The sequence below is a fragment of the Podarcis erhardii genome, assembly GCF_964252035.2.
Source record: "Podarcis erhardii genome assembly, chromosome: 2".
NCBI classification, from domain to species: domain Eukaryota; kingdom Metazoa; phylum Chordata; class Lepidosauria; order Squamata; family Lacertidae; genus Podarcis; species Podarcis erhardii.
In genome coordinates, this window is record NC_138498.1 from 118,891,083 (window position 1) to 119,136,851 (window position 245,769).

General features: G+C 46.1%; 16 protein-coding genes and 3 long non-coding RNA genes across 48 annotated transcripts; 10 read left to right on the plus strand and 9 right to left on the minus strand.

Annotated features, from left to right (window-relative positions):
• Positions 1-1,960: 1,960 nt before the first annotated feature.
• Positions 1,961-15,023, minus strand: LOC309336623 (uncharacterized protein). 3 transcript variants are annotated; one of them, XM_081852672.1, is made up of 5 exons: positions 14,918-14,980; positions 13,188-13,403; positions 9,237-10,173; positions 6,054-6,165; positions 1,961-4,282 (listed from the first exon to the last, which is right to left on the minus strand). In XM_081852672.1, exons 3-5 carry the CDS (start codon positions 10,050-10,052, stop codon positions 3,015-3,017), a joined length of 2,196 nt encoding a protein of 731 aa, XP_081708798.1. In that variant the 5' UTR covers positions 10,053-10,173; positions 13,188-13,403; positions 14,918-14,980; the 3' UTR covers positions 1,961-3,014. The 3 variants fall into 3 exon arrangements, with proteins under 3 accessions (XP_081708798.1, XP_081708796.1, XP_081708797.1); XM_081852670.1 differs by lacking the exon at positions 13,188-13,403 and having other exon boundaries at positions 14,918-15,023; XM_081852671.1 differs by lacking the exons at positions 13,188-13,403; positions 14,918-14,980 and adding an exon at positions 12,736-13,146.
• Positions 15,024-21,489: 6,466 nt separating this feature from the next.
• On the plus strand, positions 21,490-27,050 carry LOC309337018 (uncharacterized protein). Of its 3 annotated transcripts, none has more exons than XM_081853642.1 (3): positions 21,490-21,934; positions 24,672-24,831; positions 25,568-27,050. In XM_081853642.1, exons 2-3 carry the CDS (start codon positions 24,765-24,767, stop codon positions 26,746-26,748), a joined length of 1,248 nt encoding a protein of 415 aa, XP_081709768.1. In that variant the 5' UTR covers positions 21,490-21,934; positions 24,672-24,764; the 3' UTR covers positions 26,749-27,050. The 3 variants fall into 3 exon arrangements, with proteins under 3 accessions (XP_081709768.1, XP_081709770.1, XP_081709769.1); XM_081853644.1 differs by having other exon boundaries at positions 25,571-27,050; XM_081853643.1 differs by lacking the exon at positions 21,490-21,934 and having other exon boundaries at positions 23,669-24,831.
• A 2,625-nt stretch (positions 27,051-29,675) lies between these two features.
• LOC309337407 lies at positions 29,676-31,441 on the minus strand. Its single transcript, XR_014154266.1, has 3 exons — positions 30,769-31,441; positions 29,991-30,305; positions 29,676-29,828 (listed from the first exon to the last, which is right to left on the minus strand). It is a non-coding gene; the product is annotated as an uncharacterized lncRNA (long non-coding RNA).
• Positions 31,442-33,540: 2,099 nt separating this feature from the next.
• On the minus strand, positions 33,541-42,421 carry LOC309336709 (uncharacterized protein). 3 transcript variants are annotated; one of them, XM_081852912.1, is made up of 4 exons: positions 42,267-42,421; positions 38,739-39,559; positions 36,789-36,897; positions 33,541-35,419 (listed from the first exon to the last, which is right to left on the minus strand). In XM_081852912.1, the coding sequence occupies exons 2-4, from the start codon at positions 39,540-39,542 to the stop codon at positions 34,404-34,406; spliced, it is 1,929 nt and encodes a 642-aa protein (XP_081709038.1). In that variant the 5' UTR covers positions 39,543-39,559; positions 42,267-42,421; the 3' UTR covers positions 33,541-34,403. The 3 variants fall into 3 exon arrangements, with proteins under 3 accessions (XP_081709038.1, XP_081709039.1, XP_081709040.1); XM_081852913.1 differs by lacking the exon at positions 42,267-42,421 and adding an exon at positions 41,829-42,108; XM_081852914.1 differs by lacking the exon at positions 42,267-42,421 and having other exon boundaries at positions 33,541-35,416; positions 38,739-42,108.
• Positions 42,422-44,213: 1,792 nt separating this feature from the next.
• Positions 44,214-58,244, plus strand: LOC309336902 (uncharacterized protein). Of its 4 annotated transcripts, none has more exons than XM_081853394.1 (5): positions 44,214-44,422; positions 46,850-47,058; positions 51,532-51,807; positions 55,303-55,429; positions 57,180-58,244. In XM_081853394.1, exons 2-5 carry the CDS (start codon positions 46,957-46,959, stop codon positions 58,160-58,162), a joined length of 1,488 nt encoding a protein of 495 aa, XP_081709520.1. In that variant the 5' UTR covers positions 44,214-44,422; positions 46,850-46,956; the 3' UTR covers positions 58,163-58,244. The 4 variants fall into 4 exon arrangements, with proteins under 4 accessions (XP_081709520.1, XP_081709519.1, XP_081709521.1 ...); XM_081853393.1 differs by lacking the exon at positions 44,214-44,422 and adding an exon at positions 46,038-46,164; XM_081853395.1 differs by lacking the exons at positions 44,214-44,422; positions 46,850-47,058 and adding an exon at positions 46,038-46,164.
• A 4,356-nt stretch (positions 58,245-62,600) lies between these two features.
• On the plus strand, positions 62,601-75,346 carry LOC309336831 (uncharacterized protein). 7 transcript variants are annotated; one of them, XM_081853224.1, is made up of 3 exons: positions 62,601-62,619; positions 70,198-70,323; positions 73,104-75,346. In XM_081853224.1, the coding sequence occupies exons 2-3, from the start codon at positions 70,290-70,292 to the stop codon at positions 74,699-74,701; spliced, it is 1,632 nt and encodes a 543-aa protein (XP_081709350.1). In that variant the 5' UTR covers positions 62,601-62,619; positions 70,198-70,289; the 3' UTR covers positions 74,702-75,346. The 7 variants fall into 7 exon arrangements, with proteins under 7 accessions (XP_081709350.1, XP_081709346.1, XP_081709351.1 ...); XM_081853220.1 differs by lacking the exon at positions 62,601-62,619 and adding an exon at positions 62,724-62,864; XM_081853225.1 differs by lacking the exon at positions 62,601-62,619 and adding an exon at positions 66,692-66,709.
• A 3,980-nt stretch (positions 75,347-79,326) lies between these two features.
• LOC309336637 (uncharacterized protein) lies at positions 79,327-88,766 on the minus strand. Of its 3 annotated transcripts, none has more exons than XM_081852711.1 (3): positions 88,320-88,766; positions 86,487-86,672; positions 79,327-84,532 (listed from the first exon to the last, which is right to left on the minus strand). In XM_081852711.1, the coding sequence occupies exons 2-3, from the start codon at positions 86,518-86,520 to the stop codon at positions 82,422-82,424; spliced, it is 2,145 nt and encodes a 714-aa protein (XP_081708837.1). In that variant the 5' UTR covers positions 86,521-86,672; positions 88,320-88,766; the 3' UTR covers positions 79,327-82,421. The 3 variants fall into 3 exon arrangements, with proteins under 3 accessions (XP_081708837.1, XP_081708836.1, XP_081708838.1); XM_081852710.1 differs by lacking the exon at positions 88,320-88,766 and adding an exon at positions 88,075-88,274; XM_081852712.1 differs by lacking the exons at positions 86,487-86,672; positions 88,320-88,766 and adding an exon at positions 88,075-88,275.
• An 11,585-nt stretch (positions 88,767-100,351) lies between these two features.
• LOC309336646 (uncharacterized protein) lies at positions 100,352-104,310 on the minus strand. The gene has a single exon (XM_081852727.1). The coding sequence runs from the start codon at positions 103,716-103,718 to the stop codon at positions 101,595-101,597; it is 2,124 nt and encodes a 707-aa protein (XP_081708853.1). The 5' UTR covers positions 103,719-104,310; the 3' UTR covers positions 100,352-101,594.
• A 10,701-nt stretch (positions 104,311-115,011) lies between these two features.
• On the plus strand, positions 115,012-125,621 carry LOC309336794 (uncharacterized protein). 6 transcript variants are annotated; one of them, XM_081853130.1, is made up of 10 exons: positions 115,012-115,123; positions 117,062-117,187; positions 117,637-117,763; positions 118,958-119,038; positions 119,541-119,611; positions 120,037-120,163; positions 121,226-121,306; positions 122,388-122,468; positions 123,514-123,591; positions 124,062-125,621. In XM_081853130.1, exons 2-10 carry the CDS (start codon positions 117,143-117,145, stop codon positions 125,093-125,095), a joined length of 1,725 nt encoding a protein of 574 aa, XP_081709256.1. In that variant the 5' UTR covers positions 115,012-115,123; positions 117,062-117,142; the 3' UTR covers positions 125,096-125,621. The 6 variants fall into 6 exon arrangements, with proteins under 6 accessions (XP_081709256.1, XP_081709253.1, XP_081709255.1 ...); XM_081853127.1 differs by having other exon boundaries at positions 117,062-117,196; positions 124,062-125,619; XM_081853129.1 differs by having other exon boundaries at positions 115,043-115,119; positions 117,062-117,196; positions 124,062-125,620.
• Positions 125,622-125,740: 119 nt separating this feature from the next.
• On the plus strand, positions 125,741-127,473 carry LOC309337361. The gene is made up of 2 exons (XR_014154208.1): positions 125,741-126,787; positions 127,117-127,473. It is a non-coding gene; the product is annotated as an uncharacterized lncRNA (long non-coding RNA).
• A 6,937-nt stretch (positions 127,474-134,410) lies between these two features.
• On the plus strand, positions 134,411-140,828 carry LOC309336682 (uncharacterized protein). The gene is made up of 4 exons (XM_081852839.1): positions 134,411-135,039; positions 136,443-137,474; positions 138,459-138,573; positions 139,475-140,828. Exons 2-4 carry the CDS (start codon positions 136,653-136,655, stop codon positions 140,548-140,550), a joined length of 2,013 nt encoding a protein of 670 aa, XP_081708965.1. The 5' UTR covers positions 134,411-135,039; positions 136,443-136,652; the 3' UTR covers positions 140,551-140,828.
• Positions 140,829-146,649: 5,821 nt separating this feature from the next.
• Positions 146,650-153,992, minus strand: LOC309336946 (zinc finger and SCAN domain-containing protein 16-like). The gene is made up of 3 exons (XM_081853473.1): positions 152,834-153,992; positions 151,046-151,172; positions 146,650-149,273 (listed from the first exon to the last, which is right to left on the minus strand). The coding sequence occupies exons 1-3, from the start codon at positions 153,581-153,583 to the stop codon at positions 148,708-148,710; spliced, it is 1,443 nt and encodes a 480-aa protein (XP_081709599.1). The 5' UTR covers positions 153,584-153,992; the 3' UTR covers positions 146,650-148,707.
• A 10,656-nt stretch (positions 153,993-164,648) lies between these two features.
• Positions 164,649-165,167, minus strand: LOC309337531. Its single transcript, XR_014154396.1, has 2 exons — positions 165,088-165,167; positions 164,649-164,857 (listed from the first exon to the last, which is right to left on the minus strand). It is a non-coding gene; the product is annotated as an uncharacterized lncRNA (long non-coding RNA).
• Positions 165,168-169,104: 3,937 nt separating this feature from the next.
• On the plus strand, positions 169,105-177,093 carry LOC309336881 (uncharacterized protein). Its single transcript, XM_081853353.1, has 3 exons — positions 169,105-169,829; positions 174,242-174,320; positions 176,347-177,093. The coding sequence occupies exons 1-3, from the start codon at positions 169,107-169,109 to the stop codon at positions 177,066-177,068; spliced, it is 1,524 nt and encodes a 507-aa protein (XP_081709479.1). The 5' UTR covers positions 169,105-169,106; the 3' UTR covers positions 177,069-177,093.
• Positions 177,094-182,474: 5,381 nt separating this feature from the next.
• LOC309336549 (uncharacterized protein) lies at positions 182,475-193,665 on the minus strand. The gene is made up of 4 exons (XM_081852486.1): positions 193,596-193,665; positions 190,762-191,474; positions 188,041-188,119; positions 182,475-186,135 (listed from the first exon to the last, which is right to left on the minus strand). The coding sequence occupies exons 2-4, from the start codon at positions 191,467-191,469 to the stop codon at positions 184,151-184,153; spliced, it is 2,772 nt and encodes a 923-aa protein (XP_081708612.1). The 5' UTR covers positions 191,470-191,474; positions 193,596-193,665; the 3' UTR covers positions 182,475-184,150.
• A 1,766-nt stretch (positions 193,666-195,431) lies between these two features.
• On the minus strand, positions 195,432-206,323 carry LOC309336900 (uncharacterized protein). Its single transcript, XM_081853391.1, has 4 exons — positions 206,306-206,323; positions 200,120-200,871; positions 198,444-198,573; positions 195,432-196,186 (listed from the first exon to the last, which is right to left on the minus strand). The coding sequence occupies exons 2-4, from the start codon at positions 200,864-200,866 to the stop codon at positions 195,570-195,572; spliced, it is 1,494 nt and encodes a 497-aa protein (XP_081709517.1). The 5' UTR covers positions 200,867-200,871; positions 206,306-206,323; the 3' UTR covers positions 195,432-195,569.
• Positions 206,324-207,016: 693 nt separating this feature from the next.
• Positions 207,017-212,090, plus strand: LOC309336870 (uncharacterized protein). Of its 2 annotated transcripts, none has more exons than XM_081853323.1 (3): positions 207,017-208,043; positions 209,509-209,613; positions 211,288-212,090. In XM_081853323.1, the coding sequence occupies exons 1-3, from the start codon at positions 207,377-207,379 to the stop codon at positions 212,034-212,036; spliced, it is 1,521 nt and encodes a 506-aa protein (XP_081709449.1). In that variant the 5' UTR covers positions 207,017-207,376; the 3' UTR covers positions 212,037-212,090. The 2 variants fall into 2 exon arrangements, with proteins under 2 accessions (XP_081709449.1, XP_081709448.1); XM_081853322.1 differs by having other exon boundaries at positions 207,027-208,042; positions 209,487-209,613.
• Positions 212,091-215,156: 3,066 nt separating this feature from the next.
• LOC309336693 (uncharacterized protein) lies at positions 215,157-223,409 on the plus strand. 2 transcript variants are annotated; one of them, XM_081852873.1, is made up of 4 exons: positions 215,157-215,299; positions 217,794-218,607; positions 219,808-219,916; positions 222,128-223,409. In XM_081852873.1, exons 2-4 carry the CDS (start codon positions 217,891-217,893, stop codon positions 223,279-223,281), a joined length of 1,980 nt encoding a protein of 659 aa, XP_081708999.1. In that variant the 5' UTR covers positions 215,157-215,299; positions 217,794-217,890; the 3' UTR covers positions 223,282-223,409. The 2 variants fall into 2 exon arrangements, with proteins under 2 accessions (XP_081708999.1, XP_081709000.1); XM_081852874.1 differs by having other exon boundaries at positions 215,164-215,299; positions 217,848-218,607.
• Positions 223,410-227,548: 4,139 nt separating this feature from the next.
• On the plus strand, positions 227,549-237,607 carry LOC309336763 (zinc finger and SCAN domain-containing protein 23-like). 6 transcript variants are annotated; one of them, XM_081853049.1, is made up of 5 exons: positions 227,549-228,205; positions 229,793-229,854; positions 232,087-232,847; positions 235,398-235,533; positions 236,451-237,607. In XM_081853049.1, the coding sequence occupies exons 1-5, from the start codon at positions 228,087-228,089 to the stop codon at positions 237,176-237,178; spliced, it is 1,806 nt and encodes a 601-aa protein (XP_081709175.1). In that variant the 5' UTR covers positions 227,549-228,086; the 3' UTR covers positions 237,179-237,607. The 6 variants fall into 6 exon arrangements, with proteins under 6 accessions (XP_081709175.1, XP_081709176.1, XP_081709177.1 ...); XM_081853050.1 differs by having other exon boundaries at positions 236,454-237,607; XM_081853051.1 differs by having other exon boundaries at positions 227,550-228,205; positions 232,087-232,838.
• Positions 237,608-245,769: the final 8,162 nt, after the last annotated feature.

Below are 245,769 nucleotides of genomic sequence, written 5' to 3' on the forward strand. Positions count from 1 at the left end.
CAGGCTGATGAGCCCCACCTTCCCCTCACTTCCCTCTGCAGCACTTGAAGAAACCTCCTTCTTGACCTAGTGTCCCAGGGTGTGGCTGCTGTTGCATGAGGACAACTTCTAGGAACCAAGAGGTGAGGGACGAGTGCTTGACAAACTATCTTAGACAAACTACCTTAGAAGGAGCAGAGTGGCAAAAGAGACTTGACTTTCTTGACTTTGGCTTTCATCCTATGGCCACTTACCTGGGAATAGGCCAGACTGAACTCAGTAGGACTTATTTCTGAGTAAACAAATATAGGATTTCACTGTTAGTACAGTGGTGCCTCGCAAGACGAAAATAATCCGTTCCGAGAGTCTCTTCGTCTAGCGGTTTTTTCGTCTTGCGAAGCATCCCTATTAGCGGATTAGCGGCTTAGAAAAAGGGGGGGGAGGGGAAAAACTCGCAAGACTCGCAAGACGTTTTCGTCTTGCGAAGCAAGCCCATAGGGAAATTCGTCTTGGGAAGCACCTCGAAAAACGGAAAACCCTTTTGTCTAGCGGGTTTTTCGTCTTGCGAGGCATTCGTCTTGCGGGGCACCACTGTATCCTGTGCAAAGACTTTGTTCAACTGATACTCTAAGGAGACAAGATCTCCAGTTGTCTTCTTCAGTCCATGGGAGGATTTCAGATTACTCTGAATGTGTTCAGCAGGCGTCAACACTTTTATTGCTTCAGGGATTTATGCAGTGCAAGCCTATGCATGCCTACTCAGAAGTAAATCCAGAGTAAAACTTTAATCTTTCTCACCTTCCCATTACATATTATGATCCCTTTTTACAATTTAAAGCACGCACACAAAAACTGCTGGAAGTCTGTGCTCTCCTGTTGTGCACAATGTCTTCATGAAGTTAAACCAAGAAATTCCCAAGTCAAACAAAAATCAATGGAAACAAAAACCACTTTAAGCTTTCTGGGTAAACACAGACAAAGTCTAAAGAGAAGCCCCTTGTCTATTTCATCTCAGCAGCGAGTCCAGCAGAAGCCTCAAGGCAAAGTCTCAAGGTTTATTGTTATTAAACCACTGAGCCTCTAAAGCACTGAGCCTCTTGGGCTTACTGACTGGAAAGTCAACGGTTCGAGTCCCCGTGATGGAGTGAGCTCCCATTGCTCTGTCCCAGCTCCTGCCAGTCTAGCAGTTCGAAAGCACGCCAGCGCAAGTAGATAAATAGGTACTGCTGTGGCAAGAAAGTAAACGGCGTTTCTGTGTGCTCTGGTTTCTGTCACGGTGTCCCGTTGTGCCAGAAGCGGTTTAGTCATGCTGGCCAATGACCCGGAAAGCTGTCTGTGGACAAATGCTGGCTCCCTCGGCCTGAAAGCGAGCTGAGCACCGCAACCCCATAATCGCCTTTGACTGGACCAGGGGTCCTTTACCTTTTTAAAATGCATGCCTACCAATTTATGTAATATATTACTGAAGTCCAGAATAGACCACCTTCCTTCCTTTAAAACAGGGAGGAGCCCTGCAGATGTTGCTAAACTAAAACTCTGATTGGTTCTCGCAAGGATGCCCACTGGGCAGGGCTGATGGGAGATGTCATCAGCAACATCTGCAATAGCCAGAGATTCTCCACATTTGCCTTAAAACATAAATCGCCGCCCTCTCCGAAACCACTGCAGTTCTATCCATTTTGGGGGATAATCATAAGAATGGATAACTCTGCTTTTATTCCTAGATTTCCCCCTTTCAACAAGCCTTACAGGTCGATATTTTTTACCCCAGTCTGTTTGTGTGTTAGATGCGATAATGTTTTTATGTATAATAATGGTTTTTCCAATAGATTTCATGCATTGTATTGTGAAATCACTTTGAGATGCTTCACAGAAAATGAGTCATAAATGAAATATAATAATAATAATTAATAATAATAATAATAATAATAATAATAATAATAATAATACAACCCAGGTGATAGTGACTACGTCTGGAACAGATCTTTAGACAAATTTTACTGAATAAACATGTTCAGAACATGTTAGCTATGGAGGAGAGGGGGACAGAAGAATAAATCGCCACCTAAGGAATATCATGCAAGACATAACAGGAGCAAAGCAACATATTTTTTAAAACAGACATACAGGAAAGGGTTCTTAAGAGGAACTCAGACAAAGTTTGTTAGGAAGGAAGCTTAACCTTAAACAATATTATTAAGTTTCTGCCTTTCAGGCCTTCAAAACATTTCCTGATAACTTAGGAGTAAGTACTTCAAAAAGAACAAAATAAAACCCTACATTATTTAAATACTTAGAGTATTAGCCATTTTTCATCCCTATATGCTGCTGATAGATAGATCTGTGTAGCAAACCTTGCGTGAATTAAGACACGCCCCTGTAGGATTGAGAGTGCAAGGTCTCCTGCCAGTCTCTGGGCGGAGAGAGAGATTATCAGCAGAAGCTGAGCTAGCTCAGTTACCAAGGCATAGAAGCAGCCAGACCACAGCAAATCCTGGAATGTGGTGCTGGCCAAGTGCCCTAAAGGAAAATGCCAAAATGCCAAAAAGATTAGTGTTTTTTTAAAAAACAAAAAAGGGAATATAATTATTTAAAATTATGCAATTAGCAATTCATGATATAATCAGCACATAACAACATGATTTTCAAAAAAATAAAAAATGGAGAAGTTGTCATTTTAAAAGTTTCCTGTGGATCCCAGCTTGAGCAGGCAGAAGAGCGAAACAGGCAGTTTTTAAAAAACGTTTCCCACGAACCCCCCTACCCCGGGGCAGGGGGAAGAAAGAGGGGAAGGGTTTTTTTTGGGGGGGAGAGTTTCTCATGAACCCCAAGGGGAGGAGAAAAATTAAGAAGCTGGCATGAGATGTAACGATGGTTGTCCAAATCGAGAAGGGATAAAAACCTAAATTCTTGGGATTGCAAAGGAAGAGAAGAAAAAGGCAAGGCAGAGTGTCAAAGTACATCAACGGGCAGGATGATACATTGCACGGATTAGTACATTCTTAGAAGAAAGAGATCTCTTCCCCGGCGCGCCACTATTCGTTTCTAACTTCCTGCTCGCTGTGGGTTTTCTCGCAAGGAAGAACTTCGGGATCCCCGCCGGCCGCGCTTTTCTCACCCTTCTCTCCCGCATGGAGCGTGTGATGCCTGTGCAGTTCCGACTTGGACCTGAAGTTTTTCCCACAGTCCGCGCACAGAAACGGCTTGGCCCCCGTGTGGGTTCTCTGATGAGAGATAAGGTTGGAGTTCCGGTTGAAGCTCTTCCCGCAATCCAGGCAGACGTAGGGCTTCTCGCCCGTGTGGATCTTCTGGTGCCTGGTGAGGCTGGTGCTGTCACAGAAGCTTTTCCCGCAGTCCGAGCAGATGTACGGGGTTCCCCCCGTGTGGACTCTCTGATGACGGATAAGGCTCATGTTGGAATAGTAGCTCTTCCCGCACTCGGCGCACTCAAAAGGCTTCACCCCGGAGTGCGTCTTCTGGTGCGTGATGAGGTTTGAGCTCCACCGGAAGCCTTTCCCGCACTCCAGGCACGTGTAGGGCATTTCCCCCGTGTGGATTCTCTGATGAAGGGTGAGGTCCGCCTTCCGGCAGAAGTTCTTCCCGCAGTCGGCACAGTTGTACGGCTTCTCGCCCGTGTGGATCCTCTGGTGGATCCTCAGCTCCGACCTCTCACAGAAGCCGACGCCGCACTCCAAGCACTTGTATGGCTTCTCTCCCTTGTGGATGATGGAGTGCCGAACCAGGTGAGACTTGACCCGGAAGCTCTTCCCGCAGTCCAGGCACTGGTAGGCCTTCTCCCCAGCGTGGATCCTCTGGTGGATCGTCAGGCCTGAGCTCTGGCAGAAACACTTGCCGCAGTCCAAGCACTTGTACGGCTTCTCCCCTGTGTGGATCCTCTGGTGCCGGACGAGGCTGGTGCTGTAATTGAAGCTCTTACCGCAGTCCAGGCACTTGTAAGGCATGTCGCCCGTGTGCGTCACCTTGAACTCGATGATGCTCGAGCTGTCAGGAAAGCCGCCGGCGTCAACACCGGCATCCTCGTTCTTCACCGTGCGGATCCTCGGCTGGCTCACGGTTTCACCGAGCGTCTCGTCCCTCTCCTGAGGAGAAACGGGCTTTCCCCCTGGGGAACTTCCTCGATGCTCCTCAGGCCCCGGCCAACTTCCAGAGGCCTCTTCGGGCTTAATGCACTGGGGGTCCCCCTCCTCTTCCAGGCTGCCCATCACAACCCCGCTTGTTTCGTCTTCGTCATCGGAACGCTCTGGCTGGTCTCGCTCTTCGTTGGGGGTCATCGGCTCCTCGCCTGTGAGGTAGACAGAAAGAAGAAGAAGGGTTTGGATTTAATATCCTGCTTTATCAATACCCGAAGGAGTCTCCTTTCCCTTCCTCCCCCACAACAAACACTCTGTGAGGTGAGTGGGGCTGAGAGACTTCAAAGAAGTGTGACTAGTCCAAGGTCACCCAGCAGCTGCATGTGGAGGAGTGGGGAAGCGAACCAGGTTCACCAGATTACGAGTCCACCGCTCTTAACCACACAGGAGAGAAGAATTTGAAAGCCTGCTTAGGGTTCAAGATGAGCTACGGCCATCATCATACATGGGACCGCCTATGAAACGCACCTTTTCAAGTCAGCCTCTCTGTGAGAGTGGTCGTAACTGTTGCCAGAGTAAGGCCAGGAAGATCTGTGTTCAAATCCAGACATGCAGCTCACTGGGCCAGTTGCTGCCTCTCTGTCTGAGCTACCTCACAGGGTTCTTGTGAGAATGGAAGAGGAAGGGGTGGTAAGAAAAAACCCGTTTTTGTGCTGCTTTTATTTATTTGCTGCATTTATATCCTGTGTTTCACCCTGAGGAGATCATGGTGGCATGATCCATGCTAACTTTTATCCACAGAACAACCCGGTGAGGTAGGCAGAGAGACAGAGAGAGAGAGAGAGCGTCTCAAGCTGTGGTCCACTAGGTCCTAGTTATCCGCCCTAACCACACCACCAACAATGGTGCCTCAAACACACTGGTCAGGTAATTAATAAGGAGCTATAAGAACCCGCCTCTTGTCTTTCAGACCTTCTGCCAAGGCTCTTCCTCAAGGTGACACCCAGATTATAGAAACCTCTTCCTGGGCGCATTGTAAAGAGGCCCCCTTTTAGATCCGTCCACAGCCCGTTGAGTCCAGCATCTGGAGGAGCCTAGCTCAGTGATGGAGCACGAGACACTTAATTTCAGGGTTGTGGGTTTGAGTTCCAGCTTGGGCATTGCAGGGCACTGAACTAGATAATCCTCAGGGTCCTTCCCAACTCTACCATTCTATGATTCTAGAATTCTGTACAGTGGTGCCCTGCAAGACGAATGCCTTGCAGGACGGAAAACCCGCTAGACGAAAGGGTTTTCCGTTTTGGAGGTGCTTCGCAAAATGAATTTCCTATGGGCTTGCTTCGCAAGACGAAAATGTCTTGTGAGTTCCTGCGGGGTTTTTTTCCTCCCCCCCCCCTTTTCTAAGCCACTAAGCCGCTTATCTGCTTATCCGCTAAGCCGATAAGCTGCTAAAAGCCGCTAATAATGCTAATCCGCTAAGCCGTCAATGGGCTTGCTTCGCAAGACGAAAAAACCGCTAGACGAAGAGAATCGTGGAACGGATTCTTTTCGTCTTGCGAGGCACCACTGTATACCCAATTATTGTTTCGTATAACAGTTTCAAGCAATTTTTGGTCTTGTTTTGCTGTCTCTACAACTTTATTGAAAATTCTCAATAAATATTTAAAAAACAAAAAGAAGCAAACGGGAGACCCTTAAAAAAAACACCACCTGAGTTACTCCAACAAGACATTTTGACTCCCAAACTTTGAGGAGGGAATCTTTCTCCTGTTGCTGTTGCTAAATTCTTGCGAGTCAGAAGTGCATCGGTCTTGAGGTGAACTACCAAGAAATAATCACAGTCCACTTTCTGCCCCATCTCGGGCATACACAGATTGAGGACCCTGCCTCATTGGACCTCAGGCCTGTCCATCTAGGCCTCATCCCACCTCCCGATAAAGACTGTGATGGCTTCAAAGCGTCCAAAACCCTGCTAATCCTTACCCAGCAAGCTGGTGGCAACCGTGTCACCCTCCCCAAACGCCCGGTTTGGGTCACAGTCCAGCAGAGCCTCTTCTGCTGCAGCGAAATCCAGGCTTCTCTCTTTTGCCGGCACCTGAAACAAAAACAAAGATCCCATAGAGATCTTTCCTATTCTGCATAGTTCCATCTGTGATGGAACTCCTACTTAGGGACTTCCCTGGCTTTTTTTCTGGCCCACGTAGGACCAGTCTGGATAATTAGCCTTGGTAAAGATTTGATGTTTTCATCCCCCCAAAAGTTTTTGAGTTTCTGCAGAAATGAGGCTGCATTTTAATGTTGTATTTTAATCTTGTTTTTTAAGTTGTACTTCAATCAATTGTTTTTTTATACCTGGTGTTAGCCGCCCTGAGCCCGGTCTTGGCTGGGGAGGGCGGGGTATAAATAAAATTTATTATTATTATTATTATAGTTCAAGAGGGTCCTTGAAGGTTTCTTCTCTGCGTGAAAGAAACAAGCAGAAGGTTAATGATGTTTGGGTTATTCCTTCAGAGAAGCTGAGTACAGCTGGCTTAAACTGGTCCTGTTATCTCTTTCTGTCAAGGTCATGCTGACTATAATATAATAAGAGGCCAGAAGGAGCCTGGGTTTCACGCTTTCTATCTCTTTTCCTTCTGTACATAGATAGTGTTAAGCCTTTAGTCCTATTATAAGTTATTGTAAGTTTCAGTTAAGTCTGCTGCAACTGGATCTCTTTTTATTATTATTATTAATTTTTAAAAAAGATTTTTCTTTTACAAATTTATATAAACACATTCATATCCAACATAATACGAAATTCTTTTAGACTTCCCCCCGCACCCTCCGCAATCCTCATAATTTTAAATTTAGTGCACATTTCCTTTATAGTTGTAGTGCCAGTTTATAAATCTTTACAGCTCTTTTCCCTCTTACAATACCCTTTCTCCTCACAAAGCCTCTTTAAATCCAACTAGCGTTGTCTGTTCATCACAAATGTTTTCCAGATAAATCGTAAACTTTCTCCAGTCCTGAGTGAACTTGTGATCTTTTTGATATCTGATTTTTCCTGTCAGTTTATCTAATTCAGCAAAGTCTATCAATTTCCGTCTCCATTCTTGCAATGTTGGTAATTCTTCTTGTTTCCATTTTTGAGCCATTAAAATTCTTGCCGCAGTCACTGCATATTGAAAAAGTTTATAATCACTTCTGTTAATTTCTCTTCCTGTAATTCCTAACAAAAAGGCTTCTGGTTTCTTCACAAACGTATATTTAAACATCTTTTTCAACTCATTATATATCATTTCCCAGAAGCCTTTTACTTTCTTACACTCCCACCACATATGGTAAAACGACCCTTCCCTTTCCTTACATTTCCAACATTTGTTACATGTCTTATACATTTTTGCTAGTTTAACGGGAGTGATGTACCATCTATATACCATTTTCATAATGTTTTCCTTTATCGTCATACATGCAGTGAATTTCATATTTTCCTTCCATACCTTCTCCCAATCTGCTAGCTGTATATTATAACCAAAGTCCCTGGCCCAATGTATCACAACCGATTTGACTTCTTCGTCTTTTGTTTGCCATTCCAATAGCATTTTATACATTTTTGACAATACCTTGTAGTCATTGTTTATTATCTCTTTCTGAAATCTAGACTCTCCTTCAATATATCTCCTCTCTTTACAATCCTTTTTAAACATTTCATTTGTTTGGAAGTAGTGCAACCAATCATATACATATTTTTTAACTTGTTCATATGGCTTCAATTTCCATTTCCCCCCTTCTTTAATTACAATATCTCCATAAGTCATCCAGTCCTCTCTCATGTTTGTCTTTTTGACACTCATGACCTCCAGTGGGGATAACCAATGAGGTACATTTGGTTCCAAAATATTTTGGTACCTATCCCATATTTCTATTAGGGCACCTCTGAAAATATGATTGGCAAAACTTTTATGAGCTTTCTTCTTCCCCAACCATAAGTAGGCGTGCCAACCAAACCTGTTGTCAAACCCTTCCAAGTCCAATAACTTATTATTTTTTAGTGTTATCCAGTCCTTTATCCAACAGAGACAAGATGCTTCATAATAAAGTTTCAGGTCTGGCAGGGCGAAGCCACCTCTTTCTTTCGCATCAGTTAGTAACTTAAATTGTATTCGTGGCTTTTTGCCCTGCCAGGGTTTCATGCCTGGGTTTCACGCTTTCTATCTCTTTTCCTTCTGTACATAGATAGTGTTAAGCCTTTAGTCCTATTATAAGTCGTCGTAAGTTTAAGTTAACTTTGCGGCAACTGGATTTCTTATGGACAGTGCCAACCCTGAATGCATTGGATTTGTGACCATTGTGCTCATTTGCCTTCAGTGGTAGTAAAGCTCTGCTGGATGAAATATCCATTGCCTTTGGTTTATTTTTTGGGAATCCCACAACGTGTTTAAGTTTTTAGTCTGCTAACTATACACTGGAATCTACTCTGGAAGAGGATGCTAGACTAGATGGGCCATGGGTCTGATGTAGCTGCCAAACTCTTCGTATGCTGGCTAGGGAGCACGTATTTTCCGCTCTATAAGATGAAGTTTTCCCTTCCAAAAAGTAAGGGGAAATTTGTGTGTGTCTTATGGAGTGAGTGCAGGCTGCGCAGCTATCCCAGAAGCCAGAACAGCAAGTGGGATTGCTGCGCAGCGATCCCTCTTGCTGTTCTGGCTTCTGGGATTCAGAATATTTTTTTTCTTGTTTTCTCCAAAAACTAGGTGCGTCTTATTGTCTGGTGCGTCTTATAGAGCGCAAAATACGGTGCATGAATACTGAGCTATATAGGGAATACAGTGGTACCTCGGGTTACATACGCTTCAGGTTACATACGCTTCAGGTTACAGACTCCGATAACCCAGAAATAGTACCTCAGGTTAAGAACTTTGCTTCAGGATGAGAACAGAAATCGTGGTGGCGCGGCGGCAGCAGGAGGCCCCATTAGCTAAAGTGGTGCTTCAGGTTAAGAACTGTTTCAGGTTAAGAACGGAATGAATTAAATACTTAACCCGAGGTACCACTGTACTTAAATAAATAAGTAAGAAACAAAAGAGGAAATGGATCACCCCTCCCCCCCAAAAAATAAAATGTTATGCAATGCTGCATAAAACTCATATGCATCCATGCCCAAACAATGCGCCTCAGCCCCACCTGCTCCTCCAGCTGTTCGGGCTTCCTCTTCCTCTGCCGAAACCCCTCCGCCAGGGCCACCGCCTGGGCACAGCTCTTTGGGCAGCCCTCCATGACCCAGCTCTGCACCTCCGGCGGCAGGACGGCCAGGAACTGCTCCAGGATCACCAGCTCCAGGATCTGCTCCTTGGTGTGCCTCTCCGGCTTCAGCCACCGGCAGCAGAGGAACCAGAGGCGGCTGCAGGCCTCTTGGGGCCCCTCCGCCTCCCGGTAGCAAAACTGCCGGAAGCGCTGGCGCTGGATCTCCGAAATGACCGCGTCCTCGTCCGGGGCCCCTTCTTCCTGCAGGGGCCCCGAGGGATCCACGCTCAGCGGGTCCTCTTGCGATGCCCTGCCAAGGCCAGGCTGGGTTTGGGTCTCCCACACTTCTGTGGGGCATCCGGTGGCTTTCGTCTCCAGTTTGATGGAGGGTGGAGAAATCTGGATATTCTTCTGGTGTGGAGAGTTCGATCCCTGCGGGCTCCTCTCATCAGAGCTCTGGGAGTCTGCTGCCCTTTGCAGCTCCCGCCATTGTGACTCCACGTCCACAAACAGCCCTGGTTTGTGTTTAACCCGCTGGCCTGGCAAACTCGGCAAATAATCCCCAACGTTGCCGGCCTGGGTGACACCAGGACCATCATTTCCTTCTGCCCACGCCATGGGGTCTGCAGCTCCAGCCTCCTCCTCCTCCTCCTCCCTCTCTTCCATTTCCTCCTCCGTCACCGATGGCACAGCCCGATCCAGCTTGGCTGGGAACGTGGCACCCAAATCTGGCAGCGCTCCCTGATCAGCAGACATCGCGGCAACTTCGCTCCTGCAGGGCAGCCTCCCAAGGCCTCTCTGCCTCTCTCCAGATTTAAATTGGGGAGCGCCGAGTGTCTAGAAACGAGAGCAAATCATGTTCCAAAGGTGCTGTTTCCTGAAGGAAAGACACAGAAACAAAACAACGTAAGGAGAGACCTGTTGCATCAGGGCAAAGGCCCGTCTAGTCCTGCATTCTCAAAGTGGCCAAACGGAAGTCTCTTAGGCAGGGTTCAAAAACCCCCAGATGCCAGGCTCATTTTGCAACCGGCGCAGGTCCAATTACGACCACGTGGAGATCTCTGGTTGACAGGCTGGCGACTGACATCTCCGTCTGGCTGCCCCTCCAGCTTTCTTAAGCAGGTAATAAATAATAATAATAATAATAACTCATTTATTTCTTCTACGCCCATCTGGCTGGGTTTCCCCAGCCCCTCTGGCCGGCTTTCAACAGAACACTAAAAAACAAAATAAAACCTTCAGTGAAGGAATAGATGAAAAAATATGGTTCCGGAACTGGAATATTAATAGATAACGTGTAAAACGTGCAGAGGTAAGCAAGGAAATAATAAAAGAATCAGCAGAACAAGGATTAAATTACAACAACACAACAAGACAGAAGAAGAAGAAGATGGGGAAAAAGAGATCACCCATGGGTGAAATGGAATTTGAAATATTATTTATAATATAAAAGCTTTAATATAAGATCTCTAACTGTTATATTTGTATACAGCAAAGAGAAGTTTAGAGTAATTAGGTATATTTTAATTTAGTTAATTCTGTAATAGATTTATGTTAGAAAATGAATATGGATGTTAAATTTGATGTTTGCAATTTTTTTTCCGGTTTTGGAAATAATAATAAAAAAATAAAACTTCCCTAAACAGGGCTGCCTTCAGATGTCTTCTAAACGTTGGATAGCTGTTTATTTCCTTGATATCTGATGGGAGGGCATTCCACAGAGCGGGTGCCACCACTGAGAAGGCCCTCGGCATGGTGAGCAGAAGAGCTTGTTTATATCCCACCCTTTTCTCCAGGGAGCACTTGGGTCACCCCGCTCCTCAGTTAATCCCCACAACGACCCTGTGAGGTAGGTTAAGAGGCTGTGAATGACTCCCAGGTCATGTAGTGAGCTTTATGACCAAGTGGGGATTTGAACCCTGATTTCCCACGTCCTGATCCGACACTCTAATCCAGGGATCAACAAACTTTTTCAGCCATGCGCCAGCCCACTGTTCCTCAGACCTTGTGGGGGGCCGGACTATATTTTGAAAAAAAATAATGAACGAATTCCTATGCTCCACAAATAACCCAGAGATGCATTTTAAATAAAAGCACACATTCTACTCATGTAAAAACACGCTGATTCCCGGAACGTCCACAGCTGGATTGAGAAGGCGATTGGGCCGGATCCGGCCCGCAGGCCTTCGTTTGCCTCCCCATGCTCTAATCACTACACCACCATGGCTTCCTAGAGTCCTTCTGCTGTGGGGCAGCTCTGTAACTTAAGTAAATAAATATGGGGAAAGCAAAACGTCACTTAGAACATGATCTGAAATATTTTCCTTGAAGCCTGAATTTGTTTTATTCTGGATTGTTTTAGCTGATTAGTTGCAGCTCCCAGTACAATCAGTGTTCAGATGCATATACTGCCTTCAACAGTCAAGGTAAAACGTAGCCATTATGGCTAGCAGTCCCGGATCGCGTTCTCTTTGAAACCCAAACTGGGAGACACGTGAACTAGAGTGAGAGAGATCAACATGTTCATTTGACAGCCTGCTCTCTTTCAACCCTGCTCAAAGCAGTTGTCCTAAAAGGAGGCAGAAAAACTTGTATTCCGCCTCTGGAGTAGAGACTGTCTTCCGATCCAGGTATAGGCAGTACTGAACTAGATGAACCAATGTAAAGTAGCTTCATTTTAACTTTATTATTCAGGTCAAAGTCTTGGTCAAAAACCTCACCCGTCCAACAAATGACAACAAAATTGGGCAAGTCAGTTTGTTACTGTAACGTTTTATACACCTTTAGATGCCAGGTGAAAAGGTTCCTCTTCAACCGGGCCTTTGGCTGATTGACATCCCTTTGAAATGTGTTGAGGGAGGGTGCGGTTAGTGGTATGTTTTCGTTCTTATTACAGTGGTGCCTCGCAAGACGAAATCAATCCGTTCCGTGAGGCTCTTCGTATAGCGGTTTTTTCGTCTTGCGAAGCAAGCCCATTGACAGCTTAGCGGATTAGCGCTATTAGCGGCTTAGCGGCTTTTAGCGATCAGCTGTTAAGCGGCTTATCAGCGGATCAGGTGATCCGCTGATAAGCGGCTTAGGAAAAGGGGGGGGAAAGGGGGGGAAACCCGCAGGAACTCGCAAGACATTTTCGTCTTGCAAAGCAAGCCCATAGGGGAATTCGTTTTGCAAAGCGCCTCCAAAACGGAAAACCCTTTCGTCTAGCGGGTTTTCCGTCTTGCGAGGCGTTTGTCTTGCAGGGCACCACTGTATGTATTTTGTATTTTTTATGTTGTAATTTTATGTTGTAATATATCTCCCCGGGTAAAGGGCAGTATACAATTTTTTAATAATAATGACACTGACAATAACAATAATATATTCTTGCATTGAATCAAAGCTGCACTTTGGGGGTTTTTTTGTGTGTTGTTCAGAAGAATTCTAGATCTTTTCTTCTTACCAGACTCAGTTTTTGAACTAAGGCACCATCAACTATGGCTATTTACTGAAGATTTGCTGCCTCTGGGTGGGAGATTCCGTAAAGCATGGATGTAGCACTCCTGGACTAGAATTCCCACCATCCCCTGACCTTTGGCCGCAATTGATTGGATTATTCATTCACATTTCAATCAGGTGATGGGAAAGAACCTTTCCTAGAGAGCTTGGAGGACCACTACAGATTGGAGCAGAGAATTCTGGGCTAGACAAACCCTTTAATGGGGAACTTTATAGGACTCCCAGATGCTGCTGGATTCATGATTTATCATCCCTCTTGATTTAACTTTCTACATATCATTTGGAATAATGTGGGTTTATTTATTTTTTTAAGATGGGAAGACCCGGGTGGGATACATCCATGGCTGCCATATACTGAGTTAGGATGGAATCATCAAATATCTAAAGGGCTCTCACATGGAAGATGCAGCAACCAATGGATTCACATTACAAGATCGGTGATTCTGACCGTGAAGCAGACTCCCTCTGGAGATGGTGGACTCTTGGAGGTTTTAAAGCAGAAGTTTGGATGACCATTGGTCATGTATAATCTAGTTGAGATTCCTGCATTGCTTTGTTTGTTTGATTAGATTTATCTACCGCCCATCACAAGATCTCTGAACAGTTCACAAGCTAAAAATACAAGGTAAAAGTACAAACAAAAAGTTAAAATAAAAACTAAATAATAATCCCCCCTCCTACAAACACATTTAAAAGAGTGTAGAATGTTAATCAGCCAAAGGCCTGGTTGAAGAGCAACGTTTTCGCCTGGTGCCTAAAGATTAATAATAATAATAATAATAATAATAATAATAATTTATTATTTGTACCCTGCCCATCTGGCTGGGTTTCCCCAGCCACTCTGGGCAGCTTCCAAAAAAGATTAAAAATACATTAAAATGTCACACATTAAAAACTTCCCTGAACAGGGCTGCCTTCAGATGTCTTCTGAATGTCAGGTAGTTGTTTATCTCTTTGACATCTGATGGGAGGGCATTCCACAGCGCGGGCGCCACCACCGAGAAGGCCCTCTGCCTGGTTCCCTGTAGCTTTGCTTCTCGCAATGAGGGAACCGCCAGAAGGCCCTCCGCGCTGGACCTCAGCATCCGGGCAGAATGATGGGGGTGGAGACGCTCCTTCAGGTATACTGAGCTGAGGCCGCTTAGGGCTTTAAAGGTCAACACCAACACTTTGAATTGTGCTCAAAAACATATAATGAAGGTGCCAGGCAAGCTTCCCTGGGGAAAGCATTCCACAAATGGGGAGCCACTGCAGAGAAGGCCCTGTTCTTGTGTTGTTATCCTCTGGACCTCTTGCGGAGGAGGCACAGGAGGAAGGGCCTCAGTGAATGATTTCAGGGTCTGGTTAGTTCATATGGAGAAAGGCAGACTTTGAGGTATTGCAGTGCCAGCGGCGTAGCTAGCCGCCTGGGGTGGCCTGTGGGGTGGGCAGGGCACACCAGAATCCCAGCGCCTGTTCGAGCACTCAGAGCCTGCAGGGAGTCCGTCTACCACAGGCATAGACAAACTCCCATGTTCCCTAGCTAACAGGACCAGTGGTCAGGGATGATGGGAACTGTAGTCCCAAACATCTGGAGGGCCAAGTTTGCCTATGCCTGGTCTACCACCTCCTCCGGCCCTTTTGGGCAGCAGCCCTCCCAGATTTCAGCCCTACATGAAAATGTCAGGGGCTGAATCTGGGACCACCTTCTGCACGCCAAACGCCTCCTCCCTCACATTTGACATGACTTCATCCCGTTCCCGGATAGGAACGCAGGGCGCTGCCTTGCACAGAGTCAGACCGTGGGGATCCATCCAGCTCCGCGCTGCCCACACTGGCCGGCAGCGCCTCTCCAGGGGTTTCAAGCAGGGGGCGTTCCCAGCCCGAAAGCAGGATGGCAGGATTTGAACCCGGGACCCTCTGCGTGCAGAGCTGGTGTCTCTGGGCCCCCGGGGCGCAGCTGCAGGACCTCCCACGGGGGGGAGAGGAGGGGGAGACCTCCCTGGGGGGCTGCACCGCTTCCACCCCTCCTGCACCCCCCTCCCCCCAAGCAGCCCCAGCCCCGCCCTTCCCGGCCCTGCCATGGCATCTCCGCGCGCGCCCCCGGCCCGCTGCGCATCCCCGCTTCGAACCTTCCCCTGCCATACCACGCGGCCTCCATTCATCTCCTGCTGTGCAGCTGCTCCGAGCATTCCAACCGGAAGGAACTCTCGAGTTTTTTTTCTTCTTCTCCTCCCCTGGAGTCTCCCCTCCCACTCCCGTTCCCACAAAGCGCGGCTTCCAAGTTCGCTTCGCCTCTCTAGGAGTTTCGTTCGACGGCGCTCGGCTGCTTTAACCCTTCGAATACCCACACGGGAAATAAGAAGAGACGTGAGGGGTTTCGGAAAGGCATAACACAGCAGTGGTTGGTTGGTTGGTTGGTTGGTTGGTTGGTTGGTTGGTTGGTTGGTTGGTTGGTTGGTTGGTTGGTTGGTTGGTTGGTTTTCCCCGGAGGCAGGGGAGCAGAGAATCAGAGAATCATGGAGTTGGAAGAGACCACAAGGGCCATCGAGTCCAACCCCCTGCCAAGCAGGAAACACATCAGAGCACTCCTGACATATGGTTGTCAAGCCTCTGCTTCAAGACCTCCAAAGAAGGAAACCGTGTTGGTCTGCCATAGTCAAAACAAAATAAAAAAATTCCTTCTAGTAGCGCCTTAAAGACCAACTAAGTTGTTCTAGGTATGAGCTTTCGTGTGCATGCACACTTCTTCAGATACGAAGAAGATCTGAAGAAGTGTGCATGCACACGAAAGCTCATACCTAGAACAACTTAGTTGGTCTTTAAGGTGCTACTAGAAGGATTTTTTTTCTCCAAAGAAGGAGACTCCACCACACTCCTTGGCAGCAAATTCCACTGTCAAACAGCTCTTACTGTCAGGAAGTTCTTCCTAATGTTTAGGTGGAATCTTTTTTCTTGTAGTTTGGAACCGTTGCTCTGTGTCCGCTTCTCTGGAGCAGCAGAAAACAACCTTTCTCCCTCCTCTATGTGACATCCTTTTATATATTTGAACATGGCTATCATATCACCCCTTAACCTCCTCTTCTCCAGGCTAAACATGCCCAGCTCCCTTAGCCGTTCCTCATAAGGCATCGTTTCCAGGCCTTGGACCATTTTGGTTGCCCTCCTCTGGTCACGTTCCAGTTTGTCAGTGTCCTTCTTGAACTGTGGTGCCCAGAACTGGACACAGTACTCCAGGTGAGGTCTGACCAGAGCAGAATACAGTGGCACTATTACTTCCCTTGATCTAGATGGCTATACTCCTATTGACGCAGCCCAGAATTGCATTGGCTTTCCTAGCTGCCACGTCACACTGTTGGCTCATGTCAAGTTTGTGGTCAACCAAGACTCCTAGAAGCCAGGGCTCATTATTAGTGGCCTGGTGGATGCTGAGAATACGAGCAACTGATTTGGTGGTTTGTTTCTTTGTAAAAAAATTTTTTTAGATCTTTCTTTGCTCTTGTAACTGCGCAAAACGTTACAGCATTTTCTCACAAATACAAAGCATCTTAAAAAGCAGAGACATCACCTTGCCAACGAAGGTCCATATAGAGAAAGCTATGGTTTTCCCAATAGTGATGTATGGAAGTGAGAGCTGGACCATAAAGAAGGCTGATCGCCGAAGAATTGATGCTTTTGAATTATGGTGCTGGAGGAGACTCTTGAGAGTCCCATGGACTGCAAGAAGATCAAACCTCTCCATTCTGAAGGAAATCAGCCCTGAGTGCTCACTGGAAGGACAGATCCTGAAGCCGAGGCTCCAATACTTTGGCCACCTCATGAGAAGAGAAGACTCCCTGGAAAAGACCCTGTTGTTGGGAAAGATGGAGGGCAGAAGGAGAAGGGGACAACAGAGGACAAGATGGTTGGACAGTGTTCTCGAAGCTACCAGCATGAGTTTGACCAAACTGCGGGAGGCAGTGGAAGACAGGAGTGCCTGGCGTGCTCTGGTCCAGGGGGTCACGAAGAGTCGGACACGACTAAACAACAACAACATACTTAGCGGAGCAGCCCAACACCACATCACATCAGTGAGCACTCTGTCGTTTAGTGTGACACTTTGGAACTCCCTGCCTATTGATAAATTAAAGCAGACACCTTCACTGTATTCTGCAGAAGATATTGCACATTTTATGAAATGGCGTAATGGTTAAGAGTGTTGGAGAGTAGGGTTCGAATTCCCACTCAGCCATGAAGTTCATTGGAGCTGTCACCATCTCTTAGCCTAACCAACCTCACAGAGTTGTTGTGAGGAAGGAAAACCACATCTGTTGTGATCTCAAGGAAAACCTTGAGATCCTTGGAAAAAAGGTGGTCTAAACATGCAAATACAGTGGTACCTCGGGTTAAGAACTTAATTCGTTCTGGAGGTCCGTTCTTAACCTGAAACTGTTCTTAACCTGAAGCACCACTTTAGCTAATGGGGCCTCCTGCTGCCACTGCGCCGCCGCAGCACGATTTCTGTTCTCATCCTGAAGCAAAGTTCTTAAGCCGAGGTACTATTTCTGGGTTAGCAGAGTCTGTAACCTGAAGCGTATGTCACCTGAAGCGTATGTAACCTGAGGTACCACTGTACATCACCTTGAGATCCTTGGAAAAAAGGTTGTCTAGACATGCAAATAAATAAGTACATACATAACTCAGAAATTACGCCCCACCCCAGCAGCTTCTATTTTAGTTGCCTGGTTTCAGCTATTTGTGTTTGTGTCTGACCTGTCCCATTTAACAACACCCAAGAGGAGTGAGGCCTTAATCAGGGATGTCAGGAAACCGAGAGCGGAAAAATCAGAGAGGCAGGGAGCCCCGTTTAGTGCACCAGCTGTTCCTGAAATGAGCAAAAAATGTGAGGGAGGGAAACAGCTGCTGCAACTGCTACAGGCTTTTTAAAAAAATATTAAATCTTTAGTAGTTTGAAATACAAACATATAAACATACAACGGAGGTAAGTATTTCAGAGTTAAATACAAAAAGAAAAGAAAGGAAAGGGAAAAAAGGGAAATTTTGAGACAAAGACAAAAAAATGATAAAAAGGAAAAAAAGACCAAAGATTTATATGACATTATATCTATCAAATAATATTTTTTTTGCAGCTGCTACAGGCTTTAATTACAGCAACTGAAGCCTTGCTGAGAATCTCTGAGTTTCAAAGGTCTTACAGAGACCCGGAAAAGGAAGCACATGTTTTTCCTGCCTTTGAGAACCCGTTCACCAAAGTCAAAGGCATTTCTTCTCTAAGGGTGCAATCCTAGACACACTTCTCTTGGAGCTGTGGTGGTTGGTTCATGAGGGCAAATGGGGTGTTGCCCCACCAATGCTGATCTGCCCTCTGCCTGCCCCCTGCCTGCCCACATTCTTACTTTCAACCAGGCCACAGGAGGGCACTGGCTGGCAGCTTCTCTGTGTTGCCCTTGTAGAACTCAGCAGGGAAGAGGATAGGGGCCAAAACTAGAATTAATTGCCTGTGCTCTGCCGCCACCTACTGTTGACCTCCCTTCCTCCCATCCTATCAGTCTCAATGGGCACCAGCCCCTGCTGCCAGGGAGTAAACCCTCTTGCTATCGTACTCTGTCCCCATTGCTTATCGGCTGCTATCTGAAATGTCAGGAAGAGAAAAAGGGAAAACTTCTCCTGGCTCTGCTTCTTCTGGGGACAATTTTACCTGGAAACAGCTGGGAGCTGAACCTGAAACCTTTGGCAAAGTGTACTCTTTCCTGTTGAGCAGTGGATTAATCAGCATATTGTCTCTTGGCATCTTTGTTCCCCACAGCTGTTGAACACCCGCCTGCCTGGAAGGGCTCCTGTCTGTGTTTTTGTGTGTCTCGAATAGATGCCTACTACAGGCACAATTCCAACATACAAAGCTTTTTCTTCCCAGGATGGTGATAAAGTTCAGCTGATGGAAGTCATAACCCAAAATATCTGGAGGGCACCAACCTGAGGAAGGCTGCAAAGCCACAAGACAGTCAGGTTGTGGCAAGGTCGGTTACAAGTCAGGTTGCGCCAAAATTAACTGGATGCCATTAGCTGATCATAGTGTCCTTAGGGCAGTGTTGTTTGGCCTAGTGCTGAGAAGAATACATCTTCAACAGAAGTTCAGTTTTGCAATTTGACATGTAAGAAGGCTGATCACCGAAGAATGGATGCTTTTGAATTCTGGTGCTGGAGGAGACTCTTGAGAGTCCCATGGACTGGAAGAAGATCAAACCTCTCCATTCTGAAGGAAATCAGCCCTGAGTGCTCACTGGAAGGACAGATCCTGAAGCAGAGGCTCCAATACTTTGGCCACCTCATGAGAAGATGAAATTCCCTGTAAAAGCCCCTGATGTTGGGAAAGATGGAGGGCACAAGGAGAAGGGGACGACAGAGGATGAGATGGTTGGATAGTGTTCTCGAAGCTACAAACATGAGTTTGACCAAACTGCGGGAGGCAGTGGAGGACAGAAGTCCCTGGCGTGCTCTGGTCCATGGGGTCACGAAGAGTCGGACAAGACTAAATGACTAAATAACAACAACACGTGTGTGTGTGTGTGTGTTGCTGGATTTATTTTGAAAACCTTTTTTGGCCAACTTCATATTAACTCCTCATTTCTAATGTATATTTCATGCAAACCGCTTAGAGGTTTGAAGCAGTATATACATCTTGTCTGCTTTATTTATTTATCTGTTTATCCTTATTTTAAAGTTTAATTGAAATATGCATCCCACTGAATATAGTAGTAGTAGTAATAAATGATGGCATCATAATTTGGTAGGAATAAGTTGGAAATTTGTGCAAGCAAAAGTAGATTCTCTTTGTACACACACACACACACACTCCCATTGCATCACCAGTAGCCGATAGTCCTCTCCTCCACAAACTTGTCTAGTCCTCTTTTAAAGTCATGGCCAGCAACATTTATTCATTTACTTATAAAAAATATTTATATATCTCCCACACATAAAATACCAAGGAAGTACACTACAAAAAATAGCATAAAACAACACAAAGTAATCACAAAAAGGACCAAATCGTCTAAAAATTAAAATGGAAATCATAAACAATGGGAGAGGCCCTCAGCATCAATGAAGTCTGTAGGTTGCCTTTTCTGTTGGGAAAGTAGCCCTCAGCATGGGGATCTGGTTGAGGAAACCTGATGCAAAAAAATAATCTGCAAAAAAAGGAATGAATCTCATGGCAAGCTTGTGGGGTGCCGAGACAGAGAACAAACCTCCTAGTCCCAGATCTCTTCTTCTTCCCCACACCTTTGCCTTCTTTTTCTTGTTTATATATTTTTTATTTGGTTTCACAAATGTAAAGTTATAACAATCCAAATTACATCATCATCATCATCATCATTAATTATTTATACGCCACCCATCTGGCTGGATTTCCCCAGCCACTCTGGGTGGTTTCCAACAAAATATTAAAAATACAACAAAACATCAAATATTAAAATCTTCCCTAAACAGGGCTGCCTTCAGGTATCTTCTAAAATTCAGATAGAGATCCATGTTTAGAGATTTCTCCAAATTTCTGGACTTTCCACCTTTCCCTCCATGGATCCTATTGTACACCCTCTCAACTGCAGATGATTTCATACTCCATATTTTGGTTCTTTCCATATTGTCCATAATATCTGCTATGTTGCAAATCTTCCTTTTTCTTTAAAGCTTTGCAGGCAGTCAGAAGTTCAAGTTACAGGTAGGTAGCCGTGTTGGTCTGCCGTAGTAGTCGAAACAAAATAAAAAAATTCTTTCCAGTAGCACCTTAGAGACCAACTAAGTTTGTTCTTAGTATGAGCTTTCATGTGTGTGCATGCATGCACACAAAAGCTCATACCAAGAACAAACCTTGTAGTTGTTGTTTAGTCGTTTAGTCGTGTCCGACTCTTCATGACCCCCTGGACCAGAGCACACCAGGCACTCCTGTCTTCCACTGCCTCCTGCAGTTTGGTCAAACTCATGCTGGTAGCTTCGAGAACACTATCCAGCCATCTTGTCCTCTGTGGTCCCCTTCTCCTTGTGCCCTCCATCTTTCCCAACATCAGGGGCTTTTCCAGGGAGTCTTCTCTTCTCATGAGGTGGCCAAAGTATTGGAGCCTCAGCTTCACGATCTGTCCTTCCAGTGAGCACTCAGGGCTGATTTCCTTAAGAATGGAGAGGTTTGATCTTTTTGCAGTCCATGGGACTCTCATGAGTCTCCTCCAGCACCATAATTCAAAAGCATCCATTCTTTGGCAATCAGCCTTCTTTATGGTCCAGCTCTCACTTCCATACATCACTACTGGGAAATCCATGGCTTTAACTATATGGACCTTTGTTGGCAAGGTGATGTCTCTGCTTTTTAAGATGCTGTCTAGGTTTGTCATTGCTTTTCTCCCAAGGAGCAGGCGTCTTTTAATTTCGTGGCTGCTGTCACCATCTGCAGTGATCATGGAGCCCAAGAAAGTAAAATCTCTCACTGCCTCCATTTCTTCCCCTTCTATTTGCCAGGAGGTGATGGGACCAGTGGCCATGATCTTAGTTTTTTTGATGTTGAGCTTCAAACTATATTTTGCGCTCTCCTCTTTCACCCTCATGAAAAGGTTCTTTAATTCCTCCTCACTTTCTGGCATCAATGTTGTGTCACCTGCCTATTTGAGGTTGTTGATATTTCTTCTGGCAATCTTAATTGGGATTCATCCAGCCCAGCCTTTCACATGATGAATTCTGCATTTAAGTTAAATAAGCAGGGGGACAATATACAGCCTTGTCATACTCCTTTCCCAATTTTGAACCAATCAGTTGTTCCATATCCAGTTCTAACTGTAGCTTCTTGTCCCACATAGAGATTTCTCAGGAGACAGATGAGGTGATCAGGCACTCCCATTTCTAAGTTGGTATCTAAGGTGCTACTGGAAGGGGTTAAAGTGACAGAGCTGGGAAGCCTAGAGAGGCTTGGAGGACAACACCCCGCACACAAATACAAACACAGAGATTTCATAAATATGTATTTGAAGGAGGCTGCTGGCGGTGTGTAAATACCGGTGCCCTTTCCTGTTCTGCCATTGGGCTGCTCCCCCTGGAAACTGGTTCTGACCCAGAGGACTAGCTGCTTGCAGGACGGGCAGCCGAATTGAAGGGCAGGAGCAGATCTCAAAGGAGCGGTGAGTTAAATGCATGGCGAGGGGGGTGTTGCTGTTCAGCTCTTGCAAGCAAAAGGTGGGCCCTAGGGGCCCCCGATGGCCCTGCCCTACTGCATGCAACCCCTCTTGCTCCCAGTTTGTTTAGGAACGGGGCGGAGGCCGATTCAGGCTGAGCGCAAACTGCATCTGAAACCCACCCCCCATAATTCTCAAAGAATTCTGGGCACTGTAGTCTCTTAAAGGTTGCTGGGAAGTTGGAACTCTGCAGGGAGTAAACTCAATTTATTTGAAACAAAACAAATTCCTTCCAGTAGCACCTTAAAGACCAACTAAGTCAGTTCTAGGTATGAGCTTTCGTGTGCATGCACACTTCTTCAGATACGCTGAGACAGAAGTCACCAGACCCTTCTATATAGTGAGAAGGTGGGGAGGGGTATTACTCAGAAGGGTGGTGGGAATGGGTGATTGGCAGGTAGCTGTGATGAGCCTGTTGACGACTCTTAACGACTGCAATAGGTCTTACAGGAAAAAGCAAGGGGTGAAAAGGTGAAAGACCTATTGCAGTCGTTAAGAGTCGTCAACAGGCTCATCACAGCTATCTGCCAATCACCCATTCCCACCACCCTTCTGAGTAATACCCCTCCCCACCTTCTCACTATATAGAAGGGTCTGGAAACTTCTGTTTCAGTGTATCTGAAGAAGTGTGCATGCACACGAAAGCTCATACCAAGAACTGACTTAGTTGGTCTTTAAGGTGCTACTGGAAGGAATTTGTTTTGTTTTGACTATGGCAGACCAACACGGCTACCTATCTGTAACTCAATTTATTTGGTTTTTCAAATTAAAATTTTACAGAGATATATCAAACATAAATAATAATAAAACAAGATTCCTAGGAATCTCCTGGACTTCCATCCTCCCCTTTGTGGGTCCTATTGTTAATCGTTTCCTCCCATCTTTTATGGGTATCTTTTATGATACTCCAGAATCTCAAGCTGTGGGTCCCCAGATGTTGTTGGACTACAACTCCCATCATCCCTGAGCTCTGGCCTTGCTAGCTAGAGATGATGGGAGTTGTAGTCCAACAACATCTGGGGACCCACAGGTTGAGAAAGGCTGCTCCAGATCCTTTGCCTCTTCCGTTATGTCCAGAATTCAACCTTAAACTACAAGCGATATTCCAATCCTACTAACGATTTTATCTGTTTACAATGGTCTTTAAGATAAGTTAGAAATTTCCCCCTTTCCTTATTAAAATTTTGGTCTTCCTGATTTCTGACTCTTCTGGTCATTTTTGCCATTTCTGCATAATCCATTAACTTCTCAGGTAGGGACTGTGGCGATCACTCAGGGTCCCCGGACGTTTCACCATCTATTGATCCCTGTGCCACCACTTTATTTCTCACTGCCACCACCCAGGCCCTACCTGGTACCATACTGAGTCCAGTCAGGGTTAAATTGGAACATAAACTTCTGTTTATTTATTGCAGTTTAAGAAGCGTGTGGTTTCATAAACGGTTTCGGTCAATTAAAATCATGGGGTGCCTATCCAGACCTATAACTTCTGCTACCTGCTCTCACTCACTAAACCACCTCTCAGATATTTACTTGTCTTCCTACCCCCTAACTGTCTGACTCAGCTTATTTCGCTACACTAACTCAACCTACCCACAGACTCTATTCCAATTCACAGTGGTACCTCAGGTTACATACGCTTCAGGTTACATACGCTTCAGGTTACAAACTCCGCTAACCCAAAAATAATACCATGGGTTAAGAACTTTGCTTCAGGATGAGAACAGAAATTGTGCTCCAGCGGCGCGGCGGCAGCAGGAGGCCCCGTTAGCTAAAGTGGTGCTTCAGGTTAAGAACAGTTTCAGGTTAAGAATGGACCTCTGGAACGAATTAAGTACTTAACCTGAGGTACCACTGTATAAGTTTCAAAAGTGGGAGTGGTCCCTACTTGCAAATCAATAATCAATTGTAACAAAAACTAATCCATTCAAAAGTATGTATTCTGACAAGGATTGCAAACTCAAACAGAGATTACAAACTCAAACTCATAAGGATATGTATAACACAATAATTCGTTACTGTATTAAATATAAGAGTTTATGAGTAGAGATAAGTTCATGTTAGTCCATAGTAAGATTTGACGTGAAGATCTTAGTTTCAATCATTGAGCAGAAGGCAGAAGTCAATTATGGATCAGAAACCAGGACAGGGCCCTGTTTCAATGTATTCACCTTCATCAGCGGGAAGTATCAAACATTACATGATAATACATTTAAATTCTAAATTATCATAAATTATAAAACAGTATTATGTAACATTTGGTTCCTTACCAAATTTTTAAGGGGTCGTGTAAGTTTGAAGAATTCGTATAAATATATTCTGTTCTGAAGCAGAAGTCAGCATAGAAGCTTGCCTTTGTTAGAAGTAGTTAAATGGAGGCTGGATGGCTGCCTATCAGGGAGGTCGTTGCAGCGGTTTTCCTACATTAGCCGGGTGATGGCGGTTGTCTCCGTCTGTGGATGTTTTATCCTGGAATATTTCATCTGTCTTGCCTCTGATATATTCCCCCCCTCCCCTCAGTATTTTACCCCTATAATCTACTCCCAAGAGTTTTGGCTGAAGATCAGCCAATAAAATAATATAAGTCTCTGTGAACATTCTGTGACATCATTGAAACCTAGCCAATGAGGAGGGGTGGACAGGGGAGGGAACAGCAAGGATGACCTTCAGGTTACTGTTTCAGGAGCTGCACTCGTCCTCGGATAAGCTGCCCTGCATTTCAACCTAAGTTCCTTTTGGATCTCCACAAGAGCAGAGAAGCCCACGCAAGGAAGTCATGCAAGAGGACCATGAGGAGACCACCGTTGTGGATCCCCAACAGCATGTCTTTCACGCTGAAAGAGGTATGCAATAAAGCAAAACATGAATAAGTGCTGTGCTGCAGCAGGCCAAAGGCAGGGGTGGGGAGCGAGTTCTAACCAGAGGAAAAGGGATCCCTCCATAGAATCAGGAGACATAGTCCAGTCTTGTAATGTAAAGTCTGCATGGAGCTCTGAAGCCCCAGAAGGTCCCAGATTACAACCCCTGGCATCTCCAGGTAGGACTAGGAAAGAGTTCCCTGTCTGAAACTCTGTAGAGCTGATGCCACAGACACTACATACAATAATGAGGTTGAGGGACCACAACGGCCTGATTCAGTTTAGGGTCATTTCTTATGTCCGTAAGAGCAGGAAGCAGATTTCGGCCAAAGTTTAGGAGCTGTTAAAACTGTGAGAAGTGGCTTTTAATGTGTGACATTTTAATGTATTTTTAATCTTTGTTGGAAGCTGCCCAGAGTGGCTGGGGAAGCCCAGCCAGATGGGCGGGGTCAGTGGCGTAGCGTGGGTTGTCAGCTCCCGGGGCAAGGCAAGTAATTTGCACCCCCTAACCCGTGGATTTGCGCCCCCTAACCCTAACCCCCAGATGTTGCACCCGGTGCGGCCGGCCCCCCTGCACCCCCCACGCTACGCCACTGGGCGGGGTACAAATAATAAATTATTATTATTATTACTACTACTACTACTATTACTTTTGAAAACCGAGGTATCACTGTATCACAAGGACAAATTGAACACCATTACAGTTCTCTCCTTCTTCCAGCAGGCAGTGACTCTCTCCGCAAGTGGAGGATGCAGACATTTCCCACGGAGTGTCCCACAGGATTGGAGGAGCCCACATTTGTACGGAGCGAAGTGAGCCCACCCCAGGGTGTTACAAAAGGAGCGGTTCTTCATCCTCACCAGGGACTGGAGACACAGCAGAGAAGCTGCCCTTCGGAGGGAGAAAGAAACCCTGTTCCTTTCTGGGGTGGCTACGAAGGAGTTGGTGGATCTACAGTACAACAGAGAATCCCCCCAGGAGAGATCCAGGAGGGCAGCGAAGGCCACAGCTGGAGGCCAGACTTTGTGATCAGCAGGAGGAGCTGTAAGAAACGGGACAAGCCGTACAAGTGCTCCGAGTGCGGGAAGAGCTTCAGTGTGAGCTCCGACATTATCCGCCACCAGAGAATCCACACGGGGGAGAAGCCGTACAAATGTCTGACCTGCGGGAAAGGCTTCAACCAGAACTCCCACCTGACGGCACACCAGAGAACCCACACCGGGGAGAAGCCGTACAAGTGCTGGGAGTGCGGGAAAAGCTTCAGCCTGAGCTCAGACTTCACCAGGCACCAGAGGATCCACACGGGGGCCAAGCCGTACAGATGCTCCGAGTGTGGGAAGGGCTTCATCCAGAAGTCGCACTACGTCACGCACACGAGGAGCCACACGGGCGAGAACCCGTTCCAGTGCCCCGAATGCGGGAAAGGCTTCACGTCCAGCACGCTGCTCATCAGACATCAGAGAATCCACACGGGCGAGAAGCCGTTCAAGTGCTCTCACTGCGAGAAGAGGTTCTGCGCCAGCTCCAACCTCGTGACCCACATGCGGACCCACACCGGGGAGAAGCCGTTCCCGTGCCGCGAGTGCGGGAAGAGCTTCAGCCAGAAATCCACGCTGATCGCTCACGAGAGGACGCACACGGGCGAGAAGCCCTACAAGTGTTGGTGCGGGAAAATGTTCAGCAAGAGCTCGGACCTCCTGGCGCATGAGAGGACCCACACCGGCGAGAAGCCTTACGCCTGCCCAAGCTGCGGGAAGCACTTCCGAATGAGCTCGCACCTCGTAAGGCACCAGCGCGTCCACACCGGGGAGAAGCCGTACCAATGCTCCGAGTGCGGGAGGAGCTTCAGCGCCAGCTCGCACCTTATCAGACATCAGAAAATCCACCTGAAAGCCAACTGACAAGCAATGGAAGACTGAGGAAATCCCGACTAAAGAATTATGGCAAGAGAAACGGATGGACTATGCAGAACCAGCAAAATTGACACATAAACTATGGGACAAGGTTAACTGTGACTTTAAAGAGGAATGGGAACCTTTTACAAAGTACCTAAAGACGCAACAAAATGAATTGGACTCCTTGGCAGGCTTTGAATAAACACTCACAATTTTTTTATTGATAGTCATTAGTTAAATAAATTAAGGACTTATGCAATTCTGTAACATGCAGAGAATGGCATTTGTGGAGAAACCAGAGCTTGGAACTGAGGGAAGTTGGAGGGACGGGCGGGTTGTTTATGGGAGGGGGGGAAATGAGGGGGGAAATTAAGGATGATATGTTTTAAGATAATATGTTTTGTTGAATTACCTAATAAAAAATTTAAACAAAAACAACAACAACAATGGAACGCAGGAGTGTGGCGGGGACAAAATCCCACCGCTGACACAAGACAAGGTGCAATTTCTCAGATGCTCCTTGAAACTAACAGGACTTACTTCTAACTCGTTTTAGGTCTGGGCTGGTGTCAATAAGATGAGGCGGTTACATCAAGCCCGGGCAGAGTGTCAGTCAGGAATCTGTCCTGATTATGCACAAGGGAGAGGCAAAATTATGTCGTGCTCCAGCCCCCAACCCATAAACACTATTCTGTAACTGGTTGGCCACTTCCAGAAATGGTAGCAGAGCCATTCTCAGACAGCTCTGCTCAGCACTTACAGTACTTTCTTTGAAGGCTTCCTAGAGCGTTTTTCTTTAAGGAGGCGGCACCTTGCTCAAGATGACATCATCACAGAGTAGCCACTCTAGGAAGCCTGCATGGAACACCCTGTGCTCTTCAGTGGGACAGTAGAGAGAGTCTGCAGCTTCTTACAGCTTTACTCCGCAGTTAAAACCATGCTAAGCTAAGATAGTGGACGCGGGTGGCGCTGTGGGTTAAACCACAGAGCCTAGGACTTGCCGATCAGAAGTTTGGCGGTTCGAATCCCTGCGAAGGGGTGAGCGCCTGTTGTTCGGTCCCAGCGCCTGCCAACCTAGCAGCTTGAAAGCAGGAAGTGCAAGTAGATAAATAGGTACCACTCCAGCAGGAAGGTAAACGGCGTTTCCGTGCACTGCTCCGGTTCGCCAGAAGCTGCTTATTCATGCTGGTCACATGACCCAGAAGCTGTACGTCAGCTCCCTCGGCCAGTAAAGCGAGATGAGCACCACAACCCCAGAGTCGGCCATGACTGGACCTAATGGTCAGGGGTCCCTTTACCTTTACCTTAAGCTTTTTATTTTTTTAAGGCAAAATTACACCCCCCCCCCGGGTGGCACTCAAAATCAGTCCCTCAAGGAAGGGCCGTAGCTCAGTGACAGAGCATCTGCTTTGAGTGCAGAAGGCGGGAAAGATTTTCTCCCCCAAACCCTGGAGAGTCGCTGCCAGTCTGTATTGACAACACTGAGATGGACTCTCCTTCCTTGGAGGTTTTTTAAGCAGAGGTCAGATGGAGCGCCGCAACACCAGTCACCTTTGACTGGACTTAACCTTTCCCCCCCCCAGTTAAGATTCCTGCATTGCAGGGGTTGGACTAGATGAACCTCGGGGTCCCCCTCCAGTGGTTCTGTGTTTCTAATGGTCTCGACTCATTATGTTCCTCACGGCAAGGCCACCTCTATCCTTAAGCCTCTTGGATAAAGTAGGACTTTTTGACCGTGTTCACATTTCAAGCATCTATTTTCTTTCTTGGGGCAAAGGCAAATGGAGGGGAGGGGGGAAATCGACCCTGCCGAAAGCAGGATTTAACCTGCCTGCCCCATCAATGGGGATTGGATGTTGCTGGGTAGGCTGCACTCACCAGTTCCCTGCAGGGAACCCCAAGAATTAACAAGGAGGGTTAAATCCTGCTGTTTTAATTTGACTCCTCCAACTTCAACAGGAGGGTGGAAACTGCCTACTGGCCTATCACCTGGAACCATGATTGTATCAAATGATTGACAAATGGGTGGTCCTACTTACCTGTCAACGGGGGGGGGGGGGCTGTTAGGAGAAGGATCAGGCCTGCAGTCCCTCACTTCCTACTGTCGGGATCGCAGTTGGTTTAGTTCCCCCTGCCCCAGGTAAGGTCTGCAGTGGACGAGGTATGTCATCAATGCAATATTTTGAATAATTGAATACTGCATAGGGTGTTTTGCCTAGGGTCAAGCTTGAAGTCCACCCTGAAGCAGTCAAGAGATGGGCCTCAAGTGTGTGTGGTCAGAGGACGGGTGTCCTTTGGGGGCATATCCTCTGAGCCCCGTTTTCTCTCCCCACCACCTGCCAGTATGAAATCAAGCAAGATTATTTGTGGGTACATGATCTGTTCTTCTTTTTTGGGAAGTTACCGTTACAAAATTATTTTCCCCTCCCTCACTAAAAACACAAATATACACATGCAAATATTTGTTTTTCCCTCTGCATCCCATGCTGACAAGACTGAATAATCAAGTTACATATTATTAAGTCCCTGCTTAGCGCTCTGTAACTTTCCATTTGCCTGTCAGTATTGACAACAGGGAAGCGGGTAGCGCTGTGGTTTAAACCACAGAGCCTAGGACTTGCCAATCAGAAGGTCGGCGGTTCGAATCCCCACGACGGGGTGAGCTCCCGTTGCTCAGTCCCAGCTCCTGCCAACCTAGCAGTTCGAAAGCACCTCAAAGTGCAAGTAGATAAATAGGTACCGCTCCGGCGGGAAGGTAAACGGCGTTTCCGTGCGCTGCTCTGGTTCGCCAGAAGCGGCTTAGTCATGCTAGCCACATGACCTGGAAGCTGTACGCTGGCTCCCTCGGCCAGTAAAGCGAGATGAGCGCCGCAACCCCAGAGTTGGTCACGACTGGACCTAATGGTCAGGGGTCCCTTTACCTTTACTATTGACAATGGTGCTATTAAAGAATTGAAGGCAATCTAGTTTGAAGCACAGCCAATTCTTTTGTGGGTTATCGGGCAGCTGTTGTAAGATTTGGGTTGTAGGAAAAAGGATGGAGAAGGCATCTGTCTGTATGTCTATCTGTCAATCTATCTAAATATCTATCATCTATATCTATCTATCTATCTATCTATCTATCTATCTATCTATCTATATCTATCATCTATCTATCTATCTATCTATCTATCTATCTATCTATCTATCTATCATCTATCTATCTATCTATCTATCATCTATCTATCATCTATCTATCATCTATTTACTTTTGGCCTGGTGTTTCAGTTAAATGCTGACCCCCGCCTTGGTTTTATGGGTCCTTGCCTGGTCACCCTGAGCAACTTGGAATTTCACCCAGGTGAGCGAGGAGACTGTCAAAAGAGGACGCCATGCTTGGTCCTCCTCCAGTAGCACATTGTGCTTCTTTGCACAGCAGGCGAATGACTCTTGCTTCCCGCTTTGCAGACGGTTGGACTAGATGTCCCTTCCAAATGCAGCTCTGTGAATCTGGGACTATACTGCAGTCTGTTGGCAAAGGGACCCTATGCCTTTGCCGCTGGAAGAACACAAGTACTGCCTGCCTGTTCTGTTACGATATGGATGCAATGCAGCTGCAAAGTGCTAGCTTGAAAAGTAAACAAGATGGGAATGTTGGGACTGTCCGTGGGAAACAGAGGGATAGTCAGCTCACAGTGCGAAGCACCGGAATTAGCTCAGAGTGTAATATGAGCTCTTCTGTTTGTTCCTGTCCCGTAAGTACAGGAAGTGTTTGTCTCTACACTGCTGGAGTTTGAAGAGAGCAGTCATGTTTTTTGTAACGCTGCAAAGACAGAAATAAAGGCATGTAAATACGTTTCTGTCTATCTCTTTCCCCTGCCAGGGGGCAGGGAAGCGGGGGGGGGTGTTCTCACGTTTGAGAAGAATCGCCTTTAGAGACCTTGCCTGCGTCTTGCTGGGGAATGCAGCCAGGGAGGTCAACAGGGAATCATGCCGGGTGCCTGGGAGTGTTGCCAGTTCCTCCTGATATGGGCTTGATATCCCGACATGTTCATTCCTGGGCCCAATTCAAGATGCTCACTTTAAAGCCCTAAATGCCATAGGCCCCCAATATCTGAGAGTGCCTCCTTCCCGAAACCCTCTCGGGTTTTAAGATCAGCAGAGAGGACCTTGAGGTATAGTTTTGCCTCCGTCAGAAGTTCGGGGATGGTGGCAGCCCAGCAGAGGGCATTCTTTGTGGCAGCCCCCAAGTTGTGGAATTCCCTCCCAGCAGAAGTGCATCTGGTACCTTCATTGCAGCTTTTGGCGAATGAATACACCATTTTTTCCCTGGACTGTGACACCAGAAGTGTGTGTAGGCTGGCTAATATATCGTCCAAAACCAGTTTGAAGTCCATATTGTGATACAGTGGTACCTCGGGTTACAGACGCTTCAGGTTACAGACTCCGCTAACCCCAAAATAGTACCTCGGGTTAAGAACTTTACTTCAGGATGAGAACAGAAATTGCTCAGCCACAGCGTGGCAGCAGGAGGCCCCATTAGCTAAAGTGGTACCTCTGGTTAAGAACAGTTTCAGGTTAAGAACAGACCTCCAGAACAAATTAAGTTCTTAACCCGAGGTACCACTGTATCAGTTTCATAGATTTTGACCTGGCAATATATTGTGAATCATGATATGTGTTAGGGCTGAGCGATATAACCTCCAAAACCAGTTTGGAGTCCATATCGTGATATTGGTTTCATAGGTTTTTACCTGGCAATATATTGCAAACCATGGCATGCTCTGCAAAAACGTGGGAAAATTGTGAAGCCAGCCACTGCATCCCCATGGCTCCATCCTTATTCCAGACATTGTGATATATCGGAATATCGTGATGTTTAGCTGGTGATATATCACAAAGTTGAAAGCCAGATATAGCCCAGCTCTACTATTTGCCGCTACGTAGTTCCAAACATAGGGACGCGGGTGGCGCTGTGGGTAAAAGCCTCAGCGCCTAGGGCTTGCCGATCGTCAGGTCGGCGGTTCGAATCCCCGCGGCGGGGTGCGCTCCTGCTGCTCGGTCCCAGCGCCTGCCAACCTAGCAGTTCGAAAGCACCCCCGGGTGCAAGTAGATAAATAGGGACCGCTTACTGGCGGGAAGGTAAACGGCGTTTCCATGTGCTGCGCTGGCTCGCCAGATGCAGCTTGTCACGCTGGCCACGTGACCCGGAAGTGTCTCTGGACAGCGCTGGCCCCCGGCCTCTTGAGATGGGCGCACCAACCCCAGAGTCTGTCAAGACTGGCCCGTACGGGCAGGGGTACCTTTACCTTTACTTGGTTCCAAACATTGTGATAGATCGGTATATCGCGGTGCTGAAAAGCAGATATTGACCCAAACTGAGTGTGAGGGCCCACCCTGTTTCCAGGGCCCACCGTATTCCTGCAGTGGTGATGTGCTTTAACTATCTTTAATACAATATATTGCAAACCAATAAGAAGAAGTGTGCATGCACACGAAAGCTCATACCAAGAACTGACTTAGTTGGTCTTTAAGGTGCTACTGGAAGGAATTTGTTTTGTTTTATCTTTAATACAGAATTTAAAATTGTAATCTCCCCTGCTGGCAAAGAAGAGTGGGGAAGAAATGTCACACCAGATGGATGCCCCAGCAGGAACCCCCCCCCCAGCTCAACCTGAGTGCAACTTTCCCCATTCTGACAGGGGCAAGGGGATATTGCAGAGCTGGGGAAAATGGCAAAAGGGGCAGCCGGAATGATTCAGGGAGGTCCTAGAGGCCTCCCACCTCCTTCCCCAAACCTAGTTAGTGCTTCCCCAGCTTTGGGAAGGAAGTGGGAGGCTTCTAGGACCCTGGCCCTTCAAATAACCAGCTTTGGGAAGGCAGCATGAGGGCTGGTGTGGGTGTGGAGTCCCTGTTGTGTTCAGTGGGGCTTCCAGCCAACTGGGTTTAGCAGGGGTTGGGGACCGGAGGCAGACAATGGGCCAGATCCTTCTCTCTTTCCCCACAGGCCATGTAGACAGGTGGACAGGCTAATCCTCTCATAGCACCTTGACCCATTTTTGCACAGCACAATGTACCAAAGCCTCAACTCTCTGCCCTCTTGTTGCTTTATGAAAGGGCCACGACTCAACCTTCCCCACACTTGGCGTCATGCATGACATACGGGGAGCAAGCGAGCATGGCTTGGCCAGACAGGGAGGCCTGGTGGCCACAGTGGCCCGGAGTGCCTTCCATCAGCTTAGGCTGGTGGCCCAGCTACGCCCCTATCTGGACAAGGAACCTACCCAGACCCTGAGATCAGCTTCTGAGGCCCTCCTTCGTCTCTCAGCTCCTCAAGAGGTTTGGAGGGTGGCAAGGCGAGAATGGGGCCTTCTCTGCAGTGGCTTCCCATCTGTGGAATGATCTCCCCAGGAAAGTTCGCCTGGCACCTTCATTGTACACCTTTAGGTGCCAGGCAAAAACGTCTCTTTTTAACCAGGCCTTTGGTTGATCTGATTTACATCCTATGCCCTTTTAAAATGTGTTTTTTTGTCGGTGGGTGGGGGGGCTACTGGGTTGTTCTTTTTATTTTTATTATGTATTCTGTGGTTTTATTTCTTGATTTTATTCTGTGAACCACCCTGAGACCCCCAGGTATAGGGTGGTATATAAATTCTAATAATAATAATAATAATAATAATAATAATAATAATAATAATAATCGAACCTTTCCCCTCCGCAAGGGGACTGTTGGCGAACATTCCATAACATCAGGACAATGCTTGCTACCAACTCCCTTATTTCTCCTCGCGGCGAATAAAGCCAACCCTCATGTGAATGTTTACTTCATTCAGGATTTATTTTGCAGCCACCGCCACCAAGACAGGATAGGCGGTTGGTCACAGGAAAGCATTCTACCTACCCCACCTTGTAAAAAATCCACTGCCTTTCCGTAAAGTCCCATTTCCAAAGGACACATCTCCCCACCCCCATGAAAGATTCCTTGCTCAGACCATAAGAAGTTCAGCACAAGCAAAACGAGCAGGAGTAACCCCTTACATGGAAGGTGCCCGGGGCACTTTCCCAGAATTCCAGTGGTTCTTTAGTCTGTTTTGGACATGGGGAGAAGGGGGGAAAGAGAGCCACTGCTGTGAATCCCACTCAAGCCCCACTCGCTCGACCCCCTCTTTTGGCTTCCGAGTCACCTCCAAATATCATTTGTACGCATATAAACTTTCAAACCTATCTTGGCACAAATGATGACTAGAAACTTGCTTTGATTTTTTTAAAAAACCAAACTCATCAACAGGAGGCAGAATTCTTTGTCAGATCCCAATTTCGGCAGATACATTGGGCAAAAGTTAGTAGTCCACAAACACAAAGTAATAAGTATACTCGGGAGATTGGCTGAGTTAGTCACTTGTGGAAAACGGCAGCGAAAAGCCGTTTTCGTAAAACGTCCATGCTAGTTGCTCGGGGCGTGTTAAGAATCGGTACCAAGCAAACAGGCTTTTTTCACAAACAAGGCAGATTATAAGCCAGGGGCAGAGCTTGAGGGCAGAGGTCCAGGGCCTACTCAGCAGAAGGAGCAGAGGAAAAGGCCTTCAAACACAGCAGGACTGGCTCGCCACATTTTGAAGTAATGCACTTTGCCATTTACAAAACAAAAACCGGAAAGTCCCATCGTGTCAAATTACCTCGCGCTATAAGTAGCCCCACTCGGTGTGGAGAAGGACACACATATGCCCCACCCTTACGTCCTTCTGCGTAGCGATCCTTTGAGCCGCTTCCGCCGCTTCCTCCTTCGCGGGAAGTCCAATCTCGGCCAGGCTGAAGCCTTTCCCGCCCTCCAAGTGCTGCGGGTACAGTTTCTGCCTCGTGTGCCGCCTCTCGTGGGTGCTGCAGTGTGACCTCTGGCTGAAGCCCTTGCCGCAGTCCAGGCACTTGAAGGGCTTCTCCCCCGTGTGGGTCCTCCGGTGGCGGACCAGATCCGAGCGGTGGCGGAACGTCTTCCCGCAGTCCGAGCAGTTGTAGGGCCTCTCCTTGGCGTGCATCCGCTGGTGGCGGCCTAGGAGCGAGGGCTCGCTGAACTTCCGCCCGCAATCCGGACAGCGGTAGGGCTTGTCGCTGGCCGTATGGGTCCTCTTGTGCACCACCAGGTTTGAGCTGTCGCTGAACCCTTTGCCGCAGTACGAGCACTTGTAGGGCTTCTCGCCCGTGTGGGTCCTCCGGTGGCGGACCAGGTAAGAGTTCTGGCAGAAGCTCTTGCCGCAGTCCAAGCACTGATACAGCTTCTTCTCTGAGTGGATTCTCCGGTGTGCGATGAGGTTGGAGCGGTCGCTGAAGCTTCTCCCGCAGTGCAGGCACTGGAAAGGTTTTTCCCCCGTGTGGGTTCTCCGGTGTTTAAGGAGGTCAGAGCTCCGGCCAAACGCTTTCCCGCACTCGGTGCACACTTTCCTCCTCCGGTCCTTGTGGATCCTCTCTTGAGCTGCAAGGTCGCCGAGTTTTGGGACAACTCCCGGACAGGCTACCGGTTTGCACTCCCCGTCTCCCAAGGGGACGTCGTGTGGATTCTCTGATTTGTGTTGGTTTTCAAAGGAGCCCAACTGCTCAGGACATAGGAAAGGGTTCTCTCCGTACGACCCGGAAGGCCCAGTTTTCTCAGAACATCTCATCCGAGGTTTCTCTTCTTCATTCTCGCTCGCCCACCCATCGCCTGCTGGGAATTAAGAGAAGGGAGAGACACATCGGTCATTCCTTGCAAATAAGAGAACTGAATGATGAACTGATTTCTTTATACAACCTAAGGAGAGACTGGGCTGCTGGGCCAAGCCAATGACCCATCTCATCCAGCATAAACGTTCACAGATGCAGGACAGATAAAATAACTTCTCCACGCGGCACACAGTTCATCTTTGGAACTTGGTTTCACAGGAGGAAGTGGTGACCACCAACTCAGATGACTTTAGAAGAGGCCTGGTCCTGAACGGGGTAACTGTGCCCTGAAGGACCAGGTGTGCAGTCTGGGAGTGATTTTGGACTCCCAGCCATCCATGGAGGCGCATGTCATGGATGGGCAGCTGTCTACCAGCTCTATCTGGTATGCCGGCTGAGACCATACCTGCCCGTACACTGTCTCTCTGGAGTGATGCATGCGCTGCAATGTGCTCTATGTGGGGCTACCTTTGAAGGTGACCCGGCAACTGCAACTAATCCAGAATGCGGCAGCTAGACTGGTGACAGGGAGTGGCCGCCAAGACCACATACTGTAATACCAGTCCTTGAAAGACCTACATTGGCTCCCGCTACATTTCTGAGCACAATTCAAAATGTTGGTGCTCACTTTTAAAGCTTTTAATGGCCTTGGCCCAGTATACCTGAAGAATATTATTAATAAAATGAAGGTCTTCATTTTTGAAAGGTTCAGCCTGCCATCTTGATTCAAAATGGCGTCCTGTGGTATCCATACACAACACCCTGCTCAAAATTTCGGGTATTTTGTGCAAAATTTGGCTGTGATATCCAAATGTGTCCAGATCAGTAGAGGATAAACAACTTTCCAAAATATATAGTAGAAATAAAATATATTTTATTTCTCTTCACCCCCATCGTCCAGCCTGGACACTGAGGTCCAGCTCTGAGGGCCTTCTGGCGGTTCCCTCCCTGCAAGAAGTGAGGTTACAGAGAACTAGACAGAGGGCCTTCTCGGTGGTGGCACCCGTCCTGTGAAACTGGGCAAAGGCCTAGGCCGTGTTTTGTCAGAGTACCCTGTTATATTTATTTATGATAGCTTTGATATGCTGTGGGGGTTTTTAACCTCAGGCGATGAAAAACTAACACCCTGCAGGGGTTCCCAAGAAGAGTAAAATACAATAAAAACAAGAGACTATAATAAAACAGTTAGAATGTGATCAGTAAAAGAGAACTACCATTGCAAATTAAAAGCAAGGCTTTTTTTTGTTTTTTAAGAAGGCTTCATAACTCACCAAAAGAGCAGGGGTGGGAAATGTGGCCCTCTGCGCACCTTTAACTGGCCCTTGGAACCTTCCAGAGACCACACCCCCTGCACAGGCAGGAGGAATACTTACCCATCGAGCTGCCATCGCTGTCCTGCTTTGCTTCCCTGTACAGCTGCCACAGTCCCGCGTCTGATGGAGCCTGCTCCGCCTTGGGCATTTCCTGAAAAGGCTTTGAGATCTAGAACCACAAGGGAGAACAAAGAAGGTTTGCGGAAGATGCAAGGCAGACTAAAGGAAAGGTTTCTTCACACAGAGAGCAGAGTTAAACTGCGGAACTCCCTGCCACAAGGAGGAGGAGCGGCCACCAACTTGGCTGGCATTAAAATAGGATTCTAAAACAAATTCTTCACATGTTGAATGTGTAATTCCCGGGAAATCATTTCTGGTGATGGTGTGTGTGTGTGTGTATGTGTGTCTCTGTGCTGTCTGTCTGCATCCTAACATATACATAGCGCTGAAAGGTAAGTCAGGTCACATGCAGTCCATATGAGATTTTAACATAACATTTAGTGAATTTTCTGATGTTGACCATCCTTTTGAAGCAGAAGGCAATGCGTCTGGAGAAAGGAGGGACTGAAGGTTTGAGTTGCTGCAACTCCAATAAATTCTTGACCTCCGTTGGGCCCTGTTCCTGCAGGAAGACACATGTTTGTATTTCAGGCAGATGCTCCCAATCCAGGACTAATTCCGGATGCAGATGCTGTAGGAGTCACAGTTGTGTTAATCACCTGCACAGAGGTCAAAAATTTATTAGAGTTGGCTGTTATGTGAACAGTGAATACACTGAAACAGAATTGAGAGAAAATCCTCCGGTAAAACCAGATTTTTCTAAGCTCCAGAGGACTATTTTGTCATCTAACCCCAGGGTCACAAGATTCCACATTAATTGGGAGGACAACACTGAAAAACTGACAGATGCAGAGAGCAGCAACCCAAACCTTCAGTCGCTCTTTTCTACAGACGCACTGCCTTCTGCTTCAAAAGGATGGTCAACATCAGAAAATTCACTAAATGTTATGTTAGAATCTCATATGGACTGCATGTGACAAGACTTACCTTTCAGCGCTATGTACCGTAGATTCCGGCATATTAGGCGACTGGGCGTATAAGACGACCCCCCAAATTGGCAGCTGCCAATTGGGGGAGTTGGTTTATATGCCCAGTGTTATACATGGCAGTTTCGCTGGGCAGCGGCAGTGGGTGGCGGGCTCCACGCCGGGAGGAAGCTGCCTGGTGAAGCTGCCCAGCGATGCTAAGCTGGCTTCACCGGGCGGCTTCCTCCTGGCGCGGAACCTGTTGCCCACTGCCGCTGCCCAGCGAACCCATACCCGGCGTATAAGATGACCCCCAACTTTTTGGAGGATTTTCCGGGGTTAAAAAGTCATCTTATACGCTCGTAAAGGTCCGTATAGTTAAAGCTATGGTTTTCCCAGTAGTGATGTATGGAAGTGAGAGCTGGACCATCAAGAAGGCTGATCGCCAAAGAATGAATGCTTTTGAATTAAGGTGCTGGAGGAGACTCTTGAGAGTCCCATGGACTGCAAGAAGATCCAACCTCTCCATTCTTAAGGAAATCAGCCCTGAGTGCTCACTGGAAGGACAGATCCTGAAGCTGAGGCTCCAATACTTTGACCACCTCATGAGAAGAGAAGAAGACTCCCTGGAAAAGACCCTGATGCTGAGAAAGATGGAGGGGACGAGATGGTGGGACAGTGTTCTCGAAGCTACCAGCATGAGTCTGACCAAAGTGCGGGAGGCAGTGGAAGACAGGAGTGTCTGGCGTGCTCTGCTCCATGGGGTCACGAAGAGTCGGACACGACTAAACGACTAAACAACAAATACGTTGGAATCTATGATGTTAGGATGTAGACAGACTTAAAATAGGATTCGGCAGATTGAGAGAGGAGATGGCTGTCGATGGCTACTATGAGCCACAATGGCTATGCTCTCTCCCCGCTGGGGTTAGGGGCCCTGCTTCTGCCACCCTCCAAAGTCCTGAGGGACGGAAAGCTGCCTCACCTGCTGCTCCCACCTCTTGGGCTCCCGGGGCCTCCTCAGGAAGCCCTCAGCCAGGGCCACCGCCTGGGCGCAGGTCTCCGGCCCCCATTCCCTCACCCAACTCTGGATCTCGGGCGGCAGGATGGTCAGGAACTGCTCCAGGATCAGCAGCTCCAGGATCTGCTCCTTGGTGTGCCGCTCGGGCTCCAGCCACTGGCGGCACAGTTCCCGCAGCCGGACGCAGACCTCGCGGGGCCCCTCGGCCTCCCGGTAGCCGAACTGCCGGAAGCGCCGGCGCTGGGACTCGGCGCTGACCAGGCCCGGCCTCGAGCTCTCGGCCTTTAACTTCCCGCTGGCGCCGTCGCCCCTGTCTCTGCCTTCCGGAGGGTGTTGGGGGGCTGCCTGCGGCTCTACCGAGAAGGGCCGGGCCGCCCAGTCCCCTCGGGGCCACATCCACGCATCGGCGGCTCCCTCAAAGGCCTTGCTGCTCTCCTCCCACGCCGCGGGCAGCTGCGGGTTGCCCCAGCCTGGGTGCGGGGACTGAACCGCCTTCAGGAACTCCTGCCAGGGACCGTCCCAGCTCTGCGGGATTCCGTCGCCCGGCTCCTGCTTCACTTGTTGCGACGCCGGCCATCGCAGGAGCTCTGCCGCCATGCTGGCCGGAACGGTTTTCCTGGCTCTTTTGTTGACGTCCTTGTCGGGTTTGGGGCCTGCTGCGTCGTCTTCCTCCTCGTCCGTTCTCTCTCCGGGCCGAGGCCCTTGCTCAATCACTGGCTGGTAGGGAAGGGCTAAGGGCATCGCGGCGCCACTTCCCACGGCGGCCATCTTCTCCCTCTCTTGGCCTAGAAATGTTAAGAACGCAACAAAATCACCTCTCCAGATCAGGCCTAGCTGAGCCCGGTTCTCGGTTTCCTACCATGAGCAGCCTGACTACCTCGGAAGGTGGCAGGCTCTCTTTAAAGCAGGGGTTGGAGGGCCATTTGTCAGGGGTTCTTTAGCTGTGGTTCCTGCGTTCCTGGGGGTTTGGCTAGCTGACTTTTGGGGGTCCCTTTAACTCAACAATTCTATGCTAGTAATAAAAAAGAACAATAAGAAGCCTAATGGAGCTGGACATAGAAAGCTGCTTTATATACAATTACACTATGGCAGCAGCTCACCTGTGTTTCAGGTGCGGCCTTCCCAGCCGTATTTGGACATGCCAGGGATTTAACCTGGAACCTTACGCAAGCAAGGCAGAATCTCTAGCCATTCCTCCTTCTCCAGCATCTACAAATAATAAAACTACAGAGTTGGAGAGGGCCCAGAGTCATCTAGTCCAACCCCCTGCAATGAATGCAATTTCGGACACAGAGACTTTCCTGTTAAGATTATCATAGCTACTGGTGATCTAAAACCCTGTCCACCTTGGAAAACAGATTTAATTTAAGGAAGAACTTTGAGTTGCTAACTATTATTATTGTCACTGATTTATTCATCATCGCCTTCTGAACCACCCTCTCATGGTGATTTATATACAGTGGTACCTCGGGTTACATACCCTTCAGGTTACATATGCTTCAGGTTACAGACTCCGCTAACCCAGAAATATTACCTTGGGTTAAGAACTTTGCTTCAGGATGCGAACAGAAATCGTGCAGCGGCAGCGGGAGGCCCCATTAGCTAAAGTGGTGCTTCAGGTTAAGAACAGTTTCAGGTTAAGAACAGACCTCCAGAACAAATTAAGTTCTTAACCCGAGGTACTACTGTATAAGGCAATTAAAACAAGTTAAAAACAGATGAAGTTAACAAATAGGTTTATAACAAGACTAAAATCCCTAGCAAAGAAGACACTTGTGGTAAAGACTCCCCTTATCCAGCTGGGAAAACCTGTTGGAATAAAAATGTCTTCCACAGTTCCCCAAAGTACAGATTGACAGGGATGCTATTCCACAGAACAGGGGCAGCCACACTACAGGCCCTGCTCTGAGCTTATGGACAGTGGGCTTCTGAGATCTTTGGAACTTGCAGTGATTTTTTCTCCAGACGGCAGCGATGTGCTGGGTACAGAAGGGATAAGGCGGTCTCTTAAGTTGTGGCAAATGGAAACCGCAAGAAAGTTACCAGCATTTCCATTCTCTGGCAACGCTCCTGTGCTATTAACAGCCTCTCACAGGGTGGGTTCAACAGGTGCAGCTCCTCATCCAGATCACTGGGTGATCAGATGTAAAAGTGACTGTGGGTTCCCTGTTGCAGTTACACATTAGGGGCTGACCGGAACCAGCACAGCTTGCGGAAGGGCAGTGCTTGGCATGTGACCTATGGGTCTCCATGTGCAGCAGTGGCATGAAATGTTACCTTATGATGCCTTCTGTTTCCCTGCTCACTGCAGTCAATACCAAGCTATTTCGTTTTATTGATTTATTAAATTTGTCAGTCGCTTTGTCTTGCCCAGGGCAACCCAAAGCAACTTAAACACTGATTGAAATGGAAGCTGCATGGACCAATGGCCTGATTCTGAAAAAGGCAGCTTCCTCTCTTCCTCAAGGTTAACCGCAGCCATCAAATATATAAAAAAGCAAAACATAAAAGCCAACAGCGATCGAAGCCTCAAAACAAAACTGATCCAACTAAAAGGGGAAGGGAGGAAACAGCTCAGAGGCAGGACAGATGCTCTGCATGCAGAAGGTCCCAGGTAGGGCTGGGAGAGGGTGTCCCCTGCCTGAAACCCTGGAATGCATCAAACTAAGCTCTACTCATAATAGATCCACTCAAATGAATGAACCTAGATTAGTCATGTCTGTTCACTTTAGTGGATCTGCCTTGAGCAAGACTAGAAATGGCACCATGGGAGAGCTGCTGCCAGTCAGTGTAGGCAAGTCTCAGGCAGATGGAGCAACTTGGTATAAGCAGCTTCCTTTGTTCCTTTGCAACTTGTCCCCAAGGAGCGAGAAACAAAATTAAATAAACTTGTCAAAAATCCCCTCTTCTGCACAACGGCTAAAAGACCCAGGAATCTCCCTTTCCTTGAGAAGGTACCTTCTACGGAGTCAGACCACTGGCCCATCAAGCTAAATACTGTCTACACGGACTGGCAGCAGCTCTGGAGGGTTTGGGGGCAAGGGACAACCCTACCTGGAGATGCTGGGGACTGAACCTGGCACCTCCTGCATGCAATACAGATGTTCTACCCCTGAGCTACGCCCCTTTCGGTGAGGATCAACTAGTAACATCTCCGCGCTTCACCTGCTGAACATCTGCCTGCTGCGCTTAAAAAAAGAAGAAGAACAACACACAGAAACCTGATTTGGGAACCTGCGAGAGGAAAATAAGCAGCTAGAGATGGGGGCAAGGTTAGTGACTGAAACAACCCACAAATCCTAACCTGCAAAGGAACATATGCATTTTCAACCCCCACCCCCCACGATCCCTCCGCCCCCCCCCACCCAGGGGACCCCCCCCCCATCTCCCCGCTCCCATTTTCCCAATCTCAAGGCTTTGCTTCTCCTCCTCCTCCTCGCCCGCCCGTCTGCCTTTTGTCCTTCAATGCAGAAGCCCCAGCTTAAGGCTCACCCTTGGAAGGCAGCACCCCCTCCCCCACGTGGGAGGCAGGAGGCGGGGCAGGAAGGAAGGAAGCCAGGAAGAAAGAACCCTTCTCTATGGTTCGCCTTCACTTCCTGCTCCCGTGTTTTTCCCGCGACTTGTCTAGGCCCACGCAGCTCTTTGGCCACCTTAACTCTTTCAGCACCGCTTGGCCTCGCCGGTCTCTCAAAGGAGGGGCAGCGAGTGACGTAGCCCTGCCTTTCCGGTGCATGCGAAAAATCAATAAATCCATTTTTATATGAAAATTTTGCGTTTGATTTTGAACTCATCCTTCCTGAGAGAGGGACGAATAATAAACCTACTGGCCTGACTAATATGTTTTGGATATTGTATGAGCTGCAGGGATGTTGATTTATTGGTTTTTGGTTTTAAATCATCACTTGCTTTTATCTACTATTTATTTCTTTTATCAGCTGCTTGTGATGTGTCAGGTTGTTGCTTTGACGTGTATAACAGTGCTTTGACACCTGTAATGCTCCCCCCCCCATTTTCTGTTTTTTTCTGTTTGTTTTTTAAAAAAGATTAACCTAAAACAAACATGCAGTTGGAAGGGACCCCAGGGATCATATTGTGGGATGCAAAGGTTCAGTCAAGTGCAACATTCTGACCAACAGCCTCCATCTTCTAACCGGTTGCTGTGACAACCAGTTTGTCAGCTGCTGATAGTTTTGAAAGATAACTTCTCAGTTTTAATCACCCCAGGACCAACTTCTTTCTGGTACAGTTTGCTTGTTATGTAAGCTCAGCCGGCCTTCAGGTACAGTTCTGTAAACCAGAATGAATCTGAGAGTAAAATAGTTTCATGTTAACATGAATCAGATTCGTCTATGTACAGTGGTACCTCGAGTCACATACGCTTCAGGTTACAGACTCCGCTAACCCAGAAATAGTGCTTCAGGTTAAGAACGTTGCTTCAGGATGAGAATAGAAATTGTGTAGCAGCGGCGTGGCGACAGAGGGAGGCCCCATTAGCCAAAGTGGTGCTTCAGGTTAAGAACAGTTTCAGGTTAAGAATGGACTTCCGTAACGAATTAAGTTCTTAATCAAAGGTACCATTGTATTCTTTAAGAGGGATTCAAAGGGATTTTTAACGAGGAAGGCATCTTTATTAGTAGAAGAAGAAGAAGAAGAAGAGTTTGGATTTGATATCCCGCCTTTCACTCCCTTTAAGGAGTCTCAAAGCGGCTAACATTCTCCTTTCCCTTCCTCCCACCCAACAAACACTCTGTGGGGTGAGTGGGGCTGAGAGACTGCAGAGAAGTGTGACTGGCCCAAGGTCACCCAGCAGCTGCATGTGGAGGAGCGGAGACTCGAACCCGGTTCCCCAGATTACGAGTCCACCGCTCTTAACCACTACACCACACTGGCTCCAACGAGTCAGCAACAAGCCGATCGCTGTGTAAACCTATAAAGGGGATTGTTTAACTCTGCTAACGGAAACCTTCCCACAATTGTATGCACTGCAGGGATATTGATTTATTGGGTTTTGGTTTTAAATCATCACCTGCTTTTATCTACAGTGGTACCTCGGGTTACAGACGCTTCAGGTTACAGACGCTTCCGGTTACAGACTCTGCTAAGCCAGAAATAGTACCTCGGGTTAAGAACCTTGCTTCAGGATGAGAACAGAAATCGCAGCAGCAGCAGGAGGCCCCATTAGCTAAAGTGGTGCTTCAGGTTAAGAACAGTTTCAGGTTAAGAACGGACCTCCGGAACAAATTAAGTACTTAACCCGAGGTACCACTGTACTATTTATTTCTATTTTAAAAGTTTTATCAGCTGTTTGTGATGTGTCAGTTTGTTGCTTTGATGTGTATAACATTGACAGCTGTATTGCTTCCCCCCCTTTTTTCTGTTTTAATTTTCTTTTAAAGGATTGACCTAAAAGAAATGGGCAAGTTGGACGCGACCCCAGACATCATCCAGCCGAACCCCTGCAATGCAGGAATCTCAGCTAAAGCATCAATGAGAGATGGCCACCCAACCTCCAAGGAAGGAGAGTCCACCACCTCCCGAGGGAGTCCTTTCCACTGCTGAACAGCTCTGACTGTCAGAAAGTTTTTCTGTGTGTCCATCAACTCCGCACGGGGTGGGGGCTTCAGATCAGCCATGATGAAGCTCACTGGGTGAGCTCTCTGCCTAACCTACCTTGCAGGGTTGTTGTGGGGCATAGCTGTCAACCGTCCCTTATTTGGCGGGAAACTCCCTTATCCCAGAGCCGTGCCCCGCTGCTGTCCCTTTTTTAAAAAAAATAAATTTTTATTAAGATTTTAAAGGTTACAGGGAAAAAAATGAAAACAATCGAAGAAGAAAAAGAAAAAACAATGCATATAAGAAAACATCATCAAAAAACAGAAAAAAGAAAAAAGAAATAAAAAACAAGTCAAACCTTTAACTCACTTACATTCACTTATTTTCTTGACTTCCTCACGCCTCCCATTTTTGTATTCGAATTCAATTTGATATTCCAGCAAATCCTTCCAGCTTTGTTTTTATCCTAATAATTTATCTTAACATACTATAATTTTACATTCTCTCTTTCACCAATTCATTTTTACTTAATCCTTTATGCCTTTTCTGCTAAAACCACATACTTTTCTTTTCCCAACATCTTTCTAACAATCCTTAATTTTGCAATATTTTTGAAGATAAACTTTAAATTTTTTTCCCAATCTTCTTCCACCAACTCTTCTCCTTGGTCCCGGATTCTGCCAGTCATCCCGCTGCTGTCCCTTATTGATGATGTCCCTTAAATTTCCCGGGTTTCATGCTCGCCCGGCTTGGGAGGGAAGCAGCGGCTCAGGGTCCTCCGCCGAGAGAGAGCGCGCGCGCACGATCTGCCGCGTCTCCGTCTCTCGGGACGGGGAAGGGCCGATGGAACTCCTCACACCAGGACGACGGGAGCCCCGACATGCTGCTTAGCATCCCCTCCAACCAGTGCAGCATCTTAATGTAGTGATTTCCCCCTCTGCATCCCTTTCATAACTCTATTTTTATAAATCATTTGTCCACCCATAGTTCAAATGTTTACTACAAGTTTTCTGTCAATCCTACCAATGTATGTAACTCTTGACAATAGCTTTTCAACTAAATTATAAACTTTCCCCATTCTTTATGAAAGAGGTCCTCTTCCTGGTTTCCAATTCTGCCTGTAAGCTTTGCCATCTCGACGTTGTTCCTTAGTTTTGTCTGCCACTCTTCTTTGGCTGGAGTTGTAGACCCTTAGGATCATCTAGTCCAACTCCTTGCAAAAGACAGTCAGTGGCAGCCAAAGCAGCATGGCTCCATCAGTGCCGGATTTATGTATAAGCTAAACCAAAATCCCTTATTTTCGCTGCTGATCCCTTATTTTCGAGGTTGCTGGTCCCTTATTATCAAATCTGTAAGTTGACAGCTATGTTGTGGGGGGGTGGGGTTGAAATGAGGAGGGAGAGAACTGCGTACCCTGCGTTGAGCTCCTTTGGAGGAAAAAAAAGGGGAATATAAATGCAATAAATAAAACATCTTGACCGAAGCACTACCAAGGGATGGATTTCGAGAGCTTGCGAGTCAGAAGGGGGCGGAGGGGGGGTCCTTCTCTGCAAAAAAAAAGCTTGCAAAAAAGTGCTGTTGGGTACAATCAACTTTGCAGGGCTCCAGCCAGCAGAGGGCAGGTGGGGAAACCGGCCGATTGCCCGGGGAAAATGCACTTTGCACTTTCCCAGGAATCCTACCGAGGCTCCTCCTCTTCCTCCTTTCCTCCCTTCCTTCTCTCCATCTCTCCCCCTCTCACTCTCTCTCTCTGTCTCTTTCTCTTCCTATGTAAGATTCATGTGGTTCAGCGCCTAGGCTTGCAATCTGAAGTCGTCCTTGCAAATATAAATAAACCGTAAGTCCGGAGACTCTTCTCCCCACCCCGCCCCCGGTTTCCAATAGGGCGCGTTTTATTTGATATTTCAAGCAATGCTAGTTGATGCGCAGGTGAGACGGGGGAACGGGGTGGATGCCGCTTCCAAGTTTTTAACACTTGCAAACCAGCAGCCAACTAATGAAAAACCCAAGAATATTGAGTCAGACCATCGGTTCACCACGCTCAGCGTTGCCTGCACAGACTGGCAGCGGCTCTCTAAGGTATCTGGTATCTCCAGTTACAGATAGGTAGCCATGTTGGTCTGCCATAGTCAAAACAAAATAAAAAAATTCCTTCCAGTAGCACCTTAAAGACCAACCAAGTTAGTTCTTGGTATGAGCTTTCGTGTGCATGCACACTTCTTATTTTGTTTTGGTATCTCCGGTTAGGGTTGAGAGAGACACTCCCTGCCCCAAATCCTGGCGAGCTGCTGTCTGTCAGTGTGGACTCTATTGATCTAGGTGGACCAGTGGTCTCACTCCATAAAGTTGCCTCTATTCCCAGAGGAGTTGTATAGATGCTCCAACCATTCAAGGTTGACACCCACCGTGTGTGTGTGTGTGTGTTTGCGTGTTTGCATTCCTTTCATTAGCTAAGCTGGGAGTTCCTGGTCCTTGTCAGTGAAGCACTTCCTTAGAGCAAGATTGCCCTTGTATGTTTGCAGCCGACTCCATCACCTTTGCCACAAGTGGCTGAAGCCAGAGACACACCAAGACTCAGAACCTGGACTTGGCGATCGTGGAGCAGTTCCTGGCTCTCCTCCCCCCGGAGATGGAGAATTGGGTGATGGGATGCAGAAAGGAGACCAGTTCCCTGGCCAAAGGTTTCCACCTGAGCCGGGCAGAAGACATGAAGCAGGAGGAGGAACTGCAGGTGAGAGATGGCTTCATCCAGGTGCTTACACTTTAGGTCAGTGGTTTTGAATATAGTGGTACCTTGGTTCTCAAATGCCTTGGTACTCAAACAACTTGGAACCCAAACACTGCAAACCCGGAAGTAAGTGTTCCAGTTTGCGAACTTTTTTCGGAAGCTGAACATGCTCCATTTTGAATGCCACACTTCCGTTTTGAGTGTTACGCTGACGATTTGAGTGCCACACTTCTGTTTTGAGTGTTAACGCTGAGCTCTGTCTGTTTTTGATATTTATTTTGCATTTTTGTTTTTGCGGTTCTCTTTTTTGTGACTGTGTGGAACCCAGTTCAGCTACTGGTTGATTGTGTGACTGCAGTACATGGTTTATTGCTTTCATTTAATGGATCAATGGTCTCATTAGATAGTAAAATTCATGTTAAATTGCTGATTTAGGGGTTGTTTTTAAAAGTCTGGAACGGATTATTCCATTTTGCATTACTTTCTATGGGAAAGCATGTGGGGAGGTTTCCGTTAGCAGAGTTAAACAATCCCCTTTTTAAGTTTATGCAGCAATCAGCTTGTTGCTGACTCGTCTGAGTTCTATTAATAAAGATGCCTTCCTGGTTAAAAAAATCCCTTTGAATCCCTCTTAAAGAATACACACACAAATCTGATTCATGTTAATATAAAACTGTTTTACTCTCAGATTCATTCAGGTTTACAGAACTGTACCGGAAGGCAATCTTAGGTTACATAACAAGCAAATAAACTATACCAGAGGGAAGTTGGTCTTGGGGTGATTAAAACTGAGCAGTTACCTTTCAAAACTACCAGCAACTGACAAACTGGTTGTCACCGCAACTGGTTAGAACATGGAGGCCGTTAGTCAGAATGTTGCACTTGACTGCAGCTTTACATCCCACAAAGCACGCCTTGGTTTTAATAATAATAATAATTTATTATTTATACTCCACCCATCTGACTGGGTCTCCCCAGCCACTCTGGGCAGCTTCCAACCAAATATCAAAAACAATACAGCATCAGACATTAAAAACCTCCCTAAACAGGGTCGCCTTCAGGTGTCTTTTAAAAGTAAAATAGTTGTTTATTTCCTTGACATCTGATGGGAGGGCGTTCCACAGGGCAGGTGCCACCACCGAGAAGGCCCTCTGCTTGGTTCTCTGTAACCTCACTTCTCGCAGTGAGGGAACTGCCAGAAGGCCCTCGGAGCTGGACCTCAGTGTCCAGGCTGAACGATGGGGGTGGAGACGCTTCTTCAGGTATACTGGACTGAGGCTGTTTAGGGCTTTAAAGGTCAGCACCAACACTTTGAATTGTGCTCGGAAACATACTGGGAGCCAATGTAGATCTTTCAGGACGGGTGTTATATGTTCTCGGCAGCCACTCCCAGTCACCAGTCTAGTTGCTGCATTCTGGATTAATTGCAGTTTCCAGATTACCTTCAAAGGTAGCCCCACATAGAGCGCATTGCAGTAGTCCAAGCGGGAGATAACCAGAGCATGCACCATTCTGGCAAGACAGTCCGCGGGCAGGTAGGGTCTCAGCCTCCGTACCAGGTGGAGCTGGTAGACAGCTGCCCTGGACACAGAATTGGAATGCTTTGGTTTTGGAACGGACTTCCGGAACTGATTAAGTTTGAGAACCAAGTTACCACTGTATGTAGGTCAGTGATCCACATTTTAAGCGCGGGGGTACACGTCTCTGGACTGGAATTCCGGTCTTGTTTAAAACTGCGCCCATGACTCTGTGGCACAATGCACAGGAGTGTAGGAAGGGGGGGCAGTGGGGGCGGCTCGCCCTGGGTGCCCTCACTGAGGGGAGTGACTCGGCACGTCGCCCACCTGCGATTCCCAAGCCTACTCTGAGCCGTCGGGTTAGGACAGGAGCTGCGCTGCTTTGCCAGCAGCATCTCCCCCTTCCCCCTTCGTTTTCACAGCTATGGGGAGGCTTAGGAGTCGCAGGCGAGCGGCGCGCCAAATGTCCCCCATGGGTGGCCTGCTCCCCTCCGCTCCCCTGGGCAACTCTGTCCGCCCTGGCTGCAGGGCACACTTACTGCTCCAGGCAACCAAGCAGCTATTCTGTGCCTGGGAGGGCACCCTCCGCACCATGCCCCCCTCGGGAGCGCCCCCTCCCTGGGCAGGGTGGGCATATGCTCCACCACTGACAATACAGACTTTTTGTCATTGGAACAATTCCCCATGGAGCGAGGGGGTATTCCCTTCTGGAACTAGCTGTGGTTTTGTTATCTTTGGGAAGGAATGTCTGACGTGGCCTTGTAAGCTAGCAGAGAATTTCCAGCTGGAAAAAGACCGGATTTGAACACAGAATACGAAGCTGGGAAACAACACTGGACTCTGGAAAAACAAACCACACTTGCTGATATAGAATATAGCTATTAAGGTTTACTTGTTGTTGTTGTTTTGCTGTATACAGGGATATAGAGGGACAGCTGATGGATAAATAATACCGGTAAAAAAATTGGGGGATGGCATCTAGAGATAAATTGAGATTATGAGCAACAGCAAGGGTTTATCATGGATGTACCTCATAAGGAGAGTGGGAAGATCGTTTTGGAGAATTGTATTAAATTGAATTAATTTGGCAAGATTTGTAATAAGGTGGAAAATCAATAAAAGTAACTGGGGGGGGGACCCAAACAATTCCTCATGGATGGCAAGTTGCACAGAACTTACTGTTTCTCCTGATGCTTTGACCACATTCCCATAATTAAAGCATTTTAAAGCTTTCCCCAAAGAATTCTGGGAGCTGTAGTTTGTTAAGGGTGCTGAGGTTGTAAAGTATCCATGACAGAGGGCCATCCAAACTCTGCTTAAAACCCTCCAGCGAAGGAGAGTCCACCACCTCCATTCCACTGTTGAACAGCTTTTCCTGACAGAAAGATCTTCCCAATATTTACTCAAAATCTCCTTTCCTGCAACTTGAAGCCATTGGTTTGGGTCCTGCCCTCCAGAGCTGGAGAAAACAAGCTTGCTCCCTCCTCCATGTGGCAGCCCTAGAGAGAGTTGACGTGGCTCTCATTTCTTCTCTCAGTCTCCTCTTTTCCAAGCTAAACATACCCAGCTCCTTCAAGTGCTCCTCATAAGGCTTAATCTCCAGACCCTTGATCATCTTGCTTGCCCTCCTCTGTACACATTCTAACTTGTCAAAATCCTTCTTAGATTGTGGTGCCCAGAAATGGATACAGTATTCCAGGTGTTGTCTGACCAAAGCAGAATAGAGTGGTACTATTACTTCCCTTGATTTGGAGGCTAGACTTCAGCCTTGAATAGTGTTAGTTTTTTTGCTGCTGCATCACGCTGTTGACTCATGTTAAGCTTGTGGTCCACCAAGACCCCTAGATCTTTTTCACATCCAGTGGTACCTCGGGTTACATACACTTCAGGTTACATATGCTTCAGGTTACAGACTCCGCTAACCCAGAAATATTACCTCGGGTTAAGAACTTTGCTTCAGGGTGAGAGCAGAGATTGTGCTCCGGCAGCGCGGCAGCAGCAGGAGGCCCCATTAGCTAAAGTGGTGCTTCAGGTTAAGAACAGTTTCAGGTTAAGAACGGACCTCCGGAACGAATTAAGTACTTAACCCGAGGTACCACTGTATACTGCTAGTCAGCCAGGTATCCCCCATCCTATATTTGTGCATCTGGTTTTTCCTGTCTAAGTGCAGAACCTGACATTTGTCACCATTGAAATTCATTTTGTTAGCTTGCGCCCAGTTCTCCAATCCTGTTCCCACAGCGGTCAACCAGATGCCCTAATGGGAAACCTGTTGGAATATTCTAGAAAGAACTTGAGGATTGATCTTGGACAGGTTGCTAGGCAACAGAAAATTCTCCCCAGCAACGGGTGCATGTGGTCAATAAATGTCAGTCTGTGTGTAAATGAACAGAAGTGCAAATGAGTCAGCAATTGAGTTTCTGGCCAGATGGCTAGAGGAGAAGGAATTGTGTTGTTTTATTTGACCAATGTAATTTTTTTTTGGTAAATAATAAAGATCCTCTGTAGAAAGAAACTCTGCTGTAAGCCTTAAAAGAATAAAACCCAAGAGTAGGTGCAGAGCATACCCATCATAGCTAGAGCCCTTCAATAGCTCTCTCCTCCAATAATTTGTCTAATCCTCTTTTAAAGCCATCAGAGTTGGTGGCCATCGCTTGCCTCCTTGGTGGGTGGGTGTGACCCCCCCGTGGGCGGAGCCAGAGGCAAAAAGTGGGTGGAGCAATGAATGTGACTCTTAACTTTGGCATAGTAAGCATCGTTCTAGCTGTGCAAGCAAGAGACATGCTCACATTTCAAGTGGTACGTTCCAACCGGGGGAAAGCCCTTGAGGAGGTGTGGCCTTGGAGGGGGGTTCAGAGGGCCAGGCAGAGAGGTCTGGAGATCCACATTTGGCCTGAGGTGCCCCCCGCTGTTGCAAAGGTCTAAAATGCCCTCCGACCTTCTTTTGTCTCCCTTGCAGATGGTGAAAACAACAGAACCACAGAATTACAGAACTGGAGAATTAGAAGGGGCATCTAGTCAGACGCCGTGCGATGCAGGAATCGCAGTCCTGGTCTTGTGGCCACCACCCCCGGACGAGAGCCCCTGCTCCGTTGCAAAAATGATGGTGACGTTTTCTTCCAGACCGTCTTCTCCTCTGCGTGGAGCAGAAACTGTTTCTGGAGAGCTGCTGAATCGGTTGCAGGACGAAGGAATGGAGAGCTGTGCAGGATCTGCCCCTTCCCCTCGGCTTCAGGTACTGTTGCCCGATGTGCAGGCTTTGAATGCTCTGCATCAGGCATAGGCAACCTCGGCCCTCCAGATGTTTTGGGACTACAACTCCCACGATCCCTAGGACCAGTGGTCAGGGATGATGGGAATTGTAGTCCCAAAACATCTGTTTTTTTAAAAAAGATATTTATTAAGATTTTATATAATAGAACAAACATACAACAAAAGAAAAAATACATCAAAAAGAAAAGATACATCACAAAGAAACAGAAAGAGACAATAAAAAACATAAACAAGAAAAAATCCAATTTTTAACTTATTATCTATATAACCTTCTTTCTTGACTTCCTCACATCTCCCTTTTTTGTGTTCCCCTTTACACAATCAAGTTCAGCAAATTCTAACCCTCTTTCAGACCTCATTTATAATTGTATATTTCAACCTATTATGTCTCCAATTTTTCTTCTCTTTTCAAAATCAATTTTTACCTATTCTTTATAACTTAAACCATTGTGCCATTTTGGTTAAGTTTGACATAATATTACTCTGGTCTTTTCCCCCTTTTCTTTTTAAGAATTTTTGCATACTCCTTTTAACTATATCACTGATGCCATATTCTCTTTAAATCCAACATCATTTTAACATTCAAACATTTTACAATGTTTCTGCAAGTAGTCTTTAAACTTCTTCCAGTCCTCTTTCATCGACTCTTCTCCCAGGTCTCGGATTCTGCCAGTCATTTCTGCCATCTCCATTTGGTCTATCACTTGCATCTGCCATGTAGTCCCAAAACATCTGGAGGGCCGAGGCTGCCTATGCCTGCTCTGCATAGTTTCTGTTTTCTTTTTGCAGCTCTAATATGTTCTTCCTTAGCTGCAGAAGAACTTTGGAAGAGCCTGGCTGCAAGTTCAGGCCAGTGGCCAGCCAGATGCCACAGTGGAAATCCTGCAAGCAAGATATGAGCTCAACAGCCTCGCTCTCCCCACTTGTGATTCCCAGCGCCTGGTATTCAGTCCCATTGACATCTTTAGGATTTCCTTTCAGTAAGAACATACAAAGAGCCGATTGGATCAAGCCAAGAGCCCATCTAGTCCAGCATCCTGTTCTCACAGTGGCAGTTTCCGAGCACAATACCAAGTGTTGGTGCTGACCTTTAAAGCCCTAAACTGCCTCAGCCCAGGATTTCTGAAGGAGTGTCTCCACCCCCATCGTTCAGCCCAGACACTGAGGTCCAGCTCTGAGGGCCTTCTGGCAGTTCCCTCCCTGCAAGAAGTGAGGTTACAGGGAACCAGGCAGAGGGCCTTCTCGGTAGTGGCACCTGCCCTGTGGAACGCCCTCCCATCAGATGTCAAGGAGATAAACAACTATCTGACTTTTAGAAGACATCTGAAAGCAGCCCTGTTTAAGGAAGCTTTTAATGGTTGATGTTTTATTCTGTTTTCAGTATCTGTTGGGAGCCACCCAGAGTGGCTTGGGAAACCCAGCCACGTGGGTGGGGTATTATTATTATTATTATTATTATTATTATTATTATTATTATTATGCCCCAGTGCAGGAAATGAGCACATCAGTGCTGCTCTCTCTACCCTTCCCAAAAAGTGGTATTCAGAGCGCCTTTGAAAAGCTTTATTAGCTACCAATGATGCTTTGAAAGAGGATTAAACAAATTCAGGGAGGATGAGGCCACTGGTGGCAACGAACCCTGACGGTTGTGGACCGGGCAATAATGCTTCTGAATACCAGTTGGTGAAAACCACAGGAGAGGAGAAGAGAAGGCTCTTCTGCTCAGGTGCTGCTTGAGGGTTTCGTACAGATTTATGTCTTGCTAAATGCAAGGTGGTTCTTTTAAAATGAGATCCAGAAGCAATACAAAATACACAAGTGAATGGGAAGATTAAATATTTCATTCTGAAACAGCAAGCAATGTATACGGACCAAGCAAACACTTCAGTCTGCCACTTAGAAGCCCTCAAGAAGCCTCAGTTTGCACGGATCTGCGGCCAATCAGTCCGTGCATGAGCTTCATAGAAACCTAGCCCAGACCATCTGATTTTATATATAGCCTGTGTGGCGACTGGCTACGTGCAGATCATCCATTAGCCATCCCCTCCCAATACCTCACTTTCTAAAAAAACAATGTCCAACATCAAAGAAGGTACCGTACTTTTCGCCCTATAGGACGCACCGGCCCATAGGACACACCTAGTTTTGGAGGGGGGAATAAAGAAAAAAAAATTATTTCCCCCCCAGGGTTGGGGGAAGCCCGAGCTTCCCCCGACCCCAGCCCACAGAACAGGCAGCTCTCCGCAAGCCTTGGGAGACCGTTGCGACTTCCCGCCGGGCTCCCACTGCTTGCGGATATCTGCCTGAAGCCCAAACCAGGTCAGGGAACAGCGGGATGGCGGCGCTGCGCCTCCCCGCTGTCCCTCGAGCTTGCGGGGCTGGCGGCGGGGAGAAGCGCGCTCAAAACCAGGTCAGGGAACCGAAGCCCGAGATGCAGGCTGCTATCCGCAAGCCTAGGGAGCCCAACGGGAACTCCCGCGGGCTCCCAAGGCTTGCTGAGAGCTTCCTGAAGCCTGGAGAGCGAGAGGGGTCAGTGCGCACCGACCCCTCTCACTCTCCAGGCTTCAGCGAAAGCCTGCATTCGCCCCATAGGGCACACACACATTTCCCCTTCATTTTTGGAGGGGGAAAAGTGCGTCCTATAGGGCGAAAAATACGGTACCCAGCATTATCCTCCCAACTGATTATGGCAGCTGGGGGGGGGGGCTTTACCGCCTCCCAGCATTTTCAGGACATTAAAGACTCTTCCCACGCCATCAAAAAACTTAACAAGAGCGAGGAAGGGGGAAGTAACCGTGTCAGATCACTAAGTCCTCGATAGATTCGAAATAAATTACAAAATTATCCAGTAGCACCTTAGAGATCAACTAAGTTTGTTCTGGGTATAAGCTTTTGTGTGCATGCACACTTCTTCAGATTCTTCAGGTATTCTTCAGATTCTTCACAAAATTTTACACCCAGAACAAACTTAGTTGGTCTATGGTGCTACTGGACATTTTTTAATTTTTATTTTTTTCTGACTGTGTCAGACCAACACGGCTACCTACCTGATCCTCAATACATTTTTGGCTTCCAAGTGCATTTCCCATACAGTATGTAGTTAGCCATTGTGAAAACGGGGAGTTGAAGTAGATGGGCCATAGGCCTGATCCAGCAAAGCTCTTGACATGTTCTCCAGCAAGGGTGACTCCTTTTCCAGGGAGAAACCGACCTTGTCTAGTAGCCACAACGGCTATGTTCCACCTCCACGATCGGAGGCACCATAACTCGGAAGTAACATTCGCTGGGGAACAAGAGAGGCCTCTTGTGCTCAGGTCCTGCATCCCATTGGGGCTTCTGGGCTCTTCAGACATCCTTTGGATTCCGCAGAGGAACCTGCAGTCACCTCGCCTTAACTACCTCTTTGGATTGCTAAATTATCTGTGAGATAAAGCTCTTCCCTTTTTTGTGCTTTCAGGGCCCGGTGACCTTTGAGGATGTGACCGTGCATTTCACAGAGGAGGAGTGGGCCCTTCTGGATCCGGGCCAGAGGGCCTTGCACAGAGAAGTCATGGAGGAGAATTACAGGAATCTGGCCTCTCTGGGTTAGTATCCTCCTTCTCTTAGCCTGAGGTTCCCCACCCACCCAGGACAGCATCATAAGATCATAGCACGAGGTCTCAGTTGTTGTCCCTGCTGCTTTTGAGCTCTGCTGACAGAGGCGCTAAGGATGAAATGTGTGACCTGATACATACCGAGGGCTTTGTTGTTGTTGTTTAGTCATTTAGTTGTGTCCGGCTCTTTGTGACCCCCTGGACCAGAGCATGCCAGGCACTCCTGTCTTCCACTGCCTCCTGCAGTTTGGTCAAACTCATGCTGGTAGCTTCGAGAACACTGTCCAACCATCTCGGCCTCTGTCGTCCCCTTCTCCCCAACATCAGGGTCTTTTCCAGGGAGTCTTCTCTTCTCTTGAGGTGGCCAAAGTATTGGAGCCTCAGCTTCAGGATCTGTCCTTCCAGTGAGCACTCAGGGCTGATTTCCTTAAGAATGGAGAGGTTTGATCTTCTTGCAGTCCATGGGACTCTCAAGTCTCCTCCAGCACCAGAATTCAAAAGCATCCATACTTCGGCGATCGGCCTTCTTTATGGTCCAGCTCTCACTTCCATATATCACTACTGGGAAAACCATAGCTTTAACTATACGGACCTTTGTTGGCAAGGTGATGTCTCTGCTTTTTAAGATGCTGTCATTGCTTTTCTCCCAAGAAGCAGGCGTCTTTTAATTTCTGAGGGCTAGATACAACTAAATAGTTATGCTAGTGGGGTATAAAATGAACCCCACAAGTGCCGTGGGCCTATTTTTCTCTCCTCTTTTCTGCTTGTGTGGCCCTCCAAATCATTTCTGGCAAGTTGGGAGAACCTCAGGCACAACACGAGGGGATTAGGAGAGGGGAGATTTTGTTGCCTGGCAACTGTGATGTCAGATTTGCTCTGGGCTTCCAGAGCTTTATAATACACAACCTTCAATTTTGAGGGTCTGATTTACAAAGCAAATTTATCTGACCTACCAAGACGCCACTGATTTTGGCAGCAGATGCAAAGAGATGAGGGGTGGGTGCCCAGTGCTCTGATGAGGATGAAACCTTACTCCTTCCTGCTTCTCATACCCTTCTGAGAACTCCCAGCCCAGCTGATATGCACAGTTCAGGTGTGAGGTGGGGGCTGTGTGTGTGTGTGTGTACATGCAAGGGTGTATGTGTGAGAAAGACAATGTGGAGTGGCCATGCTCACCTTTGGCTACACTTACCACATTTTTCGCTCTATAGGATGTGCCCGACCATATGACGCACCTAGCTTTAGAGAGGGAGAACAAGAGGAAAAATATATCTCCCTCTCTGCGCGGCGCCCCTTCAGCGAAGTGGCAGGAGAAACGGAGCCCCTTCCATTTCTCCTCCCGCTTTGCTGAAGGGGTGCTGTGCAGAGAGGGAAAGCTGCGCAGCACCTCTCCAGCGAAGCGAAGCCAGGAGAGGAAGAGGGATCGGTGCGCTCCGTAGGCTTTGCGTTGCTTTCGCTGAAGCCATGGAGCCTGCATTTGCTCCATAAGACGCACACACTTCCCCTTAATTTTTGGAGGGGAAAAAGTGCTTCTTATAGAACGAAAAACACGGTGCCTTCGGCATGCGGCCCACAGGAGCATTGATCAAGGGTGAACGCGGCCCAGTCTTAGTGCCCATCAACACTGGCTGCCCCCTGACTTTCCTTCCCCTTCTGCTTTTCACACAGACATTAATTGGGATTATTCTTGAACTTTGGTGTCTGTTCTTCCCTGATCAGGTCTCCCTTTGTATTCCTGCAGGTGATGGGAGGGAGAGCAGTGAAGAGAATGAACCCCAGGGAATTAAAACTGAAGCAGAAGAGAATTTGAGGAAGGACACTGTTGTTCCAGACGGTGCTGGCTTCAATGAAACTCTGATGCTGGAAAAACATCATACAGGCAAGAAACAGGAAAACGTCTCTCCTTGTGTAAGAAACCCAGCTAGAATATTGAATCCCAGCACCCTTGGAAGAAAACATAACAGGGATAAACTGTTTCAATGTTCAGAGTGTGAAAGGAGCTTCAAGTACAAGTCACTTCTTCGTCTACATGAAAGAACCCACACAGAAGGGAAACACTATAAATGTTCAGAGAACAGAAAGAGTGTCCGTTTGAGCTCCAAGCTTCCTGCTCCTCAACAAATCCACACTGGGGGGGAACTATATAAGTGCTCAGTGTGTGGAAATAACTTCGCTGATAGCAATAAACTGTCTAAACATGAAAGAATCCACACAGAAGGGAAACCACATAAATGTTCAGAGTGCGGAAAGTGTTTCCGACAGACCTACAACCTTTTTAATCATCAAAGAATCCACACTGGAGAAAAACCATATAAATGCACAGAGTGTGGAAAGAGCTTCACAGACCGTAGTGGCCTTACTCGTCACCAGAGAACCCACACAGGAGAGAAACCACATAAATGTTCCAATTGCGGAAAGTGCTTTAGCCGCTACAGTCACCTTCTTAGTCATCAAAGAATCCACACAGGGGAGAAACCGTATAAATGCTTAGAGTGTGGAAAGGGCTTTGCTCAGAGCTCTGCGCTTCTTTCTCACCAAAAAGTCCATTCAGGAGAGAGACCGTTTAAATGTTCTGAGTGCGAAAAGTGTTTCCGTCTGAGCTCCAAACTTCTTGATCATCAAAAAATCCACACTGGAGAAAAACTATATAAGTGCTCAGTGTGTAAAAGCAGCTTTGCGTACAAGAGACACCTTTCCTTACACTCAAGAATTCACACAGGATAAACCATATAAATGCTTAGTGTGTGGAAAGAGCTTCACTCAGAGCTGTGTGCTGTTAAATAAAGAATCCATTCTGGATGGAAACAGTATAAATGCTCAGTGTGTGGGAAAAGCTTAAGAGATCATAGTAGCCATTCTCATCATCAGAGAAGCCACATAGAAGCCACATAAATGTTCCAATTGTGGAAAGTGCTTCAGCCGGAATAGTGACCTTCTTAATTATCAGACACTCCATACATGTGAGTTTGGGAAAAGCTTCAATTGTGGCCAGACCCTTGCTTTACACACAGGGGAGAAAGCATTTTCATGTTCAGAGTGTGGAAAGTACTTTGACCATAAGTTACTAACTACCAAAGGGCCCATATAGGTGAGAAGCTGTATGAATGTTCAGAGTGTGGGAAGAGCTCAGCCAACGCAAGAGCCTCTTTAACCATAAAATAATCCATTTTGCAGAGAAAGAATATCATGGTTTGGGATGTGGAAAGGGCTTCAGCTGAAGGGTATGTCTTGGAATGGAATGCGGGTGGCACTGTGATCTAAACCACTGAGCCACTTGAGCTTGCAGATCGTAAGATTGGCGGTTCGAATCCTCACGATGGGGGGTGAGCTCCCGTTGCTCTATCCTAGCTCCTGCCAACCTAGCAGATTGAAAGCATACCAGTGTGAGTAAATAAATAGGTACCACTGCGGTGGGAAGGTAAATGGTGTTTCCAGGCGCTCTGGCAATCATCACGGTGTTGTGTTGTGCCAGAAGTGGTTTAGTCATGCTGGCCTCATGATGCAGAAAAGCTGTTGCAGACAAACGCTTGCTCCCTCGGCCTGAAAGCAGAGATTAGCGCTGCCCCCCCCATAGTTGAATTTGAATGGACTTAACCATCCAGGGGTCCTTTAGTGTATATCAGAAACCTCATACAGGAGCAAAATCATATAAGTCCACTGAATGGAAAGAGCTTCAGCCACGTCAGTGGCTTTAGTTTCCAACAGTGAGTCCACACCGGAAAAGAACAATATACAGTTGTACCTTGATTCTCGAATGGCTTCGGTCCAAAACAAATCGGCTTCTGAACGCTGCAAACCTGGAAGTAAGTGTTGTGGTTTGCGAATTTTTTTGGAAGCTGAATGTCGGACGTGGCTTCCAGTTGAGTGCAGGAAGCTCCTTCAGCCAATCGGAAACCGTGCCTTGCTTTTCGAACAGTTTTGGGAGTCGAATGGACTCCCGGAACGGATTAAGTTTGGCAACCAAGGTATCACCGTAGTTGCCATGGAAAGAGTTTTCAGGTGAGCAGAGTTGGTTGCATATCGCCACCAAATCCACACAAGGGAATAAGTCATTTAAATCCTCAGTCAGATGTGGTATCTGTCACAAGGACAGCACTTACACAGGAAAGACCATAGTCTCTTTTGCACATAACGCCAAAGCATGGTTAACGGAAGAAGAGCTTGCTGGATCAGGAAAACGGGTCCTCTCCACTCCTGTGGTTTCCTGCAAGTAAGGACAGAACATTGCTCACAGCACAGCCTTCATCCTCCTCCATTGATGGACGTTGTTGTTGTTTAGTCGTTTAGTCGTGTCCGACTCTTCGTGACCCCATGGACCAGAGAACGCCAGGCACTCCTGTCTTCCACTGCCTCCCACAGTTTGGTCAGACTCATGCTGGTAACCTCAAAAACACTATCCAACCATCTCATCCTCTGTCGCCCCCTTCTCCTTGTGCTCTTTCCCAACATCAGGGTCTTCTCCAGGGAGTCTTCTCTTCTCATGAGGTGGCCAAAGTACTGGAGCCTCAGCTTCACAATCTGTCCTTCCAGTGAGCACCCAAGGCTGATTTCCTTCAGAATGGAGAGGTTTGATCTTCTTGCAGTCCATGGGACTCTCAAGAGTCTCCTCCTTTAATTTCTCTAAACCTCTCTTAAAGCCATCTAAGTTGGTGGCCGTCACTGTTTCCTGCTGGAGTGAGTTCCACAGTTTATCTATGTAAAATAAGTACTTTCCTTTCTTTACCTGTCCTGAATTTTCCAGCTTCATTGGATAGCCACAAGTTTTCGTGTTGTGAGAGAGGGATAAAAACTTTCCTCTGTCGACTTTCTTCCTGCCATGCATAGTTTTGCAAACGTCTGTCATATCATCTCTTGCTCGCCTTTTTTTTTATAAATGATGTTTTATTAAACCATGGCTTAGTGATATCTGTGAAACTTACCCAGCAGTTTTAACTATGGTCTGTTAAATATTAAAAGTCACTTGTTAACAAAAGTTTGTAATCCTCATTTGACATTAGCCAGGGTTTTGTGTTATATTTGAATGCAGGAATTTACTGCTAAAAGCTACAGAGCCATGAATGAAGAGGGACCAACAATGGAAATGGTTCTCAAGGTTTGGCTGCTCTGATGTTAAGTGACCATCTGCCCAGTGCCTCGGCTTCAGCTATGGCTTGTTAACTATGGTTCACCTTGACAGTAATAAACCATAGCTTAGCATTATGTGAGAGCCAAGTCAGTGAATCCTAGGAATGTTGGCTGAGAAACAGTTTCTACCCAAATGCAATTCTGGTTTTAAACGCAGTATAAGGAGTCTCTATAGTATATTGTATTTTAAAATGGGGTTTCAGAGTTTTTAGGGGTTTTTGAATGGGGTTTCAGAGTTTTTAGGGGTTTTTGAATGTCTTGTGTAGATTTTTCAATTTCATTGTTCTGTATGGGACAATGACAATAAAGAAAAATAAAAGGGAAAAAAGCATGGAATGATTGTGCCAAAAGATTCACACCGAAGGAACATCCTATAAATAACTAAGACCAGAGTGTTTTTGAGCAATTGAACACTAGTCCAGGATTTCAAAGTGACGTCTGGGGGGAATTTCCAGATCTTTGGTATTCAAACTGAAAAATTATATTTTGGGGGGCATTTTCGTAAAAAAAGAGCTAAACTTTGGGGTTTGTTTTTTTTAAAAAGTTTGATAATATTTGGGTCTTCCTAGAAAAAAACACAGCAACTTTTACTTTTTGAAATACGGCAATCCTAACACTAGTAAGAAGCAGAGGGAACTTCAGGGTGGTGGACCATAGCTAGCCTGTGGCGGAAACACATGCCAATTGTAAGGGGATACAGCTGAAATTGACATCTCCCACATGCTCCTACTGAAATATATTTTAAAAACCAGGTATTCACAAAGAAAGGGGCATGGATAGCAAACGGGTTCAGAAGTGGCAACAGCATAATTAAAGTTTGGGGAGCGAGAGACAGAATAGCTCATATCTTCTTTCATATTGACAGTGACCTCCTCCAAGGAAATGTTTCGGCAGTGCCGGATTAAACCATGTGGAGGCCCCTTAGGCAGCTGAAATCTCGGGGAGGAGCCTCGCAAATTATCTCCTAATAACGTTTTTTATTTTACCAAACAACTATTTTAATGAACCAATTCAATATTACTTTGATCTGTTGTCACAGGGTCCCTAAAAGGTCTGGGGCCCGTAGGCCTGCACTGCCTTTGGTAACCCGGCACTGTGTTTCAGCTGTGCAAGAGGGCGAAGGAAGCCAGCCATGAATTAAGTCCTCAGGAGATGAGCCACAGCTGAGTATGCACAGATCTGTTCAGATCCCCACACATCTTGGCCAGCCTTCCCCGCAGGGTTGTTGTGCATGTTGGTAGGGGAGAGCCATGCATGACATTAGGCGGTCCCTGGTGGGGTTTAAATGCAGTCCACTAAGATGAATGGTCCAGACTGAACCAGAGCAAAAAACCCCCATCCCTCCAGAAGACCCGGGCTGCACAATCCCAGACTCATACAGTGAAGAATCCAGTGTTTTAATAATTAATTATTTATTTTCTTTTTCTATTATTTATTATTATTTTTATGCGTGTGTCTCAAAATCCATGCCTGGCTTGAAACTACACACATTTTTGTTCAAATTTTTGACTTCCCTTTTGGGCAAATCTAGCACATCACAAAACATGTATTTGAAAACATAATTTCCTAAAAATTTGCCCACAACGGACCTAGGCTTCCTGGCTTACAGCAGCCCTGACACCTTCGGTTTTGCTCCTCCGTGCAAATCTGAGATACAGGTAACCAGAAGTGCAATCCACTAAGATGAATGGTCCGGACTGAACCAAAGCTCCCACCCCCCGGGCAGCAGAATCCCAGACTCCCTGCTGCCTGGAGATTGCGATTGTTTCACTGATGATTTATTAAATTATTCTATATGATGGATGTTGTATTTGAGATGTTCTACTATGTTCTATCCTGTCGTTGTTATATAATGCTTGTAAGCAACTTTGGGATCCGTTTGAATGGAAAGTGGCCCAGAACTATAATCCAATCCAATGAATGAAATCCACCCCAGGGGAGCTTTGAATGGAAGGCGGAGGGAAGCAGGAGCCGACCTCTCCGCAAAGGGCGAATCCTCCCGGAAGCGAGAGCGCGGCGCCCCCTGCAGGCCGGGAGCCGCCACGACAAGCCAGAAGGTAATAATAGCAACATGCCGCTCTTCTTCCCCCTCCCCTCCCAATCAGCGCGGAGCAGCTGGGCGTTCTAAGTCCTCCCTTCGCGGTGGCTGCTGGGAGTCGTAGTTTCCTCCCGCCACCGGGACGGTGAGTTTTCGTGGCAGCCGCGCTCGGCGGCACTAGCTTTCCCGTCGTGCCTTGGGGCGAGAGCGAGAGAGGCGCGGAGGGCGGCGGAGGAGAAGGACGGCGGCCGAGCAGCGCTTGAGGTGGGTGCAGCGGGGGGGGGGCGAGGTTTCTGGAGGCCGCAAAGGGGGCCTCGGGGGCCGCTCGGGGGATGGTGAGGGAGGTGGGGGGAGGGAGGGAGGAAGGAAAGCCCCGTCGCGGAATCAGACCAGTGGTCCAGCTAGCTCAGTATTGCCTGCACGGGCTGGCAGCAGCTCTTCCCGGCCCAGCTGGGGATGGAGCCCGGGACCTTCTGCATGCCGAGCAGGTGCTCCGCCCGCGAGCCTCCTCCCTCCCCCCGAAGCCTCCCACTGGAATCCGCCTCCCACTGCATCTTGCAAAGGAGGCGACTGGAATCGCACAATGGAAGTTTCCACAAAGCTCCCTGCGCCCCAGTCCATTGGTCAGAGCAACGGTGTTGCCCACACGGACTGGCAGCGACCTTCTGCATGCAAAGCAGCCACCGCCCTTCCCCAAGATGCCCAACGTTTGCTGCCCTCCTGATCACTCTGCCTGGGCCTAAAAGTCCTGATGGCACCAGCTACCTCAGTATTGCCTGCACGGGCTGGCAGCAGCTCTTCCCGGCCCAACTGGAGATGGAGCCCAGGACCTTCCGCATGCCAAGCAGGTGCTCTGCCCGCGAGCCTCCTCCCTCCCCCCGAAGCTTTGGGATCCGCCTCCCACTGCATCTTGCAAAGGAGGCGACTGGAATCGCACAATGGAAGTTTCCACAAATCTCCCTGCGCCCCAGTCCATTGTTCAGAGCAACAGTGTTGCCCACACGGACTGGCAGCGACCTAGAACCATAGAGTTGGAAGAGACCACAAGGGCCATCGAGTCCAACCCCCTGCCAAGCAGGAAACACCACCAGAGCACTCCTGACATATGGTTGTCAAGCCTCTGCTTAAAGACCTCCAAAGAAGGAGACTCCACCACACTCCTTGGCAGCAAATTCCACTGTCGAACAGCTCTTACTGTCAGGAAGTTCTTCCTAATGTTTAGGTGGAATCTTCTTTCTTGTAGTTTGGAACCATTGCTCCGTGTCCGCTTCTCTGGAGCAGCAGAAAACAACCTTTCTCCCTCCTCTATGTGACATCCTTTTATATATTTGAACATGGCTATCATATCACCCCTTCACCTCCTCTTCTCCAGGCTAAACATGCCCAGCTCCCTTAGCCGTTCCTCATAAGGCATCGTTTCCAGGCCTTTGACCATTTTGGTTGCCCTCCTCTGGACACGTTCCAGTTTGTCCGTGTCCTTCTTGAACTGTGGTGCCCAGAACTGGACACAGTACTCCAGGTGAGGTCTGACCAGAGCAGAATACAGTGGCACTATTACTTCCCTTGATCTAGATGCTATACTCCTATTGATGCAGCCCAGAATTGCATTGGCTTTTTTAGCTGCCGCGTCACACTGTTGGCTCATGTCAAGTTTGTGGTCAACCAAGACTCCTAGATCCTTTTCACATGTACTGCTCTCAAGCCAGGTGTCACCCATCTTGTATTTGTGCCTCTCATTTCTTTTGCCCAAGTGCAATACTTTACATTTCTCCCTGTTAAAATTCATCTTGTTTGTTTTGGCCCAGTTCTCTAATCTGTCAAGGTCGTTTTGAAGTGTGATCCTGTCCTCTGGGGTGTTAGCCACCCCTCCCAGTTTGGTGTCATCTGCAAATTTGATCAGAATGCCCTTGAGTCCATCATCCAAGTCGTTGATAAAGATGTTGAATAAGACCGGGCCCAAGACAGAACCCTGTGGCACCCCACTAGTCACTCTTCTCCAGGATGAAGAGGAACCATTGCTGAGCACCCTTTGGGTTCGGTCAGTCAGCCAGTTACAAATCCACTGAGTTGTAGCATAGTCAAGACCGCATTTTACCAGCTTCTTTACAAGAATATCATGGGGCACCTTGTCAAATGCCTTGCTGAAATCAAGGTAGGCTACATCCACTGCGTTCCATTCATCTACTAGGGTTGTAATTCTGTCAAAAAACGAGATCAGGTTAGTCTGACATGACTTATTTTTCAGAAATCCATGCTGACTATTGGTGATCACAGCATTCCTTTCTAGGTGCTCACAGACTGTTTGCTTAATGATCTGCTCCAGAATCTTCCCTGGTATTGATGTCAGCCTGACTGGGCGGTAATTATTTGGGTCCTCTCTTTTCCCCTTTTTGAAAATAGGGACATTTGCCCTCCTCCAGTTTGCCGGGACTTCGCCTGTTCTCCAGGAATTCTCAAAGATGACTGCCAGTGGTTCTGAGATCACATCTGCCAGTTCTTTTAATACTCTTGGATGCAATTCATCTGGCCCTGGAGACTTGAATACATCTAAACTAGCCAAGTATTCTTGTACTATCTCCTTAGTTATTCTGGGCTGTGTTTCCTCTGCTGAATCATTTGCTCCAAATTCTTCAGGTCGGGTATTGTTTTCTTTATCGGAAAAGACTGAGGCAAAGAAGGCATTGAGGAGTTCAGCCCTTTCTGTGTCCCCTGTTTGCATTTCACCATCTTCTCTTCTGAGTGACCCCACTGTTTCTTTGTTCTTCCTTTTGCTACAAACATACCCATAAAAGCCTTTTTTGTTGCTTTTAACCTCTCTAGCAAGACTGAGTTCATTCTGTGCTTAGCTTTTCTGACTTTGTGTCTACACGTGCTGGCTGTTTGTTTGAATTCCTCTTTGGTGGTTTCCCCCCTTTTCCATTTTTTGTACATATCCTTTTTTAATCTTAACTCAGTTAAAAGTTCTTTAGATAGCCACCCTGGCTTCTTTAGGCACCTTCCATGTTTCCGTCTCATTGGTATTGCCTGAAGTTGTGCTTTTACTATCTCCCTCTTAACAAACTCCCAGCCATCATGAACTCCCTTTCCTTTTAGTATTACTGTCCATGGGATCTCACCCAGCACTTCCCTAAGTTTTATGAAGTCGGCTTTCTTAAAGTCAAGAAATTGAGTCCTAGTATGCTTGGCTGCTCCTTTCTGCTGTATAGTAAACTTCAGAAGAGCATGATCACTTGCGCCTAATGATCCTTCCACTTCTACCCCACTAACCAGGTCATCAACATTGGTTAGGACCAGATCTAAAATGGCTGTTCCTCTTGTTGCTTCTCCCACTTTCTGGACAATGAAGTTGTCTGCAAGGCCAGTGAGGAATCTGTTTGACCTTGTGCTCTTGGCTGAGTTTGACATCCAACAAATATCTGGGTAATTGAAGTCCCCCATTACTACTATCTCCCTTCCTTTTGCATGCTTGGCCATCTGTTCCAGGAAGGCATCATCTATGTCCTCCATTTGGCTTGGGGATCTATAGTAAACTCCCACAATGAGGTCACTGTTATTCTTCTCTCCCTTAATTTTGACCCAAATGCTCTCACTTTGGCTTTGAGGTTCTAAATCTTGGATCTCTTCACAGGTATACACATCCCTGACATATAACGCCACTCCTCCTCCTTTCTTGTCTGGTCTGTTTCTCTGAAAACCTTCTGCATGCAAAGCAGCAACCTTCCCCAAGATGCCCATCGATTGCTACCCCCCTGATCACTCTGCCTGGGCCTAAAAGTCCTAATGGCACCAATAGGGCTGGTTGGAATCAAATTTTCATTCTCTTCCCAGGCTCTGGCTGCCTCCCTCCCTTTGGTTCTCTGCCATCCCTGGCTGGATTTCTTCTCTCCCCTAGAGGTCCTTCCCTTGCCTCCCTGTTTCCGGGAGACCCCTGCACCCAAAGGCCCTTTGCGCTCATCACAGCTCCCTTTGGAGCCGAATCTGGCAAGTGTGGGGCTGTTGGGGGGATGGTGGCTTTTCTTACCTTTCTTCCTTTCAGCTCAGTGGCAGACTCCTTTCCCCAGCTGTTACCCACCTGCGTTGTGCTACCTGTTCAGTCCCGGTGTCTTCAGGTAAAGGCTGAAACCCCGGAGAGCTGCTGCCAGTTTGTGTAGGAAATAGCGAGCTGAATGGGCCAGTTCCTGTGTTCCCATCCATGCAGAGTTTCACTCACACAAAGCGTGTGTGTTAGGGTGTTTCCTTTTCTCTTCCAAGCTGGGAGTTCCCTGAGGCCTCTCCCTTTTGGATCGGGATGCCAGTTGTAGGTTTGTGTTGGGATGCAGGTGTAGGATTGAGATCTGGGTTGGGGAATTAGCCATCGTGGGAGTGGGATAGAGGAAAGTCCCTCTTTGTGTGTGTGTGTGTTTGTGCAGATGGGGTGAGGCCCTTAGAAAGAGGGGGAAACCCCACTCCTTGAACTGGAGGGGAGCCATTGTTGTGTCAGTTTGCAGCTGTGTTGGAAGAAAAGATTCTCTGCCTGTTGATATCAGCCAGGTACTTCCACTGCACTGATTTTGGCACTTCCTAAAAACTTTTTTTGTTTAGAGATGCCTACCCAGATGTGTGTTTATTTTACTTCATGTACACTGGTCTTTTTATATTAAAAAAACCTGCTTGATTCTATCTATATTTGATGGTTTTTAACTTAATAAAACTGTCTGATGACGGAAAGGCTACAGTGGTATCTCGGGTTACATAGCTTCAGATTACATACGCTTCAGGTTACAGACTCTGCTAACCCAGAAATAGTACCTCGGGTGAGAACAGAAATCGCAGCAGCAGCAGAAGGCCCCATTAGCTAAAGTGGTGCTTCAGATTAAGAACAGTTTCAGGTTAAGAACAGACCTCTGGAACGAATTAAGTACGTAACCAGAGGTACCACTGTACTATGGTCTGTTATGTGGGAATTAAACTCTCGTTCCCGTTTGCAGAGTATGCGGAAGGCAGCCCTGGGTCATTTGACCTTTTAATTAGTTCTCCTTTCCCTTGTATAAAAACTATGCAAGACACTCCCTTTCAAAGTTTAACATATAACTTAGTGTGCTTGCAGTTGCAGATTAAATAGACAATGAGGGTAGGTGATACTTAATTTGCTAAAGCGTCTTACAGACTGGCTGAGGCAGACAGCAGCGCAACCAGCATAACATACCTGCTGCTCTGTCAAGACTGTTCAGTACTAGCTGCCGTAACTGAAATAACTGAAATAACTGACACAGAGTGTATGGAGAGTTCCACAGCTCTTGCAGTTAACCCTTCATAAAAGCATTTTGGATGCTAAAATCCCACATGTTAAGCTTTTGGTTAAGTCTACTACTTTTTAATCTGCTGATTTTTATCAATTTCCCCCTTATGAATATGTTTTATGTATAGAATCATAGAATCATAGAGTTGGAAGAGACCACAAGGGCCATCGAGTCCAACCCCCTGCCAAGCAGTAAACAGCTTAGATTTTAAAAATAATATTCAATGGCATATAAATCTTGTTAAATGAAATGCTTTCTTTAAAACGGGAGCTCTTAATTGTTGTTGTTGTTTAGTCGTTTAGTTGTGTCCGACTCTTCGTGACCCCCTGGACCAGAGCACGCCAGGCACTCCTGTCTTCCACTGCCTCCCGCAGTTTGGTCAGTCTCATGTTCGTAGCTTCAAGAACACTGTCCCACCATCTCGTCCTCCGTCGTCCCCTTCTCCTTGTGCCCTCCATCTTCCCCACCATCAGGGTCTTTTCCAGGGAGTCTTCTCTTCTCATGAGGTGGCCAAAGTATTGGAGCCTCAGCTTCAGGATCTGTCCTTCCAGTGAGCACTCAGGGCTGATTCCTTAAGAATGGATCGGTTTGATCTTCTTGCAGTCCATGGGACTCTCAAGAGTCTCCTCCAGCACCATAATTCAAAGCATCCATTCTTCAGCGATCAGCCTTCTTTATGGTCCAGCTCTCACTTCCATACGTCATTACTGGGAAAACATAGCTTTAACTATTCAGACCTTTGTTGGCAAGGTGATGTCTCTGCTTTTTAAGATGCTGTCTAGGTTTGTCATTACTTAATACAGGGTGGCAAATGTGATCTAACAGGCATTACTGAAACCTGGTGGGATGGGACTCATGACTGGAATGTAGAAATTGAGGGCTCCAACCTGTCACTCCACAGCAGTGACCACAGGAGGAATGACTTGTTGGGAAGAGCACAGGTAAAAGAAATGCCATGGTGCATCTATCTGCAGGAGCACAACCGGACTCCTTCATCTGCCACAGCTGCAACAAAACATGTCTCTCCCATTTCAGTCTCCAAAGCCACAGTAGATGCTGTAACTCTCCGATGGTTTGACTTCACCCTTGAAGGCGCACTCTTCCATTGTCTCCCGAGACAGACAGATGCCATCAACAACCTGTTCAAAAGAAATATATCAAAATGAAAGGGAGAAAGAGTAGCAATCTATGTAAAGGATGTGTACACTTGTAGTATGGAAGGTGGATTGAGAGCACATTGTAGGAGAGAAATTGTAGGAGTACAAACAACAGTGACCTTACTGTGGATATCAGCTATAGACCTCCAAGCCAGACTGAGGACTTCGATGATGCTTTCCTCCCCTCCCCCCAAATGCAAACAGCGTTTTATTGATGTCATTCACTTCCAGCCCAGACAGCTTCCCTCTTCCCAATTCCCCGTAGTGAATGCCACCTTTTTTAAAAAAATTCTTTTTAATTGAATTTTACATTGCACATTTAAATTCAAACAATAAACATCATCATCATTAGGATTCCCTGAATCCTTTGACTCCCCTCCATCCTTCTATCGTTACAATTTTCAATCTTTTTCCACTGCTTCCCTTATTTTGTCTATTTTTCTTAAATAATCCAATTTTACCTTAGTTTATAGTACATTACAAACGTTACTCAAATCCTGCCAAAGTTTTTAGTTGTTTACAGTGTTCTCTTAAGTACATTGTGAATTTTCCCCATTCCTTCTTAAATTTCTTCTCTTCCTGGTTTCTGATTTTCCCAGTCAGTTTGGCCATTTCGGTGTAGTCCATCATCTTCATCAGCCATTCGTCTCTGGTTGGGACTTTATCTTCATTCTCTCTCTGGGCCAGTAGTATCTGCACTGCTTTCGTCACATACATGAATAATTGTCTCTGATGCTTTCCTATAGCAGATTACCAAACATTCGAAAAGGAGAGATATAGTAGTCATGGGAGACTTCAGCTACTCCAACATCAGTCCAGGAATCCATTTTATTGTGCATTCATGGGATTTGTGCTATTCCATAATTCCACCAGCAAAAGTTTTGAGCTAGTCGTAGCCACACTGCTTCATTCTCAAACAGTGCAGCTCTCATACCTTCCTGCTGTAATCCCATAATTTTTCATACCCCAAACATATTGGTTTATTTGTTTCTTTTGTCCCTCTTTTGTTGCTCTAATAACGTGGGGATTTGGGGAAGCATCACAGAACGAATAAGATAAAATGATTCCACAGGGGAACTTGAAGTCACTTCGCCTTAACTGCAATCTTTGGATTGCTAAATTACCTGTGAGATAAATCTCTTCCCTTTTTTCTTTTTTCAGGGTTTGGTGATCTTTGAGGAGGCAGCCGTGTGTTTCACAGAGGAGGAGGGGCCCTCCTGGATCCAGGCCAGAGGGCCTTGCACAGGGACATCATGGAGGAGAATTATAGGAATCTGGCCCTTCTAGGTAAGTCTCCTTCTTCTCTTGGCCCAAAGTTACTCACACACCCAGGACAGCACCATAAGATCACGACACAAGGTCTCAGTTGCAGTTGTTCCTGCTGCTTTGGAGCTCTGTTGACCAGAGGTGCTATGGATGAAACATGTGGCCTGATGCATAATGCGGGCTGGATACAATTACCGTATTTTTCCCTCTATAACACGCAGATTTTTTCTCCTAAAAAGGAAGGGGAAATGTCTGTGCGTGTTATTGAGCGAATGTGTGGTCCCTGGAGCCGAAAAATCAGGCAAAAATCAAATCGCGCTTCACGGAGAAGGGAAACCTGAAAAGAGGAAGCAGCTGCTTTCCTGCATCCTGCCTCAGGGTCTTACTGCCCACCCGTCTCTGTTTCGTTGCTGTGTTGTGCTGAAACGGAACAAAGAGCAGGGAAAGCCCCTCCCCTCCAGGCAAGCAGAGGGGAAAGCAGAGTGTCGTTCCTTCTAATTCCTCTCTGTGCTCCGGTGCTGCTGGGGGAGAGGGAGAGAGAGGGGGGGAGGGAGAGAGAGGGGGGGAGGGAGAGGGGGGAGAGAGAGAGAGAGAGAGAGAGAGAGAGAGATGGCTGGCTTGGGTGGGGGGAAACTTTTGCCTTTCTTTCCTCCCTCCCGTTAAATCCCTCTCCTGCATTCTTAGCCAGCTGCTTCTCTGCACACCCCTCTCATGTCCCTTCTTTGTTTTTCCTTCGCTCCCCACTTAAAATGTGGTTACAAAGCATAGATCCACATGGATTCTCAGGATCTTTGCATTGGGTCACCCCAAATTCACCATCAGATCACATAGCATGTCCATGGCTACAGCCTGCACCAAAAAAATCACGCACCCACTATTGCCTGGGGCTGCAATGGTGCAAAAACGTGATTAAAAAGCATGGATCCACATGGATCCTCAGGATCTTTGCATTGGGTCACCCCAAATTCACCATCAGATCACATAGCATGTCCATGGCTACAGCCTGCACCAAAAAAATCACGCACCCACTGTTGCCTGGGGCTGCAATGGTGCAAAAACGTGATTAAAAAGCATGGATCCACATGGATCCTCAGGATCTTTGCATTGGGTCACCCCAAATTCACCATCAGATCACATAGCATGTCCATGGCTACAGCCTGCACCAAAAAAATCACGCACCCACTGTTGCCTGGGGCTGCAATGGTGCAAAAACGTGGTTAAAAAGCATGGATCCACAGGAATTCTCAGGATTTTTGCATTGGGTCACCCCAAATTCACCATCAGATCACATGTCTGTGGCCACAGCATGAAGCACAAAAATGATACATCCACTGTTTCATTCAGAATGTTTTTTCCCTTGTTTTCCTCCTCTAAAAATGATGTGCGTGTTATGGTCAGGTGCGTGTTATAGAGCGAAAAATACAGTAAATAGTTGATATGCTTGTTGGAATTCTGCCTCGGTCAGAGGTATGTGCCTATCTGTCCAGGCACCGGCTGAATTCCTTTGACCTCCCTCCGGCGACTCCCGGCAGGAAAAACACACGAGGTCCGTTCCGGCGATTTTCCTCAGGCTGTGAGAAAAACACACCACCGCATCTCCTGCTTCTCCTCCTCCCTGCATATCCCCAGGGAGGGGAATCAGACTCAGACCGAAATGTAACTACATGCTTTTATTCCTGTCTTTAGCAGTCATACAGTAAAAGATGTCTGCTCTCTTCAACAAACAGAGAGAAACTCCCAAACTCCACCCATGTACATCCTGTACAGGTCATATGACACACACTGAGCTCACATCCTGTGCTCAATAAGGAGAATGGACTGCCCCTTTGTTTTCATGGCAACAGTCACAAACTTCCTGTTTGGCTTTCCAGCCACAAGCAGCTGACTGAGCTGCTAGAGCCTTTGCTTGCTGCAGCATTGCTGCTTTAGAATAACAATGCTAGGGTGTAAAACAAATCCAGTGAGTGCAATGTGCCTGTTTCCATCCTCTCTTCTGCTTGTTTGCCCCTCTAAATCAGGTCTGGCAGACTGGGGGAAACTAGAAAATGGGAGGTTGTTTTATGTGACAAGTCTTGTGCAATGTCAAATTCACTCTGAGCTCCCAGAGCTCTGTAATATGAAATGAACAACCTTCAATTCTGAAGGTCTGGTCTGCCCTCCCCACTGTCCACGGAGCAAATTTCTCTGACCTCCCAAGACCCCACTGATTTTACCAGCAGAGACAAAAAGATGAAAGATATTGGAGCGGACCCAATACTGGGATAGGTGCAGCCCAGTGCAAAAATAAAAATAAAAATAAAAATAAAAATTATTTATGCCCCGCCCTCCCCAGCCAAGACCGGGCTCAGGGCGGCTAACACCAAATATAAAACAACTGATTGAAATACAACTTAAAAACATTAAAATGCAGCCTCATTTCAGCAGAAACTCAAAATGAGGAGGAAAACCGACTCTTCCCTGGTTCTCAGATTGATTATTTGATATGCACAGTTCAGCTCTGTGTGTGTGTGTGTGTGTGTACAAGGAAAGGTGTATGTGTGAGAGAGACAGTGTGGACTGGCCATACCCACCTTTGGCTGAAATTCCCGTCATCTTGTGTCCCCCAGAAACATTGGTCAAGAGGGAATGTGACCGTCAACCTTCCCTGCTCTATACATACTCCACATAAGCAGCCAGTTATTGCCCATCAACAGTGGCTGCCTCCCTTCCCCTTCTCTGTTTCAGATAGCTGTTAATTGGAATTGTTCCGTAATTTGGGTATCCATTCCTCCCTGATCAAGTTCCTCTTTGTATTCCTGCAGGTGATCAGAAGGAGAGCAGTCAAGAGAATGAACCCCAGAGAATTAAAACCGAAGCAGAAGAAAATGTGAGGAAGGACGCTGTTGTTCCAGATGGTGCTAGCTTCAATGAAATTTCAGTGCTGGAAGGACCTTACACAGGCAAGGAAGAGGAAAATGTATCTCTTTGTGCAAAAAACCCAACTAGAATATCAAGCCTTAGCACCATGGGAAGAAAACATGATGGGGATAAACGGTTTCAATGTTCAGAGTGCGGAAGGAGTTTCAACTACAAATCACATCTTCTTGTACATGAAAGAATCCACACAGAAGATAAACCGTATAAATGTTCAGAGTGCGGAAAGAGTTTTTGTCTGAGCTACAACCTTCTAACTCATCAAAGAATCCACACTGGAGAAAAACCATATAAGTGCTCAGTGTGTGGAAAGAGTTTCACTCAGAGCAGTACGCTTTTTAATCACCAAAGAATCCACACAGGAGAGAATACACATACATGTCCCAGTTGTGGAAAGTGCTTCAGCCAGAAAATTGACCTTCTTAGTAATCAAAGATTCCACACAGGGGAGAAACTGTATAAATGCTTAGAGTGTGGAAAGAGCTTCACTCAGAGCTCTTCACTCAGAGGAGAGAAACGGTATAAATGTTCAGAGTGCGGAAAGAGTTTCCGTCTGAGCTCCAACCTTCTTACCCATCAAAGAATCCACACTGGAGAAAAACCATATAAGTGCTCAGTGTGTGGAAAGAGCTTCACTGACCGTAGTAGCTTTTCTCGTCATCAGAGAATCCACACAGGGGAGAAGCCGCATAAATGTTCCGATTGTGGAAAGTGCTTTAGCCAGAACAGTCGCCTTCTTAGCCATCAAAGAATCCACACAGGGGAGAAACCATATAAGTGCTTAGAGTGTGGAAAGAGCTTCACTCAGAGCAGTACGCTTTTTAATCACCAAAGAATCCACACAAAGAAGCCACATAAGTGTTCCAGTTGTGGAAAGTGCTTCAGCCAGCAAAGTGACCTTCTTAGTCATCAAAGAATCCACACAGGAGAGAAACCATATAAATGCCCAGAGTGCGGAAAGAGCTTCACTCATAGCAAAAGTCTTCGTAGTCATCAGAGACTTCATGCAGGTGAGAAACCATTTAAATGTGCCGAGTGTGGGAAAAGCTTCAGTCATGGCAGCAACCTTACTTATCATGAAAGAACCCACACTGGTGAAAGACCTTATAAGTGCTCAGAGTGTGGAAATAACTTCACTGATCGTGCTGGCCTGTCTCGTCATCAGAGAATCCACACAGGAGAGAAGCCACATAAATGTTCCATTTGTGGAAAGTGTTTCATCCATAACAGTATCCTTCTTAGTCATCAGAGAATCCACACAGGGGAGAAACCGTATAAATGCTTAGAGTGTGGGAAGAGCTTCACTCAGAGCAGTACGCTTTTTAATCACCAAAGAATCCACACAGGGGAGAAGCCATATAAATGCTTAGTGTGTGGAAAGAGCTTTGCTCAGAGCAATGGCCTTCGTTATCATCAGAGGCTCCATACAGGTGGGTGTGAGAAAAGCTTTACGCACAGGGGAGAAGATTGTTTAAACAACTGTTAAATGATATGGGTCTACCTGTGTTGGAGCCAGTCACAATATTTGAGGACAACCAGACCTGTATTCATGTGGCTGAGTCCAAGAAAGTCGCAACAGAGATCTAAACACGTGGATCTCAAATATCATTATGTAAGAGACCAGGTGGAACAGAAACTAATTGAATTACGATTCTGCCCCACAGAAAAAAATCTGACAGATATACTGATAAGGCCTCTTTCAGCATGTAAATGTGAATAACTGGTGAAACGGCTAGGTTTTCTGCCATCAAATGAAAGCCAATATCATGAACAAAATTAAAGAAGGGGTGTTTGAGTAACTGGATATGAGAAAGGGTTAATTTCCTTTATGAGTGTAAATCACCCCTGAGTGAGCTAAACAAGGTGCAGGGTCAGCCAAGCCAGTTGCTATGGTAATGGCCTACTGCCCCTATATCTGTGATTAATGCATGTCAGCTCAGTAGTAGAGTCTATTTGTTGTCCAGTGTTACGTCCTGAATTGGTGAGTTTACTTAGAATAATGGAAATGCCTTGTACTCTTATGTATCTGTATATATCTGTATCTGTGGAAGCCTACAAGCTGTGTATATCTATGTCTGGAACTGTTTTACTGAGCCTCATCTTCTGCAACAGTAAACTATTTGGATCTTAAGCTGCTTCTGTGTGGTGACTGCATTATTATCTCAATACAGTGGTACCTCAGGTTAAGTACTTAATTCGTTCCAGAGGTCCATACTTAACCTGAAACTGTTCTTAACCTGAAGCACCACTTTGGCTAATGGGGCCTCCTGCTGCTGCCGCGCTGCCGGAGCATGATTTCTGTTCTTATCCTGAAGCAAAGTTCATAACCTGAAGCACTATTTCTGGGTTAGCAGAGTCTGTAACCTGAAGCGTATGTAACCCGAGGTACCACTGTATATGTTAACCATTTTGGGCTGCAACAGTGGATCAAGATACCGGTAAAAAAAATCCAGGCTGGATTGTGAATCATCGCCAAATGGAACAAGAAACACCATGTCTTTTGGGTGTAAGTAAATAAATAGGGAGGGACGTGGGTGGCGCTGTGGCTTAAACCACAGAGCCTAGGACTTGGCGATCAGAAGGTTAGCGGTTCGAATCCCCGTGACAGGGCGAGCTCCTGTTGCTCGGTCCCTGCTCCTGCCAACCTAGCAGTTTGAAAGCACGTCAAAGTACAAGTAGATAAATAGGTACCACTCTGGCGGGAAGGTAAATGGCGTTTCCGTGCGCTTCTCTGGTTCGCCAGAAGCGGCTTAGTCATGCTGGCCACATGACCCGGAAGCTGTGCACCAGCTCCCTTGACCAATAAAGTGAGATGAGCGCCGCAACCCCAGAGTCGGTCACGACTGGACCTAATGGTCAGGGGTCCCTTTACCTTTACCTTAAATAAATAGGGAAGTTTAGGGAAGTTTATAATGTGTGGTGTTTTATTGTGTTTTTAATACTCTGTTGGGAGCCGCCCAGGGTGTCTGGGGGAACCCAGCCAAATGGGCAGGGTATAAATAATAAATCGTTGTTGTTGTTGTTACAACCAGTGCTTTTTCTGGGGGTACACAGGGGTACACATCCCTCTAAACATTTTGTGAATCTAAGTTTGGCCTCAATGAGAGGCAGCATTTCAATATGAATAGGAAAATGAGAGTACCCCTAAACATTTTTTTAGGAAAAAAGCACTGATAACAACTTTATGGAGGGTGGCCGTGCATAATGTGTGGAGTCTGAAAAAATACTCCGTGACAGGAGAAGGATTTCTACATGGAAAGAACCCACTCATCTGAGCAGTGTGAAGCAATCTTAGGTCAACACACAATGACACACAAACCATACAGAAAAACGATTTAATTGCATGTTCTCAGCAAACATCACAAGTAGGCAAACCTGAGGTAGGAAACACAGGTCAACCTTTGGGTGGCCTCTTTCTTTTTTGCTTTTTTTTGGTATGGTGGCACATATATAACTACAGTGGTACCTCGGGTTACAGACGCTTCAGGTTACAGACTCTGCTAACCCAGAAATAGTACCTTGGGTTAAGAACTTTGCTTCAGGATGAGAACAGAAATTGCGCAGCAGTGGCGCGGTGGCAGCGGGAGGCCCCATTAGCTAAAGTGGTGCTTCAGGTTAAGAACAGTTTCAGGTTAAGAAGGGACCTCCGGAACGAATTAAGTACTTAACCCGAGGTACCACTGTACCCCACCTAACACTCTCCTGGAAAGAAGGAGTAACGAAGCCATGAGCAAAAAATATTCTGGCAGTCTGAGATTCTTCTTATTGACGGCCCTGTCTCCATTCCCACTCCTCCCCGACCACATTATTAAGTTCTGCCCTTCAGCAATGTCACAAAGTTTGGGGGGGGAGTCAACCTCGTATTCAGGGGTCATCAATGTAGTGTCCTCAATCCCCAGTATGCCTTCAAACAGCACCAGCGAAAAGTTAATATCCTTTCAAAAATCCACAATCCAGGAGAAACAGCGTGACCCTGTGGTTCAGTTTCTGTTTGCATTGGTTTGGTTTCCCTCTACAGTGTAGGGGTGGTGGGTAGATGTAGGAGTAGGGGTAGGGGTAGGGTTCCCTTCTCGGCAGGGAACTCTGGGAATTGTAGCTCGGGTTAAAGGTTAGCGTTAGTGTTAGAGTTAGGGTTATGGTTCCCTTTTTGCCAGGGAACTCTGGGAATTGTAGTTCTGGTTAAGGGGGTAGGCGTAGGGTTCCCTTCTTGGCAGGGAACTCTGGGAATTGTAGCTCGGGTTAAGGGGTAAAAGTTAGCGTTAGGAATAGAGTTAGAGTTAGGAACTCTGGGAATTGTAGCGGTAGGGTCCCCTTCTTGGCAGGGAACTCTGGGAATTGTAGCGGTAGGGTTCCTTTCTTGGCAGGGAACTCTGGGAATTGTAGCGGTAGGGTTCCTTTCTTGGCAGGGAACTCTGGGAATTGTAGCTTGGGTTAAGGGTTAATGTTTAGGATTAGGGTTAGTGTTCAGGTTAGGGTTAGAATTCTAGTTAGCGTTAGGAACTCTGGGAATGTAGGTCTGGGAGGGGAACAAGGGGGTCTCCCAACAACTCTCAGCGCCCTTTTCAAACTATAGCTCCCAGTTTCTTTGGGGGAAGAAGCCATGAGTGTTTAAAGCGGCTTCATATCGCTTTAAATGGTGTGGATGTGGCCCCGGCCTTCCTCACCCCACTGCCCCTTATTATTAAGAAATTGAAAGGATTTCCCCATTCAAATCTCTCGGGAACAGGAAGAAGAACTTTGTATCTCATGCTATTTTGGGTGGTTTCTAACACTTGATTGTTGAGATCATATGACCATTTCATTTGGAAAATTATTTAATAAAGATAATTTTTTTATTAAAACCTTTGAATGTGTTTGAGTGTATGGAAGTTTTAATTTCATCGTGCGTTTTTACAGTGAAATGCATGGGGATATGTGAAAACACATAAAAATAAAAATATTGCAGCTGCCAAAACAATATGATGCACTTAAAAGAAATGTGAAATCCAGATAAGGAGTTCTGACCTTATTTGACTGGTGAGTGAGTTTGTCTTTTTCCTCTTCCCCCCAGGTCCCTTTTTCCTTTTGTGCCATGACAATCGTAAGCCTGAGGGCAGGAACCACTATGTTCTACCTGCATATGTTTCAAGGCCCTGTGCTTCTGAATACCACCTACAGTGCTGGAAACTGTAGGAGAGAAGTGTTGTCGCACTTGGATCCTGCTTTGGGGCTTCCCACTGGGGAATATGACCCCTCTGGCCTGAAAAAAGCTCCCTAGCTTTGCAATACGTTAGTCGGACATAGCTGTAAGGAAGACAAAGCCAGCCTAGAACCAGAAGCCAAGAATTAGCCGCAACCAATTAATAGTGTTACGGCACAGGGCTAAGAGATTCCATCACATCCCTGAAACCCACTTAGGTTAAACCTGCCTTGTTGCAGCAGGTTAACACAGGGGTCAGCAAACTTTTTCAGCAGGGGGCCAGTCTACTGTCCCTCAGACCTTGTGGGGAGCCTGACTATATTTTGAGGGTAAAAAATGAACGAATTGCTATGCCCCACAAATAACCCGGAGATGCATTTTAAATAAAAGCACACATTCTACTCATGTAAAAACACCAGGCAGGCCCCACAAATAACCCAGAGATGCATTTTAAATAAAAGGACACATTCTACTCATGTGAAAACACACTGATTCCCAGACTGTCTGCAGGCCGGATTTAGAAGGTGATTGGGCCGGATCTGGCCCCCAGGCCTTAGTTTGCCTACCCAAGGGTTAACACAAAAGCAGGAAGGCAGAGGCTGCTGAACCAATTTTTGGGGAGGGGGCGTTTATTAACAAATCATGCTGCCAAAGGACTCCAAATCTGAAAGGACTTTCAGACTCCAAGCACTGGATTATCTTTTTCAGGCTGTCCCCGGTCCCCTGGCATGTTAACATTCACTCACACACCCTCAAGATATCAATGACTTCCCTTCTTCTCTTTCCATGGTTCATTTTGCATATCCTAAATCCCTGCATATTTTACAAAAACTAAACCATTCAGTGCATCCATCAAAACTTGTTTACACTGCTGAATTTATCTTAATGCTGTCCTAGCAGAGTGACTGGAATAAAGCAGGCATGAGTCCATAGAGAGAAGAACCTTTACTGAGGTAAAATTTGACCAAAGCAGTACATATAGCTTGAGGAGAAACATGTGAAGAGGTTTGTCTTTGTTAGGTCAGGCCTACGCTGGGGGAAGCTCCTTCAGAACCCTCTCCCCCTCCGCGAAGGTTGCAGGTTCGATCCCCATATAGGACAGCTACATTCCTCTATTGCCTGGGGTTGGACTGGATGATTTTCGGGGTCCCTTCCAGCTCGGCAGTTCTATGATCTGCCAGTCAGGGAATGAACCCCTGAAGTCATACACAGAAGAATTCCCGGTTGTACTTCCAAGAATAATAATGCAACAAAAAAAGAACAAACTGCTGTCTTTGGGCAAGAGGTAGTAACAACATGAATTGCTTCAGCCCAGCACCATGACGTCTCCATGCCGGAAGATATCCAACTCTATTGTTCTGTGTTAGCAACACCAACTTTCATGTTTTCTTTAGTTAGGGAAGCAGGTGACGCTGTGATGTAAACCACCGAGCCTAGGGCTTGCCGATCATAACGTCGGCGGTTCGAATCCCCGCGACGGGGTGAGCTCCCATTGTTTGGTCCCAGCTCCTGCCAACATAGCAGTTCAAAAGCAAGTCAAAGTGCAAGTAAATAGGTACTGCTCCGGCGGGAAGGTAAACGGCGTTTCCGTGCGCTGCTCTGGTTCGCCAGAAGCGGCTTAATCATGCTGGCCACATGAGCTGTACGCCGGCTCCCTTGGCCAGTAAAGCGAGATGAGCGCTGTAACCCCAGAGTCATTTGTGACTGGACTTAACGGTCAGGGGTCCTTTACCTTTTTTTAGTTACGGCTCCGGCTGAGAGAGCTCTGAGGATGCTCAGTGGCAGAGCGCATGCTTCTGCATGCAGAAGGCTCATGGTAGAATCACAGAATTGTAGAGATGGAAGGGACCCCAACAGTCATCTAGTCTAATAATAGTAATAGTAGTAATAATAATAATAATTACTTATACCCCGCCCATCTGGTTGGGCTCCCCAGACACTTTGGACGGCTCCCAACATAGTATTAAAAACACAACAAAACATCAAACATTAAAAACTTCCCTAAACAGGGCTGCCTTCAGATGTCTTCTAAAAGTCAGATAGTTGTTTTATTTCCTTGACATCTGATGGGAGGGCGTTCCACAGCCCTGTCTGGTTCCCTGTATCCTCACTTCTTGCAGGGAGGGAACCACCAGAAGGCCCTCAGAACTGGAACTCCGTCTGGGCTGAATGATGGGGGTGGAGACGCTCCTTCAGGTATACTGGTGTGAGGCCGTTTAGTGCTTTAAAGGTCAGCACCAACACTTTGAATTGTGCTCAGAAATGTACTGGGAGCCAGTGTAGGTGTTTCAGGATCGGTGTTATGTGGTCTCAGTAGCCACTCCCAGTCACCAGTCTGGCTGCCACATTCTGGATTAGTTGCCGTTTCTGGGTCACCTTCAAAGGTAGCCCCACGTAGAGCGCATTGCAGTAGTCCAAGCGGGAAATAACTAGAACATGCACCACTCTAGCAATACACTCCAACCCCAGCAATGCAGGAATCCTGCCCACAGCAGTCCCTGAGCACAGAACCTCTGTTAAAAAACCTTGGAGTGGTGCTGCCAGCCAGTGTAGTCAATATGGAGCTAGATAGATCAGTGGTCTGATACTGTGTAAGGCAGAGTCCTTTGGAGAGGGGCTATAGGAGAGCAACTGATTTCTCTGCAGACGGACTCGGGTTCAACCTCTGGTCTTTCCAAGTAGGGCTGGCAATGTCTCCTGCCTGAAACCCTGGAGAATAACTATGTTTGGACACAAGCCTTAGATGTTATTTCCAGGATCAAAAAGAGGAAACCGTTCCTGTGAAATATTCTACAGAAGGAAATCCTTGGCAAAGACAGCAAAACAGCACTTGAGTACTTTCTGTCAAATAACTAGTAACATTTCTGCTTTACTTTTTCATTTTTCACATCACTATTGAGTGCATGTAACAAGCAGCAAAACCTATTCATCTTTACACACTGCCACAAGAGAAACAACCCAGTCCTCCTACTCTCTTTTGCTACAGTGAAATTCAGAAATTCAGTGTGCACTTGGATTCCACATTTATTTATTTTTTTAAAGAACAAGAAAAATATTGAGCCTTGAGGCCCTGTAAAAGCTAACAGGTTGATTGTGGAATGGTCATCTTTTGTGGACTAAATCTTAGAGGGCTAATAGTCAAAGGAGAAAACAGTAAGGTGGTAGTTGAAAGGCAATGAGGTTCAAAAATTAGAGTTGGTGACTCTTTGAGATCAAATATATGTAAAAACAGACACACCACTGACCTTTTGCAGTAGCAAACTGGTGATTTAAGCAATTATAATCTGTAGGGGAGTGCAGAAACATTTACATGAAAGAAGCAAAGGTGGCAAGATGTTCTGGCACCGCTTCACTGACTGACACAGCTGATGCAACAAATGCAGCCACCCCAAATCAACAGCGTATATTCACCAGAGACCCATTTCCAACATTATAGAAGAGTCACCTGGTCTGATCTTGGTGCCCTATCAGGGATGTGGTGAATGCTGTAGTCAAGGGCTGGACAGCCTAGTAGGCTGCACATTTTTAGGTGCCCGTTTATGGGCGAACCAGGGTCCTGATCCGAGTCCCACGGGTGATCCACTATGCACACCATGTTCCAACCAGGTCTTTCTCCTTCATTTCAGCCAAGCACACCGGCACTTGATGTAAGCCAATGGGCAGGAAAGCAGGATTCAATTCTGCTTTGACTGCACGGGCCTGTCCCCGTGATGGAATGGGCGAGTGCAGCGAAGACAGGATGTAACCCTCTGCCTAGCAATTGGTGCATGGGGGATTGGGACCATTTCATTTTGCAAGCGTCGGCAGCAGGCTTGCAAAACACAGGCTTGTTTCTCCTCTCCCCAACAGCTGATAGGGAGGAGAGAAAGAGGCACTTTGCTGGTCCTGGGCTTGGAGCAAAGTGCTTGCGACGCTCCTTCTGCACGGCTCCCAAATGCCTGGCTGATGGCCACCAGGGAACACTGCAAGGGATTTTGACTGGCGAGTGCAGCAAGCCACCTGCCAGTCATGTGACGTCACGATGACATCATGTGATTGACAGGTGGTTTGTTCCACCCACCTGTCCCGTTTGGCCCTCTTGGTGCGGCCAGATAATGATCTGGCTCCCAGAGCCCAAAAGGATCTCCACCCCTGATGTATACGATTTCTCTTCCGTGTGGATTCTCTGATGATAAGAAAGGCTAACACTATTAGTGAAGCTCTTCCCACACTCTAAGCATTTATGCGATTTCTCTCCTGCGTGGATTCTTTGATGGGAAGAAAGGCCACTGCTCTGAGCGAAGCTCTTCCCACACTCCGAGCATTTATATGGTTTCTCTCCCGTATGGAGCCTCCGATGATTCGAGAGGGTATTGCTTCGGCTGAAGCTCTTCCCACAATCTAAGCATTTATATGGTTTCTCTCCCGTATGGGTCCTTTGATGGTTAGTGAGGTGAGTCTTCTGGTTGAAGCTCTTTCCACACTCTGAACATGTAAATGCTTTCTCTCCTGTATGTAGTCTGTAGTGTATTGTTAAAGTTTGGCTACAACTGAAGCTCTTTCCACACTCTGAGCATTTAAAGGTTTTTTCACTTGAATGGGTATTTTGATGGTAAGTAAGGTTACTGTTGTGACTAAAGCTTTTCCCACATTCTGAACATTTAAATGGTTTCTCGCCTGTATGGAGTCTCTGATGATTAGACAGGCTACTGCTATGAGTGAAGTTCTTGCCACACACTGAGCATATATATGGTTTCACTCCAGTGTGGATTCTTTGATGATTAAGCAGGTCATAGCTCTGACAGAAACTCTTTCCACACTCGCAACATCTAAATGGTTTCTCTCCTATATGATTTTTTTTATGATAAGAAAGGCTGCTAGTATTAGTGAAGCTCTTTCCACACTCTGAACATTTATACGGTTTTTCTCCTGTGTGGAGTCTCTGATGACTAGAAAGACTACTGCTATGACTGAAATTTTTGCCACACACTAGGCATTTATAGGGTTTTCCTCCAGTGTGGATTCTTTGATGATAAAGAAGGCCATAGCTCTGAAAAAAACTCTTTCCACACTCAGAACATTTAAACGGTTTGTCTCCTGTGTGCATTTTTTGATGGTAAGAAAGGCTACTGCTATGAGTGAAGCTCTTTCCACACTCTGAGCATTTATACAGTTTTTCTCTTGTATGGATTCTTTGATGAGAAAGAAGGTGATTGCTCCGGCTGAAGCTCTTTCCACAATGAAAACATTTATACGGCTTCTCTCCTGTGTGGGTTCTTTCATGATAGGAAAGGCTACTACTATTAGTGAAGCTCTTTCCACACTCTGAGCATGTATATGGTTTCTCTCCTGTATGGATTCTTTTATGTTTACAAAGGCTACTGTTATGAGTGAAGTTCTTTCCACACACTGAGCATTTGTATGGTCTTTCTTCTGTGTGGATTCTTTGATGAGAGATGAGGCCACTGCTCTGACAGAAACTCTTCCCACAATCGGAACATTTATATGGTTTTTCTCCTTTATGAGCCCTTTGATGATAAGAAAGGCTACTGCTGTGAATAAAACTCTTCCCACACTCTAAGCATTTATAAGGTTTCTCCCCTGTGTGGATTCTCTGATGAGAATGAAGCTCACTCCTCTGGCTGAAGTTCTTTTCGCAATGAAAACATTTATAAGGTTTCTCTTCAGTGTGGACTCGTTGATGATATGAAAGACTGCTGCTGCTAGTAAAGCTCTTTCCACACTCTGAGCATTCAAACGGTTTCTCTCCTGTATGGATCCTTCGATGATTAAAAAGGGTACTGCTCTGAGTGAAGCTCTTTCCACACTCGGAGCATTTATATGGTTTCTCACCTGTGTGGATTCTTTCATGCACAATGAGATGTTTCCTGTAGTTGAAGCTCCTTCCACATTCTGAACATTTAAATGGTTTCTCCCCTTCATGCAGTCTTCTAAGATTCCTAAGGCTTGATACCCTAGTTAGGGCTCTTGTACCCCGGGGGATTTTTGCCTGTTTCTTTCCTGTGTGACATTCTTCCGGCATCACAATTTCACTGAAGCCGGTGCCTTCTGGAACAACAGCTTTCTCCCTCAAATTCTCTTCTGCTTCGGTTTTCATTCTCTGCTGCTCATCCTTTTTGCTGCTCTCCCTCCCATCACCTGCAGGAATACAAAGGGAACCCTGATCAAGGAGGAACAGCTTCCCAAATTAGGGAACAATCCCAGCCATTTACTGTGTGAAGGACAGAATGGGAAAGACAGTGGGGAGGCAGATCCTGCAATATACAGGTAATGACTGATTTACACACAATTGTGCACATCCCAAACCAGGAAGTGACCCTGAAACAGAAGGCGGGGGCGGGGCAGAGCACTTTACGCCAACGTGTACGGAGACCTAGAACATAATCCCCATGGATTAAAAGGATTGCCTGTATTAAAACAACCTTGGGTCTCAGGTCTGGCTCTGCAGCTGCAAGCAAGATTGATTACCTGACAGAAAGAGAGGTTCTCCTTGGCAACAGGGTCATAACTAAGAAAGACTCACAGCAGGAGAATAACATAGCAGCTGGCTCCACTTTCCAAGGGTGCCACAACTAAGAGAAAACAAGTAGAGGGGAGCTAGAAACAGAGGGTGAAATGTAGAGATTCAGCAAGAGAAAAATACAGAGCATGAAGGAGAGGAGGAAGAGGGGGGAGAGAGAGCAGTGTGAGATAGAGAATGGCAGAGGGGAAGTCTGGTGGAAGCTTTACCGTATTTGTCGCTCTATAGGACGCACCAGACCACAAGACGCACCTAGTTTTTGGATGAGGAAAACAAGGAAAAAATATTCTGAATCCCAGAAGCCAGAACAGCAAGAGGGATCGCTGCTTTCGCTGCACGGCGATCCCTCTTGCTGTTCTGGCTTCTGGGATAGCTGCACAGCCTGCATTCGCTCCATAACACACACACACGTTTCCCCTTACCTTTTAGGAGGGAAAAAGTGTGTTTTATAGAGCGAAAAATACGCTACTTTATTTATTGAATTTGTCTTCCACCTTTTTCTCCAAGGAGTTCCAGGTGCCATACTCGGCTCTTCCCAACCTCAATTAACCCGAACAACCCTGTGATGAGAGCCAGTCCCAAGAAACTCATTCTAGTGAGTTTTCTGGCCGAGTGGTGATTTGAACCTTGGGTCTCCTGGGTTCTAGTCCAGGCACAGGCAATCTCAGCCTGCCAGATGTTTTCGGACTACAACTCCCATGATCCCTAGCTATTTATTTATTTATTTATTTATTTATTTATTTATACCCCGCCCATCTGGCTGGGTTTCCCTAGCTACCCTGGGTGGCTTCCAACACAATATTAAAATACAGTAATGCCTCAAACATTAAAAGCTTCCCTAAACAGCACTGCCTTCAGATGTTGTCTAAAAGTCTGGTAGTTGTTTTTCTCTTTGACATCTGGTGGGAGGGCGTTCCACAGGGCGGGTGCCACTACCAAGAAGGCCCTCTGCCTGCTTCCCTGTAAATTGGCTTCTCACAGTGAGGAAACTGCCAGAAGGCCCTTGGTGCTGGACCTCATTGTCCAGGTAGAATGATGGGAGTGGAGAAGCTCCTTCAGATATACTGGACCGAGGCCATTTAGAGTTTTAAAGGTCAGGACTAGCTAACAGGACTAGTGGTCAGGGATAATGGAAACTGTAGTCCTGGAGGAAGCAAAACTTACAAACAAGACGGGATCAAAGGTGACAGGTGGTCTCTGAAAGCAAGAGAAATTCTGGGCTTCTGACAATCCTTCAGACAGGCAGAGGGGGAAGGGAGAGACTGTAGTGCAAATAAAACAGGGGACCCTAAACAACTGGGGAAAGGGTTTTAAAGAAAGCATAGAGGAACAATTTATCGTTCAATCCATTTTGGACCACTCTGGTCCTTTGTTACACAGAAAAGCCAGGGTGGTCTGGAACGTAATGGACAATAAATTACCCTTTCCCCCCCCATCCCATGGTTTTATAAAACCTGAGTCTGGAAGGATGTGGCATGGCTGCAGGAGGGTCTTCATACAGCTAATTAAAAAAACAAACCACCAATACTCTCCGCTTTCAATAACTCAGCTAAGAAAAAGAAGGAGCCTTACCCACAGAATCCAGATTTCCATAATTCTCCTCCATAAGTTCCCTGTGCAGGGCCCTCTGGCCTGGATAAAGCAGAGCCCACTCCTCCTCTGTGGAAAAGTGCACAGCCACGTTTGCAAAGATCACGGGACCTTGAAAGCTGGAAAAGGAGCCTTCCTCTCGCAGATTGCTGCATCCCAAGAAGGATACTGTAGAGGGGTAAAAAGGGGCAGAAAAAAGCCACCACAATAAAAACACTCTGGTTTTCTTTAAAGTCCACTCCTACGACAGCTGAGTACCATCCTCACCCAGGCCTCTCCTAATAATAATAATAATAATAATAATAATAATAATAATTTATTTATACCCCGCCCATCTGGCTGGGCTTCCCCAGCCACTCTGGGCGGCTTCCACAAAAATATTAAAATACTATAATACATCAAACATTAAAAGCTTCCCTAAACAGGGCTGCCTTCAGATGTCTTCTAAAAGTCTGGTAGTTGTTGTTCTCTTTGACATCTGGTGGGAGGGCGTTCCACAGGGCGGGCGCCACTACCAAGAAGGCCCTCTGCCTGGTTCCCTGTAACTTGGCTTCTCGCAGGGAGGGAACTGCCAGAAGGCCCTCGGTGCTGGACCTCAGTGTCCGGGCAGAACGATGGGGATGGAGACGCTCCTTCAGGTATACTGGACCGAGGCCTTTTATTTATTTAACCAGATAAACCAGGACATCTGGGCATCTTGGGGAAGGGCAGTGGCTCCGTGGGAGAGCACCTGCTTTGCATGCAGAAGGTCCTGGGTTCACCTCCAGGTTTTGTTGGGGAAGAAGATCCTGTGCCTGCTATTGGGGAGAGCCGCTGCCAGTCCGTGTGGGCAACACCGTTGCTCTGAACAATGGACTGGGGCGCAGGGAGCTTTGTGGAAACTTCCATTGTGCGATTCCAGTCGTCTCCTTTGAAAGATGCAGTGGGAGGCGGATTCCAGTGGGAGGCTTCGGGGGAAGGGAGGAGGCTCGCGGGCAGAGCACCTGCTTGGCATGCAGAAGGTCCCGGGCTCCATCTCCAGTTGGGCCGGGAAGAGCTGCTGCCAGCCCGTGCAGGCAATACTGAGGTAGCTGGTGCCATCAGGACTTTTAGGCCCAGGCAGAGTGATCAGGAGGGCAGCAAACGTTGGGCATCTTGGGGAAGGGCGGTGGCTGCTTTGCATGCAGAAGGTCGCTGCCAGTCCGTGTGGGCAACACCGTTGCTCTGACCAATGGACTGGGGCGCAGGGAGCTTTGTGGAAACTTCCATTGTGCGATTCCAGTCGCCTCCTTTGCAAGATGCAGTGGGAGGCGGATTCCAGTGGGAGGCTTCGGGGGGAGGGAGGAGGCTCGCGGGCGGAGCACCTGCTCGGCATGCAGAAGGTCCCGGGCTCCATCCCCAGCTGGGCCGGGAAGAGCTGCTGCCAGCCCGTGCAGGCAATACTGAGGTAGCTGGACCACTGGTCTGATTCCGCGACGGGGCTTTCCTTCCTCCCTCCCCTCCCCCCACCTCCCTCACCATCCCCCGAGCGGCCCCCGAGGCCCCCTTGGCGGCCTCCAGAAACCTCGCCCCCCCCCCCCGCTGCACCCACCTCAAGCGCTGCTCGGCCGCCGTCCTTCTCCTCCGCCGCCCTCCGCGCCTCTCTCGCTCTCGCCCCAAGGCACGACGGGAAAGCCAGTGCCGCCGAGCGCGGCTGCCGAGGAATCTCACCGTCCCGGTGGCGGGAGGAAACTACGACTCCCAGCAGCCACCGCGAAGGGAGGACTTAGAACGCCCAGCTGCTCCGCGCTGATTGGGAGGGGAGGGGGAAGAAGAGCGGCCTGTTGCTATTATTACCTTCTGGCTTGTCGTGGCGGCTCCCGGCCTGCAGGGGGCGCCGCGCTCTCGCTTCCGGGAGGATTCGCCCTTTGCGGAGAGTTCGGCTCCTGCTTCCCTCCGCCTTCCATTCAAAGCTCCCCTGGGGTGGATTTCATTCATTGGATTGGATTATAGTTCTGGGCCACTTTCCATTCAAACGGACCCCAAAGCTGCTTACAAGCATTATATAACAACGACAGGATAGAACATAGTAGAACATCTCAAATACAACATCCATCATATAGAATAATTTAACAAATCATCAGTGAAACAATCGCAATCTCCAGGCAGCAGGGAGTCTGGGATTCTGCTGCCCGGGGGGTTGGAGCTTTGGTTCAGTCCGGACCATTCATCTTAGTGGATTGCACTTCTGGTTACCTGTATCTCAGATTTGCACGGAGGAGCAAAACCGAAGGTGTCAGGGCTGCTATAAGCCAGGAAGCCTAGGTCCGTTGTGGGCAAATTTTTAGGAAATTATGTTTTCAAATACATGTTTTGTGATGTGCTAGATTTGCCCAAAAGGGAAGTCAAAAATTTGAACAAAAATGTGTGTAGTTTCAAGCCAGGCAAGGATTTTGAGACACTCGCATAAAAATAATAATAAATAATAGAAATAGAAAATAAATAATTATTATAAATTATTATTAAAACACTCCTCCTTCCCCTCTCCCTCTCCCTGCAACAGCAATTTTAAAAAGTTTTTTAATACGGCTGTTTGTTGCAGGAGCATTCCTGCACAAAAGAGGTGGAGCTTTTTCGTTTTTCTTTTTAAATGTGAAATTATGGCCTGTTACGGCAAAAATCTGGGTGCGAGGCTGCTCTGCCACCCAGCTCATCGGACTAAGTCCGTGGGTCCCTGCGGAGGAAAATGAGCTCAGCCGGAGACAGGAGCAAACTGCAGAAGATCCAAGTTTATTGCGCAACAGGTTCAAGGCGAGATTGAACAGTGAGAAAGGGGTGACATGAGTTTTTGAAACTCCCTCCATGTCCCAGAATACAGTGCAAAACACGTCATGAATATATTAAAGAGAGGTTTGGTTACACAGATTACATCATGAATATATTAAAGGGAGGTTGGGTTACACAGATCAGCAGTTCAGTAAGGTAGGGGTTGCACAGATTAACATATGGAGGAGGGAGGGGGGAATATGCAGAGCTGGAGATATGCACAGATAAACACTTCCTGGGGATGAAAAGACAATGGTCTCAAATATGCATAGTCTGCCACCTGACATTGTCTGGAGGAAAGGCTGATCAGAACAATTTGAAAGGATTAAGGTCTTGACACTTTGCTTGAGGGATTATGCTGGACAGGGGAGATGTGATGGAGTCCTAGAGTAATTGAGCAAACTGGCACGCTGATTTTCTATGAATTTTATAGATTTTAGTCCCTTTTGACAATTGGAAATAAATTGATATATTGTAGCGAAGAAGAAGGTGAAGAAGACATGCCCCCCCCCTTCCGTAACAGTCCCCCATTCGGAGATAGATTTGCATTAAAGTTCTGTAAGAACTTGCAAATCTTTTCTCCGCACCCTAAATCTCGGTGAAGGTAGGGGTGCCGTGTGAGTGGGAATAGGCCCTAATGGAAAAGGAGGTGGGTTGAGCAGGGCAACAAAGGAGGGAGCAACACGGACCAAGACAATGTATGTTTACGTTATATAGATATGCACTAAATAATAACTTTGTATCTATCGTACTAGATGTGTGGGTTTGTGCAAACCTGAAGGGGACTTGCAAATCATGCCTCTTAAGGCCATTTGCAAGTATAGTAGTGCAAAAAGGACACCTGTTGTATTTTGTTCAATAGTGGTCTATGCTTTACATTTAGCAGGAAGGTCCACTACTGACTGAAAAAAAAAATGCAGTTTGCTTTGTCCCCCGCCATTTTTGTGTTCTCAGGTGTCAAGGTAGCTTTTCTGTGGTCTCACAGTAGTGGCAATCCCTGGTGAATCCACTTAGGGCTTTCATATTAACCATGTTGCCTGGCACTCACCACAGCTGCCATAGGTTCGGGCACGTCCTGAGGGAAATGTCCTTGCCTTGGCTTCCTATGGGGGTTTTATTATTGGTCTTGCAGTCATGGGAAGTTGCGCACTTGCACTTTAAGGACCAAAAGCTAATTGCAGCCTGGATACACTTGCCCAATTCAAACTGAGTCCAATTTGAATTTATCTTTCCCCATGGTTCTCAACTCTTCAAACCAATCTGTTAAAAGAAAACCATTCTTAAAAGGGCACTTGTCCAAATAAGTCAATTTAACTCTATAAGGGATCATTCCTGCTAAATCAAGGCATATACACCTTCCTGAAGCTTCTCCTTGGTAAAGCGAGTTTTAACACATTTTAAAATGGGTAGGGAAGGTTGGCAGTGTGCCAGGTGGGACAGCGAAATGTGGTTATCTAAACATTGAACTACACAATAGCTTGATCCATTAGAAAGCATAAAGTGTATGAAAATCCTCCATTGGGGTATAAGGAATAAGGCAGTATACATTAAACATAAGACAATTACACACACACACACACACAAATTCCTCCCTTTGTGGAAATAACACTGTCAAACACATTTCAACATTCCTACATAATAACACATAATACACAACAAACTAATTAAATATCAGTTGAATATAAAAGTCAAAAAATCTCCTTGCAATTCAACTCCTCCCCTTTGAAAGAAATTGCTGTGGCCACTTTGAAAACTGTGTCTGTTGTTGTTGCAGGTAATAAGTCTCGTGGTAGCGAAGCTTTTCATTGGATCTGTAATAACACACTTGTAGAAATGATATCCTGTAAGGGCAGGGTGGACTTAAAAGACACAGTTAAAATAATAATAAAACACACACACAAACACACACACACAATGACCTATGAGGAACCAAAATAAATAAATGCTAAGACACAGAATTTTAAGAAATCTGAAGTAACAATGAAAATAAAAGAGTGTTTCTTGATGTGACAACATCGGCTAGAATGTTAATAGCAAAATACTGGAAAATGACTTAATGGCAATTTAAAGTTGTGCAAGTACCTTGAACTAGCCAAAATGACAGAATTAATAAGAAATGCTCAGGCAAAAGGTAAACAAATACCATTCCACAAACAATGTTTGGTTATGCTTCGATTAGCTTCATAGATATCATGGAAAAACGGATTAAATAAATGAAAACAGATTATTTGTAACTTAAAAAGTGTCAAAGCCACGAAGAGATGGAAGTCACTAATACAGCAGGGATTTCACAGAACAGAAAGAAAGTTAATACAGCAGGGATTTCACAGAACAGAAAGAAAGTTGTTGTGGGAGAAAAAAGGGACAAACACTTTGTTATCGGGGTTCACATATCCTGTTAAAAGGGAAAATTATTTCATGTGAGAAGCCTATCAGGAAATGCTGTTCCTAAAATGCACACAAACAAAGTCTGTGATTTAAATCCCATTGAGAGGTGGAATTCTTTGATATTTACCTGTGAAAAGAATTTGGCATGTTAAGATTTCAAACTTGGGACACATTAAGGGTGATTTCTCTCAATGGTTCCAAGTTTTACATAAACCTCCTCTCCCCCCCTCTACAGTTCCCCCTCCTTCCTCTCTCTCTCTCTCATTTCTTTTCCTATCCTCTTTTTTTTTTTTTTTCTTGCTGATCTAGTCTCTGTGCATGTGTGGAGTTCATGTCTCAGCAAACCTTTTATACTATTGAAATGTTGCATCTTTTGGCAAAATTAGAATTTGAATAAGGGAAGGGTAAGTAGATTTTAAAAGAGGGTTAGATTTAAAACAAAAGAGAGAAACTCAGCAATTGAAGTATTCACCAACAAAAGCTAGCAATTTCAGCCCAAGCAAAGCGACTGCTTCCTTTATGTACAGGAAAGGGCTAATATCCCTCTGGCCATTCGTGGAACAATGCCGCGCCCTTATATATGGGAAAAAATGGCCAGAACATCACAGCTTCACCTCTCACCTTTTTAAAACTAAAGAGCAAAGCTAGGCTGAATTTCAACTCCATCACCACACCAGAATTTAAGAATTACCCTGCAATGCTTGCGGACACATGTCCTTCCACACAGCCACAAATTGGGAGAGTTGAAAGGGACCCTGGGGTCATCTAGTCCAACCCTCCAAAATAAAGGGTTCACAGCAAGATTTCACAGCAAGATTTGTACTACACACACATACTTATGTACACAGGCACTACTGGGGAAGAGAGCACAATCAGTGCTCCTATCATGTACTAAGGAAGAAGAAAATAAAAATTCCCAACTTTATACAGAACCCTTTAGCAGATCTTGAGATTAGTTTGAGTTTACTTCCTTAGACGTGCAAGTTCCTTAGAGTGCAAGTTCCTAGACAAATGATCTTTAAAGAAAGATTGAAGTGAACATTTTCTTAAGATAGGGAGAGGATCTCTTATAAAGCATAGTTAAAACAGCCATAGATTTGATTTAAAGGGAATACAAAAGTGACAATTTTTTCCTGAATTTGCAGAGGAATAGTAAACCTAATCTATGCCCCCCCCCTTTGCAGTTTCCTTTAAAGGAAGCTTACTCAGAAGTAAATTTACCTGGCACAGAAGAAGAGAAAGGAAAAAAAAAACCCTGAAAGAGACAGAATGAAACGGGGGGGGGGCATTTTCTAAGAAAAGAGGCCTGATATCAGGAGCCTTACAATAACTCTTCTGTCCAACCAAATCAAAGTTAAAACTGGACTCAGATATTTTCTTAGAAGGAAGACCATACTTTCATAGGCATGTGCTTCATGAAATAAATACACTGCATTTTAGCTTGAGAGAGCAGTTGTGCTCGACTACGCTTTTGCAGCAGAAACATCTAATTCACATTAGAAACATTCACATTCCAGAAACATTAGAAACATTCACATTCCAAAATAGACTGTAGACTCACAATCTGAAAAGTTGCGGCAGAGCACGAGGTGGGGTAAACATTTGCACCTTTCATTCTCATTTTGTCTTATTTAGGACTGATAAGGTCCAGCATGGCTTCCTTAAAAATTAAATTTTGAAGCAAGCTTGCAGTTTAAACTATGCGCGCTTAAGAAAGGCAGTCTGTCAGAGACAGAAGGAACAGACAACACACATAACAGACAACATGTAAACACACATATTCTCATATATGTATTAACACACAACACACATAACAGACAACATGTAAACATATATACTCTCATCCTTTAGTTGGTTATTGCAAGGAGTTGGGCTGCTTCCTTTAGCTTCATTAAGTGAAATTAGTAGGAAGGTCCCACATGGTTTTAAGAGCCTCCTTGCCTCTTCAAACACCACCAGTTAACCAGCCGGCCAACGCAATTCGGGCTTGGCGGAGGCGGTGCTGGCAGGCCAGATTTCAGAACAGAGGTTCTCTAATTTTGCTTCGATAATAATTTGTGGCCAGGAATCGTCTTCCAATACGTGATGACAAATTGGAGAGGAGAGTCAGGGTCCTTCTGAGACTGAGATGGCTTTCTAGAAGCCTTCTTCCCAGAGTGAGCCCGCTCGCGTTTGGAAGCCTGGGTACCCATTTTATGTTTTACGCGTGTCTAGACAGAAAGAGGGAAGAGAAAGGGTGGTAAGGATTGGTATATCTAGGAGATTGATATACTTAATACGGGATTTATAGTAAAGAGGGGTCTTTAGTCGCTTGGCAACTTCCTTAGAGGGTTTTTAAAGAGCTCTAGCTATCCGGTATTCCTTCCTATTTCCTTAGTCAATAACCTGGGGTCCTTTTCCACTCTGCCGATCCTGCCCAATTCCTCATGGGCTATCCCTCCTGGCAACCTCCTACCTATCGTCAATCTCAGGAAAAGGGGCCCTACTGAACGCCCGCGCCGTGCGGTGCCAGATCGGGTGATCCCTGGATAGAGTTTTGAACCGAAAATCCCCCTTGCTTTTGGAAGCGGGCTCACGCACGATACACGTGTTACGTGGCACCGACCAGTGCGGCTGGGATTGATACAGAAAGCAAGACCCCTTCCTGCCCCCTCCGTAAGGGCGCTCGGGAAGTTCGGAAGAAGAACTCCAGCCCCTTGCTTTCAACTGGGATACCCATTGCGGAGAGTCGGCTATCTTTCAAGTCGGGTCTCTCCGTCTTACTTTCGGACTCCCAATTGGTGCGGCTGGCTGGAGGGTTTTTAGAGAAAGAGATAGAGCTCAGAACCCCCCTTTCGGGTCGAGCAGCAGTCCACGGTCTCTCTCACCAATTGGACCAAGAGACAGGCGAGAAGGAGCGATAGAGAGGAGGGCAGAGAATTCAGTTGCCAGGAGATTTCCACCCCTTTCCCACCAGTGCACTGGATTTTTCCTTTTCCTTATACTCACATGTCTTCTATGATGATCCCCGGATTGATGAATAAGCCGGCTGGATCCCTCTTTGCTCCCCGGCTGAACTCCTGGGGCTTTTGATTACCGCCCGGAGGATGGCCAGGGGTCCAAAGGATCTTCCCAGGCAAAATGGCCTGGTGCCGGCTGAAGATTTCAGGGCCCCCGGTCAGCAACGCGGGAGAACCGCATGCCCCACGTTGGGCGCCAACTGTTACGGCAAAAATCTGGGTGCGAGGCTGCTCTGCCACCCAGCTCATCGGACTAAGTCCGTGGGTCCCTGCGGAGGAAAATGAGCTCAGCCGGAGACAGGAGCAAACTGCAGAAGATCCAAGTTTATTGCGCAACAGGTTCAAGGCGAGATTGAACAGTGAGAAAGGGGTGACATGAGTTTTTGAAACTCCCTCCATGTCCCAGAATACAGTGCAAAACACGTCATGAATATATTAAAGAGAGGTTTGGTTACACAGATTACATCATGAATATATTAAAGGGAGGTTGGGTTACACAGATCAGCAGTTCAGTAAGGTAGGGGTTGCACAGATTAACATATGGAGGAGGGAGGGGGGAATATGCAGAGCTGGAGATATGCACAGGTAAACACTTCCTGGGGATGAAAAGACAATGGTCTCAAATATGCATAGTCTGCCACCTGACATTGTCTGGAGGAAAGGCTGATCAGAACAATTTGAAAGGATTAAGGTCTTGACACTTTGCTTGAGGGATTATGCTGGACAGGGGAGATGTGATGGAGTCCTAGAGTAATTGAGCAAACTGGCACGCTGATTTTCTATGAATTTTATAGATTTTAGTCCCTTTTGACAATTGGAAATAAATTGATATATTGTAGCGAAGAAGAAGGTGAAGAAGACATGCCCCCCCCCTTCCGTAACATGGCCATTGACCCGAAGTATTTCTGATGAGTTCAAATATAAGTGTTTAATTAAGCTCATAAATGCTTTCTCCAAAACCTTGCACTTAAGCAGTTGTATAATAAAACTCCTTCTATGTAGACAAATACTTCTAGTGAAATAGGTAAAAAGGTAAGGTAAAGGACCCCTGGATGGTTAAATCCAGTCAAAGGCAACTGTGGGGTTGCAGCCCTCATCTCACTTTCAGGCCGAGGGAGCCGGCGTTTGTCCACAGATAACTTTCTGGGTTATGTGGCCAGTGTGATAGGAATTTTATGGTCTTAGATATATGGCAACGTTCATAACCACACGTACATAGATCAGCACAGAAAAGCCAACCTGGAACCATTTTGATTCCTAAACTGAGCAAATGTTTCTCTGCATGGTCAAAATGGAAAAGCCTACCCATTGTCTCTTCCTTCACAAATCCTGTCTTAATCTGTGTTTGAATAAGGGTCAAAACAAAACAAATTCCTTCCAGTAGCACCTTAAAGACCAACTAAGTCAGTTCTTGGTATGAGCTTTCGTGTGCATGCACACTTCTTCAGATATAAGGGTGTGAGCCTTATCATTACAAAAGACTGCCCAGGCTCCCCAAGAAATCCAATCAAGTAACCTGCCAGACAGGAAATAAACAAAGTGACAGGGGAAAACAACATGCAAATGTTCTGTTTTAGACCGCCTTATCTGAGGGGTGGTCTTAGGTTACACCCCTTCTGTGATGTATGCATAATGTTTCTGGGGGTGGTCTTGATCTACAGGAGGGGAATTTCAAGTCTTTATAAGCCCTTGCACAGCAATTTTGGGGGTCCTCCTCCTCTCCTGCGTGTGAGGGGAGTACCCTGTTGCAACAGATCAATAAAGATCAAGCTTACTAGCTGCTTTGCTTCTCAATATTCTGTGGTTGGCCTCTGTTATTTTCTCCTACCAATAGGGAACCTATGTAAGGACTCTTGGATACCCCATAAGGGAAAAGGGCATATTTTTATTTACAACACCAGCATGACTAAATCTCTTCTGGGAGCCAGTGTGGTGTAGTGGTTAAGAGCAGTAGACTCGTAATCTGGGGAACCGGGTTCGTGTCTCCGCTCCTCCACATGCAGCTGCTGGGTGACCTTGGGCCAGTCACACTTCTCTGAAGTCTCTCAGCCCCACTCACCTCACAGAGTGTTTGTTGTGGGGGAGGAAGGGAAAGGAGAACGTTAGCCACTTTGAGACTCCTTTGGGTAGTGATAAAGCAGGATATCAAATCTAAACTCTTCTTCTTCTATGACGGAAACTAGAGTGCATGGAAATGCCATTTACCTTCCCGCTGCAGCCGTACCTATTTATCTCTCTGCACTGGTGTGCTTCCGAACTGCTAGATTGACAGGAGCTGGGACAGAACGGGAGCTCATTCTGTCATGGGGATTCGAACCGCCGACCTTCTAATCGACAAGCCCAAGAGGCTCAGTGGGTTTGACCACCCGCGTCCCTACTTCTAGTGAAATATTTAATTGTCAGAGAAAAAAAGATTGGAGCATGCTCAGATACAATGATGAGGTCTAGTTCCTCATCTTGCCCTCTCTCCCATAGTGCTTTATGTAAAGATAATGTGGTCAATACAAGAGTAAGAATTATGAACCTTTAGGGGTGGTACATCTTTGGGGTGTAGCACTCAGCACATGTCCAGGAGGTCAAAGACAGAAGATCATTCAGTTTGCTCTCGCTGGATGATGCAGGAACAGCAGCCACTGCTGCCAGCGGCGTAGCGTGGGTTGTCAGCACCCGGGGCAAGGCAAGTAATTTGCGCCCCTAACCCCTAACCTGCCGCCGCTGCCAGCTTCTTCTTGCTGCTGCCTGGGCTGGGGTATTTACGGTAAGGTAGCCACGGCGGCAGTGGCGGGTCCGTGTCAGGTGATCTGAGGCAAGTTGCCGCTGGCGCTGCCGCCCAAACAACGACGCTTGACCAGAGGAGGAGGAGGGCAGAGAGGCGAGGAAAATGCAAAATGGCCCAGCAGCTGCTGCAGCAGCGGCAACAGTGGGGCTGTGAGGAGGGGCTGCCTGGCGCGCCCTCTGCGGCCCTGACGCGCGGGGACCGCGGCGAGCGCTGAGAGCTGCTGCCTGCCGGACGCCTTCAGCCCAGACGCGCGCACAGCTCGTCGGTTCCGCGAGACATGGGGCTCTGCTACAGCCTGCGCCCAAGGCTCTTCGGCGTCTCCAGAGGCAGCGAGCGCCCCCCAGATGTTGCGCCCGGTGCGGCCGGCCCCCCCTGCACCCCCCACGCTACGCCACTGACTGCTGCCCGTAGCCTGATTGCAACAAACACTGAAGTCACCTCCTAAGATAATAGTACTGGTTGGAATGGATTGTAACACTTGCAGAGTGTTCTTTAAAAAATTGATCGGCTCGGAGATCCAGGAGTACACTGAGCAAAAGGCAAGTTGTTCAGTTAACAGTGTTCCATTTACATGCACATACTTCCACTGCTTTCCCCCCTAAAAAAATGTCCAGGGGCACTCTCACTTTCCTACTCATATTGAAAAATACTGCCCCTCAATGAGGCCAAACTTTGATTCACAAAATGTTTAGGGGTATGCATAACCCCTGCTTCCCCTAGGAAAAAAGCACAGAATACTTCCCTTTAGGATCTATCAAAATTTTATTAATAACAAGTGGACATTTCTTAATTACAACCATGGGAACTCCGCGAGGTTTTGAGCCCCCTATGCAAACCTTGAACACAACGGCCCCGCTGGGTCACCAAATTGGCTCAAAGTAGTCTTAGTAAGCTTTTTTACATTTCCACCAAGCACAGTAAAATGTCCCTTATTTTTCAAACTTCCAACAAACATTTGGAACTCCTTTCTACTTTCCAAGTTATTTCACAGGTTTTAAATACCAACAGAACCTCATTTTATAAAATTTCTCTTGTAAATTTTGACCCTTTGGTCCAGATGTTGCCACTGTTCCATCTGTATATTATAACCATTTTTTGCCCACTTAATCATGCATGCCTTACTTAGCTGCTTCTTGCATTTCAGATTTCAACAAATGCTGATACATTTTTGCAACAACATGCTCGTCGTCTGTCTGTCTTTGGTCTTTACCAAGTCTTTTTATCCGCCTTTTCTATCAGATCCCTTTCAAATTGTGAACTCTGGTTCATAAAACCATTTTGCCTAGCTAATTTAAACATTTAATTTTAATTGATGGTATTGAAGCCATTCTGTCACTGCAAAACAAGCATCAGCAAAGGTCTGTAGCTTAAAAGTTCCATTTTAAATCTTTATCTCTATCATTTTCCCATCTTGCCTAATGTGTCTAAGCAAAACGTCCAAGACCAAAATGAAAAGGAACAGGTAAAACAGCCAGCCTTGTCTAGTCCCCTTTTGTATCTCACAGGGTTTTGTCAATTCTCCATTAACAATTATCTGGGCTGTCTGTGATGTATAAATCAATTTCATCCATTTAATGAGCCTCTTCTCCTTCATGGATCACTGCCTTGTTGTGGCAAAGGGGCTTGAATAACTCAAGAGAAGCTATGAGCTATGTCGTGCAGAGCAACCCAAGACGGACAGGTCATAGTGGGGCATTGGGACTAAATGTGATCCACCTAGAGCAGGAACCGGCAAGCCACTCCAGTATCCCTGCCAAGAAAACTCCATGGACAAAAACAGGCATATAAAAGAGACCCTGATGTTGGGAAAGATGGAGGGCACAAAGAGAAGGGGACAGAGGATGATATGGTTGGACAGTGTTCTCGAAGCTACCAGCATGAGTTTAACCATACTGTGGGAGGCAGTGGAAGACAGGAGTGCCTGGCGTGCTCTGGTCCATGGGGTCACGAAGAGTCGGACACGACTAAACAACAACAAAAATTAGCCTCTTTAGGTATAAGTGTAATGTTGGCCTCTCTTCTACTATCTGGTACCTTACCACTCTGTAAAATATTGTTCATAGTCCGTTGCAAAGGTTGTGAAAACTCATCTTCAAAACATTTATAATAATAAGCCAATAGCTGATCTGGCGCTTTTCCTTCTTGATGGCCTCAGATAATTCCAGAATAGTTATATGACCATTCACAATGTGTCTTCGAGAAATTGAAATCTTTGGTAAATGCTGTCTCTGTAAGTATTCATCTTCTTCTTTTTCCAAAAAAAGAAATCGACCTTTATACAACTTAGAATAATATTGATGGAATGCTTTTTTCATATTGGTCTTATCTGTTATTACAGCATTTCCTTCTTGCAATTTTAATATAGCTTTCCTCTCTCCTTCCACAGCTTATACACCGAACATTGCCCAGTTTATTAGCAAATAAAAAAATATGTATGGCACAATTCAATTATCATTTCTGCAAGATAGACATTGCAAGCATAGAAAACTGTCTTTGCGGCATCTTAATTTGCCAAGTAATATTTGTCTAAGTTGGAGACCATTCCAACTATTTCCCCTCTTGTCTAATCTCAGGCATAATTATTTGTACTTTTTTTCCTGTCTTTTTTTTGAGTAAAGAATTGTGCTGTACAAAAGGTTTGCTGGCACCCCCAACCATTTGCATCCCTATGTCCTTACCTGAATTATTCTCAAAGAATTATTTTAGCTTCTGTTTGCAATCCTGTACAACCGTTTCCTGTTGCAGCTACATTTCACTGAGTCACCATCTAAAGAAACCATTTTTTTCTTTTTAAAAGTCACTATAACTGGATTGTGATCTGAAGAAACCTATGGCAATGTGTCAACTTTATCAATCCCAGTAGCCAGTGTTTTAGATAACCAAAGTAAAGCAACACATTTACAAAATGCTGCTTATTCTTCATTTGGGGTACGGAGGTCTACAACCAAAGTTAGTCCAACATACATACCTTGTTCACCAGAAAGTATCAACAGAGTTGAGAATGTATATATAAAACAACTCACTCTCTTTTCTTCAGTCCTGTTAATCCTCACCTAGGTTCTTTTTTATTCAAATAGTTTATACCCTTTCCCCTGTGTTCCTTGTAAACAATTCTACATGCAATTTCCCCCTTCAAATTATGAAATATCCATAGCTAAGCAAGTTACTTAGTCCATTCCTTTATCACCTAATTTTGTATCTTCAAATCTCCACTTTCTGTTGTGATTGCTGTGATTTCCTGGTCCCATCTTATATTTGTGTTTATTCAATTTCAGATTTAAATTTGCGCGTAAATCTTTGTTCTTCAGAAGTAAAAATTATTCCCTCTGGTATGTCCCATCTAAGCTGGATTCTTTATTGTTTCAGTTTACCTGTAAAAAATAATTAGTCTTCTCTCTTATGCGGAATCTTCAGGGTAATCTCTTTCAGCACAATTACATCTGTATCGACCATTTTCAGCCTAGTATCAAAATGTTGCTGTAAGACTTGGTCTCCTAATTCCCCCCCCCTAACAAAATGTAAAAACGCTAATAAATACAAATATATCAATTGATGCAGAAGATTTTAGAAGTTAATGTTCAATTGAAGCAAGACCATTTCCTTCCAGAACTAATGGATATGCAATTAGAAAATGATTGTGGACGATTATTTGACTACATGATTATAGCAGCAAGACTTTTATTATGCAGAAAGATGGAAAGATTTAACATTACCTGCTATGGAGGAAGCGTTGTGGAAATTACTGGACTTGGCTGAGATAGCAAAGCTGACGTGCTTAATCACAGAAAAATCATTCTTATTTAATAATTATTGGAAACCCCTTATGGGCTTTTTGTGGGTGGGGGGAATGAACTTGTGATATCTAGGTTTGGAGATTGAACAATATACAGGTTTATGGAAAGTATAATTTTGGAGTGAAAATTTTGAATAATTGTTTATATATAGCTGACAAAGAAGGAATTGGAATCCCTCCCTTCTTTCTTTCTTTTTCTTTTGCCTTTTTGTATTTTAAAAAGATATTTTGTATTTGATACTAATCTTTGTATCTCTTCTTTACAGCTTCAATAAAAATACATTTTTTAAAAAAGAGGCCTTATTAAGAAAAGGATTTAATCACACACGTGTGTAAAGTTTCTCCCCTTAGTGGTTTCTTTGATGTTGAGCAAGATTTGATTTAAGATGAAAGCTCTTTCCACACTCCTTGCATTCATACGGCTTCGCCCCTGTATGGGTTCTTTGATGCTTAGTAAGACTTCCTGTTCGGCTGAAGCTCTTTCCACACTCCTCACATTTATATGGCTTCGCTCCTGTGTGGATTCTTTGATGCTTCTTAAGGCTTCCACTGCAACCGAAGCACTTTCCACATTCTACACATTTAAATGGTTTCACGCCTGTGTGGATTCTTTTGTGTGCAGTTAGGTTTCCTTTTATAGTGAAGCTCTTTCCACACTCCTCACATTTAAATGGCTTTTCCCCTGTGTGGGTTCTTTGATGTTGAGCAAGAAGTGATTTAAGACAAAAGCTCTTTCCACACTCCTTGCATTCATACGGCATCGCCCCTGCATGGGTTCTTTGATGGGTAGAAAGACTTCCTGCTTGGCTGAAGCTCTTTCCACACTCCTCACATTTATATGGCTTCACTCCTGTGTGGATTCTTTGATGCTTCTTAAGGGTTCCGCTGCAACTGAAGCACTTTCCACATTCGACACATTTAAATGGTTTCACGCCTGTGTGGATTCTTTCGTGAGTAGTTAGGTTTCCTTTTATAGTGAAGCTCTTTCCACACTCCTCACATTTATATGGCTTCTCCCCTGTGTGGGTTCTCTCATGAAGAGAAAGAGAGCTGCCAACGGCAAAGCTCCTTCCACACTCAACACATTTATATGGTTTCTCCCCTGTGTGGATTCTTAGATGTATAGTAAGATAGTGTTTCTTACTGAAGCTCTTTCCACACTGCGTGCATTCAAAAGGTTTCTCCCCTGTATGGCTTCTTTGATGTACAGTAAGGAGTTGTCTCTGGCTGAAGCTTTTCCCACACTTATCGCATTCATATGGCTTCAAACCTGCATGAGCCATTTTATGCTGGAAAAGATTTGAGCTATATTTGAACCTCCTTCCGCATTCTACACACCCATACGGCTTCTCCCCTGTATGACTGATTTGATGGGAACTAAGGCTTCCACTGCAACGGAAGTTCTTCCCACACTCCATACATTTATATGGTTTCTCCCCTGTATGGATTCTTTGATGGAGAACAAGGCTTCCGCTATGGCCGAAATTCTTTCCACATTCCAAACATTTATATGGTTTTAGCCCTCTGTGTATTTTTAAATGTCTAGTTAGATAGCTCCTGTTTCTGAATTTCTTTCCACACTCCACACATTCAAAGGGCCTCGACGCTGTGTGGATTGTTTGATGTTTGTTGAGTACTGAAGTACAAGAGAAGCTCTTTCCACATTCCTTACATTTATATGGTTTCTCCCCCTTGTGTGTTCTCTGATGTAAAATGAGGTGTGCCTGTTGACTGAAGCTTTTCCCACACTCCATGCATTCATATGGTTTCTCCCCAGTGTGGCTCCTTTCATGGACAGTAAGGGCTCCTTTCTGACAGAAGCACTTTCCACACACCAGGCATTCATATGGTTTCTCACCTGTGTGGGTTCTCTGATGTATGTTAAGGGCTCCTCTCTGAGCGAAGCGTTTTCCACACTCCATACATTCATATGGCTTCAGCCCTGTGTGGGTTCTTAGGTGCACCGCAAGTTTTCCAGCATCTCTGAAGCTCTTCCCACATTCTATACAATCATATGGCTTCTCCCCTGTGTGGATTCTTTGATGGATGGTAAGGGCTCCTGTTTGACTGAATCTCTTTCCACACTCCACACAGTGATATGGCTTCTCCCCTGTGTGAGTTCTTTGATGTATAGTGAGGATTTTGATACAACTGAAGCTCTTTCCACACTCCACACATTCGTATCGCTTCTCAACTCTGTGAGTTCTCTGATGTGAAGTAAGGTCTTGCCTTTCACTGAAGCTCTTTCCACACTCCTCGCATTTATAGATCTCCCCCCTTGTGTGGATTTTGCAGTGTCTGTTTAAATTTGATTTAGATGTGAATGTCTTCCCACAGTCTGGGCACTTTTCCCTTCTTCTCTTGTGGTCTTGTGGAACAGGGAGTTTGCGGACGTTGGTGCTCTGAGAAGCAGAGGTTTTATTTCTCTGGTTTCCCACATTCCTCTTTCGACCCCTTTTCTTTCCAGCCATTTCTCTTCCAACCTGTTTTTCCGCAATGTCACTTCAGAAGACTGTCAGAAATTGGCTACTATGGGGAAAATGAAAAGGTGGGTATCCTAGGAGTTAAAGATTTTAAAAAGGAAGTAAATATTCCAGTTTCTTCCCTTACTCTACAGTTTGATGTGAAGTATGGTTTTCACTACAACTGAAACTCTTTGTACCATTCATGCGTTTATAAGCATTCTTCCAGGTGTGGAATCTCTTATCCTTAGGGCAGGACTGCAACTGAAGCTCCTCCTCATTTATATGGTCTTCTCCCTTCTGTGGGTTCTGCAGTGTCTATTTAATTTATATTTCACTATTTCCCCCAAGACTGGATACTCTTCCCTTCTGTTCAGTTCAAAAACTTCTTGCGGGCGCTGGCATTCATGGGCACCAACACCTCAAGCAGCTCAGAATTTCTTCCACTTCTCTTTTCATTCCTGCTGATTTTTAAATATTTGTCTCCTCATGTTATACTTGCTCCTTCCCAAAGAAGCAGCTCCTGATAATTCTCACTCTCCTGCCCATCCACTGCATAGGATTTAAAAACAAAATAAAACACCACATCAGGAGTTTGAACCAGAAACAAAAGATTGTGTTAGGATTAAAGGCTAGTTAGCTGCCTCCCTTAATTCAGTTTTCTCCCCTTTCCTCACTGCACGAAAACCGCTTAGGACACGAGTATGACTGCTATATTATTCACACATATTGAAAGCAATATTGGTATGCATCTAATTGAATATAGTAAATAATAAACAGGACACTGAAAAATAGGTAACAGCACATTAGCTTAATGAGAAGTTAGCGTGGGTTTGTAAGAACAGCTAATGGATTCTGCTCTGAGACCTGCAGTTATAGGGCGGTATACAAATCTAATTAATAGTAATAATATTTCCTGGTTGGTTGGAAATCATATGGGCAGGTTATGACTGTTGTGGGAAAAGGTGTTCTAATTATGTGACCGGTAAGCTTATGAATATATGTTAGTTCAGGGGGTATAAAATATCATGTCTGAGAGCTACAACCTTGCAGTCCCTTTGGGATTTCTGGATGTTTGTATTAATAAGGGCATAATTTTTCACTTAAAGCCACTGCCTGCTGGCATTCCTTTTTTTTCAAATTTTATTTTTTCTCATATATAATTTTTCCTATATCCACTATGTCACTCTTTCTCTTATCTTTATTTTCTCTCTTCTTACAAAAAACCCCGACGCCTTCCGCTCCCCCTCTATCTCTCTTTGTTTTGAAACAATTCTTCTGTCAAGTTGGCTGTTCCCAAAACAAAGTTCTGTTCACACAAAGAAGAAAGATTCAGGTAGGTGTTGGTCTGATGTAGTCAGAAAAAAATTAAAAAATTGTCCAGTAGCACCTTAGAGACCAACTAACAAACTTAAAAAGAGAGACATCACCTTGCCGACAAAGGTCCGTATAGTTAAAGCCATGGTTTTCCCAATAGTGATGTATGGAAGTGAGAGCTGGACCATAAAGAAGGCTGATTGCCAAAGAATGGGTGCTTTTGAATTACGGTGCTGGAGGAGACTCTTGAGAGTCCCATGGACTGCAAGAAGATCCAAGCTATCTATTCTTAAGGAAATCAGCCCTGAGTGCTCACTGGAAGGACAGATCCTGAAGCTGAGGCTCCAATACTTTGGCCACCTCATGAGAAGAGAAGACTCCCTGGAAAAGACCCTGATGTTGGGAAAGACGGAGGGCACAAGGAGAAGGGGACGACAGAGGACGAGATGGCTGGACAGTGTTCTCAAAGCTGCCAACATGAGTTTGACCAAACTGCGGGAAGCAGTGGAAGACAGGAGTGCCCGGTGTGCTCTGGTCCAGGGGGTCACGAAGAGTCGGAAGTGACTAAACAACAACAACAAACAAACTTAGCTGGTCGTTGGTCTCTAAGGTGCTACTGGACAATTTTTAAATATTTTTTGACAAAGAAGAAAGTTATTTTTAGCTTTTCCTGTTAGTCTCTGCAGCAGAAGGCCAGGTGGAGGGGAGGAAAGAGACCTTGGAGATGGCTTTAGTTTTTTAAGCTTCTTTTCTTAAATCCAGTCAGGCAGCACCTCTAAAAGCAAATTCAAACCTTCGCCCAGGAATAATAATAATAATAACAGGGCAGGAAGAAGAGGAAGAGGAAGAGGAAGAGGAAGAGGAGGAGGAAGAAGAAGAAGAAGGAGGAGGAGGAGGAGGAGGAGGAGGAAGCCAAGGTTTCAAGAGGAATTATCCCTCTAATAGGGAATTTTTCTTCCACTCCAAAGCCCCCTCTCCTGCTCTGCATTCCCTTCCTCCTTCTCCCTTCCTGTCATGGGATCTCCTTTGCCTTCAAAGGCACTCTGCACTCCTCACACCTCCCCTTGGGGCTGAGTGGGGGTTTGGGATATCAGCGGCTGCCTCCTTTCCCCGGACAGCCCCTGCCGGCCAGTGCAGCCAATACTAGTTGAGCCAAGGGATGCAAGTCAGCTTCCTTCGATCCTACTGAAGCAGCTCGCCCTTTTGAACCCCGAGGGAATCTCGCTTCGTTTGCAACGGAAGAGACCACAGATCATGGGCAGAGGGACACACTTTGCATGCAAAAGGGGGGCAGACAAACACACACACACGGAAGGAGAGCCGCTGCCAGTCCGCGCAGGCAGCGCTGAGCGAGGTGAACGGTTAACCGATGGTCTGAACTCAAGATTTTTTCCTTGGCTGTGTTACGGCAAAAATCTGGGTGTGAGGCTACTCTGCCACCCAGCTCATCGGACTAAGTCCGTGGGTCCCTGCGGAGGAAAATGAGCTCAGCCGGAGACAGGAGCAAACTGCAGAAGATCCAAGTTTATTGCGCAACAGGTTCAAGGCGAGATTGAACAGTGAGAAAGGGGTGACATGAGTTTTTGAAACTCCCTCCATGTCCCAGAATACAGTGCAAAACACGTCATGAATATATTAAAGAGAGGTTTGGTTACACAGATTACATCATGAATATATTAAAGGGAGGTTGGGTTACACAGATTAACATATGGAGGAGGGAGGGGGGAATATGCAGAGCTGGAGATATGCACAGATAAACACTTCCTGGGGATGAGAAAACAATAGTCCCAAATATGCATAGTCTGTCACCTGACATTGCCTGGAGGAAAGGCTGATCAGAGCAATTTGAAAGGATTAGGGTCTTGACACCTTGCTGGAGGGATTATGCTGGACAGGGGAGGTGTGATGGAGTCCTAGAGAAATTGAGCAAACTGGCACGTTGATTTTCTATGAATTTTATAGATTTTAGTCCCTTTTGACATTGACAATTGGAAATAAATTGATATATTGTAGCGAAGAAGAAGGTGAAGAAGGCATGCCCCCCCCCTTCCGTAACAGTCCCCCATTCGGAGATAGATTTGCATTAAAGTTCTGTAAGAACTTGCAAATCTTTTCTCCGCACCCTAAATCTCGGTGAAGGTAGGGGTGCTGTGTGAGTGGGAATAGGCCCTAATGGAAAAGGAGGTGGGTTGAGCAGGGCAACAAAGGAGGGAGCAACACGGACCAAGACAATGTATGTTTACGTTATATAGATATGCACTAAATAATAACTTTGTATCTATCGTACTAGATGTGTGGGTTTGTGCAAACCTGAAGGGGACTTGCAAATCATGCCTCTTAAGGCCATTTGCAAGTATAGTAGTGCAAAAAGGACACCTGTTGTATTTTGTTCAATAGTGGTCTATGCTTTACATTTAGCAGGAAGGTCCACTACTGACTGAAAAAAATGCAGTTTGCTTTGTCCCCCGCCATTTTTGTGTTCTCAGGTGTCAAGGTAGCTTTTCTGTGGTCTCACAGTAGTGGCAATCCCTGGTGAATCCACTTAGGGCTTTCATATTAACCATGTTGCCTGGCACTCACCACAGCTGCCATAGGTTCGGGCACGTCCTGAGGGAAATGTCCTTGCCTTGGCTTCCTATGGGGGTTTTATTATTGGTCTTGCAGTCATGGGAAGTTGCGCACTTGCACTTTAAGGACCAAAAGCTAATTGCAGCCTGGATACACTTGCCCAATTCAAACTGAGTCCAATTTGAATTTATCTTTCCCCATGGTTCTCAACTCTTCAAACCAATCTGTTAAAAGAAAACCATTCTTAAAAGGGCACTTGTCCAAATAAGTCAATTTAACTCTATAATGGATCATTCCTGCTAAATCAAGGCATATACACCTTCCTGAAGCTTCTCCTTGGTAAAGCGAGTTTTAACACATTTTAAAATGGGTAGGGAAGGTTGGCAGTGTGCCAGGTGGGACAGCGAAATGTGGTTATCTAAACATTGAACTACACAATAGCTTGATCCATTAGAAAGCATAAAGTGTATGAAAATCCTCCATTGGGGTATAAGGAATAAGGCAGTATACATTAAACATAAGACAATTACACACACACACACACAAATTCCTCCCTTTGTGGAAATAACACTGTCAAACACATTTCAACATTCTTACATAATAACACATAATACACAACAAACTAATTAAATATCAGTTGAATATAAAAGTCAAAAAATCTCCTTGCAATTCAACTCCTCCCCTTTGAAAGAAATTGCTGTGGCCACTTTGAAAACTGTGTCTGTTGTTGTTGCAGGTAATAAGTCTCGTGGTAGCGAAGCTTTTCATTGGATCTGTAATAACACACTTGTAGAAATGATATCCTGTAAGGGCAGGGTGGACTTAAAAGACACAGTTAAAATAATAATAAAACACACACACAAACACACACACACAATGACCTATGAGGAACCAAAATAAATAAATGCTAAGACACAGAATTTTAAGAAATCTGAAGTAACAATGAAAATAAAAGAGTGTTTCTTGATGTGACAACATCGGCTAGAATGTTAATAGCAAAATACTGGAAAATGACTTAATGGCAATTTAAAGTTGTGCAAGTACCTTGAACTAGCCAAAATGACAGAATTAATAAGAAATGCTCAGGCAAAAGGTAAACAAATACCATTCCACAAACAATGTTTGGTTATGCTTCGGAAGTAACAATGAAAATAAAAGAGTGTTTCTTGATGTGACAACATCGGCTAGAATGTTAATAGCAAAATACTGGGAAATGACTTAATGGCAATTTAAAGTTGTGCAAGTACCTTGAACTAGCCAAAATGACAGAATTAATAAGAAATGCTCAGGCAAAAGGTAAACAAATACCATTCCACAAACAATGTTTGGTTATGCTTCGATTAATTTCATAGACATCATGGAAAAACGGATTAAATAAATGGAAACAGATTATTTGTAACTTTAAAAGTGTCAAAGCCACGAAGAGATGGAAGTCACTAATACAGCAGGGATTTCACAGAACAGAAAGAAAGTTGTTGTGGGAGGAAAAAGGGACAAACACTTTGTTCACATATCCTGTTAAAAGGGAAAATTATTTCATGTGAGAAGCCTGTCAGGAAATGCTGTTCCTAAAATGCACACAAACAAAGTCTGTGACTTAAATCCCATTGAGGGGTGGAATTCTTTGATATTTACCTGTGAAAAGAATTTGGCATGTTAAGATTTCAAACTTGGGACACATTAAGGGTGATTTCTCTCAATGGTTCCAAGTTTTAACATAAACCTCCTCTCCCCCCCTCTACAGTTCCCCCTCCTTCCTCTCTCTCTCTCTCTCTCTCTCTCTTTTTAAGCTGATCTAGCCTCTGTGCATGTGCAGAGTTCATGTCAGCAAACCTTTTATACTTTGAAAATGTCATCTTTTGGCTAAATTAGAATTTGAATAAGATTAGAATTTGAATAAGAGAAGGGAAGGGTAAGGAGTAGATTTAAAAAATAGGGTTAGATTTTTTAAACAAAAAAGAGAAACTGAGCAATTAAAGTATTCAATAAAGTTAGCAATTGTAGCCCAAGCAAAAAGGACTGCTTCCTTTATGTACAGGAAAGGGCTAATATCTCTCTGGTCATTCGCGGAACAATGCCACGCCCTTATATATGGGGGGAAATGGCCAGAGTCAGAATTCATAGGAATTTTTATTTTATTTATTATTATTTTTTAACATTCTAAGTTTTTCGGCCTTACCATTTGCAGACAAAAATTTTCCTGCCCCTTTATTTACAGGATTGGTCAAGGCCCATATGTATTTGTCTGATTTTTAAATAGTAGACAAAATGATAAACACTGTAATCACTCAAATGCTTGATATTACCAGTTGTGCTTCAAAACATCACAGCTTCACCTCTCACCTTTTAAAACTAGAGAGCAAAGCTAGGCTGAATTTCAACTCCATCACCACACCAGAATTTAAGAATTACCCTGCGATGCTTGCGGACACATGTCCTTCCACACAGCCACAAATTGGGAGAGTTGAAAGGGACCCTGGGGTCATCTAGTCCAACCCTCCAAAATATAGGGTTCACAGCAAGATTTCACAGCAAGATTTGTACTACACACACATTCTTATGTATACAGGCACTACTGGGGAAGAGAGCACAATCAGTGCTCCTATCATGTACTAAGGAAGAGGAAAATAAAAATTCCTAACTTTATACAGAACCCTTTAGCAGATCTTGAGATTAGTTTGAGTTTACTTCCTTAGACGTGCAAGTTCCTTAGAGTGCAAGTTCCTAGACAAATGATCTTTAAAGAAAGATTGAAGTGAACATTTTCTTAAGATAGGGAGAGGATCTCTTATAAAGCATAGTTAAAACAGCCATAGATTTGATTTAAAGGGAATACAAAAGTGAAAATTTTAAGCCTAATCTATGCCCCCCCCCCTTTTGCAGTTTCCTTTAAAGGAAGCTTACTCGGAAGTAAATTTACCTGGCACAGAAGAAGAGAAAAAGGAAAAAAACCTGAAAGAGACAGAATGAAACAAGGGGGGGCATTTTCTAAGAAAAGAGGCCTGATATCAGGAGCCTTACAATAACTCTTCTGTCCAACCAAATCAAAGTTAAAACTGGACTCAGATATTTTCTTAGAAGGAAGACCATACTTTCATAGGCATGTGCTTCATGAAATAAATACACTGCATTTTAGCTTGAGAGAGCAGTGGTGCTCACCTACGCTTTTGCAGCAGAAACATCTAATTCACATTAGAAACATTCACATTCCAAAATAGACTGTAGACTCACGATCTGAAAAGTTGCAGCAAAGCAAGAGGTGGGGTAAACATTTGCACCCTTCATTCTCATTTTGTCTTATTTAGGACTGATAAGGTCCAGCATAGCTTCCTTAAATTTAAAATTTTGAAGCAAGCTTGCAGTTTAAACTATGCGCGCTTAAGAAAGGCAGTCTGTCAGAGACAGAAGGAACAGACAACACACATAACAGACAACATGTAAACACACATATTCTCATATATGTATTAACACACAACACACATAACAGACAACATGTAAACATATATACTCTCATCCTTTAGTTGGTTATTGCAAGGAGTTGGGCTGCTTCCTTTAGCTTCATTAAGTGAAATTAGTAGGAAGGTCCCACATGGTTTTAAGAGCCTCCTTGCCTCTTCAAACACCACCAGTTAACCAGCCGGCCAACGCAATTCGGGCTTGGCGGAGGCGGTGCTGGCGGGCCAGATTTCAGAACAGAGGTTCTAATTTTGCTTCGATAATAATTTGTGGCCAGGAATCGTCTTCCAATACGTGATGACAAATTGGAGAGGAGAGTCAGGGTCCTTCTGAGACTGAGATGGCTTTCTAGAAGCCTTCTTCCCAGAGTGAGCCCGCTCGCGTTTGGAAGCCTGGGTACCCATTTTATGTTTTACGCGTGTCTAGACAGAAAGAGGGAAGAGAAAGGGCGGTAAGGATTGGTATATCTAGGAGATTGATATACTTAATACAGGATTCATAGTAAAGAGGGGTCTTTAGTCGCTTGGCAACTTCCTTAGAGGGTTTTTAAAGAGCTCTAGCTATCCGGTATTCCTTCCTATTTCCTTAGTCAATAACCTGGGGTCCTTTTCCACTCTGCCGATTCCGCCCAATTCCTCATGGGCTATCCCTCCTGGCAACCTCCTACCTATCGTCAATCTCAGGAAAAGGGGTCCTACTGAACGCCCGCGCCATGCGGTGCCAGATCGGGTGATCCCTGGATAGAGTTTTGAACCGAAAATCCCCCTTGCTTTTGGAAGCGGGCTCACGCACGATACACGTGTTACGTGGCACCGACCAGTGCGGCTGGGATTGATACAGAAAGCAAGACCACTTCCTGCCCCCTAGGAAGGACGCTCGGGAAGTTCGGAAAAAGAACTCCAACCCCTTGCTTTCAACTGGGATACCCGTTGCGGAGAGTCGGCTATCTTTCAAGTCGGGTCTCTCCGTCTTACTTTCGGACTCCCAATTGGTGCGGCTGGCTGGAGGGTTTTTAGAGAAAGAGATAGAGCTCAGAACCCCCCTTTCGGGTCGAGCAGCAGTCCACGGTCTCTCTCACCAATTGGACCAAGAGACAGGCGAGAAGGAGCGATAGAGAGGAGGGCAGAGAATTCAGTTGCCAGGAGATTTCCACCCCTTTCCCACCAGTGCACTGGATTTTTCCTTTTCCTTATACTCACGTGTCTTCTATGATGATAAGCCGGCTGGATCCCTCTTTGCTCCCCGGCTGAACTCCTGGGGCTTTCGATTACCGCCCGGAAGATGGCCGGGGGTCCAAAGGATCTTCCCAGGCAAAATGGCCTGGTGCCGGCTGAAGATTTCGGGGCCCCCGGTCAGCAACGCGGGAGAACCGCATGCCCCACGTTGGGGCGCCAACTGTTACGGCAAAAATCTGGGTGTGAGGCTACTCTGCCACCCAGCTCATCGGACTAAGTCCGTGGGTCCCTGCGGAGGAAAATGAGCTCAGCCGGAGACAGGAGCAAACTGCAGAAGATCCAAGTTTATTGCGCAACAGGTTCAAGGCGAGATTGAACAGTGAGAAAGGGGTGACATGAGTTTTTGAAACTCCCTCCATGTCCCAGAATACAGTGCAAAACACGTCATGAATATATTAAAGAGAGGTTTGGTTACACAGATTACATCATGAATATATTAAAGGGAGGTTGGGTTACACAGATTAACATATGGAGGAGGGAGGGGGGAATATGCAGAGCTGGAGATATGCACAGATAAACACTTCCTGGGGATGAGAAAACAATAGTCCCAAATATGCATAGTCTGTCACCTGACATTGCCTGGAGGAAAGGCTGATCAGAGCAATTTGAAAGGATTAGGGTCTTGACACCTTGCTGGAGGGATTATGCTGGACATAGGAGGTGTGATGGAGTCCTAGAGAAATTGAGCAAACTGGCACGTTGATTTTCTATGAATTTTATAGATTTTAGTCCCTTTTGACATTGACAATTGGAAATAAATTGATATATTGTAGCGAAGAAGAAGGTGAAGAAGGCATGCCCCCCCCTTCCGTAACAGCTGGTTGATGGTTTGCAGCCGAGTTTTAATTTTGGAAGCGGCATCCACCCAGTTTCCCGCGCATCTAGCATTGCTTGAAATGTCAAATAAAACGCGCCGAGGCCCTATTGGAAAAGGGGGAGGAAGGCTCCTTACTTACAGTTTATTGTATTTGCAAGGACGGCTGCAGATTTCATGCCTACACCAGGGATCTGGCATAAAAAGAGAAAGAGAGATTGAGAAAGGGCGGGAAGGAAGGAGGGAGCAAGAGGAGGAGCTTTGATGGGATTCCTAGGAAAGTGCAAAGTGCATTTTCCCCAGGCGATCTGCCAGTCTCTGCACCTGCCCTCTGCTGGCTGGAGCCGTGCATCATCATCTTCATCATCATCTTCATCATCATCATCATCATCCTTTATTTATATCCCGCCCATCTGGCTGGGTTTTCCCCAACAGAATATTAAAAACACAATAAAACATCAAAATTAAAAACTTTCCTAAACAGGATTGCCTTCAGATGTGCACACACACCTCAACACATAAAAAAAAAAAAATAGGCGATGTGTTTTTGGGAATACGAAGTTCTAAACATTATTTTTGCCCTTTTGTCGCTTCGGAGTCCAAGAGAACAAGTGGGAGTCTTTGCACGCAGCAACCAAGATTTCTGAAAAATAAGTCATGTCAGACTAACCTGATCTCATTTTTTGACAGAATTACAAGCCTGGTAGATGAAGGGAACGCAGTGGATGTAGTCTACCTTGATTTCAGCAAGGCATTTGACAAGGTGCCCCATGATATTCTCGTAAAGAAGCTGGTAAAATGCGGACTTGACTATGCTACCACTCAGTGGATTTGTAACTGGCTGACTGACCGAACCCAAAGGGTTCTCATCAATGGTTCCTCTTCATCCTGGAGAAGAGTGACTAGTGGGGTGCCACAGGGTTCTGTCTTGGGCCCGGTCTTATTCAACATCTTTATCAACGACTTGGATGATGGACTCAAGGGCATCCTGATCAAATTTGCAGATGACACCAAACTGGGAGGACAGGATCACACTTCAAAACGACCTTGACAGATTAGAGAACTGGGCCAAAACAAACAAGATGAATTTTAACAGGGTGAAATGTAAAGTATTGCACTTGGGCAAAAAAAATGAGAGGCACAAATACAAGATGGGGGACACCTGGCTTGAGAGCAGTACATGTGAAAAGGATCTAGGAGTCTTGGTTGACCACAAACTTGACATGAGCCAACAGTGTGACGCGGCAGCTAAAAAAGCCAATGCAATTCTGGGCTGCATCAATAGGAGTATAGCATCTAGATCAAGGGAAGAAATAGTGCCACTGTATTCTGCTCTGGTCAGACCTCACCTGGAGTACTGTGTCCAGTTCTGGGCACCACAGTTCAAGAAGGACACTGACAAACTGGAACGTGTCCAGAGGAGGGCAACCAAAATGGTCAAAGGCCTGGAAACGATGCCTTATGAGGAACGGCTAAGGGAGCTGGGCATGTTTAGCCTGGAGAAGAGGAGGTTAAGGGGTGATATGATAGCCATGTTCAAATATATAAAAGGATGTCACATAGAGGAGGGAGAAAGGTTGTTTTCTGCTGCTCCAGAGAAGCGGACACGGAGCAATGGATCCAAACTAGAAGAAAGAAGATTCCACCTAAACATTAGGAAGAACTTCCTGACAGTAAGAGCTGTTTGACAGTGGAATTTGCTGCCAAGGAGTGTGGTGGAGTCTCCTTCTTTGGAGGTCTTTAAGCAGAGGCTTGACAACCATATGTCAGGAGTGCTCTGATGGTGTTTCCTGCTTGGCAGGGGGTTGGACTCGAGGGCCCTTGGGGTCTCTTCCAACTCTATGATTCTATGATTCTAAGAGGCTCCGAAACGGTTAACAGCAGCGACAGGGCTGCCGCCGTTCCTAGAGCGGAACGGAAGGCTGGCGGGAGAGGAGGAGCTTCCGCTTCCTGTTCCGGTGGAAGTGGGGGCAGCTGCTTGGCGGGGCTGCGCCTGTCCGTCCTCGGAGAGGCGCTGGAGGCGGGTAACTGGGGGGAGTCGCCAGGTCAAGGGGCGGAATTGGGGGGCGAGAGGGAGAGGGGTGCCAGGAGGAAGAGGCGCAAAAGGGATGGAGCCACGTCCCTCCTGGGGGGAACAAGGGGGCGACGGGGAAAGGTGGTCTTCTCCTGGGAGGGGAAGTGGGAGACTTTGAATGGATCTTCCTTAAAGTGTAAGTTTCCCTTCCTAGGGAACCTGAAGGGCTGCCACAGAATGTCCTTTTCTCTTGACTGCAAATTTGACAAGTCTTAACACTCTTAACTGGGACTAAGACATATCCAGCCCCATTACTTGCACACTTGCCATAAAGTACATTTAAGACATATTCACACCACAACTGCATTTCAGTTTTCTGTGCCACCGTAGTTTTCTGTGCTTTGACTTTCACTGCCTTTCAATAAAGGGTACAGTGTGTACCTCGGGTTACATACGCTTCAGAATACAGACGCTTCAGGTTACAGACTCCGCTAACCCAGAAATAGTATCTCGGGTTAAGAACTTTGCTTCAGGATGAGAACAGAAATCATGCTCCGGCGGCGTGGCAGCAGCGGGAGGCCCCATTTGCTAAAGTGGTGCTTCAGGTTAAGAACAGTTTCAGGTTAAGAACAAACCTCCGGAACGAATTAAGTACTTAACCTGAGGTACCACTGTATATCCAGGTACCTAAATGAGCAAGTTTGTTCTGTAGCTGGCTGATCTAAGCACCATTTATACTCTTGTTGGCCAGAAAATCATAATCTTGGCCTTATGTTAATTTATTGGCAGGCTTCCTTGATTACACTATGTGCTGAACACCTCCAAGTTATTTTTGAGGTCCGATCGGAAAAGTGAGCAGAATACTAAATCACCGGCATAGATCAAGATTGAGTTCTTTCTGTTCCTAATTACTGGACCTGGGGAGTTTGCATCGCCTAAACATGGCACCAAATGATTAATATAGAAGTGGAAATGAGTGGAAGGCAGAATGCAGCCTTGCTTCACTCCTCACAACGCTCCAAAAAAATTAGTCTTACTGTCATTTAAGCCTACTCTGAGCTTCATTTCTGTGTTCTTGTATAAATAGCAGAAGTCTGCAGTTGATGTTGGCAATTTGATATCTCTCTTTCAATTATTCTTAATGTTCTTAGTACGTTTACTTATAATATAGTTCAGAGTAAAACATTGGTCCATGGTACAGGCAGTGACCCTCTTAGGTGCATTCAACTGATGCGCAATCACTGACACGGGGAACGGGGCAGGGAGCATTTATATGCGCTCCAACTACGCACGGGGGACCAAAAACAAAAGGCCGCCTCTGTACTGTTTGAAATTTTCTGCCTTTAAGAGATTTATACAACACTTAATCCCAAAGTGGCAGGTGTTTATTATTATTAGTTAGATTTAGTCACTTTTTATGAAAGGTAAACTCAAAGCAATCTACAATATGATACAAAAATCAAAGGCACTCTAAAACAAAGCAAAACAAAAGCTTAAAGTTCTGTATATGAATGTTTGTCACTCCAAACCAAAATTTTGGAGTCGCTTGCATCAAAGGCTGCTGTTTAATACCCTCTCTTTCCTGCACTTTTCTTTTGCTAACTGCTACGCTTGCAAGGGCAAAAAATTATGTTTCTGTTAAGTACAGCAGTTTCCGCAAGAGCATTCCGGGCAAAAGTGGTAAAAAAGAATAGAGAAACAACCAACTTCAGGTCCACATTAAAGTCCAGTATTACTGAGGCCTTATTTATTTCCTTGACATCTGATGGGAGGGCGTTCCACAGGGCGGGTGCCACTACCAAGAAGGCCCTCTGCTTGGTTTTCTGTAACTTCACTTTGTACAGTGAGAGAACCGTCAGAAGACCCTCGGATCTCAGTGTCCAGGCTGAATGATAGGGGTGAAGACGCTCCTTTAGCATTTTATCAGTTTGCCTTTTTATTCCATCAGGAGATGTTGAAGGGATGCTGGCAGAAGTGTCACCAAAAGAATCCAAAGAGCAGCCGGAGCAAAGGAAGCTGAGGCTTCAAGATGGAGGCAGCAGGCAAGAGGGGAGGCGAAAGCAGAAACCAGAGGGTAAATCAAGTACGTCTCAGGGTGGTGAAAATCAAATTCACAGAGAGGAGAAAAAGTATGAATGTACAGTGTGTGGAAGTAGATTTGGTTATCGCTCAACTCTTACTTCACATCAAAGAGGGCACACGGGACAAACCTTATAAATGTTATGAATGTGCAAAGAGCTTCACTCGCAACAGCCTACTTACTAGACATCAACAAACTCACAGAGGGGACGAACCTAGGAGTGTGGAAAGAGCTTCCGTTGCAACGTTGCCCTTACTGAATTCATGCAGGGGAGAAACCTTACAAATGTTTTGAATGTGGAAAGAGCTTCAGTGGCAGTTGCTCCTTTACCTTGCATTAAAGAATTCATACAGGGAAGAAAAAGGAGGTGTTGTACTTGACCGCTTATGTTACATCGCACAGTTTTGTGTGTGTGATAGGAACTGCCTTCCATTTTCCTCCAGGTTCTGGTGTCTTTTGAGGAAGTGGCAGTATACTTCACCCAGGAAGAGTGGGCGCTCCTGAGTCCAGCTCAGAAGGCTCTCTACAGGGAAGTCCTGCTGGAGAATTATGAGGAATTGGCTTCTCTGGGTAAGCATCCTTTGGTTGAGAGATGTGTGTGTTTGTTTCCCAAAACCCATTGACCACTTAAAACGTTAAAGAAAAAGAACCTCAAAGCAGTTTACAGAAAGAATAAAGCAATAAAATTATCAGGAAAATAGCTAAAGAAACAACTATGGTGGACGCTCGGGTTACGAACACAATCAGTGCGGGATGCATGTTCGCAACCCGCAGTGGCGCGTCGGCACAGGCACAGGTTGCGATTCAGTGCTTCTGCGCATGCGCAAAGCGCAACTTAGTCCTCCTGCACATGCACAACCACCAAAACCCAGAAGTAACCTGTTCCGGTACTTCTGGGTTTCGGCAGTCTGCAACCTGAAGGGTCTGTAACCTGAGGTATGACTGTATTTAAACCATTCAAAAAATGATTGAAACCAACACTGCCCTAAAAACCAGATTGAAACACACGGCAACTGTGTGGAAGGGATAAGAACAGCAGCTGCACACACGTCCTGCTTTCATAGCACAAGGCTTCCCCACAAAAAAATCCTGGGAGTTGTAGTTTGCAAACTACAATTCCCAGCACCCTCAATAAACTACAAAGCCTAGGATAGGCGGGGGGGGGGGGAGAAGGATATGCTTTAAATGTATGTTGCATACGCAAGGAAAATATGAGTTTTGAGAAGTGGGGAGAGATGAAGAGAGATTGGTCATCCCCTGGTTGCTAGAGTGGGGAAAAAATATCCTTGGTGGCTCATTGTTGTTGTTGTTGTTTAGTCATTTAGTCGTGTCCGACTCTTCATGACCCCATGGACCAGAGCACGCCAGGCACTTCTGTCTTCCACTGCCTCCCGCAGTTTGGTCAGACTCATGTTTGTAGCTTCGAGAACACTGTCCAACCATCTCATCCTCTGTCGTCCCCTTCTCCTTGTGCCCTCCATCTTTCCCAACATCAGAGTCTTTTCCAGGGAGTCTTCTCTTCTCATGAGGTGGCCAAAGTATTGGAGCCTCAGCTTCAGGATCTGTCCTTCCAGTGAGCACTCAGGGCTGATTTCCCTAAGAATGGAGAGGTTTGATCTTCTTGCAGTCCATGGGACTCTCAAGAATCTCCTCCAGCACCATAATTCGAAAGCATCAATTCTTGTTTTTATTAGCAGGTTCAAAATAGAGAGCCACGAAAAACATACCCCTAACAATGATGTATCTTCTGCTTTTCCCTCAAAGAAGGGCCTCTGTTTCCTCAACCTCGCCTCATCTCCTGGTTGGAAGAAGAGGAAGAGGAGTTTGTCCAGAAGAAAGAAGCAGGTGGGTTCCTAAAGAACACAGGAAGTGCATCGAGCCCAGCTTCCTGTTCTCGAGGTGGCTAAGCAGATCCCTGTGGGCAGGCCATGAGCTGTGAGCACAACAGCAACACTTCCCAGTTGTGATCCCTGTTGTGAGGTTTTTTGGTTTCCCGTTAATTTAATTACTTGTTTTTTTCAAATTACAGTTTTACAATCACATATCCAACATACAACAATCTAGTCCGTTTCAAGCACTGTGGTTGCTCAGTCATAACTGTTTATATTTATTATCTGCTTTGCTCATAAAAAGGACCCAAAACGACTTAACAAAGAACTCAGATGTGTTTCAGAGTAAAACATTCCTTCCCCAGGAGCTTGAAAAATGGGCAAGCTGCTTCCAGTCAGTTCAAGAACCAGCTTAAAAAAGTAGTTGAGCAAACACACGCCACCTTCCTTCCACGTACATTTTGAAGGGAAAAAACAAAATGTTTTATCCTGCTACCTTTTCCATGCCACTTTTGCAGGGAGTCGAAAATGCCGTATGTCCTCTCCTCTTTGGGATGAAGTGGAAGGAATGGCCCTCCCTTTGGCTCAGGTAATTGGGTCTGGGGTCTCCTCCTGTGGCTTCTTCATTTGTTTAATCGGTTGGTGTTTTCTGAGGCAGACTGGTAGAAATAGAGTAGAAATGTAACTCCATACAGCAGGGGCACAGAGCCTCTGCCCACAGGTTCCAAATAGGTGGTTGGCACAGATGGTGAGCCCTCCCCTCTTATTGGGATCCCCCTAGTGGAGCTGAGGAGCTGACTGGCGCCGACTCTGAGCCCTGCTTTGTCTGTTTGAAAGCATGGTTTTAAGAATAATAAGAATTTATTATTTATACCCCGCCCATCTGACTGGGTATCCCCAGCCACTCTGGGCGGCTCCCAACAGAATATTAAGAGCATGATAAAACATCAAACATTTTTTCCTTTTTTTTGGAAAGGCACCATCAGAATTATGGATATTTCTTCCTTTTTTCAGAGTCTGGTATCCTTTGAGGAAGTGGCTGTGTATTTCACCAGGATTGAGTGGGCTTTGCTGAATTCAGGCCAACAAGAACTCTACAAAGATGTCATGCTGAATAATTACAGGAACTTGGCCTCTCTGGGTAAAGATCCCTCTGCACTCGCTTTCTTGAATTCCTTATCGTTCTCTCCATATAGGAAGACCATGGTCAGTTCTGGCTAAGCCAAGCCTTCCTGTGCTAGCAGTCAAAATTAGACAGGAGCCACCCAGCTCAGGTGCCTAGTGAAGTCATTTTGGGCTAAAGAAGATTTTCCCTTGAGTTTTCACCTACGCATTTGGTCATTGATTCTGCTCGTATTGTTATATATATATCCATATACAGAGATTTCTCAGAATCTGAGGACTTCCCCCCACCTCCTCCATAGAGTCCTATTTTAAACATTTAAAACCACATCATCTTCCAAACTCTTAACTTTTATATCAATCCATATTATCCATGGTAATTGTTACACTACAAGTGAAATCAAAATCCTGCCAATGTTTCCATCTGCTTAAAGTGGTTTCTTAGATAGCTTATAAATTTTTCCCATTCTTTTGAAAAGCTTTTGTCCTCTTGGTTTCTGAGTTTTCCTGTCAGCTTTGCCATTTTGGCATAGTCCATTAGCTTGGTTTGCCATTCCTCTCTGGTAGGGACCTTGTCTTCTTTCCATCTCTGGGCTAGCAGCATCCGGGTGGCTGTTGTTCCATACATAAAGAGTCTTTTCCGGTCCTTTGGGATGTTGGTATCTGTAATTCCTAATGGAAAAGCTTCTGGTTTTTTAACAAAAGTTATTTAAAATATTTTTTTTCATTTCATTATATATCATCTCCCTTGCAGTCCACTGCCACATTTTCTTTACATTTCCAGCAGATATTTGTACTTGTCCTATACATTTTTCCCAGCTTGGTAGGAGTCAAATACCAGCGGTACATCTTTTTCATATAATTTTCGTTCAAAGTTAAACATGCCGTGAATTTCAGCTCTGTTTTCCATAACCTTTCCCAATCTGCCATCTGAATATTATGTCCTAGATCCTTTGCCCAGTATATCATTACCGACTTGAGCAGTTCATCTTCTGTACATGGTTTGGATTTTCTGCAAACCTTTGCAGTCCTGGGTGCCGTCAATAACGCTTTTTGCTTTCTTTCTTTTTGTTCCATGAAGAAGGGCCACTGATGCCCCAATCGGACCTCATCTCCTGGCTTGAAGAAAAGGAAGAGTGGTTGGTCCAGAAACGAGAGGCAGGTGGGTCCATGGGTAGAGAAGAAGATGGCGAGCGGCGAAACCTGTGGCTTTTCGGAGGTTGCTGAATCAGAATCCCCATGTGTGGTTTCGTCGTCTCCTGATGTTTTTGTAGTACATTCGACGTAGAATCAGAATTGTCGAGTTGGAAGGGACCCTGAGGGTCATTTAGGCCAACCAACTGCAATGTAGCAATCTCGACTGAAGAATCCATAACAGTGCGGATGGAGCGATTGGTGATAAATGGAGTTGGTTTGGAGATGGATGGATGTTGCTATAACCACAGTTGCTTTGGTGATGTGGTTGGTGTCAGTGGTGGATGGCTATGGTTGCTTTGGTGGTAGATGGAGTGGTTTGGTGATTGTGGGAGTGGATGGTGCAGTGATGGATGGAGATAGAGTTGCTTTGGTGACACCAGAATGATGTTTATAGGTCCATCTAGTGCTCCCCCTCTCCCATTCCTGTCCTGTTTCGAATATCTGGTCCTTTGGGCTGGAGTGGAGGTATGGAAAAGAGACAGCATGGCTTGGATTTTCTATAAATCTATAACCTAATAAGCCTAGGACCCTCGTACCTATGGGACCGCCTCTCCCGGTATGCCCCACGGAGGACCTTAAGGTCCATAAATAGCAACACCCTAGAGGTCCCGGGCCCTAAGGAAGTTAGATTAGCCTCAACCAGAGCCAGGGCCTTTTCAACACTGGCTCCGGCCTGGTGGAACGCTCTGCCTCATGAGACCAGGGCCCTGCAGGATCTGATTTCTTTCCGCAGGGCCTGTAAGACAGAGTTGTTCCGCCTGGCCATTGGTTTGGAATCAATTTGATTCCCTCCCCCTCTTTCTTTTTTCCTTTCTCCTCCTGTGATGAGGCTGCATTTTAATGTCTTAATGTTGTATTTTAATCTTGTTTTTTAAGTTGTATTTCAGTCAACTTGTTTTTATTATTGGTTGTTAGCCGCCCTGAGCCCGGTCTTGGCTGGAGTGGGTGGGGTATAAATAAAATTAGTATTAGTATTAGTATTATAAACTTCTGCACTCACATGGGCCATCAATAAAATTTTTTGCTTCTTTTTTAATCCCGTCAAGAAGGGCCTCAGATGCTCCAATCAGACCTCATCTCCTGGCCTGAAGAAAAGGAAGAACTGCTGGTCCAGAAGGAAGTGGCAGGTAAGTCCTTGGATATTGAGCATGGATGGGGAAACTCTATGGTCTTCTAGTTGTTGCAGTAATGCAACTCCCATGAGTGGTTTCATCATCTCCTGGCATTTTTGTAGTTCTAAGCAGAGTGGCTGGAGTGGCTGGTCATGGGTGGAGTTTGACGATTGAGAGGGTTTGTTGATGGATGGAGTGCTTTGGCGTTGGTGGGAGTGACTGGTGGAGTAATGGATGATGGTCAAATGGCGTTGGTGACCCCAGATGGATGTTTTAAGGTAGGCACCCCCAAACTCGGCCCTCCAGGTGTTTTGAGACTACAATTCCCATCATCCCTGACCACTGGTCCTGTTAGCTAGGGATGATGAGGGTTGTAGTCCCAAAACATCTGGAGGGCCGAGTTTGCCAATGCCTGCTTTAAGGTCTGTGCATTGCTCTCCAATATGCTTGTCTTCTTTCAAATATCTGGGTGGTTGAGATGGTGTCAGGGACTGGACTGAGGAAGAATGGTGTAATCCCCCCTCCCTTTTCCTGAACCTTCCCAAGGGCAGGAGGACAGTATTGATTTAGTTTGCAGAGGGGCATAGCCCAGAGGGGGAAAGCTGGGAAATACTGGGTGAGGAACAGGAGAGAGACAGCTGGCAGATTTCAGTCCTTGGACATAATTTCTGACGCCACGCCCCCCTTCCCCTAAGACTAGATGGACTTGGAAAGTGATGGAACAGAAAGTGCAACGGCAACAAGCTCAGATTACCCGTTGTAGGAGTGAGGTAGATTAATGGGGACAGAAGGGGTAAACCTTTACTGGGAGCAACGCCATTTTTTAGCATGATATGCATTCCTTGTCTTTTGCTGTGATTATTAAAGAACTTATCTGGTAAGAGCACTCTTTTCGTTTGATCTGCTTAATTACTGCCACCGGGAGAGGGATCCGACTCCCCGAAGCCTGGCAGATGAGATGGAGGGCTGAAAAGAGAATACATGGTTCAGATTTTCTTCGACCTTTTGCAGTCACAGGTGGCACCAATAACAGTTTTTGCTTTCTTCTTATCCCATTAAGAAGGGCCTCTGGTGTCCCAATTGGACCTCACCTGGTTTGAAGAAAAAGAAGAGCTGTTGGTCCAGAAGAAAAGGAGAGGTAAGTCCTTGGATATAGAAGATGGATGAGAGAAACCAAGTTGTTGCTGAACTGGAACTCCCATGAGTACTTTCATCTTCTCCTGGTGTTTTTGTAGTACATTCTGTGTAGCTGGTTTGATGGAGCTGGTTTGGTGATGGATGGATGTTGCTCATATTTAGTTGCTTTGGTATGGAATTGGGGTTGGTGATGGATGGAATTGGTGTTTTGGTGATGGATGGGCTGTTTTGGTGATGGCAGAAGTAACTAGTGGAATGATTTGATTGTTGGAGTGGTTTGATGATTGAGAGGGAGAGATTTGTTTTTGGCAATGGATGGAGTTGGTTTGGTGATAGTGAAAGTGGTTGGGGACAGATGGGGTGGTTCAATGGTCAGAGCAGATGGAGTGGTTTGATGACTGAGGGAGAAACTCAGAGTGATTTGCGCTTTTTACAGGGTCTTCATTTTCTCTCTGCCCCCTCCTCATGCAGGTGATGGACAGGACAATGAGAATTATCAGGCGCCATATATAAAGTTGTCAGAAACAACCACACATGATATGGGGAAAGAAATGTTTGGAAATCAAAGAGAAAGGCACAAGGCGAACCAATCAAAGCCTAGGCAGAAGAAGCAGGGGGCTGCTTCCCAGGGGGCTGAGGTCCATGAACTCCTGACCCCTCCAGAAGACTGTAAAGATAATAAGAATATTACGTGTCCAGTGTGTGAGAAAATATTCCAGTATAGATCACAGTTAAATACACATAGCAGAAGTCACACAGGAGAGAAACCGTACAAATGCACAGAGTGTGGGAAGAGCTTCAGTACAAGCAGTTCCCTTACTGCACATAGAAGAACCCACACAGGAGAGAAACCGTATAAATGCATGGAGTGCGGAAAGAGCTTCAGCCAAAGAGGAAGTCTTATTGCCCATCAAAGAACCCATACAGGGGAGAAGCCATATAAATGCATGGAGTGTGGAAAGAGTTTCAGTCAACTTGGACATCTTATTTCTCATCAGATAATCCATAAAGGGGAGAAACACTGTAACTCCGGACAGGTGGACTGTGGAAAGGGCCTCCATGATAGCATAACCTTTACTGAACATCAGAGAACCCGCACAGGAGAGAAGCAGTATAAATGTCTGGAGTGTGGGAAGAGCTTTGATATGAGAGGAACCCTTGCCAAACATCAAAGAATCCACACAGGGGAGAAACCATATAAATGCATGGAGTGCGGAAAGAGCTTCCGGGCGAGCTGGACCCTTTGTATACATAAGCGAATCCACACAGGGGAGAAACCATATAAATGCATGGAGTGCGGAAAGAGCTTCCGGGATGGCGGAACCCTTGCCAAACATCAAAGAATCCACAAAGCGGAGGAAAGATATATCTGCACAGACTGTGGAAACGTCTTTCGAGGGAGCGGTAGCCTTACTTTACATCAAAGAGTCCACACAAGGGAGAAACAGTGTGCTGGGTGGAACCTTTCCGAACATCAAATAATCCACATGCGAGAAACCATGTAAATTTATGGAATGTCAAAATGCCTTCTAGTATACAGTTACTGACTCATCCTTTTATGCATGAAAGCATTAACCTGAGCCAGAAATGAGCTCTAGTTAACTGCTCCCAGCAGCCATTCTTTTTCCTTCTCTCTTTCTCTCCAACTTTCTGAAAGACACCATTACCCAGCATGGCTCCCAGCTCAAGAAAACCACTTGAATGAATCTTTCTACAAGAGTTTTCTACAGTTCCCGTCTTTGCTAACACAAAGAATACATGGTTCCTTTTTTGTAACGAAACCAATTTCTTTTCAAACAGTTTGGAACCTTTTCTTCATTTCTTCATTGCTTTTACTGCCAATGGATGGAGACTTGTTTGCTGTAACTTCTGAAACTAGCCCAGCTGCTTTCATGGGGAACATTGGTTTAAAGGCGAATGAGGGCAGATGTAGAATCTAACCAAATTTTTATGTGCTTGGTAAAAAGGTAAAGGGACCCCTGACCATTAGGTCCAGTCGTGGCCGACTCTGGGGTTGCGGTGCTCATCTCACTTTATTGGCCGATGAGCCGGCGTACAGCTTCTGGGTCATGTGGCCAGCATGTTCTGGCGAATCAGAGCAGCACACGGAAATGCCGTTTACCTTCCCACCAGAGCAGTACCTATTTATCTACTTGCACTTTGACGTGCTTTCGAACTGCTGGGTGGGCAGGAGCAGGGACAGAGCAACGGGAGCTCACCCTGTCGCGGGGATTCGAACCGCCAACCTTCTGATCGGCGAGTCCTAGGCTCTGTAGTTTAACCCACAGCGCCACCCGCGTCCCTATGAGCTTGGTATCAATCGGCAATTGTTCTAACTCTGTATGAGAAAGTAAATCTTTTTGTCCGAACGTCTCTCCGCAGCATCAGGTTATGTGGCTCAGGCAACACGTAGGTCGGAGATTTTTGGGTAAACGACTCCCTTGACCAACTACCTTCTTTCTATGGCACCCCTGTGGGGCTCAGGAGCTCAGTTAGGTCACTCCTTGCCTGCAGAGCTGGCAGACTCTCTCCCTTTTTCCAACACCCTCCCTTGCGGGGTGTTTCATCAGTCTCCTCTCCTCTCCCCTCTCCTTGGGAGTCCTCCAGCCGTTGCTGCCGTCTCTTTAATGAACTTGTCTAGAGTAGTAAGCTCTTTCATTGAACCATAAAATTGTAGGGTTGGAAGGGATCCTGAGGGTCATCTAGACCAACCCCCGGCAAAGCAGGAATCTTTTGCTTAATGTGTGGCTCAAACCATGCCCTGCGACTGCAGACCTTGGACTGAGTAAATGTGAACCTATCTAGATGATACAGGTCAGCAGTACAAAGCTGTCAAGGACCAATAAATTCCTGGCATGCACAAAACACATTGGGGTGAGATATCACTACATTTGTGAACATGTCCAGAGTGGAATTGTGGAACCAGTTTATTGTCCCATCAGACAGCTGACATACTGAGCAAACCTTTACATGTGAGGAGCTTTTGGTCAAGATGGGACTCTTGAGGGGGAGGGACTTAACATGCTATGTTTGTATGTTCTTTCCATGTACACATCTGCTTGTCAGAGAGGAGAAACTGGCAATATACTTCATACCTGAAGAAGTGTGCATGCACACGAAAGCTTATACCCAGAACTACTTAGTTGGTCTCTAAGGTGCTACTAGACAATTTTTATATTTATTTCGGCAATACAGTGGTGCCTCGCAAGACGAAAAGAATCCGTTCCGCGATTCTCTTCGTCTTGCGGTTTTTTCATCTTGCGAAGCAAGCCCATTGACGGATTAGAGGATTAGCGCTATTAGCGGCTTTTAGCGGCTTAGCGGATCAGCTGATAAGCGGCTTAGCGGCTTAGAAAAAGGGGGGGAAGGGAAAAAAAGTCGGAAAAACTCGCAAGACATTTCGTCTTGCGAAGCAAGCCCATAGGGAAATTCGTTTTGCGAAGCGCCTCCAAAACGGAAAACCCTTTCGTCTAGCGGGTTTTCCGTCTTGCGAGGCGTTCGTCTTGCGGGGCACCACTGTAAACAGTTACTGACTTACACCTGTGTGCATGAAATTGTTAACGGGAGCCAGAAATCAGCTCGTTAACATGGGAGAGACTCCTAGCAGCCTTTGCTTCTTCCTCCCTCTCTCTTTTGCTCCTGCCTTCCTGGAAGACACCAGTAGCCAACATGGTTCCCAGCTCAAGAAAAATCTACATCCTGTATCTTTGTTAATGTAACTTTTGTTATATTAAATTAAACTTAATTCGTTTTGTAATATAACTTATTTATTTTGCTTTTAAATTGCTTGGAACCTTTTCTTCCCTACTTTTACTTCCAATGGATGGAGACTTGTTTGTTGCAGCCTCTGAATCTCTGCAAGTAAAATCTTCACTTTTCCAAAGCTATGTGTCTGAGATTTATTCTAGCCTGAGTATTTTCATGGGGAACAATTGTTTGAAGATGAAGGAGGGCAGATGTAAAATCTAACCAAGTTTTAATGTGCTTGATACCAATGTGCTACGAGAAAGAATATTTTTTTCAATCTCTCTCTCCAGCATGGGAAAAACATATGGGAGGTGGGAGGTGTATGAACACCTTATACTGTATCAGGAGTGGGAACATCGAGTCTATGCTTGTCTCTCCCAGGCAGGGCCTCCCATTAGCCTCTAACTCTTATTCCGGCACCCCTTTGAAACCCCTCCATTCTCCCAGGTGTTTCATAAAATCATACAGTTGGAAGAGACCCCGAGGGTCATCTAGTCCAACCCCCTGCAGTGCTGGAATCTTTTGCCCAATATGGGGCTCACACCCATGACCCTGAGATTAAGAGTCTCATGCTCCACCTACTGAGCACGTCCAGGTCTTAGGATGTGTTGAACTAGTTTTAAAGTTAACATGGTATTAGATAGGTCCCCCCCCAATTATTTCTAGCTTTAATATTTGAGAGGCTTTAATTCGGCTGTCATTTGGTGTTACGTTTTTGTGATTTTGTTGTTGTAAGAAATCGTCAGAGTAGGAAGTCTGCAAGCTCTTCCCATCTTGGGCGACTGATGTACCCGGTACCTGTTGTCTCCATGAGCCTCCCACCTTTTTCTTCTCTGCTTTGTCACAGCCCATCCCAACTCTTTATTTGGCAAGAGAAACACTTACAGCAGCTTCTACACACTTACCCACACTTCTCTAGGCAGCAATCCGTAGGAGGTCTGAGCCCTATAGAGTAGTTGCAGCAACAGAGGTGGTTGCAACTTTTCCTTCTGGCTTATATACTGTCCTTTGATGGGTTACACACCCACAACCTTATACTTTTCTTGTATGGAAGACATCAATGCTCTTTTTGAGATTCTCTATTATATGTTACTCTTTTTAATTTATTTTTTCACTATTATCATTTAGCCTCACCTGTCTTCAGTTTTCCGAAAGGAGCTTATGTGCTTCTTTACCAAACGTTGACCCTATTCTGAACTTAAAACTGCAAAGCGTAATGCTGGTGGTCAACAAAAGACGTTTAAAGATTCAAGGCAAATCTTTAAAAATGTAGTATAAACACTGACAACTGGGAAACACTGGCCTGTGAGCACTGCAATTGGAGAACAGCCTTTACCAAAGGCTTTGAAGACACTCGAACTCAGGACCTCAGGACGAAAGGGAAAAATGTGCTAAGAGGAAGGCACATTTGGCAAACTCTCACCGTCAACTGCTGCCCGGAAACCTATATCCCCACTGTGGAAGGATGTGTGGACACAGTCACTTACGGACTCACTGTTAAAACTGTGTTTATGGAAGACAATCTCTCTCGGCTACAAAAGTTGCCTGCTCACAAAAATAAAAGCAGGTTTGAATTCCTCACACCCATTTTTTGTGGCAGTCATTGGAGATAATGAAGGTGCACCCTTTGAGGGTGCAACGTATTTTTAAGTCCCATTGCTGATTCCCCCCCAACCCCCCCCCCAAATTTCACCTCCTGAAGTGCCACGTACTGTGCCCTGGCTAGGGCTGGTCAAACGCTCCCGCCTGCAGAGCTGCTGCCAGTCTGTGCCTGCAATAGTAGGTGGGCCAGTACCTAATCTGTATAAAGGCAGCTTCCTAGAATCATAGAATCCTAGAGTTGGAAGAGACCACAAGGGCCATCGAGTCCAACCCCCTGCCAAGCAGGAAACACCATCAGAGCACTCCTGACATATGGTTGTCAAGCCTCTGCTTAAAGACCTCCAAAGAAGGAGACTCCACCACACTCCTGGGCAGCAAATTCCACTGTCGAACAGCTCTTACTGTCAGGAAGTTCTTCCTAATGTTTAGGTGGAATCTTCTTTCTTGTAGTTTGGAACCATTGCTCCGTGTCCGCTTCTCTGGAGCAGCAGAAAACAACCTTTCTCCCTCCTCTATGGGACATCCTTTTATATATTTGAACATGGCTATCATATCCCCCCTTAACCTCCTCTTCTCCAGGCTAAACATGCCCAGCTCCCTTAGCCATTCCTCATAAGGCATCGTTTCCAGGCCTTTGACCATTTTGTTTGTTTTTTTTTTTATAAATATTTATTAAGATTTTAAAATATAAATGCACACATAATAAACAATCTTATTTCTGTCATAACAATTTCATCACTTCTTTGGACTCCCTCACGTCTCCCGCTCCCATTTGCATTGTTAAAAATTTTTCCACACAAATTATCAACTTGTTTTCAATCTCATGTCCATTCATTCAAATATAATCTAGCACTTCTTCCCAAAAAATTTTATATTTTCTTTAGTCTCACTTATCATCAAATTTAGATCTAATTTAGTGGTGAGCAGTTTTTTATAATCCAGCATCCTTCTTAAGATTCAACCAAATTACAATGTTTTTGTAAATACATTTTGAATTTCTCCCAGTCTTCCTCCATCTTCTCTTCTCCCAGATCACGGATTCTGCCGGTCATCTCGGCCAGTTGCATATAGTCCATCAGCTGCATCTGCCACTCTTCCACTCTTCCAGGCCTTTGACCATTTTGGTTCCAGGCCTTTGACCATTTTGGTTGCCCTCCTCTGGACCCGTTCCAGTTTGTCAGTGTCCTTCTTGAACTGTGGTGCCCAGAACTGGACACAGTACTCCAGGTGAGGTCTGACCAGAGCAGAATACAGTGGCACTACCCTTGATCTAGATGGCTATACTCCTATTGATGCAGCCCAGAATTGCATTGGCTTTTTTAGCTGCCGCGTCACACTGTTGGCTCATGTCAAGTTTGTGGTCAACCAAGACTCCTAGATCCTTTTCACATGTACTGCTCTCAAGCCAGGTGTCCCCCATCTTGTATTTGTGCCTCTCATTTTTTTTGCCCAAGTGCAATACTTTACATTTCTCCCTGTTAAAATTCATCTTGTTTGTTTTGGCCCAGTTCTCTAATCTGTCAAGGTCGTTTTGAAGTGTGATCCTGTCCTCTGGGGTGTTAGCCACCCCTCCCAGTTTGGTGTCATCTGCAAATTTGATCAGGATGCCCTTGAGTCCATCATCCAAGTCGTTGATAAAGATGTTGAATAAGCCCTGCAGCAGGGCTGCTTCTTCCAGACAACCTGAAAACACGCAAACAGACACACCCAACACGCTTTGCATCTCGGGCTCCTCCTGGCGCTCACCCGGCGTCGCTTTGCCAGGACAGGAAGCGGCCGCCCCTTCCTCCTTTCGCTGCCTCTCTAGGACGCCGCGCATCTCTCGGTTTAACCCCCAAGAAGCCGGCAGCCGCTGAGAAGATGAGCCCGGCTGGATCAGGAGGTACAAAGGAAATTTTGGTTTAGGGTAACAGGTGCGAAAGGACGCAAATTACCTCCAACCCCCTAAGAACGGTATTTCAGGAGTCATAGAAATCCCAGAATTGTAGAGTTGTTTGGAAGGGATCCGAGGGTCATGTAGTCCAGTGTTTCCCAACCTTGGGCCTCCAGCTGTTTTTGGACTACAACTCCCATCATCCCTAGCTAGCAAGACCAGTGGTCAGGGATGATGGGAATTGTAGTTCAAAAACAGCTGGAGGCCCAAGGTTGGGAAACACTGATCTAGTCCAGTGTTTCCCAACCTTGTGCCTCCAGCTGTTTTTGAACTACAACTCCCATCATCCCTGAGTAGCAAGACCAGTGGCAAGGGATGATGGGAATTGTAGTCAAAAAAACAGCTGGAGGCCCAAGGTTGGGAAACACTGATCTAGTCGAACCCCCTGCAATGCTGGAGGAGGCAGCTGTTCCTGCGACCAGGGGCCAAGCAACCCAGATGATCAGATCACATCTCTTTAAAAAAGCAGGATAAGGCGGCAGGATTGTGAACCTTGCATTTAAATATATTGTTCATTGTAGTATAATATACTTTGCTAATTTTCCCCTTTGCGGAATTCACTGTTTTCTGTAGCATACAATCGAAATGAACGAACGACTCTGTTAATTAGAGCCTTTCATTCTTTCTTTCTTTCTTTCTTTCTTTCTTTCTTTCTTTTCCTTAATTCATCTGGCCATCTGTCATGGATGCCTTTCTAATTAATTAAATTTGTATATTTGGTTGACCTGATTGACATCCTATACCTTTTTAAAATGCGGCTCTTCTTTGGGGGGGAAGGGATGCTATTGAATTATTGTTTCTATTTTGATTTTATATATTGTGATCTTTTTTGTGAACTGCCCTGCGACCTCCGGGTATAGGGCGGTATATAAATTCTAATACAGTGGTACCTCGGGTTAAGTACTTAATTCGTTCCGGAGGTCCGTTTTTAACCTGAAACTGTTCTTAACCTGAAGCACCACTTTAGCCAATGGGGCCTCCCGCTGCCGCTGCACCGCTGGAGCACGATTTCTGTTCTCATCCTGAAGCAAAGTTCTTAACCTGAAGCATGATTTCTGGGTTAGCGGAGTCTGTAACCTGAAGCGTATGTAACCTGAGGTACCACTGTAATAATAATAATAATAATAATAATAATAATAATAATAATAATATACCACACATCATCTGCTTTCATCATCATCATCATCATTTTTTATTTGTATGCCGCCTTTCCACAGTTAAAAAAACAATGCTCAAGGCGGCTTACAGCATATGTTACAGCATAACAAGATTACAAAAGTCATAAACAATAAATAAACCACATCAAAAAAATACACAACCAAATGGGAAACAATTTCCACATAAATCAAAATCTAAAACTAAGAATACACCCATTCATATCAGAGTTTAAAATGACATAGGTAAAAAAACAGAGCGGTTCACAACATAAAAATAACAAAATGCCTAAAAATAACAAGAGCAAATAATAATAATAATAATAATAATAATAATATGTACACAAACCAATAAACCCCCTCCTCCCCCACATTGCTAGGGGTTGGACTAGATGACCCTCCCGTCCTGTCCAACTCAACGATTCTACGATTCTCCAGTTGATGCTATTGTCGCCACTTTGAAAAGACCAAACTTTTTTACATGCCCTCGGGGAGTTTCTTCATCCCTGCAGCAGGGAATTCAGAGATGCAAGAACATTGCTGGGGGGCCATGGGTAGCCTTGCTCATGAATTTGACCAGTCCTTTTTTAAAGCCTTCCAATAGGAGACCCAATGGGGGCCTATCCAATGAAGCTGAATTACAGCTCATCACTTGTATAAAATACAGTGGTACCTCAGGTTACATACGCTTCAGGTTACAGACTCCGCTCACCCAGAAATAGTACCTCGGGTTAAGGTGGTTGTCACCCATGGAGGCAAAGGCTCTGAAAAGACTCAATATGGAGGCCAAGTGACCGAAATATAGGGAGATATTAGAACAAGAAGGAGATAAATGGAAATTGCAGAGTTTTGAGAAACTAAAAGATAAAGTGCGAGATTGGCTTCATTATTATCAGATAAGAGAGGCCTATAATATGGATAAAAAATTGGGCTTCCAGGTGGAAAAATCGAAATTGGAAACAGAATTGTTGGAACCTAAAACTAAGATTCTTTCAAGAATGTATAACTTGCTGCTGAAATGGAATACTCAGGATGAAACAGTTAAATCAGCTATGATTAAATGGGCACAGGACATTGGTCATAACATTATGTTTGCTCACTGGGAAAAGTTGTGGACCACCGGTATGAAGTTTACGGCATGTAATGCCTTAAGAGAAAACATTATGAAAATGATCTATAGGTGGTACATGACCCCAGTCAAGCTTGCAAAAATTTATCACCTGCCTGATAACAAGTGTTGGAAATGTAAAGAAACTGAGGGTACATTCTTTCACCTTTGGTGGACGTGCCCGAAGATTAAGGCTTTCTGGGAGACGATATATAATGAACTGAAAAAGGTATTTAAATATACCTTCCCCAAGAAACCAGAGGCCTTTCTCTTGGGCATAGTCGGCCAATTGGTGTTAAAGGAAGAACTTTGTTTCAGGATGAGAACAGAAATCGCACGGAAAGTTTTTAAAGATTTATTTTGGGAATTAGTGTAAAATTAATGAGTATTAGGGGAAATGTTGGAATGAAACTATTTGGCTTTAGTAGAAATGATATAAGGAGTTATGTCTAAATAAGTATTAAGTTTTAAGCTTTAAGGTATTTTATGGTAAGATAAGGTTAAAATAAATTAAGGCAAACTGAATGACAGAATATAGTGAAAGATGGAAAGGATTTGTTGAGTTAATTAATAGGTTAGACTGTTAAGATAAATTACCCAATAAAAATTGAGAAAGATGGAAAGAATTTGCTGAAACAAATAATTAAACTAGAATACAAAAAGGGAGGTGTGAGGAGGTCGATGAAACAAGTAATTGGAAGTTTAAGATATGGAATATTGGATGTGTGTGTTTTCTTTTTTTATTGTTATTGTTGTATTGGTTTTTATGTTTTTCCCCCCTCCTTTTTTATGTATTGTAATGTATGTTTTGTTAATTTTTTTGTTGTTTTCTTTTTTCTGTAATATTTAAACTTCTAATAAATATCATTAAAAAAAGAGAGAACAGAAATCGCACAGCAGCAGCAGCGTGAGGCCCCATTAGCTAAAGTGGTGCTTCAGGTTAAGAACAGTTTCAGGTTAAGAACAGACCTCCAGAACTAATTAAGTTCTTAACCTGAGGTACCACTGTATTGGGGGGGGGGTTAAGCCCTGCCCTGCATAATCGATCAAATGACACACACCATTTGAATGGCAATGCCCATTAACTTTTTTGGGGGGGCACAAGCCTCTCAAATATTTTATTGGGGGCCCCAGAGGGACTTTGGCACCTAGAATTTGGCTCCTATGCAGCACATCAACCCTTAGTGTGGAGCATAGGTAGGCAACCTAAGGCCTGGGGGCCGGATCCGGCCCAATCGTCTTCTAAATCTGGCCAGCACAGTCCAGGAACCAGCATGTTTTCACATGAGTAGAATGTGTCCTTTTATTTAAAATGCATCTCTGGGTTATTTGTGGGGCCTGCCTGGTGTTTTTACATGAGTAGAATGTGTGCTTTTATTTAAAATGTATCTCTGGGTTATTTGTGGGGCATAGGAATTCGTTCATTTCCCCCCCTTCAAAATATAGTCCGGCCCCCCACAAGATCTGAGGGACAGTGGACCGGCCCCCTGCTGAAAGGGTTTGCTGACCCCTGGTGGAGGGTCTATAAGGAGAATTTTTTCACGCACCAAGTGTCCCTCGCACATGGGAAGGGTTAAAGTAGCAAATGTGCCATTCCTAGAGAGGTCTGCATGTGAGAAATCACATGCATATGACATTTTAAAAAAATATATAACATCTGCTTTTCCGGTTCCTCCACCTTCTTTTCTTAATTATTTCCTCTTTTACTTACTGGAAACAGAAGCCGGCTGTCTTGAGACTTTCTCCTAGCCGAAGATCCAAGGTGAAGCTGGCTGGTGAGTGGACAAGAGGAAAGTTGGGGTGGTGCCCCCTAGAAAAAACTGCCCTGTCCCCACATTCTGACCCTTGTGCATCTACCCCAGTGCTGTCGACACTGGCCGGCAGCAGCTCTCCGGGGTATCAGGTGTGTTCCTTACCTGGGCATGCCGTGTTTTGTCAGGGAGCTGCTGAGAGCTGTCAGATGACATTCTCTATTTCCATGCCTGCAGAGCTACAATTCCCAAGATTTCCCTGGTAAGAGGGATTGGTTTTTAAGACGCACTGGTCTCCTAACATCTCTCAGCACCCGCTGGCAGACAAAATTGATGGAACATGTAGAAATGGCTAGTTTAACTGGAAGAATAAGTGATCAGGAAGAAAGAACTTTAAAAATAATAATGGGGAATTGCGGAATGTTTGAAAAACTACTGTAAACCATGTTAAATGATGGCAGGACTAGAATAAATTGAGCAGTTACATTTATAATGGAAGGGAAAACCAGGAGAGGAAAAGTGAGGATTAATTAGAATATGCGACAGTAAAGGTAAAATAAAATGAACCATAGAAGGGAGTGAAGGGAAGTTGAATATGCTTGTATGGTTTAAACTCTGTAATTTATGTCAATGTAAAATGTAAAATGATAAATAAACTTCCCACCACCCTTAGCAAACTATACTTCCCAGGATTATTTGTGGGAAGTCATGTTTTAAATAACTGTTCCTGTGGAAATCGGAAAGAGACCTGCCATCCTGATATTTTGTTGCCTGCTGTTTCTCCAAGACTTTGTAGAGAATTCATTTGATTCCATGTCAGTCATTCGTCCTGTATTTTATGATTTGATTGTGTTAAGGTTTTTAAACGTTTTTAAATTATTATTTTTATTATTTATTAAACTTCTATACCGCCCTTCACCTATACTGCGCGCTGCGAGAAGCCAAGTTACAGGGAACCAGGCAGAGGGCCTTCTCGGTGGTGGCACCTGCCCTGTGGAATGCCCTCCCATCAGATGTCAAAGAGAAAAATAACTACCAAACTTTTAGAAGACATCTGAAGGCAGCCCTGTTTAGGGAAGCTTTTAATGTTTAATAGGTTATTGTATTTTAGTGTTTTGTTGGAAGCTGCCCAGAGTGGCTGGGGAAACCCAGCCAGATGGGTGGGGTATAAATAAATTATTATTATTATTATTATTATTAATCATCATCATCATCATCTTATTTATCCGTAGATCTCAGGACAGTTCACAACATGAAAATACAAGATAAAACCACAAAATATGTAATAAAGAGGGCAACAACAACCAAACCAATAAAACCCACCTTCCCCTCCACCCCATCCCATACACACATTTGAAAACGTATACGATGTTTCTGAAAATGCAAATGACAAATTAAGAAATAATAAGAATAAAAGGGTATGGGATATTCTGTGATATTTCCATGATTTTACTGGACACTGCCACACTAAAAAAATAAAAAAGAACTGGGGGTTTTATATCTATTCTTCCAAATAATTAAATAACATATTTCGGTCTGTGTTCTTTTCTCCTGTAGGCAGATTTGGTTCATTCTGGAGTTTTCACCTCATCTTTGGCAAGAAAACAATAGACACCACCCCAGGAGAACTGGGCACCTATTACTGCTCCAACAGCTATAACTGCCCTTCTACGGAATCAGGTCACTGGTCCAGCAGGCTTAAGACTTTTTTTAGCTTCCAAGGTTCAGGAGGAAGATTTCCCCATCCTTATCCTTGGGTGGTGGGCAATGGAAATGGCAGAGGGGTTTGTCATGGCATTGCCGGATTCCCGAGAAGAAGTCCCTTCTGGGCAGGAAGGACGGCCCAAGATCAAAACAGAGGAGACCAGCTTCTCAGAATTTGAACCCGAGATGGGGGCGAAAGGGTCCGAAAGAGCCCCTCGCGTCTTCCAGGCGGGGAGCATTCGGGAATTGCTTTGCAAGGCGTCGGGGAGACAGCTGACGCAGGTTCCAGGCGAAGGGCTCCTTCAGGAATGGGAGAGCCAGTGGCAAGAGTTCCTGGGGACCTTGGAATCCCCCAACTTGAGGTGGGGGGCCACCCAGCTTCCAGAGGAGCCCACCCCCTGGGACGACGCCAAGGCCTTCCTGGCCTCCTTCGAGCAAGTGGCCCAAGCCTGCCGGTGGCCCCGGGAAGAGTGGGCGGCCAGGCTGCTGCCGGCCCTCAGCAGGGAAGCCGAGCGAGCCTTTTGGAGCCTGGAGGCCAGAGACAGAGAGGATTATGGGAAAGTGAAGGCGGCCATCTTGCGCGGGGACGCCCTCACCAGGGAGAAGAACCGCCAGTACTTCCGGCGCTTCTGCTACCAGGAAGCCGAGGGGCCGAGAGGGGCCTACAGCTGCCTCCAGGATCTGTGCTGGCAGTGGTTGAAGGTGGAGAGGCACTCCAAGGAGCAGATCCTGGAGTTGCTGATCCTGGAGCAGTTCCTGGCCATCCTGCCAGCGGAGATCCAGAGTTGGGTCAGGGATCGCGGCCCAGAGACCTGCTCCCAGGCGGTGGCCCTGGCCGAGGACTTCCTGCTGAGGCAGCTGCAGGTGGAGGAACAGGAGCAGCAGGTGAGACAGGGTGGTGAACCCCCATTATAATTCTGCTAAATCTCAGGAATGGGGTGGGGAACGTACAGAAGAACCCGGACCATCTCGTCTAGCATCTTAATCTCACAGTGGATCCTTAGCAGGCCCTGAGGTCAACTGCCCTCCCTGCACTTGCATTCCCCAACAATGGACGTTGTTGGTCTTGGCCACAAAAGGTCTTCATCAATATCAATGTGACAGCCATTTTGTGTGACGCGACACACAGCCAACGTAGCTGTTTTGTGTCATGCCGCCCTCCACTGGGGAGCCATTTTGTGACGGGCGGCCATTTTCATGAAATTCCAATTGTGTCCTCTGGCCTAGAAAGGTTGGTGATTGCCTCTCCCCATATGAATCTACCCGGACCCTGAGGTCATCTTCTTCGTGTGCCACCTCCTCGAGAGGTCCAGATGGTGGCAACGCGAGAACAGGGCCTTCTCTGCAGGGGCTCCCCACATGTGGAATGTTCTCCCCAGGAAAGTTCACCTCTTGACTTCACTATACACCTTTAGGCGGCAGGCAAAAACATCCGTTTCTAAACAGGCCTTTGGTTGACCTGACTGACATCCTATACACTTTTAAAATGTGGCACTTTCTGGGGGGTTGTTATTGGGTTGTGGTTTGTTGTTGTTTAGTCGTTTAGTCATGTCCGACTCTTCGTGACCCCCTGGACCAGAGCACGCCAGGCACTTCTGTCTTCCACTGCCTCCCGCAGTTTGGTCAGACTCATGTTTGTAGCTTCGAAGACACTATCCAACCATCGGTTGTGGTTTAGATTTAGATTTTATATATTGTGATCTTTTTGTGAATCGCCCTGAGACCTCCAGGTATAGGGCAGTATATAAATTAAATAAATAATAATATTATATTGACAACTTGCAGCGCGATTGGCGGGTGCCAAATCCGATTTAAGCTCACAACGGCCACACTCTTGATTTTTCTTGCTGTATTTTGTGCCTGATTCAGGTGCCTACAGAGGCGAATGTGAATCCCCCCAAGGAAGAGGAGGTTCTGGAGCCCGAAGAGGTGCTGGGGCCCAGCTGGGAGATCAGTGATGCTAACCATGCTGGTTTTCTGTTGTGTAAGGCTGTCTTCTTCTTCTTTAGACCAGGGATGGAGAAATCTGTGTTATTAGATGACTCCAATTCCCACAATGCCCATTTCTGCCTTCCTCCTCCAACATGCTGGAAATTCAGATGTTCTTGCACGACTCCAATTCCCATAATGCTCTTTCCGTTCTTCTGAGACTTCTCCCATAATTCTGTTCTGGGGCTTCTCCTTACCCTCCAGATCAGATCTGAGGAAGCCACAGGGGATCTGAGGAAGAAGAGGAGGGTTAGGGTTAGGGTTAGAGTAAGGGAAGGGACGCGGGTGGCGCTGTGGGTTAAACCACAGAGCCTAGGACTTGCCGATCAGAAGGTCGGCAGTTCGAATCCCCACGATGGGGTGAGCTCCCGTTGCTCGGTCCCTGCTCCTGCCAACCTACCAGTTCAAAAGCACATCAAAGTGCAAGTAGATAAATAGGTACCGCTCTGGCGGGAAGGTAAACAGAATTTCCGTGTGCTGCTCTGGCTCGCCAGAAGCGGCTTAGTCATGCTGGCCACATGACCCGGAAGCTGTACGCCGGATCCCTCAGCCAGTAAAGCGAGATGAGCACTGCAACCCCAGAGTCATCTGCAACTTGACCTAATTGTCAGGGATCCCTTTACCTTTAAGGGTAAGGGTGGGAGCCAGACTAAGATGCCTTTGAGGTCTTCTCCCAACTCTACAATTCCAGAGAATTATTAACCGGGTGATTAATCAATGCAATAAATAAAAATTAAAATAAACTGAAATAAATAAAAATAATACAATAACTATTTTCTGCATTGGCTGGGAGAGGAACTTGATGCCCTTTCGGATCTCAGCCACTTCTGCAATTCTAATTAAATAATGTGTCGACGTTTTAAAAGTTGTGCCATGTTCTTTCTCCCTCTTTCCAGGCGAACCCACACTAGATGAGCCCGTTTTTGGGGACGCAAAGGCCTGTCACCTCTTAGAAAGTTCCCTGCAGAGAGAACCCCGGGGGCCGCAGCTGCAAAGCACGGGGCGAGACGTTCCCTCGTCCAACAATCAGGAAGAAGTACCCAGAAGTCCTAATGGGCTGGCGAGAGGGACAGAAGTAAGTCCAAAGAAAACAGCTGCCTGGGAGCTGCCAGAGAGCCCGGAGACCGAGGCCACCGCCTCCCCAAATGGGAATAGCGTCAAACCGAAGCCGCCGCTGGGCCTCCGCCCTGGGCCAGGACCCTACAAATGCTCCGAGTGCGGGAAGAGTTTCTGCCGGCGCTCCTACCTGTCCCAGCACCACCTCATCCACACCGGCGAGAAGCCCTACGAATGCTCCTACTGCCAGAAGGCCTTCCGGGCGCGCTCTCACCTCACGAAGCACAGGCGCCTGCACACGGGCGAGAAGCCCTACAAGTGCGGGGACTGCGGCAAGGGCTTCCACCAGTCGTCCAACCTCCAGAAGCACATGAAAATGCACGTGGGCGCCCCGATATACCGGTGCCCCGATTGCGGGAAGAGCTTCGGCCAGCGCGCCAAGTTTTGCCAGCACCGCAAGGCGCACGCCGGCGGCAAGACCTACCGGTGCTCGCGGTGCGGGGAGAGCTTCGGCGAGCTCCCACTTCTCCGCGCACACCGGCGGAGCCACGCGGCGGAGCGGGCCTACCAGTGCCCCACCTGCGGGAAGGCCTTCGATCACCGGTCCAGCTTCCTGAAGCACAGGGTGACCCATACAGGGGAGAAGGCCCACAAGTGCCCCACCTGCGGGAAGGGCTTCAGCCAGTCCTCCAACCTTCACAAGCACCAGAAGATCCACACGGGGGAGAAGCCTCACAAATGCCTCACCTGCGGGAAGTCGTTCACCCAGAGCTCGCACCTCAACTTCCACCAGAACACCCACAAAGGGTTCAAGTCGTACAAATGCTTAGACTGCGGGGACAGCTTCACCGACAGGTCGCACCTTATGAAACACAAGCTGAGCCACGCCAGCACAAAAGCGGCAACATCGGCCTGAAACCCCCCTTAATTTTATAAGGCGGGTAAATTACATTTATTTTTAAAATTTATATGGAGCTTAGGCCTTTGCATGTTGGCTGTATCCCTCCATTCCACAAATTTGTTAGGAAGACTTGGGCAATCCTCTCTCTCGTTTCTGCTCCCGCACTCAGCCCCACTCATCCGCAATATGTGGGGCAGATGATATTGATCTACCTTAACAACAACTATAACTTTATTATTTATACCCCGCCCATCTGATTATTTATACCCACTCTGAGTGGCTTCCAGCACATATTTTAATGTATTTTTATTCTTTGTTGGAAGCTGCCCAGAGTGTCTGGGGAGACCCAGCCAGATGGGTGGGGTACAAATAATTAATAATAATAATAATAATAATAATAATAATAATAATAATAATTAGAAAAACAATAAAATGTCAAATGTTAGCAATAACAATCTGATCTGATACAAGAAGAATGAGAATAACTTTTCACATAACTTACATCAAATAAAGCAGTATTCTAAACAGTTAAATAGCAGCAAATAACTAAACTTTGCAGGAAGGTTATAAGCCTGGAAGCAGCACTGGGTGCTTGCAAAGTGCCTTTGGTGAGGGATTTTGGCGGAAAGACCAAAGTGGCTTGGAGGTTTAGAGGACCAAAAAAAAAAAAAAAAAAAGAAAGCATCATTTTAATAATAAGTTATGACCAGATGAATCAGCATTGATTTCCCCCCACCCCGATGAAATTGTTGTTTGGATGACTTAACTGTGATTTAACTGTGAAATCTGATTCTTAAAAGATGAATTAGCAGTGAAGTTGTTGCTTTGCCGAGAAAAGCATAAAAGACTTTGCAGCACCTTTTGAGATTTACATAAATCTTTTTAATAGCGGATGCTTTTATGCACCATTTCATCAGGTGCCTGCAGCATTATCTTAAGATACCTCCCCTTCCCATGGTTTAATCTTCCCCTCCCCACAAGAGCTGCAGCGTCCGTTAAATTAATTAAATAAGCAGATTAAATCAGTTTTAATATATGTTTGATCGAGCGCCCCTCCACCCCAAGATACCGTTGAACTAAAGCTCCCACCACCTCAACTCCAATCAGCCCCAGCCAACACAGCCAGTGGTCTGGCATGATGGGACTTGGGAGTCCAGCAATATTTGGAGGGCACCAGATTGGGGGAGGCTGGTTTAAGGCCTTGTGGCAGGGAGTTCCGCAGATGGTGTGGCTAATTCCTTGTTGGACTCCGACTCCATCAGCCCTAACGAAGATCGCCAATGGCAAGGGATGATGGAAGTGGTAGTCCACAGACCCACCCCTGTTCTCGACTAATGAAATGTCCTTAATGCTGTTTTTAAAAATAAAAAAGTTATCTGTTTTATTCTCTCTTTCGTTGCCTGTCTTTTCAACTTCCCTTTGAGACAAAATTACAGGTCTAAAAAGTGATTTTGCACGGTCCATTTAAAGTACCACACTGCTTTCCCAAAGAGCTGTGGGAACTGTAGTTTTTTAAGGGTGCGGAGAGAAGTTAGGAGACCCCTCTTTCTCCTGTTTCCCCTCTTTCTCTCGCAGAACTGCAACTCCCACAGCTCCCCAGCAAGAGGGATGTGTTGATGAATCATCCTAGCTCTGTGAGGGGCCTCCTAACAACTCTCAGCACTCTTAACAAACTACATTTCCCAGGATTAAAGTGTTGTGACACTGCTGGAAATGTACCGTGAGGGTGGGGCCATAGTCAGTCATTTCAGCCGAGTGAAAGTTAATTGAGGACAAGCCAAAGAGGCCTCGCTGTGGTGCCTTGACTAAAAGCATCTGGTAGGCCACGTAGAGTGGTACTTCGGGTTACATACGCTTCAGGTTACAGACTCTGCTAACCCAGAAATAGTGCTTCAGGTTAATAACTTTGCTTGAGGATAAGAACAGAAATCGTGTGGCGGTGGCGCGGAGGCAACAGGAGGCCCCATTAGCTAAAGTGGTGCTTCAGGTTAAGAACAGTTTCAGGTTAAGAATGGACCTCCAGAACGAATTAAGTACTTAACCAGAGGTACCACTGTATAGCCGTCAGACTAATGTTATGCAAATGGCAGAGAGCGAAACTTAAACAATTTCATCAATCGATCGATCGATCAACCAACCAACCGGCAAACTCATTTGACTGATCGACTAAAGGGTGTGAATCCCATTCCTCACAGGTGGGGAACCTGTGGCCCTCCAGAAGTTAGTGGACTCCAACTTCAACCATCCCTGACCATTGGGCAACGCTGCCTGTGGCTGCTAGGGGTCCAGCCACCTCTGGAGGCCCACAGGTTTCCTTGTCCATCCAATATACCCTCTTCTCTTCAAGAAAGCCCTGTTAAAACTTTTCCGCAGAGGCATGTGGAGGGTATCTGAAATATATTCGGAGTCGAGAGTGGATTTCAGGCTCTTTATTCAGCTCATAGTGGTGAGGAGGAATGGAGTTCCCCCAGAATGTCTGCTTTATATACATTATATTCACAATGGGCCCCATGTGATTGGCTAATTCCGAGATTCACCTGTAGGCCAATCAGGTTGCAGATTCACTTCACCTGGAGCTGGATTGGGTGGCCCCTGTGGACCAATCATACTGCTGCATTGTTCTAGGACCAATCAGACTGCTGCCTTTTGGATCCTATTCAACTCAGTACATAACACCATCCCTCCATTTTGTCTTTGAACCTCTGTTTTTATCTTTCCATGAATGGTATACTTTAAAGTAGGGTTGGAATCCCCCCCCCCCTTTTTGGGTGGATTGTTTTACCTTGTTGTGAACCGTTTTGAGTTTTTGTCTTTAACAGTCAAGCTGTGCATACATTTTATGAAAACAAACAAATGGTGTTTATTCTTTCGAAGAGCTGTCCAGCTCCCTCGGTGGAGAAAGACGTCCTTAGATTAGGGCACAAGCAAGAATGACCTAGGTAAAGGGTAAAGGGGACCCCCTGACCATTAGGTCCAGTCGTGGCCAACTCTGGGGTTGCGGTGCTCATCTCGCTTTATTGGGAGCCAGCGTACAGCTTCCGGGTCATGTGGCCAGCATGACTAAGCCGCTTCTGGCGAATCAGAGCAGCACATAGAAACGCCGTTTACAGGACCTTCCCGCCAGAGCGGGAGACTGTTGAAGCCCTTAAATGTATGGTGACTTGTGCAACAAAATTCGCCCTCCCGCTCCTCCCCGCCCACCTCCGTAAGAGGATCGGGGTGGTGGGTGGGGAATCCAGTGCCCATTGAGACTGATGGGGCCGAAGGCAGGGGGGGCAGAAAAGGAGGCGGAGCCACAGTCAGTGACTGACAGATCCAGCTAATTCCAGTTCAGAAGCTGCCGTACACAAATAGTCCATCTAGTTCAAGATTGTGTACACTGGCTGGCAGCAGCGGCTTTTAGGCCTCTCCGTGGAGGTACCAAGGATTCAACCCGGCGCCTTTTGGGTGCAGATGCTCCACCAACTGAATCGTAGAGTTGGAAGGGATCCCCGAGGGTCATCTAGTCCAACCCCGGTTTCTCCCAGTGCGGGACTCAAACCCATGACCTCGAGATTAAGAGTCTCATGCTCTGCCAACTGAGCTAGGCCTCTGCCGTCCCCATTGTCTGACAGGCAGTGCCCTTCTCTAGACTGATTGTAAGTCGGGAAGTGGGCAGGAGGCAGCTGGATGAACCAGCCTTTACTGGGTGCTGAGGAGCAGAGGACAATAAGGGGATTTAGGTGCTCCAGCCAACGTCCACCTGTGTGATGTATTTTTTATTTTACTACTAAATTTGTATTGAGAGTGGCAGCTGCCTCAGATGTAGAAGCAGGAGATCTGCACCATTTTTGACTGATGGCTCTCAAATCCCATGAAAAATAATTTTATTAGGAATGGATAATGCTCACAGTGCTGTTTGTTTTTTTTAAAAAAAACAAACACAAAAACACAGTCCCCTGCCGCTAGGAACTTACAGTGTGAATTTCAGGGAAGAGCTTTGCTTCATTTCAGGAAGGGATAAGGACAGCAGCTGCACACACGTCCTGCTTTCATAGCACAAGGCTTCCCCACAAAAAATCTTGGAAGTTGTAGTTTGCAGAACTACAATTCCCAGCACCCTCAATAAACTACAAAGCCTAGGATAGGCGGGGGGGGGAGAAGGATATGCTTTAAATGTATGTTGCATACGCAAGGAAAATATGAGTTTTGAGAAGTGGGGAGAGATGGAGAGAGATTGGTCATCCCCTGGTCCTTAGAATGAGTAAAAAAATATCCTTGGCGGCTCATGCAACCCACTATTCTGAATAATGTTTTTATAGGGTAGGGGGCAGTGGTGATGCCTTTGAGACTTTCAGATCTTTTGCGTTTGTGGTGGCTTCTTTGGAGGAAGGAAACTGAATCAATAGTAACAAATTAATTCCAAAGGGAGGCTCCAGTTTCAAATTGCTGGACTAAAACTTATCAGGAAGTCTCGTTTTATTCATTTGCAAATGAAGAGAGACAATGGTTGCTTGCAGGCGTTAACCAAGAAAGCAAAGACCAGGGTCATTGCATTATCATCATTTACCAGCTGTGAATGGGACACTTGGGCTTGTTCTGCATAGGATTCAACTTTTATCTGAATTGTCTCAAGGAGACTTACGAATTTCCTTGCAATCTGTCTGCACCTTTCGGGAACTTATTTCCCTCTGCACGCCACTTAGTGATGCAATTACAAATTTTCTGCAATGTAATCCTACGTGTATTTTACTCAGAAGTAAATCCCCAAGGTGTCACAAAACACAGCTTTGTGAAAAGAGAATAGTAAAGTCTGTAAAATCTGAGCATTGTTAACTAGAATGTTGCGAACCTACAAAGAGAGGATAAGCAAACCGTATTGGAGTAAATATGATTTAAAATTATGATTATTGATTTATATGGATCAAGAAAGGAAGATTAATTGTGTTTGATTAATTGGGAAAATAGTCAGGTAAATGTCTAAACAGGAACTGCACATGCAGATGATGGAAACAGGAATGGATGGTAAAGTAATTTTTAAATTGGTGTTAAATTCTAATTAAATTGTTAATTTAAAATTTGGAAAACTAATAAAAATTGATGGGTTAAAAAAAGAGAAGTAAATCCATAAGAAATATTTGTTATATGTTTGCAGCACTATCTGTTGACGCTGCCTGTTAAAAGTTGCCAGTCCATGTTCTGCAAATTTTTGGCGCATGTCACACCACATGCCCCTGAGCATGGGCAGAGTGCCACCCCATACCCCACTGTTGAGGAGATCTAGATGGATCAATGGCCTGGCTCAGGTACAAGGCAGCTTCTTATGATTCCCTCACCATTTGGCTTGTAAAAGTAGGTAGGCAAAAAATCGAGAGAAATGTTCAGCGGCAACTCACAGGTTAAGCCCCAGTGGAATCTGGGAAGCACAAACAACCCTCCTATGCTGTACACTAAATGCCAGGTTCTTTTTTGGGGGGGGGAAATGGGGGGTATATTGCCTCTGAACCTGGATATTCCATTTTTTAAGAAAAGGAACCTATCATGTTCAGCAGGATCTGCAACAAAGTGTGGCAGGTTTCTAACCACTCCACTTTAACAGTGACATTCCCTCTAGTTCTGAACCTCAACAGGTGGGTACCAATCATTATTTAGCCAAAATGGAAATACAGTGGTACCTCAGGTTAAGTACTTGATTCGTTCCGGAGGTCCGTTCTTAACCTGAAACTGTTAACCTGAAGCACCACTTTAGCTAATGGGGCCTCCCGCTGCACGATTTCTGTTCTCATCCTGAAGCAAAGTTCTTAACTTGAAGCACTATTTCTGGGTTAGCGGAGACTGCAACCCGAAGTGTATGTAACCTGAAGCGTGTGTAACCTGAGGTACCACTGTATACATGAATAGGCCTGGAGAAACTCTGAAGTTTTGACGAAGTGCCTAAAAGGTTATTGGCAAGAAGAGCCCTTAACTAGTGGGCGAGGGAAACAGCCCACAGTGGACAGTTGTGTTCAGTGGTGACAGAATACAACCTACTTGCTTGTTTGGGGGGGGGGGGAGAAGAGATGCAATGGAGTATTCTGGTATAGGGCAAGGCTGGCTGGCAAGCACCCTGTTGTCAAGAACAACACACAGGATCCATTGAGCAACTACCCAGTTTTTAATAGCTCCAAACATAACAAGCTCCAAACTTGTCACAAAAGACTTTTTTTAATTTAAGATTACAAAAAACTTGAGATAAGAAACTTTATAAATAAAACCTCAACATGTTTTGACAGGAGTATAAAAGCGTGGGCATTCAGAACTGTAGACACTCAACAAGGGAACCAAAAAAAAAAAATTAAAAGTTTCATTGGTTTGCAACTGGTACCTGCTGTTTCGCTCATTTCTAGGATCCTTGGGGGGAAAGCTAGGCTACTACTGAACACTTAAACAGATGGGCACAATAGTGGTAGACTAATGAGAGAACGAGAACAATACATTAGGATCAGCTTCTGGGACAGATATTATCTGGATTCACACATCAATAGCCAAACCACAGTGACTGTGCTTGAGGCTGATTTGCTCCTCCCCCCCCCCACTTCCTGGTTCGGCCAAACCATAGTTTACTGTTACGTTCAAATCAGGCAGATGGTAGCATATTGAGAAGGGGGAACCTGCTGCCGTCTTGATGCTGTCAGACAACCAATCTCCACCCTTTGGCCATGGTGGCTGAGGAAGATTGAAATTAGGAGTCTTGAGGGCTGAAACTTCCCCACCCCTGGCTCCTGCAAACCATTGTTTGCCCAGTTCGAAATGTGTGTGACCCCAAGTTACCGTCACTGTGGCTGAACTCTGTGTTGCCGAGTAGATTAAAAACAGCACTTGAGTATAGGGCCATATGTGTTTTAATTAAGTCTGGGACCAAACCATCTTTCTAGGGGTTCAAGAGAATGTAAATATAGCTATTAAATTTGGGGGACTAAGGTATGGCTTAGCCATACAGCAGAATGAAGTGGTATAGTCCTGGAGGTAGTGGAATGGGCTGTACCATTTTGGAACCCAGGCGGGATCCCACATTTAATTTTAATGGTGCCTGGACCAGGGGAAGAGCTCAAGTACAAAAACTGATCCGAAATAGAATGTCTCCCCCATGACAAGGGGCGTTTTTCTCATTTTTCCTCACTAAGGTTTGTTTAACATGGCAGAGCTTTCGAAAATGGTACCCCCTACCAACATCCTAAAATAGTACAGTCCACTTTCAGCCCCCAGCCCCCTCAGGATGCTTCCCTCTAATTCTCTCCCCACAACCTAATCTGTGGAGTAGGCTTTTAAAAGAAAGAATCCCCAACCAATGTTATTGAGAAGCACCCGTCAAATTTCTTTTCCTTCAAAAAGGCAGAAACACAGAAACATCAGAATGCAGATAATTAAAACACACACGTAACACGAACAGTAGAATTAACTCTCGCTTGCAAAAAGCTCAACGTGCCCCGTAACACCTTATACGTTCCCCACTACCAACATCGAATTCAAAACTGCTTCCCTTATTCCACCTTCCCTTCCAACTCAACTCCTTCAATAAATTCATGGGGCTTAAAGCCGTGTAAAAATGACCCTGATATATTGCCTAAGCTTGGTCGCTCATTCAGAACAGGATAATGCAACAGACAACATTTTTTTGGGGGGGGGGTGCTTTATTTTGGGATAGCTTCACCATGAGGAAGAAATAAGAGGGGCGGGACATCCTGCCAAGCGATGCAGGATGTTTACATGTAGAAGAAACACATGCTTTAAGAGGAATTTCGAAAAGAACTCATTTTGGCTGCATGGTGGCTGGATTTTTTGGGGGTGGGTGGCCCCACACGACGGGCTGAATCATCCCTGATCCATTTGGGCACGGCTGCCTCCTCCACATAGGCTGCCGAAACCAGGAGATGTACTCAGGTGGCCAGAAAAACGACACAAAATTGTTGGCAAGAAGAAGGAGCTGGAATGAGACTGCAGGTCCTGTCTGAGGCAGACTTTGGAAGCTGGGATGTTCTGGACCACAAATCCCACCAGGAATTGTGGTCCAGAACATCTGGAGGGCACCAGGGTTGGCAACAAGAAGCCCCCTTCTCCGGTTCTGCCCCAGAGAGATTTAACCCAGCAACGATATCCGCTCCCACCCCGGTTCCTAAAATCCAGCTAATTCCCTCCCGCTAAGTCGCAGGCCGCTCACAGCTTCGCCTTGCTCTTGGTGTGGATCAGCTCGTGCTTCTCTCGCTGCCACTTGCGGTCGAAGCCCTCCCCACAGAAGTGGCACTCGTGGGGCTTCTTCCCAGTGTGCTGGCACTCGTGGCGGACCAGATCCGAGCGCCAGCAGAAGCCCTTGCTGCAGAAGCAGCACTCATAGCGCTTCTCCCCGGTGTGGAGCATACGGTGGCGGTTGAAGGTCGCCAAGCCGTTGAAGCCCCGGCCGCATTCGGGGCACATCTTGATCTGGCTCTTGGGGGCGGCGTCTGGAGGGGGGGAGGGCTTCTTGAGCTTCGGCTTGACATCCCGAGGTGGAGGAGATGGAGGAGATGGAGGAGGAGGCGAGGGAGGCGCCTCGGCCAGGTTCGGCAACTGGGCTCGCTTCAGCCTATCCGAGCGGCGATGCTCCTGGGCGCCCCCAGCCTGCTTCCAGCGGGAAGGGAGGACGGCGTTTGCTCTTCCGGGAAAGCGGGCTCGCAGCTTCACTTCCCCGTAGCGGCCCCACTGGAAGGTCTTCTTCTTCCTTGCCACGCCAGTCTGCCCATAACCTACCAGAAAGACAAAGTGTAGAATCACAGAGTTGTGGAGTTGGAAGGGTACCCGCGAGTCACCTAGTCTTACCCCTGCAATGCAGGAAACTCAGCAAGCAATAAAGAAATAAAAACAATTTATTACTTATACCAAGCATCCCCAAACACGGCCCTCCAGTTGTTTTGGGACTACAGTTACCATAATCCCTGACCACTGGTTCTGTTAGCTAGGAATGATGGGAGTTAGAATCATAGAATCATAGAATCCTAGAGTTGGAAGAGACCACAAGGGCCATCGAGTCCAACCCCCTTCCAAGCAGGAAACACCATCAGAGCACTCCTGACATATGGTTGTCAAGCCTCTGCTTAAAGACCTCCAAAGAAGGAGACTCCAACACACTCCTTGGCAGCAAATTCCACTGTCAAACAGCTCTTACTGTCAGGAAGTTCTTCCTAATGTTTAGGTGGAATCTTCTTTCTTGTAGTTTGGAACCATTGCTCCGTGTCCGCTTCTCTGGAGCAGCAGAAAACAACCTTTCTCCCTCCTCTATGTGACATCCTTATATATATTTGAACATGGCTCTCATATCACCCCTTAACCTCCTCTTCTCCAGGCTAAACATGCCCAGCTCCCTTAGCCGTTCCTCGTAAGGCATCGTTTCCAGGCCTTTGACCATTTTGGTTGCCCTCCTCTGGACACGTTCCAGTTTGTCAGCGTCAGTTTGTCAGTGTCCTTCTTGAACTGTGGTGCCCAACAGTAGTCCCAAAACATCTGGAGGGCCGGGTTTGGGGGTGCCTGACGTATACCACTCCCAGTCACCAGTCTAGCTGCCGCATTCTGGATTAATGGTAGTTTCCGGGTCACCAGTCCCACGTAGGACGCATTGCAGCATCCATAACAGGTGGCCATCCAACCTCTGCTTAAAAACCTCCAAGGAAGGAGAGCCCGCCACCTCCTGAGGAGGACCGTTCTGCTGTCAAATGGCTCTTCCTGTCAAAAAGATTTTCCGTATGTTTAGTCGGAATCTCCTTTTTTGGAAGGGTGCAGAGCTGGAGAAGAGCGGCAAAAAGGTGAGAGCCCTATTAAGCCTTTCATTCAGAACTAGAGAACTAGGACTTTCTTTTAGGTGGGGATGGGGAGCCCTTTACAGCCCCGGGGGCCGCACTGCCTTATGGGCAACCATTTGAGGGCCAAATATGAGTAGTGGTTAGGGCCGGAGCCAAAAGAGTTTTATTTAGAGCATTTTTAACCCACTCAAAAATACTCCCAGCGTGCCTTGCATACAACCAGTTGCGACATGACCATCCCTGCCCACAAGCGTACAATCTGAAATGACAGGGCACAAAAGGAAAAAAGGGATGAGGGGAGAAGAGGGGGGGAACTAAACACAAGCACCAATAAACAGTAGTTTTTATAAAGATCAGGTGGTTGTCTCTAGCTCATTTCCTGTCAAAAATGTTATGTGTTAACTACTCACACCAATCAATATACTCCTCTTCATCTGAAACAGAAAATTTTAACACAAGCTGGCTGCAACATAAGCCTTACAGCTGGTTGATAGAATTCAAAATTTTGTTTGTGTGTGGGTGTTTCCTCTATCCTTTCTTCCTTTTTATTATTTTGCTCTCTATTGGCTTTGTTTGGCTTTTATTGTAGCGTATGTCGAAAAGCTTTCATAAAATTGATTAAAACAACAACAACAACACTGCTCCACACTGAATCTCTTTGGAGCCAGGGACACCCCCTCTTCCCACCGCTAATTCCAGGCAAAACTAAGACCCCTGCTTACCTGTGTAAGTCTTGCGTGATGATGAACTGGGCTCCCCTTGGACCTCCCCCGTAGCCCAAGTTTGCAGCGGCACCGTTTCCAGCGGAACCTCCTGCTTCTTGCGAAGATCTGCAGGCTCTTCCTGCTCCTGGGAAAAAATAAAGAGCAGAAAAAAGGGAGACCACTGAGGAGTGGTGGAAAAGGAACAGAAGGCAAAGTGCTCAAGTCACCAGTGTGGTGCAATGGTTAGAACGCTGGATTATGAACTGAGATCAGGGTTCGGATCCCCACTCGGCCATGAAACACACCAGGCGAACTTGGGCCCAGTCACCATTCTCTCTAGCTTGAGCTACCTCACAGGGCTCTTGTCAGGGGAAAGAGGAGAAACCTGTAAGAATAATAAACTAGAAGCAGCTCTTTAGGTAAGGCACTGAATGTACAGTGGTGCCCCGCAAGACGAATGCCTCGCTAGACGAAAAACTCGCTAGACGAAAGGGTTTTCTGTTTTTCGAGGCGCTTCGCAAGACAAATTTCCCTATGGGCTTGCTTTGCAAGTCTTGCGAGTTTTTTCCCTGTCCCCCCCCCCCTTTTTCTAAGCCGCTAATAGCCGCTAATAGCGCTAAGCCGCTAATAGGGGTGCTTCGCAAGACGAAAAAAACGCAAGATGAAGAGACTCGCGGAACGAATTAATTTCGTCTTGCGAGGCACCACTGTATTCAATTTTGGCTTCCTGTTTCCGGTGCTCCTTGAATGGAGTTTCTCCCAACACTGCGTAAGAGAGACAGATGGAGATAATCAGATAATGATGGGGGAATTTCATTATCTGTTTTCCTCTTTGGTTGGAAGAGGAACCCAGTTCTCACCCGCAGTTTGCCTGGCGGTCTGGCACTTGCTGCCACGAAACCCCCTCCCCCATCCCGTTCCTGGAAGCACAGGTTATCCTGTTAATTGGGCTTTAATTGGAGCAAACTACAGGCCAGAGACAATGAGATAAGAAACTGAAAACAACCCAGCTACAAAGATGTAAAAGGTTTGGACTGAGAGCGGATTTCTGAGAGCAAAGGGCCTTCTCCGTAGTGGTGCCTGCCCTGTGGAACTCCCTCCCAGCAGATGTCAAGGCAATAAACAACTACCGTGTTTTTCGCTCTATAAGACGCACCAGACCACAAGACTCACCTAGTTTTTGGAGGAGGAAAAAAAAAGAAAAAAAATATTCTGAATCTCAGAAGCCAGAAAAGCAAGAGGGATCACTGCGCAGTGAAAGCAGCGATCCCTCTTGCTGTTCTGGCTTCTGGGATAGCTGCGCAGCCTGCATTCGCTGCATAAGACGCACACACATTTCCCCTTACTTTTTAGGAGCGAAAAAGTGAGTCTTATAGAGCAAAAAATACAGTATTTTACTTTTAAAAGACAACTGAAGGCAGCCCTGTTTAGGGAAGTTTTTAATGTCAGATGCTGTATTGTTTTTAATATTTGGTTGGAAGCCGCCCAAAGTGGCTGGGGAAACCCGGGTATAAATAATAAATAATAATTGTTGTTGTTGTTGTTGTTGTTACTGGGCCCCAGAGGCTCGCTCAGCTTGAACTGGAAACTGGGGGTTGGACAAAAACAATCCTGCATTACGCAGGGTTCAGTGAGATGATCCTAGTGTGTCCGTCTATTTCGCCAAAAAAAGAAAAAGCGAAGTTGAAGCCATTGGGCTTTGGTCGCTTGCACTGCTGGGATATTTGACTTTTGCAACCATTTGCTGGCTAGGAGCCGCTTGCAAGCCTGGGGTGTGGGTGTGTGAAAGGAATGCAACCTTCTTACCGGTTCTTCCCCCCTTTCGGCCGCTTGCAACCTCCTCAGGAAATCTTCCGCCAGAGCCACAGCCTGCAGGCAGCTCTCCGGCACACGCTCCTTGACCCAGTGGTACATTTCCTTCGGCAAGACGTTGAGGAACTGCTCCAGGAGCAAGGCCTCCAAGATCTGTTCCTTGCTGCTCCTCTCCGTGTTCAGCCACTGTTGGCACAGCTCCTGGAGCCGTGCAAGGACTTCCCGGGGCCCGTTGGCCTCCTGGTAGCAGAAGCGGCGGAACTCCTGGTGCTTCTTCTCGCGCGCCAGGGCCTCGCGCCTCAAGATGGCCGCCTTGACCTTCTGGAAGTCTCCGCGGTCCTGGGCGTCCAGGCTGATGAAGGCCTTCTCCGCTTCCTCGCCCAGGGCCGGCAGCAGCCGGGTCACCCATTCCCTCCTGGGCCAGTGGCAGGCCACGGCCACCTGCTCAAAGGAGGCCAGGAAGGCCCGGGTGTCGGCCCGTGGGGCAAGCTCCTCCGGGGTCTGCTCCTCCCAGACGGAACCTTCCAGAAACTCCTGGAACTCGGTCTCCCACTGATAGTGACCGCTGCTCCCTGCTCTCGGCTGGCTCTCTTGGCGTACCGCGCATCCCCCGGCGTCTGCCGAACGGCTTGCTGAGGGGCTTTCGAGGGTTCCTGCCTCACCGGCCCCCAATTTGAGACCTTTGGGGTCCTCCCGGAGCCGGGTGCGCTCAGCTTCGGCCCTCCAGCGGCGTGTGGCGGCCATTTTAGCTCTGCCGGCTGGACGTTCTGAAGCTCGCAGCAAATGAATGGCAAAAAAAATGGCAACTTCTGGCCCTGTGCTTGTGCAGCTGCTTCCGACACAACGGGACTCCCTGGGCAAGTTGTGCAAGGGTTTCGCGGCCAGCAATTTTGTCGCAGAAGAACGGGAGAGCTTGCAAGCAACTTTTTTTGTTTTTGTTTTCAAAGGCTCCTTTCCTGAAAGAGAACCAAAGCAGGGATGTCAGAAAGAACAGAAGCCCACATGCCAACAGCCACTTCCCAGGTCTTCTGAGCGCTAGGAAATTTCACACTGCACCTTGCTGACAGATCTGGAAAAGGCAAAACTTGCAAGAGAGAGAGAGGCTCCTCTCGCTCTCTTTGCAAAGTCTTTTGCTACGCTTTTGCTGCTAAACCTCACACTGGGCTGGACTAGGGAGATGCACAGCATTCATGCTACATTGCTACAAATTAAAAACTTCTGCAGGGAATACAAAAAGCTGTCTTACTTACTCCTTTGCCCTTCCATGGAGGTTTTAAAGCGGAGGTTTCGAGGGCCATCTGCCATGGATGCCTTAGCTGAGATTCCTGCATTGCAGGGGGGTTGGACTAGATGACCCTCGGGTCCCATCCAGCTGCTCTACAATTTTATGACCTAGGTAATGGAAAGGGCTGTAACCTCAATCTGCTTTCAATCTGTAATCTGCTTTGCGTCCTGCAGTTCCCAGGTTCAATTCCGGGATGGGCTAGGAAAAGTCCCTGCCTAAAGTGCTGCCAACCAGGGTAGACAGAACAGAACTAGACTGACTAAAGCTGATTTGGGATAAGGCAGCTTCTGGAGACGGGACCGAGCTCAGCAACAGAACAGCTGCTCCGCAGGCCTAAGAACCCAGGTTCAATCCTGGCATCGAGGGCTGGGAATTTCCCCTGCTTGACACCCTGTGGGACACTTCCAGTCAGCATAGGCCAGTGCTTCCCAACTGTCTCCCACTGTCTTTGGACTACAGTTCCCATCATCCATGACTAGGGATGATAGGAATTGTAGTCCAAATAAAAAAGACACAGCAGGAGACCAAAGTTTGGGAAACCCTGGTGTAGACAAGAATGTGGTGGACAAAGGTTCTGTCTCAGTATGAGGCAACTTCCTATATTGCTCAGCCCAGGGACCAAATGTGGCCCTCCAAGCCCCTCTACACGGCCCTTGGGAAACTCTCCCCAAGCCTGCATACCCTCCAACATTTCTCTGATGAAAACAGGGACCCCTTTTTAAGCATATTTGCTGAAATTAACCTATACTGAGGGGAAAAACTGACACACCAGTGACTTTGTCAGCTGTGGCCCCTGGCCCCATCTATGTGGCCCCCAGAAGGTTGCAGCTCAGCCAACAACGTGCAGGGGGCCAGAGGTGTTCCCACTCCTTGCCCCTAGACCTTGCTTCCAGATCCCCTTCCCAGGATTCCTCCTCCTAAACCTGGTTTTAAAACTTCCACATTAAAACAGATCCACCATCGAGCCTCAAACATTTAGGCCCCATTTGCACTACACTGGGGGGGGGGCAATTTGAATGAAATATTGGGAGGCCAGTACAACACACCCCACATAATCGATCACATGACATGGTGCACGCACACCATTCGAATGGCAATGCCCATCAACTTTTTTGGGGGGAGGCTGGTCCCCTCAAATATTCAATTGTGGGGAGCCCGGACCCCCCAAAGCCCCTGGGAGATTGTTCCTAGGCACTGTGCATTTGAAGCAGCCATCATTCCACTTTAAACAGCCCGACATAACTCTGGGAGTTGTAGTATGTGAAGGGTGCAGAGAGATGTCAGGAGACCCCCGTTCCCTTCAATTCCCAGAGTTCCCTGGGAAGAGGGATTCGTTGTTAAACCACTGTGGGAACTGTAGTTCTCCAAAAGGAATGGGTGCATGTGTCTCCTAGCAGCTCTCAGCACTCTTATCAAACTACAGTTCTCCAGGATTTATTTATTTTTTTTGGGGGGGGAGAGGGAACTATGAGTGTTTAAAGTGGTATGATACTGCTTTAAATGTGTAGGGCAGAGGACCTAATCCAGGGATTTGATATTTTTATATATTAATATAATATAATATAATATAATATAATATAATATAATATAATATAATATAATGTTATATTATATATACACACACACTTGTTTTTTTAAATATATATATAATTAAATTTCCACAAATTCACATACAATTCAAATACATATTTTTTCTTTTGTTTTATTTACTTCCCATCCCACTTTTCCTGGGTCGTCCCCCCCATCTTTTAAAACATTTAAGGCTAGTGCCTCCCCCATTCTCCGACTTCCTGTGTTGTTTTTAAGACAGATGTTGGCTAGCCAGAGATTGGGAAAAGCTGTTCTGAGTCCTTTCAGGAATGAAAGGTGCCTCCAGGGCAGAGATTGGCAAATCCCATTTTATCACTTTGCTTTAAATAGATTTGGGAGGGCAATCTTTTGTCTCAAGTACACTGCCATTGTCCCCGCCAGGACTGACACAAAGCCAGTCTGAATGCTTTTGCAAGAGGTCTCTTCAGGACAGGTGTTGACATGGAAATGGCTGTAGTAGCACAGGTGAGGAGTTTTTTTTAAAAAGAGGGAAAAAATCCCGGCTGCTTTTGCAGCTTACAATTTAACTGATCTTTAAAAATAAATTTGAAGAAAGAATGAAAAGCTTTAAAAAAGCAACAGCGCTGTTCTAATCATACGGTGAGATCTTTCGATGAAGGGTGGTGTGTGTGTGTATATATATATATATATTACTGTTTAAGGTTGTTGTTTTTTACAATGACGCAGTGTGCAATTTTTTTATTAAATAAAAAAAACCTATCAGATCCATGTTGCTTAACACACATTTATCATATAAGCATGCCACTTTTCAAAACACATTACAAAACAACAACAACATCCTAAGCCCTTTTAAAATGTGTTTTTTTGGGGGGGGGTATTGGGTTGCTGTTTTTATTTTTATTAGGTATTTTCTGGTTTTATATCTTGATTTTATTCTGTGAACCAACCACCCTGAGACCTCCCGGGTATAGGGCGGTATATAAATTCAATCAATCAATAAACAAACAAAACATTTTTGTGACTCATTTTGCCCTGGTTTAATATTTCTTTTGTTTTGCACACCGCCTTGAGTTCATTGGACGAAAGGTTGGACTCAAGTATAATAATAATAATAAATAAAACAGCTGATACCCCCAGCTCAGCCTAACCTACCAAACAGGGTTGAGGCAAGCATAGATTGGAGGGAGACCTCCCCTTAACCACCCCCCCCAAATATCTGTGAGCACAAAGGAAGGATATAAACAGTATATAAATGCAATAAATAATTTTTTTAACCCTGTTTTATTTGCTCTTATGTGTTTTTATATCCCCGCTTTTCCAAGCCGGAATTAAGATTGCTGGAAGAAATATCAACAACCTTAGATATTCAGATGACACAATTTTGATGGCAGAAAGTGGAATTAAAGAACCTCTTAATGAGGGTGAAAGAAGAGAGCGCAAAATATGGTCTGAAGCTCAACATCAAAAAAACGAAGATCATGGCCACTGGTCCCATCACCTCCTGGCAAACAGAAGGGGAAGAAATGGAGGCAGTGAGAGATTTTACTTTCTTGGGCTCCATGATCACTGCAGATGGTGACAGCAGCCATGAAATTAAAAGACGCCTGCTCCTTGGGAGAAAAGCAATGACAAACCTAGACAGCATCTTAAAAAACAGAGACATCACCTTGCCAACAAAGGTTCGTATAGTTAAAGCTATGGTTTTCCCAGTAGTGATGTATGGAAGTGAGAGCTGGACCATAAAGAAGGCTGATCGCCAAAGAATTGATGCTTTCGAATTATGGTGCTGGAGGAGATTCTTGAGAGTCCCATGGACTGCAAGAAGATCAAACCTCTCCATTCTTGAAGGAAATCAGCCCTGAGTGCTCACTGGAAGGACAGATCATGAGAAGAGAAGACTCCCTGGAAAAGACCCTGATGTTGGGAAAGATGGAGGGCACAAGGAGAAGGGGAAGACAGGTCCATGGGGCCCCAAAGAGTCGGACAGGACTAAACAACAACAATTTTCTAGTTGTAGGCCGCATTTCCATAACTAAACCAAGCTCAAGGCAGCTTGCAACATGAAAAAAATATCTATCCAAATATAGCAAAAGTGGTAATAGGTAGCAAATAAAAACATCTCAATAGAGTGAGGTCCCAGACTAGAGAGAAAAAGGCTTTTTAATAGGTCTTTTGAGATCTTTCCCAGTCTGCATCTGTATTGGAATCATTTGGGAGGTATTTTTGGTTTTAAATATGTATATTTATTTTAAAGATGTTTTATTACTGGGCTGCTCTGGGAGGAAGGGCAAAAGATGAACTTAAATCTTCACCAACTGTACACCAATTAAGAGATTTTTGAAATATTAAGCAGTACACACATATAGGATTTAAACTTAACAAATTTTAATATAGGATCCACTCTATTTTTGCGATTGTAAGCCGTTTTAAATGGTTTTTAATATTGTTTTTTAGTTGTAACCCTACCTGGGACTTTACGGTGAAGGTGGTGAAGGTTGGGCAATTATTAATAACGATGCAAGCCATCAAATCATTACTAAATTTACACCCCACTTTTCTATATGGTTTTCAAAGCTGTTGTCCAAGTCATTACTTTAAAAAAGCATTTAACTATTAATAGAAAACTTGAAAATACATTTTTTTAAAATAAGAAAATGAAAGCAACAGGAATTAAAAATTCAGCTGAAGAGACGCAACTGATAGGCTACATGGAACTGGCTGAGATGACTGGCAGAATCCGAGACCGGGGATTCTTAAAATTGTTTAAGATTTCAAACAAGTGTAGATAAAATGTGTGAAATAACATCTGGAGATTAGCTATTAAAGAATAGAAACAGGGTGATAAATTGCTGGATTAAATTTTTAAATTAAGAACGCAGGAGTGGGAGATGCGAGGAAGTCCAAAGATGATAAGAAAATGTGTTATGAGATGTATTACTGTGTTTTATTTATTTGTATTGTAATTAAAAAAAATTAATAAATATGTTTAAAAAAAAAATTCAGCTGAAGAGAACAGAGAGGATTGCAGAACTGGTGGATAAGAATAAGGATTATCATTTTGGGTCAGACTAAAAGGAGGGGAAACCCAGGACAGGATTCAGTGACCGTCCTACTCAAGAGTAGACCTATTTGAGTGTATAGCCGTGTTTCATTACTTGCCCACTTAATCACTGATCCTTTAGATAACAGCACAGTATCAACAAGGGCCATTGCCCCATTGGTTTCTCTGTTAATGTTTTGAAACTCTTCACAGAAATACAAAAAAACCCCCCACCAAAACCTTCCAACCTAGGTCAATTCATTTCAATAGGCCTACTCTTGAGTAGGACTAGCACTGAAAACAGCCATCTCATCCAGGAATGCAATTTCTTCTCCGGAGAGAGGAATAAGAGTCAGCGCTGCTCACACCCCTTTCTGGAAACTGGTATTTAGAGGTAGACAGCATCTGGCAATAGAGGCTCTATCTATTCAGCCATTGCCACCTTGCCTAGGGATCTGACCTCACACACAACACGTGCCAACCTGGTTTTACTTGTAAAAGGCACCACTTACAACACCTTTCCCCATCTGGCGACTTCCAGTTGCTTTGGGCTGGAGGAATGCGCCATGGCATAGCGACAGAACAGCTGCTTTGCATGCAGAAGGTCTGTGCAATAGTGAGCTAGGCAGAGCCATGGTCTGAGTCAGTACAAATTGCAAAGTTGGAAAAGGCACCCGAGGGTCATCTAGTCCAAGCCCCTGTTATATTATTCCTTTATTCCAGTTTAAACTGCTTTTCATTTGGAAGCCTGAGGACTAGAAACTTAAAAAGGCAGTGGCAGGTTAGTGCTAGAGCATCTGCTCCGCACGCAAAAGTGTCCCAGCATCTCCAAGCAGGAAATCTTGGAGAGCTGCTGCCAGCCCGTGTAGGCAAAACGGAGCTCAAATGGGCCAATGCTCCGACTCAGCATCTGATGGACTCCATCCAACCCCCATGGCTTGTGTGACCATCCCCCTCCCCCCAAACCTGGCGAACTTTTAAGATGCGTTGGGCTCAGCCAGCACAGTTAAGCATCAATGAGAGTTGTAGTTGTTGCAGCAACAACAGCAAAAATCCCCATTTGGAAGGAACCAGGTTGGGGAAAGTTGATCTCAAGGATGGAGCCTATATATAGTGGCAGGGCGTTCCAAGGGCCCAGCTTCCACCCAGTCCCAGATAATGGGTTCAAACTCACCACCGCTTCCAGCCGCCCTCCAACACCCAGTTTGCTGGAATGAATGGAATAGACTGAGACCAGACAGGGAGGGGCTCCTTCAGCAGGTTGGTCCCTCCCACCAGCCTCGCCCTCCTTTCACAAATTTAAAAAAAAATTGGGGAAGGGCATCTCCCAGATTTAACCCTTTGTAGGACCTCCCAGAAAAAAGGGGGGAGGCTTAAGGAAAGAGGGAATATTATCTGTTTCAACAAGATTTGTATACCGCTTGTTCATAAAACAAAGGATTTACATACAGCGGTTTACATACAGTCAATGTGAAATATTCCTATATAACAAACTTGAAAAGCAGCAGCTTTGATAAATAAAAATGCTCTCCTTCCCGGATCCAAAGATGCCTCTGGAGTTTTTTAAGGAACCAGAGACCCCGGTTTGTGACCCTGGCAAAGCTGCTGAAAGGAAATGGGAGCTGGCTCGCATGATAATAGGAGACAAAGTACTGTAAAGGGTTTAGGAAATATTCCGCAGACTTTTCCCCCTCTGGCGGGGCTCCTGTGGTTTTAACAGAACAGCATTCAACAGGTTTAATACTCTCCCCACCCCCAATAATTTTTATTTTAACACATTACAAAAATAATCACTATATTTATATCCTGCTTTTCTTCCAAGGGGTTCAAGACTTGTTCCTCTGCTCCCGCCCTGCTACCTTAATCCTCACAACAGCCCTGGAAGGTAGACTAGGATGAGAGTGAGTGAGTTTCGTGTCAGAGGAAAGATCTGAACCTGGCTCTGGGTGAAAGCTGGCCCTGTTGAATTTCTGCATGTTAAAGGTAAAGGGACCCCTGACCATTAGGTCCAGTCGTGGCCGACTCTGGGGTTGCGGCGCTCATCTCGCTTTATTGGCCGAGGGAGCCGGCGTACAGCTTCCGGGTTATGTGGCCAGCATGACTAAGCCGCTTCTGGCGAACCGGAGCAGCAAATGGAAACGCCGTTTACCTTCCCGCTGGAGCGGTACCTATTTATCTACTTGCACTTTGACGTGCTTTCGAACTGCTAGGTTGGCAGGAGCAGGGACCCAGCAACGGGAGCTCACCCCGTCACGGGGATTTGAACTGCCAACCTTCTGATTGGCAAGTCCTAGGCTCTGTGGTTTAACCCACAGCGCCACCCGCGTGGGCTGCTGTAAAAGGCACCTGATGTGGGGCGATATTATATTAATATACTTCTACACCTGGTGTGTATGCATGTTAATTGTTTTTAGAACAGTTTTTGATGTTGCAGTTTATAGTTTGTTTAAAAAAATAATTGCTTTTATGTATGTGCGTGCAGTGAATCATAGAATCATAGAGTTGGAAGAGAGCACAAGGGCCATTGAGTCCAACCCCCTGCCAAGCAGGAAACACCATCAGGGTTGTCAAGCCTCTGCTTAAAGACCTCCAAAGGAGACTCCACCACACTCCTGGGCAGCAAATTCCACTGTCGAACAGCTCATACTGTCAGGAAGTTCTTCCTAATGATTAGGTGGAATCTTCTTTCTTGTAGTTTGGAACCATTGTTCCGTGTTCGCTTCTCTGGAGCAGCAGAAAACAACCTTTCTCCCTCCTCTATGTGACATCCTTTTATATATTTGAACATGCCTATCATATCACCCCTTAACCTCCTCTTCTCCAGGCCAAACATGCCCAGCCCCCTTAGCCGTTCCTCATAAGGCATCGTTTTCAGGCCTTTGACCATTTTGGTTGCCCTCCCTCTGGACACGTTCCAGTTTGTCAGTGTCCTTCTTGAACTGTGGTGCCCAGAACTGGACACAGTGGTTTTAACTGTTTTTATATTCCTAACATAGAATAATGAAATCCTAGAACTGGAAGGGTTCAAGTTGGGCAAAAGATCCCTGCATTGCAGAGGGTTGGACTAGATGACCCTGGGGTCCCTTCTAACTCTACAATTCTAGGATTGTGTATTCTAGGAGTGCAAACATCTCAACACAAGCATTCATGACAGGCGGCCATCCAACCTCTGCTTAAAATCCTCTACCTTCTGAGGCACTCTATTCCACAGACGCTTTTATTATACAGTGGTACCTCGGGTTACATAAAATGCTTCAGGTTACAGACTCCGCTAACCCGGAAATAGTGCTTCAGGTTAAGAACTTTGCTTCAGGATGAGAACAGAAATTTTGCTCTGGCAGCACGGCAGCAACAGGAGGCCCCATTAGCTAAAGTGGTGCTTCAGGTCAAGAACTGTTTCAGGTTACGAACAGACCTCCGGAACGAATTAAGTACTTAACCCGAGGTACCACTGTATTGTGGATTGCTTTGGGGCACCTCGTGGGAAGAGAGTAAGAAATGAAATTTCACACACCTCAAATTGCAATCCTGAGCATTTCTGTTCAGATTAACTGAGTCAGGCCCCTTAACTTTTTTTCTTTTCTTTTCGCCAATTATTTTTATTGATACTCCAGAATTTTAAACAAATTGTCACCAAATTAATACAATAATTCAATATGTACAAATTTGAAAGTTGACTTCCCACCCCCCGCCCGCCAGATGTCCCCTCTATTTTTCTCTCTCATTTGCTGCTCCCAATAAAATAATGTTTTACAGCTATCATTTCAAAATACATTCATCCCTTCTCCCTACACATCACCTGCTCAATTACCAATTTCTGCTATGGCTTTTATGCATCGTTATAACTTGTCCTCCAAATAGTCGAGTAGAGTACTGGTAAATCCTCTTCCGTCTATCTATAAGAGTTGTTCATCGATTTTCAGGTCCCTTAACTTCAATGGGTCTACTCTGAGTTAGGACTAGCATTTGCTCCAGAGTAGACAGAGAGAGGTTTTCCTCTCTCTTTCCTAATACCAGAAATTTGGTATTAACCCAGAGAGGCTGAACGGTGAAGGACTTCTTCGCGCAGCACAGTTAAACTGCAGAACTTTAAAAGAGGATTGGACAAATTCATGGAAGATGAAGGAGTTCTCTTTTAAAGCACATTCAAAGCATTTAAATAAACATTTGCAATTTTATTTACAAAAAACAAGAAACCTAACAGTATGACAATATAGAAGTATATATAAACACCGTTGATGGAATCTTTTGAGGAGTTGGAGATGGCGTTTATAAGCGGTCCGTGTTTCACAAGCATATAGTAAGGTTGGTAGTACAATAGCTTTGTAAACAAGCATTTTGGTTGCCCTGCGAATGTCCCAAAATTTTTTAGACATCATTTGGGAAGACAGGTGAACTAATATCGGTGTACTGGAAGAAGCAAAGATCACCAGAGTCGAAGCAATGATTCTTCAACATCAACTTTGTTGGACCAGTCATGTTGTGCGGATGCCTGATGATCGTCTTCCAAAGCAACTACTCTATTCCAAACTTAAAAATGGAAAGCATAATGCTGGTGGTCAACAAAAGAGGTTTAAAGACTGTCTCAAAGCAAATCTTAAAAAATGTAGTATAAACACTGACAATTGGGAAACACTGGCTTGCGAGTGCTCCAGTTGGAGAACAGCCTTTACCAAAGGTGTCATGGGCTTTGAAGGCACTCGAACTCAGGACGCAAGGAAGAAACGTGCTAGGAGGAAGGCACGCTTGGCAAATCCACACCGGGTTTAACTCCTGCACGGAAACCAATGTCCCCACTGTGGAAGGATGTGTGGGTCCAGAATTGGCCTCCACAGTCACTTACGGACTCATTGTTAAAACCGTTTTAATGGAGGACAATCTTACTCAGCTATATATGTAATGTAATGATTATAGATAATGTTACGGGGGGGAAATCAATAAAAAATATTTTTAAAAAAATAAAATAAAGCACATTCAAAGCACATTCTTTCCCTCAAAGAATTCTGGGCGCTGTAGTCTGCGAAGGGATTCTCGGAACTGTCACGCCGCAACAGATAAACTACAGGCCCCAGAATTCTTTGAGGGAAAGAATGTGCTCCAAATGTCTTTTAGATCTATAGTGCGTAACACAGCTTTAAAGCACATTTTAAGCCCACAAACAATCCTGGGAACTGTAGTTTGTTGAGGGTGCTGGAACTGTAAACTCTGTTGAGAGGTAAACTACAGAGACCAGAATTCTTTGAGGGAAATCAAGTACTTCATATAGTGTATGTAGGCAGCCAAGGATTGCGGCTTAAGTTATTCAGCACCAAAGCCTTACTCTGTAAAGTCCTAGGTGCCTTTTGTACATGTGTTTATTGGAAAGCTGATCTAAAAAATGTGCCCGGCAGCACACAACCAAACATAATTTGTAAGAAGTAAATTTAGAATTGAATTCTTTTATTGATTCATCACTTCTGTAAGTGTCAAGCCAGAAGTAAGCCGCAGTGAGTTTAATGGGACTTACTCCCAGGTAAAGACTGCAGCCTTAATTGACCTTTTTAAAAAAAGTTATCCAGGTAAACAGGGTATTTCTGTATGCCTACTGGCAATACAGATTTTCTTGATAGATAGATTGATTGTTAAATTTATATGCTGAACTTCCTCCAAGGATCACAAGGTTTTTGAATGTCTGATGTAGATTTTTTCAATTTCGTTGTTCTGTATGGGACAATAAAGATTATTGTATCGTACTTTACGATCCTAGTCTGTACCTGTGCTCAGTTTGACATTGTTCTGCCAAACGGAATTGTTAGTAATTGTTGTATATATGGCATTGTGTTTACATCAGGAGTTGTTTCTACATTTCTTCATTTATTAATGGCCTTTGACATAAATGCCTCAAAGCGATTTAGACATATAGAAATATTTTTAAAAGCAGTTGTTTTTTTTAAAAAAAACCATACACCTGAAAATAGGTTTCAAAACCATTCAAATAATGAACATCAAAGCCAAGAGACTTTCATCCAGTTGGAGAAGCTTGTGGAAAGAAACAAACAAACAAAAATTGTCTAAGGGGCAGAGCTTGAATGACCTGATGGGATTTTTGCGTTTTGACATATGGCATGATTTTATTTATCCCCCGCCCCCGATTTTATTAAATCTTTTTCATACTACAATAAAATTTTTATTTTACAATAAAAATTTTATTAAATCTTTTTCATACTACAATAAAAAAATTAAAAAATACACACAATAAAAAAATTGTGTGTATCTGAAGAAGTGTGCATGCACACGAAAGCTCATACCTAGAACTAACTCAGTTGGTCTTTAAGGTGCTACTGGAAGGAATTTTTTTATTTTGTTTTGACCATGGCAGACCAACACGGCTACCTATCTGATACTACAATAAAATACTGTACAAATATTGAGGCGTATGGTCAAATTTTTACCAACATGCAAATATCTGGCTCATTCGAGACTATACGGAACCTGTGAGGGAACTCACGACTGGAGAATCCTTTTATTTATATAAATCTTTATTATTTGCAAAGGGAACCTCTCCCTTTAGAGGCTATTATTCTCCCTTTAGAGCTGTGCTGCATCTTTGCACTTTTTCCCTTCCAGGCTGCGATGCTTTGCGGCTTAAATATTTCGCGCTTCGTTTTCTTTCTTTTGGTTACTTTTGTTGCCTGTAGCGAAGGAAATGAAAATAATTCAGAAAGGGAAAGGAACAAAAAAGGTCTTTCATTTTTCCCCCTTCTTCTTCTGGAAAACACAGCACTCTGAAAAAGGAATGCAAGTCCGCAGCATGGAATTGCTTTTGATTGTTGATGTTCTCTCTTCTGGATATTTTTAGGAGGAAACGGAATTTTTTTTTTTTTTAAAGCCGCACCTGTTGGATTTCTGCCTGCTTCGTACAAGACCTGCCGGATAGCAACCTGGTCTACCGAGGCGGCAGCTGCAGGCGTTTCAAGAGCCCCTCCTGCTTCTTTGGGAGCTGCAGGTTTGAATTTACCCAAGAAGGGTTAACCCAACAGATCCGGTGACAGCTGCTAGAGAGGCCCCAGACATCTGGGAGGAGGGAGAAATGCAAAAAAAAAGAAAGACCAGGGAGTCCCTTCCTTTCCTGTTCCGCCTTCACCCTCCATTCCTTCCCAACCTTTTGCACAAAGTAGCTTCATCTCCCCTTTTAATTCCTCCAAGCGGCAGTTCTGGGGTGGCTGCATTGAAGGCGCCTGAGGACCTGAGAGGCTGGGGCTGCTGAAGTGAGTAAAAAAATAAATGCAAATATTCCTCTTATTTTTTTTCTTCCATTCATCTTTGTGCAATGCAAGGGAGAGGGAGGGAGCCAAGCAAGGGGGCGAGGGAGGTCTGCTGTCGCTCAGGGGCAGTGCAGCTGCTCTGAATGCAGAAGGCCCCAGGCATCCTCATTTAGGGCTGGGAATACTCCTTTCCCAAGAGCTGCTGCTCACCAGGGTAGGCGATGCTGAGTTGGGCACCCTGGCTGGTCAGTCGGTAAAGCATGAGACTCTGCCATCTCAGGGCCGTGAGTTTGAGCCTCACCCTTGGGCAAAAAGATGATTCCATTGCAGGGGGCTGGACCAGATCGACCCTCGGGATCCGATTCTGCAATGCCGTGATTCTGTGACTCTGTTTACGGCAGCTTCCCATTTAAACAGCTTTTCACTTAGGACCGTGAGGACTGGAATCTCCACTCTGCCTTTAAGGAAAGGGGTAGAGCACCTGCTTGGCATGCAGAAGGACTTGGGTTCAATCCCAGTTGGGAGGTTTGTTGTTTAGTTGTTTAGTGTCCAACTCTTTGTGACCCCCTGGACCAGAGCACGCCAGGCACTCCTGTCTTCCACTGCCTCCTGCAGTTTGGTCAGACTCATGTTGGTAGCTTCGAGAACACTGTCCCGCCATCTCGTCCTCTGTCGTCCCCTTCTCCTTGTGCCCTCCATCTTTCCCAACATCAGGGTCTTTTCCAGGGAATCTTCTCTTCTCACGAGGTGGCCAAAGTACTGGAGCCTCAGCTTCAAGATCTGTCCTTCCAGTGAGCGCTCAGGGCTGATTTCCTTAAGAATGGATACGTTTTATCTTCTTGCAGTCCATGGGACTCTCAAGAATCTCCTCCAGCACCTTAATTCAAAAGCATCCATTCTTTGGCGATCAGCCTTCTTTATGGTCCAGCTCTCTCTTCCATACATCACTACTGGGAAAACCATGGCTTTAACAAAACGGGCCTTTGTTGGCAAGGTGATGTCTCTGCTTTTTAAGATGCTGTCTAGGTTTGTCATTGCTTTTCTCCCAAGAAGCAGGCGTCTTTTAATTTCATGACTGCTGTCACCATCTGCAGTGATCATGGAGCCCAAGAAAGTAAAATTTCTCACTGCCTCCATTTCTTCCCCTTCTATTTGCCAGGAGGTGATGGGTTTGAGCCTTGCCATTGGGCAAAAGATTATTGCATTGCAGGGGGGTTGGACCAGATCGCCCCCAGGATCTGATTCTGCAATGCTGTGATTCTATGACTCTTTACGGCAGCTTCCCATTTGTTAAGGGAGTTGGTAGGAGACCCTCTATTCCCAACATTGCCAGGGTGGTTTAATAGTCCCTTCTCACAAGGGACTCTGGGAATTATAGTTCTCTGAGGGAAATCGAGGGTCTCCCCTCACAGCATCTTGGCAAACTAGAGCCCCCAGAATTCTTTGGGGGAAACCACAAACGTTTAAAGCGGTAGCATAGTGAATGCTTTAAATACGTGTTGCTGCACCGCCTGGGGAAATCGGCTCCCCCACTCCAAAAGTCTTGGAAAATGTTAAAATGCTTTTTTTTGTAGCTAATTACTGGGGAGGTGGGGAATAAGTGAGAAGTTATTAAGTGCAGTTTGTGGTGTGGTTGTGTATTTATTTGTTTAATTTATATCCTACCTTTACCTCCAAGGAGCTCAAGGTGCCCTATATGGGCCTCTTAAGAATGCGGGTGGCGCTGTGGTCTAAACTCTAAACCACTGAGCCTCTTGGGCTTGCCGATCAGAAGGTTGGTGGTTCAAATCCCCACAATGGAGTGAGCTCCCGTTGCTCTGTCTCAGCTCTTGCCAACCTAGCAGTTCGAAAGCACACCAGCACAAGTAGATAAATAGGTACCGCTGTGGCGGGAAGGTAAACATCTTTTCCGTGCGCTCTGGTTTCCGTCACACTGTCCTGTTGCGCCAGAAGCGGTTTAGTCATGCTGGTCACATGACCCTGAAAAGCTGGACTTACAGATTTTTTGTTCTTCCCTTTCATAGGTCCTATTGTCCACCTTTTCAACTGCATATCATTTCATAATCCACATTTTATATCTCTCCATATTGTCCATGATGTTTGCTAGGAGTGTTATTAGAATCTGGCTAATGTTTTCATCTGGTTACATTGGTCTCCTAGATAAATTATAAATTTTCCCCATTCTTTTTAAAAGTTCTTGTCTTCTTGGTTGCTGAGCTTTCCGGTCAAGTTAATGCCATTTCGGCATAATCTGTCAGCTTTGCTTGCCATTCCTCTCTGGTTGGGGCTTTGTCTTCTTTCAGTCTCTGGGCTAGTAGCATCCGTGCGGCATTTAAAGTATTTTCTGTTCCTTTGGGATATTGGTACCTATATAATAATAATAATAATTTATAACCCGCCCATCTGGACAGCTTTCAACAGAAGATTAAAATACAATAGTCTATTAAACATTAAAAGCTTCCCTAAACAGGGCTTCCTTCAGATGTCTTCTAAAAGTCTGGTAGTTGTTTTTCTCTTTGACATCTGGTGGGAGGGCGTTCCACAGGGTGGGTGCCACTACCGAGAAGGCCCTCTGCCTGGTTCCCTGTAACTTGGCTTCTCACAGCGAGGGAACTGCCAGAAGTGCTGGACCTCAGTGTCCGGGCAGAAAGATGGGAGTGGAGACGCTCCTTCAGGTATACTGGACCGCGGCCTTTAAAAAAGCTTCTAGGTTTTGTTTTTTTACAAAGGTTATCTTAATGTTTTATTGATTTATTGATTTAAATATGCTGTACATTGATTGAGATTTTTATTAAAAATATAAAGCGGTATAAAATTTTTAAAATAAATAAAAAATTAAACATTTTTTTCCAATTCATTATCTCCTCCATTCTTTCCTTTCTCCCCCCACCGCTACAATTTTGTGCTTTGTATCCACAGGGCAGCAACCTCTACCCATCAGGACCACTTGCAAAAGACTGCAGGCTGCAGGATCCCTTAGCCAAACGGCAGTGTCTTCGTCACCCCACACGTCGCAGGATCACAGAACGGACGACGGAGCAGAGGAACCTTCCTCTCTCTGTCCCTCCCACGGTGGTCGGTGTCCCTCTAGGCCGACGGCTGCCACTGGAGCTCAGGCAGGCCTGAGATGGGATAAGGCCCCTACCAATGGCCTCCAAGAAAGCCGTTCCGAAAGAAGGGGGTTCGCCGCCAGCCCTGCGCCTCCAGGCCTCTCGAGAGCCCTGGGTGAAAATGGAGGAGAAGAGCCTGGCCTGCGGTGCCAAGCCGGCCGAGGGGGCGAGGAAAGGCCCTCGTTCGGCACCATCCGGTGGCGCCCGGGAGTTTCTGAGGCGGGTGACGCCGCAGCAGATCAAACAGGAGCCGGACGAGGGCTTGGCCCAGCGCTGGGAAGCCCAGTGGCAGGAGTTCCTGAAGGTGGTCCAGTCCCCTCACGCTGGGTGGGGGAGCCCGCCGCTGCCGGAACTCGTGGCCTTCAAGGACCCCAAGGGCTTCCCGGCCTCGGGTGGGGCGGCCCCACAGGGCTTCGTGCGGGGCGGCGGCTGGAAGGTCAAGGAAGAGGTGGTAGAAGAGGATGCGGCGAGCGCTGAAGCCCAGCGCCACCGGTTCCGGCACTTCAGCTACCGGGAGGCGGAGGGGCCGCGGGACGTCTGTGGGCGGCTCCGGGAGCTGTGCCAGGCGTGGCTGAAGCCGGAGAGGCACACCAAGGAGCAGATCCTGGAGGCGCTGGTCCTGGAGCAGTTCCTGGCCATCCTGCCATCGGAGATCCAAGGCTGCGTCAGGGAGCGCGGGCCGGAGACCTGCGCCCAGGCGGTGGCCCTGGCCGAGGGATTCCTGCTGAGGCAGCAGGAAGCGGAGAGACCCCAACAGCTGGTGAGAGGAAAAGTGGGGAGGAAATGAACAAAAAAATCCCTTCTTGGGTCAGATTCAGGCCATATTTATTTATTTATTGAATTTATGTACCGCTCTATGGCTGAGACGTGGGTGGCGCTGTGGGTTAAACCACAGAGCCGAGGGCTTGCTGATCAGAAGGTCGGCGGTTCGAATCCCTGTGACAGGGTGAGCTCCCGTTGCTCGGTCCCTGCTCCTGCCAAACTAGCAGTTTGAAAGCACATCAAACTGCAAGTAGATAAATAGGTACCACTCCAGCGGGAAGGTAAATGGCGTTTCCATGCACTGTTCTGGTTCGCCAGAAGCGGCTTAGTCATGCTGGCCACAAGACCTGGAAGCTGTACGCCAGCTCCCTTGGCCGGTAAAGCGAGATGAGCGCCGCAACCCCAGAGTCGGCCACGACTGGACCTAACTGTCAGGGGTCCCTTTACCTTTACCTTTACTGCTCTATACCCGGAGGTCTCAGGGCGGTTCACAGAAAAGATATCAATATATAAAATAAAAACAAAAACAATTAACTCAATATCACCCCCCACATTTTAAATAGGATGTCAATCAGGTCAACCAAACGCCTGGTTAAAAAGGAATATTTTTGCCTGGCACCTAAAGATGTGTAATGAAGGTGCCAGGTGAACTTCCCTGGGGAGAGCATTCCACAGGCGGGGAGCCACTGCAGAGAAGGCCCTGTTCTCGCGTTGCCACCCTCCAGACCCCTTGAGGAGGAGGCACAAGAAGAAGGGCCTCAGAAGATGACCTCAGGGTCTGGGCAGTTTCATATGGAAAGATTCGGTCCTTGAGGTATTGTGGTCCTGAGCCGTTTAAGGCTTTATAGGTCAAAACCGGCACTTTGAATGGGGCCAGAAAACTCAGTGGTAGCCATTGCAGTCAGACCAGGATTGGTGTAATATGCTCAAACTGTCTTGCTGAGGTGAGCAACCTGGCCAGTGAATTCTGCACTAGTTGAAGTTTCTGAACCGTCTTCAGAGGCAGCCCTACGTATAACACATTGCAGTAATCTAGCCATATGTTTAAAGCACTGTGATACCACTTTAAACAATCATGGCTTGCCTCCCAAAGAATCCTGGGAGATGTAGCTGAGAGAGTGCTAAGAGTTGTTAGGTGCTGAGAGTTGTCTCTGACTTAAGCTGTTTGATAGTGGAATTGTCTCCCTCAGGATATTGTGGACTCTCCTTCCTTGGAGGTTATTAAGCAGAGGTTTGTTCATAAGGGACGCGGGTGGCGCTGTGGGTAAAACCTCAGCGCCTAGGACTTGCCGATCGCATGGTCGGCGGTTCGAATCCCCGCAGCGGGGTGCGCTCCCGTCGTTCGGTCCCAGCGCCTGCCAACCTAGCAGTTCGAAAGCACCTCCGGGTGCAAGTAGATAAATAGGTACCGCTTTATAGCAGGAAGGTAAACGGCGTTCCATGTGCTGTGCTGGCTCACCAGATGCAGCTTGTCACGCTGGCCACGTGACCCGGAAGTGTCTCCGGACAGCGCTGGCCCCCGGCCTCTTGAGTGAGATGGGCGCACAACCCTAGAGTCTGTCAAGACTGGTCCGTACGGGCAGGGCTACCTTTATCTTTACCTTTACTTGATGGTCTTACATCTGATCCATCTCATCAACATGCGCAACACCCAGGGATGATGGGAGTTCTAGTTCAAGAGCACCTGGTGCTCTAAAGGTCCCCCAAGGAGTGTTTGAAATTAGCCAGACACCAAGCGCATTTTGCACCTCCCCATCAACCATTTGTGACCAGTTGCATGCCTGGGGATCATTTAATCTGGAATGTTTTCACCCACTAGCAACAAATCCTGTAAAATTCTATCTGTTATATTTTATCTGCACTATCAGAGTGAGTTTCAGGAACCAAAATGCTTTTTCTGTGTCGCCTGAGCAGGAGCAGTCACCATTAAGAAAAAGAGGATTAAGTCAATTAGGATATGCAGAAGATATTAGATATAAATTTAAGGAACCGTAGAAAGAGGGGGAAGGAAGTCAGTTTTTGAAATGTCAAAATGATTGTAAAATCGGTGAAATGTATAAATCTGAAAAGTACAAATAAAAATTTGAAATCAGAAAAAGAGGTCAGAAGAGGCCTCTATATATATATATATATATATATATATATATATATATATATATATATATATAAAATATTATATTATATATATATATATATTATATATGTATGTGTGTGTGTGTGTGTGTATATATATATATATATATATATATATGCAGGTTTTGGTGTCCTCGGGTGTCTTCCCGTGTAAAAGTTGGGGTGTCTAGGCGACGTTTCGACGAGGTCTCACTCGTCATCTTCAGGCTGGTGCTTTCGGCTTCTTGTTACTGGAACAGAGCAGGATCTCAGTGTTTGAGTTCCTATAAATACTGTAGAGGGGGTGTGGTGTATAGCCTCCAATGTTCTGGGCAGAGAGGAAGTTCCCAGGCTAGTGTGCCTTTTCTTCTTTTGTTCCTTAATTACTTGAGAGATATCTTGAGTGATTTCTTGAGTGATATCCTGAGTACCACTTAGGTGGGTCATTAGGTGTGGATTAGTTGTTAAAGTCTTTGTGTCTTGACCTCTAGAACTTTGTGAAGAGTTTTCCTGAGAAGATGGCTGTACTGTACTTAGTTGTGCTCTGGCTTGGCTTCGTGTATAGGGGCGAGCTGTGGTTTTGTGGCTTGTGTCAGCCAGATCTGTGTAGGGATTGCAGGGGGGTGCAGCATCCGGAGGTGCCACCATGGATTGGTTACTGGATGGTGTCTGTAATTCATCTGTGGAGAGGGTCTGGGTTTGGGTCTGGTGTGGTTGATTGGTGTTGGCGTTCTGTGTGCCTCTGGACGCCAACACCAATCAACCACACCAGACCCAAACCCAGACCCTCTCCACAGATGAATTACAGACACCATCCAGTAACCAATCCATGGTGGCACCTCCGGATGCTGCACCCCCCTGCAATCCCTACACAGATCTGGCTGACACAAGCCACAAAACCACAGCTCGCCCCTATACACGAAGCCAAGCCAGAGCACAACTAAGTACAGTACAGCCATCTTCTCAGGAAAACTCTTCACAAAGTTCTAGAGGTCAAGACACAAAGACTTTAACAACTAATCCACACCTAATGACCCACCTAAGTGGTACTCAGGATATCACTCAAGAAATCACTCAAGATATCTCTCAAGTAATTAAGGAACAAAAGAAGAAAAGGCACACTAGCCTGGGAACTTCCTCTCTGCCCAGAACATTGGAGGCTATACACCACACCCCCTCTACAGTATTTATAGGAACTCAAACACTGAGATCCTGCTCTGTTCCAGTAACAAGAAGCCGAAAGCACCAGCCTGAAGATGACGAGTGAGACCTCGTCGAAACGTCGCCTAGACACCCCAACTTTTACACGGGAAGACACCCGAGGACACCAAAACCTGCATTCCTGTACCCGTGAAAATCTACGAAAGCATATATATATATATATATATATATATATATATATATATATATATATATAATGATGATGATGATAATTTATTTATACCCCGCCCACCAATAAAAACATAATTGGGGGGGGGGACAATTTAAATTACAGATTAAAATGCAATTTAAAATGCAACCTCATTTTAAAAGTAGCCCATAGACTGAGCATCAGACAGAGTTCAAACCAAAGGCCAGGTGGAACAGCTCTGTCTTGCAGGCCCTGCGGAAAGATGTCAAGTCCTGCAGGGCCCTGGTCTCTTGTGATAGAGCGTTCCACCAAGTCAGGGCCAGTACTGAAAAGGCCCTGGCCCTAGTTGTGCTGTCCTTGGCTCAAGTGACTTTTCTTCTTTTAAGTTGTCAAAGCTCTTAACCTAGCTCAGAAAATCGCAGTCAGTCCATCATTTGAAAAATGAAGACTTTACAGCTGTCTTGCCCCAAAATAGTGACTGTTAGCTTGGTTTAAGGAGCCAATTGTCGCCCAGCTTATATATCTGAGTTGCTAACACTGCCTCCATGCCTGCAGTAGCAGAAAGGGACATTGAGATAGAGAACATAAGAAAAGCCCTCCCAGTGCCACCCTCTCTGTTCTCACTGCAGCTGACTAGTTGCAACATGAGCACAATCGCCCTCTGCACCCATGTGCTCCCCCAGCAAGGAGCATTCAGAAACATGCGCTCTCTGACCCTAGGGATAGTACACAGCTGGTGTCGGGAACCTGCGCTCATTCCGAAGTCTCTGAACTGCAGCTCCCATCAGTCTCAGCCAGAATGGCCAATGGCTGGGATTGCTGGGAGTTATAGTTCAGTACTCAGAGGGCCTGAGGTCCCTGCAGCAGGCCTGTTGCTCGGGCGAAGGCGGCTGGATTTGTCCAAATCTCTTTGTGCTTCAATTTTAACCAGCGACCCTTGTTGGCAGGTTCTAGATTCCTTTGAAGAAGTGACGGTGAATTTCCCGAGGGTGCAGCAAGTTTGCCTGGGTGCTTCTCGGAAACAAGGTAAGAACGGGGACACCCGGCTTGTTTCTTCGTTCCAGGTGGGGCAGCCGTGTCAGCGGCAAAAAGGACAAAGGGGGATGGACTGGGCAGCAAGAACATTAAAATACAGAAGGCTAAAAACGTATAAAAGAGAATTGCTGAACAGCAATTAAACAACAACAACAACAACAATAATAATTCATTATTTATACCCCACCCATCTGGCTGGGTTTCCCCAGCCACTACAATAGAATTAAAGCAAGATAAAAATGGATCTATTTTTTATTTATAGATAAAAACAGCACAGTGCTATTTAAAAAGCCCATTCACTTGAAAAACTGGGTCAGTCTGCTTGATCATTCCCTTTCTTTCTTAATTAAATTGGTAAGGTTCGCAGGCTATGAAGGACTTGCCCACAAATTTATTGACAGCTGCACGAGTTGCTATAGCTAGGAAATGGAAGGGGCAAGGTGAATATCAAATGAAAGAATGGTATAAAGAGGTGTGGGATATGGCCATTGATGATAATATGTGCTATTAAGGTAAGATGGGGAATACGCAGGAGAAATGATTCTGAGGAGATACGGAAGGTGTTTGTAGAATTTGTACTGTTAAAATGGAAAGGGGTCAAACCATCGCAAGAGGAGTTGACATTTTGGGAGGTTGGATAGTTACGATGGAATGGTCTCAGTGGTTGGGTGCACATTTTTATTTCAATTCTTATTTATTATTATTACTTTGCCAAAATAATAAAATTATTTTTTAAAAATAAAATAAATTGGAAATCAGAAGACATCTTAAGGCAGCCCTGTTCAGGGAAGTTTTTAATCTGTGATATTTTAGTGTATTTCTGGTTTTTATGGAAGCCGCCCAGAGTGGCTGGGGAAACCCAGCCAGATGGGCGGGGTACAAATAATAAATTATTATTATTATTATTATTATTATTTATTATTTAAGCAGCAGAATATAACTCCAAAGAGAGCCAATGTGGTACCCTTTGCATATGCCCAATTTGTGTCAACTGTAGTCTTCCATATTCTCCACAGATACTCCACCCCTAAACCACATCATCCTATGCAGCAGTTCTGAAGTTGAGCAAGGGATGGACTAGATGGCATCTAAGGGCCTTCTTCAAACTTTTGAGATTTAATTTTTTAATTTATTTGCATTCCTTTAATCCCCACCACAACCATGCAAGGCCGGGTTAGGCTGAGAAACAGGGATTGTGAGCTTCGTGGCAGAGCGGGGATTTGAACCCTACTCCGGCACTCTTAATTGCTGGCTTACCGATTTATAATTTTGCGGTTTCCCTCCACTCTTTTTTTTTTTTTAATAAAAAATATATATCTTTATTAATTTAAAATAAATACATTTATGAAAAACAGACGTACATACAAGTAAACAAACATACAACCAAACAAACAAATGACAGAAAAATCAAACAAACCACAACACTATAAGATAGTAAAGGTAAAGGGACCCCTGACCATTAGGTCCAGTCATGGCCAGCTCTGGAGTTGCAGCGCTCATCTCGCTTTATTGGCCGAGGGAGCCGGCGTACAGCTTCTGGGTCATGTGGCCAGCATGACTGAGCCACTTCTGGCGAACCAGAGCAGTACACGGAAACGCCGTTTACCTTCCCACCGGAGCGGTACCTATTTATCTACTTGCACTTTGACGTGCTTTCGAACTGCTAGGTTGGCAGGAGCAGGGACCGAGCAACGGGAGCTCACCCCGTCGTGGGGATTCGAACCACCAACCTTCTGATTGGCAAGCCCTACACTCTGTGCTTTAACCCACAGCGCCACCCATGTCAAACAAACATACAATCAAACAAACAAATAACAGAAAAACCAAACAAACCACCACACTATAAGATATAAGGAGATTAATATAATTATCATCATATATACTCCTGGTCTCGAACACAATTATATAATTTATAGAAAAGAAATTTTAAACTGACTTCCAGTTAACCTCACTGTACTTAGTCTATCCATTACTTTATACTGCACAGTTACATCTCCACTCTTTTCTTTGGTTCCAGCGGGGAGCAGACTGCTCAGTGAACCGGAGAGGGAGGTCCTTCTGCAACAGCGGGAATACCTCGAACGGGAGAACCCCGGTGGGGCGTTGGCGCCAAAGCCACGCGGGAGCCTCTCTCAGCACCACGAGCTGGGGAAAGCCTCTGAGAACCAGCTGCGGCTGGAGAGGCACCCGGCTAAGCGCCCGCCGGAGGCCGTCCCATGCCGGGTGGGCTACAAGGACCTGGGCGAGATCCTCTTCCAGGAGAACCAGCGGCAGAAGCGGTGCGTGGTCCTGCGCCGGAGAATCCACACGGAAGAGCGCCTGTACAAGTGCCAAGACTGCCGGAAGAGCTTCGACCACCGCTCGCACTTCATCCGCCACAAGAAGATCCACACGGGCGAGAAGCCCTTCCAGTGCGCCGACTGCGGCAAGAGCTTCAACCGCAACTCCAACCTCACCACCCACATGAGGACCCACACGGGAGAGAAGCCCTACAAGTGCGCCGACTGCGGCAAGAGCTTCCGCTGGAGCTCGGACTTCATCGTCCACGAGAGGACGCACACGGGGGAGAAGCCCTACAGCTGCGCCGACTGCGGCAAGGCTTTCCGGCGCAGCTCCAACCTCACTGCTCACGAGAGGACGCACCGGGGAGAGAAGCCCTACAAGTGCTTGGACTGCGGGAAGAGCTTCACGCGGGGCCTCTACCTCATTGCGCACAAGAAAACGCACATGGGCGAGTGAGGGGCGTGGTTTCTCCGGGGGTGGGTGGGGTGTTTCGGCATGACCCACATTTTGGATGGGGTAGGGGGCCGGCTCTGAGCTGCACCCATCTAGCAAGGCAGCGATACAGGAGGGCTGTTTCTTCAACACCCAGCTTGGGAGCTTCCTGGAAGCATCCGATTGGCTGGGATCCCGGATGCCAGACTTAGACCCTCTTGGTCAGATCCAGTGGGCTCTCCTTGCGGCTGCGTCATTGAACTGCAAATGGCCAGGCCTGGTTTTGGACGTTTGGCAACCTTCTGCTGCTCTAGGCAGCTGCCTCATACCAGGCCGTGCTATAAGTCGGTCTAGTTCGGTATCTTCCACTACAGAGAGGGGAAACAGATGAGGCTGGACTCCCAGATCAGCCCCAGGCAGCCTGGCTCAATGGTCAGGGGCGACCAGAGTTGTTATTACAGTGGAACCTCGGTTTTCGAGCATCTCAGAAGCCGAACAATTCGGAACCCGAACGCCGAAAACCCAGAAGTAATTGCTTCCGTTTTCAAACGCGCCTTGTAAGTTGAACGGCTCCCAAGGCACGTTTTTCATTTCTTCCCATTGACTTTGCAGCCAGCCCATTGATCCTCTGTTTTCGAACGTTTCGGGAGCCGAATGGTCTTCTGGAATGGATCACGTTCAAAAACCGAGGTACCACTGCATTATTATCGTTCCAAATTGTATTGCCTTCCACGCATGCAATGTACAAAATTCAAGGACAGCAGCAGAGAGGTGGTTTAAAAAGACACAGACCAGAACATGAATTTCAAAACTCCAAACCACACACTTGCTACTTCTCACTTTATTAACCCTTCCCCTCCCACTGCATCCAGGCCCCAGACCTAGGTCTTCCCAGCCATTCCTGATTCAGATGTTTCAGAGAGACAGAGTTAGGCATGCATGCATGGATGCTTTAGTTTCGATGCCTGCGTTGTAGGGTGGCGGTTGGACTAGATGGGGTCCCTTCCAACTCTACAATTCTGTGATTCTATGATAGCTGTCACAGTCCATGCTGTTGTAGTCCGATGGCATCAGGAGAGCCATGCACCCATCAATGCCAGCTCTGACCAGCAGAAGCTCTCCAGGAAGACATTTTCCCCGTCATTGACTTCTGGAGCCGGGAACCTTTGGCCCTCCAGGTGCCGCAGAACTACAACTCCCATCAGCCCCAGGTGGTACTGTCCAATGGCCAGGGGTGGTGGGAGCCGTAGTCCCGGCGAGACTTTGAGGGCGCCAGGTTGAACGCTGGACCTTCTGTGTGCAAAGGAGTCCAGCTAAAATTCCTTTGCTAGATCGTGGCAGATCTCCTTCACCTGCCATTTTGGGGGCGGCATCAAATTCAGCTTTCATTTTAAAGAGAAAACTAAACTGAGTAACAAAAAGCAAAGCGTGTTAAGGTTCTAGTCTTTAAAAGCTTGTGGGCAAAGTCTGGAGAAGCCTCGTTAGCTAGAAAAGGGAGTCCGTAAGGTTTCTAGCGGCTGTCTGTCATGTGGCCGAGAAGTGGGATAAATTTCTGCCATGTATGCAAATATATGTAAAGGAACTTCCACTTTTCAGCTACTGAGGCTTAACGTTAACTTCTTGCTTTTAAAAAATATGACGCTGCCCCGATTTGGCTGAAACGACTGGGCTTATGCAGGAGGAAACTATTCTGCCCCAAACAATGTGCCACTGGAAGCCAATTCCAGCCTCCAGATTTATTACTATTTATTTATACAGTGCAATCAAATGTACACCACGGTTTACAAAACTCAGGCAGGTTTTTGGCAACTGGTTGTAGCTAATGCTCCTGGTGCTTAGGAATAGAAGCCGAACACCATTATTTTGGGGGGGGGGGGATGGAGGAAAGTTCTTGGAGATGTCATAACTGGCTACTCTGGAAAACGGATGCTGGACTTAAGGCCTTTGGCCTGATCCAGTCTAAAATTTTGAGAAGTGAAGATGACCGGCTGAGGTGGGTGGGAGCCAGGAAAAGTGACGGAAAACGTGGACACCACAGCGCCCCCTTTTTCCCCTCCACTTGTGAAATGGGTCTAAAACACGAAGCAGCATGAGAGGGTCGGAATTGCATCTCATCCCCAGAACTCGGCACGTGAGAGAATCTGTCTGGACCTTAAATGACTTCGTACCTCTGAGGCGTGGGTTAGGCCCCTTCGGTTGCATCCTGAGATAGTCCTACTTATATCCAAAACCAATGTAGTCAATATTTATGCCTTGTATTTTCAAACACTTGCTCTTTCTTCTTCTGCCCACCTCCCCCTTTCTCCTTACCTGAGAATTTCCCTCAGGTTTTGAACCTTTGATTCCCAGGCAATGTTAACTTCCCTTAGGTGGTCTTGTAATAAATTCTTCCCTCTTTATGGCGACATATATTTATCTCTGTATATCTATATACTTGAAAAATTATGGCTGAGTGTATCTCCTACCTTTGTTTGTTTGATTTTTTTTTAAAAAAAGACAACTAATAATAACAACAACAAGTCGAGATTAAACATTCTTTTTTCAGTCTGCTTCTGCGCCTGGGGTGTTAACCGCGGGGAAGCTGGGTAGTGATAAAGTGGGATATCAAATCCAAACTCCTCTTCTTCATCATCTTCTTCACATCTGAAGCTTCTGAATCTTCTTCACATCTGGCTCTGATGTTACGTCAGCCGGAGCAAAGATGCATCTCTCTCCCAGCGATTTGGCCACGCTCTCCCCATTGGACTTGGGCAGATCCACAAGCACATCACTGCCTCCCTGTTGCACCAGCCGCTCTGCCGTGGTCCAGCCTAGGCCTGAAGCTCCACCAGTCACCAGGCCAACCATTCCCTTCAGGCTCCTCAGCGCCGCCGCCATGTTTCTCACCGGAGCCCCCCCAGCGCATAGTTAAACTATGGAACTCACTTCTGCAGGAGGCAGGGACAACCACCAAGGTGCTATTTTCAATTAGAGAGAAAGGTGAGTTAAGGAGACACAATAGAAGTCATTTAAATCTATGCATGGAGAAAGCAGGTGGGTTTTTCTCCTGTGTAACACTAGAAGTCATGGGCATCCAATGAAGCCGAGGGACACTCTGCCTATGTTCAAGGACTCTCCGCTTTGACAGACTGGCCCCTGCCATGGCAAAGGCGGGCCAAAGACCAAAACTCTAGTGAGGCCATGTTGGTTAAGGCCGACCACAGAGGTGGAGGGGACTACATGCCTAGCTGGGGCAGTAGGAATGGAATAGAGTACGCCTGAGGGAGAAGCGGAATGGAGCACCTTGGATGGCATGGCTGGCATTCTAAGAAGCACAGCACACTGCGAAGTTTTCTTGCAGGGAGCCCCTGTCATTCCACAAAAATGGCATTTCTATTTATAATTCTCATTAGGGACCAGGAGTGGCTTTCTCCTGACACAAAGGCAGCTAGCTCCACTTAAATGTAGGGGCTGTGCACTGCAGAATGTCTGGACACCATAGCAGCTCAGAGGGAACCTCCCTGTTCAGAGGTAAAGGTAAAGGGACCCCTGACTATTAGGTCCAGTCGTGGCCGACTCTGGGGTTGCGGCGCTCATCTTGCTTTATTGGCCGAGGGAGCAGGCGTACAGCTTTCAGGTCAGTGGCCAGCATGACTAAGCCACTTCTGGCAAACCAGAGCAGTGCACGGAAACACCGTTTACCTTCCCGCCGGAGTGGTACCTAGTTATCTACTTGACTTTGACATGCTTTTGAACTGCTAGGTTGGCAGGAGCAGGGACTGAGCAACGGGAGCTCGCCCCACTGCAGGGATTCGAACCGCTGACCTGATTGGCAAGTCCTAGGCTCTGTGGATTAACCCACAGCGCCACCTGCGTCCCTCTGTTCAGAGGTACTATACCTTTAAGGGGCAAACATCAAGCATCAACTTGCTGTTTGCTAGAGGAATTGGATGGCTTGGATCAGGGGTCAGCAACCTTTTTCACCCGGGGGGGGGCGGCCCACCATCCCTCAGACCATGTGGTGGGACGGACTATATTTTGGGGGGGAAATGAACGAATTCCTATGCCCCACAAATAACCCACAGATGAATTTTAAATAAAACCACACATTCTACTCATGTAAAAACACGCTGATTCCCGGACTGTCCGCAGGCCGGATTGAGGTGGTGATTGGGCCACATCTGGCCCACAGGCCTTAAGTTGCCTACCCCTGGATTGGGTGCTAGTCTATATGAGATCCAGGAAAGTAACCGGACTTGGAACATTGTGTAGAGTTCTGGTCATCTTGCCTTAAAAAAATATATCGTGTAAAAGGCTCAGAAAACGACAACCAAAGTGATCGAGTGGGATGCAACAATTCCCATGTGTGGAAGGTTACGTTTGGGATTTAGGACAAAAGGAAGTACTTTACACAGCAGTGTTAAAACTCTGAATCTTGCTGCCACAGGGAGCAGCAACGGCCACTGATGTAAGAGGATTAGACAGATTAATGAAGGATAAAGCTCTCCAGTCTGAGGCAGTATGTGCCTTTGAATAAGAGTCGGTGGGAAATGAAGGTGAGGAGAAGCCATATTACTGCATTATTTCGGAAATTTATTTGGGGTAATTGTCCACCTCTTATATCACACAAGTTGCCTCATCGGCAGGGCTGGCTCTGGGTTCTAGACATGTCAAAGAGAGAAAGCAGCTAGGCCACTTATTTCACAGCTTCATTAACTGTGAACCCTGAAATTTGGGGTCCTGTTGGGATTTCTGGGTGTTAACTATGAACCCCTGTTGGATGTATCACCAGTTTGGGGCAGCCCTACAAAATGCAGGGGTTCAGTTAACAAAGCTTTTGATCACAACAAGCAGAGCGTTGTGCTCCTGCGAAATTGACTTTATGGGGTCACCCTGATTTGAAGATGTAGTTCGCATGTGGGGTTTTGTACACAGGATCAGCTGGTGGGAAGAGGGAGAATTTTTTTACAAATAGCCTTTACTGAGGGCAAGATGCTATTTACCCGTGGGCACTGAATGGCAATATTCTCAATTACAATACCTGTCTGTGTCTATTTATGGTCCCAGGCTACCTGAAAGATCGTATCTCCCTATATTGAACCTGCTCATGCACTAAGACAGTGAGCCCCTTCCCAGCTCAGACAGTAGAGCATAAGAATCTCAAGGTCATGGGTTTGAGTCACACGTTGGGCAAAAGATCCGGGCTGCTATCAGGGCAAACTATATTTTAATTGCAGGTTCTAAATGTGTTCTGCTGTATTTCAGCTTTTGTTCTTAACCAGTTTGCTTTTATTACATTATTGCATTTTATAATGCTTTTAAACGTCAGTAGCTGCCTTGAATTCCACACGGGGAGAAAGGTAGGAGATGAAAACATTTAACGGTAATACTAAATTGCTGGGGGAGCGGGGGAGTAATTGGATCGTAACAAAACACCAGAGACAGTTGCTATTGTTTCTCAATATTTACTGGAAGCTTGTAAAGTAGATCAACAACTTAAGGAGCAGAACAGACAAATAAGGAGTGCGGCAGAAAATGCACTTTACAAAGAATAAATTGTACTGGGGAAAACATATGCAGCGTCTGCAAAGCAGGTTAACTCCAATCAAAAGTCACAGAAACACTGACTCTATGTACGCCAACCTCGTTTGGTGACTGATTTGAACATTTGGAGCACATATTATCAATGTATGTGTAAAATAAGATAGATGCACTGATGTTTATTGTGCTGTGCATGTGAGCTGATTATTTGGCTCCTTCCCTCTCTCCTTTCTTTTAACAAATTTGTATATAAAAAAGGGTTGTGAGTTTTTGGATCTGAAAGTTTTTTCTACTCTAACAGTTTGGTAGCCCATATATGTATTGGAAACTAGGTCCCTTAAGAAACTGGGTTCTTACACTGTGTAATTAGCATTTCCATATTCATTAATTTCCATATTAGCCTGCGTTTCACTACAGGCGGGTGTGTGTGTGTGTGTGTGCCAAAATGGAGAATTTGGTATATATTATACCAGGAGTGCCTGATATTTTCTTCTTTTAATTGTTGGCCAGATTTTAACTGAACTCCATTATGAAGGTATTTATTATGCTAGGTATAGTTCCTTTCCCAATTGACAGATTAATGACACTTATCGGAGCTATAAAAAGAGAGGATGATAAATGCACTGGGTTGAATTAAGTGTCCACACATTCAGTTTTTCAATCCAAAATTTAAAGGTACATTTTAGGAAAGGGTCGTAAATTCTCTAATGGAGATAAATGAATTTGCTCTAATTTTGTTTGAAGGTATTTAGTTATTTTTCCATTTCAATTCATTGTTTTTTGTTGTCATCACTAAACTGATAATTTTGAAAGGCCTTACAAATGCTGTACATAACTTTGGCAGTAAATCTTGAATTCCTCCCCACCTTCCACATAGAAATGAATTGAATAAATTCTGCCTCAAGTTTAGCTTTTGGAATTTCAGTAGGCAGAACTTTAAATTGATATGAATTTGGGTCTAACAATCTTATGGCACCTACTCTTCCTAGCCACGCCATACTGGGGGAAAAAATCCCACCACCACTCCCAACATTACTTAATATTTATTAATAAAAGATTTAAAAAATAATTTTGAGACTTTTTAGGGATAAGCACTCCTATGACACCGTTGTTTATTGGAAGTGGTGTCAAATGAGTTACTTTTTTGTTGTTCTCTGGAAAGTCCAAAACTTTGCTGATTTTTCAATAATTTAACCACATTGTTAGCATATAATCAAGGCACCACACCTAAGAATTCCCCTCTCGTATTTTGATGGTTTGAAAGTTACAAATTTGTTATCAATAGCTTACTCTAAAGAGAGAAGGACTTTTATGTTACTTTATATAACGGACAAAATTCAACATTTGTGGATTGGGTCAGTGACCGACCTGTCCTTAATAAAACCTACCAGGTCTAAATGAATACATTTTTGGAACTATATTACAGTTTTTTTACCAAGAGGCTAGTAAACTAGTTGGCATTTTGTCTGATTAAACTAAACAAATCGAAATGAGCCAGGAAATTTGGAAGTCAGCAATGCGGGGGGGGGGAGGCCTTTTCTGTGGTGACCCCCTCTGTTAAGTTGCTCAGACACACTCTTGAGGGCCTACAATTCAGAGTGAGACGTCTTGTGTTTCTCAAAGCTGGCCCTGCAAAAAAAACTCTCCTCACATTCGGAGCATTTGTAAAACTTCTTTCCCATCCAGATTTTCTGGTGTCTTGCGAGGTGTGAGACTCGATCAAAACCTTTCCCGCAGTCGGGGCATTTGTGCCTCTTCTCTCCTGTGTGGATTCTCTGGTGACTTGCGAGGCGCAACGCTTGACCAAAACTTTTCCCGCAGTCGGAGCATTTGTGCTGCTTCTCTGTGTGGATTCTCTGGTGTCTCATGAGGTGCGACGCTCGACCAAAACTTTTCCCGCAGTCGGCGCAGATGTGGCGGCTCTTCTCGGTGTGGATCTCTTGACGTCTCATTAGGTGTGCCGTCTTGCTGAATGTTTGCCCATGCTCAGGTTGTGGGGAGGCCTCCCATTGCACATCAGGGACCAATTTCATTCCCCCATGACAGTTTCTCCTATGGTAAGCAAGATATGAATTCCATCTGAAACACTTCCCACAATCGGGGCACTTAAAGGGTTTTTCTCCAGTGTGGATGCGCCAATGTCTTATTAGTTGCGATATCCACCTGCACTCTAACCCACACTCGGGACACGGGCATGAGTTCCCTTGTCCACTGGATACTTTGTGCGAAAGGGGGACCAGTTTCTGTCCCTGGTGAGCCTTCTGCCTATGGCGGGAAAGAGATGAACCCCACATGAAACACTCCCCGCAATCGGTACACCGATAGGGTTTCTCTCCAGTGTGAATCCGTTGATGTGCTTTTAGCCCTGATGAGTGGGAGCATATTTTCCCGCACTCAGGGCATGGGGCACATTCCTCCTGCCCACCAGATACGTTTTTCTGGACGGGGGAAGATTTCATTTCCTGGTGCATCTCCTTTCTGTGACTGGCAAGACACGAGCTCCGTGAGAAACACTCCCCACAGTCGGCGCATTTGTAGGTCTCCTCTCCAGTGCGGAGGCAATGTCTTATCAGGTGTGAAGCCTTGCTGAACCTTCTTCCACACTCACAGCATCGGGAGGGTTGTGTGCTGGGTAGTTTTTTCAGAAGAGGGACCAGTCTCTTTCCCTGGTGAATCCATTTTCTATCAGCACATTTATAAGGCTTCTCTCCAGTGTGAACAACTTGGTGTCTTTTTAGGCGCGATGGCCTGTCAAACGTTTTCGCACACTCAGGGCACGGGTAGGATCTCCCTTGTCCACTAGATTCTTTTGGCAGGGGGAGGGTCAATTTCTTTTGCTGGCGACACACCTTCCCATGGCGAATATAACCTGACTGCCACATAAAACACTCTCCGCAATCCATACACCGATAGGGTTTCTCTCCAGAGTGGAGACGTTTATGTATTTTCAGTTGCGATGGCTTGAAGAATATTTTCCCGCACTCGGGGCATGTGTGGTATCCCTTCTGCCCACCAAATACATTTTTCCGCAAGGTGGCAGATTTCATTTCCTGATGCACCTCCTTTCTGTGGCTGTCAAGAGATGAGCTGTGTGAGAAACACTCCTCACAATCTGTGCATTTATAGGGTTCCTCTCCAGTGTGGTGTCTTCCAATATTTTTAAGGGGCTTCTCAGCTGAATGCAGTATCAGGTGTTTTCTTAGGTGTGTTGGGCAACTAAAGGTTTTCTCACAGTGGGAACATTTGTGCAGTTTCCCCTGAGTGCGCGAGGCCTTCCCACTTCTCTTGCCATTGATGGCTCCCTGGTAGATCACAGTTATACTTGCTTCCCTGTCAACCTTCTCACAAAGAACAGATCTTGGCCCATCTTTCCTCAGGTAGATCACCTGCTGCTGTTCCGCTCTGTGACTAGTCTCCAAGACGTCTCCCTCCTTCCAATACTGGGGACTGTTGTCCTTGGCTCTCTCTGCCGACACACCCCATGGCCCCATCTCAGCTGGATGGTTGTTCTCCTGCCTATTCTCTTCAGGCAGATAATTCTCACTTCCATCTTCCTGCACTGACCCAAGATCTGTTGAAATGACAAAGAGTTCTCCTGTTAAGCATTTACATGGACCAAGAGAATGATGAAGGGCACGTTTTCTGTCTACCTAAGTCTTGCCAGAAACTATAATAATAATAATAATAATAATAATTAAATAAAAATTTATTATTTATACCCCGCCCATCTGGCTGGGCTTCCCCAGCCACTCTGGGCGGCTTCCCAAAAAAAATATTAAAACACTGCAATACATCAAACATTAAAAGCTTCCCTATCAGGGCTGCCTTCAGATGTCTTCTAAAAGTCTAGTAGTTGTTTTTATCTTTGACATCTGGTGGGAGGGCGTTCCACAGGGCGGGCGCCACTACCGAGAAGGCCCTCTGCCTGGTTCCCTGTAGCTTTGCTTCTCGCAGTGAGGGAACCGCCAGAAGGCCCTCGGTGCTGGACCTCAGTGTCCGGGCTGAACGATGGGGGTGGAGACGCTCCTTCAGGTATACTGGGCCGAGGCCGTTTAGGGCTTTAAAGGTCAGCACCAACACTTTGAATTGTGCTCGGAAATGTACTGGGAGCCAATGTAGGTAACAGTAATAATTACTAACTCTCATCTTTGTAGTTTTATCTACAGTCATACCTCTTGTTACGTTTGCTTCAGGTTAAGTCTTTTCAGGTTGCGTTCTGTGGCAACCTGGAAGTACCGGAAAGGGTTACTTCTGTGTTTTGACACTTGCGCATGCACAGACACTCAAAATGACATCACACGCATGCGCAGAAGCAGCAAATCGCGACCCGCGCAGGCGCACGTTGCGTTCTGCTCATGTTGCGAACGGGCCTCCAGAACAGATCCCACTCGCAACCAGAGGTACCACTGTATTTTGACTATTGGCCTTGTGACAAATTTCACGGTTACGTTTTGATTCTATAAGGATTTTCTTCAAGCTCTGACCTGAATAGAAAGGCCGGATTGTTATTGTACTTTCTTTGCAACAGGGTGGATTTGATTTAAATCATTAGTCAGTAAGACTTAATGTAAATCTTTTTTTTCCCTTCTTTTTTTTTTACAGAAAGACTCATTCTTGCTCGTATAATCTTAATATTTACAACCAGATGAAGGTTTCATTTTTGGAATAATAAATTTTCAGAGTAGTTTTTACAGTTATATCAAAAATTACAGATTTGGTTATACTATTAGAAATACATAGATAATTATGAAATTATATTGAGGTTTAATAAGTTAACTGTTTATATTTGGACAACTTTTCTGCTGTGCTTTATTGGAAGGAGAAAAACAATCATTTCCTTAATAACAATTTAAACAATTTATTTAACTATTCCAATAACATTATAGCATATGTATCCATGTTTGTTAACTGATGTGGTTAAACATTTTTTTAAAAAACAAAACCTTAAGACTGAGTTTTAGCACACATGAAAAATTTTAAACAAACCCTTATTTCCCGATTATAGCCTTTGGACTATAATGTAACTTAAATAGAAAACTATCTTTAGAAAGATGTTCCCCCAAAAGCATTTTATTTTAAAAATCCGATTTAAATTTTAAAAATCCTATTCTTTTGATTTATTTTTTTTAAATCATTTATTCTTATGCACCACGCTTTCCAATTTTATCTGTTTTGAATGTATCTTTACAATGGATCAAAACTGTATTTCATCTACTTAAGAGATTTAGAAGTGTTTCAGATTTTTGTAAAAAAGATTCTTACCCAACTTAGTTTGATTTTGTCGGCTGGTGGATAGCATTATCCAAGTTGTGCCTGCTAACCTCTGTAACCATTTCCTTCTATTTCTAAGGATCAGGCTGAGCGTGCCATTCCGCTGCGACCAAAACAGCCACATACAAAGAGGAAAGTACCCACAGCCTTGTGGGGGAAAGCCCAAACGCTTGCAGAAAGAAACTCTGGTTGAAGGAATTCTTACCAATGTCAGTGTCATCCTCCCATGATTCACTCTCTGTCTCCTGAAGATTCACAGATCCTTCCTCTGGCAGCGCAGCCACCTACAAAAATAATGCAAAACCCATCAGGTGGGGGGGGGGTCGTGTCTTAACAGAACCATTCCCCTCGATCATTTAGCACCTATTAGAGATATTTGCACAGTATGGAAATGTAACATGGTTCATTCTCAGTGGAGGAAACTGAAATGTAAAAGACGCTTAAATAAACCTGCTAAATCACCAATTTAGGATTTTTTCCTGGGGAATCCAGCGGAAGTTTTCTGGAAAATCTACATGACTTTTCTGTTTTGGCAGGCTGACATGTGATTTGGTTCCATCTTGTTGTTGTTGTTGTACACCAGCTTTACATTTGTGTGTGTGTTGCTGTTTTTAGATGTTTTAAACAGGTATTTTAATCTTACTGCTTTAACACTGCTATGTTTGCTACCCTGAGCTCTTCTGGGAGGAAGTGCAGGCCGCAGGGTATAAACTTTTGTGGAAATTGGGGTAAAAATGTATGAGATTTTTAAAAAGTTATCTCCAGTGATGTGGATTCGCTGGGAAAAAAATCTGCTGCCCTGTGGGTTCAATTTAGCAAATTTATTTAAGTTACCTTGAAATTTTAGCTTTGTTTACTAATCAAAAATACGTGGGGGAGGTCCACCCTCACCACAATGCACTAATCCAATGTTCTCCCTGTCACAAACCTGTGAGGTGGCACAGGCTGCAAGAGACCGAGACGGCAACTGAGCTATACGGGAATTTGAACTCAGGCCTTCTCAGTCCCACCCTAACCACACTGACATTTTTTGTAAGCTGACTGAACCAGAACCAGGTGAGATCATTCCAAAGGCAGGTCCCAGCACCAAGGTGCAGCTTCAGGATACAGTCGCATCTTGGTTCTCGAACGAAATCCGTTCCAGAAGTCCGTCTGACTTCCAAAATATTTGAAAACCAAGGCGCAGCTTGGTTTTCGGCTTCCACAGTCATGCCTCATGTTACCTTTCCTTCAGGTTGAGTGTTTTCAGGTTGCGTCCTGGAAGTATCAGAAAGGATTACGTCCTGGTTTCGCCACTTGTGCATGCGCAGACGTGCAAAATGACGTCACGCGCACAAGCGGCGAATTGCAACCCGCACAGATGCGGGTTGCGTTCCTTTCAGGTTGCGAACAGGCCTCCGGAACAGATCCCATTCGCAACCAGAGGTACCACTGTAGTTTGCAAACCGCAACACTCACTTCCAGGTTTGCGGTGTTTGGGAGCCAAAGCGTTTGAGAAATGAGCTGTTTGAAAACCAAGGTACGGTTGTACAACAAAAGCTGTAGAGTGAAAGTGCCCATTCCCAGACGACCACCACCACCCCAAATTCTGAGGGTGGTGGAGCTACCAAGAGGGCCTTCTCTCCTTATCTTAACACCCGGGGAGGTCTGTAGGAAAAGAGGTGGTCTTTCAAATATTTGAGACCCGAGTTATTTCTATGCCCTCCATGATATTCTTTATTAGTTTTTTAATTACATACTAGATATACACATATTACATTTATACTTGCTCCTAAGAGCTGACTTCCCTCCTTCCAGCTTTTTTATATCGTCTCTAACTTTTTCGTATTGTCTTTACCCATTTTGTATCTCCTTCTTCTTCTTCCATCTTTATCCATAGTGTCTGTATACAAATAAATCTTTCTCTATGTACAAAACTTGTTGTCTGTCTATGTTCATTTACAAATACTGTTAATTATCTTGTTTACATTTTATGTTTTAGTTCATATTATCATTAATGTCCAATAAAATTTCTTTTTATTTTCCCATTATGAGGTTTATTTCCACTCTACTGGCTTCACTATTTCACTTTATCCTATATATGCCATAAATTTTTCCCATTCTTTTTGAAATGTTTCATCGCCCTGCTGTTGAATTTTCCCCATTTGGCTATTTCTGCATATTCCATGACCTTGTACTGCCACTCTTCTACTGTTGGCATTTGTTGCTGTTTCCACACCTGAGCCAGCAGTAACCTCGCCGCCGCGACTGCATATAAAAACAATTTCTGGTCCTTTTTATCAATGCCCTCTCCCACCATTCCCAGCAAGAATGCCTCTGGTTTTTTCAAAAATGTATACCAAAATCTCTTCTTTAGTTCATTATAGACACTTTCCCAATAAGTTTTCACCTTGTTGCATGACCACCACATGTGAAAGCTACAGTGGTGCCTCGCAAGACGAAATTAATTCGTTCACGAGTCTCTTCGTCTTGTGGTTTTTTCGTCTTGCGAAGCACCCCTATTAGCGGCTTAGCGCTATTAGCGGCTATTAAAGGCTTAGCGGCTTAGAAAAAGGGGGAGGGAGGGAAAAAACTCGCAAGACGTTTTCGTCTTGCGAAGCAAGCCCATAGGGAAATTCGTCTTGCAAAGCGCCTCGAAAAACGGAAAACCCTTTCGTCTAGCGGGTTTTTCGTCTTGCGAGGCATTCGTCTTGCGGGGCACCACTGTACCTTCATTCACCCCACACTTCCAGCAATTCTTTTCTCCTGTTTTATACATCTTTGTCAATTTAATTGGTGTGTGGTACCATCTATACATCATTTTTAACAGATTTTCTTTTAACAAGACCCGAGTTATTTCTAAGCACTATGGAAATTGTCCACTTGGGAGTTAAGGCCCGTTTTAAAGGCAGAGACCAATTTTGTCCTTGATTCAGCTCTCTCTTACCTGCTCTTCTCTTCTCTCGGGCACCAGGTGCCTGATCAGGAAATCCTCGGCCAGGGACACAGCATGGGTGCTGCTCTCGAGGCAGTGCTCCTTCATCCAGCTCTGCATCTCTGGCGGCAGGACAGCCAGGAACTGCTCCAGGATCAGCTGCTCCAGAATCTCCTCCTTGGAGTGCCTCTCGACTTTCAGCCACCGGTAGCAAAGCTCCTGCAGCCGGGCATAGGCGCCTCTGGGCCCTTCGGCCTCCTGGTAGCTGAAACACCGGAAGTGCTGGCGGTGCTTCTCCCTGCTCATGGTGTCTCCTTGCAAAATGGCGGCCTTTACCTTCCCATAATCCTCTCTGTCTCGGCCTTCCAGGCTTTTAAAGGCCTGCTCGGCTTCGCCACCCAGTGCAGGCAGGAGCCGGGCTGCCCACTCTTCCTTGGGCCACCGGTAGGCTTCAGCCACTTGCTCGAAGGAGGCCAGGAAGGTTGGAGCATCATCCCAAGGGGTGGGTTCCTGTGGCGCTCCCAAGGGAGGAAGCTCCACTGTATTCAAGTACTGTTGCCACTGTGTTTCCCATAGCTGGGTTGAATTCTCTTGAGGTTCCTCCTTCACATTAAGCCAATCTCCAGAGCTTCCAAGGGAATACATTGCTTCAAAAGACTGACTTCCTCCTCCATCATCCATCATCGGCTTGCAATCTGCACCCTCTTGTTCAATCATCATTGGATCTAAGAAAATAAACACAGCAGCACCAATGAGATCCATCCACCCACCAAGTCTCAAATCCCAGAGTGGCGTTTCAGATGCCTCAGGGAAGGCAACTGAATATATCAGAAACTCAGATATATAAGCAAGTTGCCAAATGGCTCCTCAAACGAAGGTTACAGTGGTTCTCACTTGAGATTTTTTGGATTTCTAAAAACATTTAAACATTTTTTTTCCAATAGATGTACAGTGGTACCTCAGGTTATGTTACCTTTGGGTAACATAATTTCGGGTTGCAAATGCGGTAAACGCTTCCGGGTTTCGTTGCGTGCGCATTCACAAGAACACTCTGAGCACTTCACACATGGGCAGAAGTGCTCTATTGCGCAGCACATGTGTGCAGAAGCAGTGCCTCTGGATACGGACTCTTCAGGGTAAGTATGGACCCCCAGGGCAAATTAAGTTCGTATCCAGAGGGTGCACTGTATTTATTTGTAAACAGCAGATCAACAACTCATTTATGGCAGTTAGAACTTGCTATTTGGGTAAAACTAAAGTTTCAACTAGTCGCCACTAAACTTTGTTGTTTTTTAAAAATACAGTGGTACCTCGGGTTAAGAACTTAATTCGTTCTGGAGGTCCATTCTTAACCTGAGACTTTTCTTAACCTGAAGCACCACTTTAGCTAATGGGGCCTCCCGCTGCCGCCGCGCCACAATTTCTGTTCTCATCCTGAAGCAAAGTTCTTAACCCAAGGTACTATTTCTGGGTTAGCGGTGTCTGTAACCTGAAGCATCTGTAACCCAAGGTACCACTGTAATTTTTATTGAGTTTTACATTTTTATCAATGACATATTCTTATATAAAAAAAGAAAATAATAATAATACAATGCTTAAACATTTTTGAGTTTGAGTATCATAGGCAAGTAACAAAATTTTAGAGGAGATTAAATTTTGTGCTTCTGCAGGGAATGAAAATTCTAAACACATAGCCCCACTGAACTCAACCAGATTAATTCAATTAATAATAATAAAAATAAATACTGCCAAGTAAACACTGAATTGTAGATACAGGAATCTGCCAAGGAATCTTTTTTTGGGTGGGGGTATGTGCTTTTAGAACAGCCCCCCACCAACTGAACACCCTCCACATAGGCAACTTAATAGACATGACTAACTTAATGGGCCCACCCTGAGTAGGACTTACTATGATTTATTATTAGCTGCCCTCCACACCAAGGTCACAGGACACAATTACAACAGAACGGAAAAAAACAGTTTAAAATAAGTTAAAAGTCACAGAGAGTAAGAGACTTAAAAAATCTACATGCCAGGATACAAGCTAACATTAACGTGCTAGACTGATGTTGGATAGAAATTAAGTGGTTTCCAGCTGTAATGTTTAAGAGATAAGAAAAAAGGCTTAGAAATAAGTAATAACTAACATTATGAATTAGAATACAAGAAAGGAAGGTATGAGGAGGTCTGGAAAATAAGTTAAAAGAAAATAAGTAATGAAAACGCTATCTGTTTTTAATCATTTTTGTATTTTTGTTTTTTTTTTCCTGTTTTGTTTTACATTGTATTATTTTTTTGGAAACTTTAATAAATATTCTATAAAAAAAACCAAAAACATTAACGTGGAACACTTCCCAGCTCCTTTGGGAAATGAAAAACGCGACACCCCAAATCTAGCACCAATCGATTTAGGAAACCAAAAAAGGGAATCCTTTTAGGATCAGGTTAGGAATGGAGGCGATCTCCCCAGTCGATATGGGGGGGGGGGTAAACATCCCCACATAGTTTCTAAATTTCGAGCCCAATTCTCTACATGTCCGCTCCGAGGCGAGCCCCACGAAGTTCAATGGGGGCTTCTTCCCAGAGAAGCGGGTAAAGGATCACAACCTGCAACCCATTGACTCCCACGGGGCCTTACTTCCGGGTAAAAACGTGGCAGCAATCCTAAGCAGCCTCTCTCGGGAGCCAGCAGCCCCGTTGAATTCAGTGGGGCTTTGCTGGCCCCCAGGATCCGATACCTGCTCACCTCTCTCTTATTCTCATTATTGCCAGGAATTCTTATTTTTATTGCTGTTATTAATAATAATTATTATTATTATTACGGAACTATCCTCCCTGCAACTCACCTGCCTGGTCGCAACCGCTCTTCCCGCGCGCTCTGCAACTGGCGAGATCGCTCCCGGAAACGGATCTCAACGCTCTGACCCGGCGAGAAACCGGAAACCGGAAACGTGAGCAACCCTTACTCCCCAACTCTATGACCTTCATGGTTTTGGGCCACTCTAGGACTCTCCTGAGACCATGGAGTCTGCAGAGTCTTGTACCAGCTGGGCTTTTTTAGGGTGGAATTTTGGGGGAGCTGATTGCAAGTGGGCAGCTTTTTTTCTCCCATCTCTGTCTGTAAAGGAGCAAATCGCCTTTTTTCCCCTTTTTCCCCCTCTCCTCCTGACTGCTTCTGTTTCCTTTTTCAATCTTACTTATGCATTTCTTTCTAGAGTCTGGTGGAACTGAAAAGTCGGAGGATCATTTATTATAGCATGAGCTTTTGGGGGGGGGGACAAGTGAGGATAGTGGGACTGAGAGCTTGTGCCAGGAGGAAATAGGTGCCACAATATTCTGAATTTGCTGCGAGAGAGAACATGACACCCTTCTGGAAATTGTTTTTATTTTATTTTTGTTTGTTTATTTGCATATTTATTTATTATCATTACAGTGGTACCTTGGGTTACCGTATTTTTCGCCCTATAGGACGCACTTTTCCCCCTCCAAAAATGAAGGGGAAATGTGTGTGCGTCCTATGGGGCGAATGCAGGCTTTCGCTGAAGCCTGGAGAGCGAGAGGGGTCAGTGCACACCGACCCCTCTCGCTCTGCAGGCTTCGCGGACCTCTCCCGCTGCTTGCGGAGAGTTGCCTGCATGCAGAAGGCTGCGCGCGCTGAGCTCCGCGCATCCAGGCTTCGCGGACCTCTCTGCAAGCAGTGGGAGCGCTCCCGCTGCTTGCGGAGAGTTGCCTGCATGCCGAAGCCTGCCCGTGCTGAGCTCAGTGTGTCCAGGCTTCGCAGACCTCTCTGCAAGCAGCGGGAGCCAGCGCTGGGCTCCCATGGCTTGCAGAGAGCTGCCTGTTTGGGGGCTGGGGCGGGGGAAGCTCGGGCCTCCCCCGCCCCAGCCCCACGCCTGGGGGGGGGAAAATAATTTTTTCCCCTTTATTTCCCCCCAAAAAAACTAGGTGCGCCTTATGGGACGGTGCGTCCTATAGGGCGAAAAATACGGTACATACGCTTCAGATTACATACACCTCAGGTTACAGACTCTGCTAACCCAGAAATATTACCTCAGGTTAAGAACTTTGCTTCAGGATGAGAACAGAAATCATGCGGCGTCGGCGTCAGCGGAAGGCACCATTAGCTAAAGTGGTGCTTCAGGTTAAGAACATTTTCAGGTTAAGAATGGACCTCTGGAATGAATTAAGTACTTAACCCGAGGTACCACTGTATTACTATTATTATGAATTTATTTGTTGTTGTTTAGTCGTTTAGTCATGTCCTACTCTTTGTGACCCCGTGGACCAGAGGCACACCAAGCACTCCTGTCTTCCATTGCCTCCTGCAGTTTGGTCAGACTCATGTCCAGGCCAAATGATGGGGGTGGAGACGTTCCTTCAGGTATACTGGACCGAGGCCGTTGAGGGCTTTCAAGGTCAGCACCAACACTTGGAATTGTGCTTGGAAACATGCTGGGAGCCAATGTAGGTCTTTCAGGAGCGGTGTCTACAAATAAGTCTACAAATGGCAGCAACTGAGCTTTAATTTACACATTACAAAGCATTGTGTGGGTGATGTTTCAAGTCCCTGCCCTCTTTTAAAAGACAGGTCCTTTTAACGAGTTCCAAGATTTCAGTGTAAAGTTATCATTCTGTTGAAAACTTCATCAAATAAAGCTTTTTTTTTTTTTAAGTCATCTTTATTAAGCACACCAGAAATCTTGATTCAACATACAAAATTTTGCTAGGAAACAGATTACTGAGGACTCCTCCTTGAAGAAATATACCCCCCTTGTCACGCAAAAAGACTGCTCACTGTCTAGTCGCAAGAATGCCCTTTTCTATGGGCATTTTCCTGGTTTCAGCAATTCCCCCCCCCCCCCGGTGCAGAGTCTCTGGTGACTAGCAACCTGCAATCGCCTGCTAAACGTTCTCCCGCAGGACACGCATTTGTAGTATTTGTCTCCTGTGTGGGTTTTCTGATGCCTAGTAAGGTCTGAGCTGGCGCTAAAGCTCCTCCCACAATCGGGGCAAATGTAGGGCTTCTCCCCTGTGTGGATTCTCTGATGTCTTACAAGGTCCGACCGCCAACCGAAGCTCTTCCGGCACGCCAGACACTTGTAGGGCTTCTCTCCCGTGTGGACCCTTTCGTGGGAGATGAGGTGCGAGCTCTGATTGAAGCGTTTCCCGCAGTCTGTGCAGGAGAACGGCTTCTCCCCGGTGTGGGTCCTCTCGTGCTTGATGAGATCCGACCCGTATAGAAAGCTTTTCCCACACTCCGGGCACTTGTAGGGCTTCTCTCCTGTGCGGGTTCTCCCTCTGCTTTCGAGGAATTCCCCCGCGTGGCTCTTGATCTGAACAGCGTTGATTTCGGCTTCCCACAAAGAGCTCTCGACAGGTTGTGGTTGCCTGGGCTTTTCTTCACAATTCTTCTCTGGCTTGTCTTCGGGGCCAACACCTGCAACAAATTTTTTAAAGGGTGAAATGAGTAACGGACTGGACAGGAGTTAAACAAACTGAAACTCAGCCTAGTGACGACGATGATGATGATGATGATGATGATGATAAATTAAAGGTCAGACCAACACTTTGGTTTTTTTATTGTATTATTTTATTAAAATAATTCAACATTAATACAGTGGTACCTTGGGTTAAGTACTTAATTTGTTCCGGAGGTCCGTTCTTAACCTGAAACTGTTCTTAACCTGAAGCACCACTTTAGCTAATGGGGCCTCCCGCTCCTCCCGCTGCTGCCATGCCACCAGAGCACGATGTCTGTTCTCATTCTGAAGCAAAGTTCTTAACCCGAAGTACTATTTCTGGGTTAGCGGAGTGTGTAACCTGAAGCGTATGTAACCCAAGGTACCACTGTACATACATATTACGAATATACAAACAAACTTACATTTCATACAGTCCTTAAAAATATTCATACATACCCACACAGTCCCACACATACTTCCTTTTCCCACCACCATCCCTCACCCCTCACCCCACCCTTGTGTTTGACTTCCAGTCTACTCAATTGCAGTTTCTTTCCACTTCTATTACTTTCTTTCACACATTTTTAAGCCAACTTTCTGCTTCTTTTTCTGTTACACAGTGTTATCCATCTTATTTAGTATTTCAGTATTTATGATGGAACTTATTTTTTCTAATAATAATATTTCTGTTTTTAAGTTTGTAAACATTCATCTTGTTTTTATTATTGCTTGTAAGCCGCTCTGAGCCCGGCCTTGGCTGGGGAGGGCGGGGTATAAATAAAAAATTATTATTACTATTATTATTATTATTATTATTATTAATAAGAGTTCTGATTTTTCAATATGATTTTGCAAATATCCTTAAAACACCGAATTATTGGAGTATTACAATATATCCAAAACAATGGGAGAAATCGGAAGGATCCCAAAAGAGAAGATAGACAAGGACTGGAAGGTGTTTAAAGGAGCACCAACACTTTGAATTGCACTTGGAAACGTACTGGGAGCCAATGTAGGTCTTTCAGGACCGGTGTTTTATAGTCTTGGCAGCCACTCCCAGTCACCAGTCTAGCTGCCGCATTCTGGATTAGTTGCAGTTTCCGGGTCACCTTCAAAGGTAGCCCCACATAGAGCACATTGCAGTAGTCCAAGCAGGAGATAACCAGAGCAGGCACCACTCTGGTGAGACAGTCCACAGGCAGGTAGGGTCTCAGCCTGCATACCAGATGGAACTGGTAAACAGCTGCCCCTGAACACAGAATTGACTTGCGCCTCCATGGACAGCTGTGAGTCCAAAATGACTCCCAGGCTGCGCACCTAGTCCTTCAGGGGCATTTACAGTCTGTAGGACCAGAGCTCAGAGGAATAAGGTCCCAGATTCAATACTCAGCATCTCCAGGTAGGGCTGGGAAGGTCCCCTACTGGAATCCCACTCCCAGCTGCTGCCAGTCAGTGTATACAGTACTAAGCTTGGTGGACCAATGATTTGACTCAGTATAAGGAAGCTTCCTATGTTCCTGTGTAAGGCAGAGGTGTTTGGTTTGTCCAGACTGGAAGGTGGTGCTCTGCCTGTTTCGGACAAGCTCAATTTGCCATGACAACCATATGTCAGGAGTGCTCTGATGTGTTTCCTGCTTGGCAGGGGGTTGGACTCAATGGCCCTTGTGGTCTCTTCCAACTCTATGATTCTATGATTCTATGAAATGCCAGGTCCATATGGTTACAAATATATAACAATATTATAGAGGTGCTGTTAGACTCTGTGCTACTGTTTAAAGCAGAGCAGGGCACCTCCAACTGCACAGGTGGCCCATATAGGTATTGAACCCCCAAACTTGGTGTTGTCAGCACCATGTGATAACAATTTGAACCATTGGTGTTGACCTTTAAGGCCCTAAACGGCCTCGGCCCAGTATACCTGAAGGAGCGTCTCCACCCCCATCGTTCAGCCCGGACTCTGAGGTCCAGCTCTGAGGACCTTCTGGCAGTTCCCTCCCTGCGAGAAGTGAGGTTACAGGGAACCAGGCAGAGGGCCTTCTCAGTGGTGGCACCCATCCTGTGGAAAACCCTCCCTTAGATGTCAAGGAGATTAGAAGACATCTGTAGGGAGGTTTTTAATGTATGATGTTTAATTATGTTTCCGTATATGGTGGAAGCCACCCAGATAGGCTGGGGCAAGGCAGTCAGATGGGTTGGGTACAAATAAAATTATTAATAATCATAGTGCCTGACCTTGTTGCATGCTGCCCTCGGTACACTCCTGCGTGGCTTCCCCAAAGAGGCGTCCTTTTTGCTCAAGGCACGGCGGGACCTCCTCTTTCTCGGGGAAGACCACCACAACTTCCTTGTAGGGCTCCAGTTCCTGAAAGAGCAGAGAGGGTCTCTTTTGCTTATTTAGTTCATAAAACCTATATGCTGCTTACAAAAGATAAAGCAGAAAAATCAAGAAAAAATGCATTAAAACATACTTAAAACACAGAGAAGGCCCTCTGCATGGATCGAGGCTGTTTAGGGCTTTAAAGGTCAGCACCAACACTTTGAATTGTGCTCAGAAACATACTGGGAGCCAATGTAGATCTTTTAGGACCGGTGTTATATGGTCTTGGCGGCCAGTCCCAGACAGCAGTCTGGCAGTCAAATTCTGGATTAGTTGTCGTTTCTGGGTCACCTTCAAAGGTAGTCCCATGTAGAGTGCATTGCAGTAGTCCAAGTGGGAGATAACTAGAGCATACATTCTTTCCCATGGGTGTTGGGGGTAAACAGCAAGACAGGCTGTGCAATCTTCGCGGTGCTTATTTGCAAAGCAATTTGCTTTAAACTACGGAACTCAATCTCACAGGAGACATTAATAGTCACCAACTTGGATGGCTTTAAAAAGGATTAGACAGATTCATGGAGGAGAAAGCTATCAGTGGCCACTAGCCGCAATGACTGTGCTCTGCAATCCCTCCTGCAAATCAAATTCAAGTAAGTTTTGAGAGGGTTTTAAAAGAAGAAATACTGTCATTTTACGCTAAGCGATATTTTCTGGCAGAATATTACCGAACTTCTTTTCTGGAACAGTTTTGCTGATTATTGTTCACAATTGTCAAACGATTAGAGACAAAATACTGAAGAAAGAAGAAACAGATGTAAAGGTGAATGAGATAACCAAGAGACGTGTGGTGAATGCGGTGGAAGTCTTTTATAATATTTTAACTAGGATTTATATATTGTAATGTTTGAAGTATGAATTTGGAATTATTATGAAAAGTATTTTTTCTCTTCATTCTTTTTTCCTTTTCTTTCTTTCTTTTATTTTTCGTCTTTCTTCTTTTCTAGTCTGCATTCTGGAAAATTATGAATGTTTTTATGTATAGTTATGTATTGTTTCTATTTCCTTTTTTTCTCTTCCATTTTTTTGGTAACATCTAATAAAATTTAGAGGAACGTGGGTGGCGCTGTGTGTTAAACCACAGAGCCTAGGACTTGCCGACGGGAAGGTTGGTGATTCAAATGTCTGCGACAGGGTGAGCTCCCGTTGCTCGGTACCAGCTCCTGCCAACCTAGCAGTTCGAAAGCACATCAAAAGTGCAAGTAGATAAATAGGTACCGCTCCGGCGGGAAGGTAAACGGCTTTCCGTGCACTGCTCTGGTTTGCCAGAAGCGGCTTAGTCATGCTGGGCACATGACCCGGAAGCTGTACGCAAGCTCCCTCGGCCAATAAAGCAAGATGAGCGCCGCAACCCCAGAGTTGACCACAACTGGACCTAATGGTCAGGGGTCCCTTTACCTTTACCTATATATTGTTTCTATTTCCTTTTCTTCTTTTCCTTTTTTTGGTAACACCTAATAAAAATTAATAAAAATTAAAAAAAGAAAGAAAGAAAGAAGAAACAGGACATTAAGCTTATCCTCTGGCTGCTCACCTGTCGCTCCAGCCTCTCAGCGCTGAGCTGCCTCCTCAAGAAATCCTCCGCCAGGCCTGCTGCTTGGGAGCTGGTCACTGGTTCCTCTCCGCGGACCCAGCCCTGCATCTCAAGGGGGAGGATGCTGAGAAACTGCTCCAGGACCACCAGCTCCAGGACCTGCTCCTTGGACCGTCTCTCTGGCTCCAGCCACAGACGGCACAGCTGCCAGAGTCGCCCGCATGCCTCCTGCGGCCCCGTGGCCTCCTCATAGAGGAAGCGCCTGAACCGCTGGCGGTTGGCCTCTGTCCTGGCAAAATCCCCCTCGTCCCGTTGGCCACTGGACGCCATTTGAACGCAGGCCGGATGGGCTTTTCCGCCGGGCCTTGGCAAGAGCCACCTCCCTGTCTCCTCTAGAAGCCACGGGCCATGCCCAGCAGTGCCCACCAATGCCCTGCCGTTGTCCGCCTGCAGGGTGGATTCCCCCAGCTGTGGATCCCTCTGTCCAGAGCGAGGGAACCGCACAGCCTTCAGGAAGTCCTGGCACTGGGCATCCCAGTAAACCGGCTCCCGCTTCATCTGCTGAGGAGCAGCCCACCAAAGGAACTCCTTCAGACTCTTGGCTTCCATGGTGTGAGGGATTTCTCCTGCCCCCTCATGTCGTCCCTCCTGTTGACCAGGGCCTGCCAAGTCCAGCTTCTCCGTTTTGATTCCCGGGACCTTGAAACTTGGGCAGACGAGCCGCGTTCTCCGTTCCTCCATGGCCATTTCCCCTGCTCAAGTCGGAGAGAAATAAAATAGGTTACAGATCAGTAAGAAGTTTCCTGATGAATTGTTTGGGAGTCATTTTGGACTCACAGCTGTCCATGGAGGCGCAGGTTAATTCTGTGTCCAGGGTGGATGTTTACCAGCTCCATCTGGTACGCAAGCTGAAACCCTACCTACCTGCGGACTGTCTTGCCAGAGTGGGGCATGCTCTAGAATCAAAGAATCATAGAATCGGAAGAGACCACAAGGGCCATCGAGTCCAACCCCCTGCCGGATTTCAATGCTCGCATTGCAACAAATTGGGAGTCCTTAATCAAAGCCAAATGGTGGATAACCCCAGAATTCATTAATGACCTCTCCCTCCATAATCAAAGACTTTCCAAAGACAAAAGGGTAAATGAAGCAGGAACCCTTCTTTACCAATTGGTACTACGTTTAAACTTAGTGATTCTAAACGGGAACTGCCCGCCTGACGTACCGGGTGAGTTCACACACATAAGCTCCTCTGCAAACAGTGTCCTGGACTATATGCTGGTATCTCATGATATATTCCCCAATTTTTCCCATTTTAAAGTTGAAAATATTCAACTGAGCGACCACCTACCGTTGGTCGCCACAATGATTATAGACTGGACCCCAGATGGAGACAGACATCCAACACATTTGATTGCGAATTCAGTACTGCAAGTCAAAAGTGTAAAATGGTTCGAACTACAGGCTCAAAAATTCTCAGCATATTTCCAACAAGGACTAAAACAAGCATATTCAGGCTTAACTGAGGATTACCATAATTATGACCAAACTCTAAGACTATTCTCGAATCTGTCGGAAGATCTAACGTCTTTTTTCTCTGTCCCGACGCATAAAATAAATCGATCACAAAGGAAGATAGGTGCATTGTGGTTCAACAGTGCTTGTAAACAGGCTACACAACTTCTTGGTAACATCTACAAAGAGTACAAAGCCTCTGGGGCAACGGTCTTGCCAAAAGAATATTTCCAAGCAAAATTGGCCTACAAGCAAATTCAAGAGGGTGCCAGACTGGAATGGCAAGTGAATCAATGGCGGGCAATTATAGAAGCCTCATCATCACGGCGGGCAATTATAGAAGCCTCATCATCACGGAACTCCAGACAATTTTGGCTCCTGGTAAATAAAAGAACTAAAAGATACCCTTTAACTATTATTCCCACCCCGGTTTGGGAATCTTATTAAAAAAATTACTTTGCTACAACTGACTGTATCGTTAACACAAGAGACGGATTTCAAGATCAGCTTCCCCTCTGGCCCCCTACCGATCCGGAAGACACCCATGACTTGATCGTCAAACTCAAAACAGGGGAAGCGCCTGGGCCAGACCTGATCCTGGCAGAAGCTATAAAATACCACGCGGACTGGTGGGCCAAGGTCCTGGCGACCATCTTCGATGCAGTTAACAACTCTGGAATGATCCCGGAAGTATGGAAGGACGCTGTTATCGTTCCAATCCACAAAAAGGGCTCACCACATGACCCTGGGAATTACAGAAACATCAGTCTGCTCTCAATAGTGGGGAAACTGTATGCCCGCTGCCTGTTGAACAGACTTACCCAATGGGCCGAAGAGAAAAAATTAATTGGGCCCGAACAAGCTGGATTCCGCCCAAAACAGTCAACAATCAATCATATTCTAATTTTACAACATCTTGCCTGGAAATATTCCACCCCAAAGGGTGGCCAACTCTGTGTGGCATTCATTGACCTAAAGGCAGCATTCGATAGTATCCCCAGGAGCACCCTCTGGGAAAAACTCACCCGCTGGGGCATCGACAGAAGGCTTCTCTGGCTAATAATCAAACTCCATGAGAACTCAGCGGCTAGAGTGAGATTCACCCCCGAGGGTGATCTCACCAATCCAATTCCCATCAACAGAGGTGTCCGACAGGGTTGTATATTGGCTCCACTCCTGTTCAATTTGTTCATAAGCGACATGAGGACTCCCCTAATAGAGGCCCAAGAAAGGATTCATGCACCCCGCCTAGCACTTTATCGCTGCCCCTTGTTACTATATGCGGATGACGCAGTCATTCTTTCTTTTTCTAGAGTAGGTCTCAGGAGGGCCTTAAAATTTTTTGGATCATACTGTAACGCAAACTCCCTTACAATTAATTATGGAAAATCTAAGATCCTGATTTTCTCAAAGAGCCAGAAACTCCATAATTGGAGAATTGATGGGAGAGTCATTGAACAAGTCTACAGATTCCAATATTTGGGAGTTTGGTTACAACATAACCTCAGATGGAAGGCCCATGTAGCCTATGTTACAAATAGAGCCAAAGCTATCTCCTTGGCGATCTTGCGATTCTTCTTCACCGATGGGGCCCTTCATATCCCATCGGCGCTGAAAGTCTTCAAGGCCAAGGTGATCCCGACAATTGCTTATGCCATCTCTATTTGGGGGACTTTTGTCAACCTATCTCACCTGGAGGTCATTCAAAATCAGTTTCTAAGAGGGATATTGAAACTGCCCAACTGTGTAAGTAATACAGCGTTACGCATGGAACTTAATATTGTATCCCTGGAAAATGCTCTGTGGAAGCACATACTTTGTCACTGGTTATCTCTATGGCACAATCTCCCAAACTTGTACTTGATACAATGTATGTGGAGAGATGATTTCCAGAGCCCATGGGTAAAAAATTTACAGCTGAAAATCATGGCAATGGGAATCTCCCCATCCAAATTACTAGAGCAGGACATAGTTCCAGCTAAAAGAACAGTAACCTGTAAACTAGAGGAGATGGACTTGCAGCAGAAAATGGTCTTGGGCAATGGTACCTGCTCACCTCTAAATCTTGGTTTATTACCCCTCTTAAGGCTCCCAAACTATTTGAATTCCTTAACTTCCTCAGCTCATAGATATGCCTTTGTATGCAACAACGGCATGTATGCAACAACGGCAGCAAGGATACTCATCGCTAAGAACTGGAAAACTCAAGATCTACCCACACTGGAAGAATGGCAGATGCAGCTGATGGACTATATGCAACTGGCGGAGATGACTGGCAGAATTCGAGACCTGGGAGAAGAAAGGATTGAAGAAGATTGGAAGAAATTTAAGATTTATCTACAAAAATATTGTGATTTAGAGGAATGTTAATAAGGATGCTTGGTTATAAATAATTGGCCATCACTAAATTGGATCGGAAATTGACGATAAATGAGATTAAGAGAAACAAAAATTTGTTGGAGAATTGTTACACTATATTGAATTGAGTGGTTATAAATTTGCAAATAAGATGATAATTTGCTTGAAAAAATTTATTAATGATGTAAGTGGGAGCGGGAGACGTGAGGAAGTCCAAAGAAGTTATGAAATTTTGTTAAAACAAAGCAATGCTGTTTATTATCTTTGTATTTCTTTTATAAAAAACCCTAATAAATATTTTATAAAAAAAAAAGATATGCCTTTGTAAAGGCAAGATTCAACACCTTCCCATCGAACGTGCTGAGAAATAGATTCTCCAATGGACAGATATCGCTCTTATGTGATTGTAATTGTGGGGCACCGGAATCGTTACATCACATAATTTTTGACTGTGCTCTGCACTTACCGGCCAGGAGCAAGTTTCTTGCTCAATATCTTAAGGGAATTGCCGATGATACGATTGAAGCCAAACTGAGATATCTACTAATTGACGATGACCCCCTAAGATCATTCATGGTTGCCAGATTCTTGATCAGCGTCCTATCCCTAAAGAAGAGAAACGGTCTTCTGTGTGGCTCGGATAACCCCTTTAAACCATGATCTATGTTTTAGGTGATATCACCATTGTTTTAAACCATGATCTATGTTTTAAGCGATATCACCATTGATATCCGTGATTAATTTATGAGCAGAGGGCGATGTATAGGTTACAAATTTATTGTAATGTATGATGGTCGTCCTTGTTCTTGTTTCCTTCGGTTCCTGTTTGTCTTTTGTAAGTTTAGGCGATTTTAAATTTGGAGGTCTAAGTATAATATGTTGATATGGGAAACTGTCGTGTAACGGGCCAATGGCCGTAATAAAGATCAATCCAATCCAATCCAACCCCCTGCCAAGCAGGAAACACCATCAGAGCACTCCTGACATATGGTTGTCAAGCCTCTGCTTAAAGACCTCCAAAGAAGGAGACTCCACCACACTCCTTGGCAGCAAATTCCACTGTCAAACAGCTCTTACTGTCAGGAAGTTCTTCCTAATGTTTAGGTGGAATCTTCTTTCTTGTAGTTTGGATCCATTGCTCCGTGTCCGCTTCTCTGGAGCAGCAGAAAACAACCTTTCTCCCTCCTCTATGTGACATCCTTTTATATATTTGAACATGGCTATCATATCACCCCTTAACCTCCTCTTCTCCAGGCCAAACATGCCCAGCTCCCTTAGCCGTTCCTCATAAGGCATCGTTTCCATGCTCTAGTTATCTCTCGCTTGGACTACTGCAATGCGCTCTACGTGGGGCTACCTTTGAAGGTGACCCGGAAACTACAACTAATCCAGAATGCAGCAGCTAGACTGGTGACTGGGAGCGGCTGCCAAGACCACATAACACCGATCCTGAGAGATCTGCATTGGCTCCCAGTACGTTTCCGAGCACAATTCAAACCGTTGGTGCTGACCTTTAAAGCCCTAAATGCCCTCTGTCCTGTATACGTGAAGGTGTCTCTCCACCCCCATCGTTCAGCCCGGACACTGAGATCCAGCGCCAAAGGCCTTCTGGTGGTTCCCTCACTGCGAGAAGTGAGGTTATAGGGAACCAGACAGAGGGCCTTCCCGGTAGTGGCACCCACCCTGTGGAACGCCCTCCCTTCAGATGTGAAGGAAATAAGCAGCTATCTTATCTTTAAAAGACATCTGAAGGCAGCCCTGTTTAGGGAAGTTTTTAATATTTAATGCTGTATTTTTTTTAACACTCGATTGGAAGCCGCCCAGAGTGGCTGGGGAAACTCAGCCAGATGAGCGGGGTATAAATAATAAATTATTATTATTTGCCTCCTACGCAGTAGAGGTTACTGACATTTTTAGATCTGTGGCCACCCTGGGACTTTTCATTTTTATTTTTGCCCTTAACAGTACAGTATACTCAAATTTATTCAACATCACCTGGTTTTAATTTGCGCTAATTTTTCAAGTGCAGTATTGAAATCTCTCTCAGATCACTCTGGGATTTTTGAACAAGTGCCATTTTGAGTATCCCAGGTCACCTGCTCGAAGCTCCTGTCGAGACACAGAAAAAGAAAAGTGCACCCTCATATTTTTCCAAAGGATCTAGAGAGAGGTTGGCTCTGGTAGAATGAATCTGAGCCCGGTTACTATTTTTAAATGGTTTCCCCTCCCTATTTTGCATTGCATGAATTAATTCCCTTCCACCACGCCACTATGAATGATCCTAGCTTTCAGCTTATGGCTTAAATCACCCACCTGTCTGTCTTCTGCAGGAGTCTACTGCCAGGAGGAGGGCGGGGCTTAGACCCAGGAAGTTGTCCTCATTGTTTACTTCCCCCTTCCAAATTTCCTGGGCCGCTCTAAGAAACGGAGCTCGGTGGATTTAACCCTTTGAAGGAGCAAAGACCGGACCCAGAAGCTAACAGAACAATTTGCATTAGGACCAGCAGCCTCCCAAGCAGCGAGCTGTTTTTGCAATGGTTTTTATTGCTGCAGGAGAGCAGCAAGGGGCATAGATCAGTGGCAGAGCGTCTGCTTTGCATGCATCCCCGGCATCTCTAGTTAGGGCTGCAAAACTAGGGAGCTGCTGCCAGTCCGTGCTGGCAGTATAGAGGTAGACGGCCGGTTAATGGTTAAATCAAGCAGCCGCGGCTCAATTCCTAGCGAGGCAAGAAAAAATGTGAGGGGAGGAGTGGGGCGGGACAGAGGACAGCCTTGCATGCATTTCCTTGCCCAGCTTTGCAGCTAAAATGCTGCCTGGCTGAGGTTTATTTTTTGCATTGCCAGGAGGTTGGTGCATGGGGTGCAATGAATGAGGTGCGTGTTCAGAAAGTGCTGCCTAGTGGGTAGAGCATGTGCTGTTTGGCATGCAGAAAATTCCCAGGTTCAGTCGCCAGGGCTGGGAGAGAGAGACTCGCTGCCTGAAACTGCCAGCCAGAGCTGACAGTACTAAGCCAGTAGCCCAACTCGGTATAAGGCAGCTTGCCGAAGTTCCTGAGAGTAGCAGGCACCCCCTCTTTCTGAATTGTATCAGAAAGGTGTCCCCGTCCCCCCACTGCATAGAATTCATAGAACTGTAGAGTTGGAAAGGACCCTGAGGGTCATCTAGTCCAACCCAACTCGAACCCATGACCCTGAGATCAAGAGTCATGCCTTGGAATGTGGGTGACCCCTTTCCAAGATCACGGTGAGCTCCGGCCCCTCTTTTTCTAGAAAAATAGCTCTGGGTGGAAGGCCAAGGGCAGGCCCATCGTCCTCATCTGCCCTCTGCCCCACCACACACCAGTGAGGGAAAGAGCTGCGTTCGAATCGTCCCTGCAAGCGGAAATGGCTCTAGCAGGAGTCGGGGAACCCTCAGCCTCCTGCCTTCAGTTCCCAGCTGCGTTAGAGCAGTGGCTTCAGATGGGCTTGACCCCTGAGAGCGAGGAACCACACGCCCGTCGTCTCGAGGAAGAAGGCCATGGGGGCGCCGTGGGGCAGTTTCTGAGGTGGACCGTGGAACAGATGAAGCAGGAGCCGACCGAGGGGGTGTTGTCTCGGCACTGGGAAGCCCAGTGGCAGGCGTTCCTGAAGGCCTCGCGGTTCCCCGAGTCGGACCGGGGAGACCCACAGACTGTGCTGTGGGGTGGCGGCAAAATCTTCCTTCCCCATCGGTCCATTGGCCGGCAGATTGTGGCAGAGCAGGGGGCTGGCTCTGCAACTGCCCTCGGTGCAGAGGCCCAGCGCCAGAGCTTCCGCCAGTTCCGCTACCAGGAGGCCGAGGGCCCCCATGAGGTCTGCAGCCGCCTCTGGTACCTGTGCCATCGGTGGCTAAAGCCGGAGAGGCACACCAAGGAGCAGATCCTGGAGCTAGTCATCCTGGAGCAGTTCCTGGCTGTCCTGCCGCCGGAGATGCGGAGCTGGGTCCGGGAAGGAGGCCCAGAGACCTGTTCCCAGGCAGTGGCCCTGGCCGAGGAACTCCTTCTGGAGCAAAGAGAAGCGGAGGAAGAACAGGTGAGGGAGGGCGTGCTCACCTGGGCCCTGTGGACCAGGTGACCTGAACACCTTGGGATAGCTCTGTTGGTAGAACACAAGATTGTTGATATCAGGGTTGTGGGTTCCAGTCCCACCTGGGCAAAAGATTCCGGCATTGCAGGGGGTTGGACTAGATGACCCTGGGGTTCCCTTCCAACTCTACAATCCTACGAAAAGCTATACATATAGGGTGGAATTCAACTTAGCGCTAAGTGGGATGTGCATGTACGGAACAAAGTCTGTTCACACAGCAGAATTCCCCCCCTCCCATTCTCCTACAAGTTTAGGGGGTTCCCTCAACCCTCCAGAGCAGATTTGGGGGGGGTTAAATATACTCAGAGGCAAGTGTGGATTTCATGCTCTTTATTCAGCTCATAGTAGTGAGGAGGAATGGAAGTTCCTCTGAAATGTCTGCTTTATATACATTATTTACACAATGGGCCCCACGTGATTGGCTAATTCCGGGATTCTCCTGTAGGCCAATCAGGTTGTGGATTCACTTCCACCTGGAGTTGGATTGGGTGGCTCCTGCGAACCAATCAGACTGCTGCATTCTGGATCCTATTGTTCTAGGACCAATCAGACTGCTGCAATTTTGGATCCTATTTAACTCAGTACACAACACTGGGCTTGGGGGGGGGTAGGGGCAGGGGAAACCCTGTTGTGTGAGTGGACCTTGTTCTGTACGCACAACTTACTTGAATCTCCGCCCAGACATTTATCGTTGTATTATTTATTTTTGTATCTAATATGTACTTCTACAAATCAATTGTTTAATGCAGGCTTCCTCAACCTTGGCCCTCCAGATGTTTTTGGCCTACAACTCCCATGATCCCTAGCTAGCAGGACCAGTGGTCAGGGATGATGGGAATTGTAGTCACAAAACATCTGGAGGTTTAATATTTTAACGATTTGAATTGTCTTTTTCTTAGCTGCCTTGGGTGGTGTTATGTACTGAGTTGAATAGGATCCAAATTGTAGCAGTCTGATTGGTTCTAGAACAATAGGATCCAGAATGCAGCAGACTGATTGGTCCTCAAACAATAGGATCCAGAATGCAGCAGTCTGATTGGTCCGCAGGAACCACCCAATCCAACTCCAGGTGGACGTGATTGGCCTACAGGAGAATCCCGGAATTAGCCAATCACGTGGGGCCCATTGTGTAAATAATGTATATAAAGCAGACAGTTTTGTATGGGCCTATGGCCGTAAATAAAATTACTACATAAAGCAGACAGTTTGGGGAAACTTCCATTCCTCACTACTATGAGCTGAATAAAGAGCATGAAATCCACACTCAACTCCGAGTATGTTTCAGGTTGCAAAATAAGTTTTTTAAATTCAGTGAAGAAGCACAGACTGTGTTCTCTTAGCTGGCAGAGACCTTTGCAAAACAAACTGAAAACGCTGCCTACTATTTCAGGTGTCGGGCCTGTCCCAAGTCCTGAAATTTCCTGATGATGAAGAGGAACAGGCGTCATCCGAGTCTGGACAGGGGCTCCTCCGTGGGGAGATCATACAGGAGAGCGGAGATTATGCCATTTCTCTGGGTCAGCATCTGTAGTGTGGTATTTCAAATATTTATTTCCTTTACCTGAAGGATATTTACCTTTCTCTTCAGCCGAAAAGGGTCCCCAGAGTGGCTAACAGAGATCTGTAATGGGAGAATCTGAAAGACAGTGCACAAAAGGAAGAGGGATTGGGAGGGAGGAGGAGATTGAGATTCCTAGTTGAGATTCCTGCATTGCAGGGGGTTGGACTAAATGACCCCCAGGGTCCCTTCCAACTCTTAAGATTCTACAAATCTATGGGGGGAAGAACGACAGGCAGCCAAGCACTCCTGCATAATTACAAAGGTTGCCAGAGTGTATTACAAAGATAATTAACATTGCAGCCCCTGCCCTCAGGCTTACAGTCTGAAAGACATGGCACAAAAGGAAGAGGGTTTAGGAGGGAAGAGGACAACACACAAATTAGTTAAAAGGTAAAGGTAAAGGGACCCCTGACCATTAGGTCCAGTCGTGGCCGACTCCGGGGTTGCGGCGCTCATCTAGCTTTATTGGCCAAGGGAGCCGGCGTACAGCTTCCGGGTCATGTGGCCAGCATGACTAAGCCGCTTCTGGCGAACCAGAGCAGCGCACGGAAACGCCGTTTACCTTCCCGCTGGAGTGGTACCTATTTATCTACTTGCACTTTGAGGTGCTTTCGAACTGGTAGGTTGACAGGAGCAGGGACCAAGCAACTGGAGCTCACCCCGTCGCGGGGATTCGAACCGCTGACCTTCTGATCGGCAAGTCCTAGGCTCTGTGGTTTAACCCACAGCGCCACCCGCATCCACAACTTAGTTACAAAGCTGTTTTTAAGACCAGCTGGAAGGGGCCATAAGGTGCTGGTGTCTCAGCTGACCCAATGGGATTCCTTTCTCTTCTCTTCGTTTCTTTTTTTAAAGTTTTTTATTTATAGTTTTCAAATATATACATTTCATTAGTTTTACAATCAATTTAACATTTAAAATTTGGACTTCCTTCCCCCTCTTTCTGCAGTTCCTTAATATTTTTTTTAAATGTCTTCTGCATATCAAAATTCATTTAACTTGCTCCTTTAATTATCTACTGTAACTATATACCCTTAAGAAACTGCAGGTTATTACAATAATCCTGCTAATGGTTTTATCTTTTCACAATTTATCTGTAAATATTCAATAAACCATTTCCATTCTTTTATAAAGTTTGCCAGCTTGATTTTTTAATTCTCCCACTAAGTTGCGTATATTTTTGCATATTCCATAAGTTTTAGTATCTGTTCTTCCTTTACTAGGACTTCTGCTGTACAGTCATACCTCATGTTATGTTTGCTTCAGGTTGAGTCTTTTCAGGTTGCATCCTGCGGCAACCCGGAAGTACCGGAAAGGGTTACTTCTGGGTTTCGCCACATGTGCAGATGCGCAAAATGACGTTGCGCGCATGCGCAGAAGCGGCGAATTGCAACCCGCACAGACGCGGGTTGCATTCCTTTCAGGATCCAGAACGGATCCTGTTCGCAACTGTAGATGGTTGGAATGGCTGCTGCCAGGAGAGACCAGGGGTTCTTTAGCTGTGACTCCTGCATCGTAGGGGGTTGGCCTAGATGACCCTGGGTCCCCTCCAGGTCCCTCTACAATTCTGTGGCTCTGAACATATGCGCACGCACACCTGTACATACTCATTTTATTCTTATTCCAACAGATGATGCTTGGGGGACTGAGAAGGATTGGGAATCGCATGAGCTGTGGTCAGGAGGAATTAAGAGCGGAGAGGAGGAAGCTGACACTGAGAACCGAGAAGACGTCCTCGAGGGGGTGAATCAAACGGAGATGTGGAACCAGAGACCCGTCGCTGGCCACCTAAGCCAGTTTGGAACGTTCTACGAGCTATTGGCCCATCAGAAACCGCGGCCGGAGAAGAAGCAGAGCACCTGCGTTGTTTGTGGAAAAGGCTTCAGCCGCAAGTCAAACCTTCTCCGACATCAGAGAATCCACACGGGAGAGGAGCCCTACAAGTGCCCGGATTGCGGGAAGAGGTTCCGCTGGAGCACGAGCCTCATTGTGCACCAGAGGATCCACACGGAGGGAAAGCCCCATGAGCGCGGGAAGAGCTTCGACCACAGCCAGAACTTTGCACGGCACCAGAGGCTCCACCACAGGAAGAAGCCACACAAGTGTGTCGATTGTGGGAAAAGTTTTAGGCGGAGATCGAATCTGGCTATTCATCAGACGATCCATGCAGGGGAAGAACCTTTCGAGTGTGCAGACTGTGGGAAAAGCTTCAGCTACAAGTCAAGTCTCAGCAGGCACCAGAGGGTCCATGCAGGGGACAAAAGATTCAAGTTTGCTTTCGAATCCAGCCTCACTAGACATCAGAGCATCCACTGTGGGAAAAGTTTCAGCGACGAGCAGAACCTTCTTGCACATCAGATCATTCCCGCCGGCACATAAGCAGCCAGACTATGTTCTAAGAGGCTGGAGTAAAATAAAATATTTTTGCCTTAAGGGTGGCGAAATGTTTTGGTTTTTTTCAAAAAGAAATTATTGATTTTCACATTTATCACATAAAAAAGAAAGAAAAAGGAAGAAAAACATTACAATACACAAAAACAACATAGAAAGGACACACAAAAAAGATTTTTTTACTTCCAAATCCTAATTTCATTTCATTGATAACTGACTTCCTCGAATCCCCTCTAACTGAATTTCATTATATCTCCTGTTTAGCAGTTCTCCAAATTCATATTTCTAATAATATTAACTTCTTACATTTACTAACTTCTTCTCCTTTATTAAAATTTTAATCCTTAATGTTTATTAACAACATATTCTTATTCTACCCCTAAGCATAATTATTACTTCCAATAAATTTCTCTTAATCTTATGTTAGAATATTTAGCCAAATATTCTTTAAATTTCTTCCAATCCTCTTGTGTCTCCTTTCTGGTCGCAGATTCTTCCAGTCAGGTCGGCTAGCTCCAAAAAATCCATCATCTTCATCTGCCAATCTTCTATTGTTGGTATCTCTTGCGATTTCCAATTTTTGGCTAATAAAAGTCTTGCCGCTGTTGTGGCGGAAATGGTTTTAATACGCTAAGTCACATATTCTCCCTTTGTGACCTGGAGGCAAAAAGAAAGCAGAACACAAGCGCACACACAAATTTGTATTTGAGTCTAGTTCCCTTTGGGAAGAGGAATTGCTGGAGAATCAGGGTGTGCTGCAATATTTTGTTTAGTTGAGTGATCATTCCTTTCTAGCCCGCAGAACTGAACCCACCCACACCAGAAGCAGCTTTTCAGAGCATGGAGATAAACTCGACTCCCAAGTTTCTACAGTTCAGACGGCCTTTAAGCAGTGGAAACGTTGACAGCCATATCTCAGTAGAGCACTTTTACACGGAAGCACAATTTAATGAATTGGTGTTGCTTCCCTCGAAATCCCAGTTAGGCTTAGGGAGGAGAGCTTCCATTCCTAAGTGTTGCGTTTGGGGCAGGGACTGGGGCAGCAACTCCAAGGCTGTGCGTTGGATCCAAAGGTTTGTAGCTTGCTGGTAAATGATCTGCTTTGCATGGTTCAGTCCCCAGTATTTCCAGGTAGGGCTCGATACATCCTTTGCCTGAAAACCAGGATAGCCACTGTCAATTGCTGTAGACAAAGCTGGACTAGACAAGCTTTCGTTGTTGTTGTTGTTTAGTTGTTTAGTCGTGTCTGACTCTTCGTAACCCCATGGACCAGAGCACGCCAGGCACTCCTGTCTTCCACTGCCTCCCGCAGTTTGGTCAAACTCATGCTGGTAGCTTTGAGAACACTGTCCAACCATCTCGTCCTCTGTCGTCCCCTTCTCCTTGGGCCCTCCATCTTTCCCAACATCAGGGTCTTCTCCAGGGAGTCTTCTCTTCTCATGAGGTGGCCAAAGTATTGGAGCCTCAGCTTGATGATCTGTCCTTCCAGTGAGCACTCGGGGCTAATCTCCTTAAGAATGGATAGGTTTGATCTTCTTGCAGTCCACGGGACTCTCAAGAGTCTCCTCCAGCACCATAATTCAAAAGCATCAATTCTTCGGCAATCAGCCTTTTTGATGGTCCAGCTCTCACTTCCATATATCGCTACTGGACCTTTGTTGGCAAGATGATGTCTCTGCTTTTTAAGATGCTGTCTAGGTTTGTCATTGCTTTTCTCCCAAGAAACAGGCGTCTTTTAATTTCGTGACTGCTACCAGGGAATAAATCAAATTAACCTAAATGGAAGTCTCATCAAGCATACAGAGGGTTGCAGTATAAGACCTAGATTTGCAACCTCAGCTTGGAGACTTGTTGGGCAACCTTGGGCCTGAATTTCACACACAAAAACCACGTTTTTGCAATTAACATGAAAATGAGTGTTAAACTTGCACTAAATTGTGTTATATTTCTGGAAGTGTCTTCCATGTCGGGTTAAAGCTCAAATGCAATGTATAAATTTGCAGTTAGGGTCATGCCGTGAGAACGGATCAAACTGCCCCTGTGAATGTAGATGAGTGAATGCCGCAGATAAAAGGAACTAAATCAAACGAATGTCCCCAAAGTAGCCATGCCCACTGAGTTCAATAGGGCTACTCTGAGTAGGGCTGGCGTCCAATGCTCAAAGTCTGAACACACTCAACCATTGCACCATACTTCTGGAACTCCTCGCTGCAAGAAGTGAACTGCAAGGTCATTTGTTTTGTCCCCCCCCCCCCAATTTTGAATTGATATTTTATTGGGGGGGGGGGAATCAAATATAAAGCAGCAACGTGATACGAAAAGGAAAAAAAAGAACAAAACACACAACCTTGTAATAAAAGGGGGACAATGACATTATATGAATATATTCAAAAAGACATAACCCATACATTATTTTATAAATTTGATATTATTATCCTAATACTAATGTAAATATGAATAGTCTATTACATTTTGTATAAATTCGTTCCAAATATTGTCGTATTTATCCACGCAGAGTCTACGGCTGTGAGCAGCCTGTTGCAATATGATAATCATATTATCAATCCACTGATTTCTTATTTCTTATTACAATTTAAAGGTGATCATGTCTTTACTCTTCCAGTTCATCGGTATCAGCTTCTTGACTACCATTAGAGGGCGTAAAATCCATTTTTGTTAACTTCCATATAGTAGGTATACAGTTCAGAAGAATATTCTCTGCTGAATTTTGAAGTGTTTTCTTCCCTGAACAGTCGAGTCATACAATCCAGCACTGCAAGATCGTTTGTGGAGGGTGCTGGGAACTGTAGTTCTGCGAGGAGCAAACTATAACTCCCGGGATTCCTGGGCAGGCGGAGCTGCGTGGGAATGTGCTTCAAACGCGTGGTGTGTACAAGAGGAAAACACCCGTGCGTGCAAGAATATCCACGCGTTTCTGAGTGGCAAGGGAATCTTTCGCAATTCCCATCAGCAAGAGAGAGGCACTTGCAAGGATCAACTGAGAGCGGAGGAGCCTCGATCTCCCGGGCACGATCCATTCATTCAAAAGCAAATAAATAAATAAACGCAAAAGAGACCAGGATGTGAATCTAGCATAGCACAGCCCCCTTCCTGGTCTGGCTCCACCCTTGCCCGGAAACTGCCTTTTGAAAATGCATGCATGGTGTCCCCCCCAACAGCCCCAAAATCCTCCAGCAATATAAAGATTTAGGGTACCCCATCTGCACTGAGGAAGGATCTGGAGCGATCTGGTGAGTTGAAGGAGAGCTGGCTGGGAGGGAGCCACTGATCCAAGGGGAATCGTCGCGTTGTCAAAAACAGGTTAAGAATGAGGCGTAATTATTATAATAACACTGAAAAGCAAGGAGGGTGGAACATTAGAAGCCGCCTTAGACGGAGTCTGTCTTGCTCAGTGCTGCCGACACTGGCTGGCAGCCGCTCTCCTGCATTTCAGGCTTGGGACCTGAAGATGCTGGGGATCGAACTGGAGACTTCCCGCTGAGGATCCTGGCCCCATCGCTTAATAATTTCCCCCCACCCTGCCTGTTGTAGCAATTGTAATGTGCTGGGCTAGATGTCGTATGATTTTTAATCCAGTTCTTAATCACTCCTCTTATTCCTTACACATTGCATATATTGCATTGCCGTTTGGATTCCACAGGATCTCAGTTCTAGCCCCGCAGAAGAAATAAAAAAGCAATAAAAAATAAAATTGGGGTGGGGAGAAGAGTATTGAATGCAATGCAAAGAATAAGCTGCAGAACACATGGATGAGGCTTGTCTCCAGACCGCAGAAAAAGTGCATGTGCACCAGAGTCCATTGTTCAATGGATGTGCTCTGAGCATGGCAAAGATTGCATGCTACCCAATAGGATTTACTCCTGAGTAAGTGTGGGTCCGTAAGTGTGGGACGTGGGTGGCGCTGTGGGTTAAACCACAGAGCCTAGGACTTGCCGATCAGAAGGTTGGCGGTTCGAATCCCCGCGATGGGGTGAGCTCCCGTTGCTCGGTCCCTGCTCCTGCCAGCCTAGCAGTTCGAAAGCACGTCAAAGTGCAAGTAGATAAATAGGTACCACTCCGGCGGGAAGGTAAACGGCGCCAGAAGCGGCTTAGTCATGCTGGCCACGTGCCCCAGAAGCTGTACGCCGGCTCCCTTGGCCAATAAAGCAAGATGAGCGCCACAACCCCAGAGTCGGCCACAACTGGACCTAATGGTCAGGGGTCCCTTTACCTTTACCTTTAAGTGTGGGTCCGTCCAGTTCCTTAAACTTCATTTAAGCAGCACAGATGGGATTTTGGCTGCACCTTCTAAGGCCCCATCGGCTCTACATCATAGCTTAGCACAAAATATCCTGGGAATTGTAGTATTTAAAGGGTGCTGCTGACGGTTGTTCGGAGACCCCTATCCCCCCCCTGAACTACAATTCCCAGAGTTTCCTGGGAAGAGAAATTGATTATTAAACCACTCTGGGAATTGTAATTCTACGAAGGAAATAGGGGTCTCTTCACAACCCTCAACACCCTTAGCAAACTACAGCTCCCAGGGTTCTTTGGGCCGAAGCCAGGGCTGTTTAAAGTTCTGTGATACTGCTTTAAATGTAAACTGCAGATGAGGCCAACAATATTTCAATAACACCCACCCCAGCCCCAAAATTCCCACCATGGGTCATGGAGGCAGTGCCCTTGCAGTGGGCTGGACTAGACTACTTTTGACGTGCCTATATAATTCCAAATTTTATTTATGTATTACATTTATTTTATTTCTTAAATGTATATCCTGCCATCATCATCATCATCATCATCATTATTATTATTATTATTGATTGATTGAATTTATATACCAGGGCAGTTCACAGAATAAAATCAAGATATAAAACAAAATGCATAATAAAAAACAATCCAATAGCCCCCCTGCTCCCAAAGGAGCATATATGGGGATGGGGACGTATTGCTTCAAATTTGCATGTATTACATAATTTACATATTCTCTGCATATATTTAGCATAGGTAAAGGTAAAGGGACCCCTGAATTAGGTCCAGTCGTAGCAGACACTGGGTTTGCGGCACTCATCTCGCTTTATTGGCCGAGGGAGCCAGCGTTCAGCTTCCGGGTCATGTGGCCAGCATGACTAAGCCGCTTCTGGCGAACCAGAGCAGCGCTTCCCACCGGAGTGGTACCTATTTATCTACTTGCACTTTGACGTGCTTTCGAACTGCAAGGTTGGCAGTTGCAGGGACCGAGCAACGGGAGCTCTCTTTGTTGTGGGGATTCGAACCGCCGACCTTCTGATTGGCAAGTCCTAGGCTCTGTGGCTTAACCCACAGCACCACCCGTGTTAGCATAGGTGGCCGTTATTTCTAGGAACAGTGCAGGGGTGGGGAACTTCAGGCCAGGAGGGAAAATTCGGCCCTCCAAGGTTCTCTTTCCAGTCCTGTAATGTCTCCCCAGCTCTCACCCCTCATTGCCCTGCCTCATACCCTCCCTGAGTGGTTTTGCCTGACCCGACTGTGCCCTTGAACTCAGACCCTAACCTTGTTTGGATGGAGAGGAGTTTGTGTCGATGCTAGCTGACCGTACGAGGGCAAAATCTACATTTGCCGCTCTAACCCCTGATGCCTCTGGGCCTGCTCAACACTCGCATGCGGCCCTCGGAAAGTTGCCCAGAAAAGAATGTGGCCCCCGACTTGAAATAGGGACTCCTGTGGGATCATTCACTCTCCCATCCTCTTCTTTCCCCACCCCAGGGAGGAAACTCGACGTGACTATTTCGAATCTGCGCTCGCCCTTCTTCCTTCTAGAATTTCCTTCCCTGCGGCACCCTCTTTGTGAGATCAGCCCGGGATGAAAATGGAGGAGCAAGACCCGGCAGGCGAGGGGACGAGGAGGAACGACCCCTGGGCGCTCCAGCCCGAGACCGTGGGGGAATTCCTTCCGAGGACGCCAGGAGAAGAGATTAAGCAGGAACCGGACGAGGGGTCCCTGCAGCAGTGGGAGGCCCAGTGGCAAGAGTTCCTGAAGACGGTGGAATCCCCTCCGTCGGGACGGGCGTCCCCGAGTTTGGCGGAAGAGGCCTGGGACAACACCAAGGCCTTCCTGGCCTCCTTCGAGCAAGTGGCCAAAGCCTGCCGCTGGCCCAAGGAAGAGTGGGCAGCCCGGCTCCTGCCGGCCCTCAGCGGAGAGGCCGAGCGTGCCTTTGGCAACTTGGAGGCCGCGGACAGAGAAGATTATGGGAAAGTGAAGGTGGCCATCTTGCGAGGGGACGTCATGCGGCAGGAGGAGCAGCGCCAGCGCTTCCGGCGCTTCCGCTACCAGGAGGCCGAGGGTCCCGGAGGGGCTCACAGCAGCCTCCAGGAGCTCTGCCGGCAGTGGCTGAGAGTCGAGAGCCGCACCAAGGAGGAGATCTTGGAGCTGCTGATCCTGGAGCAGTTCCTGGCCGTCCTGCCGCCTGAGATGCAGAGCTGGGTCAGGCCGCGCGGGCCGGAGACCTGCTCCCAGGCGGTGGCCCTGGCGGACGACTTCCTGCTGAGGCTGCGGGGGACCAAGAAGCTGTCCAAGCAGGTGACGCATGTTTGCTGCCGGGCTTGCGGTGCAGCGGCATAACTGCCGGCCCATTCAGCAAAGCTAAGCAGGGTCTGGTGAGGTTTCGAATTGGATGGGGGACCGCACGTTGAGATAGCAGTTGGACGAGATGACTCTTGAGGTCCCTTCCAACTCCGTGCTGGAGCAGGGGTTGAGAAGGGAAGCTGCTGGCCATGGTATATTATTATTATTATTATTATTATTATTATTATTATTATTATTATTATTTTCTTCCTTTCTTATAATTTTTTATTGTTAAAATAATTCAACATTAATACACATACATACATACATTTCATACAACATACCTACATACATACAACATAGCTACAACATACCTACGCTCAATTCCACAGAAAATTCCCATCACCATCCACCACCCCTCACCCTTTGTGTTAGACTTCCAATCTACTCTATTATTATTATTATTATTATTATTATTATGATGATGATGATGATGATGATGTTTTGCTGTTTGATGAGAATTTGCCTAAGAAGCCCATGAATGCTAACCTCCAGTTCCCTGATGAAGGAAAGGCAGGCTATTGGTGTACGTAGTGGCAGCTAATAATAATAATAATAATAATAATAATAATAATAATAATAATAATTGAGGTATTGAGGTCCTGAGCTATGTTAGTGACTGATTTGTTTTTGAGAGGTGCTCATATATGTGGAAAATGGTAAAGGTAAAGGGACCCTTGACCATTAGGTTCAGTTGTGGCCAACTCTGGGGTTGCAGCGCTCATCTCGCTTTATTGGCCAAGGGAGCCAGCATACAGCTTCCGGGCCATGTGGCCAGCATGACTAAGCCGCTTCTGGCAAACCAGAGCAGCGCACGGAAACTCCGTTTACCTTCCCGCTGGAGCGGTACCTATTTATCTACTTGCACTTTGACGTGCTTTCAAACTGCTAGGTTGGCAGGAGCAGGGACCGAGCAACGGGAGCTCACCCCGTCGCGGGGATTCAAACTGCCGACCTTCTGCTCGGCAAGTCCTAGGCTCTGTGGTTTAACCCACAGCACCACCCGCGTCCCTTCATATATGTGTACATGCAATTAAACAAGAAAAAAAAAATCAGCCCTCCTTTATTCTTCTCCCCATAAGTGATGAAGGAGCAGCCTTGAACTGGATGTGAAGAGGATTAGGGCGATCCCTTTAGTTTTCCTCTGTGTTACAGGCGGCATTTGAGGAGACGGATACAAGCCGGGCCTTGTCTGATATGGAGCAGAAGCAACTGTGCGTGGAGGCAAAGCAGGAAGATGACAACAGGGAGGCAAGCCTGTTGGGTAAGGAGGGGGTGGTTTCTGGAACCTTCTGGAATGTTCTGGAACATTCTTAACCTCAGACCCCCTAAGACTCTTCCCAGACCACATGCCCCTCTAACTGAGGTTACACCTGTCATCATCATAATCATCATCATTATTATTATTTATTGAATTTATATACCGCCCTGTACCCAAAGGTCTCAGGGTGGTTCACAAAGAAGCCACTAGCCTGGCTCCACAACCTGCCTTGAATATTTTTACCTACAATTCCCACAATTCCCTGAGAGGAGGCATCAGGTTGTTGTTTTGAATACTTAAATGTATTTTGTTCCATCGTACATATGATATACACACACAAACGTAAAAAATACAGAAATATCAGAAAGAGGGCCATGTGTCCCTTCTCTTAATCTGCCAACAAAATTGGAAGGTGTGAGAAGACGTTTGTGAGCAGAAACATTAAGAGGTCCATTATTTCCCATATTTGTAGTGCCAAAGAATCCTGGAGGTTAGTTGTTGTTGGTGGAAATGATATTGTACACACAATATTAAAATGTTCCGTATCTTCTTGGCCTCGGAAACCAATATATTGTGGGTTATATTTTCTGCCATCTTCTGGTTCTATACATTTTTACACACCAGAGATATCTGCAGGCCTTCCAGAATCTTCCGTTTTTGTCCTCTGCCAGCAGCCACGTTGCCAATTCTTTAGGTTGCAGTCTTTATATGGAAGCTGCAAGGTCATTTGTCCAGTATTTCTTTAAGGTAATAGCTACCTCCTGATACACATTGGACCAGAATTTTTTTTACCAGTGGGCACTCGCAAAATAAGTGGGGGAAAATATTCCTCATGCTCAACATCCCCACCAGCAAAGATATGTCATTCTTGAAGGAATTGATTGTTCAACCACTCTGGGAATTGTAGCTCCGTGAGGGGAATAGGGGGTCTCCTGGCAAAACTCAGCAGCCTCAACAAACTACATTTCCCACAATTCTTTGGTACAGTACTGCTTTAAATGTATAATACAGAGTAGGGCCTCTGAGCCGGCCCAAACCAAACCTCAGAGGAGCAGAGCAACATTTATTTGTTTTATGGCATTGCATTTATAGCCCACTTTTTTTGTCCATGGAGCCCAGGATGGCATAATTTAATCCCCACCAGCTGAGAGGCAGTGACTGCCTCAAGGTCTCCCAGTTCGCTTCATGACCCAAGTAGGGATTTGAACTCTGGTCTCCCAGGTCCTAATCCAGAATTTTAACCACTACACCAGGCTGGCTTATGTGGTAGGTCAACATTTTCTCAACATCTTTGAGGTCCCCACATTCCTCACCCCTGCTTTAGAAGACCGGTTTGAGAGATTTAGCGTATTTTTCGCTCCATAAGACGCACTTTCCCCCTTCTAAAAAGTAAGGGGAAGTGTGTGTGCGTCTTATGGTGTGAATGCAGGGGGGAGGAAGGCAGGAAAAGCCCCCAAAAGCCGCACACAAGCTCTGCACGGCTCTTGCGGGCTTTTCCTCAGGAGGGAGAAGGGACTGACGCGGCCAGTCAATCCCTTCTCCCTCCTCGTAGAAAAGCCCGCAGGAGCCGCACGCTCCTTAAAGGGTGTGTGGCTGCTGTAGGCTTTTGCGGGAGGTGGGGGTATTGCCATAGCCACGCGCAGCCTCTCCCTGCCGGAGAGGTTGCGCGGGGCTAAAGAAGCCATAGCCCTGCGCAGCTTCTCCCGGCTAGAGAGGTTGCGCGCGGCTATGGCAGAAGCCAAGACAGCGAGCGGGACGCATCCCACTTGCTGTCTTGGCTTCTTTGCTCTTTGGGGCTCGGGGGGGGGGTAAACCCGGGCTTCCCCGGCAGCCCTGAGAAGCTCACGGACCAGCTTGGGGAGCAGCGGAAGGTTGCCTTCACTGAAGCCTGGAGAGCGAGAGGGGTTGGTGCGCACCGACCCCTCTCGCTCTCCAGGCTTCCAAGGTAGCTGCCTGAAGGCGACTGAACGCACCTTGAACGGCACCTTGTTTTAGGGGGGGAGAACAAGAAAAAAAAAATCTCCCCCTCTCTGCGCAGTGCCCCCTGCCGCTTCGTTGAAGAGGCGTTGGCCAGAGAGGGGGAGGAATTTTTTTTCTTGTTCTCCCCCTCTAAAACAAGATGCGTCCTATGGTCAGGTGCGTCCTATAGAGCGAAAAATACGGTAGTTTTCTCTGTTGGGTCCTTTATTGAGTTCCTCCTCTTAATTTCAACAGGCGATGAGTGGAAAAGCAAGAATGAAGGGGAGCTGTGTGGGAATTTCTCAGGAAGAGCCAAGTACGAAGAGCTGAAAGAGAATTTCTGGAGCCAAGAGAGACCTGCATCCATCCCTCGTCAGGGTGGAGACTTCCACGAAACCCTGGTCCAAAAGGAAAACCAAACAGAAAAAAGAGGGAGCGAGTATCCCAGTGATCACTGGGGAATCCACACAGAGGAGAAACAAAATAAAACTGCAATGTTTGGGAGGGACATTATTGAGAGCAGACAGCTTACCAGATGTGCAACACTCCAGAAGGAGGAAAACTCTTATCTATATCTGGATGGTGGAGAGGGTTTCAGTCACGGTTCAGATCTTAGATCACATCAAGATGCCCTCAGAGGTGACGAACAGTATAAATGCTCGGACACAAACAAGAGCTTCTGTGATCAGTCCGACCTTCCTAAACATCCGAGAATCCCCAAAGGGGAGAAGCAGTATAAATGCTTGGAGTGCGGGAAGTGCTTCGGTCGGAGCGCGCACCTCACTTCGCACCAGATAATCCACACCGGGGAGAAACCGTACCAGTGCCTGGAGTGCGGGAAGAGCTTCGTACAGAGCGCCCACCTGGCTTCGCACCAGATAATCCACACTGGGGAGAAACCGTACCAGTGCCTGGAGTGCGGGAAGAGCTTCAACAAGAGCACAAACTTCCTCAGGCACCAGAAGCTCCACAAAGGGGAGAAACCGCACCGGTGCGCGGACTGCAGCAAGAGTTTCTCGGACAAGCCCAGCCTCATCCAGCACCAGCGAGTCCACACCGGTGAGAAGCCCTACAAATGCTTGGAGTGCGGGAAGAGTTTCAGCCACAGGGGGAGCCTTAGCGCACACCAGAGAATGCACACAGGGGAGAGGCCATATATGTGCTCCGACTGCGGCAAGAGCTTCCGTGACCAGTCGAGCCTCATTAGGCACAAGAGGATCCACACCGGGGAGAAACCGTATACGTGCTCCGAGTGTGGGAAGAGCTTCAGCCAGAGCACCAACCTCACTTTACATCAGAGAATCCACACGGAAGGGAAGATGCCCTCCGAACCTGCCCATGTGCTTAACGCGGGAATGGCCGTCTTAGTATTTTCCACGAATCCTGCCAACGGCCTGGTGGCATCGTAGAAGTCGACACGGTTATTGCAGCATGTTAATGTGCCATGAACTAGAATTCCCTTAATCACATGTATGTTTTAGGACAACAGATGGATCCGTTCCTTTCGGAGCCGCACCCATCCTTGGTTTCTGAAGCTAGGAAGTGTCAGCATCGCCCTTGAGCCAGTGCACCAACTGGACTCATCCGCTTCAGCCCCGACTGGGCTAGGCGAGCTGGGTAGCACTTCCAGAGACCACCTTCTGCACAGGAACAGGTCAAAGTGCTGTGGACTCACAGCTTAGAGTTGTGAGCACCGGATTCACTTCCACAAGACAGTCGTTGCACAGCAGAGTATAGCAGAGTCTAGCAGTGTACAAACGACTCGGAGAGCAGCTCTGTAGAATATCTTCTTTTATTCTATAACTACAACTATAATACAAAACTATATACAGAGCTAAATAGGTCTAAGCATAAATGAATGCTGCACTGAGTGTCTGCAGCTGCTCTTAGCAGCAACCTTATCTCTACACATGATCTCTAACACTCAGTCTCTCTCTCTCTCCGACACACTGACTGACTGACTGACTGACTGACTGACTGACTCTTTGATGTGGTGCTGGAGCTGAATAAGTAGAAAGCAGACCACTGCTCCTCCTCTCTGGAGAATCAGCAGACTCATCAGGAGATTCTTGGATATGGGAGGGGTGAAATCTCCTCAGGAAGGTAGTTAGAAGCAACAGAGTCTTAACAGTAGTTGTTTTTAATGTTCTCTCTGGAACTTTTCCCGTTGTTTTGTTGGTGCGTTTTGGTGGGATGGCATGAATCACTTCATGGTAATTAATTTTTATGTAAACAGAATAAAATAAGGATAAAACTGTGTAACTATTTGGAGTGAATTGGGTTCCGGACAAAGCACGTTTCTGAAATTCACATGAAAGTACCCATGTGGGGAAAATGAGTGAGATCTGCAACAAAGTGTTGCATCATGGAGCGCCTCCTGTTCAGGGTGCCAGCCTGCCAGCCATGCCCTTTTGCAAGATACAGTGGTACCTCGGGTTAATAACTTAATTCGTTCCGGAGGTCCGTTCTTAACTTGAAACTGTTCTTAACCTGAGGTACCACTTTAGCTAATGGGGCCTCCCGTTGCCGCTGCCACACGATTTCTGTTCTCATCCTGAAGCAAAGTTCTTAACCCGAGGTACTATTTCTGGGTTAGAGGAGTCTGTAACCTGAAGCATCTGTAATCCGAGGTACCACTACTCCGTTCTAACGCTCTCCAACAGTCAACATTCTGTGGTCCTTGAGCATTCCCAGTTTTCATTGGGATGTTTTGGGTCATCTCCTCCCCGGCCCCTTCAGTTAAGAGATTTTTCTCCTCTAAAGATACTTTGCACTTCTGCAGAATTTAGGATTCCCTGAGCTTGCTTGTGCCTCCCTATTGTGTGGTGAATGTTTGACCCTCCAGATGTTGCTGTTTGGCTGTGGAACGGACTCCCTCATGATGTGGTGGACTGTCCTTCCATGGAGGTTTCTAAGCCGAGGTTGGATGGCCATCTGTCATGAATGATCTAGTTCAGTGTTTCCCAACCTTGGGCCTCCAGCTGTTTTTGGACTACAACTCCCATCATCCCTAGCTAGCAAGACCAGTGGTCAGGGATGATGAGAATTGTAGTTCAAAAACAGCTGGAGGCCCAAGGTTGGGAAACACTGATCTAGTTGAGATTCCTGCATTGCAGGGGCTGGACTAGATGACCCTGGGGTCCCTTTCCTTCCAACACTGCAATTCTAGGAGCAGAGCAGGTGACAAATGTTCATAAGTGGCCTTAGTCCAGACCTATTTCTCATTCAACCCTAGGACTTCCGCCTCTAGAGTGACAATGGAAGCTGGTCCGTGAGAGCCAATGGGGCACTCCCCACCAACCTCAGTCTGCCCACAACTAGCCCACAAAAACCTGTCATCCTGTCCAGAAGGTGGCCCTAGCTGTCACCTTCCTTTCCCCTTAATGAACTCAACAGGGAAGCAGAAGATGGAGAGAAAACTAGAATTGGGTGCCATTGCCTCTGGTGCCACCTACTGCAATGCGCTCTACGTGGGGCTACCTTTGAAGGTGACCCGGAAACTACAATTAATCCAGAATGCGGCAGCTAGACTGGTGACTGGGAGCGGCTGCCAAGACCATATAACACCAGTCCTGAAAGAACTACATTGGCTCCCAGTACGTTTCCAAGCACAATTCAAAGTGTTGGTGATGACCTTTAAAGCCCTAAATGGCCTCAGCCCAGTATACCTGAAGGAGCGTCTCCACCCCCATCGTTCAGCCCGGACACTGAGGTCCAGCGCTGAGGGCCTTCTGGCGGTTCCCTCATTGCAAGAAGCCAAGTTACAGGGAACCAGGCAGAGGGCCTTCTCGGGAGTGGTGCCCGCCCTGTGGAACGCCCTTCCATCAGATGTCAAGGAAATAAACAACTGTCTGACTTTTAGAAGACATCTGAAGGCAGCCCTGTTTAGGGAAATGTTATGGGGAGTTTTTAATGTTTTATGTTTTATCACATTATTATTATTATTATTATTATTATTATTATTATTATTATTCTTTTGGGAGCTGCCCAGGGTGGCTGGGGAGGCCCAGCCAGATGGGTGGGGTATAAATAAATTATTATTATTATTATTATTATTATTACTACTACTACTACTGTTGGGCTCCCTGTTTTCTACCCTATCAACCCCAAAGGACACCAATCACCATGGCTGAGAAGAGGAATTCTGCTGCAGAACTTGTGTCTCTGGTGGCCACATTCATCCCCTATGCTTAAAGCGCTATGATACCACTTTAAAGAGTCATGGCTCCCCGCCCCCCCAAGTATTCTGGGAGCTGTAGGCTAAGGGTGCTGAGAATTGTGAGGAGTCCCCAAAGTGCTTCAATTATTCATTCCTCTTCCCAGGGAATTCTGGGAATTGTAGTACTGTGTGGGGAACAGGAGGTCTTTCCTAACAACTCCCAACACCCTTAACATACCACATCTCCCAGAATTCTTTGGGGGCAGCCATGATAATACGGTATCTTAGCACTTTAAGGGGCGTATGGGGTGTTAGGGGAGGGGTGGTACCTCTGTTGGAGGTCAAGTCCTGCTCCTTCTGGGGTCATTTGTCCACCTCTGGTCCCCACCTGCACTCAGCTCTCACCTGTGGCTCCTAGAAGCCGTCAGCATGCGACAGCGGCCACGATCCCAGGAAACGGCTCCAACTGGCTGGCTAAATCAAGCGAGGGCAGCCGATGGGTCTCAAACCCTCAGTGAGTTAGGGACTTCCCCTGCATGCAAAGACAGGCTGTGGCGGATGGAGCAGGTGAGACCAGGAGTGAGTCTCACAGCTGAGAAGATGGTTTCTGCATGTGCTGCAGGTAGCCCATCTAGGAGAGGGAAAACTCTGATCCTAAAGTTCTGCTGCCTCACAGGACGCCTTCAGGAATAGAAAAGGCTCAGGAGTAAACCCTTTCACAAATCCAGAGGGGAGTCCCTAGGGTGGTTGGGTGGTGCCTCGTTTGCCTCCTTCCGAGCTGGTGCCAAACATCTTGCTCTGCTTTCCTTTGGACCACATCAGTGAGGTGTGTGTGTGTGGGGGGGTGGTCACTGCCCAGGCTTGTGACCCGGGGAGGTCACTTCGGTGCTGTTAACGAAGCAGTTTTGTTTCACCCCCAGAGGTGCACTCCATTGTCCCTGGAGACAAACACAAGCCAACACATTGGTGTGAATGAGGCCCAAGCCTTTCCCTCTTCCCCTTGCTACCCGATCCGTTTACAATGAAGATGGATGTTGGAGAAGTCGGATAGAGAGAACTTTCCCCCACCTTTTTGTAGCACTGGAACTTGCAGACATCCCATAATGCTGAAGGTTGGAAGATTCAGGACAGATAAAAGAAAGGACTTCACACAGTGCACAGTTGAAAAATAATAATAGTAATAGTAATAGTAATAATAATAATAATAATAATAATAATAATAATAATAATTTGTTATTTATACCCCACCCATCTGGCTGGGTCTCCCCAGCCACTCTGGGCGGCTTCCAACACAATATTAAAATACAGTAATGCCTCAAACATTAAAAGCTTCCCTAAACAAGGCTGCCTTCAGATGTCGTCTAAAAGTCTGGTAGTTGTTTTTCTCTTTGACATCTGGAGGGAGGGCGTTCCACAGGGCGGGCGCCACTACCGAGAAGGCCCTCTGCCTGGTTCCCTGTAACTTGGCTTCTCACAGTGAGGGAACCACCAGAAGGCCCTCGGCTCTGGACCTCAGGGTCCGGGCAGAAAGATGGGAGTGGAGATGCTCCTTCAGATATACTGGACCGAGGAACTCCCACAAGAGTCCCAACTTAGATAGCTTTATTAGACAAATACCTGGAGGACAAGGGCTATTGATGGCAACTAGCCACAGTTGGAGGCCGTAATGCTTGCTGGAAACTGCAGGAAGGGAGGGAGATGTCAGCAACAGTAGCCAGAACGCTGTCAAGCACAGCTTCACTATCATGAGGACTAGCAACGAAAAACCAAAACCAAAAAGAAACTTCGATTCACAGGGAGATGCACGTATTCCCCCAGTATTCGTCGTTCTTATATAGTGCGCACGGTGACATTTGCAATACATTGGCTTGATCCAGCAGAAAAATATCCTTAAGGTGCTGGGGACTGAATTACTGCCTGGAAAATGCAGATCCTTTGAAAACTGCCGTGCTCTCTTCTCCTTTCTGCGGTTTGGAGCCTTGCAGCCCTGATGGGGCTTTCCTCCAAAGGGTTAAGCTGACAGAGCGTTGCTTTCCTAGAAAGAGCAGAAAAGGGATGCCAAGGAGCATTAAGGAAGGGGGTGGGAAAAGGAGGGTGTTGTTGCTGCACCCCTGGCCTCCTTTGCAGCTGCAGGAGAGAGTGGAGGGCAGGAAAAAAATCCTGAATTTTGGAAGGTGCATGGACAGCTGACCGGGTAAAAAGGATGGGGGGAAGCTGGTTCCAATAAAGGGGGTGGGAAGCAGAAAAGGGGAGGGGGCTCCTCAAGGACCTCCAAACTCATCACACATCCCATTCCCCCCCCCTTTTTTTTTGCATCCCAGTGTCAGGTCTCCTTTTCCACTCAGCTGCTCCCTGAATTGACAAGCGAAGAAGACCCAAGTGGGTGGATATTCCAGGCAGCGTTTATTTCTCTTAGGGCAGAGGGGCACACTTTGTTTCAGCCCATGGGGTGCCACCCCTTTGCGGCTGCCTCCTAGGGGCCACTGACAAGGGTGATGGGCAGGACCAGAGGGAAAGTAGATGTGATTTTTTTTTTTTTAGCTTTGTGTATAAGGGGAGGGGTGGTACCTCTGGTGGGGGGGGGCATGTCATGCTCCTGGGGTAGTTTGCCCACCTTTGGACCCCAACCTGCACTCAGCTCTCACCTGTGGCTCCTAGAAGCTGTCAGCATGCATATATTTCATTCCACAATTGTTTAAAATAATATATGAAACATACGAAGGAATCAAAAAGATGTTTAAAATATATTTTAGTAAAAAACCGGAGGCATTCCTCTTAGGTATAATCACAAACGATATTCCTGACAATCATAGGAAAGTATTCCTCTACGCGACAACAGCTGCCAGGATGCTCATAGCAAAAAATTGGAAAGGGAGAAAAATTCCACCAATGAAAGAATGGCAAATTAAATTTTGTGAATATATAAATCTGGCAAGACTCACAGCATTCATAAGGGGACAATCGGATCAAAAATTATTAAAAGAATGGGGATGTATTAAAGAGTATATGAACAAAACATTTTTTTATTTTGTTTTGAACAAAACATTGTTCTGGAGTAAGCCTATCGGTATGTAATGAAAGAGAAAAATGGTGTAAAAGGTATAAAGATAGAGGTAATCCGTATTAGACACAACAACTTAGAAAGAGTAAAAATTCTGAGGTCTTAGAATAAAGGAAGGAAGTCAATATATGTATATATATGTAATGGGACGTGGGTGGCGCTGTGGGTTAAACCACAGAGCCTGGGACCTGCCGATCGAAAGGTTGGCGGTTCGAATCCCTGCGGTGGGGTGAGCTCCCGTCGTTCGGTCCCAGCTCCTGCCTACCTAGCAGTTCGAAAGCACCCCTAAGTGCAAGTAGATAAATAGGGACCGCTTTCTAGCGGGAAGGTAAATGGCATTTCCGTGTGCGGCGCTGGTGCTGGCTCGCCAGATGCAGCTTAGTCACGCTGGCCACGTGACCCGGAAGTGTCTTCGGACGGCGCTGGCTCCCGGCCTCTTGAGTGAGATGAACGTGCAACCCTAGAGTCGGGCACGACTTGCCCTCATGGGCAGGGGTACCTTTACCTTTTAATGTAAAGACTAGATTAGAATGATGATATCGTTTTATTTGTAGATGTGTGGTTTGTTTGTTTTTTGTGTTCTTTTTTTCTCTGTGTTTTGTTTTTGCTTTTCTTGTTTGTACTGTTTTATTTTAGATTCAATGTTTGTAACTTTTGTTGTAATTTTGCATTGAAAATAATAATAATAAATTTTAAAAAGCTGTCAGCCTGCAACAGCAGCCACAATCCTGGGAAATGTATTTGACTGGCCGACTGAACCAGGTGAGTGTAGCCGATGGGTCTCCAACCCTTGGTGAGTTTGGGGCTTCTCCTGCAAATAAAGACAGGCTCTGTGGAACAGATGAGACCAGGAATGGGCCCAACAGGCAAGAAGCTGGTTTCTGCATGTGCTGCAGAAGGGCAGCCCATCTGGGAGAAGGAAAGCTCTGATCCTAAACCTCTGCTGCCTTGCGGGAAATAAGGAGCAAACACCACACAAATCCAGAGTGGAGTCCCTAAGGGGGCTGGATAGCACCTTGTTTGCCTCCTTCCAAGCTGGTGTGTGTATGTGTATGTGTATGTGTATGTGTATGTGTATGTGTATGTGTATGTGTATATATATATATATATATATATATATATATATATATATAAATAATAATAATAATAATAATAATTTATTATTTGTACCCCGCCCATCTGGCTGGGTTTCCCCAGCCACTCTGGGCGGCTTCCAACAGAGATAAAAAATACACTAAAATGTCACATATTAAAAACTTCCCTGAACAGGGCTGCCTTCAGATGTCTTCTGAATGTCAGGTAGTTGTCCATCGCCTTGACATCCGATGGGAGGGCATTCCACAGGGCGGGCGCCACCACCGAGAAGGCCCTCTGCCTGGTTCCCTGCAACTTGGCCTCTCGCAGTGAGGGAACCGCCAGAAGGCCCTCGGAGCTGGACCTCAGCGTCCGGGCAGAACGATGGGGGAGGAGACGCTCCTTCAGATATACTGGACCGAGGCCATTTAGGGCTTTAAAGGTCAGCACCAACACTTTGAATTGTGCTCGGAAACGTACTGGGAGCCAATGTAGGTCTTTCAAGACCGGTGTTATATGGTCTCGGCGGCCGCTCCCAGTCACCAGTCTAGCTGCCGCATTCTGTATTAGTTGTAGTTTCCGGGTCACCTTCAAAGGTAGCCCCACGTAGAGCGCATTGCAGTAGTCCAAGCGGGAGATAACCAGAGCATGTACCACTCTGGCGAGACAGTCCGCAGGCAGATAGGGTCTCAGCCTACGTACCAGATGGAGCTGGTAAACAGCTGCCCTGGATACAGATTTGACCTGTGCCTCCATGGACAGCTGTGAGTCCAAAATGACTCCCAGGCTGCGCACCTGGTCCTTCAGGGGCACAGTTACCGCATTCAGGACCAGGGAATCCTCCACACCTGCCCGCCTCCTGTCCCCCAAAAACAGTACTTCTGTCTTGTCAGGATTCAACCTCAATCTGACTGTGGTCTGTGGGTGCTGACAACTAATCAGCCATTACTACCCTTTGAATTTCTCTGCTGATTATGAATTGGATAACTCAAGAAAGCCCCATGGTTCTGCAGCACCTCATGGATTGTGGCATAGAGAAATGAGGCAAAGGAAAATGAGGCAAACCTCAATAATATAATTATTATTTGTACCCCGCCCATCTGGCTGGGTTTCCCCAGCCACTCTGGGCGGCTTCCATAGAAACCAAAAATACACTAAAATATCACAGATTAAAAACTTCCCTGAACAGGGCTGCCTTAAGATGTCTTCTGAATGTCAGGTAGTTATTATTTGTAGTGCCAAACATCTTGCTCTGCTTTCCTTTGGAGCACATCAGTGAGACTGAGAGACTGGTCTTGTTGCCTGGGCAGCCCAGGATCTTTAGACACACTGTCCAGGCTTGCACCCCGGGGAGGTCACTTCGGTGCATAGATGTCAACTTTTCCCTTTTCTTGCGAGGAATCCTATTCGGAATAAGGGAATTTCCCTTTAAAAAAGTTGACAGCTATGCTTTGGTGCTGTTAACGTAGCAGTTTGACCTCACCCACGGAGGCGCACTCCATTGTCTCTCGAGACAAGATGACTGCCAACCAGCTGTAGTTGCTTATCCTAACCTACCTCTGTTGTGGGGATAAACAGTGGCGTAGCGTGGGGGGTGCAGGGGGGGCCGGCCGCACCGGGTGCAACATCTGGGGTTAGGGCAAATCCACGGGTTAGGGGGCGCAAATCTATGGGTTAGGGGGCGCAAATCCACGGGTTAGGGGGCGCAAACTACTTGCCTTGCCCCGGGTGCTGACAACCCACGCTACACCACTGGGGATAAAACAAAGAGAGGGGGAAGCTCATAAGCCCCTTTGCTTCTTCCTGACTCTTTAAGAGTTCTGGGAGCCGATGAAGACAATCTTACGTCAGGCGCTGACAGTTCACCTTGTGCTCATTCTTCTTTTCCTTTCTCGTTGATCTCTTCCTCCATTTTTGTAGGTCGACGCACCTCTTTTGCGCGAGGGATGGAAATGGAGGAGCAAGAACTTGCAGGTCCCACCTCAGCGGAAGGAAAAGGAAAAGCCCTTCACGTCCTCCAAGCTAGGGGTGTCGGGGAATTCCTGCAGAGGAGACCCCGAGGAGCCGTGAAGCAGGAACCGGCCGAGGACTCCCTCCATCACTGGGAAGCCCAGTGGCGGGAGTTCCTGAGGACGGTGGAGACCCCCAAAGAAGTGTGCTGGGCATCCCCTCTGCCACCAGAAGAGCCCAGCCCCTGGGACGACGCCAAGGCCTTCCTGGCCTCCTTCGAGCAAGTGGCCGAAGCCTGCCGGTGGCCCACGAAGGACTGGATGGCCCACCTCCTGCCGGCCATCAGCGGAGAGGCCGAGCGGGCGTTTATCAGCTTGGAGGCCAGAGACAGGGAGGATTATGGGAAAGTGAAGGCGGCCATCTTGCGAGGGGACGCCATGAAGCGGGAGAAGAACCGGCAGCGCTTCCGGCGCTTCTGCTACCAGGAAGCCGAGGAGCCGAGAGGGGCTTACAAGCGGCTCCAGGAACTCTGCCGTCAGTGGTTGAGATTCGAAAGGCACTCCAAGGAGCAGATCCTGGAGCTGCTGATCCTGGAGCAGTTCCTGGCCATTCTGCCGCCAGAGATCCAGGGCTGGGTGAGGGATTGTGGCCCGGAGACTTGCTGCCAAGCTGTCACCCTAGCGGAGGATTTCCTGCTGAGGCAGCGAGAGGCCGAGAGGCAGGTAAACCAGGTGAGGCCACAGAGTTCTTTGTCTGGTTGCAGATGACACATATTGAAGTTAGTGGCATTGAAAGTGCATCAGCAGTGTGGGACGACGTATGCTCCAGGTGAGGCACAAACTCACAACCCTGGAGAGCTAGCATGGCGGAGGGGTTAGAGCAGGGGTCAGCAAACTTTTTCAGGAGGGGGCCGGTCCACTGTCCCTCAGACCTTGTGGAGAGCCAGACTATATTTTGGAAAAAAAATATTAACAAATTCCTTTGCCCCACAAATAACCCAGAGATGCATTTTAAATAAAAGCACACATTTTACTCATGTAAAAACACGCTGATTCCCAGACCATCCACGGGCCAGATTTAGAAGGTGATTGGGCCAGATCCAGCCCCCGGGCCTTAGTTTGCCTTCCCATGGGTTAGAGTGTTAGACTGGGACTTGGGAGACCAGGGTTCAAATCCCCACTCGGCAATGATGAAGTTCGCTGGGTAACCTTTAAAATTCCTAATAGAAAAGCCTCTGGTTATTTTAAACATTTTCTTCAATTCATTATATATAATTTCCCAGAATTACCTTACACGTCCACCACATATGATAAAAGGTGCCTTCTTTTTCTTTACATTTGCTAACTTAAAGGTAAAGGGACCCCTGACCATTAGGTCCAGTCGTGACCGACTCTGGGGTTGCGGCGTTTATTGGCCAAGGGAGCCGGCGTACAGCTTCCGGGTCATGTGGATAGCATGACTAAGCCGCTTCTGGCGAACCAGAGCAGCGCACGGAAACGCCGTTTACCTTCCCGCCGGAGCGGTACCTATTTATCTACTTGCACTTTGAAGTGCTTTCAAACTGCTAGGTTGGCAGGAGCAGGGACCGAGCAATGGGAGCTCACCCCATTGCGGGGATTCGAACTGCCAACCTTCTGATCGGCAAGTCCTAGGCTCTGTGGTTTAACCCACAGCGCCACCCACTTCTCATTTGCTAACTTGCTTGGTGTTAAATACCAACAGTACGTCATTTTAATATAATTTTCCTTCAACGTACAGCATGCCGTGAATTCACGGCAAGTTTTCTGGGTACCCTCGGGCCAGTCACTGTCTCTCACCCTAACCTACCTCACAGAGTTGTTCTGGGGGTTAAATGAGATGGGGAAGAGCCATGAACACCACTTCAAGCCTCTTGGAGGAAAAGGTGCAATAAATAAAAACCATAAATTATAAATGCAATTACTCCATTAGGTTTTCCTTTATAAGGAGTTCTATTTTCTAGGGAAACTCAATCCTAATTTGTCCTTCAGGATTTTTTGGGGGGAGGGGGGAAGAATAATTAACCCCTTATTACCTTCCTGACCCTGCTGCTTGCTTGTTTTTATTTAAGCCATTTATACAGTAGTACCTCTGGTTATGAACTTAATTCGTTCTGGAGGTCTATTCTTAACCTGAAACTGTTCTTAACCTGAGGTACCACTTTAGCTAATGGGGCCTCCCACTGCTGCCGCTGGCGCACGATTTCTGTTCTCATCCTGAAGCAAAGTTCTTAACCCGAGGTACTATTTCTGGGTTAGCGGAGTCTGTAACCTGAAGCGTCTGTAACCTGAGGTACCACTGTATGCTGCTTAAATGCAGTAGTCTCTAAGTGGTTTACTAAGATGCAGTACAGGAAAGGTAAACATCAGTTAAAAGTATAAAATCAGACTTAAACTGCCTGCTGGATTTGTTGTTTAAAAAAGGCTTCAGGGAGCACTGAAAGTTCAACAGGGTATATGTGTTGGCGGTAGTCTGTCCCCATCAGCAGTCCGCATTTTACACCAGCTGGAGCCTCCAGACCAGGCCCAAGAATGTCCCCACATGGAGCACATTGAAATAATTGCATCTGGAGGCTATCGATGCTTGGATGACTGTGGTCAGACTACCCTGTCCAAGAACGGCTGCAGTTGGCTTCCTGACCATAGCTGGTGAAAGGTACTGCTAGCCACAGAGGTCACCTCAGCTTCCAGTTCTCTAAATCAGCCTTTCTCAACCTGTGGGTCCCCAGATGTTGTTGAACTACAACTCCCATCACCCCTAGCTAGCAAGGCCAGAGCTCAGGGATGATGGGAGTTGTAGTCCAACAACATCTGGGGACCCACAGGTTGAGAACCGCTGCTCTAAATGCTTGGGGATGATGGGACTTTTAGTCTAGCAGAAACCAGAGGTTGACTGGTTCCTCATCCCTGATATAGGAGACTGAGAGGAGAGGAGATAGCCAGCTTCAAACATCTGAAGGGCTGTCCCATGGAAGATGGAGCAAGCTTGTTTTATCCTGCCCCGGAGGGTAGGACGCGAACCAATGGTTTCAAGTTACAAGGAAGGAGATTCTGACGAAACATCAAGAATAACTTTCTGACAGTAAGAGCTGTTTGACAGTGGAAGGGACTCCCTCAGGAGCTTTTGGACTCTCCTTCCTTTTTAAGCAGAGGTTGGGTGGCCATCCGTCATGGATGCTTTCGCTGAGTTTCCTGCATTGCGTTTGCTTGGAGTCCCTTCCAACTCTACTATGATCTCAAAAAGGTTCTTCTCTGCTGTTTCAGGTGGTCTTTGAGAAGGCAGCTCTGAGTTCCTCTGAGGCAGGCCAGGCCCCATCTGGGGTCGAGCAGAGGCAGCTGTGCAGGGAGGCCAAGCAAGAATATGACAACGACATTGATGAGGAAGAGGCCGGCCTACTGGGTAAGGAGGGACAAGCCTTGCTTGCGCCCAAGTTCTTCAGTGTTCTGTAGTTGCTCCCTTGGTTGACCTCTGCATTGCAGAGAGCTGGGCTAGATGCTAGAACAGGTAGAAAATTCATAGTCAGCCAAGACCCAACCTTCAAGTGCTTTACAGGACAAGACATTTGGGGAGTGACTCCTGCTTTATTCCATTCCTCACCTATTTGCTAATGATCACCTCTGCTAATTAGAGTCTCTTGGTTTGAACTCTTGCTAGTTCTTTGCCTTTTTTATATACATTTTTATTTAAAAATATTTTAACATATTAATTCCAACATTCATACAGCTTAACTTCTCATCTTATACAATATTTTTGGACTTTTGTCAACGCCTCTGATGATTTTCCATTCTTTGTCACTTCTTAATTTCATATTACTTTTAATTATCCTTAACTAATAATTCACCTCATTGTCTTCTTTGCAATATTTCAAATAATTCACCTTACAAAACTTCTTGCAAACCTACTAGCGTGATCTGTTCATCACAATTACTTTTCAAATAGTCCGCAAATTTACTCCAGTATTCTGAGAATCTCTGGTCCTGCAGGTTTTGAATCCTTCCTGTTAGTTTATCTAATTCTGCATAGTCCATCAATTTCATCCTCCATTCTTCTTTCGTTGGTAGTTCTTCTTGCTTCCATTTTTGTGCCAGTGATAGTCTTGCTGCCGTCATTGCATATAAAAACAACTTACATCCTTTCTGTTTATATCGTCTCCTATAATGCCAAGTAAAAATGCTTCTGGTTTCTTAATAAATGTATATTTCAACATCTTTTTCATCTCATTATATATCATTTCCCAGAAGTTTTTCACTTTTTTACATTCCCACCACATGTGACAAAATGTCCCTTCTTTTGCTAGTTATTTGTCTTTATCCCAGCAGGAGCTGTGTGGGATGGCGAGATCGAGGTGGAGCCAGACACGGCATCTTCAGAAACACTTCTGCATCAGGAAGTGGAAGAGCACTCTGAAGATCGAGGCAGGCCAAACAGGCAGCCGAGAAGGAATCTGGAACCAAACGAGAAGAGGAGGAATAAGTCGGTCGCCATTCAGGTCGGCAACTTCCACGAATTCCTCAGCCAGCAGAAGGGAAAGAGGCTGAACAAGTGCCTTGTGTGCGGCAAAAGCTTCAGCTGCAAATCGAGCCTGAAGGCCCACCAGAGAGTCCACACGGGCGAGAAGCCGTACAAGTGCTCCGAGTGCGGAAAGAGTTTCATCCAAGTGTCAAACCTTACCGCACACAAAAGAACCCACACAGGGGAGAAGCCCTACACCTGCTTGGAGTGCGGAAAGAACTTCAGCAGGAGCGACCACCTGACTTTACATCAGAGGACGCACACGGGGGAGAAGCCGTACATGTGCGCCGAGTGCGGGAAGAGCTTCAGTCAGAGCACAGACCTCACCTCACACCAGAGAATCCACACCGGAGAGAAGCCTTACAAATGCTTGGCGTGCGGGAAGAATTTCAGCCGGAGTTACCGCCTCACTATCCACCAGAGGATGCACACAGGGGAGAAGCCGTATAAATGCCTGGAGTGCGGCAAGAGCTTCAGTCGGAGCGACCATCTCACTTCGCATAAGAAAATGCACCCGGGGGAGAAATCATAAAAACGAAGCTTTTCCCACACATAGAACAGTCACAGCTACCCTCTCACAGTGGAGAAACTGTATAAATGCTCAGAGTTTAGCAAAAAAACCAAAACCCTGTTACAGTGGAACCTCGGTTTTCAAATGTAATCCGTTCCAGAAGACCGTTCGACTTCCAAAACGTTCGAAAACCAATGCGCAAAGGGCGGTCTGCAATTTGAACGGAGAAAATGGAAAATACCTCAGCAGAAGCCGTTCAACTTCCAAGGCACATTCAAAAACAGAAGCAATTACTCTGGGGTTTTCGGTGTTCTAAAGCTGAAACGTTCGGCTTCCGAGACGCTAGAAAACCAAGGTTCCATTGTACTTTAAATAAAGTCTGGCGATGCATCTTGGAAGTTGGATGGTGTGTGGGAGGTGGGGTTTGTTTCAAAAATTGGAATCGAAGCAGAACAGCTTTTGTGGCTTTTGGATGGAGCCCGGCACACTTCCCTGCGCTCCACTGGACTCCCGTGGAAAGCTCTCCATCAGCTTCCTGTAGCAGAGTCTTCGCAGCGGTAGAAAACTGTTGCAGTGTGTGTAATAAATCAGACTGCACTCAAGCGTTCTTGCTTATCTCTAACAGTCTTTAATCATGTAGTAAAAACATTATAAATCAGCCCGGCGAGAGAGCGCACATCTTGCTGCCTCACGCAAAAGAAAAAGAAAAAAAACACAGAGAAACACTCCCCTCTGGGAACATGGCCACGCCTCAGAATGTGAGACGTCACTCAGAACTGTTTAACCCTGTAAGTTCTGATTCTCTTCACAGGGCGGTCTGCAATTTGAACGGAGAAAATGGAAAATACCTCAGCAGAAGCCATTCAACTTCCAAGGCACGTTCAAAAACAGAAGCAATTACTCCGGGGTTTTCGGCGTTCTAAAACTGAAACGTTTAGCTTCCGAGACGCTAGAAAACCAAGGTTCCATTGTACTTTAAATAAAGTCTGGCGATGCATCTTGGAAGTTGGATGGTGTGTGGGAGGTGGGGTTTGTTTCAAAAATTGGAATCGAAGCAGAACAGATCCTGAGCACAGCAAACATTTGAAAATATCCTGCCAGTTCTCCAGCAAGCAATTACCGGCAAATTGCCAAAGGAGGCAGTATTCCAGCTGCTTTTCAGATATATAAAAGTTTTGTGTCAGCAGTCACCTTATGCAAAAACTACATAAAAAGAGAGTTTTCCTTGATTTTTTTTTTTAAAAAAAACATTATGTACTGTTGTATTCACCTCGTATTTATTTAAGCAGGCAGCAAACTGTCCTTTACAGATCTTTCTCCTCTGGATAGACTTGCATGCTGGTATGTTGGTTTTTAAGCAACAACAACAATAAACAATGTTAAAACGTTTATCAGAGGAGGTTGTGCTTGGCTGGAGTGATTCCCAGAGGCAGTAGTGCTTCTGAATACCTGTTGCTAGAAATTACAGGAGGGGAGATTTGCTGCTACACTCAGCTTCCAGGCTTCTGCTCAACCCCTGTGAGAAAAAAATGTTGGACTAGATGGGCCCTCGGCCTGATCCAGCTGCCAGGCTCTTATGCTCTTATATGTGGTATGTGAGCTGGATTCAGGTGGCCTGCGGCAGTATCTGTGGATATGAAGCCGGGAGGTGACACATTCCATCTCATTCCAAACATGAATACTACTAATAATAATTTTATTATTTATACCCAACCCATCTAGATGGGTTTCCCCAGACACTCTGGGCGGCTCCCAACAGAATATTAAAAACATGGTAAAACATCAAACATTAAAAACTTCCCTAAACAGGGCTGCCTTCAGATGTCTTCTGAAAGTCAAAGAGTTGTTTATTTCCTTAACATCTGATGGGAGGGTGTTCCACAGGGCGGGCGCCAGTACCGAGAAGGCCCTCTGCCTGGAATTGTTTTTTTAAAAAGGTAAAGGACCCCTGGACGGTTAAAGTCCAGTCAAAGGCGACTATGGGATTGCGGCACTCATCTCACTTTCAGGCCAAGGGAGCCGGCGTTTGTCCACAGGTAGCTTTCCGAGTGATGTGGCCAGCAGGACTAAACCGCTTCTGATACAACGGAACACTGTGACGGAAACCGGAGCGCAGGGAAACGCCATTTACCTTCCTTGGAATTGTACAGCTGGAAGGTCAACCCACGCAATGCAGGAATAGTCATGATTTTTAATTGCCTTTTAATATGACGTTTTATGGTACTACTGTTTGAGTACTTTAAAATGTAAAGTAGAAAATTAATAAAAATTATAGAAAAGAAAATTTAAAAACAGCTATCTGAAACATCCAATAAATAAATAACTAGCACCAAGAAGAAGCTGATGACAGATCGAAACACATATTGACATCCTATGTATCTGGGTAAAAGGGACCCCTGACCATTAGGTCCAGTCATGGACGACTCTGGGGTTGCGGCACTCATCTTGCTTTATTGGCCGAGGGAGCCGGCGTACAGCTTCCGGGTCATGTGGCCAGCATGACTAAACCGCTTCTGGCGAAGTAGAGCAGCGCGCAGAAACACCGTTTACCTTCCCGCCGGAGCAGTACCTATTTATCTACTTGCACTTTGACGTGCTTTTGAACTGCTAGGTTGGCAGGAGCAGGGACCGAGCAACGGGAGCTCACCCTGTCGCAGGGATTCGAACTGCCGACCTTCTGATCGGCAAGCCCTAGGCTCTGTGGTTTAACCCACAGTGCCACCCGCGTCCATGTATAAAGGTTTGTTGTTGTTGTTTAGTCGTGTCCGACTCTTTGTGACCCCTTTGTGACCCCTGGACCAGAGCACACCAGGCACTCCTGTCTTCCACTGCCTCCCGCAGTTTGATCAGACTCATCTATAAAGGTAGGATTGTCTAAACAAGAATGTTTTTAGCAGGAGCTGAAAAGAAAACAGTGAAGGCCTTGCCTGCCCAGTGTCAAGAGGCAGGGAGTCCCAAAGAGCCACACTGAAAGATGGAGTTATTACAAGTGCTGAATGAGTGTTACGGGGCATTTGTAGCAGTGTCAGCGCCACAGGTTGAAGGTGCCGAGTGGGCATATATGGGGCAAAATGGTATTGCAAGTGAGCTGGTCCCAAGTTGTGAAGGGCTTTATATACTAATGGCAACAGCTTGGGAGAAGAAACGACTAAGGAATAAACTCTAGACAAATCCGGAATGGAATACCTAATGACATTGGATGGTGCCTTTAGCAACTCCTGCTGGTGCCAAACGCCTTGTTCCGCTTTTCTTTCACACCGGAGGTCTGCCCAGATGTATTGCTCTGCTTTCCTCTGGACCACATCAGTGAGGCCAAGAGGCGGGTCTGATCATCTGGGCAGCCCAGGACCTCCAGACTTGCACCTGGGCATGGTCACTTCGGTGCGGCTAAAAAACACAGGAGGCAGCAGTTGCAAGTTACATGTCTCTGCAGCCACAGCAGGCGCTGCGATTCTCCATCCGTTTGACTTCACCCCCGGAGGCGCACTCCATTGTCGACAGATGCCAACAAAAATTGCATTTAAATTATCGGCATTCTGTGAGTCGCATAGAGAGCCTTGCCAGAGCCCCAGAAACTCAGTCATTAATTTTTTTGCAAAAGGAGCAAAACACTGAAAGCTTGTGCGCGATCTTTTCCCCCCCGGTACGCGCGTCTTTACGCAGCCACCTTTCCCCCCCGTCTCTAACAAGGAGGATGTCAACGCCAGACGCCCCTCCCTACGTCTCTGTCTCCTCCTCCGGAAATGGGCTTTTCACACGCTCTTTCTCTCTCCCACCCCAGTTTTTCTTCTCGAAAGTCTATTGTGTGTGTGTTTTGGTGGGGGCGCGAGACAGGTTCCCGGGGAAGAGCCGAGTTCTTGGTGAGTTACAACTTTGAACAGCAAGCGGGAGATGGAAAACAATTGATCCCCAAAGTAGGATGTGGGGAGGAAGAGGGGAATGTTGCATCGTTTCATGAAGCAGTCAGAGGGGGGCTCGATGGGCTGGCGGGTCGAATCATTTCTTTGCATTACCTCCTAATGCAGTGGCGTAGCGTGGGGGGTGCAGGGGGGGCCGGCCGCACCGGGCGCAACATCTGGGGGGGCGCGCTCGCCGCCTCCGGAGTCGCCGAAGAGCCTCGGGCGCAGGCTGTAGCAGAGCCCCATGGCAGCAGCAAGAAGAAGCTGGCAGCGGCGGCAGGTTAGAGGTTAGGGACGCAAATTACTTGCCTTGCCCCGGGTGCTGACAACCCACGCTACGCCGCTGTCCTAATGTCAGAACCTAGATGTGGAGAAACCTAAATAGACGTGCGAGTCCAGGAAAGATTCTGGAAAGGATAACCAAAATGATCCGGGCGATGGAACAGCTCAGCTGTGGAGAAAAGATTAGGAATACATCTAGGGCTTTCTTATTTTGGAGAAAAGACAAGTCAGGGGTGCGGGACCTGGTTGAAGGGGTCTAGGATTATGTATGGTTGGCTCTTGTAACCTTTCTCTCTCTGAACCAGGTTTTATTACTGCATACAATCAGTGTACAATCTACGTGCCCAAAATGCCACGAACATCAGTGTTTAAATAGTTAATTTTTAAAACATTTCTAAAATGAAACCATGTTATCACTACAGAGCCGAATAAGTATTATAAATAGATGGAAAAGGTGCTTAATAAACAGTGAAGAAAGGTTTCTGGATGCATCTGACTGGCCCCAATTGGAAGACAGAATGCTGGGCTTGGCGGCGATTCTCACCACCAATGCGGAGAACGGGTTTGTCAGAGCAGGTTGTCGGATTTGTAACAGCAGGGAGCATTCAGTTAGTAACCCAAGGGTTAATTCCCTCCCAGACAGTTAACCAAATGGTTGCAGAGGTGTTGCTTAGCAACCAGCCATGATCTTTGCTGAGGTAACATGTGCTCTGATTGGCTGTGCGATTCTGAGGGAGTTCCCTCCTGTACTTGGTTAGTCATTGTATGTCTTCCTGCTATGTACAAGGCCTGACTAACCAAAACAAAAACCCCTGCTTATTTCTCCTCAAATTATACCCTGTTCCTATTCAGTTTACTTGACAAAATACTATCTTTTTGCTCTGGACTCCATCTGCTTTATTCAAGTCATTCCTCTAACAAGCTAACTTTTCATTAAAAGCCATACATGCGGTGATACGACCCCCATCCCTGCAGTTGCACTTCAGCTGCGAATCCAGTATTATTTTTATTATTACCTTTTACAACATCCAGGTATACAGGTTTATCCGGGATTCTTTTGCATTCATAAAATAATATTGGGTGGCGGGGAGGTCCTTGCCCCAAGGAGCTTGAAAGCAGGGGTGGGGAACATTTTTGACGCTGAGGGCCACATTCACCGCTGGGGAAGGGTTTTGTTTGCAATTCGTTGGATCCAGATTGGAGGAGACCCTCCTGAAAACAACTGGAGAAGGGATCCCCATCTTTGTCCTACACACCTCAGGACTGGGTTACTCAAGAGTCTGCTTTGATCCCTTATCTACCCAGTAGGTCCTTGAGGCCTGTAGGGTCCAAGGATCTCAGAAGCCTTCTCCACCGTAACTCAAAAGCAGGGCTTCCATTCTCTGCTGAGATATGACAGGTACCACTTGGCGGTACTTTCTGGAAACAGTTGGAAGCCATATTTGTTACGGCAAGCTTTTCCATCTGGATGGGTTTCACTTCATTTCACTTTTAATTTGTATTCTGCGAGGAGGTGTTGTTGGCTATGGAGTCTAGGGGGTCACCATCTGTGTGAGACCCTAAAATTACTACCATCACGCTGCTTGCCATGTTGTTATTTTTTTAAGTGGGGGCTTCATATTCATAGATCAGCCTACCATCAAAGCTTTAGCTTTTGATGACAACCCCACCTCACCCTTCAAGAAAATTTAACATCTTACATTAAGAATGTGTGTGCTGTTCGATATACAGTGGTGCCTCGCAAGACAAAATTAATCCGTTCCGCGAGTCTCTTCGTTTTGCGGTTTTTTCGTCTTGCGAAGCACGGCCATTAGTGGCTTAGCAGCTATTAACGGCTTAGCGGCTATTAACGGCTTAGTGGCTTAAAGAAAAAGGAAACAAACTCGCAAGAACTCGCAAGCCCATAGGGAAATTCGTCTTGCGGAACGACTCAAAAAACGGAAAACTCTTTCGTCTTGCGCGTTTTTCGTCTTGCGAGGTATTCGTCTTGCGAGGTACCACTGTACTGTAATGTAGTCTTAGGCAACCAGGTTTTGAACTACAACTCCTGTCAGAGTGATAGGAGTTGTAGTTGAAAACAGCTGGAGCCCCCCCCCCAAACCCCTGAAGCTTTCTTTTTAGGGATTATAGGGATGGGGGGGGGGGAGATGATTAAGTGGTTTACGTACGCTACAACAGCAGCAAATATTTTATATACTCAATAATGGAAAAAATAAACTTCCCACAAAAGAAGAATGGATAAGTAAGGTGATGAACTATGCAGAAATTGAAAAGTTAACAGCTAAAATAAGAGAACCTAATGACGACAGCTTTGTGGAAGAATGGAAGCCTTTTTTGGACTATTTAAAGAAATACAGTATGATGAATTCGTGAGCAGGATCTGAGGCATGATCAACAGAAAGAATTAGGACTAACTATATTACATTTTTACCAGACATTGACATTTTGAACAAGCCACTACATTTTTAATCCTTTGAAAATCCTTTCAAGCGGCTGCTTCAAATCTACCTTTTTGGGCCAAGAGTTTTTTCTCAAGGTAAATATATGTATACAGTCCCTGATCACTATAAAAACTGGTTGCTATTTAATGCTTTTAAGTTAATTATGTTATGGACATGATTGTACAGTCGTACCTTAGAAGTTGAACAGAATCCATTCCGGAAGTCCGTTCGATTTCCAAAGCGTTTGAGAATCAAAGCGTGGTTTCTGATTGCCTGCAGGAAGCTCCTGCAGCCAATTCGAAGCTGCACCGGACGTTCAGCTTCCAAAAGAACGTTTGGAAACTGGAACAGTCACTTCCGGGTTTCAATCGTTCAGGAACCAAAATGTTCGAGAACTAGGCTGTCCGAAAACCAAGGTACGACTGTAGTTTGCAAGAACACTTTTACAGAATATTGGATAAAGGAATATACCTACAAGGGGAATGAAGGATGAATGAAAGGATACTATAATATTGTTAAGTTATAAGAGATAGATTAAAGGGGGCAGGAAAGGGGGAGAAAATAAAACCAACCATGGAAAATGGGATGGGAAGTTGGAAAAACAAAACAAAATTATGTATTGAAGAGTATATGGATTTTTTTCTTTCCCCCTTGAAATCTAATTAAAAAATAAAAAATAAAATAAAATAGGGACCATTGGAGCTTCTAGATGTCCCAAACGAAATAGGTTCATCCTTCCTTTTTTGGACACGGGCAAATCACTGGTGAAAACCACTTTTCAGAGAACGAGCATTCATGCAATTGCAATTCCATGATTTTATAAGAAATGCCCTGCTGGGTCTTGCTAAAGACCCATCGAGTTTCCCACATCCAGGGGCCACTCAGTTTGGAAGCAGGACCTGAATACAACAGGCCTGGACCAGAACAGTGATCTCACCTGGTCCACCACCTTGTTTTCAGTGTGCTCAACCAAATGCCCCACCATTATAAGACCTGAACTCACCAGCACGACTCTCCCTGTTTGTGATTCCCAGCCACTGGCATTCAGAGGCATATGCAGCTTCTGGCAGTGAAGGGAGAACACAAGCCATTGCAGCTAGTAGCCAGTCACCAGTGTCGAAGCAATGGTTCTTCAACATCAACTTCGTTGGACCGGTCCTGTTGTGTGGATGCCTGATTGTTGTTTTCCAAAGCAACCGCTCTATTCCGAACTTAGAAATGGAAAGCGTAATGCTGGTGGTCAACAAAAGAGGTTTAAAGGCTCTCTCAAGGCAAATCTTTAAAAAATGTAGTATAAACACCAACAATTGGGAAACACTGGCCTGCGAGCGCTCCAGTTGGAGAACAGCCTTTACCAAAGGTGTTATGGGCTTTGAAGATGCTTGAACTCAGGATGAAAGGGAGAAACGTGCTAAGAGGAAGGCACGCTTGGCAAACCCTCACCATGATCAACTCCCACCTGGAAATGTATGTCCCCACTGTGAAAGGATGTGTGGATCCAGAATTGGCCTCCACAGTCACTTACAGACTCACTGTTAAAACTGTGTTCTTGGGAGACAATATTACTCTATTATGGTAAAAGGTAAAGGGACCCCTGACCATTAGGTCCAATTGTGATCGACTCTGGGATTGCGGTGCTCATCTCGCTTTATTGGCCGAGGGAGCCGGTGTATAGCTTCCAGGTCATGTGGCCAGCATGACAAAGCTGCTTCTGGCGAACCAGAGCAGCGCATGGAAACGCCATTTACCTTACCTATTTATCTACTTGCACTTTGACGTGCTTTTGAACTGCTATGTTGGCAGGAGCAGGGACCGAGAAAGGGGAGCTCACCCCGTCGTGAGGCAAGTCCTAGGCTCTGTGGTCTAACCCACAGAGCCACCCGCGTCCCTTCTACTCGATTATGAGGGATCGCCAAAGAAGGAACTGATAGCTTTAACCTCCACTGACTTCCTCAGCTCCCTTTGCAAAAGCAGATGCTACCATGTCTTG

Excerpts from the sequence above, each read along its gene's own strand:
- LOC309336623 (XM_081852670.1), bottom strand. The coding sequence starts at position 10,052 with ATGTCTGCTGATCAGGGAGCGCTGCCAGATTTGGGTGCCACGTTCCCA. Across the intron at positions 6,166-9,236 it reads CCGAACAGCTGGAGGAGCAG|GTGCCGGCAAAAGAGAGAAG; the intron begins GTGGGGCTGAGG and ends TTTTTGTTTCAG. Across the intron at positions 4,283-6,053 it reads GGTTGCCACCAGCTTGCTGG|GCGAGGAGCCGATGACCCCC; the intron begins GTAAGGATTAGC and ends TCTACCTCACAG.
- LOC309337018 (XM_081853642.1), top strand. The coding sequence starts at position 24,765 with ATGCAAGAGGACCATGAGGAGACCACCGTTGTGGATCCCCAACAGCAT. Across the intron at positions 24,832-25,567 it reads TGTCTTTCACGCTGAAAGAG|CAGGCAGTGACTCTCTCCGC; the intron begins GTATGCAATAAA and ends TCCTTCTTCCAG.
- LOC309336709 (XM_081852912.1), bottom strand. The coding sequence starts at position 39,542 with ATGGCCGCCGTGGGAAGTGGCGCCGCGATGCCCTTAGCCCTTCCCTAC. Across the intron at positions 36,898-38,738 it reads CCAAGAGGTGGGAGCAGCAG|ATCTCAAAGCCTTTTCAGGA; the intron begins GTGAGGCAGCTT and ends TTGTGGTTCTAG. Across the intron at positions 35,420-36,788 it reads CAGCGATGGCAGCTCGATGG|CAGGCGATGGGTGGGCGAGC; the intron begins GTAAGTATTCCT and ends CTTAATTCCCAG.
- LOC309336902 (XM_081853394.1), top strand. The coding sequence starts at position 46,957 with ATGGAGAATTGGGTGATGGGATGCAGAAAGGAGACCAGTTCCCTGGCC. Across the intron at positions 47,059-51,531 it reads AGCAGGAGGAGGAACTGCAG|ATGGTGAAAACAACAGAACC; the intron begins GTGAGAGATGGC and ends TCTCCCTTGCAG. Across the intron at positions 55,430-57,179 it reads CAGGAATCTGGCCTCTCTGG|GTGATGGGAGGGAGAGCAGT; the intron begins GTTAGTATCCTC and ends GTATTCCTGCAG.
- LOC309336831 (XM_081853224.1), top strand. The coding sequence starts at position 70,290 with ATGGAGGAGAATTATAGGAATCTGGCCCTTCTAG. Across the intron at positions 70,324-73,103 it reads TAGGAATCTGGCCCTTCTAG|GTGATCAGAAGGAGAGCAGT; the intron begins GTAAGTCTCCTT and ends GTATTCCTGCAG.
- LOC309336637 (XM_081852711.1), bottom strand. The coding sequence starts at position 86,520 with ATGGAGGAGAATTATGGAAATCTGGATTCTGTGG. Across the intron at positions 84,533-86,486 it reads TGGAAATCTGGATTCTGTGG|GTGATGGGAGGGAGAGCAGC; the intron begins GTAAGGCTCCTT and ends GTATTCCTGCAG.
- LOC309336646 (XM_081852727.1), bottom strand. The coding sequence starts at position 103,718 with ATGGCTGGAAAGAAAAGGGGTCGAAAGAGGAATGTGGGAAACCAGAGA.
- LOC309336794 (XM_081853127.1), top strand. The coding sequence starts at position 117,143 with ATGGAGGCAGCAGGCAAGAGGGGAGGCGAAAGCAGAAACCAGAGGGTA. Across the intron at positions 117,764-118,957 it reads TGAGGAATTGGCTTCTCTGG|AAGGGCCTCTGTTTCCTCAA; the intron begins GTAAGCATCCTT and ends TTTCCCTCAAAG. Across the intron at positions 120,164-121,225 it reads CAGGAACTTGGCCTCTCTGG|AAGGGCCACTGATGCCCCAA; the intron begins GTAAAGATCCCT and ends TGTTCCATGAAG.
- LOC309336682 (XM_081852839.1), top strand. The coding sequence starts at position 136,653 with ATGGAAATGGCAGAGGGGTTTGTCATGGCATTGCCGGATTCCCGAGAA. Across the intron at positions 137,475-138,458 it reads TGGAGGAACAGGAGCAGCAG|GTGCCTACAGAGGCGAATGT; the intron begins GTGAGACAGGGT and ends TGCCTGATTCAG. Across the intron at positions 138,574-139,474 it reads CCATGCTGGTTTTCTGTTGT|GCGAACCCACACTAGATGAG; the intron begins GTAAGGCTGTCT and ends CCCTCTTTCCAG.
- LOC309336946 (XM_081853473.1), bottom strand. The coding sequence starts at position 153,583 with ATGGCCGCCACACGCCGCTGGAGGGCCGAAGCTGAGCGCACCCGGCTC. Across the intron at positions 151,173-152,833 it reads CCGAAAGGGGGGAAGAACCG|GAGCAGGAAGAGCCTGCAGA; the intron begins GTAAGAAGGTTG and ends ATTTTTTCCCAG. Across the intron at positions 149,274-151,045 it reads ATCACGCAAGACTTACACAG|GTTATGGGCAGACTGGCGTG; the intron begins GTAAGCAGGGGT and ends TCTTTCTGGTAG.
- LOC309336881 (XM_081853353.1), top strand. The coding sequence starts at position 169,107 with ATGGCCTCCAAGAAAGCCGTTCCGAAAGAAGGGGGTTCGCCGCCAGCC. Across the intron at positions 169,830-174,241 it reads CGGAGAGACCCCAACAGCTG|GTTCTAGATTCCTTTGAAGA; the intron begins GTGAGAGGAAAA and ends CCTTGTTGGCAG. Across the intron at positions 174,321-176,346 it reads GGGTGCTTCTCGGAAACAAG|CGGGGAGCAGACTGCTCAGT; the intron begins GTAAGAACGGGG and ends CTTTGGTTCCAG.
- LOC309336549 (XM_081852486.1), bottom strand. The coding sequence starts at position 191,469 with ATGATGATTGAACAAGAGGGTGCAGATTGCAAGCCGATGATGGATGAT. Across the intron at positions 188,120-190,761 it reads CCGAGAGAAGAGAAGAGCAG|GTGGCTGCGCTGCCAGAGGA; the intron begins GTAAGAGAGAGC and ends TTATTTTTGTAG. Across the intron at positions 186,136-188,040 it reads GGAGGATGACACTGACATTG|ATCTTGGGTCAGTGCAGGAA; the intron begins GTAAGAATTCCT and ends TCATTTCAACAG.
- LOC309336900 (XM_081853391.1), bottom strand. The coding sequence starts at position 200,866 with ATGGCCATGGAGGAACGGAGAACGCGGCTCGTCTGCCCAAGTTTCAAG. Across the intron at positions 198,574-200,119 it reads CTGAGAGGCTGGAGCGACAG|GAACTGGAGCCCTACAAGGA; the intron begins GTGAGCAGCCAG and ends CTGCTCTTTCAG. Across the intron at positions 196,187-198,443 it reads CGAGGGCAGCATGCAACAAG|GTGTTGGCCCCGAAGACAAG; the intron begins GTCAGGCACTAT and ends AATTTGTTGCAG.
- LOC309336870 (XM_081853322.1), top strand. The coding sequence starts at position 207,377 with ATGGCTCTAGCAGGAGTCGGGGAACCCTCAGCCTCCTGCCTTCAGTTC. Across the intron at positions 208,043-209,486 it reads GAGAAGCGGAGGAAGAACAG|GTGTCGGGCCTGTCCCAAGT; the intron begins GTGAGGGAGGGC and ends CTACTATTTCAG. Across the intron at positions 209,614-211,287 it reads AGATTATGCCATTTCTCTGG|ATGATGCTTGGGGGACTGAG; the intron begins GTCAGCATCTGT and ends TTATTCCAACAG.
- LOC309336693 (XM_081852873.1), top strand. The coding sequence starts at position 217,891 with ATGAAAATGGAGGAGCAAGACCCGGCAGGCGAGGGGACGAGGAGGAAC. Across the intron at positions 218,608-219,807 it reads CCAAGAAGCTGTCCAAGCAG|GCGGCATTTGAGGAGACGGA; the intron begins GTGACGCATGTT and ends TCTGTGTTACAG. Across the intron at positions 219,917-222,127 it reads CAGGGAGGCAAGCCTGTTGG|GCGATGAGTGGAAAAGCAAG; the intron begins GTAAGGAGGGGG and ends TAATTTCAACAG.
- LOC309336763 (XM_081853049.1), top strand. The coding sequence starts at position 228,087 with ATGCCAAGGAGCATTAAGGAAGGGGGTGGGAAAAGGAGGGTGTTGTTG. Across the intron at positions 229,855-232,086 it reads TGACTGGCCGACTGAACCAG|GTCGACGCACCTCTTTTGCG; the intron begins GTGAGTGTAGCC and ends CCATTTTTGTAG. Across the intron at positions 235,534-236,450 it reads GGAAGAGGCCGGCCTACTGG|CAGGAGCTGTGTGGGATGGC; the intron begins GTAAGGAGGGAC and ends TCTTTATCCCAG.